Source organism: Cervus canadensis, chromosome 33 (assembly GCF_019320065.1).
Source record: "Cervus canadensis isolate Bull #8, Minnesota chromosome 33, ASM1932006v1, whole genome shotgun sequence".
Taxonomy (NCBI): domain Eukaryota; kingdom Metazoa; phylum Chordata; class Mammalia; order Artiodactyla; family Cervidae; genus Cervus; species Cervus canadensis.
The window spans coordinates 9,937,452-10,170,907 of NC_057418.1; the positions used below are offsets into that span (position 1 = coordinate 9,937,452).

At 40.7% G+C, this 233,456-nt stretch overlaps 1 protein-coding gene, 1 non-coding gene and 1 pseudogene across 8 annotated transcripts; 1 reads left to right on the forward strand and 2 right to left on the reverse strand.

The window, feature by feature from the left end:
* Positions 1-8,335: 8,335 nt before the first annotated feature.
* On the forward strand, positions 8,336-19,770 carry LOC122434059 (annotated as a pseudogene).
* On the reverse strand, positions 9,205-9,311 carry LOC122434241. The gene has a single exon (XR_006267315.1). It is a non-coding gene; the product is annotated as a U6 spliceosomal RNA (small nuclear RNA).
* A 41,653-nt stretch (positions 19,771-61,423) lies between the features above and the next one.
* On the reverse strand, positions 61,424-233,026 carry MAP7 (microtubule associated protein 7). 7 transcript variants are annotated; one of them, XM_043456977.1, is made up of 18 exons: positions 232,864-233,026; positions 122,982-123,083; positions 116,667-116,744; positions 98,338-98,501; positions 96,943-97,060; positions 93,114-93,224; positions 87,636-87,749; positions 82,779-82,930; positions 77,385-77,500; positions 76,771-77,054; positions 74,242-74,464; positions 72,628-72,799; positions 72,298-72,399; positions 71,683-71,733; positions 71,533-71,590; positions 68,655-68,754; positions 64,965-65,188; positions 61,424-62,877 (listed from the first exon to the last, which is right to left on the reverse strand). In XM_043456977.1, the coding sequence occupies exons 1-18, from the start codon at positions 232,928-232,930 to the stop codon at positions 62,867-62,869; spliced, it is 2,247 nt and encodes a 748-aa protein (XP_043312912.1). In that variant the 5' UTR covers positions 232,931-233,026; the 3' UTR covers positions 61,424-62,866. The 7 variants fall into 7 exon arrangements, with proteins under 7 accessions (XP_043312912.1, XP_043312911.1, XP_043312910.1 ...); XM_043456976.1 differs by lacking the exon at positions 232,864-233,026 and adding an exon at positions 209,138-209,722 and having other exon boundaries at positions 82,779-82,906; XM_043456975.1 differs by lacking the exon at positions 232,864-233,026 and adding an exon at positions 209,138-209,722.
* Positions 233,027-233,456: the final 430 nt, after the last annotated feature.

The following is a 233,456-nucleotide window of genomic DNA, read 5'->3' on the forward strand; positions in this document are numbered from 1 at the left end:
CAGGAAGCGCCGAGTTTTTTCTCAGACGCCAACTGGAAACTAGGAAGTGTCGCTTTGTGTTTGATAAAAAATATGCCAGACGCACTTAGAAAGTAGAAAAATGGCCACGATCTGCGTCCGCTTCTTTAGTGGCGTCACACCAACTCTCCTACCCGTAGCGGAGTTCACTCTGCGTTACTCCAAAGTGGCTTAGGCTGTCTTGGCGGTTTGCGTCAGAAGATGCTTCTTGTCCTCGGACGTGGTTAAAGCATTACCACTTAGCCGTCTTGAGACGTTGGTTTGAGCATAAAAATAAAGCATAACACGAAGCTTTACGATTAGTTGTGCTGGTCCAGAAACAACCTAATGTGCCAAAAATATAAACCAGATTATGAATAAGGAAGCCACATGTTTTGATTTGGATAAAATTTCAAATAAGAGTCATAGCACATTTTCTATTAAGACTTAGCTGCGCTTAATTCCTTAGAGCGTAAAATCGTTATTACTTTGTTGTTTAGGGACCTGAACTGCCTGAAAGGATTTAAAAGTTCTAATTAGCAACCAGTCTTCTGTCAGTAAATGCAGTCCAGTATTGGGCCGTATCCGTGGACTTAATACTGTACTTAGGGCATTCTCTCATCACAATCCAATTAACGAGCTCAACTAGAAAAAATACCTCCTTTTTATTTAATGTATTCTGGGTTATTTCTTGTATAGCCTGCCCCTCAACCCCTCACCACTATCAGGTGAATGTGATAAACGTGGAATGTGGAGGCAAGAATCTTTGGCCTATGTCGTGCACTGATAAGTCCCAGGCATTCAGTAGGTGCTCAGTAAATATTTGTTGAATGGATAAACTATATTAAAAGAAAAAAAGGAAAAGCCGTTGATGGCTCAATACAACTACTATTCTGCAAGTAAGGGAGGGGGGTGATTTAAAGCTAAAAGCCCTTACCCATTATTTCAGGATAAACCACAACCTGACAAGAGTGCTTTATAAGCTAGGATATTATCTTAAGCCCTTCTCTGCAATTCTGCGAATGCTTTGAAAACGAAGTCACGTTGCTATCTGAGGCAGTACGCTGCCAAGTCGATTCAGTCATGTCCGACTCTGTGCGACCCCATAGACGGCAACCCACCAGGCTCCCCCCTCCCTGGGATTCTCCAGGCAAGAACACTGGAATGGGTTGCCATTTCCTTCTCCAATGCATGAAAGTGAAAAGGGAAAGTGAAGTCGCTCAGTCGTGTCTGACTCCTAGCGGCCCCATGGACTGCAGCCTACAGGCTCCTCCGTCCATGGGATTTTCCAGGCAAGAGTACTGGAGTGGGGTGCCATTGCCTTCTCCATGAGGCAGTATAACTCTGTTTTTAAATAACCTGAGGTAATAGCAAAGTAGAAGAGACATTGGAACAAATCCTTTAATAAAAAGCAATCCAAGCTTCTCATGAACTAGGTTCATTTGATATATGGCACTTTAATCAACCTCCAAAATTAGAGGGTATTGAATTTAGATCATGTTTTATGTACTTCACTGTATTGTTTTCTTTTACTTTCAAAACCTGAAATTCCACCATTACAGTTCCATTCTTCGTAATAGAACATTTTACCCTGTTGAAAATGCAAAGAAGGTGGAGAGGAACATGAGAAAATCAAGAGCCCATTTAACAAAAGGACATTGTATAAAAACAGAAAATTTCCCAAGAAGAAATAGTAATTGTAAACAAATGACCAACCTTATTAATAACATAAATGCCTACATAAAGAATAATAAATCAGTAAGCTAAATTCAACTTACAGGTCATTGGCAGTTTACTCTGTTTATAAAACTCCTTAGGGTTTCGGTTTCTTTTATTTAAGGTAACTTGAAAGAGAGAACAAGACAAGACTTGCTGTCTGAAAATGGTGTTGGAAGGTTAGACTTGGAAGGCAAACGCCCTCCTTCTACTGGTTTTGTTTGTCTTTTTAGGCTGAACAACATTGAAACTGTTTTCTCACTTGGGGAAATTAAAGTTGAAGGGGAATTTGGAGGGTGTCTTCCCACTCCCTGAGAATAGTAACTGTTGCTAACCCATTAGTAGTGGGAAGCAGGCAAAACAGAAAGTGGAGCCAAAAGAGTTTAGGTTATGTAGACTGGGGGCCTGTGAGTGGTTGGCTATTGTTTCTGCTACCTCCTCTGTTCCTATCCTTCCCAAGGCTTTGTATTGATCACTCTTTTTTTTTTTTTTTTTTTTTATGGTGATAAAATGTATGCTGATACTTGGAGCTAGCTGGTATCTTTCAGTAAATTTCTGAATGAACTCACCAGAGTTTTCTGTTGCTCAATCAAGAACCCTCAACTGCATGCTCTGTTTTGGGTAGACACATTTTCTATTTATGAGGATATTTTCCCAAATGGTCTGGCATTGTTCCATAACTGTATGATTTGAAATAAATGGTTCCCCTCGCCAAATCTGTTTCACTTCCTACTGGTGAGCACAAGTTGACTGGGTTTTTTTCCCCTCTGCTCTTTCTATCCTCTTTTTGCCTGCTGCGAACATGGAAGTTGTTTTTTCCCCCGAGATTTAAAATTACCAAAATTATATATTCAATAATTATTTATTATGCTATTATTCCTTAATATTCATTTCAAAAAAATTGAAATATCAAAATATGACTGTTAACCATTGTTCTTAAGTCCCACCAAGATTAATGTGCATCTTTCTCACAATGATTATTGCAATGAATGGAATATGTAATACTTTCAAAGTTTTCATAAGAAATCTTTGCCCACAAATTATGCCAGCTGGCTATTTAATCTAGCTATTAAAGAGCAGAGAGGAAAGGCCACCTAAAGTGAGGTAATGGAATTATGATTTAGATTTATCACCAAAAACCATTTCTTCCTTGAGAGAGGTATAGGAGGAGTAGAGCGCTCTTTGTTGAAATTCTTTGGGGTTCAATCCTGGGTCATCTCTTGTCTCTCTATATCTGTCATCCTGTGATTTTAAGTATCATCTTTGTACTTTATCTCAAAGCTGGAATTCTCTTTTGAACCACAGACCTGCACATATTTGACTTCATACCTTGTCTTTCTTCTTGGAGGTTTCACACACATCTCAAACCTAATATTAAGAATGGAATTCCTGGGACTTCCCTGGTGATCCAGTGGCTAAGACTCCATGCTCCCAATGCAGGAGGCCTGGATTTGTCCCTGGTGGGGGAAATAGATCCCTGCATGCTGAAACTAAGACCCGGTGCAGCTGAATAAATAAATAAATAAAAGTGCTAGAAAAAAAAAAATTCTAATTTCCTTTCTTTCTCCCAACCTGTTTATTCTTTCCTTCCCTATTATTCTCTCCAATCTTCCCAACTATTATAACTATCAAAATCCAGTGAATTAAGGTCAAAACCTAGGGAGCAACACTGTTTCTTCTTTCCCTAAATTTCTAATCCAATAAATCAGCTGAGACCTGTCAACCCATTTCAAAAATACATTTACAATTATTTGCATTTTCCTTTTCTCACAATGATCATTGTTACCTCACCTAAACTACTAAAACAGCCTCCTAGCTGGTCTCCCTGCCCACTGTCAATCCATTTCTCAGAGAGAGCCGCTTGAATGATCTCTTTCAAATAAATCATGCCGTATCTCTGATTACAATCTTAACCTTCCACTGCAGCTGGATTGAAATCCAAACTACTTATGTAGCTTATCCACTATATATCCATAACCACTTATGTACCACGACCTGCACTTATCTATTTATTCTCACCTTGAACCACCTTCCTCTTAATTAATTATGTACACTACCATTGTTTCCATTCCAGAAACAGAAAGAGATCTTTTCTACTCCAGAGAATTTCAACATTTATACATTTGTTAAAAGAGGAGGAGGAACCAATAAGGAGATTGAGAAAAAAACAACCAGGGAGGTAGAAGACAAATGAAATCAAATGTAGTAGTTTCTCTGTTACTGCAGGAAGCAACAGTTAGAACTGGACATGGAACAACAGACTGGTTCCAAATAGGAAAAGGAGTACGTCAAGGCTGTATATTGTCACTCTGCTTATTTAACTTATATGCAGAGTACATCATGAGAAACGCTGGGCTGGAAGAAGGACAAGCTGGAATCAAGATTGCAGGGAGAAATATCAATAACCTCAGATATGCAGATGACACCACCCTTATGGCAGAAAGTGAAGAGGAACTAAAAAGCCTCTTGATGAAAGTGAAAGAGGAGAGTGAAAAAGTTGGCTTAAAGCTCAACATTCAGAAAACTAAGATCATGGAATCTGGTCCCGTCACTTCATGGGAAATAGATGGGGAAACAGTGTTAGACTTTATTTTGGGGGGCTCCAAAATCACTGCAGATGGTGATTGCAGCCATGAAATTAAAAGACACTTATCCTTGGAAGGAAAGTTATGACCAACCTAGATAGCGTATTAAAAAGCAGAGACGTTACTTTGCCAACAAAGGTCTGTCTAGTCAAGGCTATGGTTTTTCCAGTGGTCATATATGGATGTGAGAGTTGGACTGTGAAGAAAGCTGAGCACCGAAGAATTGATGCTTTTGAACTGTGGTGTTGGAGAAGACTCTTGAGAGTCTCTTGGACTGCAAGGAGATCCAACCAGTCCATCCTAAAGGAGATCTGTCCTGGGTGCTCATTGGAAGGACTGATGCTGAAGCTGAAACTCCAATACTTTGGCCACCTCATGCAAAGGGTTGACTCATTTGAAAAGACCCTGATGCTGGGAGGGATTGGGGGCAGGAGGAGAAGGGGACGACAGAGGATGAGATGGTTGGATGGCATCACCGACTCGATGGGCATGAGTTTGAGTTAACTCCGGGAGTTGGTGATGGACAGGGAGGCCTGGCGTGCTGCGATTCATGGGGTCTCAAAGAGTTGGACACGACTGAGCGACTGAACTGAACTGTATAACAAAACTTAGCAGCTTTAAACAATAATTTCACAGTGTCTGTGGGTCGGGAATCTAGAGGGGTTATCTGCATGATTCTGGCTCAGGGTCTCATGAAGTTGCAGTAAAGTTGTCAGCTGAGACTGCAAACATCTGAAGTCTGAAGATTCACTCTACAATCACTCATGTGGACGTTGGCAGGAGACCTCAGTTCCCAATCACATGGACGTCTGCACGGGATGCCTCAGTGTCCTCATGCTACAGCTGGCTTCCCCTAGTTAATAATGGGAGAAACAGGAGCCCAAGACAGAAGTTGTTACCTTTATAAGCTAATCTCAGAAGTGACACACCATCACTCTACTATATTTTTTTTTCATTTATTTTTATTGGAGGCTAATTACTTTACAATATTGTAGTGGCTTTTGTCATACATTGACATGAATCAGCCATGGATTTACATGTATTCCCCATCCCGATCCCCCCTCCCACCTCCCTCTCCACCCGATCCCTCTGGGTCTTCCCAGTGCACCAGGCCCGAGCACATGTCTCATGCATCCAACCTGGGCTGGTGATCTGTTTCACCATAGATAATATACATGTTTTGAGACAAAAAGAAAGGTCATGAGAAGTGACACACCATCACTCTACTGTATTTTATTGGCCATCCAGACCTAATCCTGGTGCAGTGTGAAAGCAGACTATACAAAGGCATGAATACCAGGAAGTGGAGGTCGTTGGAGACCATTTTGGAGGTTGTCTTCCAGGCCAAGAGAAGCATGTGCTTAAGTGTGTGAATTCAAGAAGACAAGGACAATGTGCCTCTGTGCCATTCGGTCTGCAAGAAACACTCTATGAGTGCAATAATTAATACCCCTCTGAACTGAACTGAATGGGAATTCTGAAACTTAAGCAACTCCAGCATCTACCAGCTATTTCAACTCACATTCATCCTCTGTTCATGTTACAACTTTCCTTCTGATTTCAGATTATGCTCCTTCTACCTCTTCACAACAGCTCACAACTTTCTTGATACCCCTTTCTACAAGTAAACTTCAGGTATTTTTCAAATAAAATATTATTTTATTATTTATGTGTTTCTTAGCCACTTAACATGTATGAAACTCTGCTACCATATTTGCTAGGTTCCTATTTTTTTTCATGTGTAACTGATGAAGTTTTTGAGTATTATATCCTAAGCCTATTTTTGCCAAAAGCCCTGTGATTTTTATTGTGATTTTGCCTAGCACATTACTTTTTAAAAAAAAATTTAATTGAAGTGTAGTTGACTTACAAGGTTGTGTTAGTTTCAGATGTGCAGCAAAGTAATTCAATCATATATACATATATGTATATATATGTGGCTACATTTATATATATACATTCTTTTTCAGTTTCTTTTTCATTATAGGTTGTTGTTGATCAATCTCTAAGTCGTGTCCGACTCTCTGCAACCCCATGAACTGCAGCACACCAGGCTTCCCTGTCCTTCACTGTCTCCAAGAGTTTGCTCAAACTCATGTCCACTGAGTCAGTGATGCCATCCAACCATCTCATCCTCTGTTACTCTCTTCTCTTGCTTTCACTTCTTTATGCCTTGGGAGAGTGACCTAAGAAAACAAGGCTATGATTTATGTCAGGGTAAGTTTTGCCTATATTCTCTTCTAGGAGTTTTATAGTATGTCTTTTTTATTTTTAATATTTATTTGTTTGGCTGTGCTGAGTCTTAGTTGCAGCATGTAGAATCTTAGTTGTGATGTGTGGAATCTTATTTCCCTGACCAGGGATCCAACCTGGGCCCCCTGCATTGAGAGCATAGAGTCTTAGCCACTCTACCACCAGGCAAGTGTCACATGGTGTCATTCATGACCTATATTTAAGCCTTTAAGCCATTTTGAGTTTATTTTTGTGTATAATGTGAGGGAGTGTTCTAACCTCATTGATTTGCATGCAGCTGTCCAATTTTCCCAGCATTGCTTGCTAAAGAGATCGTCTTTTCTCAATTGTATATTCTTACCTCTTTTGTCACAGATTAACTGACTGTACATGAGTATGTTGATTTCTGGGCCCTAGCACATGAATTTTTATGAACACACATGTTTCATTATAACAGAACTGATTATATAACATTCAATAAATAGCCCCAGTTTTAACAATAAGGAAATTGAACCTTGCAGAAGTAGAGTATCTTGCCAAAGTCACATTTCAACTAAATTTTATCAAATGTCCATCTGGCTCTAAAGACTACCATCTTTTTACAGCAGTTTTTAACCATGTAAATACTTTTAGCAGAAGTAACATTAGATCAACCTGACCTTGTGCTGTTCCTTGTATATGCAACTTGGTTGATAGTTCCCATATATCTTATTCTAAGTAAGGATACATAGTCTAGCTTGTGTACACATGCATATATATTTATCTGAACTGTTCTCTTATTACCCCAAAGTAAACAAATTTGGAAATTTAAGGGACTTTTCTGGTGGTCCAGTGGCTAAGACTCTGCACTCCCAATGCAGGGGCCAAGATCTGATCCCTAGTCAAAGAACTAGACCCCACATGCCACAAATAAGAGTTCATATGCCACAACTAAAGATCCTGCATGCTGCAACAAAGATCCTACATGCTGCAACTAAGACCTGATGCAGCCAAATAAATAAAATAAATTTTTAAAGAAATTTCAGTGTCCAAGTAATGATTAAATGGTCTTGATAGATAAATGATGCATAATATGCTGCTGCTGCTGCTAAGTCGCTTCAGTCGTGTCCGACTCTGTGCGACCCCATAGATGGCAGCCCACCAGGCTCCCACGTCCCTGGGATTCTGCAGGCAAGAACACTGGAGTGGGTTGCCATTGCCTTCTCCGGATGCATAATCTATTTCTATCTTAAGTAGAACTGTAATTTTAAGTGTTAATGTTTTCTGTCTTCAAATATCCTTTTGTGTTTATGCATTTAAAGCACAAGATAAGTAATAACATTACCACTTCTCCCTGCCCTGCGGTACTTTCTCAGCAATGACATTGTTGGAATTATCCAGCTCTAACTCTAACATGGACCACGCATCACATGTACCACAAAACTACACGCATTAGGGGAGGCTAAGTAGTTCCCAGATCTGGGCCACAGTAATATGCTGCACCAGTCTGTGCAAAAGGATAAATGTGAAATGAAAATCTATTTGAGGGTTTCAGGCTAGTATATTTATTATGCCTTAAGAAAAACCAAGAGGGGGCGGGTAACAAAATGCACAGAAATTGTGAATTCATTGTGTCAAGGGGACTATAGGGTAGTGATATCTGCATTCAAGCCTAGACAGCTCAAGGATGAATTTAAGGTGCATATTAACTGGAAATTAAATGTTTAAAGCATTAGAAAAATGAGACACTAAGGGTGTATACAATGGGATGAGAGGTGTGGAAGAGGAAGCAGAATTAAACAATCTCTCTGAGAAGATGGCTCAGTTATAAATATATAAATTGCCTGCAGGGAAGGCATATGCCCTCCAACTTTTCAGAGATAAATGATTGTGTCAATGTAAAAAAAATGATTGAATTTTGAAAAGTAGATAAAGTCAACTAGATGAATTGTGATGCCATATTTTATTCTGTTATTCAGCACATTTTTCATCAAGACAGAAAATAAATTATCAGTGCCACACCTGAATCTTCTCTTCCTCCAAACCTTAGGCTATGCCTTGTTTATGAAAATACCTGATTTTTGCCCCATGAAACTGAAAGGAAGTAAAGAGCAAATGTCAGGTGAGTAAATATTCATCTAGGTTTTAAAGTTACTGGGAGTTGTGAGATAAATCCAGGTCATAAGAAAAGTTCTGGCCATCTTGGCAGATCGCTTGCTCTTTCCAATATAAGCTATATAAACTTTACAGGGTCATAATAATTTTACCCTGAGTGTTACTTTAGATGTTTTATAAACATTATCCAAGACCCAACAGTTTAACTCCATCCTATAGCTTTTCATAAAACTGCATTAGAATTTTATAATAAACTAAATAAAATTATTTGAGAATATATATATATAATCATTCTGTAACTAATTTCAATGTAGCACAACATTGTTTCTTTTTTTAATTTATTTTATTTATGTATTTTTGGCTGCACTGGGTCTTCGTTGCTATGTATGGGCTTTCTCTAGTTGCAACAAGCTTTTCTGTATATTCTAAAGCTTTTACAATAAGCACTGCTATCAGAATACAAATTTGTCTTCAATTTAGACCATTTAGTTTTGCTTAAGTTGCATAAGATAATGAGGAGCTAAGAACTAACTTAAGAAAAGATTTTTTTTGTATGTAGTTCTTATTTTTTTTTTCTTTAAAAAATATGGAATGCTTCACGAATTTGCATGTCATCCTTGCGCAGGGACCATGCTAATCTTCTCTGTATCGTTCCAGTTTTAGTATATGTGCGGCTGAAGCGAGCACGTATGTTGTTCTTATAAATCATGGTCAAAAATTATACTTTAATAGAGGAAAACGAAATATTCATTAGTAAATCACCATTTTGATCAATCTAGTTCTAAATTACTACTAGGGGCATATTTGCTTCTAGAGAGAATTGTTGTTTTCTTTTTTTTCCTGGCATGCCCTGTAGTGCTGTTTTTGCTTAATGAATCTTCTCTTGAACAGTGAAGGGGAGTACTATATAGTTCAGTGAGAAAACTATAAATGTTACATGATTCACTTCCATTTAAAAGGAATCTTTATACTGAATTCCAACCAACCATGATATATATGCCTAAAAATGGCTTGATCTTTTGCAAGACAATTATTTTCAAAATTCATTTTGTCATATAGGATCTGGCTAGTTAGGTTGAAATTAACACCACCGGCTCATTTTTAAAATTCAATTTTAGAAGTTGTAAAATCACAGACCTAACTTTGTTTTCTTAGTGGTTGTACCATTTTTTTTTAATGTCGGTGACAATAAAACCCCTTCAACCTTGTACTATAACTAGCTTAATTTCTTTCAACACAAACCCATCCAGCAGCTTTACCTAGATACATTCAGTCTTTCAGTCTCCATTACTTATCCCAGGGAGATATTTCTGCCAAGGGTATCTGGGATGATCCGTTGTCCCTGTGATGAGATGCTCATTGTTTGAAAACAAGTTCATTAATGTGATTAAATATCTCTTAGGAGCATGAGTCATAAAAATATTGATTATTATTGATTATTTACAAGTTACTCATAGGGATCCTGCTGGCAACCATCTGGTGTATAAGACTGAAAGCTGGAGGAAAAAAATAAAAGTCACTGGAATAATATAATTTAGTCTCTACATGTCTTTATTACATGTACATATTAAGTTAGTGAATTAGATGATAGTGGAATGAGATGAATGCTCTACAATAGCAGATAAATTTATGGAATTTAACACAAAGGTAAGTTAAAATTTTACTCAAAAGTGTATGTTGAAGGACAAAATAAAGTAGAAATAATATTGTAATTAATTGGCAAATGTATTAGGGAGTTTAGGATAGGCTATATAGTAACAAATGGACTTTCCTAATGGCTCACTGGGGCTTCCCTCATAACTTAGTCAGTAAAGAATCTGCCTGCAATGCAAGAGACCCAGGTTCAATTCCTGGGTCGGGAAGATCCCCTGGAGAAGGAAATGGCAACCCATTCCAGTATTCTTGCCTGGAGGATCCCATGGACAGAGGAGCCTGGCGGGCTACAGTCCATGGCAAACAGTCAGACACAACTGAGCGACTAAAAAGAGAGAGAGAGAGTGGCTCATTGGTAAACTATCAAGGGTGAAACAGACCACCAGCCCAGGTTGGATGCATGAGACAAGTGCTCAGGGCTGGTGCACTGGGAAGACCCAGAGGGATGGGATGGGGAGGGAGGTGGGAGGCGGGATCAGGATGGGGAACACATGTAAATCCATGGCTGATTCATGTCAATGTATGGCAAAAACCACTACAATATTGTAAAGTAATTAGCCTCCAACTAATAAAAATACATGGAAAAAAAAAAAAGAATCCACCTGTCAATGCAGGAGACACAGGTTTGATCCCTGGGTTGGGAAGATCCCCTGGAGAAGGAAATGGCAACCCACTCCTGATTCTTGCCTGGGAAACCCTGTGACAGAGGCCCCTGGTGGGCTACAGTCTACAGGGTCGCAAAAGAGTTGGACACAACTTAGGGACTAAACAACAAATAGTATTAATAACAGGTAGACTCTAAAATATATAATGGCTCACACACATTAGAGGCTTTCTCTCTTTCAACAGATCAAGGCCATTCTAATGTTTTGTTAACTATTTCTTCAAGTAGTGATTCGGGGTGCTAAGCTATCTGTGGCTCTCCAATCTCATGGGGCCTTTGGCTAGAATTCAAGAGTCCGCTAACCTCCAAAGGATTCAGGGCTGCCCATATATTTGCAAGGGAAAAGTTACATCACTGTTAACTTCAAACCAAAATTTGTCATTTCCTTTAATTATGAATATAGGCAAGAACCACAGAAAGCATTATCAGTACTTGCATCTTTGTAACAAATAAATCACAGGTTTGTTATTTTTTTTTATCATCACTGTTTTTGCCAAACTTTCAAAGAATCACTTATACTCAGCACACTTTCAAAATTACAGTGGTTATTAGACTTTCCTCTAGATCTTGTATTTTAATACAAAACAAAAACAAAAACTTCATTGTGGTATGCAGGCTTTTGCATGGCCCCCAGGTTCCTGGCATTCACACCTTTGTGTAATACTCTTCTAGTGAATAGAGTCTGGTGAAAGTGATTCTATGTCATTTCTGAGATTAGGCCATAACATTTCAATCGATTCTGTGCCCTCTCTTTGAGCATTTGCTCTTGGGGAGGTCATGCTGCCATGACATGAGAACTCTGTGGAGGGGTGGATGTGACAAAGGACTGAAGCCTGCCAACAGCCGTTTGAACACGCTTAGCAGTGGATCTTTTCCCCAGTCAAGCTTCCAGATGGTTGCATCCCTAATTGTCACCTTGAATGTAGCCTTTTCAAAGACTCTGGACCAGAACTGCCCAGTTCAGCTGCTCCTGACCCACAGAAACCATGAAAAAAATGTTGTTTTATGGTAATTTGTTACAAAGCAATAGATAATGAATATACTCAGATATATTATGTATTACTGATTTTCTAAATATTCTGATAATTTTATTTAATACAGTTTGTTTCCTTTATAATTCTAGATTTGTATACATTTAACAAACATTCTGCAAAGGGATTCAGAGGCTTCTAATGTGTGTCAAAGGAATCCATTGTACAGTAAAGATTACAAGCCTCATTGTTGCTCTATGACCACCAGCAAAAGGAGAAAGGAGTATGGAGGAAGTATACTTTTTTATATTGGCCTAGAAGAAGACATCATTTCTGATCACATTTTATTGGTGTGGACTAGTCACATGACCACAAGTTGACCCAATGAGGGCTGGGAAATGTAGTTCTTGGTGAACAGCCATTGCTAGCCATTGGTCCATGTAAGAGGAGGATATGCTCTAATGGATAGTGCCAGAGCAGATGTTCAAAATATAAAGAAAAGCAATGAAAATAATATGTACTAGAATAGAATCTTAAAGCTCATTTGAAAATTGAACACAGAGTCAAATGAAAGAAGCGGATGGTAATGACAAACCATTTTCTGTGAAGTGATTTTTATTCCAAATGATAAGACATCTGTAAATCTAAAGATGTGAAGAACTAATTTCGGTTTACCATCTAGATCAGAAAATAAGAAATAAAAATCTTCTTTAGTGTACCTTAAGAATAAATTTTTGAGATTATAAATATAGAATCTTAATTTTTCTGAATTAACTGAACAAGAATGTGATAGGATTGTTGGTGATTCATTTATTCAATAAACATCTGCTGAGGGCCTACTATGTAACAGAGACTGTAGGAAGTACTGGGGAAAATGAGATGACCAAAACTGAGACAAGACCCAGAGAGCCTAGGATAAGGGAAATGGCCCAGCCAAGTAAATCCATAATGTCTTCTGCTCAGTACTGTGACATACATAACCACAGGGTGCTAAAAGCCATACACTGACAGCAGAATAATTCTTAATTACTTGTTTCATTTCAACATGCCTTGAGCTAAGATGATCAAATTAAATTGGAATGTCAAGCTCTAGTTGTTAAATAGGGTAAGATTCCTCTGGGAATCATTTATCAGGCCTTCCCAGAATCCCTGAATCCACAAAGTAAAGCTGTCCATCAGTATTCACAGAAAAGAGTCCAATCCTCTGCTTATGGGATCATGGCAAGAAAGAATTTTTGGAGGTCCACCATGGGGTTCCATGCATGAATTGTTCATGTGAAACAATTAGTAATGCTATGTACCCACCAACATTTTCAAGATGACCAATGACTAATTATGACCGCTGGAGAAAAATCCAGACACAGGGAAACTGGGCTGCCAACAGTTGATCGGTATCAGGGGCTTCCCTGATGGCTCAGCAGGTGAAGAATCTGCCTACAATGCTGAAGACACAGGAGACTCAGATTCAATCCCTGGGTCGGGAAGATCTCCTGGAGGAGGAAATGGCAACCCACTCCAGTATTCTTGCCTGGAAAATCCAGTGGACAGAGGAGCCTGATGGGCTATTGTCCAAAGTGTCACAGCAATTCAGACATGGCCAAGCAACTGAGCATGCATCTTTGAGATTAGGCAACCTATTCTTTCCTTCAATGGTGGCAGCCCCATGCTCGGGTATGTGGCTTAATGAGCAGATGAACAGAATGCAGGCTGGGTCCCAGTCCCATGTGAACCCCAGCTGCACATCCTGGTGCAGACAGTAATCTACATAATCTACTGTCATGGGCAGAGGTTTTTGCATGAAAGTTCCTCAGTAAAACAGCACGTCTCCCGACTACATCTTTCTTCTGAACATCTCTCCCTTTGTGACCCTCATCTTCACAACTTGAGTTTTTAGCACCATGTCTATTATCCTTATGCAGCCAACAGGACAATGCAAGAATTATACTCAGTTTTATGATGCTGAATATTCATTCAACAAATATTTATTGATCAATTGTTCCAGTGGTCATGTATGGATGTGAGAGTTGGACTATAAAGAAAGCTGAGCGCCAAAGAATTGATGCTTTTGAACTGTGGCATTGGAGAAGACTCTTGACAGTCCCTCGGACTGCAAGGAGATCCAACCAGTCCATCCTAAAGGAGATCAGTCCTGGGTGTTCATTGGAAGGACTGATGTTGAAGCTAAAACTCCAATACTTTGGCCACCCGATGCAAAGAGCTGACTCATTTGAAAAGACCTTGATGCTGGGAAAGACTGAGGGCAGGAGGAAAAGGGGACGACAGAGGATGAGATGGTTAGATGGCATCACCAACTCAATGGACATGGGTTTGGGTAAACTCCACGAGTTAGTGATGGACAGGGAGGCCTGGTGTATGCAGTTCATGGGGTCACAAAGAGTCGGACATGACTGAGAGACTGAACTGAACTGAACTGTTCCTTGGGTGAAGAAATTAAGTATTATGCATATGACAAGGATAAGAAATGAATTATCTCATCAAACACAAGTAACTTGATGCCAAAAAACTTATAAAATCATATCTTATTAAAATAGGCTTCATCATTGCATCGATCAGAAAAAAATACAGGGATGAGTGAGTGCTTGTCATAGCTCTATTTAAAGAAACATTTAATTTTCAAGAAGTCCTCTTTAAAAGGATCTAGCTGACTCTTAGAAAGATACTAATCCTGGCGTTCTGCCCAGCTGACAGCATTTTGCCTCTGTGGTAAGTAATCAGGACCCTTCCTTTGGTCAATAGTTTAAAGTTGTTCTCAAGCCTGGTGTCAGCACACTGGTGAGTTGTCATCAGTTGTACAACATTTTGAATGTAACTTTTTTATTATCAGTGTGAACTGAGATGCTCTTTCCTTTTCCTTTTATCAAAGAGAAGCATGGTGGTGGGGGAACAGCTAGAATCATCATTCATCCCAGGTGACTATAACAGAGCAAATGATTCTGGAAACAGCAGCAGCCTCACCCGGGGACTTATTAGACATGTAAATTCTGTTCCTTCCACAGAACCACTGGATTAGAAATTCTGGGATGAGGTCCAGCAAGCCGTTGTTTAACAAACCTTCCAGGCGACTGTAATGTATACTCGAGTTTGAGAACTACTGTAGTAGACCCATTCCCGGTTGATTAAATTGTCCTTATATTGTAAGTAAGATCAAGAAAGAATCAAATGCTGCTTTACATGATAGACTCAAGCTATTATTTCACAGATCGCCTGGAGTAGGAAATGGCAACCCACACCAGTATTCTTGCCTGGGAAATTCTCATGGACTGAGGAGCCAAGCGGGCTACAGTCCACGGGATCGCAAAGAGTCAGACATGACTGAGTGACTGAGCACAGTATTTCACAGATAGGATAAAAGTCATGCTCATGGGAGAAATATGGCGAATCTGGATAATGGAGAGAGATTAGTATTTGCGGAGGCAGTTGTATGTGCACCTAGGTAATTTGAGGCAGAGAGGGAAGATTGGCTGAAGCCGTCTTTGGTGGAAAGACTGAACTGGAATCTGACTACCTGCCATCTCCTCTCTAACTCTTGAGTCTTAGAAGTCATCAAAACTCTCCACTCTCGGGGCAGGGACAGCCTGCAGTGCAGGGACCTTAGTTATATACTGTATAGTCAGACCACTCAAGATGGCTGTTCCCTTGTACTCTGAGCCTCTGCTTTACCTATACCTTACTCACATGAATGTGCTGGCCCCCTGCCTCTTAGGCCAGAATGGCTCCACCTGCTACTTTATTAAAGGAAAACCTCTCCTGATGCTCTTTAACCCAAGGAGCAAGGAGGGAAGTGCCTCAGTTGCTGGTTTCCCTGGTCGCCGATGAGCCAATCACTGACGTCACTGCCCCTATAAAGGGTAGGCTCCGCCCCCGCATCAGCCGTGGCAAAGATGGCGGCTGTGCCCCGCTCACACTCCGCCACACATGGTCGTGTGTCACTCCAGGACCCTGCTTCAGATGGGTGAGACTCCCAACCTATGAAGCCATTTATGTCTGGGTCACTGTTTCTGAGCTCTTTCTTCAGTCTTGAGGTTGGGCAATTACAAGGCTTGCGGGCCTGAGGGGTGCAGCCCAACAATTGCCAAGCCAGCTGAGAGGCTGAGGAAACTCAGCGTTCTTGGGGAACGCCAAGGCACCAGGAAATAAGGACGTTAGGATGGGGAACAGAAAGCTGCGGGGGTGATGCCACGGTGGCCGTCCACTAGCATGTGGGGACCTGTGACAGGTGTCTACTGGGAGAGCTAGCTTTCTCTTTCATTATATTGATATTCTGTTAACCTCAGTCTTTTTCCAGCTTAAAAAGTAGCAGCCCCATCCTCATGGTTCATCTCATTGTAAGGGGTGGGCTTCATATAGACAAAATACAAGGACCAGGGTTAGCTACAAAAGACAAGCATACACCCAACCCATCACCCCTAAACAATTACAGACACAGGCTTCAGGGACGTGGACTTATGAGCAGGTTTGTGAATTGGACTTGTTCAGTTACCCAGGAGGGCTTGGCTGGGGACCTGTGGCAATGGTAAAATAGTAAGAATACCTTGGGCTTCTGACTTGAGCTGCAGAAGGGGGCAAGGCAGTGATAGAGCGTGATAACAGTCATTGTTCCTGTGTCATCTGCAATGCGTTACAACAGGTGGAAGATATTACAAAAGGCCTGCCTGAGTCCTCAGGCAATGCAAAAAAAACAGTGTTTGGAGTCTAGAACAGCTGTGTGTGTCATCAGAACCCCCATAGGACCCCTATGACTGTAAGGGTTATTCAGGGTAGGTAGGGAAGGAGTGTATGATCGGGCCACACAAGATGGCTATTCTCTTGCTCTTTGAACCCCCTGTTTAACCAGCCCCTGCTCCACCTGTGCCCTGTTCTCATAAACGTGCTTGCCCCTTAGGCCAGAAGGGCTCCACCTGCTACTTTATTAAAGGGCAGTATCTACTCTTGTGATGGTCATTAACCCAAGGGGCGATGAGGGACATGCCTCAGCTGCTGGTTTCCCTGGTAGCTGATGAGCCAACCTGATGTCGATTCTCTGTATAAACAGTAGCCTTCTTTTCCCTCCAGGTAGCGAAGACTGCTCCCATGTCTTGCCCACAGTCTGTTGCATGTGTATTCTCCAGGACCTGCTTGAGGTATGTAAGACCTCCCATCTGTTAAGCCATTGATGTCTCTGTCGCTATCTCTGGGTTCTTTTTCAGTCTCAAGGCTAGGCAACTACAAAACTTGCAGAGCTGTGGGGTGTAGCCGAACATACATACAGCTATATCCACTAGTTCATCCCTACATTTTTACCAAAATATATCTATCTCTCCTTGCCGTTTTTAACTCTTGGTGTCTCTGCTTTCTTTCCAAAAAGCTTTTTCTGCTCCTTTGCCCTCTTCCAACAGTGGCTTTTCCTTGTTTGCCACCTTTTCCTTCAACTGATCGTATCTCACTACTCACGCTAGGTGCGCATCTTTGTGTCCATCTCCAGTGTCTCACCCACTTTCCTCATCCCAAGCCACTGGCGAGCAAAATATTTTAAAAAGCAGTGGACTGTGTGAGACTTCCCTGGTGGTCCAGTGGCTGAGACTCCACATTCCCAATGCAGGGGCCCCGGGTTTGCTTCCTGGTCAGGGAACTAGATCCCACATGCCGCAGCTAAGAGAGCTCACATGCTGCAACTAAGACCTGGCACAGCCAAAATATAAATAAAAATATTTTAAAAAGCAGTGTCCTGCAGCACCAACTAGCTATAATATAGATGTGTAAGTCCTCCCCACATGCGTGCATGCTAAGTTGCTCAGTCATGTCTCTATGTGACCCTATAGACTGTAGCCTACCGGGCTCCTCTGTCCATGGCATTCTCCAGGCAGGAATACTGGAATGGGTTGCCATGCCCTCCTCCAGGGGATCTTTCTGACCCAGGGATTGAATCCATGTCTCTTATGTCTCCTTCGTTGGCAGGTGGGTTCTTTACCACTAGTGCCACCTGGGAAGCCCAGTCTTCCCCACCCCCACCTTTAAATCAAGTCTTATGGACCAGCCTACCTGAGGTACCCAATAAGCATGATTCCATAAACATGTGTGCATACACGATTTGAACAGTCTGCTTTCTTTTTCTCTGAGACCAACGTTTTTCAGTCAGTATAATGTCTGTTTTATTACCTTGCATTTGTTTAGGACTTGAATTCTTCCTAGCTGGAAAATGCTAGAAGTTCTAAAAAAGAAACTTGATGTTCTTTAAAATACTGTATTATAAGGCCCAGTGGAACGCCAACCTGAGCGGTGCCGCCCCTCTGCCCGCGCTCGGGCATCTTGGCCACTGCCTCGCAGCTGCGCCTGGCCTGGCCAGGCGGCCCTGGGGACTGGCATATTTCACCATCCATGAAAACTTCCCTGTAATTCTCCTCACTCCAGTATTAAAAATTACACCAAATTAAAAAAATATGAACGAATATCCTAAAAAAAGGAAAAGGAAGACTGTACATCCTTCTCGTTATTCAGATTCCTCTGGAATAAGCAAAATTGCAGATGGATTGAATGGAATTTTTTCTGATCATTGTTACAGTGTGTGTTCTGTGAGACAACCAGACTTAAAATATTTTGACAACAAAATCTTTGATTCTGATACAGAGACATCGAATGAATTGCCAAAATTTACAGGTGGAATCTAGGCCAGAAACAGAAATTAAAACTACCTGGTTCCCAGTCCTGTACTTAAAATTCTAGACCACACTGCCTTTCCTACAGAAAAATCTGCTGATATTGAAATTTGTGATGAAAGACTGTGACTCCCCTGAATCAGCCCACCAGCAAACCCAAGAAGAGAGCCCCGTAAAAGTTCACACTGCTGAAGATGTTCCAGTTGCCACAGAAGTGCATGCAATTTCTGAAGACTGGGATATAGAGACAGGAAACCATTCCTCTGAGAGTCTCCAAGTCCATCAGCTGGTGGCTGATGAAGAGCTACCAGCAAAACTTTGCAGAATTGCTGACAAGAGCCAAGCTTTGAATGTGAATGCTCAGCAGAAATGGCCTTTACTGAGAGCTAGCAACAGTAGCCTCTATAAATGTGAACTTTGTGAGTTCAACAGAAAATATTCTGATTTAAAGCAGGCGTATGATCTTGAAGCACAGGTGTACTGGTTCAAACGTGTGTCTAGTATGCAAAGAGAGTTTCTCTACCAGCATGCTTCTGATCGAACATGCCAAACTGCATGAAGAGGATCCTACATTTATAAATACTGTGATGATAGACAGTAATTTTTGAGAACTTCCGCCAGCGCATTGCAGACACCCATTTTAGTGATCACCTTTATTGGTGTGAGCAATATGACATACAGTTCTCCTCAAGTAGTGAACTCTACCTACATTTCCAGGAGCAGCTGTGGTGAACAATATTTGTGTCAGTCCTGTGAACGTGAAATGAGTGATCCAGAAGACTTGCAAAGCCATGTGGGAAATGAGCATGCATGTAAATTAATAGAGTTAAGTGGTAAGTATAACAATGGAGAACGTGGACAGCATAGCCTCTTAAGCAAAATCACATTTGACAAATGTAAAAACTTTGGAGTAGACTTCATACAAATGGTAACAGACATGTTGCTACTGAACACAGTAAAATTTTCCCCTATGTTTGTGATGACTGTGGGAAAGGCTTCTCAAGTATGCTGGAATATTGCAAACATTTATCTGAAGGGATTTATTTATGTCAATACTGTGAATATTCAACAGGACAGATTGAAGATCTTAAAATTCATCTAGATTTCAAGTATTTGACTGATTTGCCTCACAAACGTAGTGACTGATGAGGTTTGGAAATGAAAGGGAATTAATAAGTCACCTGCCAGTCCATGAAACAACTTGATTGTTCTCTTTAACTTCCATAATGTTGATGTGAAATAATAAATTCGACTTTTTTGGAGGAAAAAACATACTGTATTATAGCCTTTTGGGTTTCCTCTATTAACATGTGAGCCAGCCGGGCAAGTGGACTGCATACCTGCTGTGTGCTTTTCACATACCTTTTTGATGTGCAAACTATGTGTTACTCGAAACACTTGATAAATAACTTATGAATGCATGCCTTTTTAGAATGACAGGATGACTTATAGGCAATAGGAAAGATGTTGATAAAGAAAATTCCAGATCATTGACTTCTTAAAGTATTTCAGATCTGGTAGATCTATTTCTATACTTGTGTTCTTGGAATAAGCCTACAGCTTTCCTCTGAATATGTGAAAAGACTGCTAAAATCTAGCATAATAGATTCTGCAGAGGCCATTTTTTGCCTTAAGTCAAATTGCTGCTTAAATGAGAGTCATTAAGAAATGGCAGATTCTCTCATCTTTTCTACATCAAGTTCTGTAGTACCAAAAAACCTAAATGGGTTATATAAGAAGATGTCCTTTTGCATTAGAAATGCGTTCTAAAGGGGTAGGCCATCTGCAGCTCACTCATATGAATAGAGTGTTGTTTTAGTCGCTCAGTCGTGTCCGACTCTTCTCAAACCCCATGAACCCAGGCTCCTCGGTCTATGGGATTTTCCGGGCAAGAATACTGGAGTGGGTTGCCATTTCCTTCCCCCAGGGATCTTCCCTACCCAGGGGTTGAACCCGTGTCTCCTGCATTGCAGGCGGATTCTTTACCACTGAGCCACCAGGGAAGCCCATAAATAGAATAGCTTTGGCTAATAGAAATACAATGAATGGCATAGATGTTATATAAAATGCACCAGTAGGCATATTAAAAAGAACAAAAAACTATTAATAAAAACACACTGCTCCCATCCTACCAATGAGAATCTGCATAAACTACAAAATATTTAGAGCCTGCCAGAGCTAAGGTTGCAAACCTATTGAATCCAAAAAGTAAAAGCACCTCCTAGAAGAGAGGTTGTGACAACTGCCTTCATCTCTGACATGGCCGTGAACAGGACAGTGCAGAGAAGAGGAAGCTTCCACAGACGCAGGTAAGAAGACAACAACTGAGCAACCGAGCTTGCAGTGAAATTTAGCTGACGTGGCCCCTTTTAAAAAAATTTTTATCTGCTTATTTTTGGCTGTGCTGGATCTTCACTGTTGCGCGGGCTTCTCCCTAGGTGCGGCAAGCAGAGGCTACTCTTCATCGTGGTGCGGCAGCTTCTGGCAGAGGCTTCCCTTGTTGTGGAGCATAGGGTTTAGGGTGTGTGGGCTCAGTAGTTGCAGCTCCAAGGCTCTAGAGCACAGGCTTAATAGTTGTGGCACACAGGCGTAGTTGCTCCATGGCATGTGGGATCTTCCTGGACCAGGAGTCGAACCCTTGTCTCCTGCATTAGTAGGTGGATTCTGTACCACTGAGCCACCAGGGAAGCCCCTGACAAGGGCTCTTAAAATCCTTGGGAGACACAACTCTCTTCCATAGACTTTCATGGAGTGCTTGTGAGAGACTGGGGGCAAAGCAGGAGAGCTGAAGGATACACCAGCTGAGGCACACGTCTGTGGGGCCTGCTGAAATCTGAGGGCCAAACCAGAGGATAACAAAGCCACAGGCGCTTTCGGCCTTGTGCTGCTTTTCATAGTTTTCAGCTGGGGGAGAAGCAACTGTATGAGAGGACCCCCAACCCCGAGGTAAAACATGGGGCCTGCTGCAGGGGGAGATCAGGAGAGTTAAGCTCTTCAGGCATACAGTTTCCAAGTATATCAAAGACGATATTTTGAGGCAACCCTTGAATAACTCGGTAAAGAATCTGCCTGCGATGCAGGAGACAAGGATTTCAGTCCCTGGGTCGGGAAGATCCCCTGGAGGCGGGCATGGCAACCCACTCCCAGTATTCTTGCCTAGAGAATTCCATGGACAGAAGAGCCTGGTGGCCTATAGTCCATGGGGGTCACAAAGATTTGCACACGACTGAGCAGCTAATACTTCCATTTTCAAATAATTTAATCTGTGGTGAGCTGAATCTAACCATAGAGACCAGCCCCAGCTCAGCTACAGATTAGTTGCACTCAAACTTCATGGCTAACATCCTGATGGAAAAAAAGATCTGCCCCTTGCTGGACATAAAATTTATTTCAGCCCCTTCAATTTTTAAACATTATATACTGCATTCCACCAAAATTACGAGGCATGCAAGGAAGCATGGCTTTGTCAAGAAACAAAATGTTAATAAAATTGAATGTTTGACAGTTATGACAGAGCTGTTGAAATTACCAGTTAGGGACTCTTCCAGAAAAAAAAAAAAACCCGATAAATATGTTAATGAGCCTAGTTGGCTAGGTGCACAGTATGAGTAAATGGTGGATTTCAGCAGAGACATGGAAACTATAACAAAGAGCCAAAGGAAAAGGCTAGAAACAAAAAATGGTCTCAGAGATGAAGAATGCTTCGATAGACTTATCAGTAGACTGAACACAGCTAAGGGAGGAATCGGTAAACTTGACAAGTCAATAGAAATTACAGTAAACAGGGAAAAAGAAGGGAGCAAAATAAGTATTGCATTCTTTAGAACTGATAAAATAATCAGCCCACAGATCAAAGAGACTCAGATACACAAAAAGATTCAATAACTATAAACAAAAACCCACACAGACACATCATAATCCAAACTGTTAAAGGGAAATCTTGAAAGCAACCAGAGAAAAATACACTACCTAAAGGTGAACAATTACACAAATAACAGCTGACTTCTCAACAAAAACCACTGAAGCCAGAGGATAAAAGGTAAATGCTGGGTCAAAAAGTAAATGCAATTGTAGTTTTATTAAATATCACCAAAATGCCCTTTAAGAGAATTGTACAAATTTGAAAAGCCACAGGCAATGTAAGAGTGCCCATTTGCCCAAAGAGTATGTTATACTTTTTCCAATTTGATAAGCAAGGAATAAAATCTCAATGTAGTTTCTTACAAGCAAGGTCAAACACTATTTGACATGGGTAAGAGTCATTGCCTTATTTTTGGATGAGTTGTCTCTTCATATACTTTATTCATGCCTTTTCCCCTTCGCTTGAGTTTTTAAGATAGATAAACATATTGACCTTTAACTATGATATATTTTGCAACTTGTGTCAGCCTGACTTTGACTTGGTTTATGGTATTTTTTGCCCTGAAAATATACAATCAAATGTGTCCATTTTTGTTTTGCTACTTCTGGACTTTCAGTCGTAGTTGAAGTCTTTCATCTCACTCAAGATAAGGATGAATTCACTCGGGTTTTCCTCCAGTCCTTGTGTGATTTCTTCTTTTATTATATTCAAATCACTGGTCCATTGGGAATTCAGTCTTAGATTTTATGCTTCACACCATATATAACTTTTTCCAAACAACCAGCCAGTTGTAGCATCATTTATTGAAATTCCTTCTTGCTCTCAGTGACTTGAAATACCAGTTTAAAGATTTCGTATGAGCTTGGATCAACTTCTAGATTTTTTGTTTTGTGTTCCACGGGCTTGTATATTCATGGGCTATTCAGTTCAGTTCAGTCACTCAGTCGTGTCTGACTCTTTGTGACCCCATGAACCACAGCACACCAGGCCTCCCTGTCCATCACCAACTCCCGTAGTCCATCCAAACCCATGTCCATCGAGTCGGTAATGCCATCCAACCATCTCATCCTCTCTTGTCCCCTTCTCCTCCTGCCCTCAATCTTTCCCAGCATCAGGGTCTTTTCAAACGAGTCAGCTCTTTGCATCAGGTGGCCAATGTATTGGAGTTTCATAGGCTGTTAACCACGGTTTTAGTTACAGACTTTACAGTTTATTTTTCGTATGTGAGGGCTAGTCCTCATAAATTTTCTTAGTATTTCTGTTAACTTCATATGGAGCAGCATGTATCAACTTGTCTGTCTTCACAAAAAAGCTAGAATTGGAGGGGAGGAACTGAGTGAAATCTATCAATAAACTAGGGAGAACTGGCATTTTTATGATGTGGTGATATCTGATCCAAATATGAGAGAGAACATTTTACCAAACTTAATTTTGTTTAAAGTTTTCCTCATATACATTTGTACATTTATGATTAAATGTTATTTCTAATATTTTGTTACTAGGATGTTCTGTCATGTCTAGTTACTGTTTGTTTATAAGAAGGCTAATGACTTCCACATGTTCACTTTATATCCTGCTACTGAGTTAGTTTGATCAATGATGGTCTACGGGGTCCAGGTGTATCATATTGTCTACAAATAGCTAATTTTTTGTGGAATATTATTTGTGGAAAGTCAAGTTGATTATAACATTTGTATGAAAATGCAATGAACCTGGAAGACTCAAGACAAAAACAAATGTGGGCTTATGTTACCTGATTTCAGGTCTCATGGCAAACCACAGTAATTATAGTGTTGACATTGGTATGAGGATATGTAAATAAGTGGAATAGAACAGACAGTCCAGAAATGGACCTATACATATATGGTCAATTGATTAACAGTCACCAAAATTAAATGAGAGAAGTGTTTAAATAAATAGTGCTAAATAACTCGATACAGATGTGGGAGGGAAAAAAAAATCCTTGATTAGTAATGATCTGGAAGTACTAATATTTTGTAGTCTTTTAAGAGCCCTTGGAGGAGGAAATGGCAACCCACTCCAGTATTCTTGCCTGGAGAATCCCACGGAGAGAGGAGTCTGGCAGGCTGCAGTTCATGGTGTCACACAATGTCCAAAAGGACTTAAGAGACTGAGCACACAAGTTCTGAAATGTTTATAAAGTTCACAGTTTCTTATCTGTAGTTCCAGAATTCTCTCTAAATCTTTTGGTACTGAAACTCTACCTAATCTGAATTTATTGGCAAACAAACCTAATCTGGAATGTTTGAGGGCAACTTGTATGGCCTTTATGTAATTTACCATATTCATACATTTCACTGCAGGTATATACATGTATTTGATTACAAGTTAACAGACCCTACTAATTGTGTTCCGTACTATATAATATATGCAATTTATTACCTTGCTAACCCCCTAAAGTTCTGAATTCAGACATATATACAAATGAGATAATACATGTGAAACAGTATCCTGTTTGGCACAGAATAACTCAATATGTTTACTACACCACTGTCACCACCATGACTATTATTATAAATTGTGGAAGTAGCTGAAAAAGTGACTACTTTTAAGTGTTTGGTTAAAATGACAACAAAGGTTTAAAGAACTGGCTCGTGGTCTGCAGGTGAATCAGGTATCCTCAGGCATCCGCAGGGAAGTGCACTGATGATCCCACAGAGACCCCGCCTTAGGAGGAGGTGAAACAAAGCCACGTGCCTTCCAGGAAACCTGCCTTTCCTTCCCAGGTGGAGAGTCTCCCTGCCTGGCTGATTTTTAAAAAAATTTATTTTTATTAACACCAAAAGCATTTTGTATTGGGGTACAGCCCGTTAACAATGTTGTGATAGTTTCAGGTGAACAGCAAAGGGACTCAGCCATACATACACATGTATCCGTTCTCCCACAAACCCCCCTCCCATCCAGGCTGGCAGTTAACATCGAGCAGAGTTTTATGTGCTATACAAGAGAACTTTGTTTATCCATTTTAAATAGAGCAGTGTGTACATGACCTTTCCCAAGTCCTTAACTGTCCCTTCCCAATGACAACTTGTGGTTCCTTTTCTAAGTCTGTGAGTCTTTCTGTCTTGTGAGGTCATTTGTATCATTTCCTTTTAGATTCAAGATATAAGGGATGCTATATTTCTCCTCTGTCTGACTGCACTCAGTATGACATTCTCTAGGCCCATCCGTGTTGCTTCAAATGGCCTTATTTCATTCTTTGTAATGGCTGAGTAATAGTCCATTGTATATGTGTACCCCATCTTCTTTATCCATTCCTCTGTCAACGGCTAGTTTGTTCTCACGTCTTGGCTATTGTAAACAGTGTTGCAATGGACACTGGGGTGCAGCTATCTTTCTGGGCCATGTTATTCTCTGGATATATGCCCAGGAGTGAGACTGCAGGGTCATATTTAGTTTTCTATTTGTATTTAGGATCTATTTCACATTGAAATAGAATATATTTCATATTTAGGGTCTATTTTTAGTTTTTTAAGGAACTTCCATGCTATTCCAATTTACATTCGCACCAACAGTGCAGGAGGGTTCCCTTCTCTCCACACCCTCTCCAGCATTTGTTGTTTGTGGATTTTTTATTGATAACCATTCTGACCGGTGTGAGGTAACATCTCATTGTAGTTTTTATTTGCATCTCTCTAATAACTAGTGATGTTCAACATCTTTCATATGCCTATTGGTCATCTGTATGTCCACTTTAGAGAAATGTCTATTCAGGTCTTCTGACCATTTCTTGAGTGGGTTGTTTATTTTGATGCTATTAAACTTCCCTGGCAAAGTTTACTTTGCCAACAAAGATCTGTCTGGTCAAAGCTGTGGTTTTTCCAGTAGTCATGTATGGATGTAAGAGTTGGACTATAAAGAAAGTTGATCACTGAAGAATTGATGCTTTTGAACTGTGGTGTTGGAGAAGACTCTTGAGAGTCCCATGGACTGCAAGGAGATCAAACCAGTCAATCCTAAAGAAATCAGTCCTGAATATTTATTGGAAGGACTGAAGCTGAAGCTCCAATACTTTGTCCACCTGATGCAAAGAACTGACTCATTGGAAAAGACCCTGATGCTGGGAAAGATTGAAGGTGGGAGAAGGAGATGACAGAGGATGAGATGGTTGGATGGCATCACTGACTCGATGGACGGGAGTTGGTGATGGACAGGGGAACCTGGCGTGCTGCAGTCCATGGGGTCACAAAGAGTCGGACACGACTGAGTGACTGAACTGAACTGAAGCTTCCATGGTGGCTCAGATGGTAAAGAATCACATGCAATGCAGGAGACTTGGGTTCGATCCCTGGGTTGGGAAGATCCCCTGGAGGAGGACATGGCAACCCACTCCAGTATTCTTGCCTGGAAAAGGCCGGTGGATGGAGGAGCCTGGTGGGCTACAGTCCATGGGGTCACAAAGAGTCGGACATGACTGAGCGACTAAGCACAGCACACAAGTATAAGCTGTACATTTTGGAGACTGATCCCTTATCAGTCACATCATTTGCAAATATATTTCCCCGTCTGTAGGTTGTGTTTTCATTTTGTTTATTGTTTCCTTTGCTGTGCAAAAGCTTTTGAGTTTAAGTAGGTCCCATTTATTTTTGCTTTTATTTCCATTATTCTGGGAGATGGATTGAAAAAGATGTTGCTATGATTTATGTTACTGTTCTGCCTATGTCTTCCTCTAAGAGTTTTATAGTGTCTAGTCTAACATTTAGATCTTTAATACATTTTGAGCATATTTTTGTGTATGGAGTTAAGGAATGATCTAATTTCATTTCTTTACATGTTCTGCCTGGCTAATTTTAGAGAATCTGTAGGGAATAAAAGAGGTAGCAGATTTCCCAGTAGGGCACAATCAGGAAAAGATTGTTACCATCCAGAAAGCATTTACTTTTCAGAGGGAGAGAGGAGAATGATTGAAATACACAGAAAGAATAGGGTAAGGACAGAGAAAAGAGGCAGGGGCAGAGAGAACAGCTTCTTTCCAGAAATGACTCCTTTTCGTGGGTCAACAATAAGAGTGAGTCATGACCAATGAGTATAATTGTATGGACTTTAAGGTCCAACGAAAAACTTAAATTAGCTTTAGCAAAAGCTATAAATATTTTCTCCCACTTCATAGGTTGTCTCTTGATTCACGGTTTCCTTTGCTGTCCAATAGCTTTTAAGCTTGATTAGGTCCCATTTATTTTTGCTTTTGTTTCTTTTGCTTTGGGAGACTGATCTAAGAAAACATTGCTGTGGTTTATGTCAGGATGTTTTGCTTATGTTCTAGAAGTCTTGTGGCATCATATTTTTAACGTGGTCTTTAAACCATTCTGAGTTTATTTTTTGTCTGTGGTGTTAGGGAGTGTTCTAATTTCATTCACTTACACGAATCTGTCCAGCTTTCCCGATGCTGAAGAGACTTGTCTTTTCTTTATTGTGTATGCTGCCTCGTTTGTTGAAGGTTCATTGACTGGGGGATGAGGGTTTCTTTCTGGGCTCTCTTCTGTCCCGTTGATCTGTGTGTCTTTGTAGTATTGCCTGATGTCTGGGAGGGTTATGCCTCTAGCTTTGTTTATCTTCAGGATTGCCTTGGCAATTTTGGGTCCTTCATGGTTCCATATACATTTTAGGGTTCTAGTTCTATGGGAAAATGTCATGGGTAATTTGATAGGGATTGCATTAAATCCGTAGATTGCTTTGGTAACATGGCCTTTTTAGCAATATACTTCCAATCCAAGGCTTCCCTGATGGCTCAGCTTGTAAAGAATCTGCCTGCAATGTGGGAGACCTGGGTTCGGTCCCTGGGTTGGGAAGGTCTCCTGCAGAAGGTAATGGCTACCCACTCCAGTATTCTGGCCTGGAGAATTCCGTGGACTGTATTGTCCATGGGGTCACAAAGAGTCAGACACAACTGAGCAACTTTCACTTTCATGCTTTTCAATCCAAGAGCCTGGGATATGTTTTCATTTTATTGAATTGTCTTCCATTTCCTTTATCAATGTTTTATAGTTCTTAGCATATAAGTCTTTTATCTCCTTGTTTAGGTTTATTCTGAGGTGTTATTTCTAATGCCATTTTAAATGGGATTTTTTTTTTTTTTTACTTTTTCTGATACTTCATTTTTAGTGTGAAGAAATGCAACAGATCCTTCTGCCGACTCTCAAACATCCCTTTTAAAACATAATTTTAATCACACGATGACTAAGTGGGTTTGTTTAGTCCATGAAACTCTGCAAAATCCAAGCCATCTACTTTTCTTAGTGTTCTGGAACAATAAATTTTTACAGATTTTTTTCAATGGAATATTAGCTATAAAAAAGAAAGAAGTAATGTCATAAATTGCAGAAACACGGATCTAAAGAATATCATACTAAGTGAAGTATGTCAGAAAGACAAATATGGTATCACTTGCATATGGAATCTAAAATATACAAATTAATTTACTCAAAAACAGACATTGGTAACCATAAGTTTGTTTTCCAATGGGTAGGGGAGGTGGGGAGGGGAAAACTAAGTATGGAATTAGATACACACTACATAAAATAGGTGAACAACAAGGGTTTACTGTATAGCACAGGAAACTATATTCATTATCTTGTAATAGCCTATAATGGAAAATATCTGGAAAAATACATGTAACCGAACTGCTTTGCTGTATACTTGAAACTAACACAATGTTGTAAATCACTATTCTTGTCCAACTCTCTGCGACCCCATGGACTGTAGCCTGCCCATATCCCTGTCCATGAGATTATCCTGGCAGGAATACTGGAGTGGGTTGCCATTTTCTTCTCCAGTAAATGACTATACTTCAACTAAAATAGATAAGTAAAATAAAACAAAAAACTGTGAAAATTTATTGTCCCAGAACACTAAGAAAAGCAGGTGGCCTGGGTTTTTCAGAGTTTAGTGGACCAGATAAACCCATTTAGTCTTCGTGTGATTACAATTCTGTTTTAAAAAGGATTTCAAGAGTAGGCAGCAAGAAGATAGATTTTGATAATAAGGGCCTTCATAAAGGAGTCCTCCAGTTTGGGGACAGATGGAACAGGACAAAAATAGGCTCAGATTCACAGGAGAGGATCAGTGAAGAAAAGAATCCAGACTTGACCAGAAATGTGTCAATTCTATTCATTCGGGCTGAGAAATTTTACCAGCTCCTTCTTGAGACCCACTATACTTCTTTTTCAGTTAGTTGTCGTGGACTAAGGGGCTTTCCAGATGGTGTTAGTGGTAAATAACCCACCTGCCAGTGCAGAAAATGTAAAAGACTCTGGTTTGATCCTTCCAGGGCAGACCCCTGGAGAAGGGTATGGCAACCCACTCCAGTATTCTTGGCTGGAGAACCCCATGGACAGAGGAGCCTGGCAGGCTATGGCCCGTAGGGTTTGCAGAGTTGGACACGACTAAAGCAGCTTGGCACAGCACGTCGGTGGGCTAAATGTTTGTGTCCCCTTCAAATTCCCATGTTGAAGCTTTAACCCTCAACGTGATTGTACTTGAGGATGAGGTTAGATGAGGTGATGAGAATGAGGCTTGTGGTGGGAGTGGTGTCCTTAGACACTGTGAACACTCTGCTTTGCTGTGGGAGGACGCAGGAACAGGTGTCTGTCTGCAAGTGACAAAGAGAGCTCTCCCAGGAACCGAATACCAGACACCTTGATCTTAAACTTTCCAGCTTCCAGAACTGTAAGAAAATAAATCTGTTGATTAAGCCATCTAACCGATGCCATGTTGTTAGGGCAGGCTGAGCAGACTAAGTGTGTAGCAACACACTTTCATACTCGAATGAGTCAACAGATGTGAATTCAGTCAGTTTATATGAATCCTAATCTCATTATTCCAAAGCAAAAGAGCCCCCTTAAGGTACTTTTATATTGACATGGATTGAGTGTACCGAATATTGAAACCCAGTGAGATCCAACCAGGGAAGCAGCAGCCGTTATGCAACGCTGACTTAGTGAAAATTATTTCTGCCTGGTAATGCTAGAAGTTAAACAATTGAATAGGGATAAAATAGCTAAATAGGCCACTTCTCTGCTCAGTTCAAACTGGTAATAGGTTTTGGAAGGCAGCAGGAAATTGTAGGCTAAAATCTTTTTGGTGGCTCACTGCCTCCACCTGCTGGAGATTTGGAGCTATAGCAGGGCTGTTGGTTAGACTTGTTAGGCATTTTTTGCTTTATAATTCTTTCTTTAGAGTTATTTTTAGGTATTTGATAGTTCTTGGTATTACAACTTGTTTCTTCTTAAAATTTTATTTTCTAATCATTAGTTGCTTGTAAATGGCTTTACAAATCATTTTATAAAAATTTACCTTGTATCAGCAATCTCAGTAACCTCTTACTAGTTGACTAAATTAACTTGAATTTTTTTCTATACAATCAAATAATCTGAAGAATGAGTTTTACTTATTCTTTTCAGTATTATATATTCTTGTTCTTTTTCTTATCATATGCACTGGCTAGGATCTCCGATACAAAGTCAAATAGAATCAGAGGTAGGAAGCATCCTCTGCTTTTTCCTGGCCTCAGAGCCTATGCTTTCAACATTTGACACTTAATAATGTTTGCTACATATATTTTTGAAAATAGGGCATCATATAAAGGAAATTCTCTCATACTAAGTTTACTGAAGTTTTTTATCATGAATTAATGGTACTTAATAAGGGTGGTGATAAAGAATGATGTATAATTTTGCTTCTATTTGACATTGTAGATTTAGTAAACTAGTAAGAGATTGCTGATACAAGGTACATTTAAAAAAAATCATTTGTAAAGTTATTTACAAGCAACTAATGATTAGAAAATTTTAAGAAGAAACCCGTTATAGTACCAAGAAAATAAAATACCTAAAAATAACTCTAAAGAAAATGTACAAGACCTCTAGTTAGAAAAATCTAAAATATTGTTGGGATAAATTATTAAGGAAGACTTCAGTGAAGGAAGTATATATCTCATTTTTGTGGATCAGAGATCTTGGTATTATACATCAGTTCTCCCAAAATTCATATCCAGATACAATGCAAACCCAAACAAAATTCCCACAGATTTAAAAAATGAAATTGGTTCTGCAGTTGCTTCAGAAATGCAAAAGTCTTTCTACTTGATGAAGAACAAAAGAGGACTTGCTCTCCCTGAATATCATAACCATGCGGATTGGGCTCAAGGATAGACAAATTGACTATGGGACATGATAAAGAAGTGAAAAACCAGACCAAGAGACAAAATGGACATTTGATTTATTGCTGAAGTTGATATTGCAGTTGTTGTTCTTTGTTCAGTCCTTAACTTGTCTCCAACTCTCCGTGACTCCATGAACTGAGCACATCAAGCTTCCCTATCCCTTACTATCTCTCTGAGTTTGCTCAAACTCATGTCCACTGAGTCAGAATGCCATCCAAACATCTCATCCTCTGTAGCCCCCTTCCCCTCCTGCCCTCAATCTTTCCCAGCATCAGAATCTTTTCCAATGAGTCAGTTCTTTGCAACAGGTAGCCAAAATATTGACGCTTCATCATCAGTCCTTCCAATGAATATTCATGGTTGATTTCCTTTAGGATTGACTGGTTTGATCTCTTGCTGTCCAAAGGACTGCAAGAGTCTTCTGCAGCACCACAGTTCAAAAGCATCAATTCTTTGGTGCTCAGCCTTCTTTATGGTCAAGTTCTCACATCCATACATGACTACTGGAAAAACCATAGCTTTGACTATATGGACCTTTGTTGGCAAAGTGATATCTCTGCTTTTCAATATACTGTCTAGGTTTGTCATAGCTTTTCTTCCAAGGAGAAGGTGTCTTTTCATTTTGTGGCTGCAGTCACCATCCATAGTGGTTTTGGAGCCCAAGAAAATGAAATCTGTCACTGTTTCCATTGTTTCCCCATCTATTTGCCATAAAGTGATGGAACTGGATGCCGTGATCTTAGTTTTTTGAATGTTGAGTTTTAAACCAGCTTTTTCACTGTCCTCTTTCACCTTCATCAAGAGGCTCTCTCCACTTTCTGCCGTTCAAGTGGTATCATCTGCATATCTGGGGTTGGTGATATTTCTCCCAGCATTCTTGATCCCAGCTTGTGAGTCATCCAGCCCAGCATTTCATATGATGTACTATACATATAATTTAAATAAGCAGGGTGACAATATACAGCCTTGACGTACTCCTTTCCCAATTTAGAACCAGTCCATTGTTCCATGTCCAGTACTAACTGTTGCTTCTTTTCCTGCATACAGGTTTCTCAGGAGGCAGGTCAGGTGGTCTGGTATTCCCATCTCTTTAAGAATATTCCACAGTTTGTTGTAATCCACACAGTCAAAGGTTGTAGCATAGTCAGTGAAGCAGAAGTAGATTTTTTTTGGAATTCCCTTGCCTTTTCTATGATCCAACAGATGTTGGCAATTTGATAGTTGGTTCCTCTTCCTTTCCTAAATCCAGATTTTACATCTGGAAGTTGTCAGTTCACATACTGCTGAGGCCTAGCTTGGAGGATTTTGAGCATAATCTTGCTAGCCTGTGAAATTAGTGCAACTATATAGTAATTTGAACAGTCTTTGACATTGCCTTTATTTGGAATTGGAATGAAGACTGACCATTTCCAGTCCTGTGGCTTCTGAGTTTTCCAAATTTCCTGGCATATTGAGTGCAGCACTTTCACAGCATCGTCTTTTAGGATTTGAAATAGCTCAGCTGGAATTCCATCACCTCCACTAACTTTGTTTGCAGCAATGCTTCCTAAGGCCCACTTGACTTCACACTTTAGGATATCTGGTTCTAGGAGAGTGAGCACACCATCATGGTTATCTGGGTCACTAAGTGCTTTTTTGTACAATTCTTCCTTGTATTCTTGCCACCTCTTCTTAATCTCTTCTGCTTATTTTAGGTCCTTACCACTTTTGTCCTTTATTGTGCCTCTCTTTGCATGAAATTTTCCCTTGGTATCTCCAGTTCTGGGGCACTCGGCCATGGGATAACATGGCGGTGGCTGTCTAAAGAGGCACTGGTGGCCTGTGAAGCGACTCTGCAGAGATCACAGTAAATACTGCAAAGAAGTTGCTGAGGAACAGTTTTTCATAAGTAGTGCTGGGCAGTTTGTTATCCAGAAGGAATATTAGACGGATAACAAAGGTGGATTCCCACAGTAAGACTGAATGTTTGTGTCCCGCTCTGAACATTGTATGCTGAAGCCCAAAGAGACAAAGTGATGGCATTTGGAGGTAATTAGGTGTAGATGAGTTCATGTGGGTGTGGCCCCTGTGATGGAATTAATGTGCAACGCCCATGGTTGCTCTGTCCTGTGAGGACTCTTAAGTAGATGGCCATTTGCAAGCAACTTGGTCTTGGTCTTTCATCCTCTACAATATAGTCTATCTTCATGAACTTGGAATTGGGAACGTTTTTAAAATAGGACACACACGAACAAACATAAGGGACTAGATTGAGAACTTGAACAACAGTAAAATTAAGAAATTTTGTTCATCAAAAGACACCATTAAGAGGATGAAAATGCAAGCTGAAAATTAGAAGACAACAGTAATACTCATAAGCAAGAGTAACCTTATGTAGGCTATAGTAAGAGCTCCTAACAATCAATAGGTATGCTTAGGTTTAAAGCATAAAAAGAGTCAAAAAAGTGATTATATTCAAGTAAGAATAGTGGCTACTTTGGGGGAAGGAGGGATATGTGTTTTGGAAAGGGCATGTAAAGATTTTCTGGGGTTCTGATGATAATCCTCTCTGACCTGGGAGATTTATATGGGTGTTAAATTTAACATAATTCCTTAAACTATTATTTATATTTTACCTCTGTTTCTACATGTGTATTACATGTCACAATACAAAAAGGTTAAAAGATAATATTTTCTTTTAAAACCCAAGGCAAAACAACCAAATATGTGCTCTTTGCCCAAGCTAATGAATCTTGAAAAATACCCCCACAAATTCAGACAATATATATCTCTAGGCCTGGCACAGTAGCTTTAATCTTCCTTTTTTTAATCTTCCTTTGTAATAATAGTAATTAAAAAAATAATTTATTTTTGACTGTGCTGTCTTCACTGCTGGAGGGCTCTTCTCTGGTTGCGGCAAGCAGCGGCTACCCTGTTGCAGTGTTCTGGCTTCTGGTGGTGGTGGCTTCTCTTGTTGCAGAGCACAGGCTCCAGAGCTCGCTGTCTTCCAATGACCAGCATGTGGGCGCGTTAGTTTCAGTTCCCAGGTTTTCCGGAGCACATTCCAGAGTTGTGGCACACAGGCTTAGTTGCTCCATGGCATGTAGGATCTTTGCAGGCCAAGGATCGAACTCACATCTCCTGCATTGGCAGGCAGATTCTTCACCACTGAGCCACCAGAGAAGCCCTAATAGTAATATTAGCAGAAAAAATAATAATAGCCAATATTTATGTCAAGTGCTACTATAAGTGCTTTCCACATCTCATTTCACGTAGTCCTATTCACTCTAGGAAGTAGGTTTTTGGTTTTGTGGTGTTAATGCCTCATGGGCCTTATGAATTGAAATGTATAGTCTGACCAGAATATCCAAGTTCAGATACGATTACCTTGTTTCCCGTGAAGTGATTTTTTTTTAATTAATTTATTTGACTGTGCCGGGTCATAGTTGCAGCACTCAGCATCTTCCATCTGCCCTGCGGCAAGTGGGATCTTTAGTTGTGGCAGGTGAACTTAGTTGCCGCATGTGGGATCTAGTTCCCTGACCAGGGATCAAACCCAGGCCCCCCATATTGGGAGAGCAGAGTCTTAGTCACTGGACCACCAGGAAAGTCCCAGTAGGTATATTTTTTTGCCCATTTACAAATGAGAATATAGGAACAAAGGAGTTGGTTGACAGCTTGTAAGTGGTACAGTTAGAATTCAAATGCAAGGGTCAGAATTCCAGGTTGTGCACTCTTTCTTAATCATGACAGGATAGGGTAGCTTCTGCCCTGTGATGGCCACAGCATCCTATAGGGTGCTTATTGCAGCCAGTTTGATTCTAGGCTTGGAGATCTCGTAGACTTGCAGCATTAAGGACAGCAAAGGCTCTGAGGTCATTCTGCTGAGCTGATTTGGCCCCATTTGGATCTGAGTTACTGGTCCCAGATGGAGTGATATCTGCTAGTGAGAATTAAACACAAGAGGCTTTTCATGTCCTGATAAGATCTCTCCCTGGCCAGTTCAGAACAAACCACTTAAAATATGTGAGCGTTAGTTTTAAGTTCTGAGTGAGCAAAAGCTTGGATTTTCTTTTGAGGTGAAATAGATTGTATCTTAATGACTCCATAATAAGGCTCACTTTCTTGCTGGATTTGTTAAAACTGCTTTTGCAGTGAAATCTGAAAATATTTAGAGTTGTGCTAGGTGTCACGAAAATTTTCTCCCTGAAATAAGGTTTAACATTTACATTAGTTAAAGAGATTTTTTTAGTGAGCCTGTCAAAAGTCTTAACAAGATATTCATTTATGAGAAGGTGTAAGAATGGGGGGATAAATCGTACATAAATAGAACAGTGGTACAAGTTACAATCAATGAATATTAACTGCGTGGTCTGTTAGTGTTAGTCGCTCAGTCCTGTCTGACTCTTTGTGACCCCATGGACTGCAGCCCACCAGGCTGCTCTGTCTGTGGGATTTTCCAGGCAAGGATACTGGCGTGGGTTGCCATTTCCTTCTCCAGGGGATCTTCCAGACCCAGGGATCCAACCCAGGTCTTCTGCACTGCAGGCAGATTCTTTACCCACTGAGCTATGAGGGAAGCCCACATGCTATCAAGGAGTTTGATAAAATCTGAGGGAGAAGAGAAAGAAGAGAAGAAAAGTTGATGATGATATGGTTGTAGGAACAAAGGAAAAACACAGACTCTTCATTTGAAGTGCCCCTCAGAAAGCAAAACATATTTCAAGTGACAAGCTTCCTCATAGAATCGCTGAGAAATATTGATATTAGAGCTCATGTTGAACAGGCTTTGGTACCCTGGGGTCCTGTTAACTACTAGAATGAAATGATGCTTATTTTAAAGTCTTATGGGTTCTCTGAATAGTACAGATCTGGTCTTTCAAAAACTACACATATTTGCATAGCACATGATTCGAAGTAGCCAGTATTACCTGATGTAATCGTGGAAGCTTGGTTGTTTTTCATTTAGGCTGAAAGCTGGAATAACACAATCAGTCCATTTATATTCTCTCTTTCTCCTTCTGCCCTTTTGTTATCCATTTCCTGAGAGGATAAATCCCAGTGTAGAAGGAGCCATGACAAGGGCATCCAGTGCTTAATAAAGATTATATGCTGTGTTCAGAAAACGCCTAGCATTAAAAAGAAGGTTAGAAAGGATTTCTTGCTGGCCGGCTGTGTTCCTTTAATCCCATTTTCTGTGGCCTTGAATAGGATTAGGGCACAGAGGGAGGGGTAGGAGGAGGAATGGAAAGAGGGGAAAGCAGGGCGGCGAATGGTGTGTGCCAGTATTTTCCACAGAACTGTCTGTCAACCTGCAGTGAGGAGACTTTCAAGCTGACACAGGTGCATAAAACTTTCTAGTACAAGTTAAGCTACTCTGAGGGAAGAGGAGCTAAGTTTAGTTTCACTCCTGTTTTGTCCCAGGCACTTTATTGTGTTGAAAGAAAATCTTCCAAATCTCTACCCTTAAAACTTACACCTGGTTTTAGGGTTTCAAGAAACACTTTCAGTCTTTATCATAACATTGCTTATACTTTGGACAGCTAATGAGTGACTGCATGGAGTAGATGAAAATAACATTTCAAATGAGACATTCGTAGGTTTCAATCCTGCCTCTGGCTTTTACCAAATGTGGTTTAGGTAGGTTCCTTAATTTTTCTGAGCCTCAGCTTTTTCTTTTGCAAAATGATAAATGGTCCTGGTATTGTCTATCTTGCAGGAATGCTGTGAGAATTCAGTGAAAAATACAGATGAACAGCTCAAAACCCTCACTTGTGGCAGACACAGCCAGCCTTCAACTTGTAGATGTTATGATTACTTTTTAGTTTCTTACTCATGAGATATTTATATATGAGATGGGGACTAAACTTTGATTCCCACCTGCTTTCCAGTTTTAAGGAAATTTATATGCAAGGAGAAGAAGGGGTCGGAATTTCAATTATACATTTATAAGTCTTCTTTGTAGGTTTATGAAGACAACAATGAGAAACCAAAAAGAAAAATGAAGACAGGAATGAGTTACACTTAGTTTTTTCTTATTTTTCCAAGATAATTTAATTTGGCTTTTATTTATCATTGTCATTAGGTTTTGCCTTTCAGTACTAATGTTCTTAGCTATTCATTCTTCTATCAAGAATTTTTCATATATTGAGGGACAGCAGAATTTTTTTATCCCTTTCCCCCCAACACCTATCTTGAGAAAAAGGAAAATACTGCCAGAATGGCCAAATTAGAAATCGCATTTGAGATAAAAACACAAGGCAGCATTTGATGGCACATCAGACCATCTGAAGGTGAGCTTTGTTTTTCAAGAATCCATAGTTTGGAAGGTATGAAATATATCTCAGTGTTAAAATGGCAGCATAAATGTTTTCATTAAGCCAGTGCCCGGGGTGGGTGTGGAATGTCTAATTAGACCCCATAGGGTATCAGTAACATGTACAGCTCTAGGGATGGTTTCTACCCCTGAGAGAATAGCTTTGCCGAAAGTTGGCTGTGGACTTGCCTACAGATGGCCGGTCACCGCAGAGGTTTCTTTTTCTCCCTGAGAATGTTTGGAAATGGAGAAGTATTTTACTGAGTCCGTATCTCATTACAAAATCCATCTCACTGTCAGTTGCTAAAGAAAGGGAGAAAGAGTGAGGAGAGAGAGGGGTCGATTGGGCTCAGGCAGGGGTTGAAGCTTTGCACAGGGCCTGCATCTTACAGGGCCCCTCTCATAGCTCTCGAAGTCACATCCTCTCAGTGGTTGGAATTCCAGATAAATTGAGGAGCTGTGTCTCCATGGGAACAGCATGGAGGAAACAAAATGGGGAATAAAGTTAATATTTATAGCCCAGGACTGTTGATTTTAAGTGCCAGCTTTACCCGTTATCTCAGGGTGCCATGGGTAGAGGAAGGTAAGGCTCATAGGTGCCTTAGTTCCCAAATCTATTCTTTTCCATCCCTTTTCCAACCCATTCCTAAAATGTCAAGCCCAAATAGTGAGCATTAACTGTAATGTTTATTTGCATAACTTTCCTTGGGCTGTGTTTGGTAAATGAAACAGAGGCTTTGGTGTCAGGATGACCTGAGTTCAAATCTCAGCTCTGCCACTGACCTGTTTCTTCATCTTTAAAATAGGAATAAGGATACTTACCTTTTCCAGGTGGTGGGAGGATTCAAAATAATGCAATTTAAGTCCCTGATTCTGATGCAGGCAGTCAGCCCTTCACAAATAGTTGTTATTATTCATATTATTGACTCTCTGCTCACTTAAATGGTTCTTGTCATATTTTGATTTATTAAAATAGGGATAAGGAACAGAAGGGCAAATCATATTCTTTAGCAGAGTTCAAAGTTACCCAGGAGAGCTTATATCTAGAGCTGGAAGGGAACATTTTATAATTAAACATCTGGATTCTTTGTGCTTAAGAAGCTTAAATAATTACCTCTTTTCAAAGCCCTATTGTCTTGATGTATGTGTAAAAAATACTTGCCACTAGAATTACCTGTGACATCTGTATTTTACTGTTATTTCCAGGCTGTCGGAGGGGCCCATTTCATCAATACTGAGAGTCAAAGACACAAAAGATACACATACTCACATACAAAAGCTTCTGCCAGCAAAACCTATTTGTTTTGTCATGGCAACCCTAGTCATTTCCAGCTGGAGAGTGAGTGATGATGTCATTCTCAAGAGAGGTTGGGCTGAGAACCCAGCCTGAGCTGCAAGGCTGCAGAGAATTATATTTCAGAGTCAAATGGTCATGATACGAAGACAAGCCTTCTGTATGAGGCACTTAGGTTTTATATAAATATAGACATACTGTCCCTGGCAAGGAAAATATTGGGCTGGAAAATGTGACTTGATGAGCAATATCTGCATATGATTTTAAGAGGATGTATGAAGTTCTGAAGAATCTATCCTGGTGTTTGGTGAAACTGTAAATGACTCCCATGATCTAGTGGTCCCTTAAAGCCTTGGGGACAAAGTGCGACCTGGTCTGGTCAGAGGTCCGCTGGCTAGATACGGGGACTGACGGTGCACGGGAGACAGACTACGTGTGGGAGGTTCTGACACCCAGACCTAGAAGGAAGGCTCCAACCATAAGACCTGTGCCCACAGACCCATGGAAGAGGAAAACGGGGAGCTGTCAGTATCTGTCCCAGGACAGCTGGCTAAGTGGGGCCCATTCCTCAGACCAGGATGCATGGTCACTGCATGTAAGTCATGGACATGATCCGGTTCCCTCACAGAGAGTAGCTCCAATGTTTTAGCTCTGGAAGTGTGCCATGCAGCAAAGGATGGCCAAGAGGGGGATACCAGTCACCTACACACAGGTCAAGAGAAAATACCAGGTGAGGGTCCAGATGTCATCTCAAATTAGCCCTGGCGAAGGCATCTCACACATGATGCCAGCAAGTCTGAGTCTAAGAGTCACCTGGGGCACCCTCACCACAACACCAAATGAATCTCAGTCTCCAGGAAAGAAATCTGGAAATGTGCATTATGAAATCTTAGTGCTAAAAGAGGTTTCACAGGCATTTAGTGCTGTTTTGTCTTTTTATAAACTAGAATAGCAGATCCGTTGTAGCCTGAACCTTGCACAGGCAGGCCTGAATCCACAGCCTGCCTCTTTTAGCTGTGTGATCCTGGGCAAGGTGCTGAGGCTTCCTGAGCCTCCTGGCTTTGTTGGGAGGGTGTGTACCATGTACAAAGTGGTTTGCGGCTGTCTCCACATAGAAAGACTTCAGCAGATAGAAGCCATTGTTACTGTTTGACTCGCTCGTGGTCAAAGTGCTGGTTTACAGCAGGGCTGTGAGTGGGATACGATGGTCATATCTTCTATGCTTATGGCAGGCAGAAGGAACAGAGATCATCGAAAGCTACGTACATATATTTAAACATTCTTTATTTGGAGTAATTTCATATTCTAGAAAAATTACAGAAACAACAGAGAGAATTCCCGTATACCCTTCATGGAGATTCTCCGGTTAACTTTTTACATTTGCTTCATCTTTGGATCTTTATGTGAACAGACACCCATATATACACATATATAATACCTATGTGTGTGTATATATATATATATATATAAAATACCTATTATAGGTGTATTACATATATTTCCCCTCTGAGCTATTCGAGGTTTATAGCTATGCTTCCTATTACCCTTTAATATTGTTTTGGCCAAAAAGTTCATTTGGGTTTAAACCTGAATGAACTTTTTGGCCAGCATAATACTTCAGTTTGTACTTTCTAACAAGTAGTCCCCAAGTTGATGAGAGTGCAGTCTGGAAATTAACACTGATACTCACCACAGTTTATTTCTCAGACACCCCACCCATCCCCATTTATTTTGGCTGTTGTTCCAGTATTGTCTTCTCTAGACAAAGGAGCCAGTCAAAGAGTACATATTATATTTAATTTATACGGTTTTTCTCTCTAACTCCTTAGATCTGAAACTGTTTCTCTTTCCTTATCTTTCATGGACATAACATTTGGGAGAGGACTGGCCTGTTACTTTGTAAAGTGCTCTTTATTTTGGGATTGTCTGACGTATCACCATCACTAAATTTAGAATATGCATTCTAGGCAGAAATATCAAAATATCATATGAGGAAATACATGTGGATCTGGCCCACGACTATAAAACTAGTGTTAATGTTTATCACTTCAGATGGTATTTGACAGATTTCTCTACTTTAATGTTAAGTATTAACTTTTTAAATTAATAATAGGTATTTTGTGGAAAAATACTTTAAGACTGCATACATATGCTGTTCCTCATCAAACTTCCACCCACTCTTTGTGGTATTCATTGATGATTGTTGCCTGACCAGTTATTATAATTGCAAAATAGTGATTTTAAGATTCCATACTTATGTATTTATTACCTGAAATTTGACAGTGAGTTAAAGTTTTTTCTTCTATTTTAAATCAGTATGGCCTCATCAGTTTCTCTTTTATTTAGTGGGTCACAAACTATGACTATCATTATTCTTTTCCTGCTCAAAGTGTCCTAGATTTGGTCAATGGAAGGCCTTTAAAACCCCTTCCTGTACATTTTTGACATGTCCCTGTAATTTTTAAGGCACTTGCCCAGTTTCTGGGACAGAAGATACCAAACTCATCTTGTCCTTTTCCTACTCTTGCCTTGCAAGCAGCCATTTCTCTGGTTACTTTTAGTAGAAGATAATATTTAGTAACAAAATATCCAGATACTAGATGTGGTCATTGCTAATAGATTGTCATTCCTTCTAGGTATGTCATTCCTTCTTAGCTCTCAATAGGCAGAGCTAAGAAATAAATGTATGCATGTACATGTGTAGATGTACGGAAATCTCTAAGATATCATGCTTTCACATCAATGCTTGCAAATCTAATTCAACGCAACTGGGTTTCCATATCTGTAACTATTCTGAGAAGGAAGAACCTTACTCCAATTATCTCTGAATGTATTTATTTGTCGATCTCAGTGTTTAATCAATGATAAATAAGACGCAGCTTCCTTCCTCGCTGCCCCCCACCCCCTGCCCTGAAAGTTTACTGTTAAACTAAAGCAGTAATTCCCTTCACACACGCAGCACAGTGATTTCAATGAACTCACTTTGGAGGTCACATCATCGACGGAGCAGTGACTGTGAGCTTGGGCCCTGGAAGCAGACCTGGGTTCTAGTCCTGATCGTGTACTTAGAAGCTGTATGGTTTTTCACAGAATTATTTACCTCTCCAAGCCTTGGAGGATAATAGTACCAACCTCAAGAGGTTGTGAGGATGAAAGGAGTTAAAGGAGCTAATGCATAATAGCTGTTAACACAGTGACCAGCACATAGTAAATACGCAATAAATGAGAGCTATTTTAATGATAATTGTATTTTCTACTTAATAGAGGAAATTTTCTCTAACTTTGAAATAGGCCAGTATACAAATTTGGAAAGGCAATTATCAATAAGCCTCAAATTTCATTAAAACTTAGGGATGAAACACATCCTGACAACATTTTTAAACTTGTATATCCATATGAGAGAAAGAAACTGTATTTAGCTCATAAAAGCCTGACTCTTCATAACTTTTTAGGTCTCCATTGAATGCAAAGGGAAGATTGTATTGTGTTAAATGTTATGTCATCTTTTTCTGATCTGGAGTAATCATCTACCTTGAGTTGAAATCAGTTGATGAGTTGCCTTTTAAAGATCTCTGGGGAATTCCTTGGAGGTCCAGTGGTTAGGACTTGGTGCTTTTACTGATGTGGACCCAGGTTCAATCCCTGGTTTGGGAACTAAGATCCCACAAGCCATGTGGTGCAGCTGGAAAAAAGAAAAAAACAAAACCTTCATCAGCTGATAGGTATAAGGAAACAACAAAAGATTTTGAGCATGGTCCATGCATTAGATAATAAGAATGGGATCAGAGTAGAAATGATGATGATGAGAGTAGGAACATAAAGATAGACTTAGAGGTAATATATTTCAAAAGAAGTGGTCAGCATTTAGCAAGAAATAGTGGACTTAAGATGGCAAATGAGAAATGAGTACATAAATACTTGTTGGTTTGCCCCATATTTTTTGTGTTGATTGAAGGAATACAGGTACCAAAGGTAAATAATAGGCAAACTATAACCAGAAAAACTTCCTGGCAGAGCTGGGCATGGGAGTGGACCTTTCTTCAGTCTTGACGATCTGAGTGGGGATTAGACATGCGTAATGTCACAACAGGCAAACTCAAGGAACCTGCTGACAACAGCTCAGAGTTAAGGTACCACTCTGTTGCTTTTCTTTCATGTTAGCCTGTGTGACCTTGAAATTGTGAACCTTCAAATTGAGGAGGCAACTGTGTCTGAACTTGCAATCTTCTGAGGCAAAGGGTGCTTCAGCGGTGGTGTGCAGTTGCAAGGGGCTGCAGCTAACAGGGTAGAAACAGTTTAAAAGTTGTGTGACAGGGAAATTTGGAGACTGAATGCAGAATGGAAAATAAAAAATATCTGATGTTCAAAGCATGGATGACTGAAATGGTGAGGAAAAAAGAAAGGGGTTATAAAGGTAGAGTTGATTTGGGGGTTAATGATGCAGTTAACTGTAGACGCGTTGAATGTGCAGTGCTGGCAGGATGCCCAGTTGGCACCAGCTGACAGGCATATGGCCCAAGAGAACAACTTTAGGAGGGAGGGAAGGGCTGGAAATTAAAATTTGTAAATTGGGCTAGGAAATGATAATGTGTATAATTGCTATTCAAGGCAATTTCAGGGGAAGGGGTGATGACTAACGGTAAAATCATATTGGATGGGGTGCTGAGATGAGAGGGAAGACTCAGTGAAGAGTACAGAGTTGGGGCTGGCGAGGATACTTGTGCGCGGACTTAAAAACCAGTTCACTGTGAGTCTAGGATACCCTTCTCCGGGGTTAAGACTGAAAACTACATTTCCCAGATTTCCTTGCAACCAGAGGGTCTGGATGTGATGCAGGTTCTGAGAATCAGGTGATCTGAGTGAGCCTGGGAAGATGTTGATAGCACTTCTGAGCTGCTTCTGCTGATAAGTAAGGTCATGGAATTGTTGACTGCCTCTGCCTCTCCCAGCTGGCATTCAGCATTCAGGCACCAGCTTCCTGAGGGACAAGAGGCAAAGGCCTAGAATTCATGCTTTGCTTGTGTGACTCTTGCAGAAAAGTTCACTTGTGGTGGCTTCCTGATCTTTGGATCTCAGTGAAGGCAATATGTTCCTGAAGTCAATGGCTCCAGGGGCAGCTTCCTGAACTCTCATCTTCCTGTGTGGGAGAAGTAGTAGCTCTCCTAGTGGGTCATTTCTGCTGTGATCTGAGTCATTCCTGAAGGCTCAGCCTACAGCATGCTCTTCAGTCCTTCCAGCAATTCTGTGCTCAGTTGCTAAGTCTTATCCCACTCTTCACAACCCCATGGATTGTAGCCTGCCAGACTCCCCTGTCCACTGAATTTTCCAAGCAAGAATACTGGAGTGGGTTACCATTTTCTTCCCCATCCAACAATTTTAACAGTGTTTAAATCCCTCTCTGCTGAAAATCCTGTGTTGCTTTCTGTTGTCTGCAGCTGACTTCCAATTAATACAAATGCCAATGGAGGAAAGATACTCAAGGATAAAGGGCTAACCAGTAATTCAAAAGCTGCCAAAAAGTCCAGATGGGGATTTCATGAATGCATGCAAACATCCATCCATTATAACAATTATCATTATAAGTCCTTAATGGGTACCAGGGCCACACTGGATATTTGGGAATGCTGTACATAGATGAGAAATAGTCTTTCTCTTTAAGAATTCAGTCTAGTGGGGGACAGAATCATGAATATAAATGTAATAGACTGTGGCTACTACAACAATAGAGGCATATTCAGGGAGCTGACGTTAGAAAAGAGGAAGTGCACCTAATCTGCAATGAGACTCAGGAAGGAAAGTCGGCTTCTTGAAGGAAGAAACCCAAACTGAATATTGAGGGATGAGTCTTTTTATTTAGTTAATAAATACCAAACACTTACTGTTGGTTAAGCATGATGCTAAGACCTTTACATGCTAGACCTCATGGAATCCTCCAAACATTCACATGAAGTAGAGAATATTATTAGCAGAGGGAACAGCATGAGCAAGAAACACTGTTCCAGCCAACACCTAAAGATAGGGCCCTGGCTCCCAGCTGCTGTGGGAGTGTAGGAGCCCAACTTTGATAAGAATCAGTTAACAAGTCCAGATGATTTTCATATGGACCAGTGCTTCTCTTCTAACTTTTTGTAATATTTTACCTCCCTGGCTCCACTGAGCACCTGCTCAGCTATCTCCTTTTTCCCTCGTTCTCCTTTTAAAAGACCATCACACACACACACAATAATACATAAAAAAAAAATAAAAGACCATCACCTCTGTGATGGTGTCACTTAGGTGTCATTTATCCTTGATTCTTTCCTCTATTGCAACAGTATATTATTGATTAAAATCTGTCCTGACCACTTTACCTAGGATCTGGCTTTGTTTATTTTGGTTAGAAATCCTGCAGGCCACCTCTGAGCAGACTGACATCTTTGTCTCAGGGTGCCTCTTACACCGGGTTGGCCAAAATTTTGTTCAGGTTTTGCCATAACACCCAAATGAACTTTTTGGCCAACCCAATAGATTTGGGATTATGAGTCCGTTATTGTTGGAAATTTGCACCAAGTGTAAAAGAATCCATCACGAACAGCAGTTGGAGCCTTGACTAGTGTCCCAACAGAGAAGATACAGCAGGGGCAGAGTTCCACAGGTGTAAAATGTGCCTGGGCAGCAGCAGCAGCAGGAGCATTCAGGATGGCTCCTTAGTGAGGACACTGTGGGGCTAAGAGCCCAAACCAAACTTGGTTTGGCTATGAGTGCAGCAGAAATGCCTCTGGCTGTGCTCCTGGCGTGGCTGAGATACCATAAGAAAACCCTTTTTCTGAACTGACTCAAAGGGTTAAGAAGAGGGTGATACAAAAGACCTATATGTAGAAAACTATAAAACACTGATGAAAGAAATCAAAGAGGACACAAATAGATGGAGAAATATACTGTGTTCATGGATTGGAAGAACCAATATTGTGAAAATGAATTTACTGCCCAAAGCAGTCTATAGATTCAGTGCAATCCCTATCAAGCTACCAATGGTATTTTTCACAGAACTAGAACAAATAATTTCACAATTTGTATGGAAATACAAAAAACCTTGAATAGCCAAAGCAATCTTGAGAAAGAAGAATGGAACTGGAGGAATCAACCTACCTGACTTCAGGCTCTACTACAAAGCCACAGTCATCAAGACAGTATGGTACTGGCACAAAGACAGAAATATAGATCAATGGAACAGAATAGAAAGCCCAGAGATAAATCCACGAACCTATGGACACCTTATCTTCGACAAAGGAGGCAAGGATATACAATGGAAAAAAGACAACCTCTTTAACAAGTGGTGCTGGGAAAACTGGTCAACCACTTGTAAAAGAATGAAACTAGAACACTTTCTAACACCATACACAAAAATAAACTCAAAATGGATTAAAGATCTAAATGTAAGACCAGAAACTATAAAACTCCTAGAGGAGAACATAGGCAAAACACTCTCCGACATAAATCACAGCAAGATCCTCTATGACCCACCTCCCAGAATATTGGAAATAAAAGCAAAAATAAACAAATGGGACCTAATGAAACTTAAAAGCTTTTGCACAACAAAGGAAACTATAAGCAAGGTGAAAAGACAGCCCTCAGAATGGGAGAAAATAATAGCAAATGAAGCAACAGACAAAGGATTAATCTCAAAAATATACAAGCAACTCCTGCAGCTCAAGTCCAGAAAAATAAATGACCAAATCAAAAAATGGGCCAAAGAACTAAACAGACATTTCTCCAAAGAAGACATACAGATGGCTAACAAACACATGAAAAGATGCTCAACATCACTCATTATCAGAGAAATGCTAATCAAAACCACAATGAGGTACCATTTCATGCCAGTCAGAATGTCTGCTATCCAAAAGTCTACAAGCAATAAATGCTGGATAGGGTGTGGAAAAAAGGGAACCCTCTTACACTGTTGGTGGGAATGCAAACTAGTACAGCCATTATGGAGAACAGTGTGGAGATTCCTTAAAAAACTGGAAATAGAACTGCCATAAGACCCAGCAATCCCACTCCTGGGCATACACACCGAGGAAACCAGATCTGAAAGAGACATGTGTACCCCAGTGTTCATCACAGCACTGTTTATAATAGCCAGGACATGGAAGCAACCTAGATGCCCATCAGCAGACAAATGGATAAGAAAGCTATGGTACATATACACAATGGAATATTACTCAGCCTTTAAAAAGAATACATTTGAATCAGCTCTAATGAGATGGATGAAACTGGACCCTATTATACAGAGTGAAGTAAGCCAGAAAGATAAACACCAATACAGTATACTAATGCATATATATGGAATTTAAAAAGATGGTAACGAAAACCCTACATGCAAGACAGAAAAAGAGACACAGAAGTATAGAACAGACTTTTGGACTCTGTGGTAGAAGGCGAGGGTGGGACGTTCTGAGAGAATAGCATTGAAACATGTATATTATCAAGTGTGAAACAGATCACCAGCCCAGGTTGGATGCACATGACAAGTGCTCAGGGCTGGTGCACTGGGAAGACCCAGAGGGAAGGGATGGGGAGGGAGGTGGGAGGGGGGTTCAGGATGGGAAACACATGTAAATCCATGGCTGATTCATATCAATGTATGGCAAAAACCACTACAGTATTGTAAAGTAATTAGCCTCCAACTAATAAAAATAAATGAAAAAAAAAAAAAGGGTGATATCATTCATGATTGGCAGGAAACCTAGAAGGTAACAGAGCGATGGTAGTGCTATTAGGAAAGAATGACATTTTCATCTCTAGTACATCTAGTTTTAAAACTATGCTACATTTCCATTTCATTTCTTCCTATCGAGAACATGAGCGATAGATAATTTTTCTATCAGAAAGCATGCTTTCAAGGTTTGGGGCCTTATACTTCTATATCTCTCTTCCTAAAATATCTGAATAAATATCATCAATATCATCAGATATTTAAATTTGGAGTACTTTAAATATGCATAAAAGACACAAGTGGTGGATTATCTTTGTGTTTATAATACTGCCCCAACATACACACTGAGGAAACCAGATCTGAAAGAGACACGTACACCCCAATGTTCATCACAGCACTGTTTAAAATAGCCAGGACATGGAAGCAACCTGGATGCCCATCAGCAGATGAATGGATAAGGAAGCTGTGGTACATATACACCATGGAATATTACTCAGCGGTTAAAAAGAATTCATTTGAATCAGTTCTAATGAGATGGATGAAACTGGAGCCCATTATACAGAGTGAAGTAAGCCAGAAAGATAAAGAACATTACAGCATACTAACACATATATATGGAATTTAGAAAGATGGTAATGATAACCCTATATGCAAAACAGAAAAAGAGACACAGAAGTACAGAACAGACTTTTGGACTCTGTGGGAGAAGGCGAGGGTGGGATGTTTCGAGAGAACAGCATGTATATTATCTATAGTGAAACAGATCGCCAGTCCAGGTTGGATGCATGAGACAAGTGCTCGGGCCTGGTGCACTGGGAAGACCCAGAGGAATCGGGTGGAGAGGGAGGTGGGAGGGGGGATCGGGATGGGGAATACATGTAACTCCATGGCTGATTCATGTCAATGTATGACAAAACCCACTGAAATGTTGTGAAGTAATTAGCCTCCAACTAATTAAAAAAAAAAAAATACTGCCCCAAATGTTTTAAAAAAATTTAGTAGCTAAAAAATGCTATTTTATACTGATTAATCTTTTGAATTTATTTTGTTTATAACTAAAATTTGTTTATAAGTGTAAATTAAGCATTTTGATAATGTAAAGACTAGCTAGCACATTTTAGGAATCTTATGTGTATATTTATGTAACATCATATTTCTTTATAAAACAGCACTTACCACTGTTTCCTTACCATTTCCATGTGGTCGCTATAAAATATCTGAAAAAAAAACAAACCATCCCTTACTTGCAATTTCTATAAGGAGCAGTAGCTATTTTTAAGTACTTGATAAGATTCTGAGTCTAGCACACCATTAGAAAGATTATTAGTTTTAGATTCTTTCAGAAAATGTAACAAACTCAATATTCCAACTCTCACAAATTCAGCAACAGCACAGAGACTGTGCTGGGGGTGATGAGCAGTCATCCCCTGAGAGGCTTCAAGGACTGTGAAGAAAATTAGGGTTTTGGGGGGACTTTAGTGGTGGTCCAGTGGTTAAGACGTCACCTTCCAATCCAGTGGGTACAGGTTTGGTCCCTGTTTGGGAAGCTAAGATCCCACAAGTCCCATGGCCAAAAAACCAAACAGAAGCAATATTGTAACAAATTCAATAAAACTTTAAAAATGACCCACATTAAAAAAATCTTAAAAGTAGGGTTTTTTAAAAAAATATTTAGAACTCTTACTAAAAACTATCTAGGATATGAGATGAGAAAGCAGAATTCAACAACTGGGAGTCACTGACCTGAACATAAAGAGCAGGGAGGATAACAATGGGAATACTTGGGTGAACACAGGCCTATATCCACCTGGAAGTTAAGGAATGTCCACTATTATTAATTTATATCCAGTAAGAACTGAATTATGCCGAAAACATTTTTCACTGACGGGTGTAGGTATGTGACGAAATGAGAATGAGAAAACTAGAGTGGGTCTTGGAAGTTAAATTTATTTAATTCATTCAAGAACAAGAGCTGTGCTCTTTTTAGGAGATAAAATGCTCCTTGTTTTATACAATTATGTTAATAGACTTTAGCATAGTACCCTGAGTCCTGGTTTCCCTAGAAGCAGACCCTAGAGTAGGGATTTGAGGACACATAATCTATCTGGATGGTGGAGGGAACCCCGGAAAAGGAATGGAGGAGTGAGACCAGGAAGAAAAGGCAACCACAGCAGGAGTGTCGTCATGCCATGACCGTGGTGGGTGACAGGAGCCGAATCCAGTGAGGAAAAGGCCTGTGCTTTTTCTGAGACGTTTCCTCAGGCACGTCGGTGTAGGTGTACAGCTGGAGGGAACAAGCCTCTGATTGTGACCTTAAGAGTAATTTTGACTGTTTTAATCTTGGCAAAAAGATGTTAGTCACTGATACTGGTTCCCACTTACCTTCTCCAATCATCCAATTAAATCCAAACGTCCAGAAGTCTGGGGCACTGACCGTTCCAGTCACAGCTTCCTCCTGTCACTTGGCAACATGATAACGGCAAGAGGGCAGACGCAGATCACAGCTAAGAGGCAAATTCTGCCAGTCATTCTGAGGGGGAAGGATGACTCCAGAAATCCAACAGGGATCTCCGAGTTCTTTCCTCTGTCTCCTCTCTGAGCTCTTTCGGTAAGGGAGCTCCATGTGAGGAATAAAAAGAATCATTAGCTATGAGCCAAATATGATTTGCTTAACTGTCCTCAGGGCAACTGCTTTAGAAGCTTCTCTCCTCACTGCTCCGGCCTCTTCTCTTGAAACACCTCCTGAGGGTTGGTCAATGGTGACAGAAACTTTTGGAGAAATACTCAATCTCCCCTCCCCGAACTCCACTTTGTAGGCAGTAAGATAGCTCTAATTGTGTCAAATGGTGTCAAGAAGGGCCTCCGAATACATAAACATATCAATGAACTAATTCTTTTTGGAAAGAAAATACTTTGGGTAGGGTTGAGGAAAGAGGAGTGAACTGCAGGAACTTAAATAGTAATGTGCTGATTTAAAAGCAATTACTTGTTAATACTGGTCTAGAGAAATGAGCTCATATCTGTTTGGCTTGTTTGGTGTAATACCTGTAAGTTCTTGTTTTTACCACTAGTGCCACCTGGGAAAGCCCTAGCACGTACAAGGCCAGTGTTAGGAAAATAGTTATGTTTCCACTTTTTGCGTGGTTTCCTACTGGCCTGGCTAGAGGTCCTGTCTACCATGGGTATCTCAGACTAGAGACAAACAACTTGTACCTTACTGAACTCTTACTGTGTACTTTACTCCCATTTGATTCACCCTTGATAACTCTTAAGACAATCCAGGGGATGGTCATTGTCCTTCCACATATAGATAAAGAAATCCAGACATATTTGGCAGGGCACTTCCAGCCACCTCTGCCTAATCAGTGGCAGCCCTGCTGTTCAAACCCAAGTCTAATGCCAGACGTTAGTTCTTAACCATTCAGTGGCTTGCAATACTAGCCCTGTCTCCTAAACTTCTCCCTGTAATCTCCTGAGAGATATTAGGGATCCAATCATTCAAAGTGGTTATGAGTCCTAATTTTATTTTTAGTGTGTATTATTAAACAGTGATTTAAATTTTTCTCTTTTGAACTTTACCAATCTTGACACTAATTCCTAATATTACTTAAAAATATTTTTAAATTGTAGCATAGTTGTCGTGGGGCTTCCCAGGTGGTGCTAGTGGTAAAGAACCCGCCTGCCAATGCAGGAGATGTAAGAGACACGGATTTGATCCCTGGGTCAGGAAGATCCCCTGGAGGAGGTCGTGGTAACCCACTCCAGTATTCTTGCCTGGAGAATCCCATGGGCAGAGGAGCCTGGTGGGCTACAGTCCATGGAGTTGTAAAGATTCAAATACGACTGAGGGTGCACATGTGTATATGTTAATCCCTAATTTATCCTTCCCCCCTCACCTCTCCCTTTTTAATCATTTTGTTTTCAAAGTCTGTTTGTTTTGTAAATAAGTTCATTTATATCATTTTTTTAGATTCCACATGTAAGTGATACCATTTGATATTGTTTTTTTTATCTGACTTATTTCACTCAGTATAATAATCTTCAGGCCCATCCATGTTGCTGCAGATGGCATTATTTCATTCCTTTTTATGGCTGACTAGATTACAATGTATATATGTACCAATCCTCTTTCTTCATTCCTCTGTCTATGGACATTTAGGTTGCTTCCATGACTTGGCTATTGTAAATAGTGCTGCAATGAACAAGTACATGTATCTTTTTTAAGTGTGATTTTCTCTGGATATATGCCCAGAAGTAGGATTGCTGCATCATACAATAGTTCATATTTTTAGTTTTTAAAGGAACCTGAATACTTCTCCATAGTGACTGCACCAACTTACATTCTCACCAATAGTGTAGAAGCGTTCTCTTTTCTCCACATCTTCTCCAGCTTTTATTGTTGGTAGACTTTTCAGTGATGGCCATTCTGACCGGTGTGAGGTGATAGCTTGTAGTTTTGATTTGCATTTCTGCAATAATTAGCAATATTGAGCATTTTTTTTTTTAATATGCTTTTTGGCTATCTGTAAGTCTTCTTTAGAGAAATGTCTATTTGATCTGACCATTTTTCAAATTTTTTTTTTTTTTTAGCTGCATGAGCTATTTGTATAGTTTGGAGATTAATCCCTTGTGGATTGCTTTGTTTGCAAATATTTTCTCCCATTCTGCATGTTGTCTTTTACTTTTGTTTCTGGTTTCCTTTACTATGCAAAAGCTTGTAAGTTTGATTAGGTCCCATTTGTTTATTTGGTTTTTATTTTCATAACTCTAAATTGTTGTTGAGTGACTCAGTCATGTCTGACTCTTTGTGACCCCATGACCTGCAGCATGCCAGGCTTCCCTGTCCTACACTATCTCCCAGAGTTTACTCAAACTCATGTCCAGATGCCATCCTCTGTCACGCCCTTCTCCTCCTGCCCTCAGTCTTTCTCAGGATCAGGGTCTTTTCCAATGCTCTTTTTCAGGCTCTTTGCATCAGGTGGCCAAAGTATTGAAGCTTCAGCATCAGTCCTTCCAATGAGTATTCAGGACTGATTTCCTTTAGGATTGACTGCTTTGATCTCCTTGAAGTCCAAGGGACTCTCCAGAGTCTTCTCCAGCACCACAATTTGAAAGCATCAAATCTTTGGCATTCAGCCTTCTTTATGGTCCAATTATCAGATCAGGATGTGACTACTGGAAAAACCACAGTTTTGACTAGATGGACCTATGTTGGCAAAACAATGTCTCTGCTTTTTAATATGCTGTCTAGGTTTCTCATAACTTTTCTTCCAAGCAGCAAGTATCTTTCAATTTCATGGCTGCAGTCATCATCCACAGTGATTTTGGAGCCCAAGAAGATAAAGTCTGTCACTGTTTCCATTGTTTCCCCATCTGTGTGCCATGATGTGATGGGGCTGGAGGCCATGATTTTAGTTTTTTAAATGTGGAGTTTTAAGGCGGTTTTTTTTCACTCCCCTCTTTCACCTTCATCAAGAGGCTCTTATTTCCTCGTTGCTTTTTGCCATTAGGGTGGTGTCATCTGCATATCTGTGGTTATTGATATTTCTCCTGGCAATCTTGATTCCAGCATGAGCTTCATCCAGCCCAGCATTTTGCATGATGTTCTCTGCATATAAGTAAAGTAAGCAGGGTGACAGTATACAGCCTTGACGTACTCCTTTTCCAGTTTTGAACCAGTCTATTGTTCCATGTCTAGTACTAGCTGTTGCTTCTTGTCCTGCATACATGTTTCTCAGGAAACAGGTAAGGTGGTCGGGTGTTCCCATCTCTTTAGGAATTTTCCACAGTTTGCTGTGATCCACACAGTGAAAGGCTTTAGCATAGCCAATGAAGCAGATGTTTTTCTGGAATTCCCTTGCTTTTTCTGTGATCCAGTGGATGTTGGGGCTTCCCGTGTAGTTCAGCTGGTAAAGAATCTGCCTGCAATGTGGGAGACCTGGGTTTGATCCCTGGGTTGGGAAGATCCCCTAGAGAAGGGAAAGGCTACATACGCCAGTATTCTGGCCTGGAGAATTCCATGGACTTTATAGTCCATGGGGTTACAAAGAGTCAGACATGACTGAGCAAATTTCACTTCACTTCAGTGTATGTTGGCAATTTGATTTCTGGTTCCTCTGTTTGTTTGTTTTTTTTTTTTTTATAAGTCCAGCTTTTACATCTGGAAGTTATTGGTTCACATATGCTGAAGCCTATTTTGAAGGATTTTGAGCATTACCTTGTTAGAATGTGAAATGAGTACAATTGTGTGGTAGTTTGAACATTCTTTGGCATTGCCTTTCTTTGGGATTGGAATGAAAACTGATCTTTTCCAGTTCTGTGGCCACTGCTGAGTTTTTCAAATTTGCTGGCATATTGAGTGCAGCACTTTCACAGCATCATCTTTTATAATTTGAAATAGCTCAGCTGGAATTCCATCACCTCCATTAGCTTTGTTTTTTAGAATGAGTCCTAAGGCTCACTTGACTTGATACTCCAGGATGTTTGGCTCTAGGTGAGTGATACACCATTATGGTTATCCGGGTCATTAAGACATTTTTTGTACAGTTCTTCTGTGTATTCTTGCCACCTCTTAATATCTTCTGCTTCTGTTAGATCCATACTGTTTCTGACCTTTATTGTGCCCATCTCTGCATGAAATATTCCCATGGTATCTCTAATTTTCTTGAGATCTTTTGTCTTTCCCATTCTATTGATTTTCTCTGTTTCTTTGCATTATTCACTTAAGAAAGCTTTCTTATCTCTCCTTGCTATTCTTTGGAACTCTGCATTCAAATGGGTATATCTTTCCTTTTCTTTAGGAGGTGGATCCAAAAAGGCATTGCTGCAATGTATGTCAGAGTGTTCTGCCTCTGTTTACCTCTAAGAGTTTTATAGTGTCTGGTCTTATGTTTGATCTTTAATATATTTTCAGTTTGTTTTTTGTATGGTGCTAGAGAATGTTCTAGTTTCATTATTTTAGACGTAGCTGTCCAGTTTTACCAGTACCACTTATGAGCAGACCATCTTTTCTCCATGTATTTTCTTGTCTCCTTTGCCATAGATTAATTGACCGTAGATGCCTGGATTTATTTCTGGGCTTTCAGTCCTGTTCCGTCGGTCTATATTTCTGTTTTTGTGCCAATACAGCACTATTCTGTTTACTGCGGCTTTGTAGTATAACCTGGAGTCAGGGGGCCCATTCCTCCAGCTCCATTTTTATTTCTTAGGATTGCTTTGGCTATTTGGGGTCTTTGTGTTTTCCTACAAACCATAAAATTTTTTTCTTCTAACTCTCTGAAAAATGCCACTGGTAATTTGATAGGGATTGCACTGAATGGTAAGGAATCTGCCTGCCAATGCAGGAGATGCAGAAGATGTGGGTTTGATCCCTGGGTAGGAAAGATCTCCTGGAAAAGGAAATGGCAACCCACTCCAGTATTCTTGCCTGGAAAATTCCAAGGACAGAGGAGCCTGGTAGGCTACAGTCCATGGGATGGCAAAGAGTTGGACATGACTGAGTATGCACATATGCATTGACTCTATAGATTACCTTGAGTAGTACATGAATTCTTCCAGTTTGTGGTGTATATGGTATATCTTTGCATCAGTTTGTGGCATCTTTGATTTCTTTTATCAGCATCTTATAGTTTTTGGGGTACAGGTCTTCTGCCTCCTTAGGTTTATTCTTTAGTACTTTATTTATTTATTTTTGATATGATGGTAAATGGGATTCTTTCCTTAATTTCTCTTTCTGACCTTTTAGTATGTAGAAATGCAACAGATTTCTGTGTATTAATTGTGTATCCTTTAATTTACCACCTTCACTGATGACCTCTAGTAGTTTTCTGATAGCATCTTTAGGATTTTCTATGTATAGCATCATGTCATCTGCAGTGACAGTTTTATTTCTTCTTTTCTAACTTAGATTCTTTTTGTTTTGCTTCTCCAACTGCCATGTCTAGGACTTCCAAAACTATAAGTAAAAGTGGCAAGAGTGGACACCCTTGTCTTGTTCCTGATCTTAGAAGAAATGCTTTCAATTTTTAACCAATGAGGATGACATTTGCTGTGGGTTTGTCATATATGTCCCTTATTATGTTGAGATAGGTGCCCACTTTCTGGATAGTTTTTATCGTTAATGGATGTTGAACTTTGTCAAACTCTTTTTCTGCATCCATGGAGATCATATGGTTTTTATTCCTCAATTTGTTTATGTGGTATAATCAAACTGATTTGCAGATATTGAAAAATCCTTGCATGCCTGGTTTAAATCCCACTTGATTATGGTTTAAGATCCTTTTAATATATTGCTGGATTTGGTTTGGTAGTATTTTGTTGATGATTTTTGTGTCTATGTTCATCAGTAATATTGACCTGTAATTTTCTCTTTTTGTGATATCTTTCGGAACTTGAGCCTCACAGAATAAGTTTGGGAGTATTCCTTCCTCTGTAGTTTTTTGGAATAGTTTCAGAAGGGTCAGTCTTAACTCTTAAAAGTTTAATAGAATTCACCTGTGAAGTCATCTGGTCCTGGACATTTGTTTGTTGGACGTTTTTAAATCACAATTTCAATTTCATTCCTTATGACTGGTCTGTTCATATTTTGTATTTCTTCCTAGTTCAGTTTTGGAAGATTGTACTTTTCTAAGAATTCATCCATGTTTTCTAGGCTGTTCCTTTTATTGGCAATATAGTGGTATCAGGTGTAACTTCTTTTTCATTTCTAATTTTTATTGGTTTGAATCCTCTCTCTCGATGAGTCTGACTAAAGATTTATCAATTTTGTTTATCTTTTCATTTGATTATCTTTTCATTTGTTTATCTTTCATTGATCTTTTCTGTTTTTTCTTTGTTTCTATTTATTTATGCTCTGATCTTCGTGATTTCTTTCCTTCTACTAGATGTTAGGTTAGGTTGTTTGAGATTTTTCTGGTTTCCTGATATATGCTTGTATCACTATACACTTCCCTCTTAGATTTTGCTATGTTCCACAGGCTTTGGCTTGTTATTTTCATTTGTCTCTAGGTATTTTTTATTTCTTCAATAACCCATTGGTTGTTCAGTAGCATATTGTTTGCCCTCCATTTGTTTGTGTATTTTGCAGTTTTTTTCTTGTAATCGTTTTCCAGTCTTATAGTGTTATAGTCAGAAAAGAAGTTTGATATGATTTTAATTTTCTTAAATATACTGGGACCTGATTTGTGGTCTAGCATATGATCTACCCTAGAGAATGTTCCATATACACTTGAATGAGTATTCTCCTGCTTATAGATGGAATGCTCTATAAGTATCAATTAAGTTCATTTGGTCTAATGTTTCCTTTAAGGTCTGTGTTACCTTGATTTTTCTGTCTGGATGATCTGTCCACTGATGTTAAGTGTGGTGTTGAAGTCCTCCACTACTATTGCGTTATTGTCAATTTTCCTTTTATGGCTGTTAGTATTTGCCTTACATATTGAGATGCCCCTATGTTGGGTGAATATACATTTACAATTATTATATCTTCTTTCTGGATTTATCCCTTGATCACTATGTAGTATTCTCCTTTGTCTCTTATAACAGTTTTTAAATTTTGAAATCTATTGTGCCTGAAAATGAGTATTGCCATTCCAGCTTTCTTTTGATTTCCATTTGCATGGAATACCCTTTTTATCCAGTCACTCTTGATTGGAGCATGTAGTCCATTTACATTTAATTACTGGTAAGTATGGAAGGAAAGTTACGGCCAACCTAGATAGCATATTAAAAAGCAGAGACATTACTTTGCCAATAAAGGTCCATCTAGTCAAGGCTATGGTTTTTCCAGTGGTCATGGATGGATGTGAGAGTTGGACTGTGAGGAAAGCTGAGCGCCGAATAATTGATGCCTTTGAACTGTGGTGTTGGGGAAAACTCTTGAGAGTCCCTTGGACTGCAAGGAGATCCAACCAGTCCATCCTAAAGGAGATCAGTCCTGGGTGTTCATTGGAAGGACTGATGCTGAAGCTGAAGCTCCAGTACTTTGGCCACGTGATGCGAAGAGTTGACTCATTGGAAAAGACCCTGATGCTGGGAGGGATTGGGGGCAGGAGGAGAAGGGGACAACAGAGGATGAGATGGCTGGATGGCATCACCGACTCGATGAACTTGAGTTTGAGTAAGCTCCAGGAGTTGGTGATGGACAGGGAGGCCTGGCGTGCTGTGATTCATGGGCTCGCAAAGAGTCGGACATGACTGAGCGACTGAACTGAACTGATGTTCATATTTCCATTTTGTTAATTGTTTGGGGCTTGTTTTTGTAGGTCTTCCACTCCCCCTTTCTTCTTTTGTTCTTTACTCTTGTGATTTGATGATTATCTTTAGTGTTGTTTGAATTGCTTTTTGTGTGTATATATCTATTGTAGATTTTTGGTTTGTGGTTACCGTGAGGTTTTGATATAGCAGTCTAAATATATATGTGTGTATATAGACTATATATATATATGTCTAGATATGCTCAGATGCTTAGTCATGTCCAGCTCTTTGTGACTCCATGGGCTGTAGCCTGCCCACTCCTCTGTCCATGGGTTTCTCCTGGCAAGAATACTGGAGTGGGTTGCCATTTTCTCCCCTAGGGGATCTTCCTGACCCAGGGATTGAAATCGTCTCTTATTTCTCCTGCATTGGCAGGATTCTTTACCACTAGTGCCACCTGGATCTATCTACCTATATATATAAGCAGTTAAAGGATACACAAAACATTAGATGTAAAATATGATAGTGGAAACAGTAATCATTTTAATTGTTTTGTGTATCATCTAATTGTTTTATGTATCCCTTAACTGCTTATTGTGGATCTTGATGATTTTGCTACTTTTGTCTTACTTCCCTAGCTTTGTGGATGATTTCTTACCTTTACTGTATATTTGCTTTTAATGAAGAGCTTTTCATTTCATAACTTTGTTTCTAATTCTTTAACATTTCTTGTAAAATTGGTTTGTTGGTGCTCAAATTTTAGCTTTTGCTTGTTTGTAAAGTTTCTGATCTCTCCAAATCTGAATGAGATCCTTTTTGGGTAGAGGTTGTAGGTTTTCCCCTTTGACCACTTTAAATATATCATGCCACTCCCTTCTGGCCTGCAGTTTCTTCTGTTGAAGTATCAACTGATAGCTTTATGGAAGTTCCTTTGTATGTTATTGGTTGCTTTTCCCCCTGCTGCTGTTAATATTCTTTTTAATTTTTGTCATTTCCTAAAATTTCTTTGATCTCTAAAATTGTAATCAAAGCTATCAACATAAACCTCAAGCTAGTAGTCACCAAGGAAACAGTAATTAGCAAAATACTTGTAACAATTTAAAATTGTCTCTGTTCACAGAATGGTGCTTTTCTTTTCCATTTTTTGGCTTTACAGCTTCTTCCCCAAACCAGTGAAAAGCCAAAAGATGTGAAAAAATGACAGTATTTTTTAGCAGGTTTAGGTGTTCAAGTGGGATGGGAGGATTGAAGGGATGATGTTTCTTAGAAGGTCATCTAAAATTGCTTTTCTAACCTGATAATAGCCATTTCATCATGACTTTTAATGTTCTATGCACAAAACATATATAGGCCAATAGGTGAATCATTTCCATTAGTTAAAAAAAAAATGCAAAAGATGGTTCCATTTATTGGTGCCTGTGACTCTTTGTGACCCCATGGACTGTAGCCTGCCAGGCTCCTCTGTCCATGGAATTCTCTAGGCAAGAATACTGGAGTGAGTTGCCATTTTTCCTCTAGTTAATATGCAATAATTTACTTCAAAACACTTTAACGTATACTTTGTGATGCATGTGTATGTTGTTGTTCAGTTGTTAAGTCGTGTCCAACTCTTTGTGACTCCATGGACCATACATAGCATGCCAGGCCTCCCTATCCCTATCTCCCGGAGTTTGCTCAAGTTCATGTTCATTGAATCAGTGATGCTATCCAACCATCTCTTCTTCTGCTGTCCTCTTCTCCTTTTGCTTTCAATCATCAGGGTCTTTTCCAGTGAGTCAACTCTTCACATTACGTGGCCAGAGTATTGGAGCTTCAGCACCAGTCCCTCCAATGAGTATTTAGGATTGATTTCCTTTAAGATTGACTGGTTTGATCTTCTTGCTGTTGAAGAGACTCTCCAGAGTATATATACATGTATATATAAGCTATATATGTTTAATCTTACCATGGGGGTAGGACAGATACGATTTGAAAGACCCCAATCTGGTGGCTTTAAACCTTGCTATCTAAATCTGTATCACTGTTAATCAGCAGAAAGGATGTTAGTAACTTTTCATTAGTGAATGGAGCTTGAAAGATGAGTGGTTGTCTAGAAAGGCTGAGAGGGAATATGCATGAGGTAAAAGAATATGGCAGATCCTGCAAGCTCAGGACTTTTAATTAGCACTGTAGGTGTAGAGTTCTGGGGGTTCGCCTTCCTATAACCCACCCATTTAGGACTGTGCTTCCTGATCCAATCAGCTTACCTAATCCTGCCTTTAGAATATCACTGTGCTCCTACCTGCTGTGAGGCAAATCATAATCCCACAGATACCTTGATGGTTTTGAGAAGGAACTTCCTCAAGCTTTCCAAAGATCATTCTGTGAATTAATGTTTGTTCATGTGAAAGAACTGTTTTAGATTTGCTTCTATTAGAATATACCACCAGGTAGTGAAGTTATGCCAGAGAAGGCAATGGCACCCCACTCCGGTACTCTCACCTGGAAAATCCCATGGACGGAGGAGCCTGGTGGGCTGCAGTCCATGGGGTTGTGAAGAGTTGGACACGACTGAATGACTTCACTTTCACTTTTCACTTTCATGCACTGGAGAAGGAAATGGCACCCCACTCCAGTGTTCTTGCCTGGAGAATCCCAGGGACGGGGGAGCCTGGTGGGCTGCCGTCTATGGGGTCGCACAGAGTCGGACATGACTGAAGCGACTTAGCAGCAGCAGCAGTGAAGTTATGCAAGAGGAAACATATAGTCTTACCGTCCAGTAAAGGTTGGTGGCTATCTACCAAATGAACATGTGACTGGTGACTAAGACAGACTGCAATGGTGTGGAAAAACACCACACTTTTTGTGGAAACAAAAAGCCCATGCACCTTCATGCCATGGATCCCTGAGACCCTCCCTTAATGTAGTCCCTACTGAGCACCTTTTTAAGATCAGAAGTAGATATGTACTGATCTAAAGGGGCTGGAGAGAAAGCAATCCAATTGTTGTAAAGGCAGTGTGGCTAACAAAATAAGAGTTAACAATTTTCTATCACTTCTAATTAAAACTTGATTACTTAGAGACTTTCAGTTTGCTAATGATTTTGCGCAAGTTAAATATAAATAAAAAAAGGAAAACCTAGCAAAAACTGAATTCCTGCTCTAAATTTTAAAGAAACCTATTCTGTATGCCTGTTCAGAGGAAGATGGTTGAGGTTAAGTGAAGAACAATTGGAAAACTCGAGAATCAACCTAAGTACAGTTATAACATGAGAAACTTAAAAGTAAAACTATGTCAAACACATTTTATTTGGTGTTTTCATGCTAGGTCAATCTAAACAACAACAACAACGACCCAATTTGAACAGATTTTCTTTTAATATGACTATGTGTACATGGACAACTGAGAACAGGGAAAACCCCCAAATTAATGTTTTAACAAATTACAGCTGTTACTAAAGATGGTACGTTGGGATTTTAAGGAAACAGTCCAATAAATGAACAGCCCCTCATTCAACCTAATTAACCAACCCCTCTTTTAATAAAAGCACACTCTAGTGGCAGAAGTTTATCAGTTTTTAAAAATACTCCATAATAAAACATGTGTTTCCTCAATGTTTTCTCTCCTTCAGTATTTAGTTACTAACAGTCTCTCAAATGATAAAATAAAATTGAATTTATATCATCAAATGAAAGTGCAAGTTTGTATAGCCAAGCTCAGCAGCAGAAGTGAAGGGTGAAAGCTGATGGATGTCACACAGAACAAGGACCTTCATGAAGGTGTCCTGCAGTGTCCTGGGTGCAAACACAGTCAACAATTCCATCATTTTTTTCATTGCTCTTAAACGAGCAAAACCAAATTCTTTTTTTTTTTTTATTTAAAGAAATAGTAAATCTTTATTCCCTCGCACATAATTTGAGATCCGGTAAGGCAAAGATAAGTCCCACCATCACTGGGGACAGCAGCAATAAACAGACTTCAGAAATAGCCCTGAATTATCAGCAACATTCTCTCACGGTAATATAAGGAATGCATCTCATAAATCAAATCTGCAATGTTATCACATTGTTCTAATTTATTTGATTAGTTTCTCTGAAAAACTTTATAAATACATTATTTAAGAGGACAGTAAATTATTTTCTTGCTCTAGAAAAAATAATTTTTTCACATTTTAAAACTCGAGTACGCTTTAGCAAAAAAGATGCAAGAAGAATGGGACAGCGGGGTTTGCAGAATGTCCATGTACAAGTTGCATTTACAGGAACCTGGTAATCTGCCTCTACAAATAGAGCTCTTTGCAATAATATTTTAACAAACAGGCTTAATTTAAACACCTCTCCTATTGACTCTACCTGTGGAACCAAGAGGTACTTATATTTTCAAGTATTATATTGTAAAAGGTAAAAATTTCTGTGTCAATTTTACATGTTAGCATTTAAAGACCAAAATATCTATGTGAAAAATCATGCCTACTCAGCCCATTTTTGATAGCCAAATGGTCTCATCTTTTAAAGAATGCAGAAAAATATTGATTTCCTAAGAAGAAGCACACTGGAAAAAGCCATTTTAAAGTACTGAAGAACAAGGAGCATTTTTTTTTTTTCTCTACTGGTGAAAATTATTAGAAAAGCTTTCCAGTCTGTTGTCTTTAGCTAGTTTTAATAAAATCTTTTCAAAATGATGGTCAAGAAATCTTTAGAAAACTGGAGGAAGGGAAGATGCTCCTTTGTAGCATGGAAGGAATTCCATTAACTGTAGAAATTCTTTTTAAATTTCTGCTTTGGTTCTTCAGAAGAAATGCTCATATAACTTCTATATTAGGAGACAAGAAAGAACAGATTAATATGACATTTACCTAAAGTCTTAGAAAATACTAGAGTAATATCTTATCAATATGTTCCTAAAACTTTACCATGCTTTTTATACACTGTCTTACATAAGAACAGGCAATTTTATAAGGATCCCTGGTCTTCTATCTAAATGAATTCTACCACTAATAGGAAAACACATGTCCTTTCTTTAACTTAGGCTATATATCATTTGCTTTTTCAAACTGTGTAAGTCAGTTGTACTTTGCTTTGAGATTAGAAACTTTACATTCATTGGTGTTCAATCCTCAGTACCTGATGCTTCAGGCTCCAGTCATATGTTGAAGCTGAAATAAATGATGGTTGACAAGTAGCCATGAACAAAAACAACCCCTAACACCACCTACTAATGCAGACGCTGGACTATGTTCCTAGAAAAGAGTGGGAAATGAAATGAGAGGTAAATCATTAAATCACCTTTAAATCAAACGGTGATTTAAAACCTGGCAAAATCAAACAGAAAGTCATCTGAACATTCCTTACATCTCTGTGAATCTCTGACATGACAAAGTAGGAAGCTGTACCAGGGGTGCTTCCATCAACACATAGGTAATCAGATTGTTCTCAAACGCTTAATTTAACAGAATGTCAGGTGTTAATAGCTTTCATTTACAGTGGACCTTCTTCCTTTCACAATCTAAAAAAGCAGATCACTAAAGCAAAGTTACAGGCCCAAAGTGTGTATAAAGGTTCAAAATTGGCTTTTTCAACCAGTTTTAAACTGGAAAATATTTGTTAGATCTAATATATTTAATATATTTATATCTAAAAATATTTGTTGCAATCTAATACAAAACAATTTGACCACAAGTAATGCTTTATCGACTCATCTAAACATCCTGAATTTGCCTGGCGCTGTTCAATATGTGAAAGTGAGGTGCTGGGAGAGAGAGAAGTTGATAGAATTTGAAGAGGTTTGAAAAGAGATGAAGCTGGATTATCCAATTTCTTCTTGAGCCTGATGAGATTGTGCTGTTCAGTCACTAGGAGCACTGAGCTGGCAATTTTTTATGTTGTTATTTCTCTGGGTCCTGTAAAGGTACTGTTCTTTTTGCACAATGACTTCAGCTTAAGTGTAAGTCCCGGAGGGTCTAAGAGAGTCAACAGCTGCAGTCACTCAACTAGGAATGGAAGGCCCCTGGGCTCAGTATACTCCTATACTGGTCCTGTTCCCTAAATTGTTACCTCATTACACGTAAAAAGGACAATAATGTATTATCCTAGGTTGCTGTGCCAAACAAGAGAAAAGTCACAGGAGAACATGCTTAAAGTGAAAAAAGTGACTGTGTTAGTTGCTCAGTCGTGTCCACTTTTTGCAACCCTATCGACTGCAGCCCGCCAGGCTCCTCTGTCCATGGGGTTCTCCAGGCAAGAAAACAGGAGTGGGTAGCCATTCCCTTCTCCAGGGGATCTTCCCGACCCAGGGACTGAATCCGGGTCTCCTGCATTGCAGGGGGATTCTTTACCATCTGAGCCACATGTTGGCAGTCTTCAAATATCTTTAGAACCGAGAAAGATGGGATAGAAACCAAACAAACCTTGTCTCCAGTGGACAGAACTTGGTTCAGTGGCCACTCAGTTATGGTTAAGTTTTTGTCTTACTGTGAAGCGTGTTCTGACCAGCAGTGTCTCTGGGCAATGAATGTTGCTCTTTGAGGGGAGTACAGATACCCACAGGTGCTACAGACTGAATTTCTACCCTGAGTGGGAGGAAAGGAGGGGCCCTAGAAGTTGCCCAACACGACTCAAAACTCAGTTTCTATGACCCATGCAGTCTTTTCCATGAGGCATGTTTGGTCCCTTGAGGGACAAAGCGTGCCAGTCTCACAGCAGAAGATTCACTCCCTCTTAAGCGTTAGTCATTCAGTCATGGCTGACTCTTCGCGATTCCACGGACCACAGCCCACCAGGCTCCTCTGTCCATGGATTCTTCAGGGAAGAATACTGGGGTGGGTTGCCATTCCCTTCTCCTTCCCTCTTCGCTGTCACCTACTTCTGACGTTTACTGAAGGAAGTTTGAGGCAAGCTTACCTGCTGTCTGTTGTGTCTGAACACCGTCTACCTGAGGCAGGGGCCCAAGTGTCCCTTCATCGTCAAAGGCCAAAATTGGATTCAAAGGAATATCTGGATTCTCACTGTTGGTGACATCTAGTCTGGACGGTTTAGATCCAATGGGTAAGTTTATAATTTCTTCAAAATTTTCATTCTGAACTGATATTCCATTTTCACTTGGTTGTTTTTCCAAACTGGGAGTACTAGGGAGTTGGAAATATCAAAATTAAAGGAGTTAGTATTAAAACTGGAAAACAGTTTTAGGACAACCCAAAACTTTTATAATAAATCAGAATGACATCATTTTTTAATGAAAATGGTGAGCTCCAACATATTTATACTTTAAAAACAGATTTTTTAAAAATAATCAAATGGAACAATTTATCAATTAGAATAGATCATTATCAATAATTCTACATACATTTAACAATTTCTACTGCAGGCATTTTACATCCCTTTGTCTGATAAAAATAGCCCTTATTAGGATCTTTACTTCAAGGATGCTGCTGCTGCTAAGTCGCTTCAGTCGTGTCTGACTCTGTGCGACCCCATAGACGGCAGCCCACCAGGCTCCCCCGTCCCTGAGATTCTCCAGGCAAGAACACTGGAGTGGGTTGGTTGCCATTTCCTTCTCCAATGCAAGAAAGTGAAAAGTGAAAGTGAAGTCACTCATGTCCGACTCTTAGCGACCCCATGGACTGCAGCCTACCGGGCTCCTCTGTCCACGGGATTTTCCAGGCAAGAGTACTGGAGTGGGGTGCCATTGCCTTCTTCAACTTCAAGGATGAGGGGATTATAACTTGGGTGTGAGGGGAATAATTTGCACAAGTTGCACAAGTACTGAGAGACAGTCTGCATTCCAGACTGGCTACAGGATTTCTGGTCCTGTGTTTTTCTCATAATGCTATTTTGTACACTGCCTGGCTATTCAAATTCTTTCTGGCTATCTCCAGCTTCCTAAAACATGAACATAATTGTATAGGTTAATTGTTCTAGACCAACCTTCTCATCTTTGCCCCTTAACTCTCCTCTGACCCTACCTCGATTCTTATCAATTCATGCTTAATATCTCGGATTTTTAAGATACATTCAATTGGCCATGAAATCCTTAAGCTTTTACCTGTAATTTCTTTTAGGTTTTTTGATCCCTCTACACACTGCACAACCAAATCAGTAGCCCTTTTTAGGTTATATGTTCATTATTATGCTTTACAATGTGATAAAACAATGCCTGTGCATTGAACAGATGCTAGATTAATTTTACTGTTGATTTTACCTGACTGCAGCAGTAAACATATTTGCAAGCTTCATGATTTGTTCAGTGCTCATAAGAAAATGACCCTGTTTGACAAGAGTTAGTCTTCAAATGGAAAATGAGGCAAAAATTGTGAATGTTTTAACTTTTAATATACATTGATCATTAACTGAATGTTTAGCTATAGACAGGTCTATGGAAGAGATCAGAAAATCAGGTCTCTGTCAGTAATGCCAGCAACTTGAACTTTAGCAAGTTAGTCTTTTTTCCATCTCCTTCCCAAATGGTGAAAATGAAGCTAATATACATCCAATCTTTCCACTGTCCCCCTCCCTCTTTTTTTTTTTTTGAGGAATCTTTGCTTCTCTGCCCCTGTACTGAGGATATAGTTTACTTTCCTCAGTCAGTGAGATATATTTATTTCGTGGAACATATTCTAAAGCATTTCTGATTTGGATATTTTGGTATATTTTTTGTTAACTATTAAACCTCTTCTTTTAGGAGAAAAATAAAGATGCCTGACCTAACTGCATCACAAGGCATTGCAGGGTACAGTGAAAATATTATTTGTAGAGTGCTGTGGACAAGAACATAAAATTATTATACAGATTCAGACTATGACGGCATGGTGCTTTCTCACTATCATACCATGGAACTGAGAGGAAGCTTGGCATCACAGTCTACATGAATGTGCATGTATGCACACACACCAAATGCCTGCCATCCTATTCTTTCCCAATATGAGTAGGCTTTCTGTAAGCAGGGAGAGTTTCGGTTCTCATCCCACAGAGATTTTTAAGTAGAAGTTTTGGCAAAAGAAGAATACATCTTCAAAGCCCTTGTTCCTTGACAATGTCAACTCTGTCACCTTCCAGGCCTGCGTGTGCTGACAAGTTATAATGGCAACACCAACCCCAGGTTTGACTCAACAGCTGACTTCATTTTCCCCTTCCACTACTACCCAACCACTCCACCCAGTCTTGTTAACAGAGGAATAATCATACCATATGCTTTGGATGAGCAATTATTAAATGTTCAGAGGACACAGTGATATGCAAAAACTATAAAACTGAAGCTCAAGTTGCTGAGGTTAGGGTTTATGGATCCTCTTTAAGGTATGAGAACCAGCTTTTGAATTCCCTTTCTTTGGCTTACATTCGAGGTTGAAGCTGGATGCAAGACTTTTCGAGGTATGTTTCAGGTTCTTATACAATGATTGATCACTTGGTGATTTTACCACTGAAGAGAGTCAGCTAATGTATAAGCTAATTTTATTCCCTGGAGAGAATTATCTATGGCTTAAAAAAGTTATTCCTTGTTATAATAATGGGGTACTCTCTGCAGTACTTTTTATAGGAGTTGGAAATGAATATTTTATTTGAAAATCAAACTAATTTAAAAATGAAATATTACTTAATATGTATCAGATAATTTTGAAAATTTATTCAACATAATAAAAAGCTTATTGTTAAGGTATCTCTTCAGAAAATTGTGGGGTTTTTTGGAATTGTAAGTGGGCAAAATAAAAAATGTTTACTGTCCCAGAAAGATATACAAAGATACCCTATGACACCTTAGGATGACTTGTCTTTTCATTGCTGCCAATACTATAGAACATGTGGTATATGTTTTTAGATTAAGAATTTATATATATCAACCATTATGCCATATACCTTAAACTTACACAGTGCTATATGTCAATCACATCTCAATATAACTGGGAAAAAGAAAGATCTTAGATCTTAAGACATATTGTTCTATCAATTAAAGGAAAATTAATTTGAGGAGCTTCAATTCTCTTATGGTATCTAAAGCTGGCATTAGAGACAGAACTTTTTTCATGTTTGAGGGAGCGCTGTTAAAATCCTGTCAATATAAATGCAAGGGAAGAGAAAGGTAATCTTCTGTCAACCCACACTTCTTAACTATTGTTAGCAACCATTTGTTTCCTCGTAGGAAGTCCTACTATTGGCATAAGAAATACTGGCATCTAAATTACTTTTACTAAGGAACAAACCTGTGATTCACTATAATATTATATATAGTAAAAATACAGCTGTTATATATCATCAAAGTGTGTGAAGATGGTCTAGGATCATGCCAAAGATATATAAAGGAAAGTAACAAATTATTCCCTATAATTTGATTAAATAGCCACACAAAAACCTCACCATCATATTTAGCAAGTTCAAGAAAAGACATTTTCCTTTTCTCAGATTACAAAATTACTACCTCTAACCAAAATAATGAACCTAAATATAATAAATCTGCATGTTAAAACTCTGAAATTCTGTCTGGCCCCAGAAAATTCTGGTGGGGTTTGGTGGAGCCAAGGGTGGGGGGGCGGGATGGTTAGACAAAAACGGTCACGCTTTGCTCTAAGTGCTAAGAAAAGCCCCAGTTGACTGACTCACCTGTCCACAGTCACTGTTGACTGGTGAGAGGTAACCACATGGGTGCTGGCCTCTGGTTCCTCTGATCCTGGAGAGTTTGTCATATTTGGAAGTGTAGATACTGTGGGACATAGCAAAGATGATAGGATAAAGGGTTACTACTACTCGACCATCAAACCCAAAGCCCAGCAGCCAGAATGCTTGGATTTATGTCCTGGCTCTGCCACTTACCAGCTGTGTGACCTTGGGCAAGCCGTAAATGCGCTGTGCCTTGGTTTCCTCGTGGATAACAGTGCCTACCTCATAGGTGACTGTGAGAAGTAAATGTACTTAGAACACTGCACGGAACATTGTAAGGGTGGAAACTAGGGCTGCTATTATTTTTGCCTGCACCCAATTGATTTTGGGCAAAATATGTAATATTGAAATCACAGCAATTGATGAAGACAGTAGTATGTTGACTTGGCCAAGCTGATGCTGAACAAATGATTACTGAAGGCTTTGGAGCAAATAATCATGAGACACCCTAAGTGGTGACAAGTGGCTTTACCCTATTTGGTAAAACTCAGTTTAGTTCCAGTCACATTTAAGAATGGTGTGGATTTCACACATGGAGGGCCAGGGAATTGTACCTAACCATGCTACCTAGTCATTCAGTGCTCCCTGCTGGAGTCTAGCGTAAGCCAACAGTATTGATAAGTGACTTTAAAATCTGGGCCAGGTTTATATAAAGTCTTATAAAACTTACATAGATCATCATTTCAGGGACCTTTGTGGCAGTTTATGGTTTCAGCTTGATGTCAGAGAATAAGTAAAATAGTTCCAAAGTGTTATTTCACAGCCTAGTACAAACTGAATAAAATACTTCCAGGCGTACACAGAACTTAGTAACTGAAGCAAAGAGATTGATTACTTAAAAGCTGTCCAAATTTGCAAAGTTGGTAACATAGCTTCTGAGAAGACTTCTGATAGGTCTGCAAATTCCACCTGCTGGCCTAGCCTACCATTTAGCCCTCAACCACATGAGAGACTGGGAGAAGAGGAACATGTGTTAGATAATCCTCAGGCCTCTTTCTAGCAGTTTTAAATCAAACTGATTATTAGTGATGATAAACACAGGTATGATGACTGACAAGTTTCACCTTGCCTCTCACCATTGTTTGTTACAGAAGTGAGGTAAAAAGAATATCAAAAGAATTGATCAGGAAATAGCAGAAAGAAGAAAGACTGGGGGAAAAAAAAACAAAATACTAGGAACTGTTTGTTTGGCTCTGCACAATCTACAGCATCAGCTCCTCAAATAATCCTGAGTGGGTACAATTCACACCCTAAAATGCGCATTCTGATCACTCACTGGGTGCCACACCTGCTTCAAGCCTGCGTCTATTACAACATTCCTGGAGACAACCTGTTAAAAATACAGTGGGGTTAGCAGGCAACCATTAAGGCTGTTTTCCAAACAAATATAATTAGGGCATCTTTAAAAGAGCATGGGGACTTCCCTGGTGGTCCAGTGACGGGGAGACTCCATGCTCCCAAGGTAGGGGGCCTGGGTTCAGTTTCTGGTCAGGGAACGAGATCTCACACGATGCAACTGGGAATTCAAATACTGCAACTAAAGATCCTGCCAATACAACTAAGACCTGGTGCAGCCAAACAAATATTTAAAAATAAAAAGAGCATGAAAACACCATTAAGAAGGGATCATGACCTAAAGGACCTAGGAAAGCCTCTACTGAAGTAAAACCAAATCCCTAAACCCCAAATTTCACATTTGAAAATCCCTAGAGTTTATAGAGAATGTTCTTTCATGTAAATCATTTCATTTGTCTTAAAAAAACAAAAAAAAACAGCAAAAGAAACTGAGATATCTCTGGTCCTTTCTCTTCATATTGACATTGCAGATGATGAAAGAAGAAAACTGAATAATGTACTATTGACCAACCACCCTTCTGTAAAATCATGAAGTTTTATTTTTATTTACATCAAATTTGATTTAAAATCACCAAGAAATTAATCATCTCTGGCCAAAGCCTATGGCATATAAACAATTTTTTTTTATGAACAATTTTCTAATGAAATTTCAACAATTTTCAAATTTTAACTGTCTTCTGAAGTCAGAACTTAAATAACATTTAAATCCTTTTCTGAGAACTGCTGTATAAGTACAAAAAGTTTAATGTCCTTAATAGTAAATATAAATACAGGTTCCTTTAGCAGATGGTGACAGTGTTAGTCCTATAGTCGTGTCCGACTCTTTGCGACCCCATGGGCTGTAGCCCACAAGGCTCCTCTGTCCATGGAATTCTCCAGGTAAGACTACTGGAGTGGGTTGCTATTTCCTTCTCCAGGGGATCTTTCTGACCAAGGGATCAAGTCCAGGTCTCCAAGTGATATTTAACCGTATATTCAAAGAAAATTAATTTTAATCTGTGTATATACTGAAGAAAGAAATGGCAACCCACTCCAGTATTTTTGCCTGGAAAATCCCATGACAGAGGAGCCTGGTGGGTTATAGGCCATGGGGTCACAAGAGTTGCATGTGACTTAGTGACTAAACCATCCACCACTATACATACCTATAAAGGCATATATATCAGATATGGACACAAAAATATATACATATCGAAGAAGTATATGATGTAAAATGACTTAAGATATCAAACACTCCATTAGAGTATAACCAAATGTGGAAAAGAATCTAGAAATGCTAGAGATTTTTAGGTAAAGGGGATTTATTTGTAGATTAGATGAGATACACCTAAGCGTCTGTGAATGAATGAGTTTATTTTTAAATCAATGCTTTTTAAAATCATTTATTTTTAAATCAATGCTTATCTTGACCTCTAGAGTCAATTCAAAAATTCTGCATTTGAATTGAGTTCACTGAAATACATACCTGTTTCTCCAGAGGGAGTTCCCTTGGTTATATCTCCATTTCTCTGATCAACAGTTTTCTAGCCAAGAAAAAAAGACTTTTTAATGTTAAAATTAGAAGTTAAAAAAAAAAAGCCATTAAGAATAGTTTTTAAAATGGCCATCTGAATACCTTATCTGAAGCTTCTGTTCTTCTGGTTCTTTTCATAATCTCCTCAAGTCGCTACAAGAAAAGGAAGAACCTAACAAACAGATCCGATAAAGGAAGAAAACTAGCCTGGTGCATTTCACTGACTAAGCAAATGCAGAGCATTGAAACATGTCTACTATTTTGGGAAAATACTGTCTTTGTCTTAACTGGAGTTATTAAAAGAAGTTAATAGTAAAGAACCTGCCTGCCAATGCAGGAGACATAAGAGACACAGGTTCAGTCCCTGATTTGGGAAGATCCCCTGGAGGAGGAAATGGTACCCACTCCAGCCTGGAGAATCCTGTGGGCAGAGGAGCCTGGAGGGTTTCGGTCCATAGGGTCGCAAAGAGTCGGACCCAGCAACTTGGCACAGTACACACACAAAAGCGTTGGAACTGGCTTAGGCCACATGAAGGAAGTGACTGTTTTTGGTGAGGACTGAAACACCAAGACCGACTTCTTTGGAGGAGAATACTGAGCTATTTTAGAGAACCTAGAATGGGCAAGACATTTGTTTTCTGAAGGTGGTGAGCCCGTCTCTCGATCTCTAGCCTGCTTCATTCTAGGAAGAATCAGAACAGTGAATGTCCCAAATACCTTCTTCCTCTCCAGGCGCTCTTGCTCTTCTCTCTGGAAATGCTTCTCCCGCTCCTGCCGGACCCTCTCTGCTTCTTCCCGAACACGAGCTTCTTCTTCCTTCTGAAAATAAGAAGTCGGCGTCGGCTTCGTAGGGAGAAGCTGGCTTTGCCCGCTGCCCCGAAATGCCGGGGCACAGGACGCAAGGACTAGGACGGCGCGCAGGAGGCTCAGGGCGGTCCTCACCACACGCTGGACACCTTGCGCTGCTCCTCTGCGCTGCCCCTCGCGCCGTCCCGAGCCGGGGCTGCGCCGCCGACCCGCTGCCCAGCCCGGGCCGGACCCCGCTACCTGTTTCCGGATGCGCTCCATCTCCTCCCGCTCGCGCCGGGCCCGCTCCTCCTCCTGCCGCCGCTGCTGCTCTTCCCGCTCCCGGGCTAGCTCAGCTTCCAGCTGGCGGGCCTCCTCCTCTCGGCGGCTCCTCTCTTCAGCTACCTTCTGGGCCAGTTCTTCTCGCTTTTGTCTGGAAAAAAGACCAACCCAGACAAAGAAACGTGAGGGGAGTTCCTTGGCGAGGCTGGAGCTTGTGGTTATCTCAAGGACGGTTTGTTGGGAGGTCTCCCACAGCCTCCACTTGGATACATGTGAGGCCACTCTCTCTCCTCGACCTCTTATTGCCTCCTGGGAAGCAGAAGCAAAATGGAACCACTCATATTCTGAGGGCAGCTTGTGTTTTTAAGGATCTGCAATGTAACTATCTTTAGAGGCTCAGACTTGTTCAATCCAATAATGTTAACTTTTTAGTAAAGAATTTAACAGTTCCCTCCCAGTCTCCGCCAATAAATAAAAGCTATAATGTTCTGCGGCAGGACAGGGTAAGATGGACCATGTAAGCTCCCTTTTGGGACCAAGGGTAGGGCATGTCCAAGATGGTGGCCCAGCATACTTTCCTGAGAAGCAGTTCTGCTTATAATTGAAGAACAATTATATTAATATTAGGTAGTTAGAAAACAGGAGTCCAAAATGGCTAGGGCTAAAAGATAAGGAAGGGAAAAGCCTGCGAAAATAGAACAAGGGAAGATCCGGGGGCTCTCTCTCTCTCTCCCCCCATCCCTCCCGGAGCTGCGGTGCTCTTCTCTTCGCGTCTTTGGGTCGACATGCCCTCATGCCTTGAAGATGGATTTCCCTGCTTTATCTAAATAAAATAGAGCTGTAACACTGATTTGTCTAAGAGCTATAACTCAGTCCGTTCGAGACCTGAGAGCTATAACACGGTCTGTCCAAGACCCGAGAGCTGTGACATGCCGAGGGCTTTAATGTCCATCACTCCAAATCTTTGGTGTGACGAGAGAAGAATCAAGGAGCATAAACTCGCCTGACGTTAACATTAGCCTTATTCGCTCCAGAAGGAGGCCAACTAAGCAAAGTGCCCCTGGCGTGCTGTCTGACAGGCAGTCATGGGGCGTTTTATCTCCCAGCAGCTACCCTATGAGAGGAATTCTATCTGGAAAGAAGAAAAGATGAACTTCTGTTACACAGCTTTAATAAGATAATGAGGAAACATGGAGATGAGCGAGATGTTAGATTAAAAGAAAACCTCAGACTGTACAACTGTACCTCTACGGTGGTTACAATCATGAAAATATGTGTGTCTGTATATAGGTATGTGTATACATCCACACGCTGTTCAGAGACTGGAAAGGGTGAATCAAAATGTACACACTTTTTGAAATCTGGTTGGATGATGGATGATTTTTTCTTCAAACCTTTCTCCCATCAATTTTGTTGTACTGTCATTATAAAAAGAAAATGTGACTTAAAAAGTTGCTTAGTCATCAGAGGAACACCAGGTGAGAATAATTCTGTAACAACTTATTTAGATTCACCTTCAACACTACTACCACTTCTGACTGAGACTTAATCCAAGGTGTCGCGAGGGTGTCCCGAGCAGTGTCCCTCCGTTACCTTTCGAGCTCTTCCTTCTCCCTCTTCTCCCTCTCCTCCTTCTCTCTCTGCTCTCGGGCCAGCCGCCTCTTCTCAGCCAGCAGCCTTGTGGCCTCTTCTGGGTCGGTGGTCCCCGCAGAGGTTTTCGGAGAAGCACTGGCAGTCAGAGTGTTTGGCGGGGCTGGTGTCGGGGCTGGGGTGGAGGCTGGGGCCGGGGCTGGGGCTGCGGCTGCCGCTGGAGCAGCTGTACAAACAGGTACAAGGAGAAAGCCAATTGGAAACAAAAGCCAAAGAACAAAACAAAAACCAGCATCCCCCAGACCCCAGGCCTAGAATTCATCATGACCAGAGAAAAGGGAATGTTTATTACGGAGTCCTCAGGGTTTCACCGTATTCTATCTGTAACCGGGCAACAGGTAACAAAAAGCTTCATGTGCCAGTGAGACATCCACAGCTGACACTGTCACTGAGTCTTATTTTTACACAGTTAAATCACTTAACAACACATATCAAACGTGTACTGAATATACAGCCTCACGTTAGGTTCTGTAGGAAGTTGTAACCCTAACAAAAAAAGAAGATGAGAGCTCCCATTTGCCTTTCATTGCGTTAAAAAAAAAAAATTCCTTCTCTTAAGTGACTATCATTAGAGGACTAAAGCCTTTCTATGACCATGGCCAGTGTCCCTACTACAAGCCCAGGTTCAGGCTGGGAAGACGACAGTCAAGAGATCCCTTCCAACTAATAAAAATAAATGGGAAAAAAAAAAAAGAGATCCCTTCGGTCCACCCGGCATTGTGTCCAGGCCCTAGAAGGAATGAGCCGGCATCCGTGCTCCTTAGACACAGCAGGTCTTCACTGCCAGTCCTGATGCGAACGTGCAAGACTAGAGCAGTTCTCTGACCTTACCTGGATGCAGAGAAAGTACCTAGAGGGCTTGTGCCACAGGGAACCCTCCCAACCCCCAACCCCAGGCACCATGGTGAGATGCACCTGACCACTCCAGACCCTCCTTTCAAGACTTACACTTCTCCTGCTCCCACAAGTTTTTTCTTTGCCCTCAGGACATTTTTTTGGCCTTTCTCTTCTCCCACTTTACACATAAACAGATACTGGACTCTCCCATTCCCTTAACAACATTATCGTTTGTCTTGAGTCATCTATTCTTTCTCTGCCCTCACCCTCTATCTTCAAATTAAGTTTCAAAGAGAAAACTTTTGGATGAAGAGTTTTCAGCAAGATGTACTGAATTTCTAGCTCCAGGTGATTTTTAAACTTCTAGACAGCATCTGGTTAGTCTGGTAGAGATGAGATCCACTGGGTCTTCTGGAAAAAGTTCTGACCTCTGTCAGTCACACAGGCTAATAAGCCAGTGGTCCTCAAACTACAGTACATGTAGGATGTGAAGTATAAGTGAAGTGTTAGTTGCGCAGTCATGTCTGACTCTTTGCAACCCCATGGACTATAGTCCACAAGGCTCCTCTGTCCATGAGGTTCTCCAGGCAAGAATACTGGAGTGGGTAGCCATTCCCTTCTCCAGGGGATCTTCCCGACCCAGGGATCGAACCTGTGTCTCCCATATTGCAGGCAGATTCTTTACTGTCTGAGCTACCAGGGAAGCCCCCACACAGGATAACTGCCACTGTTTTATCTGGCAATCCTGCGCAGGAGTCAGACGAGCTTAGTATCAGACTCCATGGATCCACAACATATCCTGAATCAACAGGTCTGAGGTAGGCGCAGGGTTCTATAGTATGAAACATTATAAATGTGGTTGAAAAATGTTTCCATAAATTTTTTTTGAAAATCCTCCTTCTAAAAGGTAGAGACTAATCCCCTCCAATTGAGTGTGCTTTGAAGCTAGTGACCTGCTTCTAATGAACTGTGTGACGGAAATCGTGACTTCTGTGTATGTGAGATTTCTGAGATTAGGCATGAAAGATACTGTAGGCTTCTTGTGTTTCCCCCAGGTCACTCAGCTGGGGAAAACCAACAGAGCAAGCAGACAGACTGTGTGGCCATCAGATAACCCTATGGCAAGGTCCATGTGTCAGGAAAGGACGGCCACTTGCCAACAGCCCTGCGTGTGAGTCATCCTCTAACAACTCAGCTAAGCTGCTCTCAAATTCCTCTCCCAAGACCCTGCATGATACAGTTAACTGTCAGTTGTTATAAGCTACAAAGCTTTGGGATAATTTGCTACACAGCAATAGATAAAATGATTCTGATGCAGGTGCTCTGAATACCACATTTTGTCAAATTATTGGACTGAGCCAATGAAAGGAATCCTAAATCATACCTGAAACAAATATGCTGTGGTTCTAACAATAGGCTGTTGGATGGATGATTCCTTCTTTATATGTAAGAAAATTATACTTAAGAAAAGGTCCCCAAATTAGTCTCAGGGTAAAATTTCCAAGTGCCCAAAAAGGAAGCAAAGAAGGGAGGGAAGGAAGAAAGGAAGAGACGAAGGAGGACAGGCCAAGGAAAAGCAGTGCAGGAGACAGGTGCAAGCAGCCGCCAGGGCCCCGCCGGTCAGTGGCTTCCTACCGGGGGCAGCCTCTGCTTCGACTGCTGTCGCCTCTTCAGCTGTGGCCTCTTCTACCTTCACCAGAGGTGTTCTGCCCTTAAGTGAGGGCTCACTGGAAACTTTCTGAGGCTCCTTCTCAGGGTCTTTTCTCTCAGGTTCCACTCTGACTTCTCTCTTGACAGGGCGGATGTTGCCGGGGGAAGGGGGCCGGACCTGAGCAGGGGCAGCTTTGACTGGTCCAGGAGGCGTGGAGGGTGCTGGTCTGGGGGTGCCGGGCAGATGGGGAAAGGACTTGGATGGGAGCCTGGGCAACAGACAAAGAGAAGAGGGAACGTGAGAACAGGCTCGCCAGAACCCACCTTTCTCCACATCTCTACCATGTAATAGTCTTGGAATACCAACACCAAGAGAAATGAAGGTATTTAGCTGTGTGACCATGTCTCTTACATGGCAAACACAGGAGTATTTGCTTTAGAGGCTCATTCCAGGTTTCTTTTTTCTTTCCTCTGAGGAAAAATGTTACTCCCTAAGAGAAAGAAGGCTAAACAGTGTGGGGAGAACAGTTTCTTTTCAGAGGACAGACACTAGTTATCCAACATGGAACAACACTGCCAGGCTCTTATATTTCACTTACCAAAGTCGGGAGGAAGCTGATGATCTGGCTTTGGGATGAGATGGAGACAGAGACCTTTGGCTACCGGATGTGAGGTGGAAGGGTACATTCTCTCTCTCCCTCTCTCTTTTATAGCCCTAAGCTCAGAAAAACACAATAATTAGATTTTTCCACAAGTGGGACAATCACATTCATAGTATTCAACAGTGAAGCTGTAATCCACTGAATGACTTGGAAAATTTCCAGCCTTTGCCATGTATATCCATTCCACCCCAACAAAAGGCCTTTATTAGGTTAAAACTGAACCTTATAATTGAATCAACAAAATCTGACACTAATAAGAAGGTTCTGGGAGTGTGATCTGGATGTGTATTTGTAAAAAAACAAAGCAAAAACACACTTTTAGAAAGAACCTATGCTTTCCATCTAAAACTGCCTGGTCCAAAATCAGTCTGGCTTAGCCCACACAAGTGTCAAAATAAAGGTCACTTCCAGCTTATTCTCCCTACCTTTGTCTCTTTTAATTCTTTAGCATTTTTCTTTTTTTCACCTTGGAACACACTACCGCTCAGTCTTTTTTTTTTTTTAATTTTCATGTCTGCTACATCAGACATTAATTTTTCTTTATATTAATGTTATACAAACAAGTCTATCCTTACCTAGTGCCCTCTTGCCCTTGAAGGAAAAGTCAGACTCAAGGTGAAGAATTTTAGCTATTTTTGGCCTTCTTCATTAGGGATGAAATGGGAATCTGACAGTGGGCTGAAATATGAGTCCTCCTCTGACTGAATACTAGGAATTAGCCAGAGAAATGACACCTTTCCTAGGCTGAAATGGGCAAAAGGAAACCCAGAAGTGTTCTGATAAAGTCAACCAAGACAAAAACCAAACAAGGAACACGGCAGGAGACTCATTCCAAGTGTCTAAAACAGCTGACAGTGTCCTGCGAGGGCAATGAATGCTTGCTGGAGACACCTGTGTGGGTGTCTAGCAGTCCCTCACTCAGTGGGATCCTTGCAGGAACTCAGACTGAGGGTGTTAGGGAAGAGACAGAACATCATCTAGCTTCAGGGTACATTCTTTTTTCTCCTTCCTGCCTGGCTTAAGCATCACCTACCTTCTCCATGCCCCCGCCACCGCCCCCCTGCCCCTCAACTTGTTCCCTTCAGCATTTCTTCTAACTGCTTCTCTTTTCCTTAGTAGCATCCTAACTGATGGCCTGGACTATAGGTGGGGGAAAACAGCTCAATGTCAAATAATACTCAACGGTTCCCCAGAATTTCTAAATAAAACAAATGAAGGATGGGGCAGGAAAGAGCTTCACAGGGCATGTGCCCCCTCTGTATCACTTGCAGCTGCATGACTGCTTTCTGTCCCCATCTCTGGTACCAGAAGGCAGGAGGCAGAGTCTCGGAGAACAGCTGCAGTCCTTGGGGAGCTGAAGCAGCAGCCACCATATGGAGCCCTCTTTGCAAGTGTACAGGGTGGCAGTTATGCTTCCCTTCCCAAGGGAGCTTGGGGTTAAGTAGTTGAATTGCTTTTCTCTTTCTCAAAACATTTTAATGTGGTTAAAGTCACAAATGTCTTCCAAATGTCTTTCTGTTGGTCTTAGACTCAATCACTTATTTGAGTTCCACACATGTGAAGGTGCTCCTAATTCTTATCCTGATCTGAGTTAATAGCCAGTGGTTTGTATAATAATCTTTCCTGTTAACACTTTCCACAAGACTAAGGTGGAAACACACACACACACAGCAAGCTGCCCATGTCAATGGTCTGGACAATTTACCAGCAGGACAAAGACTTTAATTTTACAGTTAGAGTTAGGTTTAGAATACAAATAACCTACAAGAGAGACAATATAAACAGATATTCCAAGGTAGCACTGTACAAAAGAATTGGGGTGATAGTAATATTCTGCATCTACACTGAATAAAATGGTAGCTACTAGCCACATTTGGCTATTTGAATTTGGACCTAAATTAATTAAAATTTAATGTTAACTTCAGTCTCATAAATGTATTTCAAGTGCTCAAGAGCAGTCAGTTGAATTTAGATAAACCAAATAAAATTTAAAAGAAAATTAGCAAAACAATACCATTTACAACATCATCAAAAAAAGAATATGTAGCAATAAACTGAACCTAGGACATGGGAGATGTCTATGGTAAAAACTAGAAGGAACTGCTGAAAGAAATTAAAGAAGATGCAACTAAATGGGAAAATCTCTTATGTTCATAGGCTGGAAGACTCGTTATTGCTAATATATCACTATTACCCAAAGCAATCTATAGAATCAATATACTCTCTATCAAAAGGCCACATCATTTTTTTTTTTTTGGCAGAAATAGAAAACTCCATCCTAAATTCATGTAGAATCTCAAGGGACCCTGAATAGACAAAACAGTCAAAAAAAGAACAAAGTTGGAAGTCACACTTTCTGGTTTTAGAACATATTACAAAGCAATGATAATCAAAACAATATGGTACTGGCATAAAAACAGACTTACAGACCAATGGGACAGAATAGACCACCAAAAATAAACCCTTGAGTATATGGTCAAAGAAGCCTTGACAAAGGTGCCAAGACCATGTAATGGGGAAAAGATAGCCTATTCAACAAACAGTGCTGGGAAAACTACATATCAACATGCAAAACAATGTAGTTGAAACCTTACCTTACACCACATACCTTATACCATATATAAAAATGAACTCAAAATGCTTAGAAAACCTAAATGCTAAGACTTCAAACTATAAAATTCCCAGAAAAAAAAAAAAGTGGGGAGAGTCCTAATATTGGATTTGGTAATAATTTCTTGGATAGGACACCAAAAGCACATGCAACAACAACAAAAAAATAGAAAAATGGGACTATAAACTTAAAACCTGCATCAAAGAAAACAATCAACAGAGTAAGAAGGCAACCTAAAGAATGAGAGGAAATATTTGCAAATCATATATCTGATAAGGAATATCCATAATATATAAAAACTCCAATAAAAATTAAAAAGATTAAAAAACTAAAGATTAAAAATATGGGCAAGGGACTTGATTGGAGTTTTCGCCAAAGACAATATACAGATGGCCAACAAGCATATAGAAAGATGCTCAATATCACTGACTATTAGAGAAATGCAAATCAAAACCATAATGAGATCATCTCACACTCCTTAGGCTACTGTTTAAAAAACAAAACAAATATTGCTGATGATGTGAAAAAGTGGAAGATCTTGTACCTTGTTGGTTACAATGTAAATAAATGGTATTGTCACTATGAAAAACAGTATAGCAGTTACTTAAACAATTAAAAATAAAATTACCATAATATCCAACAATCAGGTACATATTCAAAAGAACCGAAGGCAGGATCTCAAAGAGATATCTGCATACCCATGTTCATAGCCATGCTGTTCACAATATCCAAAAGGAAGAAGCAACTCAAATGTCCATCAACAGGTGAACAGATTAACTAAATGTGGTGTGTCAACACATATGTGTGTGCATGCACATACACAATGGAGTGTTACTAGTCTTGAAAAGAATGAAAATCCTGTCACATGCTACAACATGGAAGGACAGACTTAAGGATATTATGCTAAGTGCAAGTAGTCAGTCACAAAAGACAAATGCAGTATGGTTTCATTCATGTGAGGTATCTAGTATAATCAAATTCATAGGGGCAGAAAGTAAAATGGTGCTTACCAGGAGCTGAGGGCTAAGGAAATCGAAAGTTATTGCTTAGTGGGTACAGTTTCAGTTTTGCAAGATTTAAAAAGTTCTGGAGATTGGTTGCAAAACGAGGCAAATATACTTAACACTTCTGAACTGTGCACTTAAAAACAGTTGAGAAGGTAAATTTTGGTTTTTTGTCACAATTAAAAATTGTTTAAAAGATAAATTTCAAATTTGATCTGTCAGTCTCATTAGTCACATTTTCAAGTGCTTGGTTGACTTCTGCAGTGCAGCTCTGGAATATAAATTATGTGAGTCGTTTTCTGACAGTAAGTATTTGCCTAAATATTTAATTGTAAAGAAATGAAAAGGCAGCCAATAGATCAAATACAGAAAGAAAGAGGCACGGAAAAGACAAAAGAAAACCGGTGAGAAAACACAGGGTGTGGATCAAGTGATGACAAATCCCTCTCATTTAATCTGTTGGAGGATCGGCTCTCACACTTCCCTCCTGGTGTGTTAATTTCCTTTTAGTCTCTAACAAGATATTTTTCCTTTGGTAAACACTTTTCCCTACCCAGTAAGTATCCAGTGTTCAGGGCCAAAGCTCTTCTGCTTGACTATTGCTATTTAGCCACAGCTAGGCTTTCTGAAGCACCAACATGCTAATGATGGTAAACTTCCCAGACTTCAAAGGTAGTTTCACTTCTGGCTTCAAGGGCTGGAGGTTTGACTCAATCATGAATTAAATGTTGATTCCTGAAAGCTTGAGGGGCATGAAAGAAAACTGTCTATAGGCAAAGCCATCAACCTCTCACAACTCTTGAATTATCCTCAAAGGTCTAAGCAAAATCCTTTTAAGTGTCCATCAGCTTTATACATTTGAACTGCTCTGGGAAGTTAAGATTGAAAAAAGCATTGTTCCAGCCTTTCATGGGTCATTCTACTACCATGACAGAGGGGCAATGAGATCTCCTGGTACTGGGGGGTCCTTTAACACTAAAATACAAATGTCTACATCTTTCAACAAGTGCCAAATAATACACGGCTTAAAGAAAAAGAAATATTCCTGGAGATATACAAGTGACTTCATTGCATTTACAGCATGGTGAAAATTGAGGTTAGTCCAGCCACCCTGCCAGTAACAACAAGTACAAATTATATTCTTCACTTGCAAAATGTGACTCTCTAAACAGAGCCCAACAGCCTTTCAAGAATTACTTAGCAGGTAATTAGTGTTTTCAAAATACTTTGTCACTCTATTTTAAGATCTGGGCCTTGACACGGATTAGCTAAACAGACAAAAAGTCTTTATCTTGCTTTTTAGTGAACCGCATTTAGACTGCAGCCAGCTTCTGGATATGGTTGGAATCAAATGCAAAGGCAGCAGTCCAGGCCCACTTCTCCTTCAAAGCTTTTCTTACTTTCACACATAAAGTATGCTGGTATTGCACTGATGTGTTTGGAAGCACTCAGATGCAGTCCAGCCACTCAGACATGCTTGGACAAAGAGCGGTTTTCATCTTCAAATTTAGATTTTCTGTGGGAGTAGAATCCCCAAGTGGGAACGAAGTGCAGGGGCAGGATCACTCAGCCAGGCAGACGCAAGACTGGCGGGGTGGACGCGATGATGGAGGTCGGCATGGCCGGCTCTGACATCCGCGCCGCCCCTCGGGGCGCTGTCCGCTCTGCCCCAGGACAGCACGGACTCACCGGCCTTGCTTCCCAAGAACTACTCACCGCTGCGCCGTGAACAGTCCTCCTTCGCGCGGAGCCCTCGGGTGGTGTTACAAAGAATTTTGGTCGCTCCTGTGGGTTTCTAGAGTGTGCGGCTCTGTAGGGCGTGATGTTGATGGGGCTGCAAGATGCTGAACGAGGACAATTGGGGGTAACTAGGGTGCAGGTGATTGTTTTACACACAAGAGTGCCAGAGGAGCAGTTGAAGGAAAGCCAAAAGCAGGATCGGGACAAGGAGCAGAGATAGAGAGAAAAGTGGGGAGAAGCGTTATTACCTACAGGCCTCCAGAACCATCACGCTCAATTCTCCTCACGGTCCTATGTCCAAAAGGAGGGCACGTCCAAGTGAAAAATCAGGAATATATAAACTATTTGGCTACTGAAATACTTTAACTAAAGAGATAGACGTCAGCCAGACAGAAAGCAATGGCCTTATATTCCTATAAACAGATGGTTCTGGTAAAATGCTATATTAGCGACAGATAATTTTAAGATGAGGATTGTTTATAATCAGATTTTTCCTAATTAGCTTTCAGATGGAACAAAAGGTGGAAAGACAGCAAGTGAGCAAGCAGGCAAGCAAGATATATTGCAGCTATTCTGGGAGTAAAATTCAGCAGCCAGTGGGGAAAAAAAGCAACTGAATTTTTAAAATGTTAAATGACCAAGTCTCATCAGGTGTTAAGACTTGCTACAAGAATAACTAATAATTTCCAGAAAAAAAATTCTGTAAATGTTTTATCTACTTAAAGGCAAATCAAATGCATGCTTTTGGGTTTTTTCCCAAAAGCCAAGGCATCGGATGGTTCATAACAAGCAGAGGAACGTATAGGGAAATGGGATGTCATCATTTAAAACGGTGAAGAGAACATTAATATGTTAGAATTGCCAAAAATAAAGTTGAATCGTGAACAGCTGTTATAATCATGAATAACTTATAGTTTTACTTAAGATGAGATTTTTGTTTTGTGAAAACCACATACTTTCTGACCTTACTTTCAAAGGAACATTGTCATTAATCAAGTGGTTGATTCTGAGTAACAATGGGGTTAAAGAAATTCACAGAACACTACATAGGTATCAGACATATGGGTCCTAATGATCCAAGGTTCATTTTCATATTTCATCCAGAAATCTCATTTTCTAGGGAAATAAGACAAACATGACTACTGAAAGAAATACTATGTGTCTGGACCATGTTATGACTTTACCCAACCCTCGCCATTGTAGCAACTCTTTAAAGAAACTATTACATCAACTGAATATAATAGTATTAAGTTAATAAATTCAAAACTCAAAAGTTCATAAGACAAATTCAAAGTAATCTTAATTTCAGAATTATGGTTAAAAATATGTTATTTTGGTTTACTCTATAGACAGAAAGTCCATCAGATTGCATCTTCACCCTTGTGTTCTCTTTCATTAAATGCCTTGCAGTATCTTGTGGTTATCACCGAATGGTCAAGGCAGTGGATCGCCTGGAAACGGCACTCTTTTCCCATCATCTGAAAACAGAACTCTTATTTCTTGGATAAGCTGAAACACTTTGCATTCCCTCAGTTCTCCTCAAAAGATATATGTCTTACTTGCAAACTGACATAAAGCTCTGCTTCAGACCTTAATGGTGAAGGAAGTTTCCTTTATGTTGTGAAGGAGACCCTCTCGTCGTTTGGCTTACTGTGACCACAGGCAAAGCGATTTGAAAACTTATCCTTTTCTTAAGTGCCACAACAAAGCACTTGTCCTTCCCAGACAAGGAAAGAGTTCATTAATGCAAACCCCTTCCAATCCAATCCAATGCCTTTAAAGATGAACATCCTAGCACAAGGCACTTGTGTTGGATTAATGAGCAAGAGAGGTACACACAGCCCAGGGCACAGCCAGAGGTCATTAAGCGCTCAACGATCAAGCAACCCTAGAAGACAGCCTTTCTCTGAGGCCATGGATCTGACACTGAAAACGGAATGAAGCCCAGAAGTATGATTTCTTTTTCCTCTAGTGGGAAGTAATAATTTCAGGGGGTATCTATGGAACATTTCCTGAGACCATCATGGCTGTAAACTGATCTCATCATGTCTTTGGTTCATTGTTTATTACAGTGCTGAGTGAATATGAAGGAAAGGAAGAAACCTACCTGATTTAGTCTATACAAAAATCCTCGAATTTAATTGTTCAAGAAATATTGTCTGGTTAATTCTAAGGAGACTACATTTCATGGAATTCATTGCTGTTCTTAACAGCAACTACTTAAAAACCTGAAACCTTTAAATCAATAGTTCTAATGATCTTGCCTTTCTGAAGGAAAAAGAAGAGTGATATTTGTTTTTTTCTCCATAGAGGGCCCTCCATATCCCAAAGTAGTCTTATTAAATATAAAGTTTCTTTTATGGAAATGTCTTTGAGCAAGTCTTCCACAATATCTGTATTTCTTTCTACTCTTGGTAGCAAGTATGCATTAATTTAACTCATTTGGTATTTTCTGTTTGAAATAATGGCTGCAGAGGAAAGATAATGCAGTTCACGTGGTTGTTGTGCAGCAGAGAGAATGGCAGAACATTATAGTAGAATAATAACATTTATGAAGTGCTTACTATGTGCAGGTCCTATCCTAAGCTTCTTTTTGCTTATGTTAATTCACTTAATCCTGAGCTCCAATAATCACATGTATCTTAAATGTATTTTTAAAAAATGGGCAAGGAAAAATCAACCCAAAGCAGTGGTCACAAATGAAACATATGTGACTGCTTTCCAATTTTCAACTGCTCTTATTACTTGTTCTGGGAATTTACAATCACCGGACACCCTAGGGGTGAGGGTGGCTGTTTTGATCTGCTATTATAACCCTGGCTCTAGATGTAGGTCATCCTCTTGCCAATGGCAATTGGATATAAGGTGAACTGAAGGAATGACATTAAAAATAGGAAGACAAGAAAAAAAAAATCAAGGAGAGGAGCTGGAAAAATAAAAGTTGATGGGAAAAGTGTTTTTGACAAGATAAATGTGAGAGACATTAAAACAAATAATTTCAAACCGAAAATTTTAAACACCAGTTTGGGTTCATTAAATATAAGCTGTATCAATGCAATAATAGGTAACAATGATCTAAGGAATGTATTAATAAAACAAACAAGTAAAGGCTATGTATGGCATTGCTTCACATTAAAATAAATGACAAAAATGTATCAGTTTGTGAAAAGAAGGATGTAAAAGTTGCAAACAAGAGCCAGTTAGCAGATTAAAAAGCACCTTGATTGAGCATAACGATGTCGGAAGGTGGAAAGATGGGCAAGTCAAATGGGTGGAAAATGAGGAAATGGTGTTGGAAGAGACTAGAGGAACAGTGAAAGAATTGACAAAAGTTAGTGATGACAGAAATAGCAAAGGAAGACAGTTATATTTTTTAGCTGTGAGGCAGTCCTTTAGTATGAAGCAACACACAGTGGAGGTTCAGAAGCACAAGAGACAGACTATTTGGAGCCTATAAAACATGACTGAAAAGCAGTTTCAAAGGTTCTTCAATTAGCTGGACATAAAGAAAAGCTTTCATGACTTGTATGTAAGTACAACACAACGGGCATAAAAATAAATTATCTTGTACTTTTTCCTCCAGAAAAATCTCAGATGCAATGTGACAGCTGACAGAAGAGTTGCTTTACAGAAAACACAGATCGCTGTGGTCCAGCTAGTTGAGTGCATGATGGTACACACAGCTTCACAAGCGTGCCAAGGACAGAAGCACATCTAAGATCTAGTCCACCTCAGCGGCTCTGGTGCAAGTCACTGACTGTCAAGCTCTTGCTTTCCACAGGAAGGTGGTGGGAATGCCTATACTTGCTTTCTTGACTGCCTCCCAGGGGTACTGTGAGAAGTCAAGTTGATGCTAGCTCCCTGGGCACTATAGATGAAAGACATCATAAAACTACCAAGAGTTATTATTAAAAAAAAAAAAGAGGGTTAGTTAACATGAAGAGGCTTGCAAAGGCAAAGCCTTTTTTTTTTTTTTTTTGGCAAAGCCTTTTTAAAGGGAGCTTTATGAGGAGGCAATGCAGTTTCCTACATACCAAAGATGAGGGCTGGTCACATGGATATTTGGGAAAACCTACGTCAACTCACTGTGAGGAGACACTGCCAAAAGCCTAATATGTATGTTTCTTTCCAGCTAGGTGTAGACTATATGAACTTCTCATTAAACCAATTAGCTCATTCAGGCATGTTTTACATTTTTAAAAAGTAGAGGAGTTATAACTAATTATAATAACTAGTACTTGGCACATTTTACATATTTTCAAAGTAATGTTACAACTAAGAACACTGTAATTAGCCTTCTCCACAACTCTTAGAGTTTTGAAAGGGTACTATTCCTCGATTACATATAAAAGCCCGGCCCAGGGAGGATAAGTGGCTAGCCCACGGCCACATTTATGAAACACTATGCTTAAACAGGCTTGTGCTTTGATATTATCCCCAAGTCCACAAAATAGTATTCAATCTTAAATTATTTCTACCTTTGATCATCTGCTCAGATGCGAAGGCAGAAAGGAAGGGAAAGGGATAGGATTTTCTAGTAACAGTTAGGAACTGACAGAAGCCTCTGGAGCCACCAGATCACAGGGAGGGACATCCTTTGTCTGCCTGGCATCTGGTGTCCAGATAAGATGCTAAGATGGAAGCGCAGAGGAACAACGCCAGGGGCATGAAACCAACGCCAGCACACATATTTCCCCCGCCATCCCACCAGGAGAAAGAGAAGCACGCAATGGGAAGAACTGAGATGTGATCAGATGCAAATGGGGCGGCTCAGAGAGGGCTTCGAAAGGAGGGCTTTACCTCACTGAGGAAGGTGCACCTGGACAGTTTTACCTGCGTCTCCAGACAAGGCAGCTGCGCTTTTACTCCTGGCCAGGAACGCGTGTGTGGGCGTCAGCAGTCTGTTAACCACGCTGCTCTCCCACGGGCTGAGCTGCAGGCGGCGAGCTAAACGTCACCACATAAGCGAGATGTTAGAAGCGTTCTTCCAGGGGCGAGGCGGGTGCAGGGCATGACCCTTTTCACTTCCCAGGCCTCGGAGAGAAACCTCGACAGAGATCAGGCTGTCCGGGGAGGAAGGTGGTGCAGAGCTGGGGCAGGAGGGACTCTGCTCAGAGGAGCGGCTATTCCATACGGTTGGCTCCCTTCAAGGTGTTAAGTCTGTGGCAGGCTCTATATTAGGTTTGTGGACATGGCTTTTGCTAACCACCTGCCTATGGAGTCAACAGGTAACAAAACAGAAGAACCATTTCAAGCGGGTTTGGCGTGTTTCTCTGAGTCCGTTGAACCAAGCTGCCCTCATTGGGATGGGCAGTGGGACTAAGGCATACACCTCAGCCAAAGGGCATCCTAAGTATCCTGCATGTCAAGTTCAACACAGGCTTGGGCAGCTTAATGCGAGACTGGAAATACGTAAGTAAAGATAGAAAGGGTCTCCATTAGATTTTGCTACATCTCCATGAACTGCTACGTGGGTAACTGGGAGGGGCGGAATTAGATATCATAAAATGAAAGAGGACTCCTGTAAAGTTCTGCATAGAACTGTTGTCTTCTCCATTCAGAAAGCAGGTTCTTTCAGGTCCCTGGTTTGGCAAGAACATAAAACTTTTGATGGAGGATAAGGATAAAGCTGAACATAAAATTAAGGTAGAAAAGTCAAAATTCAGTATAACCATAATGTTGGAAATTACTAGTGGGTGTATGAAGAATCCAGAAAATAAATTTAAAATGATACAATGCAGTACAGTCCCAAATTGTACTGGGGCTTCACAAGACTACTGTTAGGAAATGCAAGCTAATTACAAATAAATTACTTTGCTTATGCTATTAGCTTCCAGTAATGGTCTATGAAAATACAGAAGCTACTTTCCAAAGATATCAGGAAAGAAGCTTGCAAAATCCTACAAATATCACTAAAATAAAGTGATCATATAGACTTGACCCTTAAACAACACAACTTCAACTGCACAGGTTCACTTATATGTGGATTCTCCCCCCTAAGTATACTGTTGGCCCTTGGTATCCATGGATGCAGAGCCTGCAGATGCAGAGGACTCACTATGGAGCTCAAGCCCTTGAGGATCTTGGTGTCTGCAGCAATTCCTGGAACTAACCTCCCGTGGATACCAAGGGAGGACTGTATACTTTAGAACATACTCCCAAATCACTTATAAAAACCTTTAAAACTAAACCTGACAAGGCCACTCCGTTCTGCACCACAAACAGCAGGTGCAAGTCCTCTGGCCTCTGGAGCAACTATTCTTATAATAATTTTTTATATATATTATGTTTTAAAGAAATGACTTCTAACTTTCAGAAAATTAATTTTAGTTAATAGAAGCCATCCAGTGTTACAGGTTGTTAAAGAAAATATCTGCTATTTCAAAGGGAGGTACCAACCTCCAATAAGTACCTTAATTACCTGACTTTAAAAGAGTAGCCATTTTGATCAGGCACTGGTGTATTTAAGAATTAGTGAATAGTTTATTAGATTTTCTTGGTTTTGGGGGGAGAGTCTTCATGGTGAAATTAAACCTTATCTGTTGATATGAAGACATACATAAAAAACATCTGTTATAAAAACTATTATAATACAGTTGGTAGAATGCACAATAGGATAAGTGCCATTATAAGCTATAGTATGGCAGTGTGTGTGTGTGTGTGTGTGTGTGTGTGTGTGTGTGTATCAGAAGAACATAATCTAACCTAAAATTAGAATACATTCAGAGAATTAAATCAGTGGGGAAAGTAATTAGGATTAAATTAAAATTTTCAACAGAATTGTAATTTCAGTAGATGATAAAGGAAAGAAGAGGTGAATCCTTCCTTTTCTTAGATAAACTCTGTAGAATAAATGACTCAAAACTGCAGAGTTGGTCTATCATTGAAAAGACATGTCTGGTTTTTCTCCTCGATTAAGAAGTTTAATTGCTCTATTTCTGTTTCGTCTTTAAGATACCAACCAAAGAATCTACTTCAAATGAAGATCATTAAACACCCTCTTTGACTTGGGTTTAAAGCAAATCCAAAGAGATTTGTTTTAATAACTTTGAAACTCTGAATGAAAGATGTTGCTAGGAGAAATGTTTCCAGTTCTACCATATTCTTAACTATGCCCTGAGCAAGAGAGAAATAGATCTCTTCCACCATAAGATAAATTTTTAGTAAAGGTTAGTACAGGAGAGTTACTTTTAAAATTTTTTCAACCTAGAAGGGCCTGATCTTGAGATAAGCAGCTGAAGGAAAAGGTATTAATTCTCATGAAACAACTATAGTATTGACCCTCCTTAAGCAGTTAAAATGAGATATTGACAATTCCCTTAATAGACAATCTGGTCCAAGGAGGCAACTAAACATTACAGATATCTGTGCTGCCCTGTTCCTCCACAAGCAGGAAATCACTATTTAGTTCCTAATGATGGGTGCCACGTAGAAATCAGGTACATATTGTTACATCCTGAAATGTTCCATGATACCTTCCTTTTTTTTTTCATATGATGGCATAGTTTGAACTAAAACAGTAACAACAACAAAAAACCCATTCGCAGGTCAAACGACATGCGGGCAGAATTCAGCTTTAGGTCCACGTCCTCTCATCTAGATTCTGGGGGGAAAAAAATGTATGGACTAATTTTCAGCTAACAGTAGCCAATTTCCTTCTTATTTTTTTCAAATGCTCTGTCTTCCTTGAGGGGGAGAGGAAACTGGTGAAGAAGGAAGCTTAATAATAAACACTTTTAATGCAAAAATTCCCAGTGGCAATATTGTCTCTGTTGCAGCAATTACAGAAATCTTTAGTAATCAGGGGTTTCCTTACCTAGGGTCATTTTATCAGTCTATGTGACTCTATATCCAGGTGTGATCATCAAAACATTTAAAAACTGATGGGGCAAGGCACAGCGCTAGTAGGTAACACCCTTTAACCCCTTTAGCTCCGGAGGGCCTGGGGAAGCACAGCTTGAGGAAGGGGATATTTACCAACTGGTATGGAAATATTCCAGCATTTTGAATAACCAGCAGAGCATTTCAGTTGAATGTCAACTCTGATAGTATCAGAGCTTCAATTTAACATCACCTTTAAGGCCTGTGCTGTAGGGCTGAGAAAGCTTAAACAATCTAGTAATGGTGTACACTCTCTAAAGACTAGACTGTAAAAGCCTCTAATAATTTGATAAGAATGCTTTCTACTTTGATAATAAAGCATAATTGAATTTAACAAATAGATGGCAGAAAGGAAATTATACTAACTAAATTACTTAGATCTCTCAAATTAGAGAAGTTCAAATGCAGAAGATTCTCATTAAAAGACAGAGCCTTCTCACTGTGCTACTGAGCGTTCTGCCTAACTTAAAAAAAATTGGTTCCTGAACGAAATGGGAGCCTCTGGATGAACCAGATTTTTCTTCCAGGCTGACCTCACCAGTTAAACCAGAACTGGATCACAGTTCTTTTGGTAAGGGGGCAGAGAAGTGGAACCCCCAAATTTAGTGCTGTCTTCCTTGTCCTTTTAGTCTAGCTTGGCATCAGGTTTTACAGACCTGTACCATGATTCAAGGGGCAATTTCCTGGCTCCAGCTATTCACTGCTTGAACTTTCCCTGACCCTTAACCTCACCCAAGGCAGAGCGGATGGAGTCAGGATTAATCTAAGGAAGGATGTCCATGAAGGAGAGAATGGCAGATGCAGCACAGCGTCCTCATGCGCTGGGAGCTGGCGATCTCCGCTGTAACCCCTCTTCTCCGTGATTAACCTGCCGGTTATGAAGTCAGGCTCTTCATTTCTCAGGGGCTCTGCCATCCAGTCGAGCCATCCAAATTTTCCCCAGTTCTACCATCCGATTACTTCAGACTATCCAATCAGATGCCGTCAGGTGTCAGATACCAGCTGACACAGTACGGTCACTTCATAGAAGTGTGGATAGGATACTGGTCGGTTTATCCCCACTCCCAACATTGTCCCAGTTTCAGCTACGGGATCAATAAGCAAGGTTTAACTGAAAATTACTGTGAAATCCCGATTATGGTTTGTCTTAGATCCATGTTCACAAAAATATAAAATTCAAGTGCTAAGTGGCCAATTCCAAAGAAAAGAGGAATAGACAACTGCTAAGAACAGTATGCTATATTTCACACTAAGGGAATTGGCTTGAAAATAAAGGCTACTTATGAAAGGAGCTTCAATTAATAATACTTTTCCCTAACATATAAAAGGCCCATCTAATATCAATGATTTAGGCACACTAGGTTAAAAAAAGATTTAGGTTAAAAGGCAAAAATTGGAAGTTGTTCAAACATTTACTGCTTTAAGAGATTAATTCTAACATCAACACATTATATTATACATTACAATGACACCATAACTTTTATACAATACAAAATATACATATACACATGCACACATATAGAACATGCACACATTACAATCTTTTTTAAAGACTATAAACACTTCAAAACCAGTTTCTTAATAAAGCACTCAAAATAACCACAATTTGTTACTTTCAAAGAGTATGTGTTTTTATATTGCACAATAATTCTTTGGTTTTTCAAATTTAAAATTGTTTTAGTTACGTAAAACAAGTAGCTTATCTTAAAAGCTTGATTTTTCATTCTATGATATATAAATATGTAGAATGAAACTTTAATTTTATAAGTAACTCAGCATTCATGTACTGTAAATCCATGGGATGAATAAAACTCAAAATTCAAATAAAATGTTAACTGGAGGACTATGAATATTAAAATTTTTAGGAGGCTTACATGATGATATTCTTAAAGTTGGGCCATATCCCTTTAAATGAATGGACACCAAAAAAACCAATCACACACACAAGAAATGCAGTTAGAAAGGTTTGGTTAAAGGAGAAATAAGTTAGCAAAATGAAATCTGCCAACATGAATCATTTAAAAAGATTTTTTAGAACGTTAATGCCTGGAATTCCCCAAGTACAGATGGAATGTCAAAGACAATCTGATTGAAATGAAATAAATGTTCATAACAGATTATTAGCATGTTGGTGGATAAGTGGGTGATTTCTGGAGCTGTAAACTCCTGTACTAAAAACTTGAGGGAAGCACCGCTTTTCATCACTGCTAAATGCAATCATTCAGCCAAGTTCTAAAATGAGAAATGTTCTTGTCGCAAGGAAAATGCTGCTCAGACGTTTATTGCTTTTTTACTCTGAAGTTTTTTTCTTCCTATTTAAGAAACGTAGGGAAAGCAACTTCAGATGCTTATTCTTAGCTGTAAACATCCAAAAAATAAAAGCATTAAGGAAATAACAGAACACTTTTTTTGTTTTCCTTTTGACTGTACCTCTATCTGGAGAATTTAGTAAAGTTGCAGATGAAGAGGAGAGCCGCTTGCTAATGACGGGATCAACATGTTTCGAAAGATTCATGGTGGAAACTGACCGCCTGTCTGGATCTAAAACAAATGGAGATAATGCTAATTGACAGCCAGCATGCAGGATTGCAATTTCCTAGTTCACTGATGGGAGGAAAAACTAGGTCTGGATGCTTTTAGCTCTATGGCTAGATCTTTACTACAGCACAGTTTTCTAAGTGGACATTTTAAGGTAACTTAAAGGCTAGAAATAATACTCATTTTTCTTATAGGAAAATAAAAATATAGAATAAAAATATTAAAGAACTATTCAGTTCACCAGTTTGTCAGCCAGGGAAGTTCAAGCATATGGTTACAACACAACAAACGGAGAAGACCAAAGGAAAACCAGTGGAGGGCAACAAAAATGATGGAGGCAGCCCATGAAGCAAGAGCGGGTCTACAGAAGGGAGTGCCTTCATAATTTCCCAAAGGAGAAACAATGGGGCAGTAATAGTGCTGGTGAGATAGAATGCAAACACTAGAATAAAAAACACCAGGGTCTGTGCATCTGCTGATACTTTTGCTTATAAAGTCATTTTACAAAGGGCACTATAGAAAAACAGATTAATCAGAAACAAAAAAAGCAACACTGCAGGTGTGGAAAGGATGGCCCCTAGAGCATTTCTTTTTTTAAAATCCACTAAGGACCACCTCTGTGTGCCTAGATCACAGAGATGAGGGTGGTTTACAGACACATTATGAATCAGCTCACAAACTTACCTAACAAAACTGGCAGCCATGCAAAGACAATCAGAATTAAGTTTATTAATAACATTTTTATTGCTATTGGATAATTTTAGAGTAATTCTTCAAGTTCAAGTTAGAAGAGAAATAATATCTGTATAAAAGGGAAAAATCAACTCTGATGGTTTGCTCTCTGAACAGTGGAACCAAGCTGTAACTACACTCACTAGTGTACGTCATGTTCCCTGAATACAACTACATATAATGAAAGTCTAAAACACCTCATTATTTTATTTATTTAGGATGCAGGGAGTTGTTCTGACCTATATTAGCCAAAGTTCAAGGACTCTTGATGTATTTTGTTTTATTTTCTATGGTTAGCTTCTTCTAAAACGGAACACAAACCAAAATATTCCTTATGGGAGAGGCCTTCAAACCCTGTTCCCACCTGTCTAAACTAACCCTGGGAGTAAATATGTTAAACTTTCTCCCACAGAATAACCACTTCTGGCCATTTACAGTGTACAGGGGATAAGTAAGTCTTCCACCAACATCAGATATTCCTATCTTCTACAGGGACTCATCTTTACAGTTGAAGCAATTAAAATTTTTTCTAATTTATTGAAGTATCATTGATTTATATGAAGTGATTTAATCATCAAAAGAAAAAAACCAAACGCCATTTCTGTGACTCAAATTCACACTTAATGGATGGGCTCTTAGGGGAATCCTAACAAAGAAAAGACTTGGGGTAAAATGTCTAAAGAAACAATGACAAAACGTGAGGTTTAAGGACACAAAGAAGGATAAGGAAAGTTATTTCCAGGACATTTCATAGCAATACATTTTCTGATATTGTTTTATATGTTCAACTTCAGTTGGGAGGAAATTGTGTCTACATGCAGGCCTATCACACATAATTAAATTTATGGAGATAAAATATGTATTTATTATATTACTTAACAAATAAGAATCTTTAATCTTTTTTTTCCCTCTCTGAACAAAACACAAATTCACAAAAGGATTTATGAAGAACTGGATTAAAAAGTATTGTCTTTACAAAGCAGGGCTAGCTGATGTGGGAACAGTCAGAAAACACACTGATTTGATCTAGATTAAAGTTAATTTCCAGGATTTGTTTGTTGTGTCTACCACAAGTTAGCACTGTTGTAAAGTAAGGAGTAGGCAAAATGAGCAAGACTTGGTTACTGTTCTTGAGATCTTGGCAAATTATTCTGACCATTGAGAATTTTGGTAAATTCTCATTATTTTCAAACTTCTCTGTTCTATTATAGGAGGAATTTTCTCTAATTCACAGCCCTAATAAAAAATGATTTATCCAAAAGCTCACAAATACAACTCTGAGTGGCAATAACAGAGGCCATATATTGAACTCTAAGCATGGAAACAAGAAGTAAAGCTAAGTAACTTGATATCCCCTCAAAAATGTTGGAGGGAATTCCCTGGGAGCCCAGTGATTAGGGCTCCCAGCCTCCACTGCAGGGGGAACTAAGATCCTGCATGTCACACACTGCAGCTAAAAAAAAAAAAACAAAAAACTTGAAAGTTTGCACAGGTCTACCTGTTTAACATGCACATGTAAAACATGAAGGCAAACGAAAGAAAAATAAGTAATGTTATAAAAGCACATACCATGATGGCTTTTTTGGTATGGAACAAATATGCAAAATTATACCTAGAATGAAATATCACATGTAAATGATCCTTATGACCGCAGATTTGATGTGCCCCACTGCAAATACAACTGGGTCATGAAGAGCCGAGGGGGAAAAAACATGCTTTCAAATTTGGTTCACTGCATAGGAAAGAAAGTTGTGGCAATATGCTTTTAGACTTTGTAAATGATGAGGCTATAGAAGATACACTGAATGTCAGCAATGAAAGGGAATAGAGAAAACAAACAAAAATCCATAGTTATTTATGTGAAAACAAAGTTGACAATAGCTGTATTGATGGAGGCAGGGTGAAATGAAGCCAAACTGGATGCACTTTGACCTCAGGTGATTTATCAGTGAAAAAACACTTTCTTTAAGGTTTTATCCAAAATGGTCATTTAAAGAAAAAGTAAGCAGATCACAGGGAATTACTTTATTTCAGTACCTTTAAGTCACCCGAGTTATATTGTCAACACTTGCCAGACACTGTGCCATGTCCAGATCTAGGTCTATGCAGTGGGATATCAAGCATGCATTATGACTACGGTGGCAATGGTTCAGCTACTGATGAACTGGCCCTCGTCTGGGGTGCTAGCTACAGGTCAGGCAATCAGCGAATCACAAGGAGGTCTGTACCAGGTTTAGTACCACCAAAAGCTGTGAAGTGGTGGTCCAGGCCTGCTAAATCGAGAAAGGTGAATGATGATTCAACAAAACCACCTGGGGACAGAATGTAAGACAATGATTTTCCAAAGTAAATTAAAAAAAAAAAAAAAGCTTTTAGACTCACACATATGAAACTGACACTCTACATAAAATTCAAGGTGCATTGAATTTACAGTACAAAAATAAAGCCTTTCACTAAGTCCAAATTTCAGTAGGATTTTAAGTCAATTTAAGAACAAGGAAGTGCTTGGACATTCACTGCTATTTCTAGCTTCAGAAATCTGCACTTCTTCTTATAGAGCCTTTGTGTTGCATATACTTTAGGATCAGAATACATAAGCTCATAGGATTGATCCTGATCGGCAACGGGTGCTAGGATTCTCGCAGAGAAAAAGGCAAAACTGGTTAACCCATTCCAGAATCTTGAAACCCCTAGGCAAATAAATTACCAAAATAATGTAGAACTGAAAATAGTTGCTGGGAAAAATTGTACAGATTTCTGTTTCTTTAAAGAACTTTGTAACAAATGAGAAAAGCAGCCTGTGTGGAGGGAGGGAACCTTATCTTCTTACCTCCATCACCCTCTTATCCTCAAACAGTAGAAGCATCATTTCATTGTAGCTTAATTATTTATGCAGGTTTTTTTTTTACAAACACAGAATAAAAAAGTAACTGTGACTTTAACTGTGATTAAAAAAATAGTAATTTTGGAAAGCGGCTTCTCCATTTACCTGTGCTGTGGATGTTCGGGCTCCCGTGGAGAGCACCTCCCCATGACCACCGGTTTTGTCTCTGTTTTGGCTTCTGGCTCCTCTCCATTGTACGTCGCACGACGGCTTCATGACGCTCCTTTAAATGGAACAGGAGTTGATGACTAGATTCTACCTGCTTGTTGGAGGATTCTTCAACTTAAGGCAGAGGGAAGGGAGAGGTACTACTTTAAATTTCAACCTTAATAGTCCTAATACTCAGAAGATTCCTAACCTCTACACTTTAAGGTGAAAGTAGTTCTATCAACATGGGGGTGGGTGGGTGGTTACTGAAATTATTAGGTTCCAGCTGACAAAGCCCTTGGCATACAATGGGTACTTAAAAAAAGGACTATTACTGTTACCACTGACTTCCCAGGCGCTAGCCGTAAAGAACCTGCCTACCAATGCAGGAGTCGTGAGACGCAGGTTCCATCCCTGGGTTGGGAAGATCTGCTGGAGGAGGGCATGGCAACCCACTCCATATTCTTGCCTGGAGAATCCCATAGACAGTGGAGCCTGGTGGGCTACAGTCTATAGGGTCACAAAGAGTCAGACACGACTGAAGCATCTTAGCACACTCCTGGGAGTGTAATGCTTTTCCATCAACTAACATAAGCCCGTAGCGCAGGTCTTAGTTTAAGCAGATGTAACACATGTGGTACTGTATTTAAAAACAGAATCTAGAATCTGAGGATACGGGTAATCCCGACCCCGCAATTTAATGGACTGTATGACTTTGTGTAACTTAGCTATTCTGCGTCTAAATCTTTATTTCCACAGAAAGTGGTAACACTCAAAGGTTCAGTAAGAGTTAAATGAGATAATCGATGTGAAAACATTTGTAAATGGTAAAGCCCCACAGAAGCCCAGTTGCTGGGATTAACACTTCAGCATGCATGAATTAAACATAAACAAGTTACAGGTCCAGACCAGAGAAATGAGCTTTTAAAGGTCCTGTGGAAACAGTGACAATCACATCATTCTCAACCTGATTTCCACACCACAACCTCCCTAGAAACTATGCAAGTGAAAATTGCTCAGTCGTGTCTGACTCTTTGTGACCCCATGGACTGGAGCCTGCCAGGCTCCTCTGTCCAGGGAATTTTCCAGGCCAGAATACTGGAGGGGGTAGCCGTTCCCTTCTCCAGCAGATCTTCCTGACCCAGGGATCGAACCCACGTCTCCTGCATTGCAGGTGGATTCTTTACTGTCTGAGCTACCAGGAAAGCCCCTAGAAACTATGACTGCTGGCAAATCTGCTGCCACAGACATTCGAGCTGTGCATCCCGGCACCTCAGCGGGAAGCTTCCCAGTTAAGGCGCTGTGTTTCTGAGACAGACGCGCCGCCCACGTGTCCCCAGGGCAGCATCTGACCTTGTCCTCCTCCAGCCTCTGCCGCCGCTTCTCCTCCACGGCAGCCCGCCTCCGCTCCTCCTTCAGCCTCTGCTCTTCGAGCTTCTTCTTCCGCTCCTCCAGGTGCTTCTCGTAGTGCTGCCTGGCCCGCTCTTCTCTCTCTAACCAGACGATTTCTCTTGCAGCTTCAGGAGGAAAAACAAGGGAAACCAGACTCAGGCAGGTTTAAAACCTTAACAGTTGGGCATGCAGAAGTGGCCCACATTTAACAAACATGGATGGGGTCTTTGGTTTTTATTAACCAACCATGGCCTGTGCTTTCCTCAAATTTTCAGAAAAAAAAATACGACTGTTGATTTTGAGCATAATTTAATATGCAAACAATGAGGCGGAAGAAGATGCACTTAATTCTGTTCTTTGGGAAATGGAACAGCCCTCCAGTTTGGTACATTATTACTGCAGAAGAAGGCATGCGTCGCATACTCTAGCCTCAAAGCTGAGAGCGATATGATACTCTCAAACCCAGCAGCACCATCTGTCTCTCTCTCATTAAAATATGTGATATCCTTCAGATTGAAAGCCTGTGGCTTCCTCTCAACACAGCATTGGTTCTGCAAATGTTAAAAGGATTTGGGAGAGTGGTTATGTGTATATGTAAAACTGACTGACTTTACTATACAGCAGAAACGAAAACAACATTGTATATCAACTATATTCCAATCCCAGGTGGCACTATCAGTAAAAAAAAAAAAAAAAAACAACCCACCTGCCAATGCAGGAAACATAAGAGACGTGGATTTAGTCCCTGGGTCGGGAAGATCCCAGGGAGGATGGCATGATAACCCCCTCTAGTATTCTTGCCTGGAGAATTCCATGGACAGAGGAGCCTGGCGGGCTACTGTCCACACGACTGAAGTGACTTAGCATACACACCAATAAAAATTAATTAAAAAAAAGATTTGGGAGAAAATTCCAAAGATTGATACTTGATGAAAGATACACCTCAGGGGGCATATTGCACTGGGTCAGCCAAAGGACATGAGGGATCAAACGAGCAGCCGACCTTGTCTCTGAATTGCTCCTAATCTATTTAGGCAACACATTATCATCACGGAGTAAAAATAAACAGCTCAAAAAATATTGTTTAATGGATGGACCTAGGGAGTGTCATACTGAGTGAAGTGAGTTAGACAGAGGAGGAGAAGTATCATATAACATCCCTTCGATGTGGAATCTAAAAAGAAATGATACGAATGAGCTTACAAAACAAAGACTCACAGACTTAGAAAACGAACTTATTGTTGCCAGGAGGAAGGGAGAGTTGGGGAGTTTGGGAAGGTCTTGTACACATTGCTATATTCAAAATGGATAACCAACAAGGACCTATTGTATAGCACGTGGAACTCTTCTCAATTTTATGTGCCAGCCTGGATGGAAGAGGGGTTTGGGGCAGAATAGATACATGTGTATATATGGCTGAGTCCCTTTGCTGTTCCCCTGAAACTACCACAACGTTGTTAACTGGCTAGGCTATACCTCAATGCAAAATAAAAAGTTTACCATTTGAAAAAAAAATAAAATCTATATGACCTTAAAAAAATATTATTTAATGATGGAATGCTTCCTCTCTTTACATATACACGTACTTTCCTCATTTCCGGGCACAAAACTTTTTTTTTTTTTTAATATGCTGCTTCCTTCAGCCATGATAGCTAAACACATTTTTATTTTTTATTTATTTTTCATTAATTTTTATTAGTTGGAGGCTAACTACTTTACAATACTGTAGTGGTTTTTGCCATACCTTGACATGAATCAGCCATGGATTTACATGTGTTCCCCATCCTGAACCCCCCCTCACCTCCCTCCCCATCCCATCCCTCTGGGTCTTCCCAATGCACCAGCCCCGAGCACTTGTCTCACGAATCCAACCTGGGCTGGCGATCTGTTTCACCCTTGATAATATACATGTTTCGACGCTGTTCTCTCAGATCATCCCACCCTCGCCTTCTCCCATAGAGTCCAAAAGTCTGTTCTATACATCTGTGTCTCTTTTTCTGTCTTGCATATAGGGTTATTGTTACCATCTTTCTAAATTCCATACATATGTGTTAGTATACTGTATTGGTGTTTATCTTTCTGGCTTACTTCACTCTGTATAATGGGCTCGTTTCATCCATCTCATTAGAACTGATTCAAATGAATTCTTTTTAACGGCTGAGTAATATTCCATGGTGTATATGTACCATAGCTTCCTTATCCATTCGTCTGCTGATGGGCATCTAGGTTGCTTCCATGTCCTGGCTATTATAAACAGTGCTGCGATGAACATTGGGGTGCACGTGTCTCTTTCAGATCTGGTTTCCTCGGTGTGTATGCCTAGGAGTGGGATTGCTGGGTCATATGGCAGTTCTAATTCCAGTTTTTTAAGGAATCTCCACACTGTTCTCCATAGTGGCTGTACTAGCTTGCATTCCCACCAATAAACACATTTTTAATGTGAGTTATTAATGCTGTAGGCAAAAGTATCCAAACAAAGTATAGAAACTACATGGTATATAAATTAAACTTACTTTTTAAGAGAAAAACAATGAAATTCAGAACATTTAGCTTCCTCTAGATATTTAATATGAGAGATTCTGTATTCCTGCTACCATTAAATCTTTCCAGAGCTATTCACTTCAGGAGACAAAACCACTGAAAGGGACGTGAACTGACTTGACTTTCATGGGAGGAAAAAGGTGAGGACAAACCCAAGATGAGCTTGTTCTCTGACATCACTCAGGGTTGTACACAGAGACCTGGGTTTCCCCAGCAGCTCTGCTGTTAACACATGGTGAGACCTGGAAAATTTCATTTGGATTTCAGTTTTCTCTGGCTTGAAACATGAAGAAATTGATCTTTAAGGTTCCTTGCTTCCAATGTTCAAATCTCATGGTTTTAAAGAGATTCTCAGGCTCAAGATAAAAATTTACTCTGAGCAAAAGCACGTAGTATGAGGGAATTGCTACCCACTCCAGTATTGCCTGGAGAATTCCATGGACAGAGGAACCTGGCAGAATACAGTTCATAGGGTTGCAAAGAGTCAAACACGACTGAGCACACACACTCAATAAATATTTACTGAATGATTGAATAAATAAAAAAATACTCTGAAAACATATGTTAAAAGTAACATGGACAGCATTATTCACAATAACCAAGTCATGGAAGCTATGTAAGTGTCTGTATCAATAGATGAATGGATAAAGAAGATGTAGCAAACACGGGCCATGGGATATCACTCAGCCATAAAAAATAATGAAATCTTGTTATTGTGACAACACAGATGAACCTAGAGAATACTATGCTAAGTGAAACAAGTCCTACCTAAACCTGGCCCCTCATTCTCCCTAGAGACCTTTTGCCTTATTGCACCTCTCAAACAAACCATACCTCCCCCATCTCTTTGCTCCCAAGGTTGTGGTTGTTGGGAAAGTTGCTATCCTTGTTTCAATCCAGTCATCCTATAAGGCAGTTTAGTTCAGGTGCTCAGTCGTGTCTGACTCTTTGCAACCCCATGAATAGCAGCACGCCAGGCCTCCCTGTCCATCACCAACTCCCAGAGTCCACCCAAACCCATGTCCATTGAGTCGGTCATGCCATCCAACCATCTCATCCTCTGTTGTCCCCTTCTCCTCCTGCCCTCAATCTTTCCCAGCAACAGGGTCTTTTCAAATGAGTCAGCTCTCCGCATCAGGTGGCCGAAGTATTGGAGTTTCAGCTTCAACATCAGTCCTTCCAATGAATACCCAGGACTGAATTTCCTTTAGGATGGACTGGTTGGATCTCCTTGCAGTCCAAGCAACTCTCAAGAGTCTTCTTCAACACCACAGTTCAAAAGCATCAATTTTTTGGCGCTCAGCTTTCTTTATAGTCCAACTCTCACATCCTTACATGACCACTGGAAAAACCATAGCCTTGACTAGATAGACCTTTGTTTGCAAAGTAATGTCTCTGCTTTTTAATGTGCTGTCTAGGTTGGTCATAACTTTCCTTCCAAGGAGTAAGCGTCTCTTAATTTCATGGCTTCAGTCACCATCTGCAGTGATTCTGGAGCCCAGAAAAATAAAGTCTGACACTGTTTCCCCATCTATTTCCCACGAAGTGATGGGACCAGATGCCATGATCTTAGTTTTCTGAATGTTGAGCTTTAAGCCAACTTTTTCACTGTCCTCTTTCACTTTCATCAAGAGGCTCTTCAGTTCTTCTTCACTTTCTGCCATAAGGGTGGTGTCATCTGCATATCTGAGGTTAGTGATATTTCCCCTGCAATCTTGATTCCAGCTTGTGCTTCCTCCAGCCCAGAGTTTCTCATGATGTACTCTGCATATAAGTTAAATAAGCAGGGTGACAATATACAGCCTTGACGTACTCCTTTCCCCGATTTGGAACCAGTCTGTTTTTCCATGTCCAGTTCTAACTGTTGCTTCCTGACCTGCATACAGGTTTCTCAAGAAGCAGGTCAGGTGGTCTGGTATTCCCATCTTTTTAAGAATTTTCCACAGTTTATTGTGATCCACACAGTCAAAGGCTTTGGCATAGTCAATAAAGCAGAAATAGATGTTTTTCTGGAACTCTCTTGCTTTTTTGATGATCCAGCGGATGTTGGCAATTTGATCTCTGGTTCTAAAAACCTTTTCTAAAACCAGCTTGAACATCTGGAAGTTCACGGTTCACATGTTGCTGAAGCCTGTAGTCTCATAAATGCAGATTGCTGGGTTATAATCCTCAATTATTTTTACTGCTCCCAGGATGAGGCCTAGTAATCTGCATTCTAAACAAACCTCCTAGGTTATTTTGGTCCCAAGTGATCCATGATGGCATACATGGAGGACCACTGCTCTTAACTTCTCCAGAAATTTCATCTCTTCAGGGCTCAATGCAGGTCTTATGACATCTACCACAAACTTAAGCATTTCTTATATTCTGATTTCCGTGTAGCAAGTGACTATTACCCTCCCCTTTTCCCCCACTCACTACAGTATTTTTCAGGGCTTCCTCAGTGGCTCAGCTAGTAAAGAACCTGCCTACCAATGCAGGAGATGAAAGAGACACAGGTTCAATCCCTGGGTCTGGAAGACCCCCCTGGAAAAGGAAATGGCAACCCACTCCAGTATTCTTGCCTGGAAAATTCCATGGACAGAGGAACCTGGTGAGTTACAGTCCATGGGGTCACAAAGAGTCAGACTGAGTGCACATACACATATAGTGTTTTTCACAACTTGTATATAAGCAAGGGCCTTAATAATTACTTCCTGATTCATTGAGAACAATTGTACTTCTTGACTTATTTACCCTTAACTGTGTGGTCTTAGACAAATTATTTAACTTCCTTACTCCTCACTTCTGTCAAGGTAAATTGTGGCTAAATACGGGACCTTCTCATAGTGTTTACTGTGAGGATTAAAAAAAGCATTACACCTAACACAGAATAGTTCTCGGCACTTGGTAAGCATTCAATAAATATTAGCCATTACTGTCAAATTTGTCACCATAATTTCAATTCAGAAAATTCAAGGTAGTTCTTAAGCTTGTGCTATCAATCAAAACAGAGCTAGATATTATGACAATAACAATTAGTTTTATCCCAAATAATCTTCTAAATGAACAGCATTTCTTCATCAAACTCTTAACTTCCCCTTCTATTTTCTACCAGGAAGTGGAGATCCTATTGCAGTGCCTTCTTAAATAATTGTCATCTTTACACAGTCATACAGAAAACAGGCAAATAATGGTGAAATAGCAAACAATGGTTTCATATTATTGCAGAGAATGGTGGTGAGCACCAGGATTATGACCAAGTACAGATCCTGTGACCCTTTAAACAGAAGGATAATGCATAAAAGATTTCAATATTTTAATAAGAATTGAAAGTTAACTTACCCTAAGAGGTTGAGTTACCTAAAATATTCCCTGTGGATGATATATAATAACAAAGTTTTGTATTTTCTCATTAAGAAATAAGACTTCTGAGCATAAGAAAAAGAAATCAACACTTGCTATGGACTGAATTGTGTCTCCTCTCCCAGCAATTTGTACACGGAATCCCTACTGCCCAAAGTGACTGCATCTGGAGCTAGGGCCTTCAGGAGATGATCATGATTATGTGAGATCATAAGGGTAGGGACCTAATCCAATAGGATTCAGTTCAGTTGCTCAGTCGTGTCCGACTCTTTGCGACCCCATGGACTGCCGCACGCCAGGCCTCCCTTCCCATCACCAACTCCCGGAGTTTACTCAAACTCATGTCCATCCAGTCGGTGATGCCATCCAACCATCTCATCCTCTGTCGTCCCCTTCTCCTCCCGCCTTCAATCTTTCCCAGCATCAGGGTCTTTTCAAATGATTACTCCCTTATAGAAAAGAGATACCAGGGAGCTCTCTCTCCCTCTCTTTCCATGCTCAGAAGAAAGACCAGGTAAGAACAAAGCAAGTCATCCATGTCAGGAAGAGCCTCTCATCAGGAACAGAAGCCTACCAGAGCCTTGATCTTAAACTTTCCAGCCTCCAGAATTGCTAAGAGAAAAAAATTTGTTGTTTAAGCCATGCATTCGACAGTAGTCTGCCATGGCGGTATGAAGAGACTGTATAACAACTCATTCAGTATTTAAATCATTAACCATCACTAATTTCACAGAGCTCTATGAAAGAATAACATGTCCAAAAAGGACCTGTGATGAATATCATTAACCTTTGCTCTTGTGACGTGAGCATTTTCTCCTGGACTCTGAGATCGTAATATAAAAATGAAACGAAAACCCACTGTGGCCCCTGGACGTGAACAGTCCAGTCCCATCCCTGGGCTGCTGCCACCAAGACACTGTAACATTAGGTTAGTGCCCCACGAAGGGGAAGCCCACCGTCAGCCTGGGCTCTATTTAGAAACTGGACTCTTGTACCAAGCGGCAGTGACTCCCGTACTGAAAGGAGTTTGAAGCAAAAGGGTACTGGATGGAGAAGCAGCTCTGGCTTCACAGGAACCGAGTCCACCCCCTCCTGCCACTCCCCTGTTGCAGAGCGACTTCTGTGGTCCTGTCTCCTCCGACCGTCTTCCTGCCAGAGCTGCCAGAGGAGCCCACGGTAACATACAAAGTGTTCAGCGCAGTGCCGGTACCCAGTAGGGACTGTGTACCTGTAACCCCCACACCTCCACTCCACCAACCCTACCCCTACCACAGCAAGGGGAAAGAAAGAAAGTTTAAGAGGACTAAAACTAAGCCTACTAGTTAAGATCGAGACTTTTAGACCAGGCCAAAATCCAAAATGCCCAAGTTATGTTGAAGCCTGGTGTGCGGCAGTCCATGGGGTCACAAAGAGGAGGACAAAGCTGAGCAACTGAACAACATGTTGTTTAAAAGAAACAAACCTAAAACAAAGTGTTAAAAAATCATAAAATAATGAATGAACAAAACCTATCAGGCAAATGAAAACAAAATTGTAATAAATGTGGAATAATAATTCCATCTTGTCTGGCAGTAAGGACAAAATGAAAACACACACACACACACACAAACCCGAAGGAGATAAATAGCTCTCCCAGAATCACAGTGTCTAAAAGAGGAAGAGTTGAAATTATAATTCAGATCTGATTGTAAAGCCTGTACTTTCAGTTACTATACAATACTTCCTCCAAATTCACAACTGCCCGCCTAAAATTTCCTCTTGAATCTCCTTGTCCGATCCATCATATAACCTCACTCGTCATCCCTACCTCAAACCGGAACCTGCTCCGCCTTCTCCATTCTGATAGCAGATACATGACCTCCCAATGGTTTACGAAGATCCCTTGGAGTCACCCTCAATTTCTCCTTCATGGATGCTTCAACCCAACTCAACACTTCCACCTTTACATTCTACATCAGAATTTAGTGCCTTCTCTCTCATCCTTCCGATTCTGTTGTATTCAAGCCCTCCTTTTTTTTCTTACTCCTGGGGGTTAGTCTGTTTCCTCTTCACAACCATCCTGCATACCGTTCTCAGACATCTCCCTCCCCCTGCCACCGGCCCCACTCCCAAACAAAACCTAGTGTCATAGTCCTGCCTGAAGATCTGTTAGGTCCCCCTGTCCCCTGGTTCAGCTCCTTAGATTGACCATATGATCCTCTACATTTTTACGTGCTACCCCTGCCCCAAACGGCTCTTCCCACCTGGCAAACATCAGTCATCTTTCAAGTTCTAGGTCAAACGGCTCTTCCTCTGAAAAGCCTTCCCTGGCACCATGGTCAGGCCCATAGCTCCTCTGCACTTCTACCTGTACGCCAGATGGTAATTACTCTGCCCTTACATGTTTCTGAGTCTTTCCCCACATAAAACAATGACTTGTTTAGCAGATGATTAAAGTTAAGTCTGATGAGGAATGAGCTAAGGAATTAAAGGGTTATATGACCTCCAAGCAAAGTGATTTACATTGAGCCTTAGTGTTAATTCAAAGCCTTCTTTCTCAACCAGTCATTTACATTGTTTCCCACTCTCCTCTCATTTGAATATTACCCTGGAGAACTGCCTGGTAATAAAAGTGACCTTGTAGGATACAACACTGCATCTCCTGTCTGAGCAGACCTCCTGCTCTGCCTTCATCCCTGGACACAGTGGTGGACCAGGGCAGACCTGAGGAGCTTATACCTGTGAAAGACATTTTCTTTTGAGACAGGAGAGCAACACTCTGCCAGGACTTCTTATCTTCAGAGCTAGGCTCCACGGAGTGTTTAGCTAGGCCTCAGCTAAAGTCAGTAGAGTTTTGCTAAAGCACACGTAGCGATGATCGTCCTTGGAATCTTGCTGCCTCGACCCTAATCCACTTTCACTCCTCCAAAAGTGCTGCCATCCTCTTCCCTCGCTGTCTTGCTGAGCCAGCCTACTACTAGACCGGGAAGCACAAAGGCCCCTCTCTCTCTGCCTCCCCGGAGCGCAGAAGCACTGGCTTCTCCAGCCCCAGGCATGTCAGCCAGTCTCTGGAGTCACCTGACCTGCCGTCCTCACCTGTATCATCACAATCGTCCTGGTGAGCTGCGCTCAGGTCTTTGTGCTGACACCAGGTGATTTATAGGCAGTACCTTCACAGTCACCTGGCAGGGAGACACGGCTGCTAAACTTACAGAGAAGTGAAGTAACCTGCCTGAGGTCCCACAGTAAGTCAATGGGGGGACTGGAATCCAAATTCTGGACTGTCTGACTCCAGAAGCAAACAAGGAACCATTATGCTAAAAGACAGGATTTGGAATACTTCCCATCACTAAGGCTCCTCCTCTAGACTGGGAGAAGGTGGGCGCCCCAAGTGGAGATCCTGATTTTCTCACATCTCTCTTGGCCTTCATCATCCATTTACAAGACCCCTTACTTTTCAGGCTTTAAGACCTTTTCACTGTCAGCTTTACAGGCAGAGCAAACTTGGGAAAAATAAATAATGACTGCTTAGTCACAGTGATTCACCTGATGTTACAGCTTCAGCCTGTGTTATTTAATCCATCCCACAAGAAGCGTTTCTTCTTCCCAGTCCTGTGCCTGTCTCCTGATGCAGAGCTGCGGTATGCACTCACATCTGCAGCCCTCCCACTCACGTGTACTCTGACCCTTGGTTGTTCACAGCCTGCCTGGCAGCCTTGCGAGATTTTGTACACTCAATTCATTAAGAGACAACTTTTGGAAACCAGAAGCCACGGGTGACCACAGATCTGTCCAAGTTTTATCCAGCATATATTTGGTTTTTCCCAAAGCCCAAAGTCTGGGTTTTTCGGGTGTGTGTGTGTGTATATGTGTACTGAGGACAGTTTTGTCAAAACCAATGACTTCCTTATATGTCTAGCAATAATAATAATAACGTGACGTGTGAAACCAGGGACAATTTCACTTGTGATTCTAATCAGAGTACGGCATCACTGGTGGTTTACGAATTAATTCTACTCTGTCAACATTTTTGAGATGAACATTCTAAGCCAGATTGAAAGGACCATGTATGTCTTGACCACACTCTTATTAACATCGCTTCCCCTGACTTGACAACACACTGACACTGGAGGAGTGGGGAAGGGAGGCAAAGCAGAGAAGTTGTGACTGGAGGGGCGAGAAAGTCTGGTGAATTTATCTGAGAAACAAGGCAAATATAATCTAATTGAACATCAAAATCGTTTTCATATTATCCTCTGGTTGTTTCTCACATATTACATTCTGACAGATCTCCTGCACAGCTTTGAACTCGGCCAGGAAACCCACTATGAATGAACTGAACGAGGGACTTGAGAGATTTAATTCTTTTCTTCATGAGCGACGGGAGTCGCTCACACAATTCACTGCTGATCTCTCATGATTTCACACTCTTGAAAGCCTCTGATCCACACCTCAAACTTAATCTGCATCACCTTCAGAAAGGGAAACCTTATATCTTCCTAAACACAGAAAACTTCTTGCCTGCCTAATATTCCTCATACATTCCTTAGAATTTGTCAGCATACTGTAGGATTATTAGTTTCATAACATATCTGAAGACCAAGTAGTTTCAGGGTACAACCATTATATAGATTATCTTTGTGTCCTTGTTCATCTAACAGAGAAACTGCTTAAGAATGAGATTTTTCAGACTTGTTTGACTGGATGTTATAAGGACAGATATTACTGTTAATTTGGTAATATCTAACGACCCAGATAATCATGATGGTGTGATCACTCACCTAGAGCCAGACATCCTGGAATGTGAAGTCAAGTGGGCCTTAGAAAGCATCACTATGAACAAAGCTAGTGGAGGTGATGGAATTCCAGTTGAGCTATTTCAAATCCTGAAATATGATGATGTGAAAGTGCTGCACTCAATATGCCAGCAAATTTGGAAAACTCAGCAGTGGCCACAGGACTGGAAAAGGTCCATTTTCATTCCAATCCCTAAGAGAGGCAATGCCAAAGAATGCTCAAACTGCCGCACAATTGCACTCATCTCACACGCTAGTAAAGTAATGCCCAAAATTCTCCAAGCCAGGCTTCAGCAATACGTGAACCATGAACTTCCAGATGTTCAAGCTGGTTTTAGAAAAGGCAGAGGAACCAGAGATCAAAATGCCAACATCTGCTGGATCATCGAAAAAGCAAGAGAGTTCCAGAAAAACATCTATTTCTGCTTTATTGACTATGCCAAAGCCTTTGACTGTGTGGATCACAATAAACTGTGGAAAATTCTGAAAGAGATGGGCACTCCAGACCACCTGACCTGCCTCTTGAGAAACCTATATGCAGGTCAGGAAGCAACAGTTAGAACTGGACATGGAACAACAGACTGGCTCCAAATAGGAAAAGGAGTACGTCAAGGCTGTATGTATATTGTCACCCTGCTTATTTAACTTATATGCAGAGTACATCATGAGAAACGCTGGACTGGAAGAAGCACAAGCTGGAATCAAGATTGCTGGGAAAAATATCACTAACCTCAGATATGCAGATGACACCACCCTTATGGCAGAAAGTGAAGAGGAACTAAAGAGCCTTCTGATCTGATGAAAGTGAAAGAGGAGAGTGAAAAAGTTGGCTTAAAGCTCAACATTCAGAAAACTAAGATCATGGCATCTGGTCCCATCACTTCATGGGAAATAGATGGGGAGACAGTGAAAACAGTGTCAGACTTTATTTTTGGGGGCTCCAAAATCACTGCAGATGGTGATTGCAGCCATGAAATTAAAAGTCTCTTACTCCTTGGAAGGAAAGTTATGACCAACCTAGATAGCATATTAAAAAGCAGAGACATTACTTTTACCAACAAAGGTCTGTCTAGTCAAGGCTATGGTTTTTCCAGTGGTCATGTATGGACATGAGAGTTGGACTGTGAAGAAAGCTGAGCACCAAAGAATTGATGCTTTTGAACTATGGTGTTGGAGAAGACTCTTGAGACTCCCTTGGACCTGCAAGGAGATCCAACCAGTCCATCCTAAAGGAGATCAGTCCTGGGTGTTCATTGGACGGACTGATGCTGAAGCTGAAACTCTAATACTTTGGCCCCTCATGTGAAGAGTTGACTCATTGGAAAAGACCCTGATGCTGGGAGGGATTGGGGGCAGGAGGAGAAGGGGACGACAGAGGATGAGATGGCTGGATGGCATCACCGAGTCGATAGACATAAGTTTGAGTAAACTCTGGGAGTTTGTGATGGACAGGGAGGCCTGGCGTGCTGCGATTCATGGGGTCGCAAAGAGTCGTACACGACTGAGAGACTTAACTGAACTGACTGAACTAATTTGCAGTATACCTGCTGCACATACATTGAAATGCACAGACTATTTGCTTACCATTCAACCAACAGCTGTTAGACATCAACTGTGTGCCAGGCCCTTTTCTAGGTACTAGGCTACAGAAGTTTAAAAAAATGACATAAGTCCTTTCTTATAATAAGCTTATATTCCAGTGAAAGCAGAGAAGACAATAAACAAGTAGAATATCAATATATACATGCTTAGATGTTGCGAATGACATGGAGAAAAATAGAGGGTGCTAGTTTGGGAAGCTGCAAATCTGAGGAAGATGGCCAGGGAAGGCCTCACTAAATAGATGGCATTTAAACAATACCTGAAAGAGAAGAGAAAATTATTTACATGCATCTGTCAGGCCAAATATTCCAGGTGGAGGGCAGAGCAATATAAGTTCTAGGAAGTTAGAAAATTGATCTTTCATTTCAATAGCACCAGGGTTTCTAGCTCAATAGTGACCCCACATCAAATACTTGGTGAATGAATATGTGACTTAAAATAGCATGAAATAGCTTTTTAAAAAATGAGGTGGTGGTGGTAGTGGTGGTATTACTTTACCTAAAGTCAAAAATTTATATTACATAAATTTCACAGGCCTTGATTCTTGCAGATGTTTGAGAAGAGAAGTTAGTAACCAGGATCTATCCAAGTTCTCACACTCTTAATGACTCCAAGGTGAACAAATGGTCAATGCCACAAAATATTTCCAAAAAGATGTCAGAATCTGCTGCAACACTTACATTTACCCTCTGGGTCTATGTCCAGTGGACAGTGAGGACAGCACGCACGTGCCCTGCCTGTATGGGGAAGCAGAAAGGCCTTTCCTCTCCATGAGAGCTGGGTATGTGCCCAGCTCTGAAACCTGAAAAAACCCACCACCTGAATCCAAAGCATAGGGACTCCTCTATTTAACAGCATCGCCATTTGTTGATGAACATAAACATGGACCTTGGTGACCCTGTACATAAACAGCTGATATGGCAGAAAGAAAAAAGGGACCATTAACTATCCCATTTTTAAAGGTTCAGTTCCTTCCTTAAGCTAAATTATCCCAATGCATTTTTTAAAAAATAAAAAACAATGCATAAAATAACTTACATCAGTAACTATGGCAGGCTTACACAACAGAAAGGACAACCATTGTGTTAATTTGCTTCTAAGTGGGATAGTACATAGTGAAGTGCTTAGAACAGTGCTTTGCCCATGGTCAGTGCTCAATTAACATGATTATTAATAATAATATTATTAGCATTTAACTAAAGGTTTGAGTATAGTCAGAAAATATTTATTATGCATCTGTGTTATATTTAGCCCTAGGTACTGGGATAAAAAGAATTAGAAAACTCTGACTAGACTCTTTAAAAGCTTAAAATATATACAACTAGTAAGTTCTATAAAGTCCCAATAGAAGAAGTTCAGTAACATATAAAATAGCTAAAACATGATAGTGATGCAAGATACATTATATAGTAAGAAAATGAGAGTTTCCAAAAGGGAAAAGATCACAAAAACTAGGAAGGCTTCAAAAAGAAGGACTAGTACTGAATGCGACAGAGCTGGACGAATGAAGTACATCAGTGAGACAGTTTTGGGTAACTGAAATCAAAATTTATTAAAGTCTGCAGTAGGATGATAGCAGAAGCAGCAAATTTAAAGGCAAGGATCTGAGACCGCTGGTGAAGACAAAGGACCTGGACCTGTGACTTTGTGGGTTGAGGGACAGGCTGTGAGGCAACCTCCACCTACAAGCCTGAAGCCACAACTGGAGGACCAGGCTGAGTCCAGACTGACCAGCGGCACCTACAAGAGGCTTAGCAGGCCAGCGTGGGGCCCAGGCAGGCAGCACTGGACTGCCAGGAAGAGAACATGTTATTCTGTGAAAGATGCAGTAGTTAAGGCTGGCAGTCAGAAAGACGCCAATGCCTCCAGCAGCAGCAGAAAGTATCAAAACACAAAAACCCAAAACCTGAAAAATAATGCTGTGGGGGTGGGGAAGGGTGGAAGGCATATTGGTGCAAGTGACTGGTACATGGCAATCACTCGGAGTGAAAGTTGATGGACAATTTATTGTATAGAAGTTGAGTTTCAGATGATAGAAAAGCATCTACTACCTTAAAGAGTGCGTTGGGAATGTGGAACCCATAATATCAAAACAGGAGAGTAGAAATCATGAGAACAAATAACAATTCTCCCCACCTAGCCCAGGAAAAAAACAAAATTAAAGCTTAGAAGAGAGATGGTAAAAATAGTCAAGAGAGAAGTTTGAAGGAATGGCCTGAATTAGAGTCAGATGAAATAGACTAGTTGAGGACATTTCTTCATGAGAAAACCTTTTAAGGCAGAAAAATAAAGCTTTCAGAGTATATATGCGCAACCAGATGAACAGAACAGTCCCACACTTCAAGAATTATGCCTGATTTTATGTGATAAATTGAAGGATAATGTAGAAACAGCAGGCCACATGACATAATCCTATCATAATGCATTAAAGCATGACTCAGAGATTTAACCCACAGAAAGTTATTAACAGACCCTCTGTTTGCAAAACAATACAAACATGACATGTCACCCAAAGCAAAGATCTTTATTCTCCTTCTTTCTACTTTGCTTTTAAAAATGTGGTCTTAAAAAAAAACTTCAATGATTTCAATATTAATTTCAGCCTACATTCAACAGGAAATAATCAATTTCACCAGCCAATTGCTTTCAACTTTGCTTTGTTGGAATTTCTGGGATATATTCTTTTTTTTTTTTTTCCTTTATACTTGGAAAGCTTTAAACTTTCAAAATTTGGTAATAGTTGATATTATCAACTGCTTTTGTGTTTTCAAAAAGCACACTCCAAAGATCTTTGAGATAATAGCCATTCCTCCACCCTACCTGCCATTTTTTTCAAAAACACTATTCCACAGCCATCATAGTTCCTGCAGACCACAGTTTATGGGTAGTTTATCAGATGCCCTTTACTTTTCTCTTAGTACTAAAATTTTTTAGAAATAGCCCTTTTGCATTCTAAGGCACAGATTAAATTAGATGCTAGATTTTAGATGACTCTTCCACAAACGTAAGGGCACATTTATATGTTTGTGTATTTCTGAAGATTAATTTCTACTCAGAGAACTTAAGTGGAAAAGAATAGGCCAAAAGACATTGGTTTAAAATTTTAAAAGAAAATACAATTAATGCAGAAAAAATAAGAACATAAAAGTGCAGAGTAAAATAAAATATAAATACAATAAATAAAATGCTACTTCATTAAAACTATGACTGTCAACAACAAGAAGAGAGATCAAAATTAAGGAAACTGTAGTATTAAATGCAGCAGGGGTAAGAAGGAAGAAAAACAAAGCCTAGAATACGCTGTGTGTGCTAGTTTCTCAGCTGGGTCCGACTCTTTACGATACCATGGACTGTAGCCTGCCAGGCTCCTCTGTCCGTGGAATTTTCCAGGCAAGAATACTGGAGTTGGTTGCCATTTCCTTCTCCAGGGGACCTTCCCAATCCAGGGATGGAACCCAGGTCTCCCGCATTGTAGGCAGATGCGTTATTGTCTGAGCAACTAGCTCACCAAATAAGTCAAGCTGTGACCACAGGATAACACAATAATTTGAACTTCACTCTGACCCATGTATTACTCTGACGATGAACAGATGTTGGGTCTGTTGCCATCACCTGTCCTTGTACCACTGCTCTACAGTCCGCATCTCTTCTAGTTCCCCGATGACTCTGTTCATCCGCCAGCTGGAAGCTCAGGTGGTCCCTGACATCCCAGGCTGGGTTAGGTTCTTCTGTGGATTCTCAGGGCCCCATGTGCGCACTCCTTCAACACCATCCTCTATTAGAATCGCTGTGTGTTTATCTACCCTCTCCCACCTCCCACTAGACTGCAGCTAACCCTGGAGGGCTGGGTCTCAACCTTTATTCATCTTTTGCCAGCATAGTACCTGGCAAATAGCAGTTTTAAAATATATAAATTAACAGTGCATGTTCTATACCATTGATGTATGGTCTGAAATATGATTTAAAACATGGGGTTATATATTAAGAAGAAACCCAGTCACTTAACAGATAAAGCAAGGCAATTTACAGGGAGAATCTGCAGGCTTAGAGCTATACAGCTTTATAGCATAAGAAGGGAAATCATTATTGTGTGAGCAGCATAATCATGCTTTCCATGATAAAACTAGTAACACCTGGATTTGAAAGACAAAGAAACCCAAATGGAAAGACATGAGTTAAGGTGGAAAAGCTAATTCTTGATGGGATTTAAATCATAAAGGAATAGTCTCCTCACCCTGTGGAGCTCAGGCAGCTATGAATCCACATTGCAATGCTAAGGAGACATTTAACAGGGTGAAGCCTAACCTGCGGAGAAGGCAATGGCAACCCACTCCAGTACTCTTGCCTGGAAAATCCCATGGACGGAGGAGCCTGGTGGGCTGCAGTCCATGGGGTCGTGAAGAGTCGGACATGACTGAGTGACTTCACTTTCACTTTTCACTTTTATGCATTGGAGAAGGAAATGGCAACCCACTCCAGTGTTCTTGCCTGGAGAATCCCAGGGATGGGGTCGCACAGAGTCGGACACGACTGAAGTGACTTAGCAGCAGCAGCAGTAGCCTAACCTGACAGGGATGGCGTGGAGAGGAGAGAGTGCTTTTCCCTGTTTGGATGGATTCAAAACCAGAGTGTAAATACCAACCACCCTGGAGCAGCAGTCTGCTGCTTTATGCTCATCTGGGATCTCTTCTTGCTTCTGTAGCTCTGGCTTTCTTTCCCTCTCAGTTCTGATCCACTTGTCAAACTGACCTTGCCTGGGGAGCAGTGGGCACAGTTCATAAAAGGAAGGAATCCAGACTGCACAGCACTCCAAGCAGAGACAAGTGGAACAGGCCACAGGTAGCCCTGTTCTCCAGGAACCTACCAGCCGGAAGGAGACCCCCCCAGAGGTGGAGAACGTTAAGTGTAGGCGCAAACTTTAAACCCAGAGAAGTGCGGCTTGTTAACTTTCAGCAAGTCATTGAAATTTGTGTTGGAAAAACCTTGGCAGCAGAAGAAATGACCTCACATGACCATGATGGCAAGGGAGAGAAAGAGGCCTGTGTTCAAAGAATGTAAACAATGTCAACAGACTTTTGAAAACCATCTTCCAGTGAACTTCACAAATCTGGGTTCTTGAATACAAATAATCAGAGATGGGATATGGGGCTGGGTTTCTCCAATTGAAACACTAACTCTTATAAAATGCAGTAGAACTTTAGAAAAGTTATAAGTCATCCACTGGAAAGATTGTGACAACCTAAGTCAGTTCTGGTTTTAAAATATCAGACACCCTGGAAACACTGAGACACATGACTAGACATTTCATCTTTCCAAGGCACATAAAGAGAATATCCTGTCTTGGCAAACTTTGCATAAATGGACATTCAAGCAAAGGAGGAGCTAGCACCAATATCCTTGCTCAGCGTTCTAGAAGATGATTGCTGAGTGCTTGGATCTTGGCTTCCTGGTCAGCTAGTCCCGTGACCCAGCTTTCTAGCTGATCGTGTGGCAATACTGCAGTTGCTAAACTTTTGCAAGGGCCTTGGGTAACAAAAGAAAAGTCAGACATCGCAGCTCAGGTCTTGTGTTTTTCCTGGCAGCATACTGGTAGCATCTGTCTATAAATTCAGCAGCAGTGTTCTTTTAACGTGGAAAGCAGTGAGGGCCCTAGCACTAAACAGTCTCATAACTGGGCACATTAAAAAAAACCCTATGCTGACTCTCCTGGTATTTTTAAGTTGTAAAATGTAAGCTGAGCCATCACGCCTCTCATATATACATTCCTCCAGGGTCAGATGAAGCTGTCATTACACCAAGAAATGAAAATCTCCCTAATCCTGGGCTGGACTTTATTGTGGGTGAAAACTTGGTTCTATGTTTATATCACATACTAAATTCTGTCTCCCAATCCATCAGCAAAACTCATAAAGGCATGCAAGACAGCATGGCTATTATAGAAATGTCTGTTTGCTCAATGTTAAGTGTCCATTATCCTAGGCGGAAAAAAGTAACATTTCAGCAACAGTGTCTTTGAAAGGGACATACCTAGCTGCTTCTCCCGCTCCTCACGCCGCTCTCTCGCAAGCCTCTGCCGGTCATCAACACGCAGCACAGGTGGCGGGTCTGAAAAGGAGATGGGAGACATAAGAGGAGCAGAGTTTTAAAAATGATACACACTGATAAATATCTCTTTGTCTGGTAAATCTGATGAATGAATTATTACTACATCTTACCTATAGTAACATTACAACAATTATGACCATCCTTGTAGTGATGTACTTTATTATAATTTTCCTGAGAATTTCCCAGTATTTTCTTCAATTTAAAAATATTATATATGAGGTTAGATTCTATGAGTTCTCATCACAAGGGAAAAAAATCATTTTTCTTTTTTTTCTTTTTGTATCTATATCAGATGCTGGATGTTAACTAAATATATTGGAATAAATATGTCATAATACAAGTCAAGTCATTATGCTGTACACCTTAAACTTACAGTTTAATTGATGCTGTATGTTAATTACATCTCAATAAGACTCAAAAAAAAGAAAAGAAAAGAAAAAGACACACAGCCAAAACAAATTATGTAAAAACATAACTGTGCCTATGGCTTATTTTCATCAAACACTATTCATGAGGTTTTATGTTCCTAAGCTACTGAACTTTTATTATTTTTATGTTTTAATAAGTCTCCTGGGGCTTCCCTGGCAGATTAGGGGTTAGGAATCCGCCTGCCAATGCAGGAGACACAGGTTTGATCCCTGGTTTGAGAGATCCCACATGCTATGAAGTAACCAAGCCACAACTACTGAACCTGTGTTCTAGCGCTTGGAAGCCACAGTTACCGAGCCCAGATGCCACAACTACTGAAGCCTGTGTGCCCTAAAGTCTGCGCTCTGCAACTAGAGAGTAGTCCCCGCTCGCTGCAACTAGAGAGAAAAGTCAGAGCAGAGCCAAATAAAAAATAAAAAGTCTTCTCCTTAACAACAAATAGAATCCTAAGTGAATTTATTCTACTATAATAGATGGTCAGTCACCAGTTAGATATGAAGAGCCCAGTTTTGAAATCAGACAGACATGAAATCACTTCTGGTTCTCTCTCACTTGCTGAGACTTGGCCGAGTTACTCACCCAGCTCTCTACGTCTTAAGCTGTGACATCAGTTTCATGGGTTTTTACTTGTTGTCTGTGAGGATAAAATAGACCCTATCTAACATCACCATATGGATTAAATAAAATGATGCTTATAACAGCATTAGTACAGTGCCTAGCACTTGATAAATCTCAGTAAATATCTGCATTCATTGAATACATTAAATATCTACTGTGATCAGTCAGTGTTTTATGTGCTGAAAGAAGAGCTAACCTCCTTTCAAAGACAGAAATCGCTGCTCAAATAAAGTTTGCTTAGGGAAAACATATGTAAAATATAGAGAATGGGAAAAGGGGCAATATGGAGAAAGAAATGGCAACCCACTCCAGTATTCTTGCCTGGAGAATTCCATAGCCAGAGGAGCCTGGCGGGCTGCAATCCATGGGGTTGCACAGAGTTGGACCTGACAAAGACGACTTAGCACGCACGCACATAGAATTGTTGTTGTTTTAATAGCTAAGTTGTGTCAGACTCTTTTGTGACCCCACGGACTGGAGCCTGCCAGGCTCCTCTGTCCATAGGATTTCCCAGGCAAGAACACTGGAGTGGGTTGCCATTTCCTTTTCCAGGGGATCTTCCTGATCCAGGGATTGAACCCGCATCTCCTGCATTGGCAGGTGGGTTCTTTAGTACAGAGCCACCTGGGAACGTTAGACTGAGATAAAAGCTAAGGAGACAACAAAGCAACAAAACAGACTGAAACGGCAGGCTGGACATTCTGGATAGGCGCCAAGGGAATTCTAACTTGATGGTAGCTTATATGTGTAAAAACTTGATGGAAATTAGGGAGCTGTCTGTGCAGACATTCCAAGAGGTGAAAAGCTCAAGTGCAAAGACCCTGAGGTCGCAAATACCTAAGATGCTCAAGAAACGACATGAAGATCTGAGCCACTGGAGCAGAGTGAGATCAGTTAAGTGATGGGGTCCTGGTGAGGACTTTGGATTATGCTGGTGACTGAGATGCCACTGCGGGCTTCCCAGCAGAGGTCTATACAAATGCGCTCACTCTGCCCGCTACTAAATAAAAACAAAAGCGTAGTAATGATGATGATGATAATTACACTTAAAATCAGCATTATTTTCCTTGCTACTAAATTAACAATTTAAAATCTCATATTAAAAAGAAAAACCTACTGGAATAATACTTTAGAGACAGCATGGGAGTACTTCAACAGATTTAAAGGCCTTGCATCTCAAATGCCTCCTAAATGTTACAGAATGTGTACATTTAAGAGAAATAGAACTGTATGAAAGTGCATTAGAAGCTGCATAAACCTGGAAGTGGGGTCATGGGCAGGACCAGGAGAGGATATTTTGTGTTTTTCCTTTGCTTTAAGGTATTTTTTTAATATTGATAATATGAACCCCTAACTAGCTCACATTCATTATGATAATTATTTCCCCATTTGCTAATCATTTATGAGGTTTCAAATGTTCTTTATGTAGAAAAATATGGTCTTTGGTCCCAAAAGGTTTTCTTCTGACACCAGAAAAGAGGCACATAGACCCCCCCTTAGGAACTTTGTTAAGGGTCACAGACAGGGGAGATTTGCTGTCATTTGTTTTTGGAAATGATAGCCCTATCAAAATGATATTTTGAAGAAAAAAATTATCTAAGAACACAAGCCAAAATGAAGTTAGAAGCAAGACTTCTAGCAGTAACTTATTGCTTAAAAAAAGTCCTTTAATAGTGAGGTTTTACTCCCTATGAAAACTTTGCACTTATTATGAAACTTGAAAACCAACTTTATTTCTAAAAATTACACGGGCACATTATAGAAAGTCTATAAATAGAGACTATGAAGTAAAATTCTGTTCATAGAATACGGAGTATGTGACATTTCTACAAATTTCACACAAATTTTGACAAAAATTTTCAATAACAACATAGTCATCCTCACCTACCCTCTTCCACCCTAAGCAACCCTGAGAACCCCAAGTCAACACCTGGTGTTCCTGCCGTCATGAGCCAACCCTCACTTATGCAATGGAACACCTGCCTTTTAGATACATAAAGAAAGGGTATAGTTTATCTCTGATTTCTATGATATCACTCCATATGAAAATTACACTCTTCACATGTAATAAACCGTATCCTGTCTGGTAACACCAGTACCTAAGAAACCAGGTTGTATATAGCGCTATAAAGATATATCAATAAGCACTGTAAATAAGGACAATGCTTATGACTTCAATAATTCTCCCTGGCCACTTTTATCGCTTCAGCACTGATCTCAACCACTATTTATTTAGAATTCGATTTGAGAAAGCAAAGAACAAATGCAACACATTTCTAAAATATAACGTGCATAGTGACTATCACATGCTAGATGATTTTGGTTGGTTTCGGGACCTGGCAATAAAAAGCACTGTAGAGTGAAAAAGGTATCCCGTTTGAATTCTGCTTCCATCCTTCTGGTCACATGAATAAGAAGGTCACTTTGGTACCAGAATGTTAATAAACACCCTGTGGTTCATTAAAGATGGCTGTGAACATGGGTAGGGAGGCTCAGGGCCTGGTCAGTTCTGTTCATTGCTATATTCCTAGAGCCTAGGACTATACCTGGCAGAAAGGAGGGCATTCAAAAAATATTTATTAAATGAATGAAAGAAGAAATGAGCCAGCAACCATGGCTAACGTTTGGAGCCTACACACTCTAAACGTTAATGGAGTTAACATTCACTATGAGGCCAAACTCATACCAAACTTGTATTTGACAACAGACTTTTAAAAAGGTATTAGTAAATACTAGTGATTACAATTCTAAGGTTTAATAATTAAAAAATGATAAAAAAATGACCTTTAAAGGTAGGATTTCAGAAAAAAAAATATACAATTGAATAATTGCAAGTAAATAGCGAATTTTCTGAAATTTTTTTTCTCCGTCTCATTTCTATCCTCATACCACTTTTTTTCTGGAACAAAGTGAAGGTATAGAAAATAGTTTGACATCATGAACATTTCACACTGTTTCCCAACAGATCTAACACTGTTAGAACAGAATTAAGTTACTTAATTCTTAGAAGGAAAAGTTTTTAAGAGAAATAGGATTTCAGTGGAGACACACTTGCAGCTACACTCTGCATCCAACCTCCTACCTGTGATAGCTGTAAAGTAGACGGACCACCTAAACCAAGGTACTTTTGAGAGTGAAAGGGCATGCTGAAAATAGCCTGTGGTTACATGTGAAAACGTACAATCCTGAAAAAACTGGAACTAAAGAGTGACCCTCAAAGATCAAGAAAAATAAGCTCACTGTGACAAGGCTTTTTACAAGAACTTTGACTTTATACCTTGACTCCTATCTGAACAACTACTGTCAGGATACTTGCATTTGGTTAGGAAAATACTCAAAATATCCCCCAAAGAGCATGTACTTCTTTTCAAGTTCCTGAAGTAAGAAAAAAAAAAAAATGCTTTAGACAGACATTCCCATGACTCATATCCCATAAAATCAAAAGGTTTTACTCAAGCCTATAACTGCAACATGGAACCTCTGATATCATCTTCAGAGATACTCAGGAAAATAACATGGTGGTTTCAAAAATAAGAGTCTTTGATATATCTGTGCTTATGTGTATATACAAGAAAGCAGACACAAGAATACTTAAAAGACACAATCTGAAATGAAACGTCTCCTCACTGAACTTGACTCTAGCAATATAAATCAAACAGTTCTATGAAGAGACAGTCAATTGGGGTAGAAAAGAATTTTCTTTTGGCCTCTATATTTCTATGCACTTTGCATATTTCTCTTCTCACAATGGAAATACTATGTTAGAATGATCTAGTCACATACTGATTTTTTCTGCTACACTTGTCAGCTAGAGAGTAGGATTATGTCTTTCAATAATATATTCCTAGTACCTACACAGTGCTATTACCAGATGAATAAACAAATTATCAGGATATAAAAGTATAAACTGCACAGTAAAGAATGGGAGGAATCAGAAATGATGGTTGATGGAGAGAATAAGGGAAAATCAGTATAAACCATTTAGCTATGTTCAATTCTCACGATAAAACAAAGGGGATTTTCACGCTAAACAGCTTCTACTTCTACAAGGATGCCCACTGGATTACAGGGAAAGAAAGTCCATTAGAATAAGCTCTGTGAGGGGAGCGGCCCTGTTGCTTTGCTCACACGGTATCTCTGAGTCCCCCCATACTGGGCAATTACTCAAGAAACATTACATGTTGGCTGGGCTTTGGGTGGATATATGGACGGATAAATGAATGAAAATGTAAAATGACTAAATGGGGAAAATCTCAGCCTGTGAATGAAAACTCCACTGAAACTCCACATCATTTGCTACTAATGGTAGCAAATGCAATACTTGCAACTGTACCTGTTATACATCATCTGAATGGCAAGGCAGACTTATCTGCTCTGTTCAAGACCTCCTCCACATAGGAAAAAAGACCCCACAAAACTAGGCGGGGCAGGGAATGTTTTCTATGGGGCTAGGTAGAGTTATTTCCATCTTTAGTCCCACTGATTCACTGTTCTTGAGTGACTCTGGCCTTGGATGCAGCATGAAGTAGGCTTCCAAGAACCTCACGAGGGGTTTGGTTTGCCTTTTCCTTCATCATACTGTAAGTCTCTCCCAAAGACCATCTCAGGGTCGCTGGATACCTGGAAGCTAGGGCACTGTTTACTCCATTGTTTGTAGTTTGTTTACAGAGTGTTTGCTTCTTTGTATCGCTGAATGGAACAGACCATGAATCACAGGCTATTAAATGAAATTACTGTGTAGGTGTACAATCATTGCAGGCAACAGGGAACAAAAACGTAATTCTATACCAGCATTGCTGTGTGTAATGATTTCCTTAAGTGGGTTTTGAAAAAGTCACAAAAGAGATATGCACGAATGCTGGGCATACAGGTACAAAAAAACTGTGTCATTTCTATCATTTCAGGCAGAATGGAAAAATTATTACCTCTCGTACACTGCTTGACAGTAAACAGTGCATTCACAGATACCATCTTGCCTGTGAAAATAATTCTGAGAGGTGAGTAGGGCTTAGCTTTGAATCTCCACTTTAAAGAAAGAAAATCAAGGTGTGAGAGGTTTTCTGACTTATAGAAATCCGTCTAAATGTGTGTTTTGGTGGCAGGACTGAAACCAAGCTCTCCTAAATTCTAGCAGGCATAAGACCTTTGGGACTACCCTCCTTTTTCCACAGCAAAGGCAATGCATAGTACCTGGTTTAGTTCCCGAGTGGTTGCTATTTTGTCCTGAAGTAGTAGTGGAGGGCCGGTGGGAGGCAGCGGTTTTCTTATCTTGTACTTTGTTGCCATCAGGCGCTACACAGATGAGATAAGAGAGAAAACACATATTTAGTTTCTCAAAATTTATTCAGAAACATTCACATATTCAAAATTTGCTGTCAACCTTTGTATCAAGAACTAGGCTAGACTCAGGAAATACAAAGATTAAGCAGCTGATAAATCCTACCCTCAATGAACATAACGTTCAGTGGGAAGAACACACCCAAGAATCAATAATAGCCTCAGCTCAACTGACCAACGCTACAGGCTACAGCAGTGGTGTGTTCAGGGTCCATGAAGTCGTTCACCCTGGCTGTTCCAGTTTATACACAAAGCAACCATGAAGAAATAAGACTGGGATCTACAGCATCTGATCTTTGTTCTTTCAAAGGTCATGCATTCGGAACCAAAAAATTCCAAGAACATAACCAAGCAGGTCACCAAAAGGGAACGAGGGATATAATTTACTAGGATTTTGGAAAAGCCTCTAACAAATGTTCAGTAACAAAGATCATTCAAGAGACTAAGGGAAATGTGTTCTAGGAAGTGACCAAAGGGCAGAAATATCAGGCAACTCCCTGGTTATATAAAGTATAAAGTCCTCCAGGTAAATCGTTCTTTACACATTTTACTTTAATAATATTTTTTTCAAAAGATATTTAAAGTATTTTGCTGCTTCTCATAAGTGGTGTCAAAAACCAAACTCTTGATTTTCCCTGCCTCCTACCCTCTGCCTGAAAATCTGTTTCACCCACAGTCTTCCCCATCCATTCAAGCAATTCCATTCTTCCAGTAGATTAGGCCTGGAGCCTTGGAATCAGCTTTGCCGTCTCTCCTCCAATCTCTCCCCAAATTTGATTCAGTAGTAAGTTCTTTCAGCTCTACCTTAAAAAATCATCACCTCTATCACCACCTTTCTGATCCTCTCTTCCCTGTGTGACTGGAATGTCCTCTTAACCAGTCTACCAGATCCTACCACTGATTTTCAGTCTCTGCTCATCTCAGCAGCCAGGGTGATCCCATTAAATCATAAGTCATGCCACTCCTCTAACAGCCACCGTCCCACCCAGAGAAAAATTCAAGGGCTGTCCATGCCTACAGGGTACTATGTGGTCTGGCCTTTACCTTGTACCACTTGACCTCTTAATTACTCTGCTCAGATCTTGCATACTGACTGCATCCATCTCAGAGCCTTTGCATGTACCTGAAATGTTCTTCTCCGAGATGTTAACATGGGTCTGTCCTTCACTTCCACTGAGTCTCTGCTCAAATGTGATACTAGAGTCCTCCTGATCTATCTAAAATAGCACCTGCGTCGCTCATCTCTCCTCCTGACTCTGCCTTGTTTGTGGTCCTTATCCCCTGACACATTGCACACTTATTATCTCCTCCACTAGGCTGAGGGAAATGGAGAATAACTAGAAAATGAGATTCAGTTGTTCAGGGTTTTTGAACCTGAAAGAGTGTGGCAGTTACACTTCAGGAAGACTAAATTTAAAAATGGTACCCCAGATGTACTTTAAAAAGTTATTAAATTTGCTAAACCTTTCCCTTTAAGCTCTGAACAAAGAATACACCAAATTTTTATGGATGCCTCTCAATTACATATGGCATTAGCTAGCAGAGGAAACCACAGACTGAACAGCAGAAAGCATCCTATGCCGTATTTTTAACACTGTTTAAGTGCCCAGTTTCAAACAATTTGTTGGCTTTAAATAACAGGTTCAAACATAAACACTGTTTGCTATAACACTCTCATCCCACATGCCAAAAACAAGTTGCTAGTTATCACTATGTGGCAGGTAAAGGCCACACTACTTCGTATTGGCCTACAGCCTCACAATTTTAGAAGCAGCCCCTAAAGATCAAAAATCAACTTAATTGGAACTCTGGTGCTCAATATGGATAGAACAACTTTCTCCCATCTTTTGTAAGGTATTCTCAAAACTGCTCATAAAGAAGATGAACAGAAAGGAGTGCACACAGATTGGGAATATTGTGATTATTTTCTTTTTATTATACAGCCACCTCTAGCACATAGCAAATAAAGCCTTAAACTAGTAAGCTGTTTAAGCGATCTTCTATTTATCATTTTTACTTAACTGAAAGATAATTAGGACTATTTGTTTAGACTGTATTTCATATGCATTCATTTCTTTCTTACCTTAGCATATTTGACATAATTTAATCTGTCTCTGTTGATTATCTGCAATGTCCCTAGGCCCAGACAACAGATATCAATCATAGCTAAATATTATGTTACAGTAGACCATGGAGGAGATTCAAAAGAAGACATATTCAGTGCAAGTGACTTTTCCAAATAATTCCTGGGTAATCCCTCTCCCCCTATTTTTGGTTGTAATTTTCTTTGTCTTGAAATTCAAATGTGATATATAAATTTCAATTAAATTGAAAGTTTGGAGGTCTGGTTACCTGAATTCCAATTTACCTATCAATATATCTGATTTTTATTAGACCCAGTTGAGTTGGATCTATCTGCCCACTTTCTTATCATCTGGATCTCAGGAATTCATTTCTATCACAAAATCCTTCTGAGTCCTATTCATAACAAAACAAATTTAAAATTGATCTTAAAATGTGTTGTGTTCCTATAAAACCGATAAGCTAAATTTAGTAAAATAAAGGTAAATTTGAAAGTCAGTCTGTTTAAGCCCAGATTATGTGTGTGTGCTCAGTCGCTCAGTTGTGTCTGACTCTTTGTGACCCCATGGACTGTAGCCCGCCAGGCTCCTCTGTCCCTGGACTTCTCCAGGTCAGAATACTGGAGTGGGTAGCCATTCCCTTCTCCAGGAGATCTTCCTGGCTCAGGGATGGAACTGGTGTCTCTTGCGTCTCCTGCATTGCAGGCAGTTTCTTTATCCTCTGAGCCACCGGAGAAGCCTCTGTAAGCCCTGCTACTTACTAGCTGAGTGACTGTCAGAGTTTCTTGACTTCTCTGAGTAGGTAATATGAGGGTGAAATGGCCTAACTCAGAGGGTCATTGGGAGGATTAGTTGAAAAGATCTATGGTTAAGAATCTATTATAGAGCATGGCCCACAGGAGGTGTTTAGCAAACATTCAGCCCTCTTCTCTCAGCATTTAATGCTCTTCCTCAAGGTCCCGGGCCTCCCACGCTCCCAGGTGGAGAGCTGTGTGTTGAGGTCGTAGTGGAGGCGGTGAGCACTTTGGAGTCAGCTGACCAGGCTCTGCCAGTTATGAGCTGTGAACCCACAGCACATCACTCAACCTCTCAGTCATAATTTCTCCATCTGCAGTGCAGGAAAACACCTTCAGGGTTGTGAAAATTAAATGAGACTGCTGGGTCCATTGCAAGGCTCAACAAAAGGTGGCAGGTGTTTTTGGCTCTCCCCCTAGTCCTACACCAATGTGGGAAAGCAGGTTTCTAGTTAGTTCCTCTGGGCTTTGCTTGCTTAACGCTAACAGGGAAAGCAAACTTATGTCAAGTTGGTGACAGCAGACCTAGGCAGCAGAGCCTGGCTCTGCTGCTGGCTTCAGAGGTTTGCAGCCCAGCTACAAGCACACCTCCTGGGGGCGACAGGAAGGTAGGACTTATGTTTCCTGACTTAATCATCAGTTTTTCTGGGGCTTAGAGAGATGACAGTTTTCTGAGATGTAATACCTTTCAAGTTGCCAAAAGTAAGGATAAATCTTCAAAAAAGAAAAAAATTCAATCACAATAGCAGGAAAATAGTAGCTTCTGAGAGGGTTGGTGTTTTGTCCACCCCCCCCCCCCCCCAAACAAATGGCAGGGAATTTCACTGTTTGAGAACAGAATGAAAATAGGAATTTATCCATTTTAAGATTTCCAACATTTAAAAATCTGGAAATCCTAGGTAACTAGCAGGTAGGATCACATACACACTTTTAAAAATTACCATTAAAATCCTAGTTTTAAAATGACCCAGATGACATTTCCAGTATTATTTATTTGAATCTCTTTCATTTTTCAGAAAAGAAAACTGAGCCATATACTATGACGCTCAACAAGACATTGCTGGCCTTATAAAATTTTTATTGATCTTCCTGCTAGCTTGAAAGCTTTATTCCATTAGCATCACATGTAAAAGTGTTAAAGAGAAGAGGAAGGATGGAGAGAAGCACCCTTGTGGTCTGGGACTCTGTCTCTAAATCACTCTGCAATAGAAGATGCAGGCAGCAGACCTTCAGAGCTTCCATTTAGTAAAAAATTCTGCAGCTTCAGGAAGTGCCACAAATGTGTGTTTACAATCGACCTCCTCTATGACTCACTACTAATAAACTCCTTGCAAGGTCTTTCCATGAAGGTCATGGGGTTCTCTCTGCTTTCTGTCTAAGTTTCACTGTAGGGGCTAGTGGAAGTGCCTTCTCTCATGTGATGAAGATAACTGGTCCAACAAATGCTTAATTGAGTCAAAATGTTTATTCTTATAAGACACTTATGACTACAACTTTAGGGACCATGTTGAGCTTAAACTCAATCACAGGTGGTCTTAACCCCCACAAAAATAATGTATTTCTGTCACTGTTTTAAATCAAGTATGGCATATGGGCTGGGAAAGAGCAAAACTTTAGCCCTGCTCAGTATGGGTTGGACTTTGTGGAATCAAGTCCCCAGGCTACACACATACCTTTGGGGAGTAAACCAGAAGACAGAACCAGAGGCTGAACTGCACACAATTTTTTTTTTGTAGTAAAAAATGGCTGAACATTGCAACTTCATATGTCTCATAGCGTCAATCTACCTGGGCAGAAAGAAAAGTTAACATTCCAGGCTTGCCAGTGTGTTCTCGGAAAGGTCTGATTTTGCTTTATGTCTTTCTCCTACGATAAATCTTAGGCACAAGTATGACTATACGTTAAGCTGAGTCCTTCACAGTGAATCACAGAACCTGAATCACAAGTAGCTTATATGAAAATCAGACTACAGAATACAACTATGACAACTAAAGAACGTTACTGGTTTAAAATCACAACATCTAAAGATTAAAGAGAACTCCTGGGAGATTCTCAGGTAATTCAGAGTGTTTCATCTAATGTTCTACTGTATGAAATCCTTTTGCTTATTTACTTGACAGTTAAAATTTATTCTAAAAGAGCTGCCAGGAATATTGTAACACTTAAGTCATTGCTATTAAATGTTTTATCTAACATTATTTATAAAACTTGCATTAGAATAAGAAAGTCATAATGCAATCTCATAACTTCTAATGACTTTTCTGATTATTCCACAAGGAGAGAGCTTTTCAGTTTAAATTCCTCCTAATTGTTTGTGAAGTTGTGCAGGAATGATCAAAGCTCATGGGAGTCAGCACTAGAGAAACCTAGGTTTAATTTTCTACTTTATTTCAGTTTTCTTCACATTTATTCAGTCGATATCCTACTCTGTGGGACACCTTGTGCTCAGTATTGGGAAAATCTTAAGTGAAAAATACATCTTTTCTACAATTTTTTCCTTTTCCAGACGTCTAATTCTAGGGAGCTTTGGTTTCCCCCAGTAATTCCTCTCCTTGCAGAAATATTCTCCCCCATTATGGCCTAAAGCACAATCTTGACCTCAGTCACTTTCCAGTCTGGATTTATAAATATGCCTTGCATTTATAAACAGTCTTCCACCCCTAGGGAATATACGCTCAGGTATCTCTGCTATCACTTGAAACTATGTCAAAAGTTGAACTAACCATCCTCACAAAATGAGCCAACCTGGTCTCCTTCTTACTGTCAATGGAACCACAGTATTCCCAGACTCAGAAATGTTACATAATGTTTTCAGTAAAAATTTACAGACACTTCTATGGGCTGGCCACTGTGCCATGCGCTAAGAATACAAAGACTGTAGGACCTAGCATCATGACATTGTACGTGACGTGGTAATCAAGACCATCCCCAAGAAAAAGAAACACAGAAAGGCAAAATGGTTGTCTGAGGAGGTCTTCCAAATAGCTGAGAAAAAAAGAGAAGGGAAAGGCAAAAGAGAAAAGGAAAGATATACCCATCAGAATGCAGAGTTCCAAAGAATAGTAAGGAGAGATAAGAAAGCCTTCCTTGGTGATCAATGCAAACAAATAGAAGAAAACAATAGAATGGGAAAGACTAGAGATCTCTTCAAGAAAATTAGAGATACCAAGGGAATATTTCATGCAAAGATGGGCTCAATGAAGGACAGAAATGATATGGGCCTAACAAAAGCAGAAGATATTAAGAAGAGGTGGCAAGAATACACAGAACTATACAAAAAAGATCTTAATGATTCAGATAACCATGACAGTGTGATCCCTAACCTACAGCCACACATCCTGGAGTGTGAAGTCAACTGGGCCTTAGGAAGCATCACTATGAACAAAGTTAGGGGAGGTGACGGAATTCCAGCTGAGCTATTCCAAATCCTAAAAGATGATGTTGTTAAAGTGCTGCACTCAATACGCCAGCATATTTATAAAACTCGGCAGTGGCCACAAGACTGGAAAAGGTCAGTTTTCATTCCAATCCCAAAGAAAGGTAATGCCAAAGAATGTTCAAACTACTGCACCACTGCACTCATCTCACACGCTAGCAAAGTAATGCTCAAAATTCTCCAAGCCAGGCTTCAACAGTACATAACCGAGAACTTCCAGATATTCAAGCTGGATTTAGAAAAGGCAGAGGAACCAGAGATCAAATTGCCAACATCCACCACATCACTGAAAAAGCAAGAGAGTTCCAGAAAAACATCTACTTCTGCTTTACTGACTACACCAAAGCCTTTGACTGTGTGGATCACAATAAACTTTGGAAAATTCTGAAAGAGATGGGAATACCAGACCACCTTACCTGCCTCCTGAGAAATTTGTATGCAGGTCAAGAAGCAACAGTTAGTACTAGACATGGAACAACAGACTGGTTCCAAGTTGGGAAAGGAGTACATCAATGTAACATCAAAGGTGTATATTGTCACCCTGCTTATTTAACTTATACGCAGAGTGCATCATACGAAATGCTGGGTTGGATGAAGCACCAGCTGGAATCAAGATTGCTGGGAGAAATATCAATAACCTCAGCTATGCAGATGACACCACCCTTATGGCAGAAAGAGAAGAACTAAAGAGCCTCTTGATGAAAGTGAAAAAGGAGAGTGAAAAAGCTGGCTTAAAACTCAACATTCAGAAAACCAAGATCATGGCATCCAGTCCCATTACTTCAAGGCAAATAGATGGGGAAACAATGGAAACAGTGACAGACTTTATTTTCTTGGGCTCCAAAATCACTGCAGATAGTGACTCCAGCTATGAAATTAAAAGATGCTTGCTCCTTGAGAGAAAAGTTATGACCAACCTAGACAACATATTAAAAAACAGAGGCATTACTTTGCCAACAAAGGTCAATCTAGTCAGAGCTATGGTTTTTCCACTAGTCCTCTATGGATGTGAGAGTTGGACTATAAAGAAAGCTGAGCACCAAAGAATTGATGGTTTTGAACTGTGGTGTTGGAGAAGACTCTTCAGAGTCCCTTGGACTGCAAGCTGAATATTCATTGGAAAGACTGAGGCTGAAGCTGAAAGTGCAATAGTTTGGCCACCTGATATGAACAGCTGACTCATTAGAAAAGACCCTGATGCTGGGAAAGATTGAAGGCTGGAGGAGAAGGGGAAAACAGAAGATGAGATAGTTGGATGGCATCACCGACTCAATGGACATGAGTTTGAGCAAGCTCCAGGAGTTGGTGATAGACAGGGAAGCCTGGTGTGCTGCAGTCCATGGGGTCACAAAGTCAGACATGACTGAGCATCTGAACTGAACTGAGGACATAGCATCTACCTGCAAGATCCTCATTGGTGGAGACAATATGCAAATATAGGCATTTACAACAACAGACCAAATGAGTTTTCAAGAATCGATACACTACAGAGGACTAGTAACCAAACAAATGATACAGTGTTAGAGGGAATCAGAGGTGGGAGGCCTTACTACAGAGGGTAGTAGAGATGGGAATGTCACTGAATAAAGATTTTGATGAATGGAGAGAAAATGGATACGTGAAGGGGATGCCGAGAATCCTCCTGGCGAGGGCAGGGCATGTGCAAAGCTACTGAGGCACATAAAGGAGAGTGCACCAAGGGACTGTCCCATCAGGCCGGGGGTGTAGGAAGGCAGGCAGGTGAAAATAAGACCAACAGCGCGAGGTCAGCGCCCCCTGAGGTTCCAAGAGCTTGGAATTTGTGATGAAGGCAACGGGAAGTCACAAGAGTGCCAGATGGCACTTCCAGCTGTGAGCTAATCTAGCTTCAGCAGATTCTGGGTAAATGAAAGGCAAGGCCCCACAAGCCGGCTGGAAATGTATTCAAAAAGGTTATCATCTTAATAAAAAGGAAATCCAACTAAAACCACATCTTAAGAACTCCACTTTCTGCACAATTTAATAATTATGCAGGTGTTCCCACTTTCCCTTAACCTGTACCAAGAGATGACTATTTAACTATCAAGGGAGGAAAGTGCCACGAGTGAGTGTGTTTTGAAACTTCTGTCTGTGGCTGAAGCATCAGGGAGCCGAGGACGAGCAGGGTCAGTGTGGCTGTGGCTGTCCCCGTGGGAGCCCGGACAGGGGGGGCGGGCTGCACAGGGACCCTGCGTGGGTGCTCCAGGTCTCCCCGGCTTCAGACCCTGCAGGAAATGGAGACCCAGCCACAAGCTCCAGGAAGCAAAAGCAGCGAGCAGGAAGAGGAAGTAGAGAATGGAGGAACAGGGCCTGGCTGGGAAACAGGTGGGGTGTTTTTGAAGGTGATACACAGGCAGGTGATGTGGGTAGCTGCTGATGAGTATCTTTATTCTTTCATTGGCAAAACTAGGAAGCAGTCACTTCACTATACAAACTTACAGGTACTGCACCATGGCGACATATGTAACTAGAGATGCTGAGAAACAGTGCAGTCTGATTTACCCTTCTGCACCAGAACAGACCCACTTTGTGGCATGCTGCGACATCTGGTCACGTTCAAATTGACGCAACAATAAGAACAATGAACCATTTATCCAGCACTCTTGCTCACTTCTTGTTGCAAAAACAAATGCAATTAAATGAGAACATTTGACGATAATGTGTATCTGGGACATACACTGCATCCTCCTTATTCATATTGACAGAAATGACTCAATTAAGACTTACTTTTTTTTTGCACTTCACACATTCCAAATAGAACAAAAACTAACGACTCAGCAGCCCCACTAGACTACATTAGAGGCTTGTAAGACCCTGTGGAGGTTTTAAAATTTAGAGGGAGCTCATCCAGCAACAATGAATAGTGATTGAAAATCCCTTTCTGATAATTTATTTTTCATTATGAAGAAATGAAGTTATGACAGTTATGAAAAATGATATTCATCCAAAAAACAAAGAAATCTGTCCAATACTGAGATAATACAAATCCAATGTAGAGACACTGATTTTTCAAATATTAATATAAACCAAACACTGTGTGAAGTTATGTGATGTATGGGAACAGAATCCACCGAAAACATCACTCATCTACAAAACTGAAAAGAAGGCATGAAGAATGGAACAGACACATGTTGGCGTTTATTAACAGTTTGTAATCAATCAACTTCCAGAAAGAAACTTCAGTTGCACTGAAGTGTTGTCTACAACAAGATAAAATACCAACATAATCTTTTCTATAAAAATCCATTTTGTTTGTCAAAGTACACAATAAGAAAGATATAAATATTATTTAAATAATTGCAACAGATAATTCTACCAGGTTACCAAGATATTTTTAAGGGATAAGGAGTAAGCTACTTGTTTACTCCAAAGAGTTGATGTCTAATCACAGACATCATACTTAAATTCTCAGGTGGCTCAGTGGTAAAGAATCCACCTGCCAAGCAGGAGACGCAGGTTCGATCCCTGGGCCAGGAAGATCCCTTGGAGGAGGAGATGGCAACCAACTCCAGTATCCTTGCCTGGGAAATCCCATGGACGGAGGAGCCTGGCGGGCTACAGTCTATGGTGTTGCAAAGAGTCAGAAATGACTAAGCAACTGAACACACACACACACACACACACATAGACATCATATTCTGACCTTGAAGAACCATAGATGCTCTCCAAGTAAGGGGAGTGACAGGCTAATTTAGTCTTTGACGCTTGGCCAGGTGCTTCCAGAACTACGATAATTTCTACCAAACCCGAGGAACTTGAGGGCAAGGATGGTGCCTTCATCTTTATCAGCTCCGTACCTTTAGTATTTAGCCCACCATCTGGCATAGAATTGACACTGAATAAAACGCCTGAGAAGGAAACAAGAGAGCAAGAAATTGAAGATAGTGTACCCAAACAAACTGTGGCAAAAGCCCAAGAAGAGAAAGTATTAATGACAAGTAAAAAGGATACATTTGCTCACTTTTTGAAGGCGGCTAAGATGGTGAAAAAGTGAAAGTCGCGTATTCTGTCTGACTCTTTGAGACTTCTCCTGGCCAGAATACTGGAGTGGGTAGCCATTCCCTTCTCCAGGGGATCTTCCCAACCCAGGTCTGAACTCAGGTCTCCCACATCACAGGCAGATTCTTTACCAGCTGAGCCATGAGGGAAGCCCAAGAACACTGGAGTGGGTAGCCTATCCCTTCTCCAGCAGATATGGTAGAAAAAAGGTGACCAAGAGAACTGTCAGATCACAGTTACATCACTCTGTGTCAGAAATCAAAAACTAATGTAATTCTAGGATGGTGCTGACAATGTGTTAGGCAAGCCTCAAAATCAAATGACTGTTTTGGCAGCCACATAATAGAAAGGTTTGCTCAGTACCACTTGTAGTGAGGGCTTCCCTTGTGGCTCAGCTGGTAAAGAAACCACCTGCAATGCAGGAGACCTGGGTTTGATCCCTGGGTTGGGAAGATCCCCTGGAGAGGGGAAAGGCTACCCACTAGAGTATTCTGGCCTGGAGAATTCCATGGACTGTACAGTCCATGGTGTCACAAAGAGCCAGACACGACTGAGCGACTTTCACTTAAATAGCAACCCACTCCAGTATTCTTGCCTGGAGAATCCCACGGACAGAGGAGCCTGGTAGGCTACAGTCCATGGGGACTCGAGAGTTGGGCACGATTTAACGACTTAACCACCACCATCACTTAATAGTGAATATCTGGGGAACAGAGGGTCAATCTCCAACAGTATACCACCTATACTGCCTGGGACAAAGCCTGAGTACAGTCTCTGGCTAGAAACATCGGACACTCTGTGCAACAGGCATTTCATCTTTGAGAGTTTTGTGAACTCCAGTCTTTTTTCCAAAGCAACTTAATAGATATGTTTTGATAATCTGTTTGTTAAAAAGCCAAAAAAAAAAAAAAATCTATCTTAGCTGAAATGAAAAGCATTTCAGAAAAGCACATGTTCCATGTATTTTGTGGAAGTGACTGAGAATTATTTCTCAAGCTGTTTTGTTTATCACCAAAAGCAGATTCTTGATTTGTGTTACAAAGTCCTCCTGATACATTTAGCCAACAGAAGTAAACACTCACTACACACTTTAAATTCCACCCAAGAGGCTTTTATTTAAAAGTTAACAAAAGATAAACAAAAGCCTTCCTCCAGCCGGATGGAGGCAACACTATAATCAACAGAGAAAATGCTGTATTTTTCACCTGTATTAATATAACCAGATTAAAAGATAAGCCTTTTCATCCCTGTGGGTGACGTATTTTCCTGGCGATATTTACTAGTCACAGTGCAAGCCGTTTCACAAATGATCTTTGACCTGTAATATGAATAACGTTTATGATTAAGCAAAGTACAGGGCAAAATATAGAAAAAGGGTGAAAACCCTAACCATACTGTTTTCCAGTATCACTGAGAAATGGTAAATTACAGATTGCAGTTAATTGTCTAAATTTCAACAGCTAGATAGGGAGCTGATCAAATTAGATCCAATTCAATTAAATTTGGTGTGTAATTAAAAGCAACTGTTTAAATAATTTATGAAAGAAAAATAATTAGAACTCGACTTTATTTTACTCCCCTTAATTAAAGTCACCAACTGAAAGAAGCTGTTTTTACTTTTAACAGGATTATAACTTAACTTGAAAGAAAACTAAAATGGCTAATGCCAGAGTTTTAAAAAATGCTTTTTTGGCCACAAAACAGAAAAGATTTTGTACTTAAATATAAAGTAAAATTATCAAGGTAGTAAGTGTACAATTCTTAGAAAGAGTCCCAAATAAGCAGTAGATTTAGTTTTAAATATCAGTTTTGCAAAGAAATGTGAAAGTAATTTTAATCCTGTATTAGTTGAATAAATGAGTAATCTGTTCTTCCCATATACACATGGTTGCAGAATATTAATCATTAATCATTCCTCCTCTGCAGAAGATAGTAAAATACTTAACTTTAAACTTTTTTATGTTAACATTGGCAGACTCAATAGGAATGAATGGTAAATAGTGAAATGTTAAAAGTTATTCCAATTCATTTCAGGTAACTACTGAACATTTAACTTAAAGGTTGTTTTAAAATGACTGGCTAGGGTGAGGAGCCAAGATGGCAGAGGAATAGGACGGGGAGACCACTTTCTCCCCTACAAATTCATCGAAAGAACAATTGAACGCTGAGCAAACTTCATAAAATGACTGGCCAACCTAGTCTCACCATGCTGTCTGATGCTGTAGTCATTTCTACATTTGTGTGTCATGAATAGTTTTTCTTCTCTCCTTGGATCACCAGTCTCGCCATCTCTCCAACTATTTAATCCATCTTACTATTTTTTTTAAAACAGTCTTTATTTTTGAGAGTTTTAGGTTTACCTAAAAATTGTGCAGAAAGTTTAGAGAACTCCCATGTAACCTCTGCCTCTACACAGACACACTTTCTCCCACCATCAACCTCCTTCACTGAGTGGGACATTTGTTTCAATGATGAACCTACACTGACACCTCATCATCACCTGAAGTCTATAGTTCACATCAACGTTCATGCTTGGTGTTGTTTTGGGTTTTGAAAAATGTATAACGTCATGTATCCACCATTATGGTATCATACGGAATCCAGACCATTTTTCACAGTCCAGCTCAAGTCTCTTTTTCCTAAAATCTCTTCTAGTTACCCTACCTTCAACACATTTCTTGCTGTGACTTTTGCTCACTCATAGGCTGCCCCACATTATGGAGCATTTGACTTCATTGTATCTTATGTGACTTTTAGAATGTTTATTTTCAAAAGTTCTAAATACTGATAATCTCATGAGAGGCAAGGCAGAAACTATGCTTTATTGTTTAATAAACTGGGGGAAATGCTTGATACACTATTTCTTGTGTGGAAATTCATAGTGCCAGCTTGCACAGGGAGGGCTCTGTACAGATCTGTGCTGGTTATCCAAGAAAGATACATTCTCTGATGCTTCTTTCTAATAGAACCCTGATTGGCCATAAAGCACAGCTCTGGCTGAAAAGCTGAAAACTGAAATTGCTGGTGGGGTTTGTGAAAGCTCCTAGATGAGAAGCAGACCTGGTGGGTCTGCTCCTCTCCCGTCTTTTTCTTTCTGCCTTGAATCTCGCTGTGATGTTCAAAGTAGAGCATCCATTCACCTTATAACCAGAAGGCAACGATGACAAAGAGGTGACGGGAATAACAGAAACGTGACCCTGCCATTTTTAAGCTGCTGAACAAGTATTAGCATGTTTGCTGTCGGCAAGAAAACAAAATAAAAACCTAATTTGTTTAAGTCACTTTATTTTCTAGATCTTGTATTCACAATGAAAAGCTACCCTTAGTCTGAAGTTAAAATACATTACTCCTTGAAAGAAAAGCTATGACAAACCTAGACAGTGTATTAAAAAGCAGAGGCATTACTTCGCCAACAAATGTCTATACAGTCAAAGCTATGATTTTTCCAGTAGTCATACAGGGATGTGAGAGGTGGACCATAAAAGCTGAGTGGCGAAGAACTGATGCTTTTAAATCACCGTGCTGGAGAAGACTCTTGAGAGTCCCTTGGACTGCAAGGTGACCAAATGAGTCAATCCTAAAAGAAATCAACCCTGAATGTTCATTGGAAGGACTGATGCTGAAGCTGAAGCTCCAATACTTTGGCCACCTGATGTGAAGAGTTGATTCACTGGAAAAGACCTTGATGCTGGCAAAGACTGAAGGCCAAAGGAGAAAGGGGTGGCAGAGGATGAGATGGTTGGATGGCATCACTGACTCCATGGACATGAATCTGAGCAAGGTCTGGGAGATAGTGGAGGACAGGGAAACCTGATGTGCTGCAGTTCACGGGGCGGCAGAGTTGGACGTGACTTAGCAACTGAATAACAACTGCCGCCACCTGATAGAGTTTTCACTACAGAATGAAGGCCAAGAGCTGAACTTCCAAATAGCTTCCAAAATTGGGGCCCAGCCCAACCTGCTGGCTTCCACTTCCTCTACTTCTCAATTATCACCTCCTTGGAGCTCAGTCAGACATCACTGAGGGCTGGAGGGGGTGCTCCAAGCCGGCTTAGAAGGTGTGTGAGATTCAGAAAAGGCAGAGGATTTCATTTAGGTGGGGATAATAAAAGGCTCCAAAGGACAGTGAGGAACCAGAAAGGGGGGAAAAAGGGCACACAGAGCTAGGTGGTGGTTAGATGATAAAAATATCTCATGCACGATGTCTTAGAGAAGGGCTTTTCATTCAAGGTGTTCATGAGCAGGCTTGACACTGGGGAGTCTGTACATGCTTCGTGTTTTAGCACTGCCTTCATCTGATGCATCGTGACTTACTCCAATTTCTTCCAGAAGTCAGAAAGCAAAACAGGGGCTGGTTTAGCATATTAAAGCAGATTTGCATTTAGATTTGAAAAATAGCAGTAGGAAAAAAAAAATGAGCAAAGATGCCAGATCAGTCTTTTTTAAACTTATTTATTTATTTGGCTGTGTTGGGTCTTAGTTCCAGCATGCAGGATCTTTAGTTGTGGCATGTGGGATCTAGTTCCCTGACCAAGGATCAAATCCCCTGCATTGGGAGCACAGTTTTAGCCACTGGACTACCAGGGAAGTCTCCAGATCAGGTGGTTTTAATAACATCATTTGTGGTAGAAATCAGAGGAATTCCAACTTAGAAGACAGTATTTCTGAAAAGAATGTGAAGGTTTCCCCCAGAACAAACTTGGTCATCTGGAATAGCTCTTGGTAACTCCTAGCCACAATTCTACTTTTTCTCACCAGCTGTTGATAGTATCCTAAGGCCCTCTGTATGACTGCTTACACTGCACAGAAGCACTCAAAGGCTGGTTCAGGGACTAAGTTACATTTATAGAACTGTTGAGAGAGAAGCTATCAGAGTGGGTATTAATCATACACTTGCCTATAAAAGGAAATAAAAAGTTTCAATTGAATTAGTATATTTTAAAAAATAGCATTTACTAGCTTTTCTATACAATATAAAGACTATGGAGGTACAAATTTGAAAGGTCCATAATTCCACCACCTGAATCACCCATTTATTCTTTTTATGTTAAAAAGAAATGTCTCTTCTATGGTTAGCAAAGTCAAATTGTACATAAAAGTTGTAAATTAAAAATAGAAGCCCCTTCCTTTCCCCTCTTCTCTCTCTGGAAAAAAAGGTCTATGTGCATATTTGTATTTACATTTAATTTATTCAAAACATCACGATACTTACTTTTCTGTTGAATTTTTTAACCTCAGCCTACTTTTCAAGTTCCTTCTTTAACTGCACTGCATTTCATCATTTCCAACACATGACTGAAGTAATTAAATAACAGTAATTCCCTGTCTTGCTTGCTAACTTCAAGTTATCTGAATCTTCCTGCTTGAGTATAATTTATATTCAACACCAGCACCTGATCTCTTGCCTCTGGCGTTGGTAAATTCGTCTTTTGCAATTTAGGCCTCTCTGTTCTCGCCAGTCTGGATTCTACTGAGAAGGCAACCAACTGCCGAGGAGGAGGACTACCAAGAAAACTCCAAGGCAACTTGACTTTCCTGGGAGAAAGGGGAAAGCCAGCAAAGGCAGGAAGGGAATCCGCCAGGAGCCACAGTGCTAGGTCTGAATCAGAAGCGGACAAACCAGGTTGCTCCAGTGGATCCAGGTGCCACTTTCCCTCTCGGTTTTCCAAGCCAAACCTGCATTGGTTCGAGCTGTGGCTTCTGCCAACACTGATGTGAGATGTTGTGGGTTGAGTGGAAATCGAATTGCTTCTCTGGCGCCTTCTCTGCACAGGGAATGGAGCAGAGCAGCAAAAGGTAGAAGACTTCCTGGCCGCCTTCGTGCCCACTTCGAAGCCAGAATCACAGGCTGTTAAATCAGAAAGCGCTGAGAAGCGTGGAAGGCGGAAGCTGCTCCTTCCTCTGTCAGCCAGTGGTGACAAGCTGGGGAGGAAGCTGATGACACCCGTGGTGCCGATTCCCACCTCAGCAGCTCTGCAGAGATGCTGTACTAGGACCTACTCTGCTAGTGACTATCAGGGGTATACAGTTTGTGGTCTGAAAATACATTCGACTCTATTAAATAATTCTAGAACTAACACCAAAAAAAGATGTCCTTTTTATCGTAGGGGATTGGAATGCAACAGACAGAAGTCAGGAGATACCTGGAGTAACAGGCAAGTTTGGCCTTGGAGTACAAAATGAAGCAGGGCAAAGGCTAACAGAGTTTTGCCAAGAGAACACAGTGGTCATAGCAAACACCCTCTTCCAGCAACACAAGAGATAACTCGACACATCGCCAGAGATGGACATCACCAGATGGTCAATACCGAAATGCGACTGTGGCTAGGATCATGAGATCCTTATTAAAATATTCAGACTTAGATTGAAGAAAGTAGGGAAAAACACTAGATCATTCAGGTATGAACTAAATCAAATCCTTTATGATTATCCAGTGGAGGTGACAAATAGATTCAAAGAATTAGATCTGGTAGACAGAGTGCCTGAAGAACTATGGATGGAGGTTCGTAACACTATATAGGAGGCGGTGACCCAAACCATTCCATAGAAAAAGAAATGCAAAAAGGCAAAGTGGTTGTCTGAGGCTGCCTTACAAAAAGCTAAGAAAGACAAAGGAGAAAAGGAAACATATATCCATTTGAATGCAGAGTTCCAAAGAATAGCAAGGAGAGATAAGAAAGTCTTCTTAAGTGAACGATGCAAAGAAATAGATGAAAACAATAGAATGGGAAAGACTAGAGATCTCTTCAAGAAATACCAGAGATCTCTTTAAGAGATACCACGGGAACATTTCATGCAAAGATGAGCGCAATGAAGGAGAGAAATAGCAAGGACCTAACAGAAGCAGATGAGGTTAAGAAGAGGTGGCCAGAATGCACAGAAGAACTGTACGAAAAGGTCTTAATGACCCAGATAACCATGATCGTGTGGTCACTCTCCTAGAGCCAGACGTCCTGGAGTTTGACGTCAAGCGGGCCTTAGGAACCAGTACTATGAACAAAGTTAGGGGAGGTGATGGAATTCCAGCAGAGCTATTTCAAATCCTAAAAGATGATGCTGTTTTAAAGTTCTGCACTCCTCAGTATGCCAGCAAATTTGGAATACTCAGGGCTGGAAAAGGTCAGTTTTCATTCCAATCTCAAAGAAGGGCAATGCCAAAGTATGTTCAAACTACTGTACGATTGTGCTTATTTGACATGCTAGCAAGATTACGCTCAAAAGCCTTCAAGGCTTTAATTGTATGTGACCCGAGGACTTCCAGCTATACAAGCTGATTTAGAAAGAGCAGAGGTACCAGAAATCAAATTTCCAGCATCCCCTGGATCATAGAAAAAGCAAGGGAATTCCAGAAAAATCTATACTGCTTCATTGACTATGTTAGAGCCTTTGACTGTGTGGATCACCACAAACTGTGAAAAATTCTTAAAGAGATGGGAATCCCAGACCACCTTACCTGCCTCCTGAGAAACCTGTATGCAGGTCAGGAAGCAACAGTTAAACGGGACATGGAGAGGTTCAAATTTGTGAAAGGAGTGTGTCAAGGCTGTATATTGTCACCCTGCTTATTTAACTTATATGCAGAGCACATCATATAAAATGCCAGGGTGGATAAAGCGCAAGCTGGAAGCAAGATTTCTGGGAGAAATATCAACAACCTCAGATATGCAGATGATACCACTCTAATGGCAGAAAGTGAAGAAGAACTAAAGAGCCTGTTGATGAGGGTGAAAGAGGAGAGTGAAAAAGCTGGCATAAAACTCAACATTCAAAAAACTAAGATCATAGCATCCGGTCCCGTCACTTCATGGCAAATAGACGGGGAAAAAAATGGAAAATAGTCACAGATTTTATTTTCTTGGGCTCAAAAATCACTGTGAATGGTGACTGCAGCCATGAAATTAAAAGAACTTGCTCCTTGGAGGAAAAACTATGACAAACCTAGATAGCGTATTAAAAAGCAGAGACATTACTTTGCTGACAAAGGTCTGTATAATCAAAGCTATGGTTTTTCCAGTAGTCATGTAGGAATATGAGAGGTGGATCATAAGGAAGGCTGAGTGCCATGGAATTGATGTTTTTGAATTGTGATGCTAGAGAAGATTCTTTAGAGTCCCTCGGACAGCATGAGATCAAACCAATCAATCTTAAAGGAAATCAACCCTGAATATCTGTTGGAAGGACTAATGCTGAAGCTCCAATAATTTGGTCACCTGATACGAAGAGCCGACTCACTGGAAAAGACCCTGATGCTGGGAAAGACTGAAGGTAAGAGGAGAAGAGGGTGACAGAGGATGAGATGGTTGGATGGCATCACTGACTCCATAGATATGAGTTTCAGCAAACTCCAAGAGACGGTGAGGGACAGGGAAGCCTGGTGTGCTGCAGTTCATGGGTTCACAAAGAGTCAGACATGCCTGAGCAACTGACCAATAACAACTCTGAAATAATTACCCTGGAGTGTCAGTTGCTCAGTTGTGCCCGGCTCTTTGCGATCCCAAGGACTGCAGCCTGCCAGGCTCCTCTGTCCATGGGATTTTCCAGGCAAGGATACTGGAGTGGGTTGCCATTTCCTTGTCCAACTACCCTGGAGTGCAAAGAAGTGTGATGGAGTCCAGACCTTGCTACGCTCACACAGTAAATGACCAGAAGTTCGGTACCAGACCAAGAAGAGGGATTTAAATCACAAAGTTTCCTTCCAGCCTTCTGCAGGAAAGGAAAAGTGAAATTTAAAACATGGTGTTCTGCTCTCTTTATTATCTTTCTACTAGACGTGGCATTTTATTTGATCAATTTCTTTAATTTGCCACACTCAAAATATTCCCATATAGAGGATTTCAAATTTTAGAACCTACTGCATATCTAAACATAGTAACACATGAGAACAAAAACTAAAGGAAAGGCTCTCAGTCTCAAAAACAAGGAAACAGTTTTGCAGAAGCTGGCCAACTCACGGAAGGACAAAGGTGACTGTGTGGCAGGTGTCCCAACCTGGCAAACGGTATCAGGCCAGGTGGAAGGGCTCTTTATAGTACAGAGCACTAACAGCTATTTGGTTTATAGGCTGCAACGTACATGCTTGTCTTCTAATACGAATATTCATTTGAAGTATGCTACACCCATTCCAAACAAGAGAATCCAATTACAAGTCCTAAATCTGCCTAAGCTTTAAGGTTTTTCAGGGTCACAAAGAGCTAAGCCAGAACTAAGCTGATAAACTGACTCCTTTCTTCGAAGTGCTTTTGGAATGCATTTTGTGAGGCCATTTCTTACTTGACAATCTCTATTTGGGAGTTGGGAGCTACAGTAGTTAGAGAAGTCAGGAGAGGGGTGAGGAAGATTGGGAGGGTAAATCTGTATAGACAGCTCCTCCAGGAAAAAATTCAACAGATACTCAGAGGAGATGGGGAGGAACAGAGCTGCTGTAAGCCAGACTGCTATTCCTGAAGTCCAGGAACACTGGCCTTGTTACTGGTCACCAGTCACTGGCCTTGACTGTCTCTCCACCTTGTTCTTTGACTAAGAACATGCTCTGTTTTTCAAAATTCCAGTAGAATCATTGTCAGAAAGGAACATGTTTAAAAAACTATCCGAGGTTGTTAGTGAGGTGTGAATGTATCTCAGTGAAGCCTTGGTAAAGTATGGGACTGCCCCTCAAACCCACCACTCTGCCTGGATGAGCCAGGAATAATCTTGGAGCAACAGAGCAAATGGTTTCTTTGTAATTTACAAATGAAGCACAAGCCCAAGACTTCTTCAAACACGCTTGCTATTCTACCTCATTCATTTTAGAGCAGTGAAAAATCCTTAGACAATTTTCAAAAGGGTGTGGGCTTTCTGTAAATAGTGAGGTTGGGAGAAGCTGGGGTGTTGTTTGGTCTTCATGTAGATTAAGGTAGGACAGCAATTACGGTTGGGTGAAGGCAGGGCAGGAAGAAGGGACAGGGAGAGAGGGAAACTCAGGTTTCGATACAGAATACGAGCAATTTAAGGGTAGATCACTGTACTATCGGGGCTTCCCTCGTAGCTGAGTGGTAAAGAATCCACCTGCCAAGCAGAAGATGCAGGTTCAGTCCCTTGGTGGGGAAAGATCCCCTGGAGAAGGACACGGCCATCTGTTCAAGTGTTCTTGCCTGGAAAATCCCATCGAGAGAGAAGCCTGGTGGGCTACAGTCCATGGGGTCACGAGAATCGGACATGACTTAGTGACTAAGCTACCAGTACCACCGTTGTACTATTAGTACAGATGCCTAGAAACTGTGGAATAATTGAGTTTTTAAAAACAGAGATTCTATGATAACATTGCTACCAGGTTAAATAGGCTTTTGAGGGTAACCAGTTGCACATGTAATATTTTTATAATATGAATGTGTTCCAGTGTTCAAACAGCCAATGCACAAATGAACTTCTGAAACCTAACAATTATATCACAGGGAATTGCTATCTTTTTTTTTTTAAACACCACAGAAGTCTAGCAAATATGCCTAAGGCAAAGGTCATAGGTGATCATACTTTAGAACTAGCTGAGAAAGGAAGTTCACTTCGTGTCATTAGCCATTTCAGTTTAAATATCTGAGAAACAGTCACTCATATGTTGCTCAGTTCAGTACCTCTGAATATACTATTCAGTTTTCCTTAGGCAAGATGTTTGTAGAAGGCAGGCTGAACTTGACTTTGTAAAATAATGTTCAGTGCCAAATTATGGCAACTACTGATGCCCGATAAAAATTTCATGTTTCATATGTCTAAACAACAACATCTTTCATCATCTGAAAACACCATGGACAAGCATTTACTAGAAAGCTGAGCGCCAAAGAACTGATGCTTTGGAACTGTGGTGTTTGCAAAGACTCTTGAGAGTCCCTTGGACTGCAAGGAGATCCAACCAGTCCATCCTAAAGGAAATCAGTCCTGAATATTCATTGGAAGGACTGATGTTGAAGCTGAAACTCTAATACTTTGGCCACCTGATGCAAAGAACTGACTCATTAGAAAAGACCCCGATGCTGGGGGAAAGATTGAAGGCAGGAGGAGAAGGGGACAACAGAGGATGAGATGGTTGGATGGCATCACTGACTCAATGGACATGAATTTGGGTAAACTCTGGGAGTTGGTGATGGACAGGAAGGCCTGGCATGTTGCAGTCCATGGGGTCACAAAGAGTCAGACACGACTGAGCAACTGAACTGAACTCAAAGTAGGAAAAAGAAAGATAAGGATGGCTGACAACTATCTCAGTGGGAGTTGTTTTCAAAAAGGAAGCATTTACCTTTTTCAGCTCACCAGACTGATTTTAGAGCATCTTACTCATAAAGTCACACTGAAATCAAATATGGATGTTGGCCTTCAGAATGATCAAATTAATGTGATTACATTAAATGAGTATCTAAGTCTTTGCACCAAGTAACCAGTCATAAACAATTTTTGCTGCATCAGCATCGATGCTCTATAATAATACATCAATCAGCCTCAGCAACACAAGCACTGATGACATGTGCGTATACGTGCGTATGTACGTGCGAAGTTGCTTCAGTCGTGTTTGACTCTTTGCAACCCCATGGACTGTAGCCCACCAGGCTCCTCTGTCCATGGGGATTTGCCAGACAAGAATACTGGAGTGGGTTGCCATGCCCTCCCTCAGGGGATCTTCTGACCCAGGGATTGAACCCTCGGCTCTTAAGTCTCCTGCATTGGCAGATGAGCTCTTTACCACTAGCGCCACCTGGGAAGGCCTATTGATGACATGATGGTATAATAACTCCACCATACAGGGAGATAGGCGTAAATACAAATGACATCATGTTTCATCTTTGTCATCAAGGCTGATTTTTAAATCCTCCATGTGTACGTGCCCTGTGCTAGACTAAGTGAGTTAAACCAGTTAAACAGGCGAACTTCTGAGACCACTTGACTAACTGAAGTTTTACTTGTATATCTGGTAGAGCAACACTTCTGTAAGGAAGGAAAAAGTTCTTACAATGACATACATTGATCCCAGAAACACTACTGCCTATGGCAGAAAGATAATAGAAAGTCCATTCTATTATCTTTAGTTTCAGCAGAGAATTGCCTCCTTGCCCCCTTCCTTCCTCTTCCACTGACTCCCAAGCAGTATCACCTATGTTGGGGATGTTGCTGCTTCTAATCAGAGTGAGATTTCCCAGGATGGGAGCCCAACAGTCCCCCCGCCCCCGGACCCCTAGGTAATTGATTGGATAGGGTCTGGTGCCCACTCACAAGAAGTCTGTATGAGAGAGCATCTCAGACCCACCCATTGCTGGCAGAGTGGGAAGTTTCCCACCTCCAACTCCAGAGCCCTTGGCCCACTTCACAGGGATTCCCAGAAGCCAACAGCTTTGTTCCTAAGAATTTAGTTTGTGGACACATCACTCTGCCCTGGGACAGAGCCAGTACTATCTATGTGGGCTGTTCCTTAAAACTCACTGCTCCTTGCAGCAATCAATAGAGGCACCCCCACACTGGGATTACACAAATACTGATCCTGATTTGACTTACATCAGTTGGAGAGCATTGAGCTAAATTTGCATTTAAGAATGACAGTTTCATCTACATGTTTGGAGACGAGACAGAATTCATGGTCATTTCTTAGGAGCCTACAGTAAAATATCTACTGGCAACAGATTTTCATTTCCATTAATCTGGAAAGTGTTCTCAACCAGCTTTAGAAATGTGCTGATTCTCATTTCACTAGGGACAAAAATCTTAGCCCTTTTATAAAACTCAACTTTAAGAAAAAATTTAAGCTGAATATAAAAGCTAGAAAAACTATTTTAATACTATGCAATATTTAAAATGCTGACTATAAACCTTCATATTTTGGTTTTAGACTATTATACACCTTTTCGGATTACTTAAAACAATGCTTCAAATTCTAATTAAAAATGTATGGTTTAGTATACGCTACTTCTCATTCAGCCTTCCCCCAGCACGCTTCCAGTTGGGCTCTCTCTTATCTAGCATCAGATTAATTCAATAAGGAAGAAAAGCAGCCTGAGGCAAAGCTAACAAATGAAAAAAGAGAAACCACCAGTGAAAACACTCAGTGTGAAAGGGGAGAAACACAGACTGCTCATTAGAAAATTCATGCTTTAAAAAGTTAAATAAGACAGCAGAATCACTGTGAGAGGGAAAAAATTAACATATTAGTCCCAATAAAAAAGCAACAACCGTGAGAGCTATGTATCAAGTGGCAAATGTAATCAGCATTTGCTAGAGTCTTTACATCCATCACATCAAATTCCTACAGGCATCCACTCAGGGTAGGCAATGAACACCCCCATGGTACACTGAAAACACAGAGGAAGAGAAGAGTAAGTGGTCGAATGGGGTGATCTGCCTCGTGGAGTTTTCACTCACCACGCTGATCTTCGAGAAAAGGGTTAGACAACCTCATGTGCTAGACTGCCTGGACAGTAGCCCTGGTCCTGAGGTGTGAGTAGGGTATGAGAGGAGACCAGCGGCTTTTTCCTTTTCTCTCTGATGAGAAAAAGCAACGCGAGGCCTCAGGCTTCTGATGACCTATCCTGAACCTCAGGAGAATCTGCGTATCTGCTTTGTGAAAGTTCAGCCTTGCATGGGCAAGTGCACATGATGTCACAGTCGTTTTACTATTTCTTGGTGGTTCATAATACTAATGAATTCATAATGAAGCCACAGTTAGTTTTAAAAAAAGAAAGCAGTCTCCGAGACTATAGAAACAGAAGCAACACCTTCCATGGAATTCTAGAAAATCCACACAGGATGAAATCATATTTTTCTTCCCTCGCTCTCACTCTGCGCCCCCCACCTCAGCTTAATTAAAAGATATAAAATGGAGAGCATGAACCATTCTCCTAGTAATCTGATAGTAGCTACAAGATGTAAGTTTCAAGCCCTTTCCCTGCCAAAATTGAGGCTACAGAGCACAGCTGATACATGCAGCTCAGTCTTAACTTGTACTAATAGTTTTATGTTCGACTTCACTATTGATCAGTTAATGCCTAAAACCACGTGGAGGATGCATAAAATCTTCAGGATGCACTCAGGACCCTCAGGGCCATAGGGTTCCTATTTTCCAGGAATAAAAGTAACAAGTCAAAAGGAAAAAAAAAAGTAACAAGTCTACTGCCATCTTTTTTTTTTTCCTCCCCACTTATCAAGATGAAAGGCAACTGCTCTCTGATCCCAGCTGACCCTTGAACAACAGGAGTTTGAACTGAGCGGATCCACTTATACGGCAATTTTTCCTGAGAGTAAACACTACAGTCTTGGGAAAAATTGGCATAAATGGACAAACAGTACAGTACTACACAGTCCATGGTTGGCTGAATCCAAGGATTTGGAGGAACCCTGGGATGTGGTTCCCACTAAATTCACTGGATGTCATAAGAAATTATTATTTTCTAGTTCAGGATCCTATTTAGTTTTATGATTATAATATCGTGTGTGAATGCTCAGTTGCTCTAGCCCACCAGGCTCCTCTGTTCATGGAATTTTCCAAGCAAGAACACTGGAGTGGGTTGCCATTTCCTACTCCAGGGGATCGTCCCAACCCAGGGGTCAAATCTGCATCTCCTGCATCTCTTGCAGTGGTAGGTGGGTTCTTTACCACTGTGCCACCAGGGAAGCCCCATAGTAATATTGAGGTTGGCCAGAAAGTTCATTTGTATTTTTCTTTAATATCTTATGGAAAACCTGAACAAACGTTTTGGCCAACCCAATAATTGAGCAGACATAAGTAACTTTTTAAAAAGTCAATATAGGCCAAGAAGAAAGGAAATCTTGCTAAGACAGTGATAAGATGGCAAGTCTGGGAGTCTGAAGTGGACCTAGACATAAACAGGGAGTGGTTGGCTTAGTCGTCAACTTCATGCTTGGTCTTGCTCCCACTATGAAGGCTGATGGCCAGTCTAAATATTGTTAGACTCAGTTTGGACTCAGTTGATTGTACTGAGCTGTCAGTCGGGCTGAGCAGGTTCGCCTGGGCGGCTAGAGCAGGAGTTTGAATGCCAAAGCATAATCCATGTGCTGATTCAGGGGCACAGAGCCGCTGTCGAGTACAATAAATAATGGGTGAGCAGCATGAGTTGGGTGGCAATCATATGTAATTACTCAGCAAAATATTTAATGAGCAGACATCATTCCTGGCATAATGACACAAGGATAATGGTAGCGAAGTCAATCTCTCAAGACATATAGAAACTGACAATCAAGATATAGCACGGTAAGTTGTAAGACAGAGGTATGTACAAGATTCAGCGGAGGGACTTCCCACGTAGTCCAGGGGTTTTAAGAGTCAACGCTTCCAATGCAGGGGGTTCAGGTTCAATCCCTGGTTGGGGAACTAAGATCCCACATGCCTTGAGGCACAGAGAAAAAAAAAGAAACAGATTTGGAAAAAAAAGAAAAAGGTTTGAGGGAAAAAAAAAGATTCTATGGAAGCACAGACAAAGGTAAGTGTGGCTTTCTGGAGTAGGCATGTGGGTGGAGGGGCACTTCTGGTCAAGGAGAAAGCAAGAAAACCAAAAGCAGGAGGAAATTACCATTACAGAGAAAAGGACAGATATGCATCAAACTTCAGTCATGCCTACTTGAAACTGTCAACTCCTTTTGTCAATGTAAAGGTTGCATCTTTTCTTTATTCCTTTAAAAATACTTTTCCCTAAAGTATAGTTTATTTTTTCACTTGTTCCAAGGAGGAAACTACATTTCACAGCACATTTCTACTGCTTCATAATTTTAGAATATGGGTCCCAGGACACAAAACTGTCCAAGGTAGGGGGTAAGTCCAATATTAAAATAAATTTATTTTATTTTAAAGAAAGCTAAGTCTTGTTTTAATGATCATTTATTTTGGTTTTGGATTTTTGCATGTGTGTGTGTGTGTGTGCTCAGTTGTGTCCGACTCTTTGGGACCCCATGGACTGTAGCCTGCAAGGCTCCTCTGTCCATGGGGTTTTCCCAACAAGAATACTAGAGTGGGTTGCCATTTCCATCTCCAGGGGATCTTCCTGACTCGGGGATCAAACCCACATCTCCTGTGTCTCCTGCACTGCAGGCAGATTCTTTACCACTGAGCCACGAGGGACTGGATTTTTACATACAATTATGTATTCAATAAAGTTTTATTTTATATTTATTTTTCCCTAATGTATATATAGCATCCAAACCACTTATTTGCCACCCTATGATGCCTTGTGTTGCAAAAAACAAATATTTTGATTCCAGGAATTAATGATAAAGTCATATCATTCAAGTTCAATGCTTTTATCATAGAATTAATGGTATTCTCATAAGTTTCCTTAGTAGGTCTAGTAATTTTGTCTTTTGTTTACTTCACGATTACATTTTACTATCTCAGTATATGGGAAGCTATTTCTTGCTTCTTATTTAGATCATGAATACCCTTGCAAATCTCAGGAAAGCCACTGTTCCCTTACCCTGAAAAATATACATGCAACTTCAGAACGTTCATGGCTCCCAGGGATGGATGGTCAAGTACCGGTTCACCTTTTGCCACAGCAAAAGATGCCTTAAGCAGTTACAAGTTCCAAACTATAACGTGACTCTTCCTCACTTCTTGATTTTTTTTTTTTAAACCAAACATAAATCCTTAAAAATGTGATACTTGAAATAGTTCTTAAAGAACAAGCTTTCAAAGCACTTCTTATTTGCGGGTTTGTATGAAAACCACTTCTGGGCCTTTCACACACAGATGTGCAGGTCTGACCCAGACCTGCTGAACTGCAATCCTGAGGCATAAGGCTCAGCTCTATGATTATAAATAGCTCCCTAGAGGAGTCTAATGTACATCCTTGATTTAGAACCAATGGATCATGGAATTTAAACTAGGATTCCCCTCCCGCAGGCTTAAGTGGTTTTTTTCACATTTTTTCATACCCTGGCAAAAAAAAAAAAAAAAAAAAAAAAAATCAAGTCTGGGTTTCCTGGACTAACATTTTAAGACGAGTTGGTGGGTTTCAGTCCTTTCTAGGCTCCGCAGCTTTCAATCTAGGGTGTGAATGCTCTTAAAGGCACCTGAAGGCTTTCCACAAAAGGATTTTAACCTTTCTTTCTGCTTTGGATTCCTTCGGCAAAAGGTCAGGCTAGATTCCTACTCAGGATAATATTTTTAAATGAATAAGTTAAAATATGTAGCATCATAAAAAAGACATTTATATTTAAAAGCTTATCAAGATAGCAAAAGACCTGTAATATACATACATACAAGTGCTTCTTTATTAACCTATTAAGTAATACAATCTAGAGGTATGTCTCACAACTGCCATGATTTCAAAAAAGTTATCTCTTTAAGCTGCCTTTTGACCCTCTCCTAAAACAACTGCAATGTCTTATGAAAATATCTGACTTCTGTTAATGCTAATACTGCCGTAGGTTTTTCTGCTCGCATTCATAATTAAAAGAAACATTCAATTTCCAGAAAAGGTTATTAGTAATACAGATGCAATTATTTTCTTCATCCAAATTCACAAACTCCAGACTACAATTCTATTAGTCATGCTACCTGGAGTTTAAATTTTGGGCCTTTAATGAATGAATGACCCAGTTTAAAATTATTCTTGAAGAAGCCTGGCCCTGCCCACTGGTATCTCCTAGAGGTACAACATGCTGACTAATTGTTTAAGCCTACATCTTTGTTACAGCTCTCAGTTATTATGTGACCAGATGAACTCTACCCCGAGGTCAACTGTTTGCTAAATCATGTGATTCCACTATTAACTGACAACACAGAATGTAATCCAGAAATTTGACAAGGAGTGCTCACTCAATAGCTAGCATAAGCACAGTTTCAAGAAGCTGTATTGTGGGCAATGTACGGCGGACCAACTGTATATATTCTAAAATCTATTACTGTGTTAAATTAGACTAATAAAGAGCTGTGTAATGAACCATACTGTCCTCCATAAAACCTGTTTTTATGGTTACTTCCCAACTTTAGCATGCATTCAATCTGTTTTCAATGTTTTATTTTTTTAATTGAAAAATTAAAAAACAATTTTGGGGCATCACACAGCATATGGGATCTTAGTTCCCCAATCAGGCATCAAACCTGTACCCCTTACATTAGAAGTTTGAAGTCTTAACCACCAGACTGCAAGGGAAGTCCCTGTATTATGTTTTAACACTCATTTCGACACTGAATAACATCTGGGGTTAAAAACAAATGAAAAAACTCTGACATATTTTACATCATAATCAGAGTATTTTAAACTAGAACACCCACCTCTCACATGTATATACCTCAAACATTTTCCAGAGCTTCTCTTTCCTTTTGCCAACGCAGTAGAGACATGTTTTAATACTATTTCAACTAAGATTTATACTTTATAATACATCTTTAAATTGTAACAAGGCAAAATTTAAAGGCTCAAATGTTGGCTGCATAAGCATCATTTTGAAAACAATACTTAAGGTCCTGGTGCTTTTCAAAAATTGAAACAATACTGTTCTTTTAATATTAATTTACCCTGAAAGTTATCATCTAAAATTTTAAGCAGTAACTTTCATATAGTGCTGTGCTAAAACACGATGTTTTTCTTTTAAAGGCAAGGAGTCCAAGGAATTACAAATAAGAAGCTGTTTTGACTTCTGAGGGGATAAGCAGGTTCTGGGAATTCTATAGTAATGCTCTGGGGTCTATACTGGAAAAAGTCTTTATAAATAAGCTTAAGTTGCCTTAAGGTCTTTTCAGCACACACTATTATTTAAAACTTTGTAGGACAAGAGTCCAGACTTTTAAAAGGCCACAAACTGTTAAAGGACAATGGATTTCTTACAAAGTATTCTGAGTCTACAAAATGTTTCACTGAGATACTGGACAAATAAAGACACAGGAAGAAGTAACCAATCAATCCCTTCAACTAGATGCTGAGAAAAGAAAACACACTTCAACGTTTTAGGTCTTTTAGAATGACTAACTTGCGCTCCCAGGTGGCATGGTGGTAAAGAACCCGCCTGCAATGCGGGAGACACGAGAGAGGCAGGTTCCATCCCTGGGTGGGGAAGATGCCCTGGAGAAGGAAAAAGCAACCCACTCCAGTATTCTTGCCAGGAGAATTCCATGGACAGAGGAGCCAGAATCCTTCCCCATTACTCCATCCAGCCATTGCTTACTGAGGGCTGACATCCAATGTGTCAGGTAGTCAGGATATAACGGTGGGAGGCAGGCGTGGACTCGCCATATGGAACTTACAGGTTACGGGGGGTCCCTAATAGTCACAATAATGACTGTTACACTGAGAACTGAGATAACAGCTCTAAAGGGAAGCACACAGTTCTATTGAGGAATATAACACAGTGAGCTGAATAAGCGCTACTATTTAAAATTCCACATGGCTTCTTTTAAACCTTTGTCCTTCAAACTAACACAAGTCAGGATATATCTTTATGTATAAAAATACTGTAACCAAAACAACTTAGTTTACTTATGCTTACTCCTTGGAAGAAAAATTATGACCAACCTAGACAGCATATTAAAAAGCAGAGACATTACTCTGCAAACAAAGGTCCATCTAGTCAAGGCTATGGTCTTTCCAGTAGTCATGTATGGATGTGAAAGTTGGACTATAAAGAAGTAACGTTGCTCGTGTCTGACTCTTTGCGACCCCATGGACTGTAGCCTACCAGGCTCCTCTGTCCATGGGATTTTCCAGGCAAGAATACTGGAGTGAGTTGCCATTTCCTTCTCCAGGGGATCTTCCTGACCCAAGGATCAAACCCAGGTCTCCAGCATTGCAGACAGACGCTTTACCATCTAAGCCACCAGGGAAGAGGGACTGTAAAGAAAGCTGAGCATCAAAGAATTGATGCTTTTGAACTGTGGTGTTGGAGAAGACTCTTGAGAGTCCCTTGGACAGCAAGGAGATCCAACCAGTCCATCCTAAAGGAGATCAGTCCTGGGTGTTTACTGGAAGGACTGATGCTGAAACTGAAACTCCAGTACTTTAGCCACCTGATGCGAAGAGCTGGCTCATTGGAAAATACCCTGATGCTGGGAAAGATTGAAGGCAGAAGGAGAAGGGGACAACAGAGGATGAGATGGTTGGATGGCATCACCAACTCAAGGGACATGAGTTTGAGTAAACTCCCGGAGTTGGTGATGGACAGGGAGGCCTGGTGTGCTGCGGTTCATGGGGTCGCAAAGAGTCGGACATGATGGAGTGACTGAATTGAACACAACTTAGAATCTGAAACTTATTTCCAAGATTTCTTCATTTAATTAAGTTTTTAAATAACACCTCTCCCCCTCAACCACTTCATAAATGCAGATTTTTAAAAAATGGAAGGTATTAATTCCCACCATGTAATACTTTTACCTGTCTGCCTAAAAATGAAGAACTTAATACTTCAGTATAAAATCAGTATCTTAAGTATTGACTTTTTAAGAGGGGCTTTTTGAGATACATGACTTTTTTTCAAAGTGGCTAAATCTTCTCAGAAGAGGCAAGGCTCAATAGTATAAATCAATGTCCTGTGTTTTGATGGTTACTGCAAAACAAGCAAACAACTGCAAATGCATGGAGGTAAAAACCTTTCTGTTTTTCTCATGGGTGTAATTTCAAAACATTCTGATGACAGCTATTGGCTGTAAACCCTATGTACAACGTTCAGCATATTTCAACAAAGCTTAATAATTAATAACATCCTATGTCATTAATTTATAATCAATTGAAGCTGTTCAGCTTTCCAATGCCTTGCTTAAGATTCTGCTACTGCTAAGTCACTTCTGTCGAGTCCGACTCTATGCGACCCCATAGACGGCAGCCCACCAGGCTCCCCCGTCCCTGGGATTCTCCACGCAAGAACACTGGAGTGGGTTGCCATTTCCTTCTCCAATGAGTGAAAGTGAAAAGTCAAAGTGAAGTCGCTCAGTCGTGTCTGACTCTTCGAGACCCCATGGACTGCAGCCTACCAGGCTCCTCCATCCATGGGATTTTCCAGGCTAGAGTACTAGAGTGGGGTGCCATTGCCTTCTACCCAATGGTAATTAGCTGATGGTGACAGCTCTAAAATTCCTTGATTTGAATGTGTCATTTTGTGCCTTCTGAAAAATTCAGTGAATTTGGGTGCATTCACCCAATGCACAGCAAAGCCAATCTGCTGACAGTGTGGTGAAGGAAAGCACAGCATTTATTGTAGGATACCATGAAAGAACAGGATAGTTTGTGCTCAAAAGACCTAACTACTTGCCAATAGCTTTCAGGGAAAGGTTTATAAGGACAGTGTGAGGGATAGGGTCTTGGGGTGATTGATCAGCTCATGCACAATTCTTGAATTGGCTGACAGCGAGGTAACACCATAGTATTTTGGGAATCTCAATTATTAGTTTTCTAGTTCCAACCTGTCTGGGGTCTACATGATACTAGCCAGCATATGGTTGACCGCTTCCACCTGGTGGGAGTTTTTACTATCTGTAAAACAACTCAAGGATGTGGCTCAAGGTGTTATCTGTAACCCTTGAGGAGGAACTAAAAGTCCTTGATTTTGTTTTGTGGCTAAACTATAATCTTGTCCTGCTTGACTGCTTTCCTTTGTTTCTGCATTTTTCCCATTTCTCTGATTAAATTTGCTCTTTGGAACTTGGGGAAGGATAAAGAGGCTAAAGGTTTTTTTTTTTTTTTTAAATAAAAAAGAGATGGGGGAACATATGGGTAGGACGATCTGTCCCCAGGAAGGCTGGTATTAGTCCCATTGGGGATCAAATGCTAATTTGGATTTAGGACTAAATAGCTCGTGAAGATTTAATGTCATCCATACTGGGATCATGAGATGGCAACGGCAACCCACTCCAGTACTCTTGCCTGGAAAATCCCATGGATGGAGGAGCCTGGTAGGCTGCAGTCCCTGGGGTTGCGGCAAGTCAGACACGACTGAGCGGCTTCGCTTTCACTTTTCACTTTCATGCACTGGGGAAGGAAATGGCAACCCACTCCAGTGTCCTTGCCTGGAGAATCCCAGGGACGGGGGAGCCTGGTGGGCTGCCGTCTATGGGGTCGCACAGAGTCGGACACGACTGAAGCGATTTAGCAGCAGCACTGGGGTCACAAGAGTCAGACACGACTCAGCAACTAAACCACCACCACCACCACATGATCTATTTGGGCTTCCCTGGTGGCTCAGCGGTAAAGAATCCACATGCAATGCAGGAGATAGGGGTTTGACCCCTGAGTCAGAAACATCCCCTGGAGAATAAATGGCAACCCTTTCCAGTATCCTTGCCGGGAAAATTCCATAGAAAGAAGAGCCTGGTGGGCTACAGTCCAGGGGGTCACAAAGAGTCAGACGTGACTGAGTGACTATGCACTCATGCAGAAGGCATATGATCTACTTGCAATGAAGCTATCTTCAATTATCCCTCATCCTGAGCGGTCTCCTTGTGATTGAGATGCTAAATTCAGCTGGTAGTAGGGAAACCTGGAGAAAGGCATCTGCTTCAGTCAGTTTATGCTACTCCTTCACAACCACAGCACCAGTCATGAATATTGGAACCAGCTTCATCAATGGGTAGAACTATCCCTTTCTAGATCCTTGGTGCTTTTCAACTAGTGTGAACCCTGAAGAGGAATATTAGACATGTGCTTCCAAATGCAGCACTGAAAACCCTGAAAGCATGTGGAACAGAAAGCAGCAGTATTAGAGTTACGGTTAATTGGTATAATTCCATATGAATCTACTGCCATTAAAAGGTTTTAAACTACTGGCTCGACAATTGCACTTCTGAGACTCTATCTCAAGGAAATAATCTAAAACATGAGAAAAGTCTTACACCTAAAGATGTCCATTAGAGCACCATGAAGGGCATCAGAATGCACTGTTCCAAAAGATGCCACTTTGGCATTATTTTCAGCTGAAGGCATTGAGAATCAACAGATGCGGAGAGAATTCTCTGCGCACACCACCTAAAAGCTGGGCTTAAATACCCCTGTGATGGTGCCCCCTCTCCTGTATCAGGAGGAGGAGAATGGCTCATGCCCAGAGACAGAGATGCGTTTGCACAAACAAACCTACCATATTAACCCTCATCTTCCATTAGCTCTATTTCCTAATCACTTCCCCACAATGTATCATCTCTCAAAGCCCAAGCCACCTTTCTTTTGTTAAAATGGTATATACTGAGTCCAACTAAAATCCCTCAGACTTACTTGCTTTCTTTAACTTGATTGTGACTGTTGGGTAAAACGGACAGCATTGAATTATAAGAACATCACACTTAAATGCTTGCATATTTGAATTCTGTATTCTGATTAACAGAAGTAAAACACAAAATCCAGATATTCAAAACAGTAATTCCTAATAATGTTATATAAAGATGTTAATCTTTGATTCAGGACTTTATAACTGTTGTGTTACAGAAAAACATGAAAAATATGCAGTTAATATTAAATCAAGTAAGGAGAAAGTTTAAATATTAACTTTTACCTTCTTGGTCCTTCATCACATGTTCCTTGTTATTCAAGTAATGTTATTTTATGCTGTCTAAGATAAGACATTAGAAATACATTTACATAACCAGATTATGATCCAGAAATGGATTATGGCATTATCTTTTAAAATAAAGTAGGTCTTACAGAAAATCACTTTTAATGGAGAATGATTCCTGTGTATTAAAATGCTAACCTAAGTTTTAAAGTTGGCTTGTGGTTCAATTGAAGTTCATTTATTCACTTCTGAGGTTCTGACAAGAGAAAGAAATTATATTATCAAGACTGTACACTGATGCTTGCAATTCAGTACTAAAATGTCAGTTCAGAGAATATTTAATTCAATGACTCAGTGAAATGCTAAGAAAGGATTAGTGACATTTAATACATGACTTACATCTTGGACTATGAACAATGAATCTTGGAACTTAAATATTTCTAGGTTGCATGACAATACGTGTTGCTACCTTGATGTCCTTCTTGTTCATTCCCTAACAACACACACTTCCTAGAAAGAGAATTTTAAACTCCTGTCTTTGAAAATCGCTGCCACTGCTCTTTCTTTATGAGTATCTGTGAGTTCTGTTACGGATAAGTCTATTTAATCTAACGTACTTTGAGATCCCCCAAGCTTTAGGTGAGTAAATTATATTAGAAAACTTTTAGTTGTATTGATGTTTGTTTCAAAGACCACCTAATCTAAAGAATCATCAGGCTCAGTAAAGTAAGAGCTCTGAAAAATTGTAGAATTATTTTCTCTCAGGAAATTTCTAGCAGATTTCTATACAGAGTAATAGTGGCTAATACATTTTAAAAGTTCAGTACCATATCATTTAAAAGGCAAACCATATACCCAATGATATTTATAAAGAATCAAAATAACTACAAATGCAACTGCTGTTTATTGAGCATCTATTATGTTCCAAGGCTGTACAACATGCTTTAAGCATTTTGTCTCATTCAATTTTTTCTTTATAGTAAGGCTGCATTTAGGTAACACTTTCTCCACTGTAAAGAGATGAAAACTGAGTCTCAAAGTTAAGAAATCTAATGTGAACAGCTAAATCATGAATAAAATCCACATCAATGTGACTTTAAAACCTAGGATCTTGACTGCTATGCCATAGTGTTTTCCAGATTTATTTCTCAAGAATGACATTAAAAATTGTACCTTAGTCTTTTTTATTGTTTTGAAGGGGTTTGCCCCTTTCATTAGTGATATTCTAACAAATAGTAAAGTTATAAAGCACTTAAATTCTCATTTAAGGAAAGAACTTGCCCTGTTTTTTAAATGTGTATTCAAGTAACACTGTATAATTTGTTTGATGGATTCCAAGTCACTTTCTTGTGTATAAACTCACTTGACCATCTTAACTTGATTATGGTAGGCATGCCTGTTGCCTGCCCTTTTATAGCTGAGGGGAATGAGACTCAGAGATCAAATGGGGTTTGCCCTTGGTCATACAGACAGCCCTAGAATAGAGTTTGAAAACCTGGCCTTTTGACTCTAAAGTACAGCAATTTATAAGAGGTATAGATTCAGTGTAACTTTGAGAATGGCTAGTGTTTTGTCAAAGTCTTACTGAACAAGATTCTTAGCTTCTGAAAACGACACCTACATAAAATTCCTGGTGAAGAAGCCCACAGGGTTGTGTGATGCTTCCGGAGCGTGTGGGAGGGGCTGTCCCTCTGGAGCTAGCGCTGACCTCACCCAGGGCTCAGGGGAGGAGGGAGTTTATCTGGCCTGTGACTTGGCATTTCATCACAAAATTATTTTCCTAGAGTCCTTGATTTACCTATTTTTCATAAAGGAAGTAAACTTTTTGGTTTCCTGCTCTTGGCACATGTCTAAACTGAGGAGAGTAACATTTTTCTACTGATTTTCTTTTCTTCTAAAAGTTGGAACAAAGCTCTACTTCTGCCTCAACCACAGGATAAATTAGCATACCCTGGTACGGATTTTATATAAAACTGTATCTTTGTTATTTTGCGCTTTACAGGGAGAGCAGGCATGGCCTTCCTTACCTTGTTGCCCTCTTGAAGACTAGGGGTCGACTCATTACTTTGATAAACTGACTAGGCGCCTACTGGTTGCCAGGCACTGCTGTAGGTGCTTGGGAGACAGCCGGGAATGTCAAAGCCCAAACTCCCTGCCCCTGTGGCTCATATTCCAGTGTGGGAGAGCAAAACCAACGTGGCAGCCCAGCTGGTGTAAGTGCTAACGTGAGCACAGACCAAAGACAACAGATGCCAGTTTCTGTCTGGGGCTGGGGGGCGGGGGTCACTCTTACAGCGTCTTGCAGTTACTCCCAAGCAGCCTGACATGGCAACAGGCTCTGCTCCCCCCGTGGGATGGACTTTCATGAATGAGCTGGAGGGGCTGTGTGAAGCCACAGGGCTGAGTTCAGCCTTCATCTCTACTCCAGACAGTTATGGTCTTCACGCTGAAATTTTAGTTTATGGAAACAGGAAGCTACTACATCTACTTTTCTAAGGTCTACTGAATACCAAATTAAAAGTTGGAAACTGGAAGAGACCAACATCCAGTATCTAAGATTAATTTAGAAGACTTCCCTGATGGTCCAGTGGTTAAGACTCCACATTCCCAATGCAGGGAGTCTGGGTTCGATCCCTGGTCTGGGAACTAGATCCTGCATGCGGGAACTAAGATCCAGTACAGCCAAATAAATAAAGATAAATACATATTTTTTAAAAAAGAATAATGTAGTATTTTTAAACCACTTACCTAAGATTTTTTTTACCAATTTTCTGGATGAAAAAATTTTTCCCCCTCAATATCAATTTTATCTATTGGATATTTATCCAGTTTTCTTATTGAGTAACCTGTATTTCATTTGATTCAACCAATACTATTCCTCATATTTAAATAATTCATTATGAAATCCAATGCTTATTATGCATTAACTGTCTTATCCTAATATTTGAATACTGAATACAAATATGATTTCCACACAGAAAGATATTCTTTTCTGACTCATTAAGTACAAAGTGAATTTAAAAGTGAGTTAACGGAACAAATACATATAATATCACAAGTTTTTTTTTTTTTTTTCTGAGAAGCCAGTTAGGTGAGGCATTTGCTTCTCTTTTAATGTATATATAGCCCTGAAAGCTAGATTATTCCCATTATGCAGTGATGATACTAACATACTTATAGAGTATAAATAACTTGTTTGAGGTCACAAAACTAGTGTCAGAGCTAAAATGTAGGCTTGGATCCAACCCTCAAAATATTTCTAATATGCCTCTTTGACTCTATATTTTATAATCATAAAACACCAAAAGCAAACCACTTATTTATAGCATAATCCATCTCCTTAATGCTTACTGGATACTGACACTATGTACAACTCATTTTTCTTTCCTAGATGTGTTTTTATTATAAAATTTGCAAATATTATCCATGCAAATGAATAGAGGTAATATTTTAAAAGGGCAAATAATTTAGTGAATAAAGCATCTTTACTACTCTTAAAATTAAATCTGATAAAGCATCCAGAACATATAGAAAATGCTAGACAAGAAAATACAGTGATAAAAATACCTCTCCAAAATGTAGTTCTTAAGATTCTGATCACTATAGTTTTTTTCCATAAAGCCTACATGTGAGTTAACTGATTTACATACCATGGAAATGAAAGTATTCTGGTGAGGAAAGATATGAAAGGAAAATGCAGGCAATGTTTTTGATGGTAAAAAATAAATAAATAAATAAAAACCGAAGAGGTAGGCAAGAGAAGTATGACCTTTCTTAATCAGCAAAAATCCTCAGCACTCCTCAAACATACTCCCCTAAAATAGAAAAACAATCATTTCTCAAAATCTTCATGATCTAATCCAGATACAAATATTAAAAGCAATAAGAAATCATCAATAAATTATGTGCTAAAATGTTCTTTGGACAGCAGTGCAATTGTATGTGTAGCCTGCTACTACTGTCTACCTCCAGCACTCAGGAGACCCGAGGAGCTGTTTTAGGGTTTTCACTTTGTTTTTTGCCAAAAGAAAAAAAAAGCACAAACATGGAAAATGGAAAATAATATCATTTGCCTTGAATTTTCATAGAAGCTATCCCATGGCTGCAGGACAATAAAGTATAAATCCATCATCTATAGAGCACAAGGAATGTTTCACTTAATTAAAATTCCCACTTCTTTTTCTTAGAACATTCAAACCAAGTCCTCCCTACCCCCTAAAACAAAAAGATTTTCCTACTCCGTACTTTGACCTGTTGAAAGTACTAGTGTGTCAAACTGAGTTAAAGATTGCCCGATTCCTACACATCCTTATTAAGAAGTTTTGAAACAGATTTTGCGCCCAAGAACTTACAGGCCAGTTTAGTGTCTTCCATCCTAAAACCCTTCTTTCTTGAATATGCTGCAACATATCTGCATGTCTCCCGCTTCCTGCTTTGAGTTTCTCAGCCAGGCAAAGACCAAGCGATCAGTGAAGAGACCCTTTAATCATCCCAAGTATTAACATCATCTCTCACGCAGCTCGAGGTACACTCAGGAAGAAGGCAAAAGGGTGAGGACACATATGACTTGACAGCCACTGTTTCTAAACAGTAACCTTGTTCACTGAACCAAGTAAAAACTGAGAACGGCTTCTGTTCAAAAGAGCCAGTGAAGCTCGAATGGGTGTGGGCTGGGAGAAGGGGAGGCCTTTCCTGGTTAAGAAATGGCTGTTAAACATCAGTTCGGTCTCAGAGTTTAAAATCAGCCCGGGCCCCAAGCAGGATGTGAATTAAACACATCTGAACAAATGTTTAACCAAGATCATCTAAACGGTATTTACTATCTTTCCAAATTCTTCTGCATTTTGGCTTCCTAATGTACTAAAGATGGCATTTTAAAACCCCGAACATTATGGCTGATTTTGTTCCCATACCAAATGCCTCTGAGAGAGGCAATCATTTAGAATCAGTCAACCAGAGAGACCTCTGTTCATTTCCTCCCTTCACTGAGAACATTCATGGAGCCGTTGGGAAACCACATGAAATGAAGTTTCACTATCCTTCAGATTGACTCGCTTTAGCAAGTTTTGAAAAATTCTGAAGGTCTTCAAAGTGAAGAGGAAGAATCAATAAACATAAACACTAAAGTTTTAGAAATTATTTCTGGACAAATTCATTATAGGGCCTCAGAAAAAACTTTTAAGCCAGTGATGAGTTTTACATTATGAATTTCAAATTCAACAGTTCTATCACAATGTTACCTTAGGCTTGTCTTTAAAAGGACTTTTTCTCTAGGGATATAGAGAGGAATCTGAGGAGAAAAGATCATGTCAAGTCCTGGTGCCTTTCCAGAATTTAAAACTGTGACATGGGAGTCAGAATGCTTGAGTTAAAACCAATGAACTGCATGAGTTTGGATGATCCATGGGTCCTATCTGGAAAAGGAAATATGCTGTTTAGAAGAAAACAAATCGTTTCAAGCCTCTTTGAGTAGTAGGACTTGCCTCAGTGAAGAGACGGGACACATAGGATTTATAGGATGTAGGGGTTCAAGCATCCACTGGACTTGACAATGAACCCTTTTTAATGTCCTTGGAACTAAAGACTTACTTAGTAGGAACCAATGGAATACCAGTCGTAGCCAGTACCATCCCAACACCTCCAGAGGCCTAGCGTCACAGGTGCCTAAGTACCATCATTCCTGCCAACCAGTCCCCTTGCGTTTTCAAAAGCAGCTCTGAGGCTGGGAAAGATTGAAGGCAGGAGGAGAAGTGGGAAACAGAGGATGAGAGAGCTGGATGGCATCACCAACTCAATGGACATGAGTTTGAGAAACTCTGGGAGATAGTGAAGGAGAAGGAAGCCTGGAGTGCTGCAGTCCGTGGGGTCACAGAATCAGACATTACTGAGTGATTGAACAACAGCCTAAGTACAGACAGGATCACCCAGTGCAGGAGTTCTCAGCCTTGGTCCTCCTGACCTTTCAGGCTGCGTAACTCTTTGCTGTGGACGACAGGGGAGGGGATGAGGCTTTAATAGTTTGGCAGCATCCCTGGCCTCTGCCTCCTGTATCTAAGAGCACTGCCTACAGACACCCCCCTCCCCACAGTCAAGACCATTAAAAAATTTTTTTTTCGGGCACTGCCAAATGTCCCAAGGGGGTTTGGGGCAAGATTACTTCTGGTTAAAGAAAATTACAACTCAGTGGCACCAAATCCAGATTTTTTTTCCTTCTTTCTGCCCCTCTGAGCAGGACTAGTGTGGTAGGGAGGCTGGATAGTAAAGCACCTTCTCCTGGGGGGGGGTGGGGTGGGGAACATTTTCGAATTGCTCCTCTGTTCTACTATCTTTCTTCCCACCCCAAAGACCTTACTGCCTCAGAGAGAAGCACAGAATTGACTCCATGGAAAAAGGGAGGTCAAGGTTCACAACACTGGTAATGTGGGTAATAAACACGCCCCACACATTTCTCTCCGCTCACGTGTGATACAATGGCTGTATGTGATTCACCTAAATGTCTCAAGAAGCATACAAATTCCCAACTATGTCCAATGAAAGCAATGAAATGCCTGACACAGAGTGCATGCTAGACAAAGAAATATGTTGGTTATTAATTTCAGAAAATTTGGAGGCATGTTATTAAAATATCGACCCATTCCCACAATTCTATGCCTGTACATTCAATGTGCGCAGGCTAACTCACTTCAGTGGTGTCCGACTCATGATACCATGGACCGTAGCCCGCCAGGCTCCTCTGTCCATGGGATTCTCCAGGCAAGAATACTGGAGTGGGTTGCCAGGCCCTCCTCCAGGGATACATTTAGTAGGGCTCCGTAAATGTTAGAACCCATACCCCAAATTATCTCAGAACTCATTTAAACAGAACAAGGACAGGAATCGTGAATTTATCAAATAAAAAAATAACTCCTACTAGCAACTTAAAAAAAAAATCCTTTCACTGCTTCCCTCAGAATCTTTATATTTATACTTTAGACTCAAGTGTAACTAGCCCTGTTATCTATCTCCCAGTTCATTGAAGATTAGAGGCACCCGGTTTTCAGAGGACAGGGCGGCGTTATATGAATCTCCTGGCTGTTCTGTGGCCGTCCAAATCTTGACCGCCAAAACCCAGTCACCAACACAGCTGTGGTGTTTCTAGAATACAAATCTGATTCTGTAACTCTTGAAAACTCTGTTTTCCTGGCTCTTGGTGGCCTCACACACCTGCTTTCCTCACCACACGTCAGCAGCACTACCGGCTGCCTATCTGCTTCGCCTTCTCCTCTCTGGCCTCAGAGAGGGTGGCGTTCGGCTGCATTTGCCTGGACTTGGCTCTCCTGTCCCCAACAGTTGCATACATGCTGCCGTTGCTTCTTGAAGATTCCTCTCCTCCCTTCTTCTGGCTAACTACCACAAGCCTTTCCTCTACCTTCCATCAGCTCCTCAGGAATTCTCCACACTGCCTCCCCTTCTGGGGATCCATCCTTCCACACTGTGACCAGCTGTGTGCACATCTGAGGTTTACAGGCAAGAGAAGGGCTGGTGGGGAAAACATTGCCTTACGTACAGATTGCCATGTGCTGTGCTGGGCTTGTCGCTTGGTCGTGTCCGACTCTTTGTGACCCTGTGGACTGTAGCCTGCAAGGCTCCTCTGTCCATGAGATTCTGTAGGCCAGAATACTGGAGTGGGTTCCCATGCCCTCCTCCAGGGCATCTTACCAACCTAGGGATCAAACCCAGGTCTCCCACATTGCAGGCGGATTCCTTACTGTCTGAGCTTAAGCTATTATTTTCATGATTTCCTATGGTGATCTGTCTAAGCCATGCTTGCCTGGTGGCTCAGACAGATTGCCATAGGAAATCATAAAAATAATAGCGTCAGCTTGTGGATGGCCTATTAAGTCAGTCACTATACAAATCACCCTATCATGCTTAGTTTACTGATGAGGAGACTCAGATACACAGAGTAATTTGGGTGAGTTAGTCAGCGGCAGACTCTCAGGCCCCACACTCTGCTCAACGGCAGTCTCTGCCCTCCAGCTAGGTGACTTCTCACTTCCGAGCACCCGGGAGCAGCAGGCCACTGTCGCCTGCTGACAGGAAAGGGCTGGTACCACGAGGAGAGAAGACAGGCGTGGAGAGACAGGAGGTGACACTCTGTGGAGACAGTGGCCCACTCTCCCCTTAGGAACAACAGCGTGTAACTAAATGGCGGAGCATTCATCCAGAAAAACAGCTGAAGGCTAACAAGAGAGGAAAGAGAATAGAAGGCTTTGTTATGTGACGAGTGGCTCAAGGAGATTTCTATGTCCCAGTGCATGGAGCGGCGGGTACGGTAATAATGCGTCATCTGAAACCCTAGCTGCACAGTGAGGATCTTGGAAAGAGGCACATTTCTAACTCCATGCATGGTTACCGTCATTTTCTCAAGACTAAGGCTTCTGCCTACCAGTCTATTTTTGGCTTCATTTTCAATAACCAGCAAAACTATCAATGCAGAATAGTGGCAGATGGATGATGGCTGAATTGACAGTTTATTATTCAACTTCTGAGAATGGAAATCACTTGGAAAGCTTAGCAAGTTTTACAACAGAATACGTGAATCCTGAGACACTAAGGGGAAATGAACCTGTTTATTAAATCTAAAGTATATTATCCTTAACAAATACAAAATGTGATATATACTTTGTAACGGGAGCTGGTGAGTTATAAAACTGGCAGAGCAGTGGCAGAACTCTGAGGAATCCACCTTCTCCCCTCTGTGCGTTCATTCATTACCCGCTCACTGATTACTTGCTTTGCTCACCAGCGTCCTAAAACTGCTCTGTGGCTGAGATGATGATTCATCAGCTCTCTGCTCCATCATGAGTCCCGCCATAAACCTTAAAACCGCAGAGGCCCTCGCCAGGGTAAAGCGTGAAGGCAGCTCTTATCTGTGTTTTCTCCCATCTAATCTGCTCACTTACCACTCTGCTTCTTCCCTGTTCTTCTTTCTTTCCTATTTCCCTCCAGCTCCCCCCACCCCCCATTCCTGCCTTAACTTTTTGGCTACTAAGAGAAAAACCAGTTCTTATAAAACAGGATCTTTCAAGCTGCAGCAAGAATTCTATGACTGTTTGGGGAAAGCATCTTAGGAACTTGCTTGGGAAATCAGCGATGTTTATTTAGAAAGTGGCCCCTCTCATCCACCCGTTCTGCACTTCAGCTGCAACATTTTCTGCCTCCTGTTCCCTTCAGACTGGCTGCCCCAATGAGAACTGGCTCTGGCCAATCTATCCCGTTACTGTCCTGAGCTGAGTGGTTTCAGTACACTGACAGACTCCCCCTCGGTTTGTCTCAAGCCTCAAGTCAAGGGGAGACTCTGTCAGGAACCAAGAACCTCTGTGTAGTCCTGAATGGCAGGTTTTTCCTCCAGTTGTAGGCCTTGTCCCTACACCTATGCTCCTAAGTGCATAGTTACACCACCTATCAGATTGAATAGTTGGTGAATAGATCATGCAGGTGTTAAACACATTGTACCCTTCGGAAGCTGTCTGTCCATTTCATCTTCATTTCAAAAATCTGAACAGAAGGCTAGCATATACTTGAACTCTTGGTGAAATTTAGATGTTAATAAAGTAGTATACCCATAAATAGAAGAATTCTATGAGACATGAGACATCTGGTAATGTTTCCACCTTTTTTTTTAAACAAAGAGAATTGGGTGATCCAACTTTGTTTTGCACTTAACAGGGGGAGGTGTGTGTGCGTGTGTGTGTGTGTGTGCATGTGATAATGAATATATAAAAATATAGATGAAGATCTAGTTGTTCTATCAAATAATTGAAAGAACATGGGTAGACTAAGCCTTTGGGCTGAAAAGATAATGCTCTTATAGTGTATTATCATTATTTATAAGAATTTAAAATGTTTCTAAACATATTTTACACATAAAACATTTTTTATATGTAAAAATATTTTTTATTTTTAACTTTATATGTGATTTGAAAAATCACATATATTGTATTTTATTACCTCAATTATCAAAATGGTGCAGTTTAAAATCTTGGTATTTGGTAGAATTTAGTGTATATCTACTATGAAATACTGACACCATGGCTATTGCTATTTTAAGGGGCAAATACTGAGAAATAGGGAGAAGGAAATGGCACCCACTCCAGTATTCTTGCCTGGAGAATCCCATGGACAGAGGAGTCTGGTGGGTACAGTCCAAGTGGTCACAAGGAATGGGACATGACTGAGTGACTTTCACTTCACTTAGAAATAGATTTCATTTGCTTCATATTTAATTGAAAAGTAAAAGCAGATTCATTTTATAAAGGAATTCATGCTTTTTGTTGAAGTTTTCAATAGCTACAAATCACACATTTGTTATACATAATTCATTGAAAGACCCAGTTCCTCAGCTCATTATCTTCCACAAATTGGTTAAATCATGGCCAGTCTTATTTGAAAATATGTGAACTGCTCCTAACCTCAATGTCAGTCTAGGAATATTGTAGCCTACCACTTTCTCCAAGACCCCTTCTTTATCTTAATTCTTGTCTTTTTTCCCCATTTCCTTTGGGTTCAACAAGTAGTAGGCTTTGAGAGAATATTTGTTAATTTCAACCTTTATATAGTAACCAGCACTCGGTTTTCTTTTCCTTCCCAATAGATATCTTGGCTCATTCTCTTTCCCGTTTAGGTTGTCCTCAGAGGCCATAATCTTTAAGATCCTGGAAGAAGAAAACTCTGCTTTTCAGCCCCCCATTTATTAGTACCTTGGACAGTGACAAAAGCTACAAGAGTTGGTTATTTAGGAAAACTCACTCAATTCAGTTAAAAATGTACTCCACACACAAACATTTTCTTTCGGGGAGTATGTTATAGCATGCTTATCTGTTTCCCAAAATCCATATTTGCACTGCCCTGGAATCTTCCACGACCTCAAATTGCGGAAACAATTTTCTTTCATGTCAACACTTCCCAGGAATAGACAAAGCTATACTTAACAAATGAATGAGATACTTTTAGTCTACACTGAAATCTTTCCCTTAGCTATAATCAAACCTGCTCAAGCCTCTTCCTACCCCACTCTAGTCATGTTACCAGCTATAACCAGTTTTCCTGTGGCACTTGTGAGGCACGCTAGTTTAAGGATAATTATAATAAAAATTGCTATGCTTGAAGCAAGAGTTCTAATACTAAACACTTCCGCAAAATCAAGTTTTCAGGTCTAGATTTTGGGTGCAGAAACTGCTAAAAAGGGTCAGCTATTTTTCAGTGGAAAAAAAAAGAAGTCTCTGCCAAAATTCTCTAAGCATTTTTGATGACTTCTCAAAAGTTTAAATGTCCACTTTCATGTGGGAAATTTGTAAACAAATATCATCTGAACTTTCCATCTTTTGCTGTCAATTCCTGCAAGTTAATTACAATGTACTTTAGAGAGGATTTCACTGCCAGTGGAGGATTAATGGGGTAGTCTGACAGCTGGGGTCCTGAATTAGATCAGAAATTAAAATAAGGAACTTGACCTAGTTTCTAAAGGGAGATTTGTTAATTTTCTCAACCCAAACCAATGCAATCTTTCAGGTATTTGCCTTCAGAATCTGGAGCCAAAATGTCAAAGATTTTATTGCAGAGAACTAAAATATATATCCACTTGTAAAACACAAGTTTGAATGTACAAAAACAATTTGATGTTTCCTTTTTTTGTACAGTCGACCTTCTGTAGCTGCATGTTCTATATTCGTGGATTCAACCAACCACACACAGAAAATCATTCAAAAAAAAAAAAAAAGGAAATCCAGGAAGTTTTAAAAAGCAAAACTTGAATTTGCCACTTATTGTGCATTGTATTTATAACTATTTACTTAGCATTTGCATTGTATTAGGCATTATACGTAATCAAAGGTGATTTAAAGTATACAGAGGATGTGCTAGCTTATGCAAATACTATGCCATTAAATATCAGGAAATTGCACATCTGTGGACTCTGGTATCCCTGAAGTCGGGTGTGTGTCCTAGAACCAAACACCTGTGGATACTGAAGAATGACTATATTCCAGACTATGAGCACTCACTCCTCTCCCACTTTCCAGCTCCAGGCATTACACCGCCCTCAGGAGAAATGTCATAAAGAAGTTGGGGAATGGAGGGACGTAAAAATGTCAAGTGTGATATATCCAAAGTACAAACTCTTATTTTATAATCTAATTTACATGCAAGATCAGACTATAGTAGATTTATGGCACTGTGGCAGATCGCTAGGAAACGAGAGCATTCAAGTCTTGCAGCTTTCTGCTATCACACAGAATAGAGTGCAGTCTACCTGGGAAACCCCAGTGGCTCAGCGGGTAAAGAATCCCCCTGCAATGCAGGAAACACAGGAGACACGGGTTCAATCCCTCAGTCAGGAAGACCCCCTGGAGGAGGAAATGGCAACCCACTCCAGTATCCTTGCTGAGAAACGCCATGGACAGAAGAGCCTGGCGGGCTACAGTCCACTGAGTCGCAGAGTCAGACACAGCTGAGCACACGGCCCGTGCACACATGACCAGTGTGCAGACAGCTTCGTCTCAGAGCAGCATCACCACTGCTTCCACTGTCAGGCTTCAAAGCTGGTCTCACCACTGCCAGTCTCTCCTCTTTCGTTCCTACGATCCATCAGACTAGTTGCCTTAAAAACCAGCTCCAGCAGCTTATCATTCCCCTGCTCAAGTATCTATCATGTTTCCCAGTTACCTTCCCAATTAAAGCACGGCAATGTTTCCACCGACTTTGAGAATGTTTTCCCATGGCTTCCTCAGATAGCGCATGTTTTTACAAAATGGATGCCCTTGCTGTCCCTTTGACATGCCTCGGGATTTCCTTTCCTTTCCTTCCCACTTCTTCCTGTGTGGAATGTCTCTTTGGTCATCTCCGTTAATAAGCAAGGCAAATACCCTCATCCTCTATGAATTCTATCTGGATTCTCCCAGACACAAGAGCTTGCCCCCATCCTAAGCCACAAACACGTCAATTACACTTCTCTTAACAGCATTGCCTTCAGAGAGGAGTTATCAGACTCATCCATCTCCCCCCTCAAAGGCTCTCTGAGTAACTGAAGCTCAAGAAACACACGAAACTGCAATGACTTAGCTTCTAGTTATATAGGTCAATTTCAGTGCTATTGGAGTATATATTTCAGCAGATTATAAATTAGATGATAAACATTAAGTGTAGAAAACAGAAAAATAAGCACAAAATATTTACGATAAGTTGCAATCTCAAAATTCAGACATTACCACTGCTAATATTTTAGTTATTTGCTCCTGAAGATTTTTTAATGTTTAATTTGCACATATATTAAAAAAACAAAAAAAGCAAGCTTTTTACGTAATACTATCTTGGAATGTATTTTATACTCTGTTCATTTTTCCAGGTCAACTATGTTCCAAATACACCATTATTAATAGTTGCACAATACTGAAATACCACAATATATGTAGCAGACTCTCAAACTTTTGTTTCTAATTCCTTGATATTATAAACAAGGTTGACTATAAAGTTTCACAAATCTTGACAATGTCTGAAGGACAGATTCTAAAATAGAATTGCTGAATCTTTGGCTAGGAATGTTTTTAAATGGTTTTGAATTTTTAAGTGATACATTTCACCAAAGAGAGCCTTTTCCACTATATCCTAAGACAATAGCAATACATTCACTAGTTCATTTGTTATCTGACAAGTACTTGCTATATGCCAGGCACTGTTCTTCAAGACTCTTCCATCCCATGGATGTAGATGAACAATACACGAGACAAGAGATCAATAAATAAGATCAATATTGTCAACGAAACAATACTGGGGTGGGGCAGGAGATGTCGGGTAGAAGGACCAGGGAGGGGCTTTCTGAGGAAGGAGCAGTGCAGCAGGTTAAGGAGGATCCGCTCAGCCCAAAAGCCAAGGAAACGGAGTTTCAAAGAGAGACAGAGGGATGAGTGAGGGTAAAGGTCCTGAGGCCAGGGTGAGCAATGGGGATTAAGAGAATCAGCTGGATTAAAATGTGGCGAGAAGGAAGAAAAGCAGGGAACTGCAGTTCATGAAAAATCCAAATTATCCAAACTTATCACTAAGTCGTGTCTGTCTCTTTGCAACCCTTTGGACTACAGCCTGCCAGGTTCCTCTGTCCATGGGCTTTCCCAGGAAAGAATACTAGTGTGGGTTGACATTGCCTCCTCCAGGGCGTCTGCCCGACCCAGGGGTAGAACCTGCGTCTCCTGTATTGCAGGTGGATTCTTTACCCACTTGAACCATTGGGGAAGTTTCTAATTGTAGTTCATAATAAGGATTTTATACTAAAATCAATAGGAAGCCAGCCATTGGCAAGTGACAAGTTTTAAGCAGAGAAGAGCCAAAATCAGATCTATAATTTTAAAAGGTCACTAGCTGCTGTGCAGAAGGACATTGACTGGGGGCTGAGGTGTCCATGGAAGAGCAAGACCAGCTCAGTTACTAATGATATAATCTGGGGCAAGCACATATGATTTGTACCAGGAATGGTGATGGACATAAGTAGACAGATTTGCTATATTTTGGAGGTAGTGCCAACTGGACTCATTGATGGATTTGATGTGGAGGGAAAAACTAAACATGACACCTAGGCATTTGGTTGAACATCTATTAAGACAGAGCTGACTGAGGATCAAACAAGCATGAGGAGAACAGAATTACCATATGACTCAGGAATTCCACTCCTGAGTATATATACATGCCCCCCCCCCCCAAATAAAACCCCAAACACTCCACGAACTGAAAAAGATACACAAACCCCAATGTTCACAGCAGCATCGTTTGCAACCGCCATCCTATGGAAGCACCTTATGTGTCCATCAACAGATGAAGGGATAACGAAGATGTGGTCTATAAATACAATGGAATACTACTCAGCCATAAAAAGAACGAAATTCTGTCATTTGCAACAACATGTGGACTTAGAAGGCATTATAATAAGTGAAGTGACTGGAGAAGGAAATGGCAGCCCACTCCAGTACTCTTGCCTGGAAAATCCCATGGATGGAGGAGCCTGGTGGGCCCCAGTCCGTGGGGTCGCAAAGAGTCGGACACGACTGAGCGACTCCACCACCAATGATTACACAACAACAACAACAACAACAAAAAAATAAGTGAAGTGAGTCAAACAGAGAAAGACAAAGACTGTATGATCTTATACATGGAATCTAAAAAGGACAACAAAGTAGTGAGTAAACGAAAAAGCAGCAGACATAGAGAACAAAGCAGTGGTTATCACTGGGGAGGGGGGAGGGGAAGGGACTGTAGGGAGGTAGTGAGAAAAGGGGTTACTATGGGATTACATGAAACCATGAATGTGAAACTTTTGAAACTACAATGCACTACAGAATTTAAAGAATCTTTCATTCGATAAAAAAAAATTTTTTTAAACATCAAAAGGTAAAATCTGTGATGTGATAAGCCCAGATGCTATCACATTATTTTTCTATATTTTGCATCTTCTTGTACATTCAAGTTTTTCTGATTTTTTACTATGTCTTTACACATAAACTTGGTTTGTACATTAGATTGTAAAGGGAACTGCTCCCAGTTAGGAATGGTTTTAAAGCTTTGATACCTAGCACTGGAAATAATTTCCTGGATGGCGTTACCAATTTCCTCTCACCAACACGGTGCAAGAATTACTACCGAGTTGCACTGCTTATTCTCATTAGAAACAAACAAAAATAAATCTTGGCATAGCATTTATTAGAGGTTGTAAACATGAGTGATATCATTGAACCTATTAGAGAATTAGCATATTTGGAGGAAGTATTAGTACTAATTTAATATAGTATTAGTACTAATTTAAGTATGGCCAGTACATTTTAGATCTAAAAAAAGCATTCCTGTTGAAAACAGCAAGTGCTCAAATTATAGCTATGACTATTAGTTACTATTAGGTACTGAAAACAAGTCAAGTTTGAGTTGTTACTGGTCTTCAAATTTTCTTTAAAATAATAAATATACTGCTACAGATCATCATGTTGAAGCTCCTGGGATTTAAAAAACCTGCTAAAAAATGCACCAGAGGTTGTGGTATAAAAAATTACAATTATTAGGCTTCCCTGGTGGCTCTGGGGTAATGAATCCATCTGTTGATTCAGGAGACATGGGTTCAATCCCTGATCCAGGAAGATCCCACATGCCGCAAAGCATAACCCATGTGCTCTAGAGCCCGGGAACCTTAACTACTGAGCCGATGTGCCACAACTACTGAAGCCCCCCATCCACAGAGCCCCTGCTCCTCAACAAGAGCAGCCACCACAATGAGAGGCCCACACACCACAAATGGAGAGGAGCCCCCAGTCCAAGCAGCAACAAGGACCCAACACAGCCAAAAATAAATAAAATCACTAAAAATTATCATTATTATAAAAGGTATATGATAAGGCTGGTCTAGTCAATTTAATCTGGTATGCACTATCAAAAGATCCTGCGTGGCTTCTGTCACTAGCATCTATGTGATGTGAAGCAAGTCATTACTGTCCAGAGTTGCACTGTCCAATATAGTAGTCACCAGCCACATGCAGTGATGCAATGTCTTAGGTATACACACACACACACACACACAATTTCACAGAGCTTGGCCTGCTGACAGCCTAGAGGTAACCATGAGCACAGTTAGCACCCAGATCTTGGATCATAAAATATCATTTTCCACCCTAAGGAACCAGGGCTCCTAAAGAAATGACAGATGCCAAGGCTGAGTCAAAGAAAGATGAGTCGATAACATCTTGTGCCAGAGGGGGAAGATGTGCTCAAAGAATAATAAAGATGCATCAAAAGGACACAGGAGCCAGCCTCAAAGGGATCCCACTGGCCAAATCTGGGACAATTTGAGCATCAGGATAAATACAGAAAAGCATTCAAATCTACAGAGTAAAAAAAATATCTATGAGTCCACACTGGTAAACAAGTAAGAGAAAGGAAAGGTCTTCCCTACAGTAGAAAGCTAACTAATAAATGTGGAGGGAATGGTGAATTAGAAAATTACTATTTGGCAGCCAACTGTTTCAGCCAAGAATCACTGATTCTAAAACTAAGAGATAAATAAAAGAGGAAGAGCAGAATATTTACACAGCCTCAAGTACCTCCCCACAAGACATTTATTAATTACACAGCAAGATAAGTAAGCTGATAGTGGAGAAACCCGGAAGACATCACCTTCACACAGTGATGGAGGGTACCACCAGGATTGGGACAAATCAACTGTGACTCCTGGTAGGATACACCAAGGACTAAGCACCACTTCTCTGGCATTCCTGCCATAAATGTGTAACCTAAATCCAATCATGAGGAAACATCGGGCAAACCCCATTTGAGAATATCCTACAAAAATAACTGGCCTGAATGCTTTAAAAATGTAGCAGGAACTACTGACTCAAAGACAGACAGACTGGGAGGAAGCAAGAGTCAACAGACACAATAACTAAATACAACGCACGACCCTGGCTCACCTGCTATAAAGGACATCTCTGGAATAAATGGTGACATCTGAGGAAGGTCTGTAGCTTAGACAACACTATTCTATCAGTGATCATCTTAACTGTGACAAATGGAACATGCTTACGGGCTTCCCAGGTGGAGCAGTGGTACAGAATCTGCCGGCCAATACAGGAGATGCAAGAGATGCGGGTTTTTTATTCGTGGGTCGGGAAGATCCCCTGGAAGAGGGAATGGCGACCCACTCCAGTATGTTTGCCAAGAAAGTTCCATGAACAGAGGAGTCTGGTGGACTACAGTCCATGGGGCCACAAAGAGCTGGACACAACTGAGCGACTGAACACGCACACATAAGCACATGTGGTTATACAAAAGACAACACTTGCTTTTAAAAAGGAGAGGATTAGAAATAAATCTTCCAAAATGTTAATATTTGGAGAATCTCAGTGAAGGGCACATGCAAATTGCTAGTAGTGCCATGACAACAACTTCTCAGCTTTTCTGTAGTTCTGACACTATGTGGGGGTAAAGTTTTTTTAAAACCAAGGCTACTGAATTCCTATTTGTTCTTGATAGTTTCAAAAATTTAATGTAACTAATTTTAGTAAAGAGGAACATTAATTAGAACTGGAAAAATCTGAATGTAAAACAAAGCTTTCTGAAAACATACTATATATAATATTTTCTTCAAATTAGAGTATAAGATACATAGCAAAAGCAAGCACCTTACCTATTTTATTCTTCCTTCCAATTAGAACTGTCTTGCTATAAAATACAGATGAAATTAAAAAATCTATTCCTTTATACAGTGGTCCACCCTCAGATATTTTTAACCTTTTTTTTTAATTCCAGAAGAAAAAAATCAATTTGTTTTGACCAGATGGTAAAAAAACTTTCATATGCCTAATATGAAATGTCAAGCCTAATGTTAAACTGGCTAAAAATAAATAGGAAAATTGAGCAAAGAGCAATTTGAGGGTGAAACGAGCTGGCCCTTTGTGGCAGAAGGAAATGGAATCTGGTATCCGGAGCAGCAGGACATGAGCTGGGGGAATTTCAGGGAGCAATTTCCCGACACCATGCATCAATTGACTCGAGATTCTTTTTAACTCAAGCTAAGCCCTGAAAGCTAAGTCCAGCTCTACTAAATCAGCATTCCCCTCCCAGGAACAACACAGACCTCAAATCTGGCTCAAAAACTGTTGTTAAAACAAAAAGCCAAAAAAAAAGAGTTTTTCATACTTTTCCCCCTAAAGTAAGATAAAAGCTAACGAAATATTCTCTTAAAAAGTAAAATAGCATGATTTTGAATTAGGGAGTAGAAGCTACTCTAGTTGGATCTTAGCATCATTTAGCATGTTGTGGTTCTCAGAGCCATTTGTAATTACTGAAAACAATCGCATTTCTTTCTCCCAATTTCCTTCTCTTCCCTGAAATGATCATTTGGTATATAAGGATGTATGTATTTAACGTTGTCTTCGCCAGCTAAACTATCAAATTTTAGACTGAATTCCTCTGCTTCCTCTGTCAATAACTTATACAAAGAAATACCTGGGTAGAGGAAGTGTTTTCCTAATCTATTATGTGATGTGTTTTATGTATGCATATGCTTGAATAGAGATAGTTATATACTTAAAAAACTGGGAGACAAAGAAATCTTAACTATTTAAGTGATTCTTTAACTGTAAATCATATGATATTCTTAATCACTTATTAAAAACTTATACTATTGCTAAAGAGCGTGCCTCCAATGATGTTTCTCACAACTGGGGTTCTGATGTAAATGCACTTGGAAAACAGCATGAAATAATTCTTATTTTGAAGAATTACAACATATATTATATTAAATGTTGTGAGGAAGCCCTTAGTAAGTAACCAATTTAATAAGGGTCTCCCAAATTTACTTGACCAAAGACCTTTTTTGGGGGCAATATTTATTAATCTGGGGTAGGTCTGGGTTACATTTACAAATGTCATTAGTGTTTAAAAGTTAATATTGTTAACTTAAGGCTCCTCTTTAATAGACACAAATAATGTTATTTCAACATGACATTTCTCTTAAAAGGAAACCTATGTAGCAGTAAATTCTCTTTGTAGGTCAAGCGAACTGGGATAAGCGCATTGATCAGGAATTTAGGGGAAATCAAATTTAGAGGTCACCTGATTGCTTTAATAGAGCATAACTAAATTTGATGATTTAATGATTAATCCCACTAAAAGTTTATTATTATTATTATTATTCTTTAAAATACAAATCCATAATGCATTTTCACAGAAGGCAAAAATAGACATTAAACTCCATTAGTAGGCTCCACAAGTCTGTTGTGGATGAGAATTTTTTTTCCTCTTCCTAGAACTTTGTGAAACATCAAGTACATCTAATGGACCAATTAAAGTGATAAACCATCACAGCCTGTTCACTGCTATATCCAAATAAGCCATTCTAAGAACAAGTACAGCTAATTGCAAATGAAAATTCCCCCTAAATTCTGGATGTCAGAAAGACTGGGGCAGCTATCAGCTCAGTTCATGAAAAGGCCATGAGAAATCCCTGAAAGTATGCAGAATCCAGACAATATCTATTAGGGAAAAAAAAAAAAAAAATTCTGGAGGGCAGGGGAAACAAAGAGAAAAAAATAAGATTCAAATCTGTCATAAAATATTTTATTATGAAAAATCACGAACACCAGAACAGAAGCTCCCTCGTTGGAAGAACAAGAACAGGACAGAGGCCTTCACACTAAGATGCAACACCCGTCCTGGAAACAGAAATCTTTAAGTCTCTAAATAATGTGAGTATACCTACTTCATTTTCAAATTAAATCCTTGGTACATAATTTCACTAATAGCAGCCATATGGGAAGCATTTGTAGCTTTTCTCAATTCTAATTTTCATACACAGAAGAAACACCGACAAAAATAGCCCCACAGTCTGTCACGGAGGCACTGCAGGCTGACCTAGTTAGATCAGCAGGCTGTGTGCATCTGAGCTGGCTTAATCCTGACCCAGCATCGAGGCTGCCCTGTGCCCCAGAGCTCAGGCCTCAGGGTTCACCAGGTCTTCACAGTTCATGAGCTTATAGTTGAGAGGTCATTCTTGCATCTCTGAAACCACTTTAGTGCAGATCTAAGTGAATCACCAACAAACAGACAGGCCCAAATAAACTCTCTGAACCAGGAGATTTCTGAAATCACTAAAGAACCGTAACAAAGATTTAAACAAAAACCCGTAACAATATTAAACTGCAAATGCTAAAATGGGAAAATATCTAAAATACCTATCATACATGTGGCCATGTGTGATAGATATTATATATTTTTCTATATTAAAAAAACATGCCACTAGAAAATGTCACAAGAAATAAACATGTAATTCACAAAAGTAAAAGGCTAACAAGCATGTAAGAATTAACATGTTATTAAATGAATGCAAAACAAAAGATCATTTCCTTGCCTATAAAATTGACAGAAATTTCAAATAAGAGAATATTTACTGTAACTATTTTAGAAAAATGTTTCAAAAATGTTTTTGACACTAAATGGAAAAGAAAACAGTTTGCAAAACCACATATTCAACAATATGACAAGTCTGTAAACACACACACCCGAGTTTCTAAAAACTATATGTTCACACACACACACAAAATGTGAACAGATACATATGTAGATGGTAGGGTTATAGATGATTTAAAAATGGGCTTCCCTTGTGGCTCAGCTGGTGAAGAATCCACCCGCAATGCGGGAGACCTGGGTTGGGAAGATCCCCTGGAGAAGGGAAAGGCTACCCATTCCAGTATTCTGGCCTGGAGAATTCCATGGACTGTATATAGTCCGCGGGGTCGCAAAGAGGCGGACACAACTGAGCAACTGTTACTTTCACTTTCAAAAATAAGCTTAATCCTTTTCTGCATTTTGTAAGTGTCTTACAATATTTATTACTTTTACTATCAGAAATATGTATGTGATATTTAAGGTGTTTAGACAGTAACCAGGAGGACATGCTTGGAGCCTATTTCTGGTCATGATTTCCTGTGCTCTAGTCATTAGTGACGGCAGAAAGGATGTTTGAAGTTGGACCACTAGGATGAGTGCTCACTTTATATGCTAATATGGAGAGCTGAAAGTCTTGTTAAAAGGCGAATCTATTCTCGGAAAAAGGCCTCCCCCAAAAACCAACCAAAAGAGACAGTCTTTGAAAAAAAATAAAATAAAACAGAGACAAGCCTTCCGGGGAAAGGGCAGCTTACACTTATTTATTTTCACATTATGCTCATACTTAAATAATTATAACATCTCAAAAAAGGCAAATTTCTGTGATTTGATTTCATTTTCAACATCTCTTTTTAAAGTTTCAAGTAGCTTCTAGATAATATTCCTGTACAAGCTTTTCTACTTTGAAGAAAAACCATTTGCCAAGTAATAACTTCTCACATTTTTATTCACTTTTTAAAATTCAAAAGATGGTGGAGACACTATTTGGCAGTCTTTTTAGAAAGGTCTTTTTTTTTTTTTTGGTATCATCAAATATAGCAAAAGCAAACAATATGAGTCTACATTTATTTTACCAACAGGATATGTTCCCCTTAAATGATTATCATTAACATAAAATCCTACTTTGTTCTGAATACATTTAGACTAGAATAGTGTTCAGTCAAGCAACAAGCATTTATTGCCATGTGCCATGCTATGCATTTAATTTCTTATGTTTTGAGAAAAATAATAAGCTATAGAAAACACATGCAATATGCTAGGGATTTTAAAACTTTAGACCTGACCTATGTCGATCCCCACACTTAAATTCACCATCCCTCTATTTTTACAAATTTTTTTTTTTTCAGATTTCTGATTTTAATAGGAACAGACTCTAATAGGTCTAATAGGTGCTAATCTCCCTGAACAACATCAAAAGTAATTCCAAATTAAGGCCATTTCTCTACCTTCCCAAGAGTAAACTGTATTTTTTTTTTTTCATGAGATTTCAGAATTCATCTCCCAACCCACAGTGGGATGGACATGGAAATCAAAGCATGTTGTACTTAAAGGTGAAGAATTGCATAAATTCACTTACATCCCGAGAAGCAACTCACAGATCTTCACAAAGAGAAAGGTATGCTTCTTTAAGCTGGTATTAACCAGAAAATATCTGATTAACATCTGCCCTTTTATTCCTAACATCAATGATGATTCCGTCCTTCTCTCCTCCAGTTTTGGTTAAGCCTACACATTCATTTTACCTCTTCACACTATTTATTTGGCAACAGTATACTCCGGAGAATTCCTGGGTCATTCCAATACTCTGTAATATCAGGGGCCTTGATGATGCTGCAGACACATCGCCATGGCATTTTCCTGTCTTCCACCATGAATGGACAGAAATGTTTTGAATAACTTAGAAACTGCCAGCACACTGGGAATACCAAGGCAGACAGGGAGTTGCAATGTCATCCCAGAACTTTTTAAGCAGCTGTAGTTAAGATACGAGGGAAAGAATAAGCTGTGGGTAGTGGTGGACGTAGGGAAAGGAGAATCACCTACAGAGGCAAAAATAACTAAAAACACTGAAGTAGAAAACTATATATATATACACATATATATATATAACCATACAGAATTTAAAGAGAAAGAAGCTGATCTATACAAAGCAAGTGGTGATATCTAAACCTGAAGTCTCAAGAGTTTCACATTTATTTCAGAGTAACGTGACTTGAAATAAACTGTGTGTGCGTGCTCCGTCGCTAAGTCGTGTTTGCTTCTTTGCGACCCCATGGATTGTAGCCCTCCAGGTTCCTCTATCCGTGGGGTTCTCCAGGCAAGAATACTAGAGTGGGTTGTCATTTCCTTTCCAGGGGATCTTCTTGGTCCAGGGATTGAACCCACATCTCCTGCATTGGCAGGCAGATTCTTTTCCACTGAGCCACCTGAGAAGCCTCAAATTAATTCTACTCTCAATTAAAATGGTGCATTCTTAACCAAGAGCCAGGTAAAGTGTAGTTCCCTTGCCAATGCAGTTTTCTAATCTGAAGATTTTAAATCTATTTTCCATATTACAGTTGTGAAAACCAAGTTGGATTTTCCAAGGCAACACATTGCCCTTAATAAGAATGAGGACAACCAGCTTGAAACACAAAACTTGTAGAAGCATCCATGACACCAGAGATTCACAAGACACTTCTGAACTGGAGACGGCCAGCAAACACATACAACTTCACTTCCATATATAACTGTTCTCAACAGGTGTCAAAAGACAGACTTTGTTCAGTCAGTTCAGTTGCTCAGTCGTGTCCGACTATTTGCGACCCCATGAATCACAGCACGCCAGGCCTCCCTGTCCATCACCAACTCCAAAAATCCTCTTATATTTTTAAATATAAGTGCGAAGTTACAAACAGTTAAGTACTCTAGCTTTGGTACCTTAATTCTTTTCTTTAGTCCTAGAATCTAAGTCTACTCTCCAATGAAATTTTTGCCATTAATAACACTGTTTCTGAAAGTGAAAGGTATTATTAGTAACTGTGTAAATTCTCCTAGACTATACAATGTGCTTTAACAGGTAGTAGTTTTTAATAATAAAAAGTTTAAAATTACAGTGTAAGAATCTGAAATTTAAACAGATTTCACTATATTTTGTATTAAGCTGAACAATGTGAAACTGTCATATTAGGTAAGGAAGGGTCAAAAATGGCAATTTCATATAGTTCAGCTTCATACTTGAGCCAATTTATGCCAATGATTTCAAGCACCAAGATGAACTGTTTGTGCAAGACAGATGACAACCAGCAAGCTTCCTGCTCCCAGGACATGGCTGTTTATGATGTGACCTAGATTTCACACCCTGGGGGGCCTGCATCCAGTCTATCAAATGGCTTCACTCAGTTTATCATGACAACGACTTCTGATCATGGGTGGCCATTCCTCACCCAACAACATAGATGAGGACAAACAACTTGGTGAGCATGCTGTATTCCTTGCACAAGATTAGCATCATCATCATCAAGCAATAAAGAATAAAAGGAGAGGCTTAATCTCTCTCTCCTTCCATTTCATATTTTTCTTTTAAAATTCGTTTTCATTCCATTCATCCATTTTAGTGGGTTATATTGAGCGGAAATTTGAGATTTAAATACTGAAATGAACCAAAAAGCAAAAATATCAAAATGCTGCTCCTGTAATTTTCCCCCACATGACTGGTGAGCTCTCTTTGGCTTCACATTCTGATCTCAAAGAATGGCTTTAATGGGAAGACAGCAGAATAATTAGGATATGAATGAATTCCTTCTACCCAAGAAATAACCACTTGAAAGGTTCTACATTACCAATCACGCATATTCAACACTCCACTAAGTTGTGAGGGAAACCGGAGGGTGTGGGGATAGAGAAGAGATCTCTTCTGTCGTGCTCCTTACCCATGCACTTATATTCCAATAGTTGATATAAACACACATATAAACAAATAGTTATAATGCAAGATATTGTGGAACTTATACACTATAGACAGTAAATATAACACATATGCAATCATTTCCTTTAGTTTCTGGTTCCAATAATATGAAACACAGAACTTCTAAGTCAAGAATTGCACTGAGAATCTTTACAGACTAACAAGCATTCTTGATTCTTGAAGCTTACATCCATCTTACTTTAAATACCTGGAACCATGCACTGCCCTACATAATCTTTTAATGAATGAAGGAAAAAAGGAAAACTATCTTTCAAATAAGCATGGTTTGATGCAAATCAGTACATAAGATTCAAAGATACATATAACCCTCACTCTACTAGTTCTCTTTCTTTGAGAGTTTGGGAAAAGGCATTTATATTTATTTGTTGCCCGAGTTTTTTCACTTGAAAAATGGAGAATTCATTCTGATCAGTAGAGTTGAAAAGATATGAGATAAATAATGGCTTTAACTGATTTCAGAATAATACCATAAAGAGCATTATCTCCATACAAGAAGTGTAGAATAAAACAAAAATAATGAAAATAAAATTATTCATCTTAATTTTGGTAGATGAACCTAAGACATTTTTCTGGAGAACAGAAAGAGGAAATGTCAAATGATATTCTCATTCAAAGCATCCTCAGAGAGGAGCAAGGGTAGTGGGTTAAACCAGAGCCAGTAAGGGCACTATGGAGTAAATTACTTAAGGTCTGTCTGCCTGGAAGGGAGACTTGCCACTGGACAGAAAGTAGTGTCTATTTACAAAATTTTGTCAGATAAAGCTCACGGATCTTATGTTCTAGGACCAGAATCTGTTAAAAGAATGAAAAAGGTCTTTTGGAAAAATCATACAAAGCTCAACACTATTAACTGCATCGTGCTAAGAAGCACCCTGAACACAACCTTTATCTTCAATTTTTAAAAATAAACATTTGAATCAACGAGGCTAAGGGACTTTTGGTAAAACCTTCACCCTTGAAAGTTACAATTCTTCAATAAGTATCTTAATAAAGTTTTGCAAAGCTATTTCTAGGAAACATATTAGAAACTCATACGGACAGTGTCCTCTTTCTCACTGGATTCAATTACGTTTCAAAACTCCAAGACAAGTGAGTTGGGTGCTTTGTCGCAGAAACATGCTCATCCCTAACTCCGTCTGGGCCGAAGGTGGCCGTATCTCCCCCGTGGGTCTGAGAGGGGTACTGGACTCAGTCTAGCATTCTGACCCCAGAGCATTCTACAGGAAGCCACTATCCTGAGGCCATTATGTTACCTTTAGGTTTCAGACCCCGTACCTACAAAATGGGGACGGTACAACTTACCTACCTCTCAAGTCAAACCTAATTAAAATCTTTAGAGCTCTTAATCCCTGACCATTTTTCATTTGTAAGGTATAAAATCACTTTCAGAGGCTGCAATCCATGACGCTGAGGAGAACTGGGGATGGCATATCTCAGCAGAACAGACAATCGACATCTGTTGGTCTGAACTGGGAGAAGCGGGCACGCTGAGGGGGTGCCTGCCGTCTCACAGCCAGCCTCAAAATAGACGGTTACTTAGGAGACAGAAAAGGGAAACATGAGGATTTGCCCCAAGAAAGGCTGCCTTCACAGTGTGGTGATATGCAGCAGCGAAATTAGAATCCTGACAGATTTAGTAACAGATTTGGTGGCAGTTGTAATACTGAGTCTTGATTCTACTGTAAAAACTGAATTCATAGACGCAGTGATTTTACGAGACACATTATTTTAACGGACATGTTTTACTTATATTGTCCTTGGGATAAGTAAGATACATGGGTTTCTGAAGGAGAAAATCTCTGACCAAATAGAAATATTTGCATAGAAAAACCCATGTTGAAAAACCCCCTATAGTTGCACAACAAAGTGACTGTACTTAAGGCCCCTGATCTATAAACTTAAATATGGTGAAGATGTCAAATTTCATGTGATGTGTATTCCACCACAATTTAAAAAAAATCCTTAAATAGTCACTGTCCTCTCTCTAGTAGGTGTCATGAACACCAAGGCTACAGCTAATTCAGAGTCCCTTCATTACTGAGTCATGTTTACATGAGATAAAAGGTAGACTGACAGGAGACAAACTAGAAAAAAAGTTGTCAAGAGGTAAGATGTCTCCATCTCTAAAGAGTAGGTCTACAAAACTTGAGACTGCAGACGGCTTCACGTTGTCAAATGAGCGAATAGAATATTTCCTTGAGTCTCTGGATTCAGTAATGTGGAACAAGCATTTCCAGATCAGGATTGCCCTAACGTCCATAGAGACCCTGACACAAGGTCTCCTCACACACACAACCGTACACGGCCACTCAAATACACGCCGAGAAGAGAAATGGGAGAAGCCTAATGGCTCATCTTATAAAGCTACAATCACTGAAGCTTCATATATGAAGGTTGCAGGAGCAACCTGATGAAAACAAAGCCACTGGTTTAGCAAAAGCTCTACTTGGCCTAGAAATTACACCGACTCTCCTTATGTTTATCATTATTGCTTATTTTCTATACAAAACCAGTTTTTTCTACCCTCCTGAGATCTCTAAGACCCTAAAAGCTTAAGCATGCAGAAAATTAAATTCAAGAATCCTAAAAGGATTGGAGAGGGACATTATCTAGTTCCACTACCTGACTTATTCTAGAAAAATGGTTTCTAAATTGGGTCACAGCTTTTCTCTAAGAGAAGCCCGTAAACTCCAAATCTTCTTAGAAAATGTAAATTGTTGCAATTTAGTCATAGCCCACCTAAGCTCATCTTTGAGCCTCTATCCTCTAGATCTTGGGTTTGAATGCATAAGCTTATTTTCATGACCAGTAAGATGTGTATGTGACATTTTATCAATATATAAATTATATATATACATGCACACATGTTCATACATATACACACATCAATGAATGTTCTTTCTACTGGGATGTGTATAGGTCTACATATCTGAAGTGTGAAAAAGGATAGCCATTGGAATATAACCTATAGGTATCTTACATACCTAAAATCTATTTGCTATGAAAAAAAAATGACAATTCCAAGTTTACACTAAGATTTCTTTTAAGAATTACATGTCTTGAATTTTTCTCTTGGATTTTATTTTTACAAATCAAAATAAATACCAGAAAGTGAAAATATTGATAAAAAAAGGTAAAATTATTTACTAAAAGTATTCTTCAAATAAAAGTAATTTGTAAAGTGTTGGCTCATGGAGGAATGAATTCATAACAGTCAGAGGAATAATTAAAATACTTAACAATAAGCTATAACAATTGAAATGCTTTTTAAGTTACAAACTGTTAAGCGGCATAGCCTACATCTGTAAAGCATGTATTAATAGATATACTTCCTTTGTCACGTGAACACACTGGATCCATCTCTCCCTACCCCAGAGGTGGCATCAAATGAAATTAATGGATGACCAAAAGTTGGTGTTTTTCCCTTCAAAGGAAGAAATATGCCAATGACGTGTTTCATGATTCAGGCCTTGGCAGGGTGGAGCATTATTTAAGCTCCCTCATAGTAGCAGCTCCTAATTACTTATGAGTGGAAGGGAACAGAAGCTGAGCTGACACGAAAGGAGAGACAATAACCGTCTTCTCTTATGTCCCTCATCCGGCTGCCATGCGACTAATACATGGGTAGACAAGCTTCATGTCAAAACTACATTAACTTCATAAACAATGAGAAAAAGTGTAACTATCTGTCAATGTTGTGTTTCTCTGAATTTCTCAGTTTTTGCCTAAGAATACAATTCCTCAAGACCTCACCAATTTTTATGTAAGCTAGTAATCCCCAACATATGGATAGGTAGGACATTTGACTGGAATTTAGAAAATAGCTCCCCCACTGAAGCAATATAATAAAAGTGAGCTCCGAGACTGATCCACCGATGCCCGTGTGATCCACAATCTAACCCTACAACCTAAAGCTGAGATGCGCCTTCAGTGCTTCATGAAGCAGGATTTCTGAGGGCTGAAGTTTCAATTTTGAACACAGCTCTCCCATGTTGTATGAAGACAGAACTCTCCCTATTTCCCAATAATAACTAAGCTGTCAGAACCTAGGGGTAAGGAGGGATTGCTAGGGAAGGATCGGTTCCTAGAGGGGACAATGGAACCACGAGAGCTAAGTAATAGTCACTGGAAACCTATTTTAGAGCCAGCCCCTTTCTGACTTCATAATCAACCCCTAAACATGAACCTCTCATTAAAATATGATTAATAATAGCTAACTATTTACTGAGCTCTTAAAAATTTTATAAACAATCCCCAATCTTCATGCAAATTTAGCAAATGCTCTTAATCTCACATTCCAATTAAGAACACTGGGTTTCAGAGGTTATAGGAGTTGCCAGGTGTCACACAGTGAAGCAATGAGCCAAAATTCAAATCCAGATCTAGCTATTTCTTAACTAGCTCCAAAACCCAAGGACTTCCCATCAAGTGAGTAAATGTTGGAGAGAATTAAATGAAAAATTCGAGCATGAAGCTCAGATTCCAGAGAAGGCAATGGCAACCCACTCCAGTACTCTCACCTAGAGAATCCCAGGGATGGGGGAGCCTGGTGGGCTGCCGTCTATGCGGTCACACAGAGTCGGACATGACTGAAGTGACTTAGCAGCAGCAGCAGCTCAGATTCTGGCACATGGAAGTTGCTTACTACATGTTCCCCTTTTTTCTTCCTCTCTTGGTTGGCATGATTCATTCTCCATTAGAACTGACAGTTTCTTCTCTTCTTGGCCTCTTTCCTAACCTTATGCTCCATACTAAGTATTAATACTTGGCAGGGAGGACCCAGTAATATAGTGAAGTAGGTTATACATTTTTTTTCTCTCCTGCATCTTTCACCCTTTATTTCACTGAGATCTCATAGAGTTATGTACTTATTCTCTTCTTAGTCCCTGTGTCTTTTTGAGAACCTTATAAAAGCTATAGATTTTTCTCTCAAAAAAAAAAAAAATGCTTGACATATTCACATCCTTTGTAAATAATTTCACAGATCCATGAAACTTGAGGGCCCCAGCGGTTTTAGGAAGTCCTTCGTAAGATCCTTTACCACCAAGAATTCTATATTTAGATCCTTATACTCTAAAAGGGAAACACCCAAGACCTGCAGAGTTTGTCATCAATGTAGCAATGGGATGGGGAGAGTTAGTGGGGTCTTTACGTGCGGTAATGCATGTAGCTGAACACCTTGGGAATGCTGGGATCTGCCTGTTGCGGGGACAGGAGATAAGAAAAGAAACAGTTACAGGATTTATGCACTATCCTTTCCCCCTGACTTTGGTCAAGACAGTACATACAGTGGTTCTAGAATGAAATGAAATCTGGAAGCCTGTGTGTCCCATGGTGCTCATGAGTATCTGTATCTATGCGAGCCTATCTCTCGAGAGGAAATGGATGGAGAACATTTGAAGGCTGGAGGGAGGAGGCAGAGTCTGAGACATGAGTTAAGAGGGAATGGATTGGTGATGGAGGAGATGCAAAATTAGGTGAGCAGAGGTCTGACAAATCATCCAGTCACTTTGATTGGGTAGTTGTACCTATAAGGCAACATATATATAAACAACTTCATAAAATTTCTATACACTCACATGGGCTTCCCTGGTGGCTCAGCAGTAAAGAATCTGTATGCTAACACAGGAGACGGGACTTCAATCCCTGGGTCAGCAAGATTTCCTGGAGAAAGAAATGGCAACCCACTCCAGTATTCTTGCTTGGGAAATTCCATGGACAGTTGAGCTTGGCTGGCTACAGTCCACGGGGTGATACAGAGTCAGACACGACTTAAGACAGTAAATGACAGCAATATGCTCACATATTTTGAGTTAAGAATTTAAATATGTGAGCATATACAAATTACATAAATGCCTTTTGAAATCCAGAGCTACTTATATATAACTGCACATCTGTACACTGCACCTGCATATATGAATGTGCTAGATCTCCAATTTGATCTAAGAATCTCATTTATTATCCTTGTTGATAAAAATGCATCTAAATAAAGATAACAAATGAAGTAACCCAGAATATCAAAGATAACGTTTAAATAACAAAGATTTACTTTGTAACTTTGGCAGAGGTACATATTCATCTTTTAAGTCATTTATTTGCACAGCCCAGTTGAAGAACTAAGTTGGCTATAATGATGTAGGATGGACTTTCTGAAATATAGCCTCCTAGATGCAAAATAGAAAATATTATACAAACCTGCCATTTAGTACCTGTTTTAAAACAACATATACAATGTCCTTAGTCGCTCAGTCATGTAGACTCTGCGGCCCCACCGACAGTAGCCCATCAGGCTCCTCTGTTGGTGGGGATTCTCCAGGCAAGGATACTACAGTGGGTTGCCATACCCTCCTCCAGGGTATCTTCCCAACCCAGGGATCGAACCCTGGTCTCCTGCATTGGCAGGTGGATTCTTTACAATAAGCACACTCATGAATACATTTTGAAAAAATCTACACATCTGAATACAAACCTGAATTACTTTCCCACCTAGTATTCCACATAAGTCACAATCCAGGAAATGCATCTGGGGTCAGTGAACATGAGCAGCTGTGGCGTTGTTACCACAGCAAGTCCTGGTGAGTCATAGCTTCTTTTCAGGCTCCTCTGCAATCTGACTTTGCCCCTCCTCACACCAGCAGGGGGGTTTTCCCCTCTCCTTTGAATTTGAGCTAGCCGTGTGATATGTTTTGATCATGTACATGGCAGAAGCGACCTTGGGTGACTGTCAATACCAGGCCATAAAAGGCTTTGGAGTTTCTGCTCTCGTGGAATACTTCAAGATCACTAAATAGTTCCAGCCTACTAGAACAGAACCCAGGTGCACCAGTAGATCACCCTGACCATGAACTCCAGGCAAGTGAGTGAAGTCATTATGGACCTTCCTGCCCAGTCAACCCTAGAGCTTAATGAGCCCATGAGTGAGCCCAGGCAAAACCAGCAGAACCATGGAGCCAGCCCACAGAACCATTAGAAAGGGTAAGCCGCTATTGTTTTCAGGCATGTATCTGAGTGGTATGTTACACAGCCACAGTTAACTGATTCAGTAGTATCTAGTGGAATTCGAATGGGGGTCCATACTGAGAAAAAAGCTCTCGTCCTTTTAGGTCCCTTCCCTTGCACATGAAATGTCGGCTTGACTGTGTGGTGATGGTACGCTAGGAGGTACCAGAGACTTCCAGGTGTCGGACATAACCCTCTGGGCTGGTGTAAATGTACCTCCCGGAGGCTCAGAAATACACAGATGACTTTTGGAGAATCATCCTGCACTTGCAATTCTAAAATCAAATTCACTTTAAAAATGATGTGATAAATTGAAAGGATTTTAGAACGTTCAAAATACATTGCTAATTGCTCAGGAGCCTTACAATAAAGTCCAAAGTTATCTTCTAAAATCAACTCATACTAGTAGAGAATAATTCTGGCAGCAAGCTGACAGATAATGGTGTCTACTCTGTCTAAAGAAGCCTGTTAATGGTTGCAGTGGTCATCATAGCTCTCCCAACAGCCACTAAAACCCCCTCCCTTACTGTATCCCCACCCAGGTCCATCGGTGGGTTCCGACTGGCCTAAACTAAGGCAGTCCTCACTGTTGTATTATTTACAGGAGTAGTTAACACATGTAGAAAACTGTAACAATCAGAACACTTTATGGGTTGAATTGTATCCCCCTCCATTCATACATTGAAGTCTTAACCCCCAGTTCCTCAGAATGGGACCATATTTGGAGATAAGGCCTTTAAAAAGGTGATTAAGGTAAAATGAGGTCATATGGGTGGATCCTAATTCAATAGGACTATGTCCTCCCTAAGGAGATTAGGACATAGACAGGCAGAGAGAAGGCCAGGTGAGAAGAGTAGAGAGCCAACTACAAGTCAAGAATACAAGCCCTCAGAACCAACCAACCTTGCAGACACCCTGATCTTGACTCCTAGCCTCCAGAATGTTAAGAAAATTAATTTCTGTTGTTAAAGCTATCCGGTCCACAGAATTTTGTTACTGCAGCCCTGCACAATACTTCCAGTTTAAGCATTAGCAAACTCAGCTTAGGTAACTTAAATAGTACAGAGGATTTACAGGCATTCATAACTGACAGGTCCAGAAGTGGAAAAGGCTTCAGTCTGACTAGGAAATTCAGCAAGTCATCAGGATAGTGGTTCCATTTCTCTGAGAATTTTTTTACCTTGGCCTCCTCTTTGGGCTAGCTTTGCCCTTAGTCTGGTCTCTCCTATGGCCAGCAACTTTAGCAAGAGCCCTCCACCTCCAAGGAGAAAGAGTGTCTACTAATCTCCCCTGGATATGTCATTTACATGAGCCCAATAAATCTCACTTAAAGTATCTTAACTAATATGATGTTTCACAAATATTCCTTCATTTAATCAAGAGATGACTCTATGAGGTTGCACGCATGCTAAGTTGCTTCAGTTATGTCCAACTCTTTGTGACCCCATGGACTGTAGCCTGCCAGGCTCCTCCTCTGTCCATGGGATTCTCCAGGCAAGCATGCTGGACTGGGTTGCCATGCCCTCCTCCAGGGGATCTTCCCGATCCAGGGATTGAACCCACATCTCTTACATCCCCTGCCTTGGCAGGTGGGTACTACTAGCACCACATGGGAAGCCGTCTATGAGGTTAAATACTATTATCATTGACATTTTACAGGGCTTGAGAAAAACAAGGCTCAGAGGTTACATAAATTGCCTCAAGTTGTTTAGTTGATAACATTTATAGTAACAGAACCAGAAGGGAACTCAGAGCTCCCCAATTCCACAGCTGATGCTCTTGATCATGACACTCACTTTCCCATGTACAGAGAAAGACCTAGACAGGAGTCAGTAAACCTCTTCTGTAAAAGACTGAACAGGAAATATTTCAGGCTTTCAAGCTACATGAATATGTCACATATTCTTTGCTGTTATAACTCTTTAAAATGTTTAAAAAAAACCCCAAAAACCCAAAGCCGTCAGTGTATTGAATGCCACTGAACTTAATAATGGTTAAAATGGTAAATTTTATATTATGTACATTTTGTTGTTTAGTTGCTAAGTCGTGTCTGACTCTTGGCAACTCCATGGACTGTAGCCCACCAGGTTCCTCTGTCCATGGGGTTTCCCAGGCAAGAATACTGGAATGGGCTGCCATTTCCTTCTACCATGAGAACATCCTGACCCCGGGATCAAACCTGAGTCTCCTGCACTGGCAGGTGGATTCTTTACTGCTGAGCCGCAACTTCAAAAATGTGAAAAGCTGTTCTGAGTTCTTAGTACAAAAACAGGCCAAAGTCAGATTTGCCTTCAGGCTGCGTTTGCTAGCCTCTGGAGCATCACTGAGATTTACATCTTTGATGAACTCAGGACAGCCACATATGTTCCCTTGGTTTAGCAAATAAACTCTGCAACCTCTATGGGAAAGTTCTGAAACAGAAGCAACAGGCTGCCATTCAAACTTACAAGCAAAAAACTACTGAGGAGAGCAAAGTCATGGCAGCAGAGACCTGCCAATCCTCCCAGGCTCCTCCAGTCCTAAGGAAGAACTTAACTCTCCTCGTTTTAGTTCAGTCGCTCAGTCGTGTCTGACTCTTTGCGACCCCATGGACTGCAGCACTCCAGGCCTCCCTGTCCATCACCAACTCCCAGAGCTTACTCAAACTCATGACCATTGAGTTGGTGATCCCATCCAACCATCTCATCCTCTGATGTCCCCTTCTCCTCCCACCTTCAATCTTTCCCAGCATCAGGGTTTTTTCAAATGAGGCAGTTCTTTGCATCAGGTGACCAAAGTATTGGAGTTTCAGCTTCAACATCAGTCCTTCTAATGAACACCCAGGACTGATTTCCTTTAGGATGGACTGGTTGGATCTCCTTGCAGTCCAAGGGTCTCTCAAGAGTCTTCTCCAACACCACAGTTCAAAAGCATCAATTCTTCTGTGCTCAGCTTTCTTTACAGTCCAACTCTCACATCCATACATGACTACTGGAAAAATCATAGCTTTGATTAGATGGACCTTTGTTGGCAAAGTAATGTCTCTGTTTTTCAATATGCTGTCTAGGTTGGTCATAACTTTTCTCCCAAGGAGCAAACATCTTTTAATTTCATGGCTGCAATAACCATCTGCAGTGATTTTGGAGCCCCAAAATATGAAGTCTGTCACTGTTTCCACTGTTTCCCCATCTATTTGCCATGAAGTGATGGAACTGGATGCCATGATCTTAGTTTTCTGAATGTTGAGTTTTAAGCCAACTTTTTCACTCTCCTTTCACTCTCATCAAGAGGCTTTTTAGTTTCTCTTCACCTTCTGCCATAAAGGTGGTGTCGTCTGCATATCTGAGGTTATTGATATTTCTCCCGGCAATCTTTATTCCAGCTTGTGCTTCATCCAGTGCAGCATTTCTCATGATGTACTCTGCATATAAGTTAAATAAGCAGCGTGACAATATACAGTCTTGATGTACTCCTTTCCCAATTTTGAACCAGTCTGTTGTTCCATGTCTGGTTCTAACTGTTGCTTCTTGATCTGCATACAAATTACTCAGGAGGCAGATCAGGTGGTCTGGTATTCCCATCTCTTGAAGAATTTCCACAGTTTATTGTGATCCACACAGTCAAAGGCTTTGGCATAGTCAATAAAGCAGAAGTAGATGTTTTTCTGGAACTCTTGCTTCTCAATGATCCAACATATGTTGCAATTTGATTTCTGGTTCCTCTGCCTTTTCTAAATCCAGCTTGAATATCTGGAAGTTCATGGTTCACATACTGTTGAAACCTGGCTTGGAGAATTTTGAGTATTACTTTGCTAGCATGTGAGATGAGTTGGAAAGACTACAGATCTCTTCAAGAAAATTAGAGATACCAAGGGAAAATGTCATGCAAAGATGGGCTCAATAAAGGACAGAAATGGTAGGGACCTAACAGAAGCAGAAGATATTAAGAAGAGGTGGCAAGAATATACAGAACTATACAAAAAAGATCTTCACGATCCAGATAACCACGATGGTGTGATCACTCACCTAGAGCCAGACATCCTGGAATGTGAAGTCAAGTGGGCCTTAGGAAGCATCACTACAAACAAAGCTAGTGGAGGTGATGGAATTCCAGTTGAGCTATTTCAATTCCTAAAAGATGATGCTGTCAAAGTGCTGCACGCAACATGCCAGCAAATTTGGAAAACTCAGCAGTGGCCGCAGGACCGGAAAATGTCAGTTTTCATTCCAATCCCAAAGAAAGGCAATGCCAAAGAATGCTCAAACTACCGCACTACACAATTACTCTCCTAATCTCAGGGGAAAAAAGTGAGAAAGACTTTACCTACAAGGATTATCAGCAGGAAAAGGGAAGATAACCTGGTCTTTTTTGTCATCAAAAGATAAGTCTCCCTTCCTGGTTACTGATTTCGTTTTGCACAGAGGAATGTGAGTGGAAGAAGAGGATAGAGTCACCCTGCAGAATCATTTTCAGGGTCTACAGGTCTAGCAAGTGGTTATAAGTCCCTTGGAACTCAAATGCGAAGACATTGAAACACTAAAGATCTCCCCAAAGAGAGGCTCATGTGTTTTTATTGGAGCCTAAAGCCAGATTCTAACTCTGGAAGCACACACAGTTGGCCCTCCATGTTCATGGTTCACACATCTGCAGATCCCACAAACTGAGGCTGGAATTTTGGGTGCAGGGCCAGCTGGTGGGACGAGCCACCTGCCCTACTCCATTTTACATAAAGGTCCGCAGCACTGGCGTGGATTTTGGTATCCAAAGGGTTCCTTGAACAAATTCTCCTCAGGTATCGAGAGATGACTGTCCTGACCATGTAAGCCAGTGTCTTACCTGAAGAACTCTGATCAGGGTCTCACCTAGAACTTAAAAGAAAGTGCATGAGATGCAGCTGAGAGACACATAATGGAAATGATCCAAAGGAAATAAAAAATACCAGACACCAAGAAAACAGAACATTGCAAAATATCTAGAGTGAAAGTTTCAGAGTGTGGACTCTGGACAGACCTGGATTCTATTCTAAATCAGATGCTAGCACTTCCTAGTTGCGTGATCCTGAGCAACTTAAGCTCTCAGAGTCTCAATGAAGAACTCTGCAAAGAGGATTTAAATAATTCTGTCATAAGATTACTGTTAAGATTAAAAGGAAATTATCTATATAAATAACCTGGCACATAACAAGTGCTCAATAAATATTGACAACTATTATTAAACAGTTATTCTGTTAAAAGTTTCAAGTACCACAGGTTTCACAGGCATCCCCAGGCAGGAAAACTGTTGCTCAAGACCTGTACATTGCTTCTTCAAATGGGATTTTCCTTCTCCATTCCTTCCTTATGAACACTCTTAATAGCTGATTTTTTTTTTTTTTTTTCAGTTAATCTTAACATTTAAGTGCATTTGTAAGGAGCATATGTCTAGCCATCACCTAAAGCTGCCTCAAGTTTTGCAAAATTCTTTTCACTGATCTGGAATCACTTTGGAACTAACTCTTAATAAATTCTTTCTGGGCTTTATAGTAATGTTAGAGTTACTACTTTCCATTAAGAATAACGATGCTAAAGTAGCAGAGTGCTATGCTGGTGGTTACACCACAAAGTGCTTCTAACTGGCTCCCAAAGGGATTTGAATGGCAAGAAGGAAACTGATTAACAGTTTCTCAAAAAACAAGTGTTCCAAAATCTGCTATGATTTGTCAGCAATTACATACTTCAATCTTCAACATTTTTCTAAATTTTTGTCTTAAGGAGAGTATGAGCTCATTGTTTACTAACATTTTCTGGCACTATCAGGTAACATGAGCTTAAGAATATCTGGGGGAAAATCTCCAGTAATGTAACCACAGTTGATTTTATAGCAAAACATCACGATCCAAATCACTGGGACTATAAACAGAAAACAGACTGGAAGAAAACATATCCGAAATTCAGTGATTTTTCTCAGATCTTTCTTTTGATTCCTTTCTCTTTGATCTTATATATCATTTATTTTACTTATTGGGTAAAATAAATTATTTTACTTATTGGGTAAAATAAATGATGTATAATAAGTAAATGATATACATTGGAAAAGATCCTGATGCTGGGAAAGACTGAAGGCAGGAGGAGAAGGGGACAACAGAGGATGAGATGGTTGGACAGCATCACCGACTCAATGGACATGAGTTTGAGCAAACTCCAGGCGATGATAAAGGACAGGGAAGCCTCGCGTGCTGCAGTCCATGGGCTGCAAAGAGTCAGACACGACTGAGCAACTGAACAACAACAATAAATTACTTATTGAAATTCTCTGTACAAATGTCTTTTATTACATACATATCAAAGAAGTAAGCTGTAGAATAATCTAATCTAATGTAGAATAATAATCTAATAATTAATCTATGACTTAAATTTCATTTTACTTATCCTTTCAGAATACAGGAAACAGATCCATCATGACTTGCTCGCATGCAGATATCAGTGGAGACGGTCAAGTTCCTATCACAAGTTTTCCCTTCTTTTCTCAGTGGAACATCCGTAAAGGGAGGGTCACAGACTGTGTATGAGGTTGCAGAATACAGACAGACCATCTCCTCTCCACCGACTCCGCAATAAATTCAGAGGGCCAGACGTGGCCATGACTTCACTGATCGGAGTCTGGTATCCACTGAGATCATATTTGCCTCCAGCTTCCAGAGCAAGAACAAAAAAGAACGAGATACCTTTTTGTGCATTTTTACCGGCAGCCAAGTTAGGTTTATAGACTTCTGTTATGTTGCAGGGGTCCCAGTTAGACTTTGAGAGATTTAGACTCATCAAGACTTGTCACAAGTATCTCCCAGAAGCCATTAAAAAAATAAAAAAAAAACCAAGATCCATTTGCATTGAAGCAGCTCACAGCTTTGGCACCACGTGGTGGCAAAGGAAGAATTTCCTAAATGATGCTTTACAAGCAAACACACACACACACACACACACACTACAGAACCTCCTAAAGTGGCGCTCTGTGCAGTAGCGTGTACACGTGTGAGACATACATATACCCGACACAGAATTATTCCTTCGTCAAATGCATCTACTAAGTCTTTCTTGGTGATTCGTAATAGTATACTAAATGCCCTTATGAGTCCTACAGTAAAGACATTTCCTAAAGTGATCTGAATTAGAATCGCCCTTTTGTTGGCACATCCATTAACATCCCGCAGAAGGACTGACCCAGAGCACGCCAGTCTGGGAAGTGTAAGTGCAGAGCAGTGTGCGGGCACAGGATGGACCGGGAAGGCACCTTAGGGATGGAGGTGGCAAGCGTGCGGGTAGCCTGGTTTACAGCACAGCGAATATCCTCTGGGAAATACCCTAATTTTGAAAAGGATACTTTGTGGGGGTTCCAGGTCCCAAACCAATGAGTTAGAGCCATGACCAAGGCAATTTTAAACTATAATAAGAATTATGCTTAGGTTGATATGATTACACCAAGTACAGCCCTCCTCCCAGGAATTCAGATTGTACCCTTATAATTGAAATAGACAGAAAGCACAGAATATTGCTACCCCCTCCCCCAGCAGAGTACCTTTCTTTTTTTCAGGAAAATACGGCAATCATACAATACATCATGACATGTGGTTGAGCTGAGAGCATTACTAGAGTCTCCAGACCAGCAGTCTACAAGTCTAAGCTTCCTCTTGTTACTAAAATAGCCTCCACAATAATAAAAGAAAACCCACAGTCACATACAGCTAACTCCATACCTTTTAATTATTCATGTTAATACCCTGCATTTGTAGAGTTCATACTTTACGAATACTAATCAGACCCAAGGATTACATGAATAATGGAAAGCTGCAAATAATGACCAAATCTGATTTTAAGTAATGTTTTCAACACAGGCTCTCTCCAAAAATCTTCCCCAAACATGGTCTCTACCCTCCCCACCACTTACAGTCTTCATCCTTAAGAGAAATCTTAGTATATAGTTATCAAGTTTTATCAAGAAAGTCAACTTAACTTTTACATACACGGCTTTTTCTCTGGCTACCTAATAGCAGTGATACCGACTGAGCGAAAGACGCAACAGGAAGAGAAAACCAAAAGGCTCAGGCCTGCAAACAAGATGCACTGTTTGAAAAGGGGAATCTGAAACCCTGTCCTAAGGCCCAGCCATGCTTTCAACGAAGATAACTGCCCTCCTTCCAGTGCAGGGTGGGGGTACCATCTGTTTCTTCCCCCAGTGACTCAGTATACCAGCCAAGAACAAGGAGCTTTAAGCCACATTACTGATGCAGTGGTTTCTCTGCCCTCCCTTGGGCTGGGAAGGGGTGGGGGGGACACACAAACAATACCGGTGTTCCCATTATTTAAAAGAAAAAAAAAAATCAACGTTAGCCAATGTCTGATTTTGCTAATTAAAACCAATACCATTTCATATATATCCAACTAGCAAAAAACAAATCGTCTTACTAATAAATCCAGTCTAAGTTAGGATATGTGACTCTTACATACCAGCAGTTTGGTGTGTGAAAATGCACGCACCATTTCCAGGAATACACAGAGAAACTGGTACACATGCTCAAGAAGTAGTTTATAAATGGTTATTACAGCATGATTTGTAGTAGAGAGAAGGCAAAGAAAACAAAACTCTATAATCAACTTCTTCCTCTGTCAGATGGGGAATAGTACACTGCAGTGAAGTCACATTACAGAGTTCTAGGCTGCAGTTAAAATAAATTATGCTGATCATTTTAGAAAGTTCTCTTAAAACTTGAGTGACGGGAAAGTACCAAGCAGTAAACTGATATATTAATATAATTTATATAAATTGAAATATGCACACATGCTACTTATAGATACAGATATACACATGGAGTAATACACCTGGGCTTCCCGGGTGGCACCAACGGTGAAGAATCCACCTGCCAATCCAGGAGACGCAGAAGACACTGCTTTGATCCCTGGGTCCAGAAGATCCCCTAGAACAGGAAATGGCAACCCACTCCAGTATTCTAACCTAGAAAACTCCATGGACAGAGAAGAGTGGCAGGCTACAGTCCATGGGGCCACAGAGAGTCAGACACGACTGAGCGACTAAGCCCAAGGGCACACATGTAGTAAAAGTTCAGAAACAGACTGGAAAAGTGCGTGTTATCTCCCTGAAGGGGACAGGGAGAGAGGGAACAGAAGACCATGGGAGGAGACACAGGAAATGAGGACATTTGCGGTAATATTTCACTTACATTTTCCCAAATTATGTATTTAAAGTATTTAAATAATTTTTTAAAAGTGGTCTGGGATGAGTATATGGATATTTATTATGTAACCTTACAACAATGTATAAGGTGAAAATGAGTTGGGTGGCCAAGACGAAAAGCAGTACCTTCCTGGGTATTTTCTTAAGAACAACGCTTTGCAATTTCAAACACATTTTCACATCCTCATTTTTGTGTGGCTGATGGGAAAGCACTGTGTGACTCACAATGCTATTATCAAGGTTAACTGTCAAGGATAGCGAGTCTCAATAAAAATATTTGCTACAGTTTCACATTCACTAGGAATCTAGTTATTTTCAAAGGATAAACCGAATGTAGAAGAAAAAAATCATCTTTAATTATATAAGTAATTCTCATCAGATATATAATTAATTCTCAGTAATTAAAACTTTGTTTTAATTGGTTTCAAGTCTCTCAAAATTTAGGAGTCTTAGCAGACATGCTGGTCTCTCAGAACTATTAAGAAAAGCCATTGAGCTAAGAAACTTTTCCAAGTGACCTTTGCCACCACTCCCATGCCAGCATAGTAGTGCCAGGCACAGTTAGGAGCATGTTTGATGCATTATCCCACTTAATCATTAATAACCCCATGAGATAGGTGTCACCATCATCCCTGGTTTTTAGGTGAAGCCAACAGGCACGAGTATAAAGTTCCTTGCCTGAAGCATACACTTCAGAGGTGGCAAAACTGGCTCCGAATCCACATTACCTCCAAGAGATCATAATGACATACCACAGATGTGAGCATCTGACATTTAAGCAGCATGAAACTGCTCAATTCAACATATGCTTTGACCTACACTCCCCAATTTAACATTTCAGAGCTGCTTCTAGGACATTAACACATGACTTGCTCATTTTACCAGCCAGAACATTTGGTTTTCACCAGGGACTACTCTATCAAAGGCCTGTCACACCACGCGAAATCTGAGCCACTTAGAACCCTGTGGTTCTAAGAAGGAAATCAGCATCAGGAAAAGGAAATTAGTTTTTGTCAATCTTTCAACTAATTACAGATCAAGTACTCTGAATTTTGGCACCAGCACATTCTACCCCTCTAACCATCCTAAGCTACGTATTGACCCAGTATCCTTCGTACAGTCTCATATATGGATGCCTGCTTTTCCCTTCCTCCCCCCAGTCAACATTCTAGAAGAATGAACACTAAGCCTTAGGGCCACACTTGTGAAAACAGAGAATGCTAAATGCTACAGATTTGTCCAGGGTGAACGATTAATCACAGCCCAAGACAGTTTAGCTATTTTTTCTATTTTAAATTTCGCACTAAATCATCACAGTAAAGTTTTAAGATAAAATATGTTAGAGGAAGACTGAAATAGCCACATATTCAGCCAAGAAATTTCCTATTACCTAGAGTCAATAATCTTGGGGGGAAAAAAAAAATCAAACCTAGGACACTGGAAATGATTAGGTAGACCTCCACTGCAATGGTTACAACAGTACTGTCAGAAGAAAGGAACTAAAAATACTAAAAGCCCCGAGTTAAAGGCTTTGCTTTTTTTAAGTATTTTATTGAAGTATAGTTGATTTACAATGTTGTGTTAATTTCTGCTACACAGCAAAGTGATTCAGTTATACACATATATACATACTTTCTCATATTTTTTTTTTAATTATGGCTCATCACTGGATATAAAGCTTTGCTTTTGAACACATGACTTGCAACTGTATGTCCTCATTCTTTAACCTTGTTCTTTCCAAGTAATAAGGCACAGATTAATGATTGCATTAACTTGGTCATGTGGCATCTATAGTTGTAACGATCAACAAGAAATGATCCAGAAATTCTCAGATGGTACCTGGAACATTCAATTTGCTTTTCTCTTATGTATAATGCCTCAATAAACTGTGCTGCTAATCATGAAGTTACAGTCATCCTCTGACAGGTTTTATTTAAATCCAATGTTAGTGACCAAAAGTCCTCTTAAATCTTACCTTCTTCCTTCTTCAAAACTTCTTCAAAGTTCCTCTTCTCTTTTCCATTGTTGAGCTTTAATTAGAAGAATACAGGCTATATGCCTTTTCATTTATTTTCTCCCTCTTTTCAAGAGAGTAGATTATGATCTAAAAGCTAATACAATACATCCTCAGTATTCATAGCACAGTGGCAGAAAATGTTAGATGTTGAGAGAGGCAGAGTGGATGAGACACAGGATGAACACCAGCTGTCACGTGCTTTGACTAAAATGACTGTCCAGCAGCAATCAGGGCTCATCTGATGGTGAGAGAACAGGAAAGGAACAGACCTGAGTGCTTTCACATAGCAGTCAGTAGGCCTAAATAAGAGGCTAGGCGGGCAAACTCGGAGCCTGCAAAGGTGGCCCCAAGATCATAGCAAGTGCATTGCTGAAATGGCCACCCATGAGTTCCAGGCTTGAAAAGAGGCAAGGGTAAGCCAAGTGAGCTGGAAGGGTACTAACAACTATAAGAACACAGAGGGTTCGGGAACCCAGAGGTTCTGCAGAAGATGATGGATTTGGAAGGTGTGAGGCTGTGTGTCCAATAGGAGGATGAGCTCACAGATCTGGGAAAACCGAGCACATTGTCTGGCATGGGGTCAGCACACAGTCAGTGTTTGCTAAATCTGAGATCTGTGGCTGCCTGGGGGAATCTGAGTTCATGATCCTGCAGGTGCAGCGCTAACAAGTCCCAGCGCCAACTTGCACTGCTGCCCGGCTGCCTAAATGAAGGTGACGCGAAGGCCACAGAGCAAAGCAGATGCCCAGGCCACTGCAACTTGCAGCAGTCGAGTGAAGATGTTTTTGAAGTCACTGGGTTTGTGAGATAATGCTGTAAAGTTGTCTGGTGATTGGAAGTGTTGACAAGGGGCCAGTACGGAGTTCCATTCATAATTCATGCCCAGGTTACTGTGACAGTATTCAGATGGGTAAGGATGACAGGATTCAGCTCAGTGGTATTCAGAGCTGTAGGATAAGGTATACCACCTTGGTGGCTCGCAATAAAGAACCTGCCAGCAATGCCAGGTTCAGTCCCTAAGTCGGCAAGATCCCCTGGAGAAGAGAATGGCAACCTACTCCAGTATCCTTGCCTGGAGAATTCCATGGACAGAGGAGCCTGGCGGGCTACAATCCGTGGGGTCGCAAAAAGTAGATGACTGAGGAACTAACAAGCAAAAATTAGAAGGCTTCACTGGAGTATCACAGAAGAATCAGCAGTAACAAGTAACCAACTCATTAAAAAAAAAAAAAGAGTGATCCTGAAGCAAGTCCAGGGTAAAAACCCAGAGTGCTGAAGTTCTGAATCCAAAAGTCTCAGGTGCTACTTTGCATCTATACAAGTTGCTGACACAAAGGTCTGCACCAGGACCTGTCTACTGACAAAGAACCTGTTTTTCTGGGAGTTGAGAAAGAAAAAAAAAAAAAGGCTGACGTAGAGACAGTAAAGAGAAAGGCATAAACGGACACTTCAGGGGTGGCTTAATGAGATGCACCAAAATGGGTGGGAGACCAGCAGGCACGTGACTAGGAACACAGGAGCGCTAAGATAACAGCAACTCTGGTCTCAGAGCCGCTTCTTGATCCACAAAAGCAGCAGGGAAGAATGGCAGACACCATCTGTCGAAGCACTCAGGGAGGATTTAAGTGAATGAGGGTTTGTTTCTTATGTCATTCTCTCCCCTGCCACAACTCCTTCGGATTGCAACTTATGCTTTCAGTTATGATGGTCAACTTGAACAGTGCCAAAGTAAGGTAAATCTTCTAACACATCAAACGTGGTAACAATGAGTATATACCACAAACTAATAGTGAAGGACAGGGAAGCCTGGCAACTGCAGTCCATAGGATCACAGAGAATCGGACACGACTTAGTGACTGAACAGCAACCACCACAATTTAAAATGAATTATTTTATAATGAGCTTTCAGCAGGTCATGCAAAGATGATGGTAGAAGGTGCTTCTGGAATGGTCTAGCACTGGAATTTGCTCTAAGTCAGTCACTGCAGTATCTGCAGGCTCTCTGTCACAACTCTTAGCTGTTGGAAGAAGAAAACCAACAACAGATCATCTCTGCATGAAGGCTAGTGGAACAACGTCTTTAACACTGTCCCATCACTAGGCAGGGTGATTCCTGATCTGGTATCTCTAGCCCTTTGCCAGATTCAAAGCCAAGTCCTGGTCCCTGGAATGTTCCGGGGCCTGGACAGTCTCTCCCAGCTGTGCCCCTCATTTGCTCTGGCTGGTGCTGCAAGGGTACCAGTCTCTAATCAGTCATGTGGCAAGTATTTAGGGACCCTCAATTAGGTACCAGGCCTTGTAGGTGCAGGGGTACAGTGTAAACAAGACAGTTACAGTCGCAGCCTGCTCAGCGTTTAGTCTGGCTGGGGAGGCAGATGTTAAATAGCTATTCGACAAATGATCTACAATTTGAAGAGAAGAGACAAGTAGCAGATCCTGCGAGAGCCTAGAACATGGGACCCTGCCTGGTCTCTTGAGGAAATGACATTAAAACTGAAGGACAAGCAGGAGTCGACCAGACATCGCGAAGTGGAGAGGGGAGGAGAAACCCAAGTGACACCCATAGGAGGAAAGGCACAAAGACCCACCAGCCTGTGGTTTTTAGTAACAGCAGCTGAAACATCCAACTCATGCTTGTCACACTTACAGCTGCCTGCCCAGTGATGCAACAAGACTACCACGGAGAAGTATTAAAGCAACCTAGAAGAAATCTTGGTGCTGCAAATACACATATAGGAAAAGAAAAATGGCCTGCATAAAGTTGGCAGCCCCACATGTGAGCGCCTATAACCTAAGTCACTGGTAGAAACCTGCCCACAAATCTAGGACATCTGCATCAAGCAATTCACACACACACACACACACACCATATCAGAAGGAAAAATAAACAAATTTTAAGGAAAAAAATTTTCTTTTGATTGGTTTCCAAGATGGCAGAGTGCTTCTCTGGTGGCTCAGTGGTAAAGAACACGCCTGCCAATGCAGGAGATGTGGGTTTGATCCCTGCGTCAGGAAGACCTCCAGGAGGAGGAAATGGCAACCCACTCCAGTATTCTTGCCCGGAAAATTCCACGGACAGAGGAGCCTGGAGGGCTATAGTCCATGGGGTCACAAAAGAGTCATCACAACTGAGCGACTAAACAGCAACAACAAAGAGGGCAGAGGATCGGGGCTATTGTTCCCTTAAAGACCAGGCGCTTCCCATCCATCCCGAGGAAGAAAAGGCCCACTCCCTGAGTTGTATTTGAAATAGTAAGTGATCTGACATAATGGCAATTTACTTCCCTTACTTAACATGACGAAATTACAGGGTTTTGCAATGAGTAATCTACCTGATGAGTAACCTACCTGATCAGATGTGGTACGTCTGATCCATGTGAATAAGCACGGGACAATGATCCGGTCGCATATGCCTGTGGTGGCAAAGGAACTAAAAAGGCTTCGGAGAAGAGGCAGCCCTCCTGGAAACTTTTTACAAGCAAGTGAAAAGGTAGGAGATCAGACTAGAGAAAAATCTTTCTCTGATGAGGATGCCAGAAGGGATAAGCATGGTGGTCTGTGAGCCCATAACCCACACCCCCAAGAGAACATGCTGGTGGAAATTAACAGAAGATGTGGGGCATAGGACTACAAATGATCATTTCTGTAACTCTCATTTTATGAACCCCAATTATTTCCCAGAGAGGGTGCTAAGTACTTACGTTATTGCTAATTTTCACCACCACCTGTGAGTACCATTTTATTAATTTCTCTTTACAGCTGAGAACCTGCGGCTTGGAAACAATGAGGTTAAATAAACCTAACTTGCCTATTTTCACACTCAATAAAAACTGTGAAAATAATTTTCCCTAGTTTATACTCCTAAGCTCTATTCTCATTTCATATCCCACACTGGACCAAGGATGGTAAATTCTTCAGAATCTGGACAGTATCTGTTAGAATTCTCTAACAAACCAATGCTGGGCATATAGCCTAAAAAAAAAAAGGACTTGCATTTTATAGTCAGCAAAACTATTTCCATGGTGCTCTGACAACTATCTCAAATACAAGGTCTATGTCCATCTGTGATACACTCTGGGCCTTTGCATCTGAGGTATAATGTGGTATGACTTGCCTTTGGAAGCTAGCAAATCTGCAACCTAAACCTAACACCCCACAGAGGGTCCAATATAAACGGGGCTTTTTCTAAATGCCTACAAAAATCTGAGCATTAAGACGACGCTCTCAAAATTACTTTTGTTGCTGTGAAGATATTCGTTTCTGCTGAAAATATGGTCAAGGTGCCTGCAAGTCACCTGGAAAATTTTTGGCAGCAACAAATTAAATGCTCCCTGAGACATGCTGATGTTAGTGGAAATGGATACTCACATCAATCTTCCAATAAATAAGGCCTAAGATTTATCAGTTGGGACAGCCTCATCAGATACGTGTTTTGACTTCTTATGGTTGGAGCAGTCAGCTAAATTTTAGCTCGATCAATTACAGCTCTTGAAACATGCACACAAGTTTTAAACCTATTAGAGTTTTAGATAGGAAACAAATTCCATTACATATAGTAGCTCACTGTTCAAAAAAACGTGGTTATGTACCAGTTAAATCATGTTTCCCTAGTACACAGTGATCCACCTATGCTAATTTCTACTTCTAGAACAAAGGGATGCCTGAAAGACAGCTACGTACAGATATTTATGGAGAACCCAATGAGTGCAGGCCATACATTAGATGTTGTGGTCCTTGTTCCTGGTATCCTCTGTTCTTTTTTAAAAAATATAAATGCTTCGAATAAATATATTTAGGGTTTCTTTAACAAATAAAAGATATGCCAATCAATTTGTCTAAGATGTTTCTCCTCATAATAGAGATCTTTGGTATCACTGTTTTTCTAAACTATACTTTTGCCTCACTAGCTGTAAAATTCTATGGCTAAAGCCTTTTGCCTAGTCTTCAAATGGCACAAAATAAGAACACTGGGAACAGACAACGGTCCATGTCTTACAAAAGAGAAAAAGAAACGAGGAAATGTGTGAGAATGATTCTAGAATGGCATTCACACGTCTTAACACTTGTCTTGAAAAGAAAAAGACCCATGACTTTCAAAGAGGCCATTACAGTTGTGAGATCACCACCTATCCAATAGGAATACAGACAGTAAATGGTAGATTGTATTTCATTTGGAAACCGTAACTGGCAGAAATTCTACCTTTACGAGGGACAAGCTGAAAGAAGAGTCACTTGGAGGCTCCATCAATACACATTTTTAACAAAATGGGGGGAGGGGAGAAGAGGAGCTCAGTTCCTCACAATTACTGTGTCCTGATTTCAAGGAGAAATTTTTATTTCTTTACAGTCTAACCTGTGATTAGCTAACAAAAGGGGCAGAAGGGGTTCACCGAGATACTAACAAGTAGTCAACTGATTCTACCTTGTGAACATATACCTGTATTTTTTCAAAAAGAACGATGCATACTCTGATGGAAAGCAACAAACAGCAGAATCCTCAATATACTCTTAGATAAATGCAGTGCCGCAGAGAATAACACAATGAACACATCAGATACATCCAAATGCTACACTCCTTCAAAGTAGTTACCTTGGAAGGATGATTCTAATACCATCCACATCTCTCAGAATCCCTGCGTTAGTAAGACCTTTAAGAACCAGTGAAAGTTATTTCTGAATGTTAAATCTATCTCCATTCAATAGTTTTCCCTGCATCTGCAAAGTACTTATGACATGGAGTAGACTTGGCCCTTAAGCAGCTTACAGTCTAGAGAAAGGTATGGATGAATGCAGAGGTAACATCATTACATTACCAGCCCTTAATTAATTTCAGTTAATATCCTTGCATTATTTGTACATACTTGTCTTCTTCTATTAGACAGTTAAACACTTCTGAGAGCAGAAACCACGTCAGTTATCTTTGTAGCCCTTCCAATGGCCGGCAGAGTAATCTGCATATAGTGAGCAATTAACAAATGCTGGTTTAGGGAGAAATGTCATATTACTAAATTATCACACTGAACTCAGCAAAACGTATAAGGCAATTTGGCCTTGAAACCTGTTCAGTCACTGCAATACCTAAACAATCTCTGCTAAGCAAGTTATACGGGCAGCATTACATGGAGGCCTGGGTTCTGAGGTGTCAGAACAGCATAAGCCCAGCTCATTCCCAATTACTAAGTGCTATACATCAGTAATAAGCAGGCATGTAAAACATTCATGAACATTCATTGCTATTGATTATACAGGAGAGAAATCTCTCCTTTAATAGTTGATCTAGCCTACCAGCTAACCAAACTACAGTATGACCCTATCAGGTAATTTTGAAGCTACCATTGGGAGTCCAGATGGTAATCGACGTGTTCATCCACACTGATGAACCCAACAACAGAGCACCCGGAAAGGTGCTACTGCCATTAACCCAGGGCAATCCCAGACAGAAACATTCAGCTTATTCAATTTAGATAGCAAGCTTCTCTATTCCTGGTAATGATACAACAAAGATACTAAACACTGAAAACCAGGTTGGAACATGGTTGGCTGATTAGATCATGTAGTAAGCAGGAAAAAAAAAAAACAAAACCCAAAGTTTTTGACTGTTTATCTTAAAAGGTTAGACTAAAAGATAAACTATATGTTATCCTGCTGTGATGCTTTGGGAATAATACAGAAAATAGGAGTTCATTAAAATGGCATAGGAAATGAGCAACTGGTAAGGATAACATATAGAGCAGGCAATAACATTTAAGTGGAAAAGGAAAAATGAGGTTATCTATTAATCCAGGTTAATGTGCTACTCTGCAGAGAGCAGACTGTCTGCTCCCTGCTGCCCTTCTCAATAACACATTCATTTCAGGACAGACCATATCTAGCACCAGGAAGCAATCAAGCATGGACAAAGAGGACAGATTCAGAAAGTCACAGCTCTACGGACTAGAACTGTGCTGTCTAGTAAAGTAGCCACTAGCCACATGCGGCCATCTTTAAATTTAATAAAATTTTGAAAAAAATTTTAATAAAATCTTTAAAAATTAATAAAATTTAAAACATCAGTTTGCCAGCTCTAACAGCCATATTGCAAGTGCTCTTAGCCACATGTGGCTAGTGGTTTATCACACTGGACAGTGCAGACAGTATTTCCATCACTGTCCTCCTGATGGACAAAGCTAGACTTAAAGTGAACATTCCTATTGCTCCTATAGACCTGATGACAAATTCAGAATCGAAGGTAATAGTCTTACCCATGAAGAGACACCCAAGATGATTGATCTGCTTATTTTACTGAATGTGTCCTAAATTAGAGACATTCTGGGATATACAGAAAGTCTGGACATCCTTACCAGCATAGGCTTTTTCCCCCTACTCGCTCCCCCTCCCCTCTGCCCTTGGTGTGGGGAAAGGTAGGAAAAACAAAATAGTAGGGGATCAGAAACTCCTCGATTTAAGTCTCTTACCCAAGAAGTTGCATAAATTGCCAAAAACAAATAGATTTTAAGAAGCACCTCCGTCCCCCAGCCCTCTTTCCTTTTAAATAAAATCCTAGAGGCAACTGAAAAGAACAGGAGACAGAGAGGAAATTCAAGAAAATGACTAAGGACAAAACGGATGATGATCCTGAATACCGTTCCAGGACACACAGGGGGGAAAGAGCCACAAATCAACAACTTCCCCAAAACACACAGTGGCCACGATTCAACAAATCCACATTAATTTTTCAAAGCTACCAAATGCCAGAAGCCAAATGATTTGCTACCAACAATTTTTTTTTTTTTTGCTACCAACAATTTAAAGCATTTAGTTTTCACCAGGATCTAGTTCACGGGCAAATAAAAGAATCACCTAAGTCACCTTCTGGTCATACAGCATCAGATACCTGAAGACGGCTGGTCCTCAGACAGAAACAGTGAAACAAGATCAACGACAGTAATAAGACTCTACTTATTAGGACTTCCCTGTATAGCCTTTTAAAGATGAGATTAAAATACACTTTTTGGTTTAGAGAGTTTACATTATATTTCCTAAAAGCAAAGAGATTGAACCCAGAACCAGGAGAGAAAGAGCCAGTTGTCTTCAGACAGTGGCTTCTATGTAAACGCTCATTCCATCACGGCTCAAATATTTCCTTGCTCCTTTGCTATGCTACAGCTCTGAGATACACTGAGCAAAATGTGATCTCTCGGTGACAGAACAATTTGAACACGAGCTAAAACGTAATCAGAACATAGGAAACAACAAAACTGATCACCGATCAGCTTAATAGCTCATCTATGTGTGGGAAGGGGGCGCTGCAAGAATGATACTGGAAAATGTAAGCCTTAAAGTCCTGTTTCAAAATGCATGATGTTGCTGTCTGAATGGTGACTGCAGGCCCAGGAGGGTGGCCGTGAGACAGCGCTAAAGATGATGCAGTACTTGGGATGGAAGAAGCCGGCGAGCTGCGGCCCCGTTTCATCCTGATGAAGGGACAGCACAAGAACTGGTCCTCTCCTTTCCATACCCGGCACATTTCAACCTCTACTCAGATGCAGCAGAGTTGCCATCAGGAGTTATAAAACCTCAGGGTCTCCTCCCTGCTCCCCAGCCTTGCCTCCCACAGTCATGCTTGCTGTTTGATTTCCTCCTCTCTCAGCACTCCAAAATAGAAAAGCAAGTAACAGCTTGACCCTCTGCCCATGGAAAGGCTGCACTTTTGGGTCACTCGATCCAACTAATCTCTCTCGAGGAGAAAATCGCCCGATGCACCTACGGAAGGCGGGGAGCTATTCATTTTAACCTTGAGAACTCACGTTCCCTCCTCCTGATGAGGACAGTCACTGGTGACTGTTTAAGCGAGCAGGTGAAGAGTAAAGCTCTCTAGGCCCAGAAAGCATCTTGAGTCAAGTAGGCAGCTGATCTGAAACCTACCCAATCTGCAAAAATCTGTTCTCCCTTTCAGACACACACAGCCCTACAGAGTGTGTAAATATAGCCAGTGAATTGTGCCAGCAGGTCACCAGCACTTCACACAGGGTGCACCAGAGTCTAGTTGATAGGAGTGCTGTATGTAGGGAGTGTGGGAAACGGGGGGCTGGTCTGGCTCTGACCACAGGGTAGGGCTGAGGCATACCTTTTGGTCTTCTGGAATGTCCATTCTTCTGCTGCTCATCTTCCTCATTAATGGTGAATAGGCCAAGGGGGACTGGCCTTGCATGGGGCTTCTTCAGTCTCTCTTGTCGGAGAGCTGTAGCTGATCCAGGCATACCGCTGCGACTTGCTTTTTAATTACTAGTATACCCAAATTATATGCTTATATAATTGCAGCTCCAGGAAGCTGCTAGTTTCTAAGCTGCCGGTTCATTTGAGCACTTGTAATAGATCCCCTATGGGGAAACAGTGTGCAAACAGCTGACAGATACTACCAGCCTCCTGGCAACTGAGGCCCTGCAGTTCCCCCTCACCTAGCAGCGCCCCCTCCCCTTCCAGCCCCCTCCCACTTACTCCTCACAGGCACGTGTGCTGGCTCAAGCTCGCTTGATCACACACCCATACCCACACCCACACACGCCCACTCTCTCCTTGCAGAAAAGCCCTGCAAAAGGCACGCAGGGGCCAACGCTTCTCTCCACTGCCTAACCTGCTCAGTCAGATCCCAGCTTCTCCTTCCTGCTCGGCACCTTTTCCCAGCCTTCCGCCTGCTACCACACAGAAAATACTCAGCACGCAGCACAGAAGGGGAAGCAGGAGATGCTGCCGTGAACAGTTGCCCTGACAACCCTGACATATCCTAATCGAGGAGGGCTGGGAGCGGCTCCATCTTCCCGGTGGAGCGGCGGCAGCCAGCCGGCTGGGATGCTGGTCCTGGGAGCTCGCCAGCAGAGGGTTACAGCGCGAGGAGGCGAGGCCGCCCGGCCGCCGGGCAGCTCCCTCTCCCTTGCAGCGGCGGGAGCAGCAGGAGGGGAGGAGAAATGTCGTTCTGCTTGTACAGGCAGCGGTGGACTCCCTAGTTGGGGAAAGGGGCTCCAGGTGAGACCGCTTTTGCTTCTTTGGGGGACCAGGTTTTCCATCGTAACGATGTTTGTGAGCCCCTGGATGAATGAAGGCTTGGCTGGCACCCTCCAGCTCACTTCACACTCGGTAACACATCCCAGTTTCCCTGACACTCTTAAGACCCCAGAGTCTGTATAAGTGCAGGCTTGGAGCTACCTGTCACGAGGACTAGCCTGGCCATGTCCCCGAGACTCTCCACTGAAAACAGGCAGGGGAGAACTCTGCCTGTTCTCAGAGACCACAATCTGAAATATCACTTCTGCAGGTCATGCTGAAGGGACACAAATGAGACACTACGATCCTCCAATGGGCAACAAGCTGCCTTGATTATATCCAGCAAACTCCCCCCAATTCCTACCACTCTGGGTAACTCCTTACCGGCAGGGCTGAGCAATTCCCAACACTTGACCCAATTCTAGCTCTTTTTTGGACTGATTTCTCCAAAGCACACAATCATGTGATTATTGTTTTCTCCTGAAATCATCTCTCTCATTTTATGAGACTCTCCATTTCTAGGCTGCCTAAAATTCATGCTGTGTGCAAGAAAACCTAAATATACAATAAATGACATTAAAAATGTCAAACTCCAAACTAAGAAAATAATCTTTGTTCTATTTGTTTCTGCCTTTTAATCAAAGTTGACTTAGAAAGTCTGTAGCCATCCTCCCGCCCCCAGCCTACTCTCTTACTTTTTCTCAATCCCTAAACTTACTATGGACTTCCCTTGTGGCTCATTGGTAAAGAATTCGCCTATCAATGCAGGAGACTCAAGATATACAGGTTTGATCCGTGGGTCGAGAAGATCCCCTAGAGAAGGAAATGGCAACCCACTCCAGTATTCTTGCCTGGGAAAACCCATGGACAGAGTTTGATAGGCTACAGTCCACAGACTCACACGTAAACAACAAACTTATTTATCTAAGAGGGGACTCAGGGGTGCTAAGGCAAGGAAGACATCCTATCTAAATCCTTGGCATGGCAGAGTAACTTCAGACAATTCACTACCCTCCTGGTACCTCAGTTTTCTCTATAAAACTGGGTTGATAATATCATTTGTCTCACAGGATTAGGGGCAAGGTTTAAATGATGCTGGTGCCAGAAGAAAAAAAGTGCTTAATAAATATCAGCTGCTTTAATTATATTTTATAATACATTTTTATAACTAGTTCACTTTTGCCTCATAATTATTTAAGGTGTTTTCAGTTCAACTGTCAACTGCATCTAGGAATCCTTCTGCTTTTTATTTACTTATACTGCCCAGCCTAGGGCTGGAAATGTACTAAATGGTTAGCAAATGCCTGCTGAAAAAAAAACAACAGAAAAATCTTCAGAAATCTTTCCCTTCAAAGGCTGGGAGATTTAATTAATGCATTTTGATTTGTGGCTTAGAGAAATGTAGGAAGTTTCAGATATGGGGTTTATTTAAAATCATGTTAACCTATGACTTAGGCATTTGGAATAAAAGACGAAAATGAGCTGAATGGGTCTCGGAAAGCATCTCGATCAGCATCATTTTACATTTAAGGAAGCCCAGACCCATGAAATGAAGTTCCTTGCCCAAGTCAAATGTTAGTTGGCAGCAAGTCTATGATGAAAATTTAGATTCCCTTCTTCCTACTTCCATCTTCCTTCTTATAAAAAAATCCTTGGCCCACAAGGTTTAAAATCCCAGATCCCTCTACTCCAACTTCTACAGAGAGGGCAAGATGTGGAGAGGAAAGAAAATGCCTTGAAATAAACAGTGGATACAAACTGGTTAATGTATTTCCATAACCTTCTATAATTGGTAAGCTTTTTTCTGGATTAAAGAATTTTTTATTTCCTAATTATTTTTCTTTAATCAGATGATTAATAAACACAGGTCAATTATCATACATAAACATATCTGAAATATTTTCAAATCTATTTTAGTTTCTTCTTGAGAATCAGGCTGGTACTTACAAAAGCAACATCCACACAAAGTATAATTGAAACTACCTTTTGAAAGAGAAAATGAAAATCAATGTCTTGGGCAAATGACAGATTTCATTCAGAAAATATTCCTCACTCAAATATAGCTAACAGCTTCTGATCATCACCACTGAGTTTAATAAAACTACTACTGAAAGAAGAAAAATGGATCTTCTTCTCCACCTTCTAAATAAAAAACTGAAATGACAATATTTATTCGTTGTCCTAGAAGAACAACAACAAACTTTTCTAAGAGTGGCTTTTGACCTCTGCAGGTATCCATTCCATTACTTTCAACGATGATCTCAATCATTTTTTTTTTTCTATGTACAGTAGATAAAAGTTTTATTAGACTGCAGAATGTTGTTTCACGGAAATTAAGAAAAACATGTTTCACACAAGACATTTTGCCATGAAGTGAAGTGAAGTTGCTCAGTCGTGTCCGACTCTTTGCGACCCCATGGACTGTAGCCTACTAGGCTCCTTGGTCCATGGGATTTTCCAGGCAAGAGTACTGGAGTGGGTTGCCATTTCCTTCTCCAGATCTCAATCATTTTATAGGAGAAATGCAACAGCAAAGCAAATACTATCTAGCATTTAAATTGTCCAGACAAGATTACAAATTTCAGGAAGGAGTCCTCCTTGAAGTCTGTGGCTGCACTCAAGGTTTCCAGCAGAATGAAGGTCCTGGGGAAGAGAGCTCACAGGACAGCCCAGCTCCAACACTCAACCCAGGCAATCAAGAGTCTTCCTCTTTCGTGAACTTCACTGCAATACCCCTCAGTGAGGGAGACAGAATTGTTCCTGCTCTAGCCCGAGGGGTCTCCTGGAAAATTTCGATTTGCCTCAAAATGTGAAAACCACTAAAATGGCTGTTTGGTTTTGCTTTAGTTTTTAAAAGAATACAAGTTATACTTAAAATCATTTTTTGGGGGACGGGGGGAAATGAGAGCCTACCGAAGGAGGTCAGAGATTGCCACCATCACTCAACTCGTAAGGCAGGGTGGTCGCAAGTGTAGGTTTATAATAAGAACCCATCAGCTGGCAACATGTTCAACTTCCTGCCCGACACTGTGCCAGGTGCGTTAGATATGTTATCTTGAAAGTCAAAGTGTGAGTTGCTCTTTGGGACCCCATGGACTATAGCCTGCCAGGCTCCTCTGTCCATGGGATTCTCCAGGCAAGAATACTGGAGTGGGTTCCCTTCTCCGGGAGATCTTCCTGACCCAGGGGTTGATCTCGGGTCTCCCACATTGCAGGCAAATTCTTCACTATCTGAGCCACCAGGGAAGCCCCAAAATATTTATTTAGTTGCACTGGGTCTTAGTTGCAGCATGTGGGCTCTAGTTCCCTGGCCAGGGATCGAACCTGGGCTCCCTGTGTTGGGAGAGCAGAGTCTTAACCACTGGACCACCAGGAAGTCCACAAAGTGAAAGTCGCCAGGCTGCTCTGACGATGGGATTGCTCAGGCAAGAATACTGGAGTGGGTTGTCATTCCCTCCTCCAGAGGAGCGTCCTGAGCCCGGATCGAGCCTGGGTCCTCTGTATTGCAGGTGGATTCTTTACCATCTGAGCCACCAAGAAAGCCCGTGCTACCTTGGTTAGTTACAGCCGCCCCGAGAGAGAGGAGCTGTGACTTGACAGATCAGGAGACGGAGGCTCAGAGAGGTTCCAGTGACACAGCTGGTCAAAGCACCGAGTCAGAATTAAACTCAGGCCCATCGGCTCTAAAGCCAAGATGCTTTCATCCTGCTGCCCTGTGGATCCTGACCCCAAAACCCACGACGTCACCGTCACAGCTGTGACCAGTCACAGGAAAGCAAACAGCTCAAGATCAAATGATTATAATAAAGTATTTTTTCCTACTCGTGAAGTACACATTTGTTACCCCATTTAAGACATAGGAATACATTTGAGATTAGTTTCCTAAATGCTCAAACCCAGCTTTTTACAGATACAGAGGTTTAAGTTACGCAATTGCGGGACTGCCCCGGCTTGATCCCTGAAGGGGCAGAGCCTGAGGCTATAATCTTTTCCTTTTTACACTCTGACCCAAAATAAAAGCAAATGTGAAAAGGGGGAGAGTGGGACCTTAAATTAATATTCCCAGAATTAAAAGGATTACTACTCTGAACTTCTTTACTGTTCTCAGCACTAATAGGCATTTTCAATTCAACATGTCACGACTGTCCTTGCCTGTCACCTACAGATACAGGAGCTTCATTCAGTTCCCATGGGAATGCGGGCATGTAGACTTCCAAGAATCAATCAGGTTTTACAAATGCTTTGTTTAAACTGTTAAAATAGTAAGTGATGTAGTAACAGAGACGCCGTACAAATGAGACTAACTGGTGCAAAAGGGTAGATTTTACAACTAGCCTGGCTTTGTACAGAGAAAAAAATATTAGCAGAAAAAAATCACAAAATGTACTGAAAAATCATAGGTGGAAATGGTACCACTCATCATTGCTATGAACCAAACAGGCCAATAGGACCTTGAGCAACTGCTGTTCCCACCCTACTCCCACAGTACACAATGAATTTATGTCTGTCTTTCTACCCTGGCTGGCACCAAACCGTGAGCATGAAACAGTTAAACCTGCTGATCTGTAGGAGAGTCAGCTCATGACTTGGGCCTCGTTGTCGTGATGTTATATAAGAGACTAAACACATGTAGGCACACGCATCCACACATACCCTTCAGGCTGCTGTTCGTATTTATGCTACCCAAGCTTTTGTGACCACAAAACTGGAAGACCGCACAGCTCCTGAGTGCATCTAAGAATTTCCTCTTGCCAAGAGAAATCTGCTTAATCAGTGAGAAAGCATACTTAGATTTTCCTTTCTGAAAGCCTAGTGAGCTTTACAAAAACATTACAGAAATGGTAAAGGGGCTGATTTGCACTAATCAAGGACTGTAGTTGAAAACAAAAATCACTACTGCTGGATCACATGGCCAGTCACTGGTAAATTACAGTTCTATATCCATATAAGTTACTTTCCAGTGGGGCCCAGAAGTACCAAAATGCTTTCCCACATTTCTATATTTGTGGAGACTATTAATTCTTCAAAACTACTAGATTTCAGTAATCTTTTAAATACTTTATGCATCTCCCCAAAGTAAGCAGCAATTTACTGCAAGCAGGAGCTTTAGAAATCCACATTTTAATGTAATTAAAAAAAAAATAAAACACACCTTACCTGGTTTGAAAACGACAAAGCCAGCATAGGTGGATGTGAAATCAAAACAACTCCTAGGGAACAAAAAGTCCCAGCTGGTTCTCTGCCATCCCCTTCCTTGAAGTTAAATGGCTCCCTTACAGTTTCCTAGAATGATGCCACTTCCTGATGGCATCTGTGGCCATAAAGGCACAACATTCTGCCATCTTGCAGCATTAGGGAGAGCTGGACAAAGAAATACTACACAAAGGCAGACTGACGCTATGAAAGGAAAATAAAGCAGGTTTGCTTTGATCTTCTGTACCACCTTTTGTTAACAGGTTTATAAGAAAAAGGACTTCCCTGATAGCTCAGTCGGTAAAGAATCCACCTGCAATGCAGGAGACCCCGGTTCAATTCCTGGGTTGGGAAGATCCCCTGGAGAAGGGATAGGCTACCCACTCCAGCATTCTTGGGTTTCCCTTGTGGCTCAGCTGGTAAAGAATGTGGGAGACCTGGGTTTGATCCCTGGGTTGGGAAGATCCCCTGGAGAAGGGAAAGGCTACTCACTCCAGTATTCCGGCCTAGAGAATTTCACGGACTATGTAGTCCATGGGGTTGCAAAGAGTGGAACGTGACTGAGCGACTTTCACTTATAAGAAAAACAGTAAATAGTACCCTAGTAGTTAGGTGCCATCAACCAAGGAGTACCAGGTTCCCGCCATGCCTTTTGTAACATTTCTATTAATCTTTGCTGCATGAACACTTCATGGTGATAGCAAAGTCCACTTTCCCTTGTCTGCTCTGTCATAAATGTGAAACCCGGAGGGATCATTTATCTGATTGTAAGGTACAGATACTAAGTTTTCTTTAAAACCCTTTCCTAAACATTAGGTATCACTAGCTAAGTTGCAAATGTTATAAAACGCCACATTAAACTTTAACCCAGTACCATATGCTAGAGAGCCTTTAGGCTTTCCTGTTCATTATTCTCAGTGGTAATACTTTATTAATATACACCACATGGGCTTCTGAATTCCTTGACAGAAGTTAAAATGCTCATGAAAGGTCCTTTCCTTTAATAGGGACAGCCTTATGAGCTTAGATACCAATTTTAGAGATTCAAAATGAGGCAAAGAAATCAATCATTGGATTCAATAGAAGAATGAGACAGATGCCCAGAGCAGTGTTTCTAAAAATTACCCAATCCATCACTGGTCTATGAGCAAGTTGCATGTTTAATTTTTGAACCATACAATTAGAAAGATAAGAAAACTAAGAACCAGGTTCCTCATTTTTAGGAGTTTTGGTAAAACATCAAAGACACAAAATGAGGTGCTCTGGCAGATGACACCGGAGGGCAGGCAGGTGCCAAGTCACATAATTGTTCTCCCAAACAAGGACAGGGGCGTCACTGAGGAGCGGTAATGTGTCATCCAGATGGGCCCGTCTGGCAGCTGTGGTTGGATGGGCAGGAAGGAACAAGGAGTGGGACTTAAGAAAACCTTGTCACATAATAACTTTGTCCATGTGGAGAAAAGGGGTCTCAAGCGGTGGCTGGGAGGACAGAAAGCAGAAGACAGAAATACAAGAACCACTCATTCACTTTTTTTATACAGGCATCCCCCGGCATGTGGAAGACTCACGCAGGGGAGTGAGCATGGGTATACCAATAGTACAAATAAAAGCTGAGATGTAGGCAGTGGGAAGAAAAGGAGGGTAACATTTTTACGAAAGATGCAGATGAGAATGAGGGTTTTACATCTGCAGAAAAAAACACAGCTGAGCGATGGTTCGAATCAGGACCAAAATGATCAGCGATTTGAAATAATGGACTGTAGCTAAAGAGATGGCTTTAGTTGTGATACATATGAACACCTCTTCTTGTACTAAAAAGAAACAACTGCACAGGTACAAAATGAAGACCCACCCCAGCTTCAGCAGACACGAGGAAGGAGGGCCCTCGGACAGGAAGCTTCCCACATCTCAGTGTGACGAGGCAGGGCCCATCCTGACATCCTCACGGGGGACAGCAGCGCACAGCCGGCGTGCTGGGTCAGAGGAGCAAGCCTTCTGCATTTCCTGGCCCTCAGATCCCACGGTCTGAGCTCGACAGTTCAAATGGGATGACAAATGAGAACCTATTCAGAAAAGCAGCTAAGACTTACAAAGACTCGAGCCTGTAACATAGGAGGATCATTGGGGAAAAAGTACATTTTCTCTGGAGAAAATAGGACTCTGGAGGAATAAAAAGAACGGATTTAAAGGCGAACTTTTAGTGTAGTTTAAGCACACAGGCTGAGGTTGGGTGATTGGAAGTTACCAAAGGCACCGAGGATAGTCATGCACAAGCACCGATTCGGGGTGATATGTTGGGCTTATGCATGGTACACAGGTTTGAGTTTCAGACTCTAGAGTCCCTTCTGATCCTGACATTCCGTGACCTGACGAAAATGGAAACTCAAGCTATATCCTCAGGGAAAACAGTCGGACCGAGAGAAAAAGCCCGAGAGAGGTTCAAATTACCCTCTTCCTTGCTGTCGCTGACTCTCCACACCTAAACTTCACAGGGCTTCACTCTGTAGGCAGTTCTGCAGCCCTATTGCTTTACTCATTCAACTGATGCCCCCCAGAGGTTTCAGACCTAAAGCTAAATAATGAAAACAATGGAAGCCTCCCTCAGTGGGTGTTCGGACAGCAGAGGCCCACGCCATGATTTCTGCACCTGCAGCTTGCAGACCTCCCTCTTCTCCCACCCACCCACAACTTACTGAAAGCTACTGGGTGAAAAACTCTGGGGAAGGGGGCGTAAAGGTGAATAAGACATACACGTTTTCCTTTCATGACACAATTTATTTCGGATGGCTCACTGTGGCTGTGTGACTTCAGAGATGAGATCTAAAGGTTTGTGAGTGAAAAAGCAACAAATATAAGCCAATTCAGTTTATTACTTTATGGACATTTTAAGGCGAAAGATAGTCCTAAGTCTTTAGGTCAGTGAAGAACACAACAGCTCAAGAACAATGTGTTTCAGACTCTGAAACCTAGCCCCCCTGCACCCCCGCAATCCTTACCTTCTGTTGCTCTTCCCAATTCTCCTAAAACAAAAACTGATATCAACTGGGATTTTTTCCTCCAATTTAGGAAGGTTTAATATCCTCTTTTAACCTTAAGACTTAAATTTTCTCTCAAAAAATAATTTAAGTGTTTTGCATAATTCTAGAGGTAAACCCTTGGTTTTCTTCCTGTGGGTCGACGTATCAGTCAGGGTTCGGTTCCGTGTCTTTGGAAAAAAATATAATATGTAAAATATATATGCTAAGTCACTTCAGTCATGTCCGACTCTTTGCGACCCTACAGACTGTAGCCCACCAGGTTCCTTCTGTCCATGGGATTTCCCAAGCAAGAATACTGGAGTGTGTTGCCATTTCCTTCTCCAAAATATATATAAAGAGATTTATTTTAAGGAAAAATAGCTGCTGCAGTTGTGGAGGCTGGCAAGTCCAAAACTGTAGGGAAGGCCAGCAGGCTGAAACTCAAGCATGACTTGTATGTTACAGCCTTGAGGCAAAATTCTTCCTTCTCTGGAAAACCTCAGTTTTCACTGATAGCCTTCAATGATAGGATCAGACCTTCTAGATTATCGGGAGTAAGTTTCTTGATAAAGGAGGAGATATATTTAAAGTCAACTGACTGCAGATATGATTAACATTTACAAAATACCTTCACAGCAATACCTACTCCAATGTTTGACCAAACTGGGCCCTGTAGCCTGGTCAGCCTAGTCAATTTAACCATCTCAGTCAGTGACCCCGAGATGAAGACCCTAATCCCACACTGAAATAAAGCATGTCAGAGGACTACCTGTCAATGATCATAACCTTCATTGAATAGACTGGAATACTATCTACTCAAATCATTTCCAATATTGCAATGCTCTATGAAAATAGTATTCATAAACTGGATACCTCAGAATAGATTAAATCTCCCTGTATTTTCACTGATGATTTTTCACTGAGAATCCAATACAGGTTGACTTCAAAGCATCAAATAAACCCTTTTTTATCATTATAAGAACTAAACAGCCTGGTTGTCTCAAAAGTAAATGGTCTAGAAAGTACAGATATGAAACTTAAAGAAATCCTTCCTACTGTTTCAATTAGAGGAAACTACGGTATGTAGATAAATTTGGAAGGAGAGATTGTGAAAAAAGACATTTTTCATAGGAAGATAAAGTGTGCACAAAGGTTTAAGGTACTAAATTTTACATAGTTATTGATTTATTTGTTAACTAGACCCAACTCTGACCAAAGATGAATTATACAATTCTCTGGCACAGTTCTGAAATCAACCTAGTGGAAGGAAGTAACAAACAAATGCTGAAGTATAAAATGCTGGTGGGCAAGTTTAAGGTTTGGTCATTTTTGTTCAGTTAAAGGCTCTCAGTGAAAAGGATTAGCACATCCATTGTAACTGTGTGCAACCAACCAGAAGCCTAAACCTAAATTATACAGGTACAGACCTCCCTGGTGATCTAGTGGTTAAGACTTCACCTTCCAATGCAGGAGGTACGGGTTCGATCTCTGGTCGGGGAGCAAAGATTCCACATGCCTCAGGGCCAAAAAACCCAAAACATTAAGAAAAAAAAAAGCAGCAATATTGTAATAAACTCAATAAAGCCTTTAAAAATGGTCTAAATCTTTAAAAGTAAATAAATTATACAGGTAAGAGAGAACTATACTTGGGTTAAATAGCAAGCCCAGAAGCTTTCAAAATTTGCAAGTGCTAAATAAAAAATGTTCCTAATGCATCAAAGTGTGTGTTAGTCTCTGACTTGTGTCCAAGTCTTTGTGACCTCATGGACTGAAGCCTGCCAAGAATTCCTCTGTCCATGGGATTCTCTAAGCAAGAATACTGGAGTGGGTTGCCATTTCCTTCTCCAGGGGATCTTCCTGATCCAGGGATAGAAACCGGGTCTCCTGTATCACAGGCGGATTCTTTACCATCTGAGCCACCAGGGAAGAAGCCCAATACATCAATAATCACTTAAAAAAAAAAAAAAAGACATGAAGTACTTCAATGTAGATATTACTAGCAATCCAATTTGTTTTTTGATAAATACAGTTTCTTTTTGTCTTGCCTAACCTAGGGCTATTAAGATTTCAGGGGGCTCTTATATAGAAATAAATAACATCTCAGAAGGATGGATGAATTGATAAGGACACTCAAAGCACCCCGGAACCTCATCTCTAAAACCTTTTACCTTACACATCCATGTTCTAAGCCCTCATTTTAAAACTCATGTACACTTCAGACAGGCTACTGAGGAAGGATTACAATGCCAAATGAGACTTGGCAAATTTCCTAAAATATCACCAACACACCATTCTGCCTTTTTATCATAAGGCAAAATAGCTACACTTTCATTGTTAAAGGTACTAAAATTTTGGATGTATTTAAAAAAAAAAGGGCTGTTCCAGATACATGCAATAGTGTAGAAAGGAATCAACCTCATAATAAAAATCTGTTCCCCCTCTCAAATTTTTTTCTTGCTGGAGATAGTATTACCTGGGCTCCATAGGCACAGAGGAAGAGACTCACCCTGAACCCCTCAAACAAGAGGCACCCATGTCTCCCTAAAGCACAAAGCCAGGGTGCATCCAGTTCAGTATAAAAAGACTTTGTCCTTGCTTTCTGTTTACAAACCAAAAGAGGGCGGTTTACATAACCAAAGCTGTTTGCTTTAAAAATAACCGCAATACTGAAAATTGTTCCATGAAGTGTTTTCAGGTAGGTACCTCAGTAATAGAAAACCACGTGCTCTGTGGAGGAAAAAGTCATCATACACTTCAGAGCAGTGTGAACTCTACTTCACGGATGTCCAAGAGCCATACGCCGAGTCCTATTTCTGAACCAGCAGCCAGATTTAGAACAGCCCTTTTCCCTTTCCTCCTGACATTCTATGCTCCTCCTCTTCCAAAACCTTCTTGAATGACTCCTTAATCGCCTTCACAATGACATGAGGTTCTAATCATGTGTATGGTTTAGACTTGTGTTGTACAAATTGGTGGATGATGGGGACTTTTTTTTTCCCCTCCATGCTCAGAGTAGCAGGCAAATGTAAATAAACAAGATGACATTCTCAAAGCTGACTACTTCGGATACAGCTGGACTACCAAGAAATTCAATTAAAAACACCAAACTAGTGTTCTTTCCCATGAGGCTTCATTGGATTATAAGACTATGGCATTTGTCCTCTCATAGGTCTCCTGAACTAAAATAGCTCCATCTCCCTTTTCTCTATTTTCATGCTTTCTTTCTACTGTACAGCTATTTCTTCAACTTGTATTTTACCTTCTGATTCTCAGCCTGGGACTTAACACAAAGTCTTGGGACAAAGCATGTGGATGTATCTTGCTATATACCAACAAGAGCATCTTCACAGAGATGGTAGATGGTAGGAAGCCACTGGTGCAAGATAAATTAATGGGTTTGTTCCAGTGTTAAGCAAATTATACAATAATGCCATTTACAATTTTTTTCTCTGAAGAATGATACAAATTTTAATAGAAGATGGCAAAAAGCATATTTGTTCAATTACCACAGCATCTACTGTATACATAAAGACAATCTGAAGGCATCTAAACCCAGGATCCCCTGGAGGAAGTGACATTTTAAGATTTACTAAGTTATTTTCAAGATATAAAAATCTAAATTACAAGGTGAAGGAGATAGTGTTCTCTTAGGAAAAATGTCTCTGCACATGTGCATGTCTCACTCTCTCAAACACACATACTCATATCACACAACCAGAACTGGCCTTGTAAATGGAGCCTCTGCAATTTAAGAAAGTCTCATAAAATTCAATAGGAAACTGACAAATAAGACAGCTTACTGATTTTTCTCTTTCATGTCTGTACTTTGAAGAAACCCAAACTTTCTTATGGAAGTTTGCAGAAGGCAAGCTGTATAAGCTTCCTCTATTTTCCTCGTAGTGAAAGTCGCTTAGCCGTGTCTGACTCTGCAACCCATGGACTATACAGTCCATGGAATTCACCAGGCCAGAATACTGGAGTAAGCAGTTGTTCCCTTCTCTAGGAGATCTTCCCAACCCAGGGATTGAATCCAGGTCTCCCACATTGCAGGCGGATTCTCTACCACTTGAGCCACCAAGGAAGCCCAAGAATACTGGAGTGGGTAAGGCTATCCCTTCTCCAAGGGATCTTCCCAACCCAGGAATCCAACTGGGGTCTGCTGCATTGCGGGTGGATTCTTTACCAGCTGAGCTAAACATTAAATGAAGTGACGGTGACTTCTTAAGGGTATAACAAACCTGGCAAGTCCATCTTTGTGGTTTGAAAAGAATGGAAGTCCACCTTTCATGTAAAGTGCAATAATCCTACAGCAATCACACTTTAAGAACATTTAGAACTATAGTATGTTAATAAAAACACATTTGAATACCATAAAAACAAAACAAAAATAAGTCAAGATGGGACAGCGTGGCTGTCCGACTCAATTACAACACAGTCCATGAAGCTCACAGGCCAGGGTGTCACCATCTTCTCCTGGGAGGTTGCGTCCGCGTCCAACACTGTGGCAGGTGAAGGGCACCCAGGTGCTTTGATGATGCTTCCCATGCCTGGGACAAGCCAACGGCCCTGTGATCACAGCAGCTGTCAAGTCTGAATCAGCACTATATTCGAATCTCTTATTACGGAGGCTTCACAATTAGAAAATTTGCTTAAGGGAGAGATTTAGCATGCCAGGGTCCACAGTGTCACAGTGATGCAGCACTAATCCTTAATAGTCATGACCGCATTAATTATAACATTTCATGCCTATGCTGTGTCAGACACTGATCTACATGTTCGACGTGCACTAACTCATTCAATCCTCACTCCATGAAGCTGGTACCAATATCTCTGTTTTAAAAAGGAAGAAACTGAGGAATGGTCAAATAACTTACCCAATTTCCCTCAGCTTGTAGGGGTGGGGAGTAGAGCTGAGCTTGCAACCCAGGCAGCCAGAGCCCAGAGTCCTGGCATAAAATAATCTGTTGTTGTTCAGTCACTAAGTCGTGTCCAATTCTTTTGCGACCCCATGGACTACAGACCACCAGGCTCCTTCCTCCATGAGATTCTCCAGGCAAGAATACTGGAGTGGGTAGTCATTTCCTTCTCCAGGGGATCTTCTCAACCCAGGGACCGAACCTGTCTCTCATATATTGGCAGGCAGATTCTGTACCACTGAGCTGCCTGGGAAGCCCCAGCACAAATAGTTTAGCATTATCCCTAAATAATTGGGCAGTCAATGCTGAGAGTAAGACTATATGTCTTCCCACGTGCTCAGTTTCAGTATAATGTTGAAGAAAAACAACAACAACAAAAAAGATACGCTTCTCCGGGGATCATGCCATTGTATCTCCCCTACTGTCCTTTCTGTTTTGGCCCTGGATTTTACAGTTAAGCAGACACCAGCTACAAGGAGCAGAAAAGAGGAGACCAGTTCTGCCAAAGGTAAGCCCTCTCGGAAAGGGCTTCCAACCACAATGGATGGCACCACAGGGCCTTGCAAGCACACACAACTGCAACTCAGAAGTGTCTCTAGAGGTTCTGACACAACAAAGTCAGAGATGGTCATGTGAGGTGAGGTTCAAAGCCACAGATGTGAATAGTACTGTTGAGAAAAATTGCCAAATGAAAAGAGCAGAGCTTACCAGACCAAGCCTTCGGTCAAATACCACGAATGAGGAAAAGAAGAGGTGAAGGAAAGATCAGCCCAGAGGGCACTGGCGTCAGGTCAGGTATGAGATGGGAGGGGACAGCATCAAGGCTAAGGTCATCCTGGTGCCACGTATTTACAGACGGAAGAAGCAAGGGCTGGTCTCCAGCCAGGCACCTGGTGATTAGGGTTCATGGGTCACCATGAAGATCTCTGAGAAAAGTATGCAATTTTCTACAAACAGAACCCTTAATTATCCACCCGAAACTGAACTTTGAGGAGGAGGAAGAGGAAGGCAGTGCAGCAACTGAGCCAAGTAGACAAAAAGAAAGCTAATTACCTAACCTTGTGTCTACATGAGCATATTCAGACAATAAAGTGCATAAATATGTCCCAGAATATGTGTGTACATACACTTGGCTATTCAAGTGGACTCATACCCATATTTACTTCTCTTTCCTTAAAAAGAAAATGACTGGGCTAAAATAAAGAGTAAGCTCGATAGTTTGAGGGCAGTAGATGTTACAATTTTCTAGGTGGTTTTCATAAGATACACTCAACACCTCCAAATTAAACCTAAGAAAACTGGAAGAGCATTAAGTAGAAATGGATCTAAAGTAGTTCTCAATCTTGATCGCACACTGGAACCACCTGGGGAATTTTTAAAAAATACTGCCACCTGGCTCCCACCCCTAGAGATTCTCAGGTAATTGCCTAGGGTGCAGCAAGGGTATCGAGTATTTACAAGGTCCCCAGGTGATAGCCAACTGAGACTACCCAAGGCGAGTGAGAACCAATGATCTGAACCAATGATGTTCCAGCACATGACCTCAATAATTGGTTCAACAACATGACCTTGTGGCAAGGACTGAGCTATATTTAGATAAACCCAGCAGGGCTGTGGGGTATACTACCTTAGAGCATCTATCTGAAAATAAACCGACCCAGCAGGAACGATGGAAGCAGGCAACCGGGCCCTGTTTGGTATGTCTGCCACACTAAAGACGTCAAGAGCTTCTGGGAAACAGAGGCCTGCCTGGATTAAAACCTTGAAGGGCAGTCAGGTGTTTTCATTACAGCCAATTATTATGCACATTACTGTCCACCCAAACAGGCCTTGTGGTGGGTTGTGGGAACACTAGAAGAAGGGGGGGTCCCTTCTAGAATTGCACCTTGGAATTTCAACTTTTCCTAGACTATAACAACGGTGTCAGGGATACAGGTTGTATACGTGGAAAGTTAAGCCACAGTAAAAGATATTTCTGTGTACCACAAAGCCAGTTCTAAAAAGCAGACTTTTAGAGCATTAAAAAAGTCACAGAAGAAATTAAGCCATCCCAAATCTCAATACTCTAAACTGAAATATCACAGTTTTACTAAATATGCTTGCAAAGCCCAGTTCATAGATACCAAATGCATTTCACTCAGCTTCCTTTCTGCTTCATTTTGCATTTCTACATTCATCTGCAGCAACATGGACGCAACTAGTGATGATCATACTAAGTGAGGTAAGTCAAAAAGAGACAAATAACATCGTATGTGGAATCTACAATATGCCACAAATGAACCTATCTACAAAATAGAAATAGACTCATAGACAGTACAGACTTGTGGCTGCCAAGGGGTGGGGGGTGGGAAGGATGGACTGGGAGTTTGGGGTCAGTAGATGCAAACTATTACATATAGAATGGAATGGATAGACAAGGAGGTCCTACTATATGGCACAGGAACTACATTCAATATTCTGGGATAAACCATAATGGGAAGTATAAAATACAATGTATATGTGTGTTATGACTGAGTCACTTTGCTGCACAGTAGAAATAAGAACACTGTAAATCAACTATACCTCATTAAAAATCTTAAAAAACTGGTTTTTCTAGAAAAGCCTGAACACCGTACACATTTCGCTTATAGAACCTTAGCCCATGCTGAGTCCAAACACATTATCAAGACTTTTTACAAAGCTCTATAAGTACACTTCAGTAACTGAGAACTGACACTGAGCTGGACAATATAAAGTCTGCCAACAAAGAAAACAAGTTACTGTAATACTTCCAACTTTCTTACTGAAAAAAAAAAAAAAAAAAAAATCCAAATTCTGGAAAGCCTTATTTCCAGGGGTTGGAGGACAGACAGGAAGCAGTGAGAAGAGAATTCGGACTAGCATGGAATGTGCTGTATGACGACACTCCTGTTCATCATCGACTTCAGAATGCAGACTCCACAAGAAATAAATACTACGGAAAAAAAGAAGCTGATGACATTTGAGCCAAACAAATCCTCATTATACCCTGGGCTCTGGGAGCACCTCCACAGGTTTTCCTGGTTCAAGTGAGCATCAAGTAGTATTCCGAAGGGCACCAACTTACTTTGAGGTGACTACAATGCTTTACTCAAAGAACTGAGTGCAATGTCTAAAAACCAAACCTAAACGTAACAACAAGTATTGACCAGGATGCAGAGCAAGTAAGACTCACATACACTACTTGGAGGAATGCAAGACTGCACAGCCACTACGGAGAACAGTTCATCGGTTTCTTACAAACAGGTAGTTACCTACGAGTCAGCAATTCCACTCCCAGGTATTTCCCTTAGATAAATAAGAAAACCTTGTACCTAAGTGTTTGCAGTAATATTTATATCACCAAAGCCTGGAAATAGCCAATGTTTCTCAATGGGTAGATGGATTAATCTGTGGGACTTCCTTACAATGGCAAACCAGCAACAAACACTGATGTCCCCAACACATTCGAATCTCAAATGCATTATGTTAAGCGAAAAAAACTCAGACTCAGAAGTCTACGTGTAGGATGCCACTTTTATGACAATCTGGAAGAGGCAAAACTAGGGTGGTGAGCAGATCAGTGGTCGCCAGGCGTTAAGGGCAGGAGAGCTGGATCACGGAGGAGCCGCACAAGGGAATTTTCTGGAGTGAGAACTCTTCTGGATCATTACCATAGAGGTAGTTACATGACTATACATTCGACAAAACTCAATGAATCACATACCCCCCCAGAACAGTAAGCTGTGTGCAAATTCAAAAGTTTTAATAAGAAACATTTCAAGCATTTTACACTTTTTCTTTTCACCAGTGTATTTTATGGAGAGTCTTTTAAATTGGCTATCTTTACTTCCCAACTGCTAGTCTATTAATCCCATAATCTGCTACATCCCCCACTCTGAAATGCCCCAGCTCTGGGGGTGGTCAGTGACTACCCAGTAACAGCGCCCAGGGCTTTCTTTTCAGCCTCTGAATCCTTGACCGGCTCATCCCTCTCCCTTGGCTGGTACAGCACTGCTCAATTATGCTTCTCCTAACCTTCTGGCTTTCCACCTCGTACCCTTGAAGTGTTCTCACCCCTCTTTCAATTTTCCTTTCAGAACCCTCCTCATTTTCAAGGCCTCCATTACATTCCCCTTATGGAATGAATCTTCTCAGAGTGCCAACCTTCATTTTCTCCTTATTCCCACCCTTCCAGGTGTCCATTAAATATTTTCTTGCATCTCTCCCTTGCAGTTCAAATCTCTGTGTTTAAAGCAGAGATTTGTCTGGTTCTCCCACCAAAACCAGGTCCTCCTCATGACTATATTCATGCCACCCTTAAACAAATGAACTGAACTCAAACCTGGAGTATAAACTTAAATGTCAATGTTTTACCTGCATCCTTGGACACATGCCTCTAGAGAATCTTGAATTAAATCATTCTCTTCCCACTTTCACTGCCATGCCATAGTGCCAGCCCAACGCCTGCCCAGGAGGTTCCTTCAGGAACTTCAAAGCTGGTCTGTATGTCACCGCATGCGTCCTTCTTAAGTCCCTCCCCTAGTTTACAACACTACTTCAAAATGAGGATCACGTGGGTGGAACACCAATTCCCCTCCTCATCGCCAGAGATTTGGCTGATCTACCTGACTACATGTATGTTCCTCATAAACTCCCTCCTCCCCTTGCCCCCGAGACCCTTCCCAAAGCAGCAATTAATCAAGGGAATTAATCAAGGGAATGGCTTTCCTTGATGAAGGGACCGTGCACTTCTAAAATGCACAGCTGAGCACTTGTGCCAGACCTTGCTAATCAAGCTTTCAAGATCCACAGGTAGAGAATTACCTAATTTATCGCACTTTATCAAGATATGTTATCCTTAGGAGTCATCAACAGTTTCTCACTGCCTGCAGAATCATGGACTAACCTCTGAGCTGGATCACTCAACAACACGACCTCAATTGCCTTCATTCCTAATCCGTCTTCTAGATTCTTTCACGCTAAGCTTCACACGACTCACTAGGACCCAAATTTTGCTCTTTTCCACATCTGCACCTGTATTTTTTTCTCCTGCCCCCATTCAACTTTATATGTCACTTACCTATTTTAAAAGTTTAAATTAATTACTACACCCAGTACATCCTCCCTGATGAAAGGCCACAGCTTAGAAGTAACTCTTTCTTCACTGAACTCCTTATAACCCTGTAATTATTTGCTTGTGGGTTTTGTTTTTCTTTTGAAATCTAAGGATCATGTCTTTATCAACCTTTCAGTCACCATTATGTTTTCGAGAAGGTACATATTTCTTGGTTAAATTATTCTAAACCTTAATATTTTCAACTCATATTAATAGACTTGAGTTTAAAAGAAAAAACAAAAATAGCCCCAGGGACTTCCCTGGTAGCACAGTGGATGAGAATCCATCTGCCAATGCAGGGGACATGAGTTCGATCCCTGGTCTGGGAAGATCCCACATGCCACGGAGCAACAAAACCTGTGTGCCACAACTACTGAAGCCTGCATGCTCTAGGGCCCACAACTACGGAGTCACAACTACTGAAGCCCACGCAGCCGAGAGCCTGTGCTCTGCAACAAGAGAAGCCACCCTCAGTGAGGAGCCTATAGCACCGCAACCAGAGACTGGCCTACATGCAACAAAGACGACTCAATACAGCCAAAAAAAAAAAAAAAAAAACCCTTTCAAATGATTATTTTTCATGCCCCAGGAAATGAAGATGTTAGAATTCTTTTTTACAGAACATGCCAATGTAAATTAGTGATTCACACACATGCCTAACTAATGTATCAATTAAATGCAGGCTCCTGAGCCCACAGGCCTAGTCTAATAATACTTCCCTTCTACTTAGCAAGATGTAAAGGTAAGAATGAGCTAAAATATAACAGGGAAAAAGTTATCTATTCACCTGAATGAGGCATTACTAGCTCTAGGATGTGAATTTCAAAATGGATGAATTTAATGCCATCTGAACCCCACCTAACAATTTTTATTTGCAGACCCTGAAATCTAAGATCTTAAATACCACTTTATAATTTGGAAAAAACGCAGTGAAGAGTCATGAACAAGATCACACTAAAGGTCAATGCTCTTCCTGCTAAAGAGAGCTGCTGCTGCTGCTAAGTCGCTTCAGTCGCGTCCGACTCTGTGCGACCCCATAGACGGCAGCCCACCAGGCTCCTCCATCCATAGGATTTTCCAGGCAAGAGTACTGGAGTGGGGTGCCATTGCCTTCTCCGGCTAAAGAGAGAAAAAGCCCATATTCCAGGTTCTAAGTCATTTCCCCCAAAGGAGTGTCAACAGATTTCATAGGTTATCAGTATGAACTTATCTTCAGTCTGTGAAAGTGTGCTCTCACGGATTAGTCAAGAGCAGCTCTAGATTTGGTTTTAATTCAATAGACTTTTTTAAAGGAAGTTATTAAATTGACAAATTAGCTCTGCACACTCACTTTCACAGTTCTTGAGCACTAGTATAAAATTAAATACACAAAGCCTGGGCAGAGGCAATTTTGTGAATTTCAGTCTGCTACACAAAATAACAACCTGAATAGACTTGACATCCTCTAGTGGTGAAACCAAAAACTTGTTTCCAAGTCAATTATTTTGCTCAGTTCTTGCCTACCTTTAAGTGGAAAGAATGGTTCGCTTTAAAGAAAAAATTAAAAACTCTTCATAAGGAATGTGACTTGACTACTTCTGAGTAGAAAATAAACGTATGCTGACAGAAATACAGTTCTGAATGCTGAAAGAAATATGACTTTTATATCCTACCTTTCAATATTCTTAAAAAATGTCTCATTTTATGGGTGGTATACTGCCAGTTTCAACCCATCTTTGATACACACACATACATATGTATATAATAATGAACACATTACAGGTGTTACTTTTATAATCACCTGAGATTCTAATCTAAATTGCCCTAAAGTTAGACCACTGTCTTTTCAGGGACAGAAAAACTAAGACATTTAAGAATGGGCTCTACCTCCGAATAACCTAATGTGCTGTGCTGGGCTTAGTCACTCAGTCATGTCCGAATCTTTGCCACCCCCCTGCCAGGCTCCTCTGTCCATGGAATCCTTCAGGCAAGAATTCTGGAGTAGGTTGCCATGCCCTCCTCCAGAGGATCTTCCTAACCCAGGGATCAAACCCAGGTCTCCTGCATTGCAGGCGGATTCTTCACCATCAGAGCCACTGGGGAAGCCCAATAACCTAATAACCTGATCTAAAAGGGAATTCAATGAATCCTTCAACAAATGTTGCCATTTAAGGTGGCAATGTTCTTCTCTTGATGGTAATAAAAGACAGAAATCGCCACCCCATCCCCCAAAACCCACTTCAATATAATCCTGTAATTATAAAAAAAAATAACTTGCAGCATTTGTATGTTAATATTAAATACCTCCATAAGAAGAAAAGTACTACACTGAAGTCTGATATTCAGATATAGGTCACATATTTTAAATACATGAAAAACTTCCTAAGTTGTTACAATCCTCAAACAATTGCTACCCAGATTTAAATATATATATATACTTTCACCTTCCTTCTTTCTTTGGCACCTAATCACACAGGTCTTCTGACCATGAAAAGCCATAACAGAAATCCAGGGCTAGAAAAATAGGAAAAAGATATGAGCCAGAAATAAGCTTTAGTTAAACTATGGCGGTTTAGTCACTAAGTCGTGTCCAACTCTTGCGATCCCATGAACCATAGCCCGCCAGGCTCCTCTGTCCATGGGATTCTCCAAGCAAGAATACTGGAGTGGGTTGCCATTTCCTTCTCTGAGGGATCTTCCCAGCCGAGGGATCAAACCCTGGTCTCCTGCACTGCAGGCAGATTCTTTATCAACTAAACTACACTTATTCAAAAGACTATATATAAAACTTGTCCTTTGGAAACTGAAGTTTCCAGGCAGAGATGTGGAAGAATTGTTTTCTATGAAGGAGATGGTAGCCAGTTAAATTGCCTTTATCATAAAGAAAATATTTCACTGACAGCCACATGGTTGATTTGTATGTTAATTGTTAGAAGCATGACCAGTTCCTTAGCAAACATGCCTGAGCACTGAATAAACTAGTTTGTAATTCACGAACATCTGAAAATCTTGTTCACGTGCAAATTCTAGGAAATGCTTATTTATTATTTTTAGCATAAAACGTGCGTATTAACTCACTGGAACAATTTTGCTTCAGAAGCAGTTTTTTTGTTGCTGTTGCCGTTTTTTCCTTTGCGCGGCTTAGGCACCAAACCGTTTCTATTCTTAATGAGGACACTGCCCTCCTGCTGCACTAACCCTCAGAACCCAGTTTATCAAGTTCTCTAAAGCATTTACAAAGGCACGTCCTCTTAACCACTCCTTCCCCACCCCAAACCAAAATAATGCCCTGCCAATCTTTCAAACACATTAAGACAAAATAAACCACCCTTCAGGAAGTAGCGTGACTTCAAAGTAAACAAGTTCAAGATGCCTTGTCTTAATCTCAGGTACTTTGGCTGGAGGGATTAAATCTCCAGACTTTAGGTGCCCCAACTCTACCTAGCTGAACAGATCCTTTCGCATTAATAGATCTTTCGCATTAATAGAAGCATACCTTCTAAGTCAACACCTCTCTTTTGAGGGTGGAGGGAGTCTCACTTTTAGGTAACAATTGTTTTTGCGATTATGTGTAAGCAGAAAACGCAACTTAATTGGGGAGCCTGCAGTTGGCACTGCTTTCTAAAATAAGAAACTGCCTCACCGCCCCCAAGTGTAGGAAGGTACCAGAAACAGTTTACTGGCCAAGAATAGAAGAGGGGACTAGAAAAGAGAGGTGGATCTGCAAGAAAAAGTGATCGAGGGGGGGGGGGGAATCGAGTGGGGGGGGGTGGATCGAGTGGAGGAAGGGAGACAATGCTCTCAGGGATGTGAGCTCCTGCCCTCGACCGCGGCTTGGAAGTGGAGGGGGGGGCGGTCCTCAGTACAGCGTTCGGAGGGGCCGGGACGACGTTCCCACCTATGGCTGGTGCACGGACTGAAAACATGAACTCTTGAGGATCCTTTCAAGTCAACGACTCTCTGAGACCCCCACCAGCACCCGCAGGCCCCCACCATCCCGAAAACAGCCCCTGCTTCCCGACCGCCCCGATCTCGCTCTTCTCGCGACCAACGTCGTAACTGCGGACCCCAGGACAATCGCTCCGGAGCGCCGGGCTGCGTCCACCGCGTCGAGCGACCCCGGCATCCGGTGCGCCAGTTAAGGCGAGAAGGTTTGCGCAGAAAAGGATAATCCTGCGAGCCGCACCTGGACAAGGATTTTCCGGCTGGTGGCTTGGTTGGGGGAATACGATTTCCCCATTCAACCGAATTAGACCCAGCCTGGCAGGTGGGAGAGGAGGACCGGCGTCTCCCCATTTCCTCCTCCCGCCCGCGCTCCCTGGCGCGCTTCCACCTGTTGGGGGAAGTCGAGCTGGAGCGCGAGAGGGGCGGCCCTGGCTGCGGCCGGGCGCCAGCGAACTTGGGCGCCGGGGCCGCGCGATCTACGCGCGGCGGCGGAGGAGGGCGGAGGGCCAGCGCGCTCCGAGCCGGCCGTTCCGGGCCGCGGCCGGGCGGGGGAGGGGAGCGCCGGCCCCACGCGAGCCCCGCAGCCCCGCTGGCCGCCGTCCCGCCCGCGCCCGCCGACCCCCACCTGGCCCCGCAGCTCAGTCACCTGTTTCGCTCTGCGCCACGCCATCGCCGCCCGTGTGGCTGTCGCCGCCCGCTCCCAGGTCCGCCATGGTGCTCCGATGACGCGCCCGGAGAGCCGCTCCGCCCTCTTCCTCGGCTTGGCTCCCGCCGGCCCCCCGCCTCCCGGCCCGCGGCCCAGACAGGTGAGCGCGGACTGGGGAGGGCGGAGGAAGGAGGGAGCGAGCGCTCGCGAGCCCGCGGCGGCCTGCGCCCGGCGCGCCCCCTCGTGGGCAGGTACGGCGTGGCAGCCGCTCCGGCTGACGCGGCTGTGTTTCCGCAACCAGAGCAGCGGGCGGAGTCTGGCAACCTGGGCCGCGAGCTTCTGGTCCCGGCTGCCCGGCTCCTCGAGGTCTGCAGGGGGTTCGGGGACGCTTGGTGGCGCTAGGAACTGGGACGCTGTGAGGATCCGTGGAAGTGAGGCGAGAGCATCCGGAAAGCTCTATTCCCCTCTGAGCTCCGAGGCAGTCTGATCAATGTTAGACTCGCCAGGGCTGGGGTTCCTGGTGACAGCCGCCGGAGACTGATGCCACGTGGAAAGCCGAACTACACGGGCTGGATTCGACTCAGCGGTCCAGT

What these genes read in the sequence shown, in the direction of transcription:
- MAP7 (XM_043456975.1), bottom strand. Translation starts at nt 209,270, where the DNA reads ATGCCTGGATCAGCTACAGCTCTCCGACAAGAGAGACTGAAGAAGCCC. An exon ending in AGCGCCTGGAGAGGAAGAAG is followed by an intron (nt 71,734 to 72,297) that starts GTATTTGGGACA and finishes CTTTTCTTGTAG; the next exon opens with CGACTTGAGGAGATTATGAA. An exon ending in AACTCCCTCTGGAGAAACAG is followed by an intron (nt 68,755 to 71,532) that starts GTATGTATTTCA and finishes TATGTCCCACAG; the next exon opens with TATCTACACTTCCAAATATG.